The 288,358-nt window shown below is 38.9% G+C and overlaps 1 protein-coding gene across 12 annotated transcripts; it reads right to left on the bottom strand.

The window, feature by feature from the left end:
* Positions 1–88,563: 88,563 nt before the first annotated feature.
* znf536 (zinc finger protein 536) lies at positions 88,564–268,601 on the bottom strand. Of its 12 annotated transcripts, none has more exons than XM_026267901.1 (9): positions 268,049–268,119; positions 260,833–260,866; positions 249,195–249,314; positions 207,359–207,473; positions 199,951–200,051; positions 179,904–182,155; positions 149,215–149,373; positions 140,205–141,914; positions 88,564–91,247 (listed from the first exon to the last, which is right to left on the bottom strand). In XM_026267901.1, exons 5-9 carry the CDS (start codon positions 200,010–200,012, stop codon positions 90,997–90,999), a joined length of 4,434 nt encoding a protein of 1,477 aa, XP_026123686.1. In that variant the 5' UTR covers positions 200,013–200,051; positions 207,359–207,473; positions 249,195–249,314; positions 260,833–260,866; positions 268,049–268,119; the 3' UTR covers positions 88,564–90,996. The 12 variants fall into 12 exon arrangements, with proteins under 12 accessions (XP_026123686.1, XP_026123683.1, XP_026123681.1 ...); XM_026267898.1 differs by lacking the exon at positions 268,049–268,119 and adding an exon at positions 267,365–268,001; XM_026267896.1 differs by lacking the exon at positions 249,195–249,314 and having other exon boundaries at positions 268,049–268,128.
* Between the last annotated feature and the right edge of the window lie 19,757 nt (positions 268,602–288,358).

Below are 288,358 nucleotides of genomic sequence, written 5' to 3'. Positions count from 1 at the left end.
TTCACACTACGGTGCCACCCCACACAGAGAGGATGCGCCTCGTAAAACACCCCGCGATGGGCTAGATTGATCCCCTGGTGAAAATGGGCAATATTCCTACTGCATCGATATCAATAAAGCGTCTCAGGCTGGAGGCTGTGCAGGCCTTCTTTTTGTTTCCCTTCTGTGGTGGGTAGAGGGAGGAAAAAATCCATAGACAATTGATGGTGTCTGGAAGAAAGGCTCTATTGGAGTATATCAAATCAGGGTATCGAAGAGAGGAAAGTTTGCCCTATAAATTAGATTGTTTGCTCCAAGTTCAGTGATAAAGAGAATGGAATAGGAATGTCTTTTTTTGCCTATGCCAAATGGTGAATGGTGTGCATCTGTACCCTTCCGTCAGACATGGAATGTTAATATATCGAACAACATAGGGATTTGCGCAAGTATCATTGAACATTTATAGTTGATTGACAGTAAAAGGACAATTTTGATATTAAAGGGACAGTTCACCCTAAAATAAAAATTAAGTCATTGTTTACTCACTCTCATGTCATTCTGAAGCTTTATGATTTTATTTCTTCTGTGCAGCATAAAATGAGTTAATATATATATATATATATATATATATATATATATATATATATATATTAGGGGTACGCGTATTCGTATTGAACCGTTTGGTTTTATGTTATGTTTATGTTTACGTTCGCATTATGTATACCGAACGGTTCGTTGGACTAATTAATTATATTTGAAAAAAAAAAGAGAGAAATATAATGATATGCGTTCAACAAGGTAGCCCAATAACCCAAACGACATAACAGGCAACGCCCCTGACACTCCCGAAGAAGAAAAAAACACCAACTTATATGTTTATGTTAGGCTACTCAGTCAGGCGCTCGCTCACGAGCAGTTCATGCACGGTACGCGGTGGCCAATGCGTTTAACAGACCAGAAATAGAAGATCCTCCAATAACCAACAGGTCTGGTGTTTAGGTGCACTTTGGACTCCAACTGTAGTCTGTTTAATGTGTATGCTTGTTGGAAGAAGCTGAGCTACAATCATATTAAATATTGTAGTAAGTGTATTTTAGTCAATTTTATTTGGACCACATAACATTTAAAATAAATGTTTGCTTTATTCAGGTTGAAATCTAACTCTTAAAGTGCATGTTAAAGCATATACTGATTGTTGACGTGATGCTCTTGTTGTGAGCAAACCTATTTCTGTCATCTCTCTTTTTCTGTTTGCTGGGTTAGTGGTGTGGAGGTATGGTGCCCTTCACAGAATGCTTTGTAGATGAAATCAGGCCAATCAGTAGCATAATGAGAGGTGTAATATGTCCCCTGAGAGAGAAGAGAGGGAAATGGGGGTTTATCATATTGCCAGAGCCTCTATAATCTCTATTAATCTCTCCACAGATACTCACGTACACACTCACACAGTGTGCCATACTCAACAAATATCTTCTAATTTTCATACACTTTTACCTTTCTGCATTATTCCATGTCTTTCAATTTTCAATCCATGTTGTCCCTGTTCTGCTATCAGAAGTGCATCTACTGTATAACCAGACAATCCTCATGATAATTATTCAATAGCAGTGAAAACACACAGTCTAATTGTAGTCTAGTCCTAATTACACATGGCTTTGTTTTCTAGGAATGCATTTCAAAGGCACATCAAACACTTTGAGTTGGGTGAAAAGCAATATAGCTGGGAAAAATGCAGACCTACTTTAGACCAAGTAAATAAATTCATTGTTGGTGTATGATAACAAGAAATGGAAAAAATAGAACCAGAAAAAAAGCAAACAGATATATATGTAAGTGAGTCATGCTTATTATCTCTTATCTTGGATGTATTAGCATATGCATGAGATTATATATATATATATATATATACTCAAACCAGCTTGCAAGAAATCCCTCATTGACAAGAATAAGAATTCAATATCAGCAGAATTAAAAGTTTCCAGCTTTAATATGGAAATGACGCATTTGAGTCCAGTAAAGCAGACCCCTGGATTACTACACACGCAGTGATGTGCTGTTACTGACAATAGAATGTACATATGTGTTCTATGAGTTCCGATAGGTAAATGCTGCACACATTTAGTTATGAAATACATTAATTTGCAGTGACTCTCTGCTGCGAATGAGGTGATTTTATTATTCAGTATGTGTTTTCATATGTTGGGCCACCAATAAACTTCTGACAACCCACATGCACGATAAACAGGTGTTGAATTTTTCTGAATCATTACAAATGTGTGGGACTATCTTACAAATAATGTAAGATATTTGCAACCCCCCCCCCCCCCCAAAAAAAAGGAGGGGAAAAATTACAGAAAGGTAATGTTGCAAACAAACACAGTCTCCACCAATAATATTTTGACATTTCTATGCTTGATGCCACATTTTTAGACGTTTCATAGAAAGGCACCAAAGTACTTCAGCGGCTGCCTTTCATTTCTTTAAAACCACATAATGTCTGAAGCGACTTAATTGGATTGGGGAAGGCTGTCTATTTCCAGTTTCTCTCTCTTATTCTTGTTATTTTCTACATTCCCTCAGGAACGTGGAATCCACAACATTCACTTTTGTCTGGTGTCTGTCAAAGAATAAACATCAGATATGAAATTGGAAAGAAAAAGTGCATTCCATCACTGGAAGGATGTACTTCGCTCTTATCAGATATTTGCATCTAAATTGGAGTCTTGCTCTGCCTTTGAAAAGAGCACCATATTGAGCACACACACGCAGTGTTTCGACTGGAACGTAACACATTGTTAAATGTCCAGTCACGAATAGTTGTTAGCTTTATCCTGGCCATTCATTCTCTAGAAGTATTATGTCCTTTAGCAAGACTTCTCTGATGACATGCATGGCCTGCAAAGTGACCTCTATAGCCTTTTGAATTAGCAATTTAGTTGTCCATTCTGCCTTTCTTGCTTCTAGTCTCTTTTGTAACCCAACTATAGATAACTGATAAAAAAAAAATTGTGCATGACAGAACTTTTAAGCATTTTTCATTGATTTGATTGATTTATTGATTAGGTCTCCCTAGATTTATGGATATGTCTCATTATTATCTTGAAATGCCTTTATCTTATTTTTTTAATAATTACTATTTTAATAAAAAATGTTAGTCTTAATGCACTGTAAAGGGTCTGCTGAATGCATACACTTATTTATTTGAATATATATATATATATATATATATATATATATATATATATATATATATATATATATATATATATATATATATATATTCAACAGTTTTCCATGAAACTTCAAATACTATGTTCACGTCTGAATGTAAGTATAGTAGTTTCCCCCCAAATTCATGAACAGACAAAGTGGATATGTTTTGAAATTAAATGCAGAATCCATCCTAACACTTTTGACAAATGAAAACACTGTCAATTCAACTGTAAAATTATTTTAGTCAGTGTAATTTAAATGGAAGCAAATGCCGTGGTTCAAGTGGACAGAATGGCATATTTGGCAGCACCTCTGCTCTTCCCCTGATGGAGTTCATTAGAATTCTGTCCTTTACATACATGTGTGTATGTGTGTGTGTGTGTGTAGTGTGTATATATGTGTGTTTCTGGTCTTCCTGGTCCAGTCCTTCTTCAGATTGATTCCATCAGCACTGCCTCTAATCCACTTACTTAATGAAATACATAATTAACATATTATAATTGCAGTGAAGATGGTTTTGACAGAAATCATTTCCCGTATCTAATACCATAGTAATTTAATCTGTTCCCCACTCCCTAACACGACCCCTCCTGATTAAGTTTCATCCCTTCATTTTTCGATGTACAAAGAGCGTGAGTCGGTGTGTGTGTGTGTGTGTGTATGGATGTGTACTTTCTCCTCTCTGCCTAGTTTGTCATGATTATTATTCTGCATTGTCCCTATCTTTGATTGATTGACAGGGCTGTGGTGTGCAGATGGGTCATGTGACCTGGCAGATGGCGGAGAGGAATGAGTGAGCAGTTTCCCTGCTTGTGTGGTCTCACGCTTCTTTTCTTGATATGTTTCATAAACAAAGTATTACAGCAAGAGCAAAGGCAGCTAACAAACGAGAGAGAGAGAGAGAGAGAGAGAACCTCTTGAGTTTTTCCTTTATTCTTGTTCTGTGTTATGAGGGTGAGATAAACCTTGTGTGTTTCATTGGAAACTATAAACTACTCCTCTAACTCTGTCTATGGGCTTTGTGAACACCCAGCACACTCTGGTAACAACTTGTAATCATTTGTATAAGATGAAGAAACGGCAAGATGTCATAAAAATTGGGCTTGTAAGAAAAAGTATGACTTTTATTATTTCTGTATGAGTTTGTTTGTTTTCAGTATTGGTTTGTTTTTGTACAATATCTTGTAATTCCCCAATTCCGGATACACACACACACACACACACAAACACACACACACACACAAAAAAACTACTAATGAACTCTATATAAAGAGTTTGGTTCCAAGACGCTATATATCCATTTTGATTAATTTGAGTAAAAATTTGCCAAGAAAGTTTCAAGATGAAAACCACTATTTTCTGTTTCGAACTTTCACATAGCATCTTTAAAAATTCAAATGCAGATTTAGATTTTCAAAGATTTATTACAAAAACTGCCCCCCCCCAAAAAAAATACAAAAAATAAAGATAAAAAAAAAATACACTAAATCCATTTAATCAATATAAAAGTTAGTTTTCATATTAAAACTGCTGAAAATACACAACAAATTTGATCCACATATGACAGCCTCTGAACTTGGTCAATACCAATCTTTATTAATATCTTACGTTTCTTCCCCACCGCAGAAACCACCACAGGTTCATCAATGCCGTCAAAATAATTTTTTTTTAGGGCTGCATGATAAATCGCATGTGATTGTCATGTGCATCTCTTCAGTAGGGACGGTTCTGTTTGTAATTAGTAGTAAAAAAACTCCATCATGTGCTTTCAGATGGAGCAGCATTTAATACACAGAGACCTAGTTCACCAACAAGCTATGCAATATTGGGTTCATAATTGAAGGTGATTCATCTGTGATTATGAATGTGATATTGCATAGCTTGTCAGTGGAATGGTGCACTGTGATTGGTTGAGAGGACATATCACATTCTGCAAAAAGGGGAGACTTGCGTTTATTGCAGTTTGGAAAGAGAGGGAGAAAATAATCAAATGTAAAATAGCACTGCATAGTCTTCACTCTAAAAAATAAATATTCAGCCAAGCCAAAATTTATTCAGACACCTTTAACATATATCACATTATCACAGTTTATTTGCTATAGTTTAGAAAATGGTAATAAAATATGAGAAGAACTTATTCCTCTCATTCAACTAGAGAAAATTCATATTGATAATGTCAGATACTGTAACTTTGATAGAAAGTTATGTAATGGATTGCAATCAACCAACATGTAATTCTCCATAACTTTTAGTGTGACAATATTTGCACAACTATCAATACTTTGTTGACAATTTACAAAGCAATGTTTAATTTTGTTCAGTCTGTGGTGCAAAAAAAAATGTGCATTAGCAATTAAAGAAATATGGTTATAATATGTCACAGTGTTCTTTATTTTGCTAATCACTGCTAAAACATAAACAAAATAAATAAATAAATAAAACCTGCAGCTTGTGATGATAAATTGATGTGTAAAGACACAAAACAATCGGTCTGTGAAGGAAACTGAACAGTATTTATATAGTTTTTTTTTTTTTTTTTTTTTACCTCTGATTCAAAAAAAACATTAAAAATACTGTTCAGTTTATTGCACAGACCGATAGTTTTGTGTCTTTACACATCAATTTATCATCACAAGCTGCAGGTTTTAATTTGGTTTTGTTTGAGTATGTTTTTATTTTTTTATTTGTATTTTTTTATTGTATGTTTTAGCTGAGATTCCCATTCACCTCCATTATAAGACTGACAGACTACAATGTTGTAAAAAAAATCTTTGTTTGCGTTCTACTTAAGAAAAAAAGTCACCTACATATTGGATGCCCTGGGGGTAAGCGTTTTCATTTTTGGGTGAACTGTCCCTTTAAGTACACGACAGTAGCGTGAATTAGGCGCTGTCACTTTAAGAGAAAATGCATCCATTATAATGATACACATCTTTCTCCAGTGGTTACTTTCAAGGATAATCTCCAAGATGAGTATTTTGACATGCTTTTGTTTATATTTGTCAGTACAAGAACAAGAGCGATCCCAGCTCTTAATGCATGGTTTTTCCTTATGGAGCATTAGTGAGCATTTGAAACTTCTGTAATAGTTGCACATGAGTCCATCAAAAGATGGATCTCAAAATCATAGAGTCAATTTTGGCAACGGTCCACATATGCAGAAGCTGGAAAACCAAAAAATGTGCAGGAGCTGGAGTATTTTTCTGATGAACAGTATAGTTAAACTGCTCAGAACCAACACAGGACTCATGAAAAACTATCACAAAACAGAAAAACAGCCATGGATCATTCAGGAAACGACCAACAGAATTAAGATTCGAAGGTATGCAAACTTTTGAAAGTGGTTATTTTTATGAATAAAAAAAAAAAAAAAAAAAAAAAAAAAAAAAATATATATATATATATATATATATATATATATATATATATATATATATATATATATATATATATATACATATACAATATATACATATATATATATATATATATATATATATATATATATATATATTTTTTTTTTGGAGTATATATAAGCATCTGTTATGTAAAATAACTTATTCAGGACCATAATAATAATAATTTTGTTAAAATTATTAACATTTGCATATTCTGCAAGGGGTATGTAAACCAATGAACACAACATATATAGTTCAACAGTTGTTTTCGTTGTGTGTGTGTGTGTGTGTGTGTGTGTGTGCTGTTTATGTCTATGATGTGTTATACTACTAATAATAATGTTGTTGTTGTTCCTATTGCTGTTAACAAAAAGAATACTTATACTAATACACTGTGTGATTAATAATAATTTAACTGTTAATAATAATGTTTTTGTCAATGTCCATTTGAATATTTTGATATTATTATTATTATTATTATTATTATTGTTGTTATTGTTATTGTTGTATTTTTAGTATCCAGTATTAGTATTGTTGTTGTAACCACAGCAATACTAATACTAATACTAATACTAAAACACTGTGTGCTTAATAATAATTGAACAATTAATAATAATGATTTTTTTTTCATTTGTTTAAAGATTTATTTGAGGATTATTATTATTATTATTATTATTATTATTATTATTATTATTATTATTATTATTATTATTATGTTACAGTGAATTGTATTGTAGCAGCTGCTGTGGGGTATTGTAGAGATGCCAGAGTTCAGGCAGAGAATGGGCTTAAATCTTAAAGCACAGATAGAGTAACAATGAGTGATTATTGCTCTAAAGAGCCGCAGGCTCCAGGGATGTCTGTAATGCCATTACCCACTACATCATCTATCCCAGCCAATAGGCAACTGACCCCACACTGGCCCTAGGTCACAGCAAGTTCAGGAGGTGGAAGAGCCAAGGCGTGAGGTAACACAATCAAAACACCAGTCCTCCGGTTCTTTCTCCCATAAACACATACAGTACAACACAAACACACCCATCACATACTTCACTGGCTTCAGACATCAGCATCAGCATAAGGTCCAGCCAGCAACCTGAGACGCATGATGAAATGTTGGCCTGTTGATCAAAAGGCCTGTTCTCATCTCCTCTTCATTGCACGTTTGACAGAGACTGAATGCAGTCAATAATGACATTAATCTAATCCAGTAAGGCACCACACATGCATTAGTTACTCTTATGGAGATGCAGAACAAAAGCAGGGGACTGATAGATGGAGGGGTGGATCCGACTCCATGCTGAAACCAGAGACTTTGCCGAAGAAAACAGAGAGGGAGGAGGGGAAAAAGAGTGTGTGAATCTGTGCATGTTGGTGAAAGAAAAAGAGCAAGAGGTGGAGGGACTCGGAAAGAAAGAGAGAGAGAGAGAGAGAGAGAGAGCAAGAGATTGTGTTGAGTAATGAGCACTGTGCTCCCAGAACAATCACGCTCTCCATTTTGTAGTGTGTTTTCACCTGATGTATTGTCTCTGTTGAGGGAGGCCTTGTAATAAGACCATTTGGGCCCCTCATTTGTGCGCATTAGAGGCAAATATCTTACAGTGCCCTTAAAAGAGCCTGGAGGCCTGGAGAAACAGCAGTCCTGAAGTGCATTTGGAGCAGGTGACGTAAAGAGAACGCTCCTGATTATCTGCTAAAAACAAGAGCACATTTACCACAGGTCTCCGTTTTCCTTCCTCTATCCTTTAGACTCCTCCTGCACTTATTTTTAGCAGGTGTGTAATTTATGACTGCAAACTAAGGAGCTGATAATCAAAGCTCTGTGATTATTACAGTATATATGATATTCTCTCTGACGTCTATATCAGAAATGAGAGAGGAATAAATCCTGGGAGATTTGCTGTGTCGTCTCTTCACTGACTGCCATGTACTCCTCTTTTGATTACGCACGTGCTGTGCGATCAGATTGAATTGAATATGTGTTTGTGTGTGTAAATAGGCCATCCGGGCACGTGAGGGATATGACAAGATGAAGAGGCTTCCAGAAGCATCAGTAGATGCAGCGTGGAGAGTGATTTTAATCAAACTCACACCACTTATCAGAGCCAGCAGATGGAAGAGCCAGATTCTCTTCCCTTAAGCTAAAGATGGCCACCTGAGAAAAAGATGTGTTCTGGCAAAACTTTCCTGTATGGCCATGCTCGATTTTGGCTGTAAATATATCGTTAAGACAAAAGAGCTATTTAAACGAACTTAGAAAAAAAAAAGATAGAATACATAAAATAGGTTGAATATTAGTAATTTATATATATAAATACCCGGCACACTCATAATAAAAAGCTATATATATATATATATATATATATATATATATATATATATATATATATATATATATATATATATATATATATATATATATATATATATATATATATAAATATATATATATAATTGTTAATGTGTTGCTATGTTGTATAATTATATTGTTTTGTTTAATTATTTATTTTTGAATACTAAATACAAGATACTGTGCATTTCTTGTATTTGTTTTCTTGTTTTGTTGATATTTGGGGTATGAGAAAAGTGCACAATAATTAAAATAAATTGTTATTATTAGTATTATAATATACATAATTATATAATATAATATAATTATAATTAGTATATATATATATATATAATTGCGTGTAAGAACTGTGTAAGAACATGAAAACAGGTATCTGTTTAATATCTATTTTGAAAGTGAAATAAAATACACACATTTTTATAATTTGAATTGAATATAATAATTTATACATATATTCCTAATATATTATGAATATATGTCACTTGATGAAGTACTACTGTGCATATTGTGGCCGATCTGAACGTACTGTAACTGTGATATAAAAACAACACAACAACCTACGGGTTCCCTTTCAAACGTGAGTCACTCTGATTCACTCGCTGTGCCGCATGCACACACACACAAACATATTTACATAGCACCTCCTATGTCAGGGTCACACGGTGTCTTTCTCAGAGACAGGCCGACATGTGTGAGGAGACACGGCAGTTAAAGCAGGGGGTGGGGCGAGCAGGATAAGGATGGACTGAATGGCAAGCGTACACGAATACCGCCACATCAACTGCCAATATGTTTGGAGGCCTTGGTAACAGCATGTGGTCTCTGGGGAGAGCTGCAGCAGTTCAGGAGAATATCAGACGGAGGGGGAAACAATTTCTGGTGCCAATAATGCAGCACAGATGAAAAATGTTTTAATATTTGCTGCTGCTTTATGGCAGCCACTGTGACAGTGATGGAGTCAATGTCAGCTTTTTTTCTTTTAAATGTCATGCTCTGTCTCTGTGTGTGTGTGTCTCCCCCACCCGTGTGTGTGTGTGTGAGAATGAAAATGTTTGTGCGGCACGTGTGGATGTGTGTTATTTTTATGCTGTGTGTGTGAGATATCCAGCTGGCAGAGTTCACTCTTCCTCTCTCCATTGATCACACTGTGTTTTTCCCCTCATCATTCAGTAATAGCACACATGCCCAATGCCCAAATCCAAAAATGCCTTTTCGTCTGTAATGAGCGATTTACCCCCTAAACGCCCTCATCACCTCCCGTCTCTCACACGCATACACACATTTCTCAGTCATAACAAAACTGCTCTTCACTGTCAAAGAAGACTCAACAGCGTGGTTTCGGTTTATTATTTATTTTTAATTAGCTTTACATGCAATGACGATGGAAGGAATTAATTAGAAAACACAGCATGGTTAATTATGTATACTATAAACTGTGCACATATAATAACTACAGTAAATAAGTAACCATGTTTCAATCATTACATCACACACAAACGGCCGCCTGCGCATAACCTCGTGACCTCATTCAGATTTAAATGACGCATTAAAAAAGCTTTGACCCCTTCATGAACTGTGACTCCACCCAGTCCCGCATGACCCAGACATGCACCCAGTCAGCGGGAGAAGGAGTGAATTAGTTTTCTATTGTCATTCAGCCCACAGCGCAGCACACTAAAGAGAAGCAGTCATCTCTTAATGACAGGCGGCCCGGGGAGCGCTGCTACACTAAAACCACAAGGTCAGGCAGAGATCACAGACAAACTGATCTGAGCTCACTTTCAGCATTTACATGACCCTTATCGCCAGGGGTGCACATTTCTCAAAGAGCAGTGCTTCTCTAACATTCTGCAGTAAAGAAAATGATATATAGAAATGTTTTTGCATAAGTGTAAAAGCTAATCTTCAGAAAGACAGATTAATGAGGTAACACTTTATAGTGTGAACAATGCAAATTAGGACAGTTTTTTTTTAGCAAACAATGTTTAACAATATTTTATTTACAGACTTCTGAACACATTTAGCACTATTTCAGCAATTTAAGCACTGAAAAAAAAGTTAAATTGGCTTCTATATGAAATATGGGATTTATAATGTATGCCTGCTGTGGAGGGGGAGGGGATCATAACAGTATCCTATAAGATGTTCAAATTGATTCTGTGAACATTTTGTTTGGTTTGTTACTGGTTCAAGTTGTTTTACCACATCTAACTTAACAAAGATGGTCTACCAGCATGTCTTCAGCCCCATCATCTGGCAGTGCGACTGATCAATCATCTAGAACAGCTTGGACCAGCTAATTACCACAAATGACCTGCTTAGTTCAGCTGGTAATAATGTCATTATATCATCAGAAGAAAGTTTAACTGGATTTTCCTGTAAGATGCAACCAGATCACTTACAATAGCTTAACAATTGTAAAATCTACATGTATTGACTGAATAATACACCTGCATGCTTTCTTAATGCTTCTGCTTCACATTGGGATGGGGCAGGTAAATTAACATTCTGTATGTAACCTCATGTTTGTGTTTTAGTACAGCTATGGCCTCTTAGCAGATGTTCAGACTTTAAATGTTGTATGAAATAGTGTATGCTGTGAACATAATAGTATGATTATTAATGACTACAATTCATGACAACAAAGACAACTATTTTCCTCAAACTTTACCTATGAGCCATAAAAGGTAAATGTACAAAAATGTATTTACAGCTGTTGGAGCTGTATATATTGATTGCTCGCTGTACTATTATACACATGCATCATTGAAATCTCTGAAACCCCAATAAATCAATCAATTGTTTCCTAAAGCCTTTACATTTATGAAAGCATTGTTGGTGAATTTTCCATGTTCTTGTTGAGGCTGATTAGATGATGAAGCTTGATCACATATACTTCAATAATGTCAGGGAAACTAAAACATTTCCATAATGACAGAGACCCTTGCGGTAATTACTAATGACTGTTACATTTGATTGTCTCCTGATATTTAAAGGGCAATCAATCATGAGACACATTTGTCACACTTTACCTGATTTCCCACTTTTGCTGAACTCAGTCTAATAACTTTCATTAACAAGTCGTTAGCAAACAGTATGTTATTCCTATGAGATTATTAGGTCATGTACATTCAGACATGAATGTGCATTTAATGAAAATATATGCATAAAGTTTCATCACATTCATAACTATTTTATAACTCATGATCTAAACATTATATGAAGTAATAATGTTTGTTTTTGTTATTAAATAAAGTTATTATAAAGTGTTACCATTACTGAAATTATATACAGTAAATATATAATTTCGTTTTTGTTTTTTATGTTCTCGGTACTATTTCTTTGTGGTCTATCTAAAATGTGGGCCCTCACAAATGACTAAAAGAAAACCATTGTTGTTCTAAACTCACCCTTTTCTTCTGAGCCCAATTAAGAGCCTTAATCAGCTAACGACTTTGGCGCGGCCCGTTAGAGGGGAATTAAGCAGGTAGAAATGATAGGGTGAGGAGGAAGGCAAAATGCTGAGGAGACTGTTTGTGCATCTCTGGTGTAAAATTAAAAAAGAAAGAAAAAGCGATTAAAAGAGAACAAGCTGGAGCAGAACGAGGGCTAGCACTCTTTGGAGGCGCTGAATTAGCCAATCACACACACACGCACTGTCGAAAATTAATATGGTGAGCCGCCTCAAAGTGGCAATATTAAAACTGGCCTGTTTATCAAAGCAAACTTCTTGAAAGAATAAATAAATACATGCATATATACATGCATACATAAACAAAGAACATACGTTGAAATAAGGAAACCGATTTCCCATTGGGAGGTTTATTCTGTTTTTGTGCTTGTTTGCCTTTGAGACTGTTTAAATTTTGATGATGCATTACTTCCCCCTCCCGAACATATGATCTCAATTTCAACTGACTAGAAAGTTCTCTTGAGCTCAGCTGAACTTCTTCAGCAATTTTCATTCATTGTGAATGCATATTTCGAGCAGATGAAGTAATAATGTCATAATCACCACTGTACAACACAAAAAGACTGACATTAATTAACACATACATGAAAATATAAGAAAAAGCAAAGCATAATACATTCTAGTCTAATCTCCACACACACACACACACACACACACACAAATGAAAAACTGGTCGACATACACAGCTGAATGAATTCACAGAATGACCAAATCATCTGTCAATCAACTGACAAATCACAGAGCAATTCTTTAATTTCTGTCATATCAAAACGCCAATTACAGACAAAAAGACTTTTGTAAACTAAGCACAATGTTAACAACTGACACCCGTTTTTAATGCAATGTTACCTTATATTAAAAAATACATATATTAATATATTTAACAATTGTACTTTATATTATTGATCACATTATCACATATGTAAAATGATTCCATGATATTATGTCTGCAATTATCATTTCTGTGCCATGTTTGCAGCATTAAACGGTCTATTTAAATGCACCTCAGGATATCTGAAGACATTTGACGAAATAAAGCATATCTTATTTTGAACACAACTGATATTTCATGGGAATTGTGTTAGTTGTCATCTTTCTGGGTGTGCGGTTTTATATTCCATTGAATTCGGTTATGCTCGCAACCCTGTTATGAAGACTTTAATGCATTGACGACGAGTGTAACTAACCCGTTTTCTTCCCTCTCAGGCTCGTCTTTCTTGCGTGTTTGCGAGCGGGAGGAGGCAGGGGGCTGCTGGAGTTGCTGAGAGTAGCTTTAACTTTTGCCAGAGGCTTTAGCAGCCATAAAAACGGGCCCGGGTTAGAGCAGCGGCTGGTTAATCTCTTCATATCTGGTGAGGCCCATTCTGCCTGACGCCGAGGGGTGCCACGCTCTGTATTTCACTCAACCTTTTTTTCCACTTCTCCATTTCTTAGCCTTTCTCTCTTTTCAGTCTATTGGATGACTCCCAAAACAAATCAGGCTCATCTTCTGGTGACTGCATGGGAGAGGAAGAGAGAAGAGGGTGTGATGCTAGCGCTCTGTGCCTACCCCTGTCTTCAGCCTATCTTTCTCTAGGCCTCAAGCAGTCAGCATCTGGTAGCCCCCGAAAGGGGCGAGCGTGTGTGTGGCGCCGCGAGCTCAAGACACACACTGGCAGCGTTTGAACGACAATAAAGACGCACAGCCTCACACACACACACACTAGCTAGCTAGCGGTGTAGCGCTGTCTGAGTGATGGCTAAAGAGACAGCTGGTGTGTACTCAGCCAAAGTTCCTCAGCCAAACATAAGCTTGTCCGACCTTCAGAGGTCTGGCAGAGGAGGCTGCGTTCTGGGCATTCTTTACTGACAACTCGCAAAGACAGGTTCTAGCACTCACCTATGCTATAATAACTCAAACCATTACTCTCCCTGGATCTATCATGTCCTGATGAGGTTTATGGCAACTTTGTTTATTTCTCTGGATGTGTTTGTATGTTTGTCATCTCATTCTCCGTCTCAGTTCATCAAGTTTCGACAGCATGGAGAAGACAGGTAGGCTATGAGTGTAAATCAGCGAGTGTGTGTGGGTGTGTGTTTGTGAATATGTGTGTTCTTTCATGTCAAAGCAGGTATGAGGTTGTGAATGTGTATGTGCGCTCGTGTCCAGGTGTGTGTGTATGTGTGTGTGTGTATGAGACATCGCGAACGCTGAGAAGGGCTGAGTGTTTTCTGACGCCTGTCGGACTGGGCCTGTCACAGTGGAACAGGAAGGTGTCATCAGCCCAGGCCTCAGAGCCGGAGCCCGTCAGCCAGCCGGACCTGAACACCCTGATGAGCTGACAGCCGGCACAGCACAGGCCTGTCTCAGGCCTCCCAGAGAGAGAAAGCACCTGCAACCAGCCATCTACCTGTCTGTCTGACTGACTATGGGATACACTTGATACAATGTACATCCACAACTAACCGCGGCCCTCTTTGAGTTTTCCGGGTGTGTGTGTGTGTGTGTGTGCGTGTGTGTGCATGTCTCGGCTCCTACCTCTTCTGAGTCTTAACTTCTGAGTTCCAAGGTGCACCTAAACCTCAAAGTGCCAGTTTTACAAATATGTCAAAATAAATATGAATAATATGCACAAACAACAAAATATTTGGATGTTAAAACTGTACGAACGCCATTGGATTAGGCAACAAAGTATAAATCCAAGTGAAATATGCAAACAAATAATGAGCTTTTTCCAGAAATGAGTTCAGTACCTTCACTTAACCAATTTGTTAAAAACAGCTAGTTCCAAAGTCATTTTAATTGATAGAATATAATAAAATATTTATCCATCCATGTTGCTTTATCCTTTATCCTTTATGCTTTCTGGAGCATATATAATAAGTATAATATAAACTGATATGATATGATATGATATGATATGATATGATATGATATGATATGATATGATATAAGATGATATAATATAATAATGTATAGAAATAAAATTCTGAATGTATAAAACTGTTTTTTTTTTTTTTTTTTACATTTTTACATTCTAACTGGCTCCAGGCGATTTTAGTGGATGCAATATATTAAAATAATGTTCATTAAATATATATTATATTTAAAGCAAATTGTGTATGTATATGCACACAAACACACATACACACACACACATATATATATTGCATTTACATTTTCATCATGTTGTCATATGTAATCATATGTGTTATATGTGTTACAGTTACATATGTAAGTGTATCAAATCGTATGTTATTTAAACCCAATGCACTTGTTTTTGTGAAATGTTCTGTGTTCCTTTTAAAATAAATGACATGTTTTGAGATCACTGTAAAACAAAATACATCGAACACAATCTGACAATTTCACATGTTGGGAGAAAACTCAGGTTGTTTTTCGCTTTGATGACTGAAATTGTCACATTACAGATGTTCAAGCCCATTGAGATCACACATGCACGACAATTTTTGTACCACAAGCCAGCAAAGTCAAAATTTAGGAATCAAAAATGCTTTATGGCACCGCCGCGTTAAATTATCAAACAAGATGCTTTATCTCGCCGCAGCCACGTTCCCTTGGGTCTTTGTTAAAACTGACATTACCCACGACGCTCAGCGTTGCTGCCTCTGCTCGCCTGTATTACGCTCATTTTCTGGGTGGCAATAAATATTAGAATGAACTGTGCCAAAGCGAGGCTGGTCAGGGCCTCTGTTCCCTGTCTGCTCCGGTTGCCACGGCAGCTGAGTGACAGACAAGCCTAAGGGGGCTGGATTAGATGAGGTGAAAGAGGCTAAGAAACCAAAGGCCTCTTTTTTTCTCTCTTCATCCTTTTTTCCCTCTTTTTTCCTCGTCAAGTAAATTTAGCCTGCAGGAAGGATGAACATCATAAAGATGCGAGAGGAGGAGAGAGGCCCTCTGTGATTGTTGATGTCTGCCAATAAATCAGATTTTTAATTATCGGACACGCGACAAGGAGCAATGGCAGCGTGTTTTGCCCCCACCTAAGAGACTCCTTCCAGCCGGTTCACTGGAGAACGCTCTGTCAGCCGCAGTCAGATTGAAGAGAACTGACACCATAGAAGAATACGACTGTATTCTCACACCCTCTTCACCTCCTCGGCCACACAGTCACACTGAAGACAAGTGCTAAACAAACACTTACAAGTGAAATCACGTGTTGCGGTATGGCCAGTTTACAATAACTGAAAGCGAGAGACCTTTTGAACTAAGTGCATGCTGGGAGGGGCACTGCAGGACTCGAGCATGCTGGGTACGAGTATGCTTCATGACCAGCGAGGGAACATGCGTTTGACATTTATTCCCATATGTCTATTGATTATGTGACAGCAGTAATTTGTTTTCCCTGAGGAATTTCATTACTAACCATGATATTGGCTAAATCTAAGGAAATGTGGTTTTAGACTGTAAGCTAGCAGCAAATATGATCTCAGCTGCGCAAGCTTTACTTCTTTGTTGCTCCCGCAAGCGGGGGGTTCACCATCTTCACCCCTCAGAATGTGACTTTTATGTAAGTCGTTCTGTGTAGATTCAATAACTCTTGTAAAAGCCCACTGGCTTGCCATTTTATCTATTTCACTGTGGAAAATAAGGCACATTTGCAGCAAGTTCAAAACCACAACACGGAGAAACATTCGGCAGTTGAATAGCATCCAGGTATCTGTCACGAGCCACATGTGTTTGTGTTTTTGCTCCGTTTTACATTACCTCTTTAAGAAAAGCTTATCATGTGGTCCGTGTGCAGTTATGTCATGTCAAAGTAATGTCTGCTCAAGTGCAGACATGTCCTCATGTAGACGTCTTTGTAGAGAACAACATCTATCACTAATCGGGGAGCAGATTTCAAACAGAACTTGATGAAATATTCCATTAATCTAAGTGTGCTGTAAGTGTCTAGTCCTCACCACAACAATCTAATATCTTCTGCGATGGAGCCACTAAAACTTAATGAATCAAGCAACGTTCGAACCACAGACATCATTACGTGTTTTTTGATCACATTTGTCATTGTGGTTTATTCTGTTTCACACTGAAATCCATATAGATAACTGTGTTTTAGCCCCTTTGGACTGATGAGCTGCCACTGTCAATAAACGCTCCCTCAAAGCTCTCTGTGACAACAAGACTCAAGTTCCATCAAGTTTTTTGCAGCACTTCTATACTGTACAAAATAAGGTTGTAAAAAAATTATATGGCAAATTGGTTGCACTTTACTTTACAGTACGTGTACTAACATGTACTTATAGTGTACTTACAGTGTATTTATCTAAGAAAGTTCTGGTAATACAAGGTAACTACATGGGGTAGGGTTAGGTTTAGGGGTAGGTTCAGGGTTAGTACCTAGTTATTACATAGTTATTGTAATTACTATAATAAGTACATAGTATGTACATGAAGAACAGGACTGTAAAATTAAGTGCTACCAATATTTTTATATTATATATATTAATAATAATTATAATAGCTATTATTATTGTTGTCGTTGTTGTTGTTATTACTCTGTGATTAATCACAATTAATTGCACTTGACATTAGCATTTGGAATCATGGTTGCACTTTATTTTACAGTACGTGTACTAACGTACTTACAGTGTATTTATCTAAGAAAGTTCTGGTAATACAAGGTAACTACATGGTGTAGGGTTAGGTTTAGGGGTAGGTTCAGGGTAAGTACCTAGTTATTTCATAGTTATGGTAATAGTATGTACATGAGGAACAGGACTGTCAAATTAAGTGCTACCGGAATCATACATATACTAAACTGATACCTAATACTAATACTAATACTGATACCTCCTAAGTTTTTTTTTTTTTTTTTTTTTTTTTTTTAAGACTATTTAGTTTAAGACTATTTTAGACTATTTAACATAAAAAAATTACCATAATTGAGGCCTTAACTGCAAATGATCAGACTACTATGTTTGTTAAACATTTATTGATAACAATTGCATAATAATAATAATAATAATAATAATAATAATAATAATAATAATAATAATAATAAATAATAATAATAATAATAATAATAATAATAATAATAATAATAATAATTTAAATACTAATTGCAATCATTAGGCTCATTGCAATACTAGTAATGTTACATTTCTCTTTGCCTTTAAAGCATTTTAAAGCTAAAATGCCTTAAGATGCTAAAAATACACAGTTTTCATATCATCATATCATTTCATATCATACCAGCTCTGTTCGCTGTTATTCTCACTCCGCTGTTGACACAATCTTCTCACACTATATCACCTTTCTGGATTTCCCCCAGATGATGGCATATTACTTCAGCCCTGCACCCCTAGACCTATAGACACTCCTCCTCTTATTCCTTCACTCAAACCATGCTGAAGTCCAAGAGGTTTTTTTTTTTTTTTGTGCTCAGAGCCACAGGAAGTGAGAGCTACAGCACTGTGATTTACGAGTGCTTAGCTCACTAATTCTTGCTGGCCCGAGCAGGACGCATGCATGTTTATGTTGAGCACATGTTTGACAAATCTGAATGTCTAAAGGTCCTAAATTATGAGACCATACACAAGATGTTCTCCATGTTATTATTATTATTTTTTATTATTATTAATTTTATTTCATTTAATTATTTTTCATATATATTATTAATTATTATTTTAATTCCATTTAGTGGCTCAGTGGTAGAGCATTGCTTTAGCAGCGCAAAAGGTTGTGGGTTCGATTCCCAGGGAACACATGTAAGGTAAAAATTGTTAACATGAATGCACTGTAAGTCGCTTTGGATAAAAGTCTCTAAATGCATAAACTTATTTAATTTTATTTATTTGTGTATACTTATGTATTCAGTTTTAGATAAATAAAAAATAGTAATACTAATTACAAGTAATAAATGTAATATAAAAAAGCATTATTGTATTATTATAAATCATATATAAATCATACACACACACACAGAGAGAGAGAGAGAGAGAGAGAGAGAGAGAGAGATAGAGAGTGAGACTTTTGTACTCCTTTTTTATATCTGACCCTCCCTCTTCAAAATTTTGTCAGCTGTCATGACTACTTGCACACATCTACTTTTTAGCAGTTTTAATACATAAATGGAAATTGAGTGCCATCACTTCACTTCATTTGTCCTGTAGGGGGCAACAAGCTTTTTTGGTGAGTTACATTTATTTTATCCAAAACGTAAAAGAAATACACCCTTACATACCATATATATATATATATATATATATATATATATATATATATATATATATATATATATATATATATATATATATAAATCAAATAAAAGCCATTTTATATATCTATGGAGTCAAGCATCAATGACTTACACGTCTGTTAGGAAAGAAGCCCATGTCAGTGCAACACATTCTGAGTGTTTTTGATCAGCACTCAAGAAGCTTAAGTAGTTAAGACATGCTTTAGCAGACTTGGAAGGAGTCCAGCAGCCATAGATGAGACAGAGGGAGAAACAAAGAACTAGTTAGAGAGAGAGAGAGAGAGAGAGACATAATGTGAATCACAATTTTCCAAAACAGAACTTAAAAACATCTCTAACAAATGTCTCGAGCGACAGGCGAAAGAGGGCGCGTTAAAAATGTGATTTTGTCCGTGATTGCCGTTGCAGAATTTAAAAGGGCACAAGAGAGGCAGCTAATTTTGCACAATGGACTGGATAACCTTTTAAGATCAGCGGATTATGGCCTGATTAATCAGCCATGATTAGCATTTATCAAGATCTGTGGAATCAGCCCTGTCATGACTGTTTTAGAAATGCCATTTATTTATTTAGTCCTATTTTGAGAAAACATTACGCCAGGTTGTCATGCTGACAGGAGCGCTATCACTATTCATTAAAGCTTTAAAAAATGAGAAGAAAAAGTAGAATCAGTCTCTTGGCCTGTCACAGGTTCCTTTAATGGACTGTTTTGATGTTTGGGATGTGCGGAGCAATAGCTGAGCTGTTATAGAGGAGTGCGGCCCACGGTGACGGTACAGTTCCCTCTCAGGAGTTGAGCAGCTCTGGAAATATGGACGTCGAGAGAGAATGTGGCAGATGGCTGACAAGGCATTTTTACCCATAACGCCCCAGTAAAACTTTAACTCCCGAGATTTAGTGCTAGCGCTCTGCACTTAGCAAGCTGCAGCCAGGGTCATATTTTTTCAAAAGTCCCAAACTGATGGTTCTGCAAGGTTTGCATAAACATGCTTTATTGATTGCATTGTTAAAAGATTCAAAGGGTCAGTATCATTTAACGAAAGACAGTTTTAGAGGACAAATAAAAGCTAAAAATTGCTAAACATTTGGGTGGGGAATATTGATTTTTTTTTTTTTTTTTTTTTTTGCGAGTCGAGGAAGAAGTAATTAAATTATTCATTATGTTATAATTATGATTGATGTAGGGATTAAGGAGTCGTTTCCAAAAAAGAAAAAAAAAAGTTTTTAAATAATATAGTTTATGCAAGCAAGATTATACCTTAAAGACCCCTAGTCGACTCAAAAAGAGCGAATGCTTAAAAAGACGCATTAAGGGTAAAAATAAAGAAGCCCAAATCGCTTGAACTGAAATATCGTTTGACGTGTTCATTCTCCTCATGACAGCCTCGGCAGAAACTAACAGCCGGCTTTGTCTTCATTGTAGCAAGTTTATGAAAACATTTCACTTCCACAGTCATTTGTATTCGACTATGCAAAACAAGCTCCCTGATAGGATGTGTCATCCTAATTGGGCCCATGATGCCAGTAGGGCGGGAATTATGGGAAGGGGCTGATGTGGAGACCGGCTGAGCGGAGGAAGGGATGTGCCGAGAGAGTCATCCCTCTTACCACGCCAGACACCAGCCGAGTCTGAGGGGCACACAAGGGGGGCTGATGAGAGCGTGCCGGGGGGGTACGAGGGGGCATTATGAGGCACAGGTGACAGAGTCTCACATCTGCAGCTGCCAGCATTTGGGTTGGCTTGTTTGTTGTAGTTTGAATGGATAGGGGGTGGGGTTGCTGAGGCCGTGGAGACTTGGTGAGGGGGTAAAAGAGAATTTTCTTTATAGTGCACAGCTGCTTGTGTCACTTCTAGGGACCCGTAAAAGCAAAACGCAAGAACAGCTGAAAATCAGCAAAGAAAACTGGATGCTCACTTTGTCTTTCTCATTCTCCCTAATGTCTCATTTAAATTCAAAGTCACAAGAAGTCTACAAGTGCATTTATATAAATATTTAAAAGTGTGCAACAGTTCGCTCCGGGACTCGAATGTGATCTAAACTGTGTTCCAATATACAGTGTGTGTCTGTGTATTAGTGTTTAGAGATATTTCAGTGACTCTGTACACTATTTAATCTTTATGCCATTAGGTGGTGACAAGTGACTGTTTTTGAAGTGAGTCACTGAAGCATTCACTCAGGTGATTCATTCAGAAACAAACAAATGAGTGGTCCTTACTATGTCCTTACTATACTGTATGACAAACAGTAAAGAGGAGTGAAATGAGTAGCGCGTCTGACTTCACAGTATTCATTAAACAGTAGGCAAAAAGTACCCAGATGACTTCCGGCAGGATTCTGAAGTGCACATCCGGTGGACACTTCACTATGCCATGAGGCCACAGAAGAGGAATGACAGTAAAGAATTTGCAACTGTCGCTGGTAAGTCACATGACAATGATAAAATGGTTACTTTAATACAGTTAATATAGGATAATACTCACTCTACACATATAGAACTACATTTTTAGGAGTCACAAAGTAATTACTTATTACTTAATTCAGCATTTGAGTCATCAAATCATTAACGCAACTGATTTGTTCAAAATAGTAAGTCATTCAATTATTTAGTTGTTGAATCATTTACTTAACTGATTCATTCAAAACTGATGTATTAAGGATTGAAACAACTGACTATGTATGAGTGAGTTGTCAAATTTTTCACTCAACTTATTCATTCAAAACACTGATTTATAAAGGAATGAAACGTATTTACAATAATAAAATAAATAAAACAAAATAATCTATTTACAAGCGAGTCTCCACTGATTCGTTCAAAATACTGATTCAGAAATAAAACACCACCATTGAGTGTTGGTAGAAGCGTGCAATGGTACAGACAATTTTATCGACACATCTCCAATGTTACCCCATTAGGTAACAATAAAAAATCTATAGTTTATCCATTGACCCACACAATCTCAGCAACAACTGTGACTTGTAAGGATGACGCTATCAGATAAAATGTCATATTTAATGTATATAACAAATACGTTTGTTCGAGAACTACAGTGGGTAAGCATGGATTGTTTTTTCCTAACAAAGTTAACGACAACTCGTTTTATGTTGACAAAATTACATTTAATGTGTTAGTGAAATTTACCATTTCAAACTGTAATTTTACTGTTTGTACATTTGTTAATTGTACATTACCTTGTTATTCAGAAATATGAAAATACTAAACCATAGTAAATCCCTGCTTACATATAAAACATTTTTAACAAAAGTAGTTAATAATAATGTACACATCCCTTTTCGTTTTGGAAGAAATTTCTTTCATTAGTAAACTCACCACTGTATTCCCCATCGCCAAGCTTGACTTTTGCCCAACATTTCCCGCTCGTAGTTTTATTATCATCATTTCAGTAGGACCTTGGTCCAGTGTAGGCACGTACCTGACATCTACACCCGGGAGCAGTGCCATCCGTTAAGCATGACGACATAGAAAAATGGGGCAACTGCGCACGGGCCCGAGAAAACCACTGAGGTGGACACTGGCGGGACCAGCTAGGTTTATCTTCCAGCATTAACATGATGGAAAATATGAATACTTGAATCTTATCGCAGGTGTTCTTTATAACAACATTCATCATAAGACGTATTATGTTTTTATCAAGTCGGGTGGAGAGATGGGAAGCCACTGATTCCATTTCCACTCTGGTCAGCACAGGATCCTGCTTGCCTCTATTATCCTGATTTCAAGAGAAAGAAAAAAAAAAGTGTAGGGAAAAGATTATAAATCCTGCTGAGGCTTTTTTTCCCCCACTCTTTGTTGCCAACTCTGTCTTGAAATTAACTCAGGATATGCGGGCCCAGGGCTTTAATAGCAGAAAATAATAAAACAGACATCGGCAGGATCCGTTACATTTATATATTAAAGGCTAGAGAGGGTGTGATGTACTGGCCGATAAATGTAAGGAAATCCTTCAAGTCTTTCTCTTTTAATAATTCTGTCAGCCTTGCAAACCTTCTGACCATTGTGCTATTAAAGTAATTTTTTAGGTAAAAAAAGAAGAAATATCATCAGTCATTATTATCATTTAATACATCTTTTTGTGCTCTTTTACTTTCCTGCTTTGACTCAGAACCCAGAAGAACCGAACGCATATCTAACCGTGTTGCAGAAATCCATTAAAAGGGAGAGCAGGAGAATGGGAAGTTTGCCACCGAACAGTAGGAACGAGATTCGATGATGGCTGCCTGTTTTACTGAGTCTGTGGGGAACTTACAGATGGTGGATCTGTATCATTAATTCACTGTGGCTGGAACTCAGCTGAACTGATTCATTGTCTGTGGCACAAGTGAGAGTTAATGATAGTTTATTCATAGTTTTAAAATGTCTTTAGTCAGAACATGGCTGTCCACTTAAATCTCTGTTAATACATCAGATTGCTACATAGCATATCTAAGCATTTTCATGTCTTTTTGATTCAGGGTACAAACGAGCCGCTCGTCCTTTTCACTGTCAATCAGGCCATGACAGTTTGGATACCATCAAAGTCATAACTCTTGTCAGAAATCATTTGCTAAACATTTCTATGTCTTAATGCCTTCTGAAAGCCTACTACAATTAAAATGTAAAGTTCAACAGAGATTTATGATGGAGGAGACTCAGGATGGTTGACATCAGGTAAACCCCCTCTTTCAGTCAATTTCTTGGTTAAAAACACTTAGATTTTTATTTTTACTTTTATTATTATTATTATTATTATTATTATTATTATTATTATTATTATTCAGCCATTGTATTCAATAGTTTATTCAGCAAGGATTCATTCAATTAATAAGAAGTGACCTATATATAGCAACTCAGCATATTACAATGATTTCTGGAGGATCATGTAACGGGTTCTAAATATTCAGCTTTGCCAACACGTTAATATATTCAACTTTAACATATATTCAAATGGAAAACAGTTGTAAATTGTAACATTTTTAATCATACTAATAATAACAAATATTATTTTTTGGCAGATGGGCAGGGTTTCAACACTGCTTTCCTTATTTACTTCCAAGTGCGTGTCTCTATGATTTGTTTTTCAATTGTTGGTTCATGTATTAGCTATTGTTCAATGACTTTTTTTAAAGAAACATTAAAACAAAGTTTCACAACCATTTCTAGTCTTGCCTTTGCTATCACGACTTGTACTGCAACATGATACTGTCCCATCAAAATACCATCATAAAAATTTCTCCATGTCAATTTTCTGACCCAGTATTCCGTATGTACTTTTATTGTTCATACTATAAACAGGAACAAAGTGAGATTTAGCTTACTTGGCTAAACCTGCATTTCAAACAAAAGTGAATGAAACACCAAGTTAAGCTCACATTGTATCCCCCCTCGGTTTAATTGTGCTAGCTAAATACATGGGACTTAATCAAGCTTAAAAATAACAAACAAACAAATAAAAGAGGTCCTCGGAGAACTCATTAGAGGCCTTGTCAAACTCCAAGAGACTACATAATTACTAACCAAAATAAAAATGCAAAGCTATTTTGTTTGTATTCCCTTCTTCTTTAAAATTACTGCTGAACTAAGGTCAATGAAAGCCAAAGTTTCACTTATTTGAAACATTTGATTGAGTAATGGAAACTGTAGCACGTATGATCCTCCCGCTCGAAAGAGAATTTCTTTTCTTTTCGAATAGACTCAGACATATGTATGTGTCTCAAATAGAATATGAACAACCACTTATGCTGATGCTCTAGATCTCACTGTGGAAAATTACATTTGCTGACTTCTCTCATTAAAGCAGAAACGTAGGCCTGATGACAGCGAAGGGAAAATAGTTAAACATAATTTCTATAAATAAATCTTTTTTTTTTTTCTTCTTTTTAGTCATTTTAATTACTGGATCAACGGTGCCTCAGATGAATGGTCATCCCATCAATCTTTAATTAAAGTCACGCATTGCAGATTTAGCACGATGTTGTGGCTGATTGAAAAATAAGGGAATGATATTTCTATTAGAGACTTTTTTATTAATAACATGTCAGGGCTCTAAAACACCAATCCAACAGAGAGTCAATCAAAAGGAAATGATAGACAACCTATACGTCAGGGACGGCATATTGCATATGCCTTTTTCTCTTTTTTATTTATTTTTTTTATTTTGCTCCTTAGATGTTTTCCTATTTTTGCCTTTCACTTTTTTGTGCAGATGTCAAGTCTTTCTTTAACTGTCAGGTCTAGAAAGACTTGTCATTATGCATTAAACTCAACAAACAAACAGCAAGCGTATGAATACTTACAGCTCACAAACGATTTAAAAAATGAATTTTAAGAAAATACAAAAATTATTTGGATGTCAATAAGCATACTTTTGTACAATTTAAGGATAGTTGCCATCTCCAAACCTTTCTATCTTACTCTCTTTTGTTTCTATCTTTCTTTGGCAACTATAAATGAATTTAAATGAATAAAATATAATAACAAAATGTAATCATTTATAATATTTCATAAAATGAATAAAAGTTTAGACATCATTAAAATCGACATTTTTAAACTCCCATAAATCCATGCACGCTCAAGCCAAGAACAATGAGGTATTTTGTGGATGCGATTGCATCAGCCCGAGGAAAGTTTTATAACTTTCCCCACTTTCCAAAGTGTTACTTCTCTGTCCCTGTTTTAATCTTTAATGCTTCCTCTTCTAAAGAGAGAAAGAGTCAGGGAGCTCATGCTATGCTCTTGACCCCAATGCTACATGTTTGTTGTGTTGGGTAATTCTTCTTCCTTCCCTCCCAAGATGAGCCCTCCGGTTTATTTTTAAGTCATCAATTACTCAAACTTCAGCCCAGCTATCTCTCCCCTACCATCTGGGTTCCATACCATGGTCTTAAATGTAGCCCGGATAATGACAACCTTCTCCCGACTGTTAATTTACGAGGCCGGGGAGTCGTATTTCATGTGTTATCATGCCTCTCCATTTGATCTCGCGTATCTTCTTCCCCCTGCATCTGTGCGCCCGTGTGCATAAATCTCTTCGTCTCACACCTTGTCACCAGGCCAAAAGATGCTCAAGGCACAAGGAACCCTGTATTAGCTCTTTTAAACTAAAAAAGAGACGGGGCAGCAGAAAGAACAAAGAAGAAGAAGGAAGGAAGGCAGAAAACAAAAAGCACAGAACGGCAAAGTGGCCGCAGGTATTAAAAGCCGAATCAGATGTGACAAAACCTGGCCGGCGAGCTGATGAATAAGTTTCTACCTTCGCTAATCACCAAAAAAAAATAAATTAACAGCACTTTGGATTGTATTTCAAAACATGTATTGACTGGATCTGTGCATTTAACAGTCCTTTAATGAAGTTCAAATCTACCTTGCTTATGAGTTTCATATTTCACACGGTTTATGCCATTTCTCTACGGCTTAGTTTTATTTTTATGCTCCAAACTAAACGTAAAACACAATGTTCTGCTCCAGTTTGGGAGATTTGCTACTTTTGTTTATCTCCACTGTCTCTCCTAAGTCTTTCTTCCGTGCAACACTTTCCATGGTCTATTTTCATCTTCATTGTAGTGTTATTTTCACCCCTAATGAAATCACACGCAAATCGCCCAAAGTGCTGACGGAGGCTGCGGGCGTTAAAAGCCAATCCTCTGCGGGCCTCGTTTAGAAAGCAACCATTTTATTTATTGTGCGTCTCATCTCATCTCATCTCCTCCTCCTTCTCTTCTCCTCTGGACTCCTTAGAGAGATCACCAAAATGTCCCCGCACTTCTTAAAGCTCACTGGCCACAACAAACTAAGAGGGCTTAACCTAAGCCAGGCAGAAAATAACAATAATAATAATATAGTGAAAATATCACACACGCATGCAGACACATATATATATATATGCTCGCACAGTCTCGTAAAGTTCTTTGTATCTTTCTTTGAAGGACGAGCCCCATATTTCCTCTCTGAAATGACACTTTAATTAAGCAAATTACTCTAGTGAGGGTAGAGGAACCGTCAAGAGCTTGATAAGGCTGTGGAGATAAACCCTTATTGAGAGTGTTTATCAAAGACGCCGGGATCTAAACCTTTAATAGGTAATACCGAGATAAGTAAGCCTTTGTGATGTTACTAGCGCAGGGATATTTTCAGAGGGGCTTATGGAAGAGGGTAAAAGAAAGGGATGAAATGTTGTGAGAATGAGTCAGTGCTTAAGAAAAAGAGCGGACGATCACATCCTCACCCCGCTCGGAGCTCTTTTGTGTGAGGGACTTAGGTTTCGGGGAGCAAGAGTGAAAAATACAACACACGCTGTTATGACTTCCTCAATAGCAGAGCTTGTTTTATAAGACTATTAGCAAGTTTCATGGATACACTTTTGGGGAAACGTTTAGAGGTGAGTATTTTTAGTAGTATTACCTGTCAGAGACTAAAACTTTTCTCTTTGATTTGAATACATATTGCGATGTTATTCTGAATCACGTTTACTTTACACTATGAGGAATTGCAAGTAAACTGACACTAAAGTAAATATTTGGTATTCAAGATCTCATACGCTTCAGATATGTAGAATATGAAATCTCCTCATGCGATATTTCTTTATGTAACCATGTTAAAAAAGTTTTTATATCCATGGGTGATCAGACTAGTAAAACACATTCCCAGCAAATAATTAGTTTGATGTACATTTTTCATTTATTTAACTCTGTCATCAAGCTCCTATATTTCATAATAAATAGGCAACCCCTTTTAATCTCCCTCATTATTTTACCAAAGTTACAGGACAAAACCTGCTGGATGGATGATATAGTTAAGGACATCCACATAAATGTCTCCAAGACAAGCAAAGATGCAGTGATGTAATGTTTATATGGCATTTCTACAAACAAATACGCTCGAGATGAAAACCCTAAGATCCCCATCCTGCCGTCTACCTTGTAATTGCCTCCTTACTTGCTCTCTTTTCTTTTCTCTCCCTCACTATCTCTCATACTCTCTTTCTGTGATCTACATGTGGTTTAGGTTATGCGAGCGTTTTATACTGCCGTGTGGACACACTGCTGCTGTAAGTGTAGGGCCAGTAAAGGAGTGAATGAAAGGTAGACAGAGAGAAAGAGACTGTTCGGCGGCGAGGAGGAGGTGCAGCGTTGTGCTACAGCAGCACCCAGGCTTCTCTCTGCAGAAAGTCATAAAAACCTTACAGGCACCCAGCTGGGCGACCATGTAGGAGAGCCACAGATCACTTCCTTTTACATACTTCAGCACTCATGTTTCTCTGCAGGAGGAGGCCTCTGCTTTCCCAGAATTCCTGTGCAGGGTTCAGGGACCACCGTGGTGTGTGTGCGGTCTGCGCATAGTTACGGCTAATAATGTGTTTCTGAGAGAGAGAGAGAGAGAGAGAGAGAGAGCAGGGTGTATGCTGTGCAGTGCGTCCTCTAACTGTCTCGCGTGGTAATGCTTAACAGCTGTAGACTTAGTGTTCTACTTAAAAGACATCAGCAACACAAATCCTATCTTTTTGATTGTGTGAGCTATTAAAAATGATCTAACATAATATGTACTTAGCATGAAAAGTATTAATTTTCTACACAAACCGGATGTCTGCATTCTCACTTAAAGGTGTGATTCTGTTCTTACCTCTTGACCATCCAATCTTAATTTTAATAGAAATAGTAAAAACTATGTTCAATTACAAAAAAAAAAAAAAAAAAAAAACATAAAAAATTAGAATAGTATTTGTGCCGCATTTACATCAAGCATGATTTCATAAAAAAAAAAAAAAAAATTTGTCTCAGAGTCAGTGACCATGAGTAGCTAGCCCTACTTTAATAAAAATATAAATGTATATTTACAGTAATATAAATGTGTCTGTTTTATTCTGATGTCCATTTAATGTTTATTGGAATTCCATTATATATATATTACCATTCAGACCCATTTTATAACCTATCCATAGAAAGTGATGCTGTTTTAAAGGATTTTACTTGTAGATTAAATCTTTTCAGATGAAAACATCTGTAAATGTTTTCTTTAAAATGCTTTTTTGTATAACACATTAGTATAGGCATCCATTCTCACTATTAACTAGTTGTTCATTAGCATGCCTATTATTAACAGATTGGCTGTTCAAATACTCATAAAGCACTTATTCTGCATGAACATATTCTACATCCCTAATCCTGCCCAATACCTAAACTTAACAACTATCTTACTAACTATTAATATGCAGCAAATTAGGACTTAACTCAGGCGAAAGACATAGTTAATGCTTTGTTAATTACAAATTGGACCATGAAATAAAGTGTGTGCAAACTCTCTTACTATTTTCTAATCATTACAGATGTGGAGTACAGTCATCTTAATGCAGACCTTTTATCTTTCTTGTTATCTGAAATTAAATTAAAGAAATGAGCTTATCATCATTGTGGATGAGCCCCGGATGCTTTAAGAAGAACAGCGTAGGGGGAAGAAAGAGAACTCTCTTCATCAATATCAGTCTAAACCGCTGTTAGATCTCAGCCTGTCACTTACCTGAAGCTGCCACTTCTCCTTAGCATAAGCAAGCGTGAAATGTTTACTTGAACACATTTCGGCGGGAAAGCGTGGAATGGAAGATGGCACAAGCTGCATAGGAGGTATAGGTATGTGACAGATATATAACACAGAGAGAGAGGGGGAATGAGGGGTACAAAAACAGAGAGAGAGAGAAGGGAGGATGAAGAGAGAGGGCTGACACTTGTTATTGCGGCAATGCTCAGCTGAGGTGTATCTTTTCTGAGGAGGATAAATTCAACGTGATGTGCCCGTCCTTTTGCCTTCAAAGCACTGACATTGGCATGCAGTTCACGTCATGGGACAGACACACATTAGCTGTCAAACACTTCTTTCATCTTCTGACTTCAAAGGGACCGATTGATTAGTCTAAATGGCCATTACCAAACATCCGCCACTGCAGCATGAAGCAGCAAGCGTGACAAAGAAGAATACAAAATCAAAAGCTGCCGAATATGATAGAGACAGAGGTAGAGAGAGGGGGATGAAGACAGGAAGAGGGCTGCAACAAAAGAACAAAAACATGCTTTCCGTCTAATTTGCAGAGGGAGATGCTCTTTTCTTCCGTAATCCGCTGAGATTAGCAGCAGATTATGAGCGTTCTCCAATGTATCACTAGCATTCCAGTATAAAGAGCTTTTTGTTGCTGCTGTCATCTCTTCGAAGCGTGAGGTGTGTTTTGCACTCTACAAAAGTGACTCGACTGCATCAATATACAATACAGGACTGAAGTTGACGAAATATTATTAATTATTACTAGTAATATGGGTTTTATGCATTCATTTTTGATTTCAACTAACACCTATAGTGATGTGGGTGTGTTTGTCTGGTCATGTGATCTACATAAGGCAGACCTCAGCTTCATGCTTCAAGTACTTTCAAAAATTTTAACCTGTTATTTGAGTTTAAATAAATTTTATTTATTTATTTAAATTTCAAAACATACATTTAATTCATATATGTTTATATGAATATGTAGAATTTCTACATCAAAGCAGGCACATAGCAGCAAATAATTTCAGTCTAATTCTACAAATATTGAACACAAATATCTAGCAAATTCAAACACTGAACCATGCTATTTGAGTTATCTTTTTTTGGCAAATATATTTGTATAAATTGAATTCATTTAAATGTATACAAATATGCAGCATTACCATTTCTACAGTATGGAAGGAAGACAAGTAAAGAATTTTAGATACAGAATACAAATATTTGTATAATAAAACTGTAATTCTGTCACTCGTCAATAGATATTTTTCTTCAATTTGTGGTAAATACAAATTTATCAACAATAACTTCAAACATGTCTTTAATTTAGAACATTTGTCTCTTTCATGTGTAACACTTAAGGATCATTAGCTAACATTAGTTAACTAAATCAGTCAACATGAACTAAGAATAAACAATACTTCTACACCATTTAATTATCTTAAAGTTAATTTCAGGATTTACAAATGATTAAAATCACAGGCTGTGTTTGTCACCATTAGTTAATGCACTAACATGAACAAACAATGAACCGACTGTATTTTTATTAACTAAAATTAACAAAGATTAATAAATAGTTTAAAAAATGTATTGTTCATTATTAGTTCAGGTTAGTTAATACATTACCTAATGTTAACATATGACACTTTATTGTAAAGTGTTACCCTTTCATGTATTGTTTATTGCTAGAAATTTGTAATAAATCATACACCTCATGGATATAACTTCACAATTTATTTTTAATTAAATTAGTTGTAAACAAAAGTTTTTATTTTATTTTATTTTTTTATCATTTGTTCATTATAAATTGCTTGCATTTTGCTTTGTTCATGCAACTGGACAAGTAGTGAGAGTTAGCAAACAAAAGAAACAAACAAACAAATAAAAAATCTTAACATAAAGTCTTGTGATTCCTCAAGAATTCCCCCAAGTCTCAAAAAGCTGTTGATGGGCGCTTGTAGATCCTTGTTTTGAGTCTCTGACGCCTGTTTCATAAAGAGCAACAGCGGAAGATATTAATTAATTTGCCATTATTTTTAGCATTACCATGCTAATGGTTTCACTGCCTAGTCAAAACATTTCCCCAGCTTATCCCCACTCAACATATGGCTACACGTGTGCTCCCACCCACCCACACACACACACACACACACACACACAATCACAGCAATGAAAAATGAAATCAAAAGCTATGCCCTCGTAAAAGTGGAATAAAGCCTCTGTTTCCTTGAAGACGGCATGTGCGTGTTTCTTGGAGACAGATGGTGGTGTTGCTGGATATATTTTACCTCTCTTCTCCCCTCACACTGAGGCTGGGGACACTAAAAAGCCCATAAAACTCAAAGATGAGCGGATAGAGCTAATAATATAATCATTGGAAACACCTGCAAAAGGCGCAGATGGGCCATCACGGCCCGCCTGTCCATCAGCGGTGCGAGGGTCCGCCTCCCCATATGGAACAGAGGGGTCCACACATGCACGGCCTCTCACTCAGTTGTGTCTGTATCTCTCTAACTCATTCACTCTCTTTTGCTTTTTTTTTCTCCTCTACCCAAGAGAAGAGCATATGCAGGCTTTTTATAGCGCAGGGCTGGGCTGCCGGGTGTCACAGTCAATCCTGTCCCTCTGCAGAATTGGTGTGCCGCTCTGTGAGGAGGTTGTGAGCTGCACGATGCCAAGGATGTGTCACCCGTACACTTCCTTAGATGAGGACGCACACACACACACACACACACACACACACACGCACGCACATACTTTCCAGACACACTCTTCCTCACGCTTTGTCTCTCTAACTGTATTTCGCATGCCCTGCGAGAAGCTTTCTCTTTATATTGAAGGCATCATTCTAATGGGCAGGTCACGAAGATGAGTCTTGTTGACATCTAGGACATTGGATGGTGCTGATAGGAGCCGAGCATCGATGAGTATGTCACTGTAATGGCTTTACAGCAGATAACGGCTAAAGACACTCTTCCTGAAGAGTCTGGGGGGGGGGGGGGGGATTCTGATCCCAAATCAGGGGCTCAGGGTAACTCCTCTTTCCTCTGATCTCCACCTGAATTTCATTCGTCTTGACAATAAGAGATACTGCTCTCTGACAGCCTTTAGTCGACAAGCCCTTTACAAACGGACTGGCTCGCGCAGGTTCTTCTGCTTCAGAGTGTCTGATTTAAATATTTAGTTAATCATCTTTTAGAAAGCAGATGGTTGTATGTTTTTCCTCTAGTGTACGTATACATTCGCACACACGCACACAAACAGCCAACAGAGTCAAAATCTCTTTCCCCTTCCACGCTGTGAAGCAGCGTTCCTTTGAAGATATTAGAAGAAAGTGAACACAACTCAACGGCGTCATCAATTTTACTGTGCAGCAATATTTTGTTTAAAGAGTCGAAAGAGAGGAGACACTCCTGGCTGTTGCTGTCATGATGTGATAACTTTGCAGAGCTCTCTTAAAGTGTCTGACACTGAGGCGCTCTTTAAAGGAAGGATTGGGCTATTTACTCTTCTCCCTGCTACTGCCTCTTGCCTCTGTTTAAAGAGGAGTGCTGGTCCCTCACAAATTATTCAATCATGCAGGTCAGTGACATGATAATCGGATTTTTTTTATTTATTTTTTTTCAAATATGCATTACAAATGCAAGACATGAATGTATCAGTTTGGAAACAGGTGAGCATGTTTTTAACTACTGAATTAAAATTCATTTTGTCTGTCCAGTCTAAGCCATTGTGCAGAAACATTCAGAGGAAAAGCACATTTTAATAGGGAGGATGCCTGCAGATCATTATGACTTTGTGTCTACGTCCAGAAGTCTCTTTAAATACCAGGTACTCTGAAAAAAATATAATAATTCACTCAGAAATTGGTTGTAAATTTCATGAACAATTACAAAGAAATGGAAAGTTACAATTGATTAAACATTTCATTCTGAAGTAGAACAATTGAAATAGTATTTTCTTGTCAAATGTACTCTAATAATCTTTATTGTATTTAAAATATTCAGTCTAATCTGACTTTTTTTTTTTTTTTTTTTTTTTGGCAAAAATAGTTCTCATTGTAAAATGCTATGCAACTCCCCAAAAACGCAATGATATATATCAATTAATAATATTTGTTCAAGTATTTACAATACTATTTACAATGTTCAAGTATTTAAAATACGTTTTGAAATTACTTTCCACATTTCTATTGAAAAACATCATGGCCAAACATTCAAAAATAAGATGAAGAAAAAGAAGCAAATAAAAAAAGGAAATGATTTTGTAAAAAGGATACCTGCAGACCTTTTATTTCTGCAGGTGCCTAGGTATCCTATGCCTAGGTCTCTTAAGATATCAAGTGATCTGACTTTTATTTATTGATATGGCAAGATTTCTTCATACTGTTATGCATCCCCCCAAAATGTAATGATATTTATGATTTACTAATTATATTATAACTTATATTATACAAATAAAAGTAAATTTAAAGTCGGGTCACACTTTATTTTGAAGTTCAGTTGTCATTATTTGCAAATTACAACTTTTGCCTAAATAAACTACTAATTTGCTGCTTAATAATAGCTAGTCAGTTTGTTAGGTTTAGGTATTGGGTAAGATTAGGGATGTAGAATTGTCACAGTTATGGAATGTTTGTGGTGTTTTCTCCCTCATGTTCCCATATTTGGTCGTTCCTGTTCTCGTTGTGTCATTATTAGTTGATCCTCTTCAACAGTCTGCCCCTCATTATTAACCCTAGTTTTAGTCAAGTCTGTTCATTCTATCTTTGTCCTGTATTGTGAATGTTGCCGTTTGTGTGTGTGTGTGTGTGCGTGTGTGTGTGTGTGTGTGTGTGTGTGTGTGTGTGTGTGTGTGTGCGCTCTTGTTTTTTGTGACATAGCAAGACTCAGCTTTGTATAATGACATGGGTATGACACAGGTATTACAAGGAGAGGGTGACTTATGAGGACAAAGCCCATGTCCCCATTTTTCAAAACACTTATAAATCATACATAATTTGTTTTTTTGAGAAAGTAAAAATGCACAAAGGGTTAGGTTTAGGGGTAGAGTTGGTGTAGGGCGATAGAATATACAAACATTTCTGTGTGTGTGTGTGTGTGTGTGTGTGTGTGTGTGTTCATGTTCCTACCCTCTCTGGAGATTATCTGTGATGGAATTTTTAAAGTGTGTTTGAACTTATTTATCTTCATCGTCCTGCCTCCTCCCACATGCTATAATTGTGACGTGGGTGCCACTCAAAGGTTAGCCGCTTGCTAGCAGTAGCCTGCTGCATTACAGTACAAGAAATACACACATACACAGAGTAAGGACAAATGTCTGATAGGATGACAGCAAATGATTTGCAGATCCTGAGCACCAATGACAAACATCTAATTTTGTCAAATGTGTGGTAAGCACTGCAGCTCCATAGTATAGAGTCCTTGTGATTGCGAATCTCAAAAGTGAAAGTTTTCTCCCTGAAGCAATCAGGATGTCTGCTTAACATTGTGATGTCTGTCAGCCATCAGCTGGACGCATTGTCTATCGGCCCAACCCTACTGAGGATCGCCCTGGAGCCAGAGCCTCAAACGATGTCAGTCCAGGGGTGCAAGCTGACTATTAAACACGTGACAGTGGAAATTGCAGTAGGAAGCAAGCGCATGGAGAATTGCCCCGCCCACCGCACCACCGCTAGTGGTGAGCTGAGGTTGTACTCAGAAGATATGCCTTGTCTTCTCCCATCATCTGTCTGTCCTGTCACTACCACATAATTTGTGATTGAATTTTCTGTCCTGAATTGACCACGGAGGTCATATTTGAACTGTCTGTCAGTCTGGAGATAATTGTCTGCCCTGAAGTATCTGCCTGTACTATAATGACCATGGTGGTCGTTACCCTGTTTTTGGTGCTCATGGTGCTGGAAGTGGCTTCATGGTGTGTCTGGGCAGCACACATCATCCCTAAGCACCCTGAGCATCCTAAACCACCTCTGCACCAGTCCTCACCATTGCCTCCACTGGCAGCCCCTCTGTTAACCCTCAGACCACCAACTGTGCGGTCGGATCACCGAGGTCTGCAAGTCTCCATTGGCGTCATTGGATCCATTGGATCTCTTGTCTACACCTCTAGTTTCTGAGTCCTGGATTCCATCTCGGCCCTTCGACCCAGCGGCTCCACCATGGCTCCTAGCACCCTCATCTCCACCGAGGCACGTCAGTCCACCAGCTCTACTGGGCTCCATCATCCCTCCAGCTCTGCCTTGGTCAGTCGTTGACCATTCACCACCTTGGGACACGAATGGTAACACCTCCGGCTACACCTTGTCCCTCTGTGCCTCTGGCTCTGTAAGGTTACTCTTTCTTTCCGGCTCAATCTTGGTCCTGTTTCACTCTGGCTCCACCATGGTCTTCCAGATTCCCAACAGTTATAGAATGTTTGTGGTGTTTTCAGCCAATATGATAATAATAGGCTTGCTTATAAGCAATTAGTAAATAGTGAGAATTGGTCCCTATACTGTCACCTAAAACTTAAAATTATCGCCACTGCTCTATGTATTTATTTCTGTATTTTTTTTTTAATCCCAATATAAATATTTCAATACCATATGAAATGAACATGAATATATATATTACAATTGCTCACATACTAAATTTGCTATTTGTTATGCATTAGTATTGTAGACGTTTGTAGAAAAATCCATCATGTTATGATCAGCCCCTCCCCATGCATATATGGGTGTGATACAGTGGCACATCGGTCCTTTATAACATTGTGGGTGGCACACACCCACACACTTGCACTTCTTCCTCATATAAACTCACTTGCTGTTGTTTCTGAGTGAGGCATGCAGGAGTTGATTAGTACCTGCTTGCAGTTTTGATTTCGATGTTATTTTTTCTGTTTTGACAAGGGGAATATGAGGATACGATGTGACTTGGCCCTGTCATTCACGGCTGGCTGACAGGTGTACTTGTCAAGGACGGGCCTGTCTCTGCCCATTAAGTGACACGTAAATCCTGGGAGGGTGGAGAACAGCTATTTTGGAGGGCTTGGGCTTGACATAAATCCAGTGTGGAAAAGCTTCCATCTCCTGCCTTCCTACCCGTCAAACATACAGATCCACTCTGATGCCTGTTTCAAAAAAATGCCCAACCTGCACGCAGACACACACACAGACACACACACACACACACACATACACGCACATCAAAACTACCTCTGCAGACTCACGATCTTGTGATTAGACAAGGGAAAAGGCCAATAACTACTAATCCTTCTTTATTAGTATACATATGATCCTTGTATGTATCTGTGTATATATATATATATATATATATATATATATATATATATATATATATATATATATATATATATATATATATATATACAGTGCCCTATTGTCCTAAGTATTGGAACAGTTAAGACAAAATTGTTCTGTTTGCTGTGGAGTCAAGAAATCTGTAAACATGATTCAAAGATGAATATGAGACAAAACTACAGAAAGTCATATTTAATTATTGGGTGGATCAACACAAAATGTTTCACCAGCTAAAAAGATCAGCACTTTTAGAGTTTCATCTCCCTATCTGATATGAGCATAAGTATTGAAACATTGGCCTCACAGGTCTTTCTAAGTGTTCAGCTGTGTCCTGTTACATTAATTCTTTAGATATTAAAATCAGGGAATGTGTCTTATCAGTTATATCCATTGCTTCTGCATTCTAAGTCCTGAATTCAATGATGACACACACAAACCAGGATGAAAATGAGGAAGCCAACTCTGAAAGAAAAGCAAGCAATTTGGATGCTAAAACAAAAGAGGAAGTCAAGAACTTTAGGAAAAACAAAGGGCATGGAGAAATCAAGAGTTTGGAAGCTACCGTCGACATCAGCAACTGACGACGACCTGATCGGCTGAGAAAAACAACAGTAGTTGATGACAGACAAATCATAAAAGCTGTGAAAATGAACCCTAAAATACATGTCTGTAAAATCACCAACAACCTCCAGAAAGCTGGGGTGATGCTCTGTCAATCTACATTACGCAGGAGAGTTTGACATGGAGTTACAGAAGCTATACAGCAAGATGCTAACCTCTGATCAGCACAAAAAATAGAAAGGCAAGACAGTGGCGTCATGGCATGAGCATGCATGGCTGTCTCTAGAACAGGACATCTTCATTTTAACCCTTGTGGATTGTTCAAATTCACTACCCTTTCGAGTTGTTCGTGGATGAAAACATCCACTCAATTAAACTGCAGTAAAAATTTATCAGTTTAATATTTTTTGTATAAATCTGTTAATCAAATTCAGTCCTGATCAAAACTACCAAATGTTAAAAAAATCAATATAAAAATTTAACTCTTTAATTGCCAAGTTCATAAATGATGTCACTGATTTGGGGGAAAAACACACAAAATGACTTATATTCAATATAAGAGTAATTGTGGCTGGATTTTTTAAAAACTTTTTATGACATTCTTGGGCATGTCAAAGATTAGTAGCAGCATTGGCTTTGATGCATTTTTAGTTTTTGTGCAGCATTAGATTAAAATTTGTTCTCCCTAATTAGTTGTTGGTGGCTGTTTTTGCCCCATTGACTTCCATTATAACGACATTTTTTGATTGCAAAGCCATGACACCATATAATCATGCATTCTTGATTGTTTGTGGTTTTCCCTTTTGGGAAGAGGTAAAATTTGTTATTTTTACAGTTGATAACTAGGTGGGACCATTAACCCTTTAGATAGGCATGTGCAAAAAAAGGCTTAGTTTCTGGCTTGTATATGGAGTTATATGGAGTATAACAGCAAATTACAGTGTTTGTGTGTGTGTAAGATTCTTGATTGTCAGTGGTTTTCCCTGTTGGGAAGAGGTAACATTTGTTATTTTTACAGTTGATCACTAGGTGGAACCATTAACCCTTTAGATAGGCCTGTGCCAAAAAAAGCTTAGTTTCTGACTTGTATATGAAGCTATATGGAGTATAACAGCATATTATATTGTGTGTGTATGTGTGTGTGTTTGAGAAACCAACAATCAAGAATCTCACACACACACAAACACTATAATTTGCTGTTATACTCCATATAACTCCATATACAAGCCAGGAACTAAGCCTTTTTTTGCACAGCCCTATCTAAAGGGTTAATGGTCCCACCTAGTTATCAACTGTAAAAATAAAAATTTTTACCTCAAGAATCAAGATTATATGGTGTCATGGCTTTGCAATCAAAAAATGTTGTTATAATGGAAGTCAATGGGGGCAAAAACAGCCACCAACAACTAATTAGGGAGAAAAAAAATTAAATCTAATGCTGCACAAAAACTAACAATGCATCAAAGCCAATTTTATTACTAATCTTTGACATGCCCAAGACTGTGATAAAAGGTAAAAATAAATATCCAGTCCACAATCACTTTTTATATTGAAAATATGTAATTTTGTGTGTTTTTTTTCCCAAATCAGTGACATCATTTATGAACTTGGTAATTAAAAAGTTAAAATCTTGGAATTTTTTTAAACATTCGGTAGTTTTGATCAGGACTGAAGTTGATTAATAGAGTTATGCAAAAAAAAAATTAAAAAAATATTTATCTGGTACATTTTTACAGCAGTTTAATTTAGTGCATGTTTTCATCCACGAACAACTCGAAAGGGTAGTGAATTTGCCCACAGTGTACCGTTGAGTTTTTGAAAAAATTCAAAGCATTTTCCCAAAATATGGGTCAAAATAAGATTTGTCACCAAAAATCATTCCATTAGCTCAAACACAGAGAAAGTTGTGGCCAAAATAAGACTCAACTTTACCCCCTAGTGGACGAAAACGTCCCCAACAACCCACGATGGCAGTAGCAGAATGAATTTGGAAGGTAACAAAATCATCTTGGCTATCAATACTCAAGAAAATGCCACCAAACTTATTAGAAAGCATTTCGTATTGGATCAGGATACTGATCCAAAGAACCCTGCCAGTTCAGTCAAGGACTTTATCAGGGCAAAGAAATGTAAAGTCTTAGATTGCCCAAGTCAATCTCCAGATTTAAACCCGATTGAACATTAATTTCACCAGCTGAAGAGGAGACTAAAGACAGAAGCTCCCCAAAACAAGAAACAGCTGGAATTGGCTGCATTTAAGGCTGGAGAAAAGCAATTCAAAGCATAAGACCAAGAGTCTGGTGATGTCTATGGATTGCAGACTCATTGCTCTGGGAGAAATCGGAAGTACAGAGGCATTGTGTTGGTCATATAATTAGAATATAATCAAAAAGTTGATTTATTTAACTTATTTCATTTTATTATGGAATTATATTAATTGTATTCATTCATTACAGACAGACTGATATATTTCAAATGTTTATTTCTTTTAATTTTGAGGATTATAACCAGTGGTGTCAAAAGTATTGGCTTTCATTACTCAAGTAGAAGTATAGATACTAGGTCTTAAAAAGACTTTTGTAGAAGTTGAAGTATCAACTCACGCTTTTTACTCAAGTAAATGTGTAAAAGTACTGGTTTAAAAAACTACTTAAAGTATAAAAGTAAAAGTAATGTAAGGGAACAAATGCCATTAAGAACAAAAGCTTAGGCCGCACCACAGGGGCCTATTGTGAACTACCCCACCTCACCACATTTTTCTAAAGGCCATAATGAATATAATGTTATATTAAATGTTCATGTTGAAAAATTTGGGATGCACTAGGCTACATGTTTCAGCAACATATATGCCCATTGAAAATGAACGCATTTTAGTACAATGCAAATACATTAAAGGACTAGAGATATGATTACTAGTTGCCAATAAGTATTGTTATGGTGCAAAAAGTCAAACTTTAGAGGCATGTCATCAATAACCTTTAATGGAATGTAAATGTACATCCAAGCTTAGCTGCAGGAATCTGCGAGGGCAATAGACAAGAACATTGGTGCAGGCTTAGTAACAATTACTCTTGTAACGTTGTCTATTTACAATAAGCATTATAGTGCTGTCAAAATTAATGATTAATCCAAGTGATTAATCAATAACTAAAAAGGAAAATTAACTCATAATCCCGATACCTTCTTGATTGACAGCTTCCTGTATTCGGTACATACGTATGCTATGTTAAGTTACAAAGTTGGTATAGCCTAGATATCACAACATTGTCAATCGCAAACGATAATTTATTAAAACGTCTCACTACCGAACTACCAACAGTAGCTTTATTTGTGGAGAACGAAGATAAAGCACCCATTTGGAAAATGAACCAGTGAGAAATAATAACTTTTAAATAGGGTCCAGTGCCTTTTCGATACTTTTAAAACAGTACAGGCGCCTAAATGGTGCCTGAACCTATACTTAAAAAAAAGAACCTAAAAAAAAAAAAAACTATGGATAACTTAAAAGAACATTCCAAATATTTTAAATAAATCCATAGCTTTCACCTTGGATGCTCTCACTTCCCAAGTTGTGCTTCCCTTAATCTAAGGCTAATAAATGTATTTCACAATCTGGGTCATTATTTAATATAAAACCACACATAATTCTACTGTATATCTGTCACTCACTCTGATATTTAGTTAAGATGAGTGCTGTCTGTCACTGTCTTAAATCAGTTCTGTGAATGACTGTATGCTCATTCTTTATAAAGTAGCAACAATGTCGTTTGTAAAGTACAGTAATGTGCAAAAGTCTTAGGCACATTAGTATTTTCACCCCAAAAAAGGGTTTTAAGCCAGTTATTTAAATCTTTTGCTTTAGTGTGTCCATAGTAAATATCAGTTTGCCATTAATTTTAATAATAATCTAGTGCAATTTTGAATACACAAGCAGTTTGACAACGGCAAAATGAATGTTTGGAAATGTAAACTGATATTTTCTACCGACACACTACAGCAAAATATATAAATAGCCGAACACCATTCTTTTAAGTGAAAATACTAACGTGCCTAAGACTTTTGTACAGTAGTTAGTGTATGTATAAAGTACGTATGATTAAATTAATATTTAGTATAAGTATATTTAAATAAGTGTAATTAAAGTATTTGTTCGGTCATATGTGTTAAGGGCTAGATTTTCACTGGAGGAAACGGCTGTGACAAGCGAAAACTTTACAGTAGATGAGAAAGCGACAGCTTCTTCGTGACCTTTTGTAAACTGTATTTATGACAAATAACTTCACTGATACAGATTCTAACAATCTATTGATAAACACACACCTTGTGTCCTCTGTCTCTGTTTGAGCTCGTGCTGCTCCGCCGCGGTCTGCGGATTGAAGAGCGCGCTGAAAGACGGGGAGGAGACCGGTCTGACGCCGGTTTCATATGAAATTTAAGCCGACTGACTCTGAGGCGATCGGATACCGGTTCCATACCCAACCCTACTTTTAAGAAATACATTTTATGATAAACGAACCAAAAACTGTCTATGCCCTTGCTGGAGGGTGATGTAATTTGTGTCATGTGCAGGTGCGATGGATCGCATACAAACCAATAGGGTGTCGGGATGGTATCTGTTTATACTTCTCATCCAACCACAATCAAATTCACTCCATCCGGATGGCGCGATTTATCTGGATAGGTTTTTTTTTTATATATTTTTATTATTTTTTTTTTTTTTTTTTGAGTGATGACAAGCCGGAATGAAAACAAGGCGAAATGAAATACCAGTGACGAAGCTATTTTTAAAATGTAAGGAGTAGAAAGTACAGATACTTGCGTGAAAATGTAAGGAGTAGAAGTAAAAAGTCGGCTGAAAAATAATTACTCAAGTAAAGTATAGATACCCCAAATTTCTACTTAAGTACAGTAACGAAGTATTTGTACTTCGTTACTTGACACCTCTGATTATAACTGACAACTAAGGAAAACCCTTATTCAGTATCTCAGAAAATTTGAATATTGTGAAAAGGTTCAATATTGAAGACACCTGGTGCCACACTCTAATCAGCTAATTAACTCAAAACACCTGCAAAGGCCTTTAAATGGTCTCTCAGTCTAGTTCTGTAGGCTACACAATCATGGGGAAGACTGCTGACTTGACAGTTGTCCAAAAGACAACCATTGACATCTTGCACAAGGAGGGCAAGACACAAAAGGTCATTGCAAAAGAGGCTGGTTGTTCAACTGGACTGGAGTTCTGGAGTTCTGTGTCCAAGCACATTAATAGAGAGGTGAAGGGAAGGAAAATATGTGGTAATCCTGGAGAGGATTGTGAAACAGAACCCATTCAAAAATGTGGGGGAGATTAACAAAGAGTGGACTGCACTTGGAGTCAGTGCTTCAAGAACCACTACACACAGACATATGCGAGACATGGGTTTCAGCTGTCGCATTCCTTGTGTCAAGCCGCTCTTGAACAACAGACAGCGTCAGAAGCGTCTAAAGACAAAAGGGACTGGACTGCTGCGGAGTGGTCCAAAGTTATGTTCTCTGATCAAAGTACATTTTGCATTTCCTTTGGAAATCAGGGTTCCAGAGTCTGGAGGAAGAGAGGAAAGTCAGGCACACAATCCACATTGATTGAGTTCCAGTGTAAAGTTTCCACAGTCAGTGATGGTTTGGGGTGCCATGTCATCTGCTGGTGTTGGTCCACTGTGTTTTCTGAGGTCCAAGGTCAACACAGCTGTATACCGGGAAGTTTTAAAGCACTTAATGCTTCCTGCTGCTTGCCAACTTAATCGAGATGCAGATTTCATTTTCCAACAGGACTTGGCACCTGCACACAGTGCCAAAGCTACCAGTACCTGGTTTAAGGACCATGGTATCCCTGTTCTTAATTGGCCAGCAAACTCGCCTGACCTTAACCGCATAGAAAATCTATGGGATATTGTGAAAAGGAAGATGCTATATGCCAGACCCAAGAATGCAGAAGAGCTGAAGGCCACTATCAGAGCAACCTGGGCTTTCATAACACCTGAGCAGTGCTACAGACTGATCGACTGCATGCCACGCCGCACTGGTGCAGTAATTCAGGCAAAAAGAGCCCCAACTAAGTATTGAGTTCTGTACATACTCATACTTTTCATGTTCATACTTTTCAGTTGGCCAAGATTTCTAAAATTCCTTTCTTTGTATTGGTCTTAAGTAATATTCAAATTTTCTTAGATACTGAATTTGGGATTTTCCAAATAAATATTTAACATAAACACATCTTTAAAGCATTTATGTGTCAGGTTCAACATGTCAGGACTTTTGCTTTATTCATAATTTCTTGTCAGAGGTGGAATACTCAGTGCCCTATTAATAAAGCAGGGATATTGTGTTGGGTTTGCAAATAAATAAAGGTGTAAAATAATTGTGACTTTCCCAGTCACTTTGGGCAACTGTGTCACCAGCTGATGATGAGATGCCATGCATCTTGCCATCTGTGATGTCACTTGTGATATGCAGTGATATTTTGGTGTTATCAAGCATCACTTCAACTCAGCTGGCTGAAACATTACTTTCTGTCTCAACTGGGAAAGGAGGAAACAGTCACAACTTTTTGTTCTTTATATGCTGCCTATGCTACTCCTATTATAGTTTTCATAAGCATATCAATACATTTTCAAATATTTGTTAAATCAATAGATGTATATGGCGAATATATATATATATATAATATATATATATATATATATATATATATATATATATATGGCGAAATCAGGAATATTAAACAAAATGAATAATTAAATTACCTTATACAAATCAAAAGAGGAGTCAAATCTCTAGCCTTTGCTTATAGTTAATATGCAGATGTTAATCAAGCTGTTGTGACTGAAACCATTGTTGCAAAATAATTAAGTCTAAGACAGAATTATACAATATGCTTCCTCAAATTATAGCACACAGGAATGAAAATAACAAAAGAAAAAAAAGTAAATGACTTGACTTTCTGAGAAACAATAAATTAAACCTGACTTCTATTTAAAGTTTCATTTCAAAAGTTTGTAAATATTGTTACCCGCTTAGCTCTAATATGGAAAAAATTACCTCTTGTGACAATTTAAACATTTCATTGTAATCAGACAGAAAGGGAGCCATCATAATGTTTAAAATTAGACTTTAATATTTCATCGCATCAGAAGGCTGGCTCTTATTAAAGATGTGGGCTTTTTCTCAAAGCCTAAATGTCATGAGGAGGAATGTGTGAAGATGCTTCTGTTTGCTGAAGTATTCTGCCTCTGTGCAGACAGCGTCCAGTGATCATATCAACTGAATGATTTAGATATTAAAATACATATGTATTTATTTAAATGAAGCCATTTCAAAGAAGGCATAATACCAGAAATGGTTACATAACCAATATATTTTTACCCTACCTTTACACATTTTTTTTTAAACCTAAATGTTATTACCAAACCAATACAACCTTAAACAAGACATGTGCATATATAAAAAATCTTCTATTCTACTCTGAGATTGTTTCCTAATGTAGAAGATTATACATTGTATGCTATGAATATTGTTGGATCTATGACAAATTCCAATATTGTATGTCAATAAGTATCTCCAAAATGCATAAATCAACGAATAGAATAGAATAGAATAGAATAGAATAGAATCATTATTCGTGCAGTTTTTTTTCAATGCCATTAGGGGTGTAGAAATTATTACATACTTTAAAAAAATTTAATCTCATATTATTACTCTGTTTAGATTCAGTTTCATCAAATGCGCTTTCAGACAAACAAAAATGAATAAATACATAAATAGATATTAGCACTGCTTGCAGTGCCTGGCCTACAATGTATCCCTCTCTGACGTTACCGGAACCCCACTTCGTAAAGGTCGGGAACAAAGAAACTAATTTCATCATTTCATCATGACATGTCACTCACGCCACTACTCCTGGAGTTAAATAAATAAATAATAAAAAGTGAAAATAAGCTGCTAGTGGATATTCATTGATAAAGGCACAAGATTAATGGTAAGTGCCTTTCAAACTACAATTTAGAGTTGTTAAACAGAAAGACTGCATATAAAATAAACCTATTCACTGAATATGCTCTCTGGGGATTTTCGTATATTTCAGCACCACTCATTGTATTCTAATGCACATTCTAATGCTCAATGCATTTATACACACACACATTTACACACACACACACACACACTCTTCTAGAGACCACAGCCCCTGCCCACTCCCCCCAGGGACTACTCTATTGCTTTTGGTTTATCACGGTCCAGCGTGCAGTTGGCCAGAGTAATTAGAAAACCTCAGACATGCATTTGAAGTGTCCTGCTTAGGCCCAGATCACCAATAACAGCATTTATTGTTTTCTAATCAGGGGCCCTTCGGCTGCCCCAATCACTCAGTAAATAATGGAGATGTCAATACTCTCAGGCCCGTGACTCACCCAAACCTCTGCTCCCGCTCACCATAAAAAGCCCTCATTAATCACCCTGTACCTTTGAAAAGAGTTAAAACTGTCAGTCGGTGAAAACCTGTCTTCCTCCACTACTTCTCCACCGTCCACGTCACCCCAACCACCAATCTTTCTAACCCCTTTTCCTCATCAGCGGTCAAGCGGCTCAAATCTTCCTGGGTAACAAGGGCACCTGAATTGATTAGCGCACTCATAGGCAGGTCCCACTGCAGGAATTACTCCACTAATTCTCAGTGAGTAGAGTTTTTTCTTCACACAAGCCCAATCAGCAATGTAAATGCGAGCCCACTGTGGGTTTGCTTTAAGCTTTCTGAACTAAACATACATCCTGTGCTAGTTTCTAAGACAGACATAATTTGAGTGTCCACTCACTAAATAAAGCAGGAAGACATGACTTGTAATTTGATTTGCATCCAAGCTGTACTACAGTACATATTATCAGAATTTCATTATTCTCCTCAGTCACATTGATTCTAATTTACTTCTCATCATGCAATTGTAAACAGGTATTAGTGAACTAGTGCTTGTAACTGGCAGTATATACTGAGTTAATAGAAAATTCTGGGCTTTACATCACCATGTGGTTGTAATATGAAATTGCAAGTTACTTGCAGAGGAAATATTTCTGAGAATCTGAAAGTAGACCCATAGTCTATGATCACTACTTTATTTCAGAATAGATTTGATTAGATACACAAAAATCATTGCTAGCAAGAAAAAAAAGTCCTAAAAAATTATAAATAGCACAGTAGCAAGACCTCTCTTTCTTTGGTGCAAACAGGACATAAATGCGTAAAGATAACCGATGGAAGTCAGAATTTTCTCTGCAAATAAAACCCAAAAGTTGTGATCAAAATTCAGGATACTGTAGGCTTATCGTAGTTTTTAATGCACTTGTATTTAATTCATTTTAACCAAAAAATAAATTAAAAAAATTGGTGTGGTGCTTTTAAATTTGAGGTCACAGTATTACTTGAGCATTCTCAAATGTTAGTAAATGGAGCTCGCAACTCCAAGGTCATGGGTTTAATTTCCAGGGAACACATGCCAATAAAAAAAAAAAAATCTTGAAAGCAATATAAGTCGCTTTGCATGAAACATCTGCCAAATGCATAAATAGACATGTGCTCCCATATGCACAAGGTTAGTTAGAGACAAGTCTCTACGGTGGAATGCCCCAACATTACATGACGGCTGGAAGATCTGCTTTCAGTCTGGCCTTGATTTCCCCTGATGAGGTCATGCCTTGCTAGTATTTAGACAAGATATTGTGCAATTTTAATGCCCTTTTTATCTAAACAAAAATGAAATGGTGGATCGGTGTGTGCAGCTGTATTACAATACATTATTAGCGTGCTCCTACATCATTTTATTTAACTTCAAATGACAGAGTGAGTTGTTTGACTGTGACAGAACAGATATTTGAAAACTCACTCGACATGAGACTTGATTGGAGGAGGCTCAAAGGCTGCCACCACCGAACAAGTGCCCTAAATCTCCTTGATGGGGTACATATTCTTTGCCCATATTTCTGTCATGTAGAAGGTAGAATGATGTTGGCTGTGTTCTGCCTGTGACCCAGTGTTAGGTGGACTGTTGGGACAGCTTCAGGTTCAGTCTCGGTATAGTGTAATGCCGGTTTGAGCCCCTCCAAAATGTTCCCCTTAATTAGGCTATGCACCACATGAAAGTTACTGTGTTACTGTACAGGAAGTGATTCAACATTTTCCCCTGTCAAACATTTCCCCCCTTCTTCTGCATGTCTCTAATGAGATTTAGGGTTTTACATAAAATGTTGTTTAGATTGGTTTCTCTCCATTTGGCAAGGCCTTTGAAAGAAAAAAAAGAAAAATAAAATGACTGACTCTGTCGGCAACCTCCCCTCTGTATGTCTAATCTGAGCCTGTAATTAGTTATTGCTCCACATCATGAACTCATTAGATATCTGCCTACGGGACATCAACAGAGCTCTGCGTCGCTGCTTTACTTTACTGTTGTTTCAGACCAAGAAAGGCCCTTAAATCATAATTGTCACTTTTACGAAATAACATAAATTACTAACCAAAATCGTCTTGTTTTTCAAACCGCATGCAGACATACGGGTCATTACTCGAGAATGGCTCCTGAAATCTGTTTCTTTATCATGTGAACTGGCATTCACGTTAGTTGTCTACAGTTTCTAAACAGTTTATGACAGATAAATTACGGCAGGCTCGTGTATTTGCGGTTCAGCATTGATGTATAACATGGCCTCTCAGATCGTGGCTCAGACTGATAATGGAGTGCATCCTCAGTGGGACTGTCCTCTCTTGGGCTCGATTTGAACTGAATATGAATCAGGGCTGGGTCTGTCTTAGAGCAGACCTTTAGTAGACACCCCCTCCCCATCTCCCTGTTGCCTATTTATACATTTTTCTTCTCCACAGATAAAGATCTCAGCTATCTCAACTACCCCCTCCCCCCTCCCCCAGCGTGTTTCTGCAGTTGTAACATGCTTTGCAACACTCTACACTACACGCATACCAAGAAGACGCATGCGCCCGCTGCGCGCCGATGTCTAATGGCATCAGGAAGCTGAAAAAAAGCCATTTCCTCTCCCTCCCGTCCTCCACCCCACCAGCCCGCCCTGATGATGAAAACACAGACAGCTCAAGCAGAAAGCCATTTTTCAAGTTAAATGCCATGTGGTTATGTAGTGTGGTATTCACTCTGAAATTAAACGCCTCATGCCCTGAAAGCTGTCACACAACAAAGGGACCATAAGAGGCTGGGGTTCACCCAGCATAGCCACAACGTCGCTAAGACGCTGGACGTTCATTTTATGACTCATTCCATCCCATGCAGTGTTTAGCTGGGTGCGTGCCTGTGGCGTTATGATCGCTGCAGGATCACCATGTTCAGCTGGTTTCATGTCTAATTTAATATTATTTGGCTGCTAAGAAGTCTCAGTTATTTCATTATGTCCCGAGTTTCTTTAGAGCAGCAGACTTTGTAATTCAGTGCAAAAGTTGGAAAGCACTCTACGTGTCATCATGTAGCCCAATGCTACATTAGCATAAACCCTTATTATTTTGTGATGACTTTACATTGAAAAGGGACAACATAAAAGCTGGATAAACACCTTGATTAACTATGGACTTAATATGAACTTGGAATTATGAAATCTCAAGATAATTTTTACTCTTATGTCAGTGTTTACTGCACTAATTTTCAGTGGGATAGTTTAAAGTGGTCCACTGTAATATGATTATATATTTTATATGTAGGTTTATAAAAGGTTTATAATTTAATTTATTTTATTCAAATTAAAGTTTACTTTAGTCATCCATATATTTGTTTTTTTTTATTGCACTGAATAAGTTGTATAGTGTGTTTGTTAGGCCTTGTTGTTAATTATTTACATTAATATAGATTTTAAGCACAAAATAAACATGAATGAACATCAGAACAGAAGATATTAAATTTCAACCGTGGAAAGACATCAGTACAGAAATGTTTTTTTTTTTTTTTTTTTTTTTTTTTTTAGTTTAAGTCCACCAAAGTTAATCTACTCTCTGATTTGTTTGTCGGGCAAATGGCATTATGTCAGCATTATCATTGGTCAGATCGCCTATCAATCAAGCTGTTTGTGAATAGTCAGCTGGCTATCAGTAATGCCCATATTGTCTCTTTTTTGTCTAAAGCATTTCTATAAAAAAAGTTCAACCCTTATTTTACCATAACCTCTTCTCAAGCTTGTCACTGGGGCTGTAAAGGGATACATTACCTTTTACCATATCTACTACTAAAATGTGCATATTATTAACTTAGGGTAATATATACACTTAATGTACTATAATGAACCTTCTAGGGGCAAATAAGGTAATGTACAAAGATGTCTGCCCCAAATATATTGTCCCAGTGAGAATGTATTGCACTTCTGTTGAATGACGATAGTTTGTGATGGTGATTAACAGAATCCTTCTTGTAACTTTATGTTTAATGGAGCTATTCAATGAAATTAAAGCTTACATCAGAGAAGGCCCAGACCTCTTCAGCCTTCACAAGGGACCTTTCACCTCAGTCGAGATACTTTGGTGACCTCGTCCCATCTCAGGCGACTGCTGTCCCTGTTCGTAGCTTCGATCGATGGAGGCTTTCAGTGGGCCCTGCCATCCATTCCCTCTCGTTAATGACAGCCATAATTCACAGGAGTGGAAAATATATATATATAAATATTTCACCCCCGAGCAGTGACCTTTCTGTCTCCCAGCTGACAGCTGAGGGGGGAAAGGGTGTCAATTAATGACATTTAGAAATTTCATATCACTCTCAATAACCCTGAGATTTTTACTGGGACCAGCAGGTGGGGGGCCACGGGATAGGCTGGGTGCTCACACGGAGCAACTTTCATGAGGTAAGAGAGGATCTGTGGCAAGCCATTAATGTCACTCGCTCCACCTGCAATCATTTCAAACCTGGGTCAGCATTAAATCTAATTGATCACCATGATTGTCTTTTGGGATGATATAGCCCTTATCACATCAATGCCCAGCCCTTTCTGTTCAGGGGCAGTAGGCAAGAAAAATGTCTTTGAAAGGTGATAAAGTTGGACAAAATCTGTATAAAAAGATCTGGTTTGAGACTATCGGCTCCCAAAATGGCTCCTTAGTTATGTTTTTATTAGGTCCTTACTCCCTAATGAGACAGGTCTTGTCATTGATATTGAGAGAGTTTGATGCATTTGATGATACAGGGAATCGTAAAAGACTATCCCTGCAAAGCTTGCTGGGGGACAACATTTTTTATGGCTCGGCTAAAAAAAATACATTTACTAACTGTCAGGTTGCTCCAAACCTGCATGATTTTCTTTATGTGGGAAACATTTTAACTATCTATGTAATGAAAGTTAATGAGTCCAAAACTTAGGTCTAGGTGTAGCATAAAATCAGCTCACATGACCCAACTGGTATATTGTCTTCTAAAACAACACAATCAGTCTGTATGATGAACAGACTGAAATGTATGCCATTATTAAGAGCAAAACATTTATTAACAGACAGATACAGAGGCTACATTCAACAACAATATGTCTAGTCATCTTTGTTTAAGAACCAATGGAGTTTGGCGTTATTTTTTATGTTTGTGTAGCCATATTGGATGTAGTTGTGATGTGTATGCATGAGTTGAGCAATGTTTAGTTTTTTTTTTTTTTTTATCTTTTGGTCCCACTGACTTACGTATTATGGACAAAGACACTCTTTACAAAACATTCTTTCCACAGAAAACAGAAAGGCAATAAATATTCAAAATTTCGGGTGAACTATCCCAAAATATGAGCATCCACTTACAGCTGCCACACAAGCTATTTCTTGCCTTTTCTTGACTGTAAAGTTTGTAAAATATGCTGAGTTACAAAAGCAACCAGTGAGCTTGATCGTAATATCTAACGGCACATTATTCCATTGTTCCTTAAATGACAGGCCTCTCAGGCTACACTGTCACGCCAGCATCCCTGAGGATCTGAAACATGGAGCAATCTTGCACGGATCAGCCACACATTACTAAGCAATCATCTTGTTCACATACGAATACAATGACATGGAATCTGGCAATACTTCCCCCTTTCCCTCCAAGCCTCCCAGTCAATCTCGCCCACAATCTCCATTCCACTCAAATGCTAGATCTGTTCCATATCAGTGGTGCTGGGCCTGCAGTTGAATATCAACCCCATTCAAATCGGGGGGTAAATAGCTAAGGGGTGACATAACCTTTCGTGTAGAGCACGGCCGCACCATATACAAATAATTGAAACCCTTGACCCTTTCTCACCGCATACGGCTGTAAGTACAAACTTGACATTTTGATTCAGCTCCTGGGCCCTTTTCTCACTTGTTATTTTTCTATTTCAATAATCCATGACGGGCAGCGGAAAAAGAGAAGGGAGATGGAGGGGAAAGCGTGAATGATTAAGACTGTCAAGATCAAATAATGTCCTTCGAAGGCAGCCCATAAATCTGCTTTTGTGACATTTGCAAACCTGACACACCACCAACAGTTCGCTACCCCCAAATGTTTCACATGTTTTATTTATTTGTTTATTTATCACTATTTGCTCATCTGGTTTGGCCCATCTCACAGGCAGAGAGAAGAATGTGACCTTCCCCTTAGTCGCAACGGCTAAAAATCAGACCGTATTATGATAATGCCAGATAGTGTCAGTGATGAGGAAGATTCTAAGATTGAAAAGTCAATGCCTTTCAGTTACCCAATGTGCTGTGGTGAGCACATACTAACAGTGTGAGTCGTTTTAGACTGACAGCTATCGATAAGGTTGGCTTGTCTAGGGTACTGCACCACACCGTTACTGTGTCCTAAGGAAGGATGTACTCATTTTCCCATTGACTGGCTTCGGTTCAGTCGATGGTCATCGCCTTCTATAGTCGCTCATTATAATATCAGTTTAACCACCTTCGTTCCTTTTCATTTTCAACCCCCTCTCCATCTTTAACAGCCCCGTTTTAATCATTGCCCCATGCGGGCTTACTGTCTTGTCCTGGAATTTATACCCCATCAACTGCATTTGCATATTGCCTAATATGGACATTTCCAATTGAGAGTGTCACTGATAGCCTGCATGTTTCATGGCTATTATCCGGCACAATACACCGATAAGAAGGATGAGGTTAATTCCTGACCTTAAGATTCACTCGTTTCATCTCCAAATCGTTTCTCATTTGCCTCTGATCTGTATTATGATTCTGATATTCTTGTTGGTGCTCACATACATGCATAATTTACAGTATAATGAAAATCGCATTCGTTGGAAAATGGAGGTAGGTGCACTTGGTTAAATGTTTGATGACATGGAGACTACGGCTTTTGAATAAGACAGAACAAACAGGTTCAAGTCTCGAGGTTTAATAGGGGTTTTACCGCTAAAATCCAAGTCTGAGCAAAACTTTGATAAGAGCTTTAGTAGTGAAAAATGGGGTTGTTTGCGGAGCATTTTAAATGAAGTCTTGAGGCCATGCCACATCCTGGCTCTTCCTTCTTCCTTCCCCTCCCCCTTCCTTCCCCTCCCTCTTGCTTGCATCTTCACCTCTTTAATGCTGCTGTGTTGTGATAAACAGCTGCCATCAGTGTGAAATATTAATAGCGGGGGCTGATTTGGGGTGTTGAGCAGTGTCATTCATTTGCCTTTTTAATCTACCAGCAAACAAAAAAAGGAAAAGAACTTCCCTCGCAGTCTTTCACAGTGTCAAAGTCCTCCCAAAGTCAGCCACTTCCACACTGACAGCTGTATTTTGAATGTCGGCGAGAGAATGAGCATTTGCGTGCCTACCCTGTTCACGACATACAGTAGAGGTGCCACACATGAAAGTTTAAACATGACACAAGGCATCATTGGCATCCCTCCAAACACTGTTGTTAAGAAGGAGACAACTCACCGTGACACATTTTAAATATTTCACGATCTACAGAGGCCTGCTTGCCATGCCGACAGAACAAAATGGCCACCGAGTTGCAAAAAGTTAGCTCCTTCTTGCATTTTGAACACCACACAATTGTCAAAGAGATGTCTTTGCATCTGAATCTATCTCTAATGCACATGATTATAGCGATCTCTGCTTCAGCTTTGTTTGGAGGATTTATTTTGCTTTTCTTTGTCTATGAATTCCGTCTTAACTCCTAATGTGAATGCAGTCAGCGGCGCACAGAGGAAGATCTTTGATTAATGTGAATGCATTTATAATTCTGCTTAATTTCACTATCATAATAATTGCATTAATCATCTCAACCCATTGACAGCATTAATGTTTCTCCAAATGTGATCACACACCAAGCACATATTTAAACGTGACGATCTTTTATTCAGAGCCACCGATAAAAATGTCTCTTTGTGACGATACCTGTCTCAGCAGAGAGAGAAAGATTTATAACTCTGTTTAAACTCAAAGAAAATACTCTGTTGTATCTCTCCTTGCCCCTTTGTCTTGATTTTAATAAGGGTATCCAATTAATATTTATGGAATAATTGCCTCTTTCCTTTTTTCGGCAGAAAAGGAATAACAAGGCCAAAATACTGTTGTTGGTAATTAAGACAAATGCATCAATTATTAAAGATGCAAACATGTCAAGCAAGCATAACTAATTATTTGAGCGTGTTAACAGTTGTTTAATGTTAGCAGCTGATGAATTATTTAGTGTGCGCATGCCATTTTTGGATTGTTTGAAATGTGGAATGCTAAGTAGGGTGAAGAAAGTCACGGTCTCTTTTAAAAAGAAAGAAAACAAGTCAGCCAAGTTTTACAGATGGTGCCCACCTATAAATACATAGCTCAAGTTTCTAGGGGTTTCACGGTAAGTGTTTGTGCACATGCAAATGTGTGTGTGCATATGCGTACATGTTCACATGTGTGTACAAAGCATTTCCGGTACCTTGGGGGTACACCAGGGAAGCAGATTTGACACCATTGCTTTGTTGTGGGGCACTGGGAGGATGGCGAGACGGTGGGGGTAAGTGAAAGTGACAGCAAACAATTTATTTTGTTACATCTTAATTGTCACCTGATGCGCTTACAATCTGGAGCCCTGTCAAAAAAAAAAAAAAAAAAAAAAGCACTCATATCCCACTCATCTGTGCAAGGGAGGGGGGGTGGAGAGCTGTGGTAGATGAAATAGCAAAATCTTACTAGGACTTTTCACCAAAATAATGAAACCTTTAACCTAAAAAATCAAGTCAGACTTGTCTATTACTCAAAATGGTTCTGCTGTAAAATAATAATAAAATAAATAAAAATAAAAATAAAAACAAATTAAAAATATTTATTTTATTTTCATTTAAAATAAATAAAATAAGGCTCCAAATATTGTTTGCATTATTTCTTTGGCTATATATATAGCATGGATAGTTCTTCAAAATTAAGAAAATGCTGGTGTAAAAAAACAGCAATTATATTGCTCTCCTCCTAATGTACCATTCTCAGCTCTTCTTTTAACATTTTGTTTCCTTGCCAAACGGATTAAGCATGCCAAGATCCTTTAATGTGGAACGCTTGACAAAAATCACCATACTGCTGTCCTGCGTAACAAATAAGCATTGCTATTATGGTAAAATTGACAATTATGTTTCATTTTGAGAGGCATACACAATTCATTTATCACTGTCAGTCCTAATTTGGTCCATGGAAATATTAACCAGAAAATCCAAAAGAGATATTTTATGAGGTAAATATCATGAAAGTGGAAGAAAAATCAAACCCTGGTTAGCATACTGTCTTTTACAGTTAACTGCTGTGAAGATTTACAAATCAGTTTTGAGACATTGAAATTGCAGGGTACTAGTTTCCATACATAAAAAAATAGCATTACAAATCTTTCAACCACACCAAATGGATAGAAATTCTACTTTGCCTTCAAAATACACTGTACATCTACTACAATCCTTAGACTCATTTGAAACGCTAATGCAGTAGCTTGCAATGCAAATAGACTGGACACAACAGCTAAGACTTCAAATGATAAATCTCCAACTCTGAGGGGGGTTGAACAAGAATGTGATGCAAGATGTAGCAACACAGTCCATATACAACTTTGAGTACATCTGTTGGCTGGAATCAATCCCCTCAATGATCCATTGATTAAGCAGTACACTGTTGCATCAGATTTCACTGCATGTGTACTGCACAGCCCTCAGTCCTGTCACTCTCAATCAACGGTGCAGTGGGTTAAACATCCCTCTTGCACATGCAAAGAAACCATCCAGGCTCACTTTTAGCCTTTCGACTACCCAAACAAACACACAAAATGTCTTTTGCATCCCCACCGTTTGTGCATAAGCACCCTACAAGTACTCTAATAGATCCTCAAAACCCCTTCCGGTGGTGTGTATAAGGAGAACTGCGTAGGTGTGAGATTTGCCCCCGACCCCTCCCACTCCCACCCATCTCCACCCCACTCCTCATCTTTCTAGCTATGATTTATGGGCTGATTCTGGCCAGTGGGGAGTTGACAGTTGCTTTCATTTTCTTCTATATATTTTCCCTCTCCGCCAAGGTCATAGGGGAGTAGGGCCTCTCCAAGTTTTCCCCCTCCACTCGTCCTCCATCACCCCTCCCTTCCTCTCCTCCTCTGATGGTCCCATGAATCATCTCGTCTTCCCATCGAACCTTCTGACGCCTCCCTCCCGATGTGCCCGCCCCGACTTCCGCCATCCCTCTTCATTCCCACTAACAATTTGGTAATGAAATATCGATTTTTAGTTAGATTCAAATGGATGTTATTACGTTTGCATTGATAAATGGCCCCCTCGTCCAGCCATGGAAGCATCTCAGTCACAAGTGGGGTCCATGCAGACACACCTGGTGGTGTGTTGACTGGGACGGCTAGTTTATGTCCCAATAAACTACATGTAGTTTTGCCAATCCTGACATCCCACTGCAGACTAAACCCATCACCTATCACACATATACCACCGAAAAAACATGACCTAAAAAATGCTACAAAGGCATGGAAATCCTAAGAAAGTTAACACTTACAGTACATATTAATGACTTGGTTTATTAGCGGTTTTATTAATGATTTGTTTAGTTTTTGAAGAAAGACTTTAGAAAAAAAGAAATGTAATTCAATTGCTAAATCATGAAATACTGTTGGTAATGATAATGATTAAAAAAATAATGATTGAAAAAAAAAAAAAAAACCAACAAACACAACCCAATATTTAGCCTTAACTATATGATAAATAATTACTTAAAAAAAAAAAAGTTATATTTCCATCATTCCTTTATTTTTTATGAAATACATGTAGGTTCATATGAGTACTTTACAATTCAAATAATATTATTAATACAATAAATTGATTTAGAATCTCTTATCTCATAATAATAATTCATTCCAGAATCCGACAACACGTTTTGTTCTGTATGTGTTTAAGGTACTAAAACCAATTTGATCATAAGAGTCATCCATTTAGCAATCAGATTAAACTGGTCACACTGTATGTGTCTGATTATGATCTGGCTCATATTAGTTATTTGTTCAGGAATCCTTCTTTACTGGTTGATGTGTATATTCAGTAGCGTTTTTCTTACTATCAGATTGTTTTAGGGTGTTTTAGTACTGTCAATGGAATGAAATGTCTTTCGGTTCAAGTATGAAAACAGTTCACCTAATCTATATGATCTAAATCACTGTTCTTACACTGCAAAAGAAAGTTTACAGTACATATATGCGTGTAGATGTGTCAGTAATATCAGAGCGGCCAAATGAAGGTGAAGCTGATGCAGGATGATACTGTGTACAGGTGTTTATTTTCTCTTTCACCGCATTTCTCAGAGGTGCAAGGAGACATTTAAAGCTTCTAGAACAAGCTTCAAGGCACTTGGAGGAAATTCCATGATAGGGGAGTTTTCTCTTTTCAGGACAGCTGTTTATTTTAGCTTCACCTGTGCATTTAAACGCACCTGACAGAGAGGTGTGTTTTAAGAAAGTGACATTTCCTCCGCAAGGCCTGCTTTTACAGGCAGCTCCCGTTTTCGTTGTTTTTACATGGTAATTGTTCTGTGTATTTACTCTCCGGGGGATTTAAACACATGCCTTCATACTCTCAGCCTTTCAGTCACAGCTCCATCTTTCTCTCTCAGTTTCTCTCTCTGCGATTTTTCTTTCTTTTTTTTTTATTTCACAATGCCTTTCCAAACCACATCGGGCAACAGTAGATTCTTTCAGCTAACCAAACAGGACGCCTGCTGGTGAAAAAAAAAAAGAAAAAAAAAAAAAAGAAGACAATATAAGTGTGGTATTAAAAAGGCAGCTTTGACACAAGATGGACACCCCGAGGTGGGGGGCTATGGATGGGACCCCAGGGTGCATATGAGGTGTCCTTTCCGGGGAAGGGTATTTACATTTTTCTCCAGCGTCCCAGTGACAGGGACACAATTTCCTGTCCCGCCTGGCATGGTTTGACGTGAGCCTGGACTGAAATGTAATCTTGTGCTGAGACGTGGTTCTTCCCAAGAGTATTGCAGAAACCTTGGACTTCGGTTCAGTAATCCCCCTTTTTTGAACCCACTTCCATTTTGCCTGTAAAGAGCAACAAACTAAGGATGTGATGCTTAATTCTGATGGCCTATCATTCATCCTTTTTCCACCCTGTGCATTTAGAAACAGCCAAAACGAAAGAAGATATTGAAATACTTAATAAAGAAGTGCTGTTGTTTTGTTGGGGGGTGCAAGGGTCCAAGTCTAAGTACGAGTGTGTGTGTGTGTTCTAGAGGTCACAGACATTTCTCGGGAGACCACAGCCTGGTAGAGGACGTGGGTTGTTCTGTCACTGTGATTAATGCATGGACACACACATACACACACACACAGTCTACCGACAAGTCTCACAAACTGGCACATGCGGGTTTGACATGTTCATGACCATGTTCAGCCCAAGTGAGCATGCATGACCTGTGAGTGACACTCCACATAAACATGCTAACATACATGCACTAGACTCTGTGCTGAGGTGTGCTCCTACATCCCAATTGCTTGATTTACAGATAATAAATGAAATACATATTGGGATAAGGCTCCAACAGAACTGAATTTTGGTCAAATCACACTCACCTTCATTCTTGCATTTAGAAAACAATATTGTGCTAAGCATTGGCAACTGAAACTTAATTTTCACAGGGGAAAAAAGAGCAAGATGCAGTAAATTATTATGTTTGTTACACACACCCAAATCCTTGCCCATCCCCCTGAGCACTGCAACCTTCTTCTTTTTTTTTTTTTTCCAAGGTGGATGGAGGACCATATCAAATCCTCATCCAGCTGCTTCAGAGAGAGCAGTACTTGTCTCTTGCTGCATGTAGATAACCCATGTTATTAGCTACCCAATAGCCAATCAATAAAGCACTTCCATGGCCATGGAGATGAACTAAGTCTGCGAGCTGATAAACATCTCTCTCATGCTGTCGCTGTAATTGGTAGCCTCTCAGTCCTGGCCTGTCTGACAAGGACTTTGCATATTGAAATACAGCCAGCGAGGTTCGCTATCAGAATTACTGCTGATCACAAAGACATCTCGGTTTAAGTGCTGATGCAAAGCGCTCTTGGATGGTGCTGTGAAAGAAGCATACATCTCAACACTTGTGTCAGTCACACCCAGAAACATAACTGTCTGACCGTAAAAAGAAAAAAAAAGAAAAAAGGAAGTGACTAAAAAGTGCTGAAAAGAATTTAGCTGCGACTAAATTATATTTAGATTTATACATAACTGAAGGTCATGATTGCTCAAACACATGAACTCAAAGGTTTAATAGTGGGCAAGTACAAGGTTAATCATCACTTAGTAATTATGATTTTTAATAATTTACTTATTTTTAAAGGTTTCATGAATATCTAAGGCATGTCTCACTATGTGTGTATATAGACACATTTCCCTTATGTATGGCAATCTAATATATAAGTATTACATATAAGCTAATAAATAATTTTCACATACATGCATTCTCTGGATAGATGAAGAAAAACCATATGTTTTAGCATATGAATAAAATTCATATGTACATGATAACAATATATTATATTTCTATGGTATTACATGTAGCAAAAATACGTCAACGATATTGGCTGGCGTCTAGTAGTGCAGAGTTATTTGGTGATGCAAAAGAGCGATAATTAGAGAATGGACTATGTAGATACTTCATACTGTGCTTTACCAGTGGCCACAATGGGAGAATCAGTACCTGTACGGCCAAAGAAAGAAAAAAATTTAAGACAGAGAAAAAAAATAAAAAATGTGGCTATGAGGTTTGTGTATACTACTATCTAAAACATTGCTGAATCACATAAAAAGATGGCAATGCAATGTCTAACACTATTGTTGTCTCTTTCATGTAAATCTTCAGTAATACATTTTTGTTCAAAGGACCCTTGCATTATGTTTGGTGTGTGGATTGCCTTTTGCTTTTTGTATTTTTCCCAATGACTGAAAATACGAACCCAGTTATATCTTCTATTTTAATCCATTGTCACAAATTTTATTTATTTATTTATTTATTTATTCAACTATTGTGGGTACCACTACTGGAATGCACCATTAAAAATCAATATACTGACTACTTTCGTTACGATACTGACCTGAGTATACAATATAAAGAAGTGATCATTAGCATATGAAATCGAAGCTACTGCCAAGAAATCTATTCTTGCACTATACATACTGTAGCTATACCTAAACATAATATAAAATGATCTAAGATCCCAGTGTATAACTATACAGAATACTAATTAAAGTGTATTCATATTCATACTATGAGATCAGTGAAAACAATCAAACTTTCTTTTCAGAGAAGCACATGAATCTCCGGTGACCTCAGTCATTTTATCAGGCGAAGGCTTGCAATAGACAGACTGGTAATTATATGAAGGAAGACATAATGAGAGCTGGATCCAGAGCGTGATCCAGATGCATGCTAAATGGAGACGTGTACGAGCGGCAGATTGGTCCGCTGATGTGGGGAGGAGATGTCCCAGTCGTCCAGTTCTCTGCGGAGCAGTGCAGTGAGACAAGTCCCCTGTGGAGAGGGACAGAAATGGGGCTCAAATGTTGTTGAAACCAAAACACTCATCCGTCTGTCTAACTCTTCTTTCTCTGTATTTTCCTCCACTCCACCCTTTTCCCTTTGTTCTGGCTTTTGTCTGCAGTACGCAAGCGGCTTACATTCAAAATAGCTTCTCGTGACATCTTTATAGATAGACTGTGACAGGTCTCTTTGAGGATTTTTTTTTGTGATTGTGTTTTCTGATATCTCAGTCTGTTTGTTTTGTGGCAGAGGCGGGGACGTTCTCTCCTGAGAGGAATAGGAGATGGAGAGTGTTGACAGCGGTGCAGGCCGGAGGGTGGAAGGGTTGACAGTCGCGTGCGTGCCTGACCAGACTGCTGGTCGTTGGCTTTCTCCTAGACCAGACTCTAGGGGAGAAGAGCGAGTACCAGGTTGGGAGGAGGAAGGCTGTCAGAGCTGGATCAGTAGGCTGGGAGGCCACGTCGGAGCTGGTTTACCCCTTAAACCTCCACTGGGGGACAGGCAGCAGTCCCTTGGTGCTGTGGAGAAACTCACCACTGAACTCCAGAGCATTTAGATTCAGACATAAACACACTCTGTAAATCACACACACACACACATGGACCGCAGACAAACGCAAACAATCTGTGCATCCAGCTCCTCTTTTGGCAGATGTAATGTATACAAATCTTGATTGTCTCACACAAACACGCACTCAAAGTCACACAAAGACAAACTATGATTAATTCACTCTGGAAACACAGGCCCAGTTTTAAAATCCGTTGTTGTTCTATCCCCCCCAAACCCCCCCCCCCCCCCACCCCAAATACTGTGTTTCCATTGTTATTGTTTAATTCAAATGTAATAATCAAAAAGAATGTCCAATTGATTTAGACATTAAAAATCTAATATTTTACCAAAATGCTAACAACATGTAATTATGTTTTTGTTTTCTGTGTTGTCTGTTGTAATACTTATTATTATTATTATTATTATTATTATTATTATTATTATTATTACTGTAAATATAAACTTTCAATTTTATTAGTGGTGACAAATTAAATGAGTGCATAAAATTAATAATTGAATTATTATTTAAAATGTAATCAAATTAAATTAGGACAATTCCTTTTTTACTGTATTTGAAGTGCTGCAGACAGAGAATAAAAGGTGTGTTATTGTGTGATAATTATTTAAAAAAAAACAATCCTATAAATTTTAGTATTATTGTTACTATTTTTCTAGTGTTCAGTGGGAAAATATTTCTGTCATGCAGTAATTTCTAAAGTCAAATCAGACTTTCATCTTGGTGGGTTTGTGTAAAGACCTTCGAGTCTCTGTGTGTATCAGATGACAATTTGCCATATTCTGTGACATTCTACATGATGTTACACAGTGAATTACACTTTCATGATTGAATTATGTGATTCTCTCCATGTTTTTCACATCGCAAAAATCATAGGGGGGTCAGTATCGCTGCAGGGTGCCTTTTGGTGCCCTGTACATAAACAAGTCATTTGCCATGATAACTTTACATAAAAATGACTATGAAAGGGTGTATTATATTAGGCTAAGTTTTTATATTCAGAACAAGAACATTACTTGGCTCTTTAGATACATGTGTGTGTGTGTGTGTGTGCGTGTGTGTGTGTGTGTGTGTGTGTGTGTAAGAGGATGCGTCATTTCATAATGTCCCATTGACTGCAAATTAAATTAGAATCATAAAAGATTATTGTCAACTAATAAAAAATGTAGATAGATAGATGGATAGATAGATAGATATATAGATAGATCCTAATTATTTTGTTATAATAAGAGATAATTCAATTTGAATGTTTTGATCATTTGGTAATAAAAACTATATTTTTGTTTAAAGGTTTATTTTTTACTATTTACTATTTACTATTTTTTTTAAATTGTGGCTCTTCATGACGTAAACCAGGGTGGAACTCCTTACATGGGCATTTCTGCTGGAAAAAACTGCACGCATCGACCAGGGGTGCGTTTCTTGTACAAAGGCATAACTCGCTGATTAACCACCATAGTACGATGCATCGATATGGAAACGAACTAGATAGTCACGACTGTTTCCCGAAACCATGGCACCTGTGTCGTAGATCCATAGTTCAAACTATGTTGGCTTGAGCATTTCGTTCTGCTTCTTCTTCGATCTAATAGCTGACCTGAACCATGAGCACATACCTACAGTAACATGGTTTTATTTTCTATTTTCTTCGACTCGAACTATGCTTTTGAAATGACCTTACGTAGGAGTCGAGTAATAACAAATCATTCATTTATTTATATACACTACTTTATATACACACACGGAGTTAAAAATGTGCTCTTTTCTGATCCCAATGTCAATAATTTCACAATTTCATATAAATACTATTTCTTATTGAATATTAATAGGCTACTTAACCACAACTGAAAAAGATGGGTTTTGAAAATCTGTGATGCAATGTTGTGGACACCTGTTGCTTAATTTAGCTAAATTTTTCCTATTTAAGTCTCGTTACCATTCAGCCATGTGTTAATGAAAATTACACGAAAACCCCAAATTTCAGGAGGTGGAAAATAATAAAGTCCAGCTATTTTCAAAGCTGAAAAAATAGCATTACAAATGCTGACAAAAAATAAATCTGGGCAGAAATCACTCAAAAAATAAATGATGCTGGCTATGGATACGAACAAAGCACAGAAGAAGTCAGGAATAAGTGGAGGGACTTTGCAAATGTGACAAAACGGAGGGTTGTGGCATGTAAGAGGGAAGCAAACAAAACTGATGGGGTATCAATACAGTTCCTCCTGTCCCAGAGGAAGAGAAAGTTTTGGCCATCCTGGGGCCTGTTGCAATGGAAGGCCTTTGCCTTCAAAGTTCAGGCCTCAAACATCAGGCCTTTTCAACCCTCGGCCTCCAACATCAGGCCCCCTTCTGCCTGGCCCTTCAACATCAGGCCTTTTCGAATCTGGACCTCTAACATCAGACATTCACCAAATCGAACTGAATCATTTTAAACGGTTCGCATCTCTTCGCATCTCTTTGCATAATATATATATATATATATATATATATATATATATATATATATATATATATATATATATATATATATATATATATATATATATACGTACATTCAAGCACAAACACATTTGTAGAGAGAATTCTATATTCTAATTCTGTAAACACAACAAAATCACTCACTTATTTATACATTTTTGTTACTTTATTTTGGTACATTCATTTAGTATAAAATACTATGATTTGAGTGTTAACATTTACTATAAGTGGAAACCAATATTGTTATATGAGAAATATGTGTTTTGGAATGTTTTTACAAAGATACCTCACTCGACAAATGCACCGTTCCAATCGGCATGATTAATGCTTTCAAAGGGCACTTCGAAGGGAGAATAATTGCGAGGGCCACACTGCTATATAGTTTCAAACTGAATTTGTAATAATAATAAAGAAGGCGAATTAGGTAACTCTGAATAGAACACAGCCCACGTGTGGCGCAATCAATGACGCCGATGCCGTTTGCGAATCTTGAATGGGTGGGGTATATCAATGTGACTGAGGATGTAATTATATTATTTATTATTTATTATTTATCATTATTATGTTCATTTTTAAAATAAAAGGGACATCATTCCTTTCAGAAAACATAATTTGCATCTTAATTTTGCAATGAAAACATATTTAACAGTAATATACTGTATTTGTCCATGACAGGGTGGACAAGTCTTATGGTTTATACTTCGAATAAAGGCCCTATAATTATCTAAAACAATGTGTGGGAGCTCAGCTAATATGTTTCTGTAGTACCTGAGAGTCTAATATTTATGATATGATATAAAGCAAATGGGAAATTAAAACCAAAATGTTTGAGTACTGTGAGGGTTGAAAGTCACTCTATGGTGATGTTGACCCAGGGCCCTACTTACTGTATTCAGCTATTCTACTGTTTGTTGTATGGCAATCCCATCTACATAACATACTACATTCAAGCACATACAGTAGATTTCCATTAAATGAAAATCAAACAGAATGTATCCACTATACTTAGAGCACTGTTTTCCGATTTGTAACTAAGGTGAATCCCAATTACTAAGAGATAAGAATTATGCCCCACTTTCCTAACTGTAAGTTACCACGTTTTTGTTCTGTCAAAATAAATTACGGTCTTTTAAGAATATGGGGTTGTTTTGAGGGGAATGTTTCTGTTAAATCATGTATTAACACGTGGCAGACATATTCTTCATCGCACTGGAAGGAAACAGCATTGAGGTCTTTGCAAAAAAGAGCAATTACAGCTATTAAGAAAGCAAAGCATGCCAATGTGTCATAATTCAACTTCCACTTCTACATTTCTCAAGAACATAAATCTCAAGCTCAGATGAAAAACATCTCATTTTCGCTCTGTGCCAAGGAATCTTGAGAGGCAACTCCTTAATCAAAATATTGCTCTTCCGTTCTTCTTTCATTTTTTACCCCTTTCCTCCTCTGGGCATCTCTTAATGTTAACGCTGTTGGTCTTCACCTCTCTTTCAATCTCTGATCACTTTTCATGCTTATTTGATATTACAGCAAAGTGAGGACTCACAACATCAATCTAGCATTTTGTTTTTCAATGAACTACGCCAATGCAAATGTAAAAAGATACCACTTGTGCACTTGTGAACCCACTACTAGTGTTTAAATGATGGGTTTAAGTGCACTACAAATGGTAACTAATAAAAAAAAAAAAAAAAAAAAAAATGATAGAGAGTATGTTAAAAGCTCAATTTAGTTCATATTCATGTTATCCCAAAATAGCACAGTTGAGTATAATTATAATTATTGTTTTTAAGATTATGTTAAGAAGTAATAAAAAATATTTGTTAGTGTATAAAGTAGAAAATGAGTGCATGAAAATAGAGCACTTTAAGTACATTATGGAAGCACACTTTTTTTTCTTCCTAAGAATATGGCTTTTCACACTTAAGCAATGTTTAATCCTGGGTCATCCTAATCCCTGGATAAACAGAATCCTGGGTTATCTGTAATCACGTTTCACACTGATCATATTATACCTGGGGTTAACTGTCAATCCTGGATATTCATTAACAGACGTTTCACACCGTGCATTCCTAAACCTGGGGTTAATGTTCTTATTTGCAAATTTATGGTCTCAGTGTCACTGATTGGATGAACAGCAAGATACCTTTTTACACAGCTTTTCCCGTGTCTTGAAGGTTATTTAAAAAAATAAATAAATGTCACTGCGTAGGTCATTTTAAGACTAAAGGCAAAAACAAATAGAAACAAATATATACATTTCTTGATTTTCTCTCATCAGCTGCTGTTGCTGTTTACACGACGTGTATGTCTTGTTACTGATGTGGCAAGAGCCTCGTTGCTCAATATCTGATTGGCTGTCAGTTGCAAAGTGTCCAGCAGCAACAAACAAACACCACTCCATTTCACCATGAGCAATCTTAGCACTGCGATGTGGGGTTAAAACCGCAAATGTACAACTTCACATCCAGTAATATATATATATATATATATATATATATATATATATATATATATATATACAGTATATATATATATATATATATATATATATATATATATATATATATACAGTATATATATATATATATACACACACACACACACACACACACAATAAAAGTGAACAAGTCCATTATATTTAATTTCATTATTATATATATATATATATATATATATATATATATATATATATATATATACATATATATATATATATTAAACCATCAATTCCGATGCATGCCATTTATACCACCCTTTATGAATTTGTTGGTTTACTATACAAAAAAATTATTTATCAATGAAATTACTCCATTTACTCAATTGTTTTTGTTTCGATGATAGATAGATAGATAGATAGATAGATAGATAGATAGATAGATAGATAGATAGATAGATAGATAGATAGATAGATAGATAGATAGATAGATAGATAGATAGATAGATAGATAGATAGATGAAGGAAGGAATGAAGAAAGGATCATCTTTTAAGCTCCCTGATCCTCTGGTCAGAGGTGAACAGGAGGCTACTGGAGCATGCCCAGCGATAGGCCACTACTGATGGGTCTGAGTCCATAAAGTGGCCTCCCATCATGAATCAGCCCCATCTTCCCCCTCCACACACCCCCTTCATATTTTTGTGGAGTGTGTGTGTATGTGGATGGGTACTCTACCATTACTGACTAATGAGCCGTGCAGAAGAATACACCTTCAGCTGCCACATGATGAGGGCTCACTGACACCATATCCCGCATCAGGCACGGGCCGCGCTCACACCACCCGCACATGATAGTGTGTATTGGACTGTGTGTGCATGTGTGCTCATGTACGCTCTCTTATTTTGTCCATCAATCACATCATTAGTCAAAGCAGACAGAACTGTCAGAGTGTTCTGGCAGGAGGGCCAACAGACAGGTGTTAGCGTGTTAGCGGCTCACCCACTGCTAGCATCTGCAGCGAAGCAGCCATCCAGACTACACCCTCACACAATACCATGCTACAACAGAATGGAAAGAGAGATGGAGAAGGCTAGTGGGCAAAGACGACAGGTCAGGGACAAGTACAGGAGGGTACTTGAAAGTTACATACTACTGTATGTAACAATAACTTAAAACATACATGAAGGTGAAAATTATGGACATTTCTAGTTCAATAGTGAATATGAACTACTGTTTAAAAGCTTGAGGTTATTTATATATTTTGTTCAGCATTTCAGCTTTTATTATCTTATTTTGTCCATCAATCACATCATTAGTCAAAGCAGACAGACTGTCGGTGTTCTGGCAGGATATGGAGAGCCAAATTACTCAAAATTAAATAATTAAATAAATGTTTAAATATATAAATAAATCGTTAAATACATAATTTTAAACATAAATGCAGAAATAAATAAATAAATATATGAATATTGATTGATTAATTTTTTAATTGATTAATTTATTCATTTATTTATTTACAGTATGTATGCATGTATGTATTTATTTATGTATTAATTTATTTATTCATTTATTTATTTATTTCCTCCCTGATGCGTGGGCACGTCACTCAGTGGGTGGTGTCACCTTTCAAACTCGATTTCTTTGGTCTTTCTAATTTAGGCACCTTTTTCTTGTTTTTCACATCATGAGCTATAGCTGAGGATGGTACAGTAAAAGATCTGTTGTTGAATCTTGCAGATGAAGTTATCAATCAAAACTGACAACTTCATCTCTATCTTCAGATCCAACAGATCTTTTACTGTACCATCCTCAGCTATAGCTTGTAGCATCCATAGAAAATAGAAATGGTGAGCTTGATTTCACCAAGTACAACATGTTCCTGGATCAACATCCTTGTTGATCCTGGAACAACATTCCAATCAACCAATCATAATTCAGATATAACTTTTCAGGAAATATCTGTTTTAGGCTTAAAATCAGGGTTGGGTGCTTCTACACTCTTGTTAATCAGCTATAATTTCCCACTGATTTTAGGAATAAATTATGGGTAGGGTTAGGTTTAGGGGTAGGGATTGGGTTAAATCTATATTTTTAATAACAATGTTGATCCAGGATCAACAAAAGATGTTGATCCAGGAACATGTCGTACTTGGCAAAATCACGGCAACCCCATTATACATGAATCACCCTTAAATTAGAAGTGCAATAAACTAAAATAAAAATAATAAATATATAAAAATTAAAACAGTCCCATGCAGAATCAAAACAAAATGTCAAATGAAAATAAATAAATACACATTTTATATATATATATATATATATTTTTTTTTCCAATAAGAAATCAAGTGCCTATATTTTTCAAACATAACAGCCATATATTCCAAAAAAAAAAAAAAATACTGTGCTACACAATTTTCAGCACGGAAAACTTAAAACCAAAATGCAGCAGACTCATATGGCCACATATCAGTCTTCTCAGATGGCCACATCAGAATATGGCTGCCTTCTCAACGCAAGACACAACTTTTATCACTGCCTTCTTGCTTTACAACACTCACCAGTGATAAGGAGTGATTATGACAGACACTAATTTCCTCCATGTGTACTCCAATACTTTTGGGGGTCTTTCAAAATGGGCATGCTCAAAGCTGTGTCTGTTTTATTATTATTATTATTAGTAGTAGTAGTAGTAGTAGTAGTAGTAGTAGTAGTAATAGTATTATTATTATTAGTAGTAGTATTATTAGTATTATTATATTGTAATGTTTCATATGTTGATGACATAGCTTAAGGCCCAGTGAAGTGAAGGCTTACTACAACAAATTCATCTGAAGTTTGAGAACAATGGAATAGCAGACAGCAGACTCTCATTTACTGTACTGTATACCATTCACTGTTTTGCATATTTATGAAAATAATGAAAAATCTAAAAAACATGAAAAAAAAAAAAAAACATTTAGTTTTTCCCCTTTTCACTGCCAACATTTTGCGTTTTTGTGTTCCGTCCCTGAGGAGGTCAATTTCCAACTAACAAACTTTTGAAAAACTCACAAACTCAAAAAAGAAATAATTACAAAAAAGTCAAGCCTGGCCTCTCCCTCTCAGTTAAGAAGTTGACTTTAATTATGCCTGTTAGAGCCCAACTATAAATCTGGGAAATCTGCTCGTAGCAACATCTGGCATGTATCACTACAGAATCAACTGTCTCTCCAATCAAACTTGAGGTAGAAAGAGTGAGACAGAGAAGAAGAAAGAGTGAGAACCGTTAAGACATAAGGAGACAGAAAGCAGAGCAGGAGGGCACTGGAACGCTGGCGTTGATTAGAGAAGCGGATGATTTAGACCTGGATGCTGACATTTCCAGTGTTCCCAGGAAATAGGTTACAAATGATTGAATAGATAATCAGGATATGCTGCTATTGCTCTCAGACTTGCTTTGTTGGCTGCCCTTCTTTCCTGTTCTGATGGTTGCCCAAGGCCTTGAGACATTCCCACACAAACACACACACACAAGTATGCCTTAGAACAACTTGAGAAGATTTCTATTTCTAGCGGATGGTCAATTTATATGTTGCAAAGGGAATGTAAATTTTCTGTGAATCGAGAGACTGTACTCTAAACACAGCCACCTGTCAACATGAAAGAGAGGTGCTCAGAGACTCCCGGCACAAAGACATTTTCCGGATTTTTCTGACAGCTACGTCAGCATTCAGCCACGGTGGTCCTCGTCTGATTTCATTCACTCATAACTCTGGCTTATGAAGAGCGGCAGCCAAACTTTGTCCATCTTTAGTCCTATTTCTTTCCCTCAAATTCTCATTGTCATATTCCTTGACTTTTTTGGTGTGTGCATGCTTCCTGAAGAAGATTTATCAAGCTAGCGGGTTTATAAATAATATTTAATGTTTAGAGACACTGAAAATAATAAGAAGAACATGAACATGCCACAGCAGCCACACCTGGACTCTCTGGGATAGCTCACATCGGTAAAGCATTTTCTACTTTATTAACCCGTCTTTAGGGTGCAGACACCGTGTCTCCAGCATCCTGCCCTTCAGGGCCTCCAGATTTATGCCAAAACCTTTTTTTTTCTTCTCCTTTGTTTTATGATATCCTATAGTCTCAGATTTCCCACTAGCTATGTCTGCTTAATATATAATCTTCAGCACTTTCGATTGTAGCACTACAATGTCTAGACCAAAATAAGTTTTATTTGGGTTGAGAGTAGGATGCTGTCTTATTGAATTCGGGTGTCTGAACTGCCAGTGAAAAATCACCTCACTAAGTCAGACATAGCATGTTTGTTTTTAGCATTTGATACTGTGTAGGAAGTTATGAAAGTGCCATAATAAAGAAAATGTGCTTTAAATGATCCTGTAGTAAATGTTATTCAGAAGCAAATAGAATAAAACACTACCACAATGCAATATCCACAGTTACATTCAAAGCTAAGGATATAGTTGAAACTACTGCAAGTAATAAGTCTACACAGGCTTTTACCATGCAAAGCCTTCTCACACACATGCTCACACAGTGAATGGACACCAGAGGTTTAAAAAAGCTAAACTAATGATAGCTTTCAGAGGCTGGATGAGCAGAGCGTCACAGGTGAACAGCAGCTCTGCTCCATACGGCCAAGGCTGCCATTTTTCATTTGCTCCCAAAGGCCTGGATTTACTTGTAAACATTATTGAAAATAATAACGTAATGCAGTGGCATCACAGAGACAGTGCAAGTCATCTTTCTGTTCTTTACTGTTTATTATATCTGATAGATACATTTAATTCATTTTTTTTTTCTAATTTGAAAGGTTTATTTATATGTGCAAATCACAATGGTCAAATATCATACCCCAAAAACCCTAAAATTATAACACTATTCAAACGATCATAATGTGATTCCCACAGAAATTTCTAGTAGATTTCACAGTTACAAACATATAGCAAGCAACAGTAACATACAAAATGTTGAAACAGTAAATAATTGCCACTACAGTTTATATAGTGTAAACAATAAATTGTTCTTTTTTTGTGTGTGTGCTTTTAAATTTGGGCTGCTATTATGTTTTTTTTTTTTTTTTGAATGTAGGAGAGTTATTTTTGATTTATTTATTTATTTTCTCTGAACAGAAGCACTATGTATTTTGCCCCACTGCAGTAATGGGCATCCCAATAATCAATAAAAGCAGATTAAATTAACTTCTACTTAATTAACTGTAACGGTCATTCAACCTGGATGACTACATTTTTTCTTTTTTTCTTATGCAGTTGTTGTTTTGGATCACATTGATCATTTTATCAACACACGCACACACAATCAACATAAATAAATGAATTAATCATTCATTCCAACAACAAAGTCCTGCAGCATTTCCCACAAGGCCAAGGGGCCACAGAGAGACATATCATAAAAGAATAAACAAGAAGAGACCCGTACTGAGTGATGCAGTCAAACGCTTTGAGGATAGAAAAATGGGAGAGAGAGCGAGAATGAAACCCACCACAGTGAAAAGGGCAGCATATGAACACATATGAGTGAGTACGCTGAAGTAATTCTCTAGCTAAAAACACAATATCACTTTTCAGCTGGCGTACATTGACAGGTTGGAATGCAGGCAGGGTCAAGTCCTGCATCCTGATTATGCGGCTGATATTCCCTGGGGTTCCGCTCATTGATTTGCACATCTAGTTTACCTTGTTTTCCTATCCATATATGACACTCTACAATGGCTCCTGATCGAGAAATGTGTCATACAAATAAATTATGGCCAACTATATGCTAAATAATTCTATAAATGTACTTGAGGGTGAGGTTGACAAAACAGAAGTAGTTTGCGAGCAAGTGTACGTGTGGTGGCGCGCTCTGATTATTCAGCGTTGTCATGTGTAATGAAGCAAGCGGGCCCACCATTAATCAAAGGGACCAATCGGATAACTAATTTAGGCAATAGAACTGAACCACAAGACCAAATGGCCAGTGGGCAGGGGGAAGGAAAAGAGAGAGAGGAAGAGAGAATAGGGATCAATATTTCTCTTCGAGGCAGATGCAGTTCAAAATCAGTTTCTAATTTGGCATATTAAAGCCATAATGGTGGTTGTGGGGCTAAGTTGCGCGGAGGGACAGGCGAGGTTAATTAGCCCGCTGCACTCGTAGTCTGAAGTGGAGTCACACGCGTGCTCCTGCTTTAATTAACACTGAGAGAGAAAGAGAGAAAAGCGAGATAGGGAGAGAGAAAGTAAAAACAAACCGTCAGCAGGGTTTGTTAAGTGGGGAAGTACTTTAAAGAATGCCCATAGCACACAACAAAGTGAAGAGCTGCAAATAATATTCTATTATATTCATTGTTTCTCTACCCCGAGTGTGCCGTCTATTGAATTTGGCTGAACTGTAAGCTATCTGTCGGTTGCTTCATGTTTGTGCATTCCTTCTCTTCAGGTCAGTCCATCCTTTATCAAATTTGATATTCGTATTTGGGCAGAAATTCCATTTTAAAAAAAAGAAGAAGAAGAAAAAAAAGATAGTGTCAACAGAGTGAGATAAATTTTTAAATGAGAAATTAAGTCATATTTGGAGTAAGAATAAAAATACCATGACTTAGGTGCCCTTGAGCAAGGCACTGAACCCCCAGTTGCTCCCTGGGTGACGCAACATAAATGGCTGCCCACTGCTTGGGGTGTGATATCACTGCTGTGTGTGTGTGTGCACTTTGAATGGGTTAAATGAAGAGTATGGGTCACTATACTTGGCTGTGTGTCACTTCACTTTCAGTAAGTCTTTACTGTCACTTTTGGTCAATTTAATGCATTCTTATTGTATATATATAAAAAAAATAATAAATAATAATAACTGCTGACCTCAAACTGTTAACAAACCGAAAAAGTACAGTATGCTTTAGATGGCAAAATCTACTGCTTATGGTGCTTATACAGTATACTTGCCATATCACAAATTATATGGGTAAGAAATCAGTGTCACTAATATACTACATTATATTATGTTGCATTGGCTGATCTGTAAATCTGCAAATCTAAAAGATTGGTGCTGGCAAATACAGACTCTGCTCAAATGTAAATCAGGGCTAAAACTAGTGTTAATGTAATTCAGTCATATTCTGCCTCAGTCATATTGACAACTCGATGGTATGGCAGTGATACACTGATGTTCTGTGTAAAAAAAAAAAGAACAAAGTACTTATTGTCCATTAATTTTTTGTCTATTCAATGTCTAATCATTGATTTATTCATCAAGAATAGTGTAGCACTTTTTCAATTATGTTCACTTTGGGCTTTTCTCAGCAAATACTGATATATATACTGTATGGGATTTAACAGTTTATATTCACTATCAAATACGAAGATCATACACTATGGCCAGCCATATTTACATTACAATAAATCAAAGAATGTACTAATATTTTGTCCTGGTAGTATTGTGACCTTGAGTCAAACGACTGTTAAGGTATCCAGTTTATCTCTCAGTGGCGTGAGATGTGTCAGTCCTCTGTTTGACATGTGCTGCAGGCTGCTGATGTGATCAGAAGATCTGACCCTGCACAGTCCTTAGCTCACAGGAAGCAGTTGTTAAAGGGAGGACGTCCTCAACTGATGTGAGGTTCCTCTCTGTTAACACGACCGCTTGAAACACTATCACTCTAGAGCAAGAGAGAGAAAGAGTGATGAAAACCCTCTTATATCATGGAGTGTGTGGGTCACCTGTCACGTGTCAGACGTCCTGCTGGCGTTGTAAAATCTGCCTGATAGCCCATTAGTTCTGCTGTTATGTGTAGGGGAATTTACATAAATATGTAATTCTTACAGGATAGTGTTTCACATAAAGTCCTCAACAAAGGGTACCGTGCAACTAATTAGGTCTAATTTTTCATTGTTGCTATTATAGAAACAAAAGGGGGATGATGAAGAGAGATTTGTGTGTGTGTTTGTGTGTGTGTGTTTGTGTGTGTTTCTTGATGAGGTCCAATCATGTCATTTATTCTCATTACAGTCGATGTCAGACTGTTTCCTTAACTGATTCAGGGGTCAGTGATTGAACTAGCCAGGCTACACACACACACAAACACACACACACACACACACACGCACACACACACACACACACACACACACACACACACACTAATGTGCAAAGTAAAACAATGGGAATACTCAGTAGAAGAAAAAGAAAAGCAACAGGAAGGACTAGGTAATGGTTTCTGCAGGTGGACATGATTTAAGTCATTTAGTTCATGGAAGAGTGAAGAAGAGGAAGTGAACACATGTCAATGCATTTCTTTCAGCCGTTTAACAATTTTGAAGAAATAATCATCTGAAAGAGACAAGAAATTCTGAATCATATGATCCTAAGTGAAAAACACACAGTTTTCATTGAAACACAATCTAACTACATCATCTACAAAATATGCAATATTTTTTTTTTTTTTTTTTTTATTGACTAGAGAAAAGATAGAAAATTATGGGTATTCACACAGCTCCACATGTGAGCACAACTAGCAATATATTTGTCGCAATATTTATTTATCTTTGCAGTGGGCTTTATAAATTTTGTCCCTTAAATAATCTTAACAGAACTTTTGATGTTATTCATGTAACATTAAATATAGAATTTAACTTGAACTTAAATTAATAAATGCAAATAGCCTATATTACTTGAGTAACTTTAATTAATGTTAACTAAATGAACCTCATTGTAAAGTGTTATCAATTATTTATTGATTTATGGTTCAATTTTAGTTTCAGGCATAATTTGTGACATTAACATGTTTGCACCTTTTGTTTTCTCTGACATTAGGTAGTGAATTCAGCTTATTTTCTTTCTTTATTTTCTTCTCTTTACATTGTTTAACTGCTATAGATGGAATTGTTGAAATTGTTAACATTAATAAGTTTGGGCTGAAAAATACAAATCAATTTGTAATGTATTGTCATTGTTTTACTATAAAATTACTAATGAATTCATGACTGTCTTCAAGTATACAGTATATTCCTAATAACATCATATACTAGCATTACTGTGGTTCACAAAGGCCATATTTGTATACACAGCATTTGTGTTGAGGTCAGTGTCCAGCTTATTGTTGTGCCCTAGACAGTATGAAGGAAAAACAACAACAAAAAGCACTGTATTGAAAATGATAAAGAGTTAAATAAAGCAATAAGCCCCACCGAGCTGTGACTTACGGTACAGAGATTTTAAAACAGCAGATGGGATAGGCATTTATAAAATCACTGCAAAGCACAACTTCACTGGGCTTTAATAAAATATTTCCTAAAAATACCCAGCAAGGCAATACAAATAACCAAAAGTATAATAAAAACAAATAATTCCTCCAAAAAGCAATGTAGTTATTCAGCAGTGTTCAGCATAAGGGTTGCCAAGTTCACAGATGCAGTGGCGCAGTAACACTGATATTATGAGGTCACAGGTGTGTGTTTATAGAGTATTTTACAAGGGTTTTGAATGCAGCTCTGCCAATCATAATAAAGGACCGGATCTATAAATTAATTAAATATACTGCATTGAAATGGTGGGCTGTGTGTGAGGACCATAGCTCAGTTTTCCTCTTGCATACGGGTTGAAATCTATCTTGTCATCGCTAGTGACATGCGCTAATGAGTGATATATTCTGATGATTTCCCAGTGTGAGTGGGTGAGGGTTATGGTGACGTGGGTCAGCTTCCTGTTTAAAACTGTGCCGTCTCTCGCTTGTCACCGAGCTTCAGCAGGCCATGTGAACCCTGTCTACTGTCAGTGTAAGGAGATGACAGGCCCAGCATTCATCACGATTAAGCCTAATTAATAAAGCCTGCAGCGATCATCAAGAGAGATCCAGGCATAGAGTTTAATCTATCCTTTACTAAAAGCATGGCCTGACAGCCACAGCTGATTTACGGCAGGTATGTGTGCGCATATGTGTATGTGTGCCGTATAACGTAATGATAGTGGATATACGAGAATATGTCACCGTATGGGCTCTTTAGCTTGTGATTGAGAGTCCTTGAGCAGGTATCCGCATGCATGTGCGCATATTTGTGTGTGCGTGCATCTGTATGTATATGTGTGTTGGCCCCGGTCCCCTCTTCGTCTGCTGGATATTGACAGTCTTGACAGCACGTTGATTATCAGACCCACAGGAAGCTGAGGCCTGTCGGCCATCAGGTATCTGCGTGAGAGACGAGTCTCCCTTCAGAGTGATGAGACAATCGAGAGAGGGAGAACGTGTGCGGGAGAGGGAGAGAGTGGGAGGGAGGTTAAGGGTTGTCATGGCCATCATCATGACAATAAGCTGTCTGGTGTGAAAGAGACAGGCAGGTCTAGGATCAGGATCAGATTAACGATCACACTGACCTCCAGCCAGGCTGCGAGTGAAACAGGACACATTTAAACTCCACACACTGAGAGTTTACATCATTAGATGGTCCTGCACTGCCTCAAATCAGGCTCACGAAAAACAGATTCTCTTTCATGCTGTGTTGTTTTCATATTAATTACAGCTGCTATTTACAGTACGCTTTCTGTCTCTACTTTAATGAACTTTTTATAACGGATAATGGTGAAAGGGATTCAGGTTTAAAAGGAGATGCTAATGCTAGGCCTTAAAAAAGCTAAATTACTTGCTAAAATTTGAACCATGGGATATTAAGTCATGCTCTGGGGCTTTTGTTTTAAACACATTATTAAATTGAACATTTTAAATGTTACATATACTTTATTTTCCTTTAACAGTTTTATATCATGCATCTTTGGAGTATGTTTTCTTTGTGTTGAGTTAACAAGTAACTCAAAGTAACGCTGTTTTCTCCATTTTGTCACTGATGGTGTTTTGGTTTCTTGCCGCTGTCACCTCTGGCTTGTTTAGTCGGGGACACTTAATTTACAGCAAAATTGTCGAACTTGATTGGACAGATACTATTTAAACTGAGCTGAATTCAATGATGAACTGCTTTTTTGCATTATTGAAATGCTATTTTTCTTTGTATGCTGTTTAGTTGCTTTGTCACAATCTGTATTGTTAAAAGCACAATATAAATAAAGGTGACTTGACTTAACACAGGATTCACTAATCTCACAATTTCATACTTCATAATTAAGAAAAATGTTGTGAAATAACAGTAAGTCAAGTTTAAATTTGTTTTTGAAATCAATCATTTTGTAACTTATATTTGCAACTTTGTAACCATATATATGAATTTATATACAAGCATGATGTGATTCAATTCTAAAAAGCAGTTTTTGTTTCACTTTTTCAACATCAGATCATCATTTACTCCAGTGTCTAAAGTTGATCAAACTCTTTGGGTTTCTGTATAGGTTTAAAGTTGACAAAACCAAACAGATCTAATGTGGTTTAGATCACGTTTAGCAGGTTAACAACACTCTCTAGAAACTTAAACTCAGGGACTGATCCAGAGGTTTTGATTCATTATGATTCTGAATCGCATGCACCTAAAAGTGCACAACTGCAGCTAAGACAATCAATCAAAACATGGTGAGCATAAGTTTGATTCACTTCTCTTCTCAATGTAATACTCCTGAAAATGAAACATCTTCTCAAACTATGCTCACCTGGCTAGCCACTAAAACAGCCTTTGTGAAATAGGACTCAAAAATCGCACAAGCTGACTCATTCCAGAAATTACACAAGCAATATTGTAATTCTGAGTGACTTCATTTGTGATAGGCACTCATGATTCACTTCAGAATTCAAACTATTCTGAATTCAAAATAGCATACACCTCTTTTCCTGCCATATGAAGAAATACTAAGAATAGTGATGATATTCCAAATTTGAACAAGCACCTCAAATCATTGTTCAAAATTCAAACAAGGAGTTGATTCACCTCAGAATTCACTTTCAGTCTACCCGCGCTCACACAATCGCGACATGCCAGTGATAAGCGCAAAACCATACCCACATATCTTTATTGTATTTTAATGACATCCAAGATGCTTCTCCCAATATTTTTATTTTTAGACTTGATGAATTTGTTATATCCAGTTCTAAAAGTTCCAAAACCAATCTCTTCTTGTCAGTGTATGATGTTAGGAGCAATGCTGCAGCGCTATTCTTGTTTGAGATGAACTTCACTAGCCTATTAACTATCAATATACTGGATTGTAACTTTGTACCAATGAATTCTGGGTGTGGGCATGGCTATGATGCACACCGAGGAACCTACAAAATGTTGCATACATACATATACTGTACACACACACACACACATATTGTCTTTATATTTACAATTTATTTATATTTGTGTTAGATCTAAACTTGAACTTTATAAAACTTTGTTTCTGCTCTCCTGTTTTCACATTTGTATGAATGAACATGAATTTAACACATGTCCCTGTTTTCCGGGGACAGTAATGGTATTTGGTGTCCTATCCATGACTCCATGACAATTGTCCCACAAATACTGTACACAGCAAAAAGCCCCAATGACTTGTAGTACACAAACGATGTACACTCACTTAGAGAATACCCTTGCACTGTAAATGTTACACTGAAGGAAATCTTGATCTTTCCACAAGATGCCATCCGCATCATTTCTGGCACACTCAGTGGACTCATTCAGTGGATTATATTAGTGAAAAAACGTGGAGAATAGTGAATGACAGTGTACAGGGGATGATTTCAGATTCCAGCCATAGTGCAGTATGACCACGCCATTAGATACAAGATGGTGGTAACAGTTTTATTATTCCTCCAGTGGTCTCTCTCACCCTTGCCCTTTCACTTTCTCTCACTCTTTATCTCTCATCTTTTCACTGTCTCTCACATTGGCTAATCACCAGTGCTAACATGATAATGTCATAACTCAGTTGCTGTCCAATCATGTGCAGAGCGCTGTGATGAGCAGCAGCTGAGCTGATGATCAGAGGGGGGTAGAGGATGGTCTGAGCGGTGTTAATCAGCAAAGTGCTGAAACCAAGAGTTAAAGATTTCATGTCAAATGGTCTTGTACTCACAACCTATCCAAAGATCATGTATCAACCCTATCAGAGGCCTTTGCATCAGATTTTTTTTCCTTGATGTCCATGATTCTAAGCATACTACAATCAGAAAAATTGTACAAAGCTGTCACATGTATCCTCTAAAAAGGTTTATTAAGGTTTTATGAATAATGTTTTCTTAAGATACTAATCCGTACCTTTAAGATACTTATATACCCCTTTAGGGGTAAATAAGGTGTATAGTGCCAAAGTATAAAGATTCCTTGTCTCCAAAACAAGACAAAATCTGTGGTGTTTTGTGTTTTTTTTTTTTTTTCAACATTAATTCCCAGTGCACGTAAACCCTTGGCACAAAGATTTGTGGTTTGATGGTTTAATCAAAGCGAAACAATGAGCTGACATTTGATTGGCTGCTGTTGCAGAGGGCTCTAATTATGATTGGCTGCTGATATCAGTTTAACAGGGAAGGGCAGGCATTCTGTAATCATGCTCGCAGCTGGTCAGCACTTCTTTATCTCCATATGTCTGTTAGTGTCTGTCCCTCACTGTCTCGCTCTTCTCTTCTCTCTGTACCGCTGAAGGGTATCAGTCGATATTCCCCTGTCCCCCCCACTCTCTCTCTCTCTCTCCCCATGTCTCTTGGAACAGGACCCCAGATGAATGATTGCCCAGGCTGAAAGTACATGTTTCTCAAGGACCTCTGATGGGCAGCGGATAATAAAAATGATGTCGCGGCAAGAGGAAGTGTTCTCTTGGCCCCTCCCCTCTCATAATCATGGTCCTCCCGAGCCATTATCCCACCCACCAGCACCGCCAAGCAGCCTGTCAGGGAGAGCAGCACTCCAGCCGTGGGTAGCATAAATGTTTTCAGGAGTGCGTTCGCAACAGGTCAAGGTGGAGTTCGAATGTACTTTATGATGGAGAGTATGTTCGTGTGTTTTTACAGATAGATATTCTGTAATATTGCATATAAGCAGAAATGGAACACATGAACTGCAGTTCATGAAAATAATATGACTAGTGTATTAAAAGGACAGAGTGCATTAAAAGAGATAAAATATAGAATCAAATGCAAACTAAAGGGAAGGACAGAATTGTGTGTGTGAGTGTGTGTGTGTGTGTATATATATATATATATATATATATATATATATATATATATATATATATATATATATATAATTATTATTATTATTTTTATTTTTATTTTATTTTTTTTTAAATGTTTTTTTGTTATGGCCAATGATAATGATCAGAGATGCTAAATTTGTGGTTACTTTTATAAAACTATAATAATACTATTTAAAATTTTGGAGTTCATTTTCATCTCCTTTACATGTTATACAAATACTATTGAAAATGTGTCTTACTGAGCTTTAATAAAAATATTTAATAAATCTGTTCATTTATCATCATGTATATAACTTACCACACCATTGTGCATCAGCAAACAAGTTTCACAGCACAAAAAAAAAAAAAAAAAAAAAAAAACAGGGCCAGGGAAACAAACATTTTAGTTATTAGCCTTTTTTCAATTATGCATAAGACAGATATATACGCATTAAAAAGATGAAACTCAAATGCTCATTAAATTTACATAGAATGGCATCTAAACAACATGGCACCAGTGCACAAGCTCTTTTAATGGACTCTGATAAAACTGCATTAAACATCAGGAGCTGGAGTATCTGTGCTCATAGAATCACTCTTTATCTTGCACGATCACCCTTCAAAAGCCAAATTAATATAATTGACTTTTAATTAATCCCCTTGATATTTGCATCAGCACATCGGAGCAACAGGTGTTCTGTTTTGAGCCTGTGCATTATTTAAAGCATATTAAAGCAGCGGGAGACTAAGGTGCTCACATCCACGTGCTAATGTCAAATAAAGGTGATAAAAGTGACAGCCTGTTGTGTTTTTCTTCCTTATTTATTGTTTCTTTCCTTTTGTCTCTGTGCTATGCAAGAGTCTAGAAAAGACATGGTATGCTGCTTTGAAATATTGATTCCATTAGTAAGAGCCTAATGTTGAATGAATTACTATTTGATTCAATAATTTAGACATTAGACAAAGATTCACCCTCAAAATTCCCAGAATTCACCATAAAACCTGTAAGCATTAGCTGTATTTCTATTTCTATATACACTGAAAGTCTTTAAATGCATGTACATTATCTGTTTAATCAGCAACGTACTTAATACCAGCTATGCTTTATTGCACAAACCTGTAATTGAATCATCAGTACCCCATTGTTTACTCGATCAAGTCCTCACAAGGGGCCGAATTTGTGTTACGGTATACCATTGCACAACACAAGTAGCTAGAGAGTGCAATGAAACAGCATTTGTTTCAGTGTATTAAACTCTATTACTACAGATGTGTTACCATGCCAACAAGGTCAGCAGTGTTAAAAGCATCCGCGAGCAGCACTTTCGCTGTGATTGACAAGTCAGGGTCAAAAAGTCAATGTTATTATGTTATCGGGGGGTTAATATAAATACCTCAAGTCGGCAGTGGAAGCAGACAGAACGGAAATCCTAATATCGCACTCACGAGTGGCAAGAGCTCTGGTGCCATAGGGCGCTATATAAGTTGTCCAAATGTATTTGTATCTTCACCGTTGGTCTGTGGAGGTGATGCCACAGATGGCAGAATGAGAAAGGAGAAAGTGAGAGAGAAAGGTAGAGTCAGTGCTTTGATAGGCACGTCTCATTTCTGTGCCGACAGCTTTGTCAATAGCCCTAGGACGCCTACCTCTCCCCCTCCCCTCCCTGTGATTGACAGCCAGCAGGTGGCGGCTGAATGGAGTTGTCAGGAATGCTGCTGATCAGCCGCACGTTGCTGTTAACGATGGAGGAGCGGCCCGACGCGGCTGCCCAAGGTGATCTCTTCTTTTACGAGCGACAGACGCCCGCTGTGTATCCCAACCTCACCACAGGGTTCCAGTCTAACACTGCCATTCATATCTAAGGAAGAGAGAGTCTATCTCTCCTTCATAGGACAGAAGGACTCTTGCTGTCTCGTAACAATGTTACATGATGAGAAATGAAGGAGACATTATCAGTTTATTCAGCTTAGACACAGGGAGGGAAATGTTAAAGGTGAAGTGTGTGATTTTGGCACTGCTACTGGCAGCAAATGGAACTACAATCATAATAATTAGAATCAAACAGGTTTCCCAAATACTCTACCGGATAAACCGATTAAATATATATATATATATATATATTTTACTATTAATATTTTGGTTGATTCTGAGAAATGTGAATGACCTTTAACTTTATGAAGACCTATAAAGAACCAAACACTAAAATAAAAATAATTTAGACTTCTAAACATCTTTTAGATTTTATTTTTATTATTTTGTTTCAAAACCATATATAATTTAAACAATACAGTGCTTTACTTTCAGCAAAATATAATACCGCTTTGTGGGTTAAAGCTGTAAAATATAAATGTACTGTATATTTGAATCTAACAATGAAGTGCACACTTTTGACCTTTGACCTTTGTCAGGGACCTGAAAAGAACAAAATAACCTAGACGATATACGAGATATGTGCAAACATTAACAAATTACTTGAGCGAAAACAATCAAGCATCTGTATCTTTCAGCATTAGATACAATCTTTGTTTTTATCTCTCAATTGAACAGCTTCTTTTTTTTTTATAACGACAATGAGTGGAGCTGGAGATGTCTTCCTCTGTTAAATGTGTTAACTTGCGTCTAAATGAGTGCATAATTACATATTAATTAGCGGTACTTAAGCACGTGTTTAAGTTACATCTGTTTTAATTACCTTGGCTAATCCAATGATAGCAGATTTTTTCTAGCACTGTATGCAAATAGGAGTCTCTTCTTGTCTACTGAGAGTTTTCTCCTGATTAGCAAGACACCTAGAATCCTACTGCAAATTAATTTACTTAAAGAAGCAGATTATTTTATGACTCTGTCTGCACCTTACTATCTACTACTATATTGCGATGATAAGAACCATGTAACTGTGCAACGCTGGACTGTGTCTTGGGCCGGCAAAGGACTTTGCAGTAATTATGCAAGTTTCTCCCCAATCTCATGCCCATCAACAGACTTCCTGCTTCTCCATAAAATAGTCATTATCACAGACAGAAATAGGTATATAAATTCAGTGTTAATGAAAATGTCAATTAGCAGGCTGTGCTGTCAGGTGATGCTACTTTGGCCTTACGCACAGTTCCCCAAATCCACATCTCTGAGAAATGACACCAACCCCTTCATACACACACATGCGCACACACAGTCACACTTGCCTTGTATTCAGACAGCTGCTTAGAGGTGACACATTGTTCACTCTTTGTCTATATTAGAATGAGAGAGAATATTATATGTCAAGCACTTTGCATGTATTCACATGGGTCTAACACAAAATGATAGTGTAATAAATGAAATTTAAATAAATAAATAAAGAAACACAAATAATTGATTGAAAATGATTTGATTTACATTATTTAGCAATCAACCTAACATATGTTTCTCATTAATAAAAAAGAAAGAAAAAACATACAGATGTCATTATTCCCTTTCTTACACTTCATTATTCACATGTTTAGGTCATTAATCACAATGAGACGGACAGGCAAGGAGGGGGCAGAACATGATATCTAACATATATTACCCAGAGCTCAGATCAGTCTAGCCCTCTTCGACACACTGACATCAGACCCAAATCACCGAAAATAGAAGAAAGAAAATGATTACCATTACGGCTCCCACTTACTGGCTTCTCGACACCCAATAGAGAAAATAAATGCTCGAAGCCTCCAAACACGCGCACGTACACACACGCTGACGCCCTCAAACAAACATCTGTGGAGGCGAGCGAAGCGGCAGAAATAAAACGGACAGATTTGCACCAAAACGTCAATAAAAGGAGGATGTATTAAAAGCACATTTGAAATTCTTAGCAGCGTCGGGCCTCATTTGGAGAAGTCTGGGTCCTGCACTTTTAAAAGCACGGGATATAAATCAATTTTGGTGGCTGCTCATACTGAGACCTCAATAAAAATGAATAGATGAATGTAGCTCACCCTGGACACATTTTTCAAGTCTCTGAGCCATTCTGTAGCCCTAATTATGATTTTGATTGTTCCTGACCACTTAGCACACAAGGACTGGAGGAATGAGCTGGAGTTTGTATGAAATCACAACTACCATCTTATGTCCAAAAAATCACATTTACGTCAGAATGGGTGCCTCTAACAAAAACGACTTTATTTGTGTGACAAATGAGTATTTAACATGCTATGAACACTAAACGAAAAACAAAACTGGGACAAGAGAGGCCATGATTGATCTTTACACCTATTCTCTCTCTCTCTCTCTCTCTCTCTCTCTCTCTCTCTCTCTCTCTCTCTCTCCTCTTCTCTTCCTCTTTCTGGTCAATAACCCATCAGACAGATGACAGGTGGAATTGTCTGTTGACTCTTTAAGTGATTGGAGCCCTTCAGCACCGTCCGCACACACCTTAACCGAGCCTTAATGATGGACACCTGCGCAATTTCACACAAGCTGGTCGATGTGGAAAAAGGAACAGAGTAAACACATCTATACAGTCACAACTCCACTGCCCCTTTAAAGACCCTCGTAGCACTCCACCAACGCCGATGCATTTCATTTGCCACTCGCCTGTGTTACAGACTCTCCCGAAATCATGCAGTGTTCGACGGATCTGTTTATTAAGCTTTGTTTTTTACCGCTCACGTGGAATGCTAGCATATTAATGGGGTGTAATTATAAATCTCAGACTGCTGTTCCCCTGTGCAGTATACAGACTGCATGCCAGTGAAGCCACAAACTGCAGCATTCTACCCCATTACATCTGCAATGATTAGAAATGGAGGAGAACATCTGGCGTCTGTGCTGTGATAGAAAAGAGCATTCTGTCCTTTAATGGATATCTGCAGGCCAAACAGATCCTATATTTTATCTCGCAGAGTTAACTCTTCACACACCAACTGCTCGGCTAAGTACAAAATGCTGGAGAAGAGGAGCGAGTGGCGTTCTCTTTAACTATGTTGCCGTTTTATAGGCTCCAGAGCACATGCTCCACGGTGGCAACATTTTGGGGTTCTGAAATGCAAGAAATGCAGATAATTATTTCACATTATACATGGAGCGTTACAATAAACGTCTGGACTTTGTTTAGCTTAAACGTACTATGCCTGCGCATATTAATAAAATATTCTGAAAAACACAGTATGCATGCAAAATACAATGAAACATTTTCATCTAAGAACTATATGGAGAATGTCTGTGTTTTAAACTCTCTGAAAATAAGCACAAGGCTATCATTTGGGCCATAACCTTTCAAAAGGTTGTCTAATATGTACACTTTAAGTACTAAATCATATTTTTAAAGCAATAATGTTCATGAATAAATATGGTACAAAGATGTGCCTTTTAGCTTTCATACTTATTTTATTTGTGAGTGGTGTTTCAATTGTAGCGTCTCCTTGTGCCCATTAGTTCAGTCAGGGTGAGAGAGCATGTTTTCTAGTCTCTCTCGCTGGTGTAATCTGAGTATGCTCAGACCGTGCTCACCAAAACAAATGCTACGAGACTGTGTGAGAATATTTCCACTGCCGAAAAAGCAAAGATCTTCACAGAGCTAAAAAAGATTTGCAAATATAAACAGGGACACATATGTGCACTGAATTTAGACTCAAAACTATCTGTGATGGATATCACACTAACACCTCACGTGTAGGGCTCTGACATTATCTTTTGCAACCACACTCAATGCATGAATATTACGCGATGTCTGCCATATGAATGAATCATTTATTTTTATTCTTTTTTTGGTCCTACTGGTGCTAATTATGGCAAGCTGATGAAAGTCTACCTATAAGACGAAGGCGCCTTAATGAACATGAGCGGTAATTAAACAGGCTAGTAACACGACCCTCTCCTGCTGAGGGAGTTTCAATAATGACAGGGGAGCGTGGATATGGAAAACGGCCGTCTTTGCCTGTAATTCGTAAAAACGAATATAATTGGGCGACCGCAGGCTCAAATGATGGCCTTTGCCAACTCCTGACAAAACAGGCATAATTAAGAGCTTGCAGCCTCAGGAGGAGCCTGCAGGGGCTGATCTCTGAACAGCAGTGGAGGATTAGAGCAATGAGAGACCTGCTCCTACACTGACGCTAACATCACAGATCACCTGCTTAAACTCACAGAGCTGGGTTGAATACAGATACATGAGGTCAAGGTAAGATGAGAACGCTTAACACTGTATATATTGTACTATAATATTCAAATAATAATTTTTTTTTTTTTTTTTTTGATACAGTAAGTCATTATAAAAGGAATTCTGCATATAGTATATAAAGTGGAAAAAATGTGTAAGTTGTAAATAAAGATTACTTCAGTAACAATCCAGTAATCCAACTGCGATTTAAAAACATTTTGACTTTACTTTACTTTTCATTTAAGTACACGTGAAAGAGCCAGAATCATAATATTCACCTTTTTCCTCCTTGTTTTTTTCTTCTTCTTTTTTTTTAGAATGACCTATAAATTACTAACATATGACTGGAAGGTTTTATTAGTTGTGATGCAGACCTCCCAACTTTGTGCGAGGAGAGGGAAAATATGAAGGGTTATAGAGCGAACAATCTCTCGATAATTAACAGGAGGATAAACAAAACATAAATTTGGATATTGCGTTTATTTGGACTACCACTCAAATATGCGTGAACCACGCAATTTTAATTAAAAGATAAATCTATGTGACACTCTGCCTCAGAGTTAATTATTCAGTGTTGTATAATAAAAATAAAGCCTATTAAACATGCCACACACTGTATTTCTCCATTAACAGTAAAACGAGCGTGCATTGGGGAGATTTTAGATTCAAGGGCTGTGTGTTGTGTTTTCTCTTGTTTTCCATCATTTCTAGCTCTGGGTTATCGTATGTTTTCTAGGATAACTAGGACAGATATATGCAGTACATACATACACATTGAGTGTGTGAGTTTATATACTGTATATTTACTGTATGTCACTGATACATTTTAACCATCATATGTTTGCATGTGGCCAGTCTTGATGATTGTACTGTTCTAAATGGTACAGGTGGTGCTCATTATGGTTTATGAAAGCCATTTGATTTCATTTAGTGCTGTTCAACTGACTATTTTTCAGTTTCATTATCTGTAAATATTACAACAGCAGCAGCCATGATTTTACGCAGTGGTCTGCAACTTCATTCCTTAGAATTATCAACAAACACGCAAAGCTCTTACTGTTAAAAGAAGTGTAAACATTCAACATATGCACATATTTCAAGCCAGATTCGTTAAATTTAATCAGTTAAATATGCTTGCATGCTGAAAGCTTTCAAGACAACACACAGTGTTTCCAAAAAAAAAGGAGGGGGGTTTTGAATTTGAATTAGCCAGACACAAATGAATAACTCACAGTCATTGTTTTAAGAGGTAGAGGTTTTATTGCGTAAAACACTGGATAAAACTGTACTGCTTCAAAGACATCAGAACTTCTAAACAGCAGAAAGAAAACAGCCATTGTTGAAATAAAAACAAATTATTGATATTCATTTTATCTTCTTTTGTCAGACAGATGTATGACAATAAATAATGACTAGGAATAGTCTTTAAATACAATAACAAGTCATCTACTTGTTAAAAGCATATACGTAAGTAGCAATATAATCCTCTAGCCTCCTTTTGCACCTCCTCTGATATAGAAATATTCTTCATTTAGGAATGTTGGACAGTATAATGTTCATGATCACATACTATATAAAGTATTATAAAGAGAACTGACATGATTTTTTTTTTTTTTTTCAAGAAGCACAAATTAAAATGGCATGGTTACAGATACTTTTGAAGGAATTGTCTATATATATATATATATATATATATATATTATATATATATATATATATATATATATATTTTTTTTTTTTTTTTTTTTTTTTTTTTTTTTTTGGTAGGGGTCGTAATTTGAATTAAGGGACTGACAACCACTATACAACAACAACAAAAAATAAAATAAAAAAAATGCAAGGAATTAAAAAAATAATAAAAAATCTTCCAGTGTCACTAAAATAATTATTGTCTGTCTCAGAGCTCCAAACATGACAGATTACTGAAAAAAAGCAAAGAAAAAGTGCTATACTGTAAATGGAATGTTTTTTTTTGTTTGTTTTTTATTATTATTCTAATATACTTGGAGTGTGCACACTTACATACATACAAGAAAAGCAAGCAGCTGACAGTCACCAGAAAACACAGTAGTGCGTTGAAACCTCTAAAGCTCAATGCGGTCACAAACTATATATTTAATGTCAAACACCCCCCCCCCCACCACCCCCATACAGTAGAGCTTATACAAATCGTTTTATTAAATTCATCAACTTGATTTAAGGCAGTGAGAACTATCCTAATAAAAAAAAATATATATAAAATAAGAAAACCACAACAACAAAGAACAGACCAAGAAAAAAAGTTTTGATTATCTTCTTGGGTTATGGTGAATTTAAGAACCCTTGCTTGTAACCTTAGTTTGTTTGAACTTATAAAATATCTGTGCACCACTTCTAGAACACTTCTATCATTTTTTTTCACTCTCTTTCTATCTTTCCTTTTTTTTGTCAAGATGTTGTGGTCTTAGAGCTATGATAAGGGTTTATGTTTTTATTTACTGCTTAGTGAGGAGTGTGGCGGGTATTTGTGAGTCCTCTAAACTCCTTTCGGCGTGAATAGAGCAGCCGTAAGGCCCTGGGGTTTAAGTGCTGAGCTTCCCTGTGCTGAGCGGGAAGATATTGACTTTCTTAAAGTCTGGATCATTTCTGTTTATCACAAAACATTAATATCCACTCCTCCACCCCCACCATCCATGCATCTCTTACCCCCTACCATTCTTATTTACCTTCTAACCCCTGCTAGCCTTCAATAAAAGGATGTACAATGAAAGTTGATACACTTTATTTTGTTCTTTAAGAGGCTTGATTTCATAGGATCCAAACTGCCTGTGTTAATCTCTTTTAGTAGAGGAACATTCAGGACAACAAACACACAAATAATGGGGCCATGATGATGCATATTCAAACATAAAAAAAAACATTTGTACAAAATCCATTAGATTTTTTTAGGGGAAAAAACAAACAAACAAACTCATAAATGCCATCCTGAAGTTTAGATTACAGACAGGTAGCGGAGAAGTGATTATCTATATACTTCATATCTACACTGCCTTCATAGTGCTACTTTTTCAAGAGCTCCATAAAGACGGTAGACTCACTGTGGGTCAATAAACCCCACAAAAGAGCTATACGGTTCCTTCATATTATTTCCAAGCTACATTTAACAAAATAACATATTCAGCCTCTTGGTTACATATGGTCAGTTTTTGCCAAAAGTCCACCAGTTAGAAGGGAAGCAGCTCCTTCTTCCAGAACAACAAAAATACTTTTTCGTTAAGAAGCGCTGAATGGAAGTCACATTTAATGTGTCTCTGCCATCCTGTTTTGTCACTTTAAGTGATATACAAATAACATCTTAACACTGTGAACACAGCAGTGAACAAGAAGGAAACTATACTATCCACTGATTATTATACAATGTTATTGTTTTTTTTTTTTTTTTTTTTTTTTTTGATGGAAGAAATACAAGAATGGAGGGAGGAGGGGAATGAAAGCGGCTGATAGGAAGTGCTACTAGTCTGAGGCTGACCCTTCTGCGGCCCAGCTGTACAGGCGACTAAGGTTTCTCTTGACGTGTTCTGAAAGAGTGAGGAGAGGCAAAATGGGAAAGAAGTGGGGGGAGTGAATGGAAGTAGTGTGGGAGGGGGTTGAATTGATTTCCTCTGTGATGACAGCTCCAGTCAGGCTGGCACCAAACGCCCCAACCCCCCCATTTCACCATCCACATCCCTCCGTCCGCTCACTCCATCCCTGTGCATCAGTGGCGCTGGGCAAATGGCCACTGGTGGTGTCATGTTCTTGAAGGGTGCGCTCAACAGCTCCCCTCCATCTTTCTCTCCCTTCCAACTGTCGTGAAATCGTTGGCGCGGATCGTTTTTCTGATAAAAGCATTATTTTTGGGACAAAAGTCACTCTGAGGAAATTAATGACAGTCTTTTTTTTTTTTTTTTACGTTGTCATTTTTTTTCCTCTTCTGTAATGTCTCTTCAACACTCAATTCAGGCAACTCCAATAAGAGCCGTGTATTTAGTTTCCGACTCATGACAAAAACGGTTCAGGTTTCTCTACTTCATCATCTCTATCCTGCGCTTCACAGAATATTACTGAGACTGAAATTCTCTCAGTTTGAGAGTTAATGATCCCAAACTTAAGGAATACCAGATTTTTGGGGGAGAATTTTGAACTTCTTCATGTTTCATTTACAATGATTCAATGGGAATGCTTGTATGGTTTGGTTTCATTGTCATTTCAAACCCATGAAGGTTGTTAGAAATCCCTGGATTGATTTTTACGCCGCTTCACTCAAGAGTGCGAGGAGTATCACCAGAAATACCTTCTCCTGTGGACTGGCCAGAGGAGGAAAGATTCCCATCCTCGGAGTTCCCGGAGACATCAGAGTCTATGCGGGAGCGTTTGAAGCGTCGGTCAGGGTACTGGCTGTTGTCAAAGGGCATGCGGTGAACACACAACACATGGGTCTTCAAGTTACCTTTCTGAGAGGCGCTGTAGGGGCAGTAGCGGCACTGGAATGGCCTCTGACCTCCATGACCTGGGAAAGAAATCGACAACATTATCATCCAGTAAAGCCTGTTACACATGCCACACACTTTACATCAAAAGAATTCAACATTCTGTGTCTGTTTTTAATCAGAAGGCCCAGATAACACTTGTGTCTAGTATTTAGTTACAATCAGCACAAGATGGACGTTTAATCATCTGATTCATCAGTATGTATCAAAAGCATTTCCTCGATCCATCCGTGGACAATCTCTGCTCTTCAGATGAAGACATTTTCTTTGTGTGGTATCCTACAGAAGTTCGAGAGTGCTCTTTTCAGCTTAGAGCAAGTACAACTGTTTAAGAGATTGGATCTGATCATCGGTGCATTGTACACAATGGTCCTTAATAGCCCACACAAGTCTGTTTGAGGAATGCAGATTACGTGCCTATCATATCTGGCTCTCTTATCGGGCCCATCCACTTAGAGAAAAGCCAGGCACTTTCAGCTACGCGCTACTTTAGAACATTAATAACAGTACATTTGCTCTCCATTTTTCTCAATTCAATTTGAAAAGCACTAAATCAAATTAACATGGCGGTTTAAAATAGCAGCCGCGTTGGTGCGGAGAATGTAAAGCGGCTGCATTAAAGGTGTAGCCATGACGCAACGTGAAAAATGTACGCATCCTCAAAGTAAGTGTGCGTACTGTCGTCTGCTTGCATATGCGTGTGTGGCACACAAAAAAGAAGGATTTATAAGCACTTTGTGTTTGGCTTTGGAGTCTCAGCGGCTTTCGAATACCACAATGTCTGCTGAGGCCTCGCTACAAAGGGGATTGCTACAAGTTTTAGAGCTTTCGATGTTCCAGTTGTCTGATAAGCAAGCCGGCGACGCACAATCCCGGCCGTTTCATTCATACGCACTTTAATTTCACACTCCCTTACATTGCTCTAAATCTGAGAGGCAGCATATTCTCATGCCACTTTATACTCAGAGTGAACTAGCATCACCAACTGTAAGTCAGCTTTCTTTCTCTTTTCTTCTCCTCTCTTTTCTTTTCCCCTATCTCGTCTCTTTTCCTGAAGCTGGAAATGTTTAGGTAAACGCAAAGGGAGCTGGGAGCTGTCACAGATTGGTCCAAGTGGCTAGAGAATGGAGTAGTTTTCAATCAATTTTCAGGATAAACACAGAGAAATAGACAAAAATAAGGAGGAATATGGAAAGGAGAGCATCATGCGCACTGTGGCCATGACAGGACCACAGGTAAATGATTAACAGTGCTCAGAAAGAAACACAAAAGAAGAAAGCCTATTGACATGTAACCTCCATCACAGCACTCTGTATTCATCAAGAAAGCTTCCTCCAGATTCTCTTTTCAAAGTGAGATAATACTGCCCCTTTAGGGTGCCTATTTGGTGGTCAAAATAATTGGCAACAATGAATCATATTTCGAGGGGTGTTCTGTGGCAGGGCACATTTTTTATATCAAAAAGGCTATACACATTTGAGCCCCTCTCAAAATGTTTCCCGTAATAGTTGCCCCGATTACTTAGAAACTAATTGGGCCAATTTTGGCTTGTTGCTGCTATAGCTCCTAACTGACAAGAGAAGAAGGGGCAGAGCTGGAGATTTTATGTACAAAGATTACAGTGTGTCATAGTGTGGGTGTCATAGGAAAACACTACAGCATGTTTGTTTTTGAGTGCTCATAGCAAAGCATGCAAACATTTATGTTAAAATATATTGCAAACATTAATATTGCTATGTATATTATAGAGTTAAAAATAAAAAATATAAGAGAGAGAAGAAGGGTTAGCAATGGATAACCCTGGACAATGGATAATATGTGTCTTAGTTAAAATCTAAAAATGGCATTTTTTTAAATAAGTGAAATAGTGGTGTATAGATAACATAGCCATGTACTAATTATAATGTTAAATGTTAAATAGACATTAATGAAAAATATGTGAGTACAAGCCAGCATATATGTGTTTTCATACTTCCAGGACATCCAGGGACAATAAAGGTAGAAATGATTTATTTATACATTATATAGATATTATAAGCCACTATATATATATCGACAGTGATGGCATCTTTCTTTTTCTTTCTTGTTCGCTTTCTCTCTCTCATTCATCTTTTCAAAGCTCTCCAGTGATTCACATCTACTGCAATTGAGGTGCCCGGTGACATGAAATAGTATAAAGAATTTTATTTCTCCCTTCTCCTTCTCCTTCTCTCCAGTGTGTCAATCCTTTCCACATTTTTTTTTTTTCACTCTGTTTCCCGAAACTGTGAGTCCTGAGTGAGTAAAAATTCCAATGTTCTTGTTACCAATGGCCAATAAATCTTTCGAATGTCCTGTGGCCAAAAACCACACCAGAACACATTTGTACCTCTATACGTACTATAAGCTCTGTAGAACAACATATGGGAATGACAATATTCACCCCTTTCCATCATTTTTTCAAACGTCTTAAAATAGAGAAAGAAAGAGAGAGAGGAAGAGTTCTATTATTTTCAGCCGTGTGCCATTATCACGCCTGCCTAATTAACCCCTGAAGGCCTCATATGTGGAGATCAGAGGGTGATGGAGAAGAGGAGGAGGGAGAACCGATGACAACACCCACTTCCTGCAAATTCTCCAATTTCACTCCATCGTTGTCCTTCCCGCCGTCCATCATTTCAAAATGAAAACAGATCAGAAATAAACAAAGGATTACATTTATTCAATCAGTTCTCTTGTTTTCTCTGTTCTAGATACACTTTCTTAACATCTATTGCATCTACTCTGTATATTTTTCATCTTCATCCTCACAGAAGACATGTCTAATGCTCCCTCTTGTGGTGCCTCCTGTTCTTGCTCTCTCACGCTCTTCTTTTCATTCTCCTTTTCTTATCTCGCTACTCACACACACATACATACATTGTAAAAAAACAAGAAGATGCGTTTGAACAGTACGTGGTATGTAAGCAAGCAGACACAAGCTCCTTCACACACACGCTCACACAGATATGGAGGTGCTTTGGCATGTAATCAAAATCGGTCTTATATAAATTCCATCTGATGCCAGAGCTACCATCTGTGAAAGAGTGCTGCCTCTCACCTCTGTCTGTCTGTGAGAAGTCACCCTCTCCAACGCTCAGCAACAAAGAGTGTGTGTGTGTGTGTGTGTGTGTGACAGAGAAAGAGCGGGAGAAGGGTGTTGAGGAGGAAAAATGATTAATTTGCAGAATGCTTGTGATTTGCTCATATATTATTATAACAGCTCATCAGCACATGACGAATCCCTTGCCCCACGCAGCAGAAAGAACCTGCAGGGCTTCAGCACTTTTACTGTGTGTGTGTTTACACACTCGAGCATGTGTCTCTGTGTATGTGTGGCATGTCTTTGAAAAAATAATAGCTCATGAGCAGGTCATAAATGTCTGTTTCTGTGTGTGTGTGTGGCTTTGTGTGCGGGGTGTATAGCATGTTTGGACGTTTGTGTGCATGTGTGTTTGTGTGCGTGTGTGTGTGTGGCTTTGTGTGAGGGGTGTATAGCATTTTTGGACATTTGTGTGCATGTGTGCATGTGTGTGTGTGTGTGTGTGTGTGTGTGTGTGTGTGTACGGGCTGGCACCTGACAGACTGCAGAGCCTCTAATGACTTTCAGATGCTCACTGTGAGTAGCTCAAACCTGAGAACGAGCGAGATAGGAATTCTGAAGGAGAGAGAGAGACTTCCGCTCCACGGGTGATTAAGAGTTTAAACACTCATATCCTTTCAACTCACACTGCAGATATGAACAAGGTCACCAGTTAAACACTTCCGCTCCGTGTCAGTATCACACAAGCAAGAGTGCATCATGGTTTTTACAACAAGAATACGTGTCATATTGCTTTACATTTTGACCCTTACATTTTCATATTTAAGACAAAAGATATTTTAATTTTGGGAAGGGAAAGAAAATAGTTCTAAATGACACCATAGTAGTGGTGCTCCTGAGCGAAACAGTGTTTTTTGAACATATCAATTAAATTAATGATTCATTGTCGACTCTTAAAGAATTAAATCAGAGATTTTAAATAAACCTGTTAAATGAATCATTCAATGACTCTCTCAAAAAGACAATGGCTACATCCAAACTTGCATAATATTTGTGATTTCAGAGATACTACTTTTTTCACCTACAATATTGTATGGAAATAGGTAAACCAGTCTCTTGATTTTTTGTTTCTGTTCTCATATGAATCAGGATTTTCAAACGAATTGGTTCAATGAATCATTCAATGACAGCCACATAAAGAGAGTCACTTGTTTTGTTCTTGATTGAATCAGTGTTTTGAACAAATGGAATCAATAAATTCATGACTCACTCATAGTCACCTGTTGTCATCTACTGGCATAATGATGTAACATGAAGAAAGGGTCACAGGAAAAACCTCACAACTTATACACACAGACTGATGGATCTAAAGACAGAGACAATCAGATTCCAGGGCTGTTATAAGCTGTTTAATGCATAACGGTGTCGATTTAAATGACTCAGAGATCACCTACAGTATGTCTGACTCATTTACTCTCCCTGAGAAATACTGATTTCTGTACTTCAAATGTTTCTGAACAACACATAATGTGCTTCTGTAAGCAAAACCACGCCTGCCTATGAGATAAAAAAGATACTCAAAGCCATTATGATTTTTAAGGAATATCTATAATGAATCTGTATCTGTAGGGATTACACAATGCTGTGCACGTGTATGTTTGCGGCCAGGTTGTTCTGCTCTCTGCAGCAAGTGTTGCATATCCATTTGCTTATATCTTATATCTGGAAACTTTTCTTCTGTGTGTGTGTCTGTGTTTGAGTGTCACCTATATGGAAGAGGAGGAAAAGATAAAGAAAAACAGAGGGAGTGTGTGTCTGGGGAGAACGCAAGCCACAGAAGGTGTGAGCAGTAAAAAGTGATGTACCATCTGTCGGCCAGTAATAACCTGCGTGTTGTAAAGGCTGGGAGATTACTCAGCAAAGAGAGCTTCCAAACACCCAAATCCCTCCGCAACGTTAGTGCGCCACGCACTATCTCTCCCCACCTGCTCCCAAAATCCTGCTGAGGAAGATTCCACCCTAAAACCGACATCAAACCTCCAGATCCACTCCGCTCTGATTCGATAAACACGTAACAAGTAAAGACGCCGCTACAATAGACAGGCATCAAGCTGAACATCTTTACACCTGCACTATGCTCAGCTTTATTATCTACCGACCGGAGTAAGTTTTATCATTATAAACTTTAAATGCATTCAAATAAACATCGAGAGAATTCCACACAGAAAAAAAGGAACAGTTTGGACTCTTAATGAGCGTCTAGTCAAAACATTTCTTCAAACTGAAAGAGAGATTTTATACAATCAAACGCAGCTCTAATGGAAATCGGTTCATGGTTTGGAGAACTGATGCTGTAGTCTGGCTCTCTGGGAAAAAAACAACACAGAAAAAACTTGGATTTGTATGTATCAAAAGCAAACTCTAAAAGCTCCACCGGGGAAGCAGCTCCCATGTTAAACACTGAACTAGATTACAAACTGCTGCAGCAGACGTACCTCTTAATACTCTCTCTGTTCCTCGGCTATACATTTCCCAGTCTGCCTGCCACTATATCTCTTTTCAATCTTCCTTACTTGGCTTCATTTCTCTCTTTTCTGAACAAATGGAATTCGTTGATGTGTTCCAGAACATTTCACTTTGTTTTTCCACATGGACATGTCTGAGTAACTGTGTGCAGAAAGTTTCATGGAAGGAGTTTTGGGATAATATACCACTTCCTTCACTGACAGTGCATGAGAGGTGCTGGCAAGGGCCTGCATGGAGCCCCGCGATTGGTCAAGAGTTAGAAAGGCTCATGGGTAAAAGGCAGTATATACATCATGTGATGAGAGCGATGTGTCAGGCAGTCTCAGCAGGACTGTGTGTCTGTGTGTGGGTATCTGTGTGGCCAGGGGAGGAAGAGTTCATGAGTACTCATCTGCAGTACTGCTCACTTCTCTCCTTCTGTCTCTCCCTATAGAGCATATTGCTGCACATTCTAGTGCTGACCTGTCACAACAGACACATAATAAATGTCTACGAGTGTGTGCAAGTGTGCCGTGTGTGTATTTGTGCAAAGCAGAGAGAAAAGAGACCATCTTGTACCTGACTAGTTTCACTCTGGAAGTGGTCACATTGCATAAAAAGCAGAATTGCCCCTTGCAAAATAATAAAATAACATAAAAAAATAAATCAGACTGTGTCATAACTGAGTGAAGGAATAAGCACTTTGATATGTACAGGACAGCAGGGATAATAATAACACTCAATATATGGAGCTTTGTTAATAACTTTCAAAGCTTTGCAATGGAAACCTCTAATTTCTCCCAAAATAAAGACAGTTTAAACAGTTTATAAACATGTACAAATGTCTTGTGTAATTTTAGTTTTAATTTTATTTATAATCAATCTTTTTAAACAGTCATCTTCCCTTTAAAAGTTACATTTGCTTTTGTGTTGCTTGTGAGTCAGCAACAATCATACATGAAAAAGTAATGATAATAAACATATAAAATAAAACGAATAAAACTAGCTGTCTCAAAGCAAGTAGAAATTAATGTCTAATGCTTGAAGAACACAGAGAACCAAAACTTGCATTTGCCATAACTGTATAGCCTATATTGACATATATTCATTCTTTAAAAATCAATTAAAATACAAACTTCCATTTCAGAATATAGTCTGATATCTGATGTTTATTCATCCTTCACAATCTTACAATTTGGCCGTGTCTGAGAATGTGTTGAATATAATTATTCACATCAGGGCTTTTTTCATTTGTTTATACTCATCACGTACTGTACCAACATAACTATGAGATATAAAATCACGCTTTGTGTACGTGTGATTTTACTGCATGAGACCCAGTTAAATTCATGAATAAATTCAACTTAAGCAGTGCAAAAGGTTGTGGGTTTGATTCCTAGGTAACACGTTAGGTAAAAAAAAAATATATAAAAATGTATAGCCTGAATGCACTGTAAGTCACTTTGGATAGAAAAGTGTAAATGTACTGTATCACGGTATTATCATTATCAAAAACAAAACAAAAAAAGGCTAAATGTGTATATAGTAGTATTAAAAAATTTACTAAATAAAAAAAAAAAACACAAATGAAATTATCAATAGAAGAAAACACAGTTAGCCCCTAAAGTTCACATTGTTGCTTGAGAAAACACTATGTTGCGTTCAAATGTAATGAAAGTTTATTCAATTTTACAATGAAATTGAGTTTCTATATATTTACTGAAAGTGAATGCATTAACATTTGAGACAAATCAAGCAGTTGTTTATATATACAGTAACACTGTATTGTGCTTGACAAGATTAAATGATCATCCGCCTTCTAAGCTTTTATTTACTACTTCGTGTCTAAGAATAATAGTCAGAATACCATGATCTTGCAGACCACTGCTCCTCAAGGCCTCCACATTTAAAGACAATCCAAACATTTCCTTTCCCACAAGCCCAGAACTAAGCAGACAGATATACATGGATAGGAACCAAGCCAGAGGATGAAGGTGTGTGTGGCCGAAGCTCCAGCACTGGGTCAAGCAGGTGTTGTTAAGCTGGCTATAACATGATCCAGGCCTTTCTAATGGCTGAGGAGCGGGGCCGAGCATCAGTGCTGGACATAAGTGCTCATCTGCTCAGGTATCAATAACATTTCCAGTCAGCTTTTATATACACCAATACTGATCTATTCTCATGCAGACATAGAAATATCGATGAAGGCAACTCGATGCAGACATGATATGTGACTGTTGGCATGAAAGCTACCTGGAAGTGTATATAAAATCGAATAAATTATCTCGCTCTTGTGTTACAACTCTTTCCATCTCTTTCTCTTGAATTCCCCTTCTCCGTCTTCTCATCCCTTCCTTTCTATTTTGTCCCCAGGATCTATTTGTCTGCCGTAAGAGAAATCCTTCAGTTCGGAGGAGTCAGTGGAGAAGGCTTTGGCGGTGAGGGGAGGGCCAGGGAGGGCCACCTCCAAATAAGTTCCATTAATCACCCAACACACTCTAATGTAACTAATATTTTACAATTAGAGGAGACAAGACGGAGCTCCAAGCCATCTATCTCTCTTATACCACATGATCACCGATTCATAAGACCCTGCCTGAGAGCTGAGCAAACACACGCGCGCACGCACACACACTCTTGTTAAGTTGCATGTGTATGTGAGACTGTATGTGCTCGCTGATGATGAGCATTATGACACGGTGTGTATCCAGACGCACAGAGAGCTCTCGAATGGTGACAGATGACTGTTGTCTGCGTGCGTGTAAATGAGAGAGGAAGAGTGCGCAAAAATGTGTAAAAATGTGAAAAGCCTGTCAAAGAACGTCTGATAAGATTGATTACAGATTGACTGCAGATTGAAAATGGAAATAGAATGCAGACAATGCCTTTCTCTTTCAGATATCATTTAGTTGGCCCTAATGACAAGCTATGCCACTGTATAAACAGGCTATATGTGACTGACTTAATGGCAGAACAAAAAATATAAGATTTGAGTATTAAAATGTGTGCCACAAACTCTCACATCATTTCTATCAAGATTTACTGTGGTAATATCCATTTCTTGAGTGTAATCTTTTATCTGGCGTGTGTTGGTGTTCAAAGATCAGAGTGTTAAAGCTTCGTAGCAATGGCGCTATACGTTGTTTTATAGCGCCATCTGGTGGTCTGAATGAGGATTGCGTTTGCTGTGGTATGCATCCTTCCTGCTGGCCAAATGAAAGCCAGCTGAACAAATGAGAGAGAAGAGAGGTTCAAGCGCAGGTCACCATCTGCCTGGCTACAAGTGCTGGCACACAGCAACCCAACCGCGCTGCCTTCTTAAACATACACTCACACAAATATGACACCATGACGAGATGAGTGAGTGACACTAAAGTGTTTTTCAATATGTAAGGATACGAATTGATATACACATGTAAACAGTGATATTACATATCTGTTTATCTTAAATACTATTTTGATACATTGGAATAGTGACTGAAAGATCGCCATATTCATTCTTTAAATTGTAACTACAATAGGCTACATATTTAAAAAAAAAAATACATATGTTTTGTTCCTTAATTTTCTGTCTTTTCAGTCAAGACAGTTTACTGTATGTGGAATAAATGAGCCTTAAATGTATTTCTTTCGTTAATGTTCTGTTTTTTTTTTTTTTTTTTTTTTTTTTTTGACTTTCCAAGCAGTCATGCTTGTAAAACAAACATGAAGGGGGAAAAAAGAAAATAAAAAGAAACAGGTTAAATTAATCAACATTAATGCAGCAGGTATCATAAGCTATCAATCAGCTTCTACTTTTTACCGCAGTTAGGATTTTAAGTCATGTTTATATATTTAGGGAATATATATATATATATATATATATATATATATATGATCAAAAACAGAAAACCAAACAGTAATCTTGCAAAAAGTTATTACAATATAAAATAATGGCTTCTATTTTTTTAATATCCTTTAAAATACAGTCTTGTTCAAAATAATAGCAGTACAATGTGACTAACCAGAATAATTAAGGTTTTTCGTATATTTTTTTATTGCTACGTGGCAAACAAGTTACCAGTAGGTTCAGTAGATTCTCAGAAAACAAATGAGACCCAGCATTCATGATATGCACGCTCTTAAGGCTGTGCAATTGGGCAATTAGTTGAATTAGTTGAAAGGGGTGTGTTCAAAAAAATAGCAGTGTGGCATTCAATCACTGAGGTCATCAATTTTGTGAAGAAACAGGTGTGAATCAGGTGGCCCCTATTTAAGGATGAAGCCAACACTTGTTGAACATGCATTTGAAAGCTGAGGAAAATGGGTCGTTCAAGACATTGTTCAGAAGAACAGCGTACTTTGATTAAAAAGTTGATTAGAGAGGGGAAAACCTATAAAGAGGTGCAAAAAATGATAGGCTGTTCAGCTAAAATGATCTCCAATGCCTTAAAATGGAGAGCAAAACCAGAGAGACGTGGAAGAAAACGGAAGACAACCATCAAAATGGATAGAAGAATAACCAGAATGGCAAAGGCTCAGCCAATGATCACCTCCAGGATGATCAAAGACAGTCTGGAGTTACCTGTAAGTACTGTGACAGTTAGAAGACGTCTGTGTGAAGCTAATCTATTTTCAAGAATCCCCCGCAAAGTCCCTCTGTTAAAAAAAAGGCATGTGCAGAAGAGGTTACAATTTGCCAAAGAACACATCAACTGGCCTAAAGAGAAATGGAGGAACATTTTGTGGACTGATGAGAGTAAAATTGTTCTTTTTGGGTCCAAGGGCCACAGGCAGTTTGTGAGACGACCCCCAAACTCTGAATTCAAGCCACAGTACACAGTGAAGACAGTGAAGCATGGAGGTGCAAGCATCATGATATGGGCATGTTTCTCCTACTATGGTGTTGGGCCTATTTATCGCATACCAGGGATCATGGATCAGTTTGCATATGTTAAAATACTTGAAGAGGTCATGTTGCCCTATGCTGAAGAGGACATGCCCTTGAAATGGTTGTTTCAACAAGACAATGACCCAAAACACACTAGTAAACGGGCAAAGTCTTGGTTCCAAACCAACAAAATTAATGTTATGGAGTGGCCAGCCCAATCTCCAGACCTTAATCCAATTGAGAACTTGTGGGGTGATATCAAAAATGCTGTTTCTGAAGCAAAACCAAGAAATGTGAATGAATTGTGGAATGTTGTTAAAGAATCATGGAGTGGAATAACAGCTGAGAGGTGCCACAAGTTGGTTGACTCCATGCCACACAGATGTCAAGCAGTTTTAAAAAACTGTGGTCATACAACTAAATATTAGTTTAGTGATTCACAGGATTGCTAAATCCCAGAAAAAAAAAAATGTTTGTACAAAATAGTTTTGAGTTTGTACAGTCAAAGGTAGACACTGCTATTTTTTTGAACACACCCCTTTCAACTAATTGCCCAATTGCACAGCCTTAAGAGCGTGCATATCATGAATGCTGGGTCTTGTTTGTTTTCTGACAATCTACTGAACCTACTGGTAACTTGTTTGCCACGTAGCAATAAAAAATATACTAAAAACCTTGATTATTCTGGTTAGTCACATTGTACTGCTATTATTTTGAACAATACTGTATAATGTATTTCTGTGATGCAAAGCTGTTTTTTTTTTTTTTTTTTTTTTTTTTTTTTTACTGCTAACATTTTTCGGGATTATTTGATGTGTAAAAAGTTAAAAATAACAGCATTTATTCAAAATATAAATCTTAAAAAAATACAATAAATAATAATATTTGTTTTTCTTCTTTGCTATCACTGTTTAACAGATCCTTGCCGAATAAAAGCAAAAAAAAAATAAAAAAAAAAATACAAATTTACTGACCTCAAACTTTTAAATGGTAGTGTATATTGTTAGAAAATATTTCTCTTTTAAATAAATGCTCTTTAACTTTTTATTCATCAAATAATCCTTTAATAAATATAACATTTCACAATATAACTGTTTTTGTCCCTTTTCTTGAGCAAATAAATTCAGCCTTGATGAGCATAAGAAGCTCCTTAAAAAATAATAATTATAATAATAATTCTGATCCCAAACTTTTGACTGGTAGTGTATTCAGTAAAGTGTAGTGTATATTTATATATACAACATGTATCACACAATATCTATCTATCTATCTATCTATCTATCTATCTATCTATCTATCTATCTATCTTGTTTACACTGTATTTAAAAGAGAAAAAAAAATCCTTTGACTTCCATCAGTGCTCCACAGTGCTCAACAACTACACCCATGGAGGGGGGCAGGAAAAAGAAACTTTTTCAGGATGTGTGTTTTATTAGGTCCAGGCCTTTCTCCATCTGGTCTAGTGTAGCTGATCCGTTTAAAAATTAGTCAGGCGTTGACCTCAGACACCTCCCCTCAACAGGGTCCCGACGGCAGGTTAACACAAATATGGATCCCATCAGACTAAAGGAGATCGGGTTTCCCTCCGCTGAGACCCCACTAACTCACAGGAAAAGGTTAAGAAAAACATGAAACACAGACCTATAATGGGAAAATGTTCTCTCGGTCTGCGGTGGAAGCGGTGCTCGTGTGTATACGTATGAGTGAGGATGGTTTTCATGTGTTTAGAGAGCAGACTCTTATCTCTCTGAGGTATAGACACAACAGGCCCCTGTGCCAAAGGGTGTCAGTTATCGCTTGTCACTGGCCTACGCTGAGAGTGTGTGATGGGGCAAATCCATCTTTAAAAGAGTGCTGGGGAGAGGGAACGTCCTTGAAAGACATGTCCTGTGTTTATATGTGTTTCTGTGATACAGTTCATGAAATCAGAGAAACAACAGACAAGTCTTCTTATTGTATTTAGATCACACGACTGCTTGGAAAGTACAAAAAAAAAGTAATTTAATCTTATTCATGCCACATACACTAAATTTAACGTTCACATGGACTATAAAAATTATTGTCTTGACTGAAAAGAGAAAATTGAAAAAGGGCGGATGAGCATCAATTGGCAGACTAGTCTCCAGCTCTCACAGGTTTGGGGAATTAACACGGCTATAGCCCAAGGGTAGAAAGCCACAGTTAGCAGGAGCACAGCTGGTAATGCGAGCTGTCATAATCCGCACTGCTCCCAAATCAGACACACACACACACACGCCTGTAACCCTGCAGCTAACACCGTGTACTACACTTAACATGGGAGTCGGGGTGGAGAGAAACAGGAGGAGAGAAGAATGTATCATTTCTGCTGTCTATCGTACAAAGTCCTCAGCTCACAACAGTACGATGAAATGTTGCCCTGTATGTGTCTGTGCAATTCTGTTTGAAAGAGTGCTGGGCTAATACTCAAACGATTAATCGCGATTAATCACATCCAAAATAACTTAATTAATATACACAGTACACACACATATATTATGTATATATAAAAATACACACACATTTATGTATGTATTTAAGAAAAATGTTATGTTTACATATTTAATATATTAATATGTGATATACATTATATGAATATAAATATATACATGCGAATATATGTACATATTTTCGAAATATATGCTGTATGTATGTGTATTTATATAGGCTACATAATAAATATACAAAATACTTATATATTATGTAAATTTTGGACGCAATTAATCGTTTGAAAGCACTAGTTTATAATTATTTAGTTTTACAATAGATTAATTTGTTTATGTTATCTTTCTAGTAAAATGTTAGCAGGTTTTTATTTTATTTTTTTATTTCATTTGTATTTTTTACTCCAAAAGCATGGTTACAAAAGATGTCACTGACTTAAATTACTGAATATATCTTTGGTGTTCATTTGTCTTTTTGTGGCAAAGTGTCAACTGTTTTAAATGTTAGTCTTATAAATGTGAGAGTAAATTTAATGTATTAAGGCTGGAAAAGAAAATGCTCAGCAAGAGACCATTTATTCGATCAAAAAATAATGTGATTTTCAATTTTACAGTATTTAATTTTAAAATCCCTTTTGGTCACACTTTATTTTAGGGTCCAATTCTCACTGTTAACTAACCATTAACTATGACTTTTGCCTCAATTAACTCCTTATTTGCTGCTTATTAATAGTTTATAAGGTAGTTGTTAAGTTAAGGGTATTGGGTAGGATTATGGATGTCATGCATTATATGTACTTTATAAGCACTAATGAACAGCCAATATGTTAATAATGGACATGCTAATAAGCAACTAGTTATCAGTGTGAATTGGACCCTATACTAAAGTGTTACCTAACTTTTCTATTTTAAAATATTTTAAACGATAAAGTTGGCTTTTCAACAGCCTTCATTTTAGTCTTCAGAAATCTTTGTACTATGTTGATTTTGTGCACAACAAACATTTATTATTATTATTATTAATATTATCATTATTATTATTATTATTATTATTATAAATGCTGAAAACGGCAGTGCTGCTTATATTTTAGTGAACCCCACCCCCCATGTATTAAATGATACATTTAATATTTTAATGGTCTCAGGTGGATGAAAATAATAGTTGATTTTAAAAAGTTTTTACATTAAGCAAAGAATGGGGGAAAATGTAAAAATTTTTTTATAAGTTTCATTTTTTTTTTTTTTTTTTGTATAGTGTTAAAGACAAAATCATACATGGTAGATTAACATTTATTGCACCCTTTTCATTTTCACACAAAACATTTTGTGAGAGCACAATTTTAATAGCAAATATCTGGTCAAATGGCACAAAAAAATGCTCAAGTTGTTCACGCTGGTGTTTCATAGTTTGAATACATTTTATTTCTCATTATAAGTACAGTTCAGTAGTTACAAAACAAAGCATCTGCCATGAGGATACAGCAACCAAATGAAAATCATACAGTCCACAAGACAGCTCAGAGGTGTGGAATGCTCATATATTAGTCCAGAACGACTGAAAGAGAGATAGATGCTCAGTTATACTACACAGAGGAGGTGTGCTCATCTAGAACCAGTGTATATAGGGATTGGTCAATACATATCCTATCACTGACCCTCCCTCTCATAATTCCTTTACCTTACGTAACCTGTACTAGTTTACTCAAACTAGTTCACTAAACAGCTTCACTTTGAGACTTGTTTACATTTTTTATCATTCTTCTTCTTTTTTTTTTTTTAATTGTAGTATTTAAGAGAGGACATAACCTTGCATGGAAACTATAAAAACGATTTAAGAAATATTTTTTGGAAAGAGGACAACTAAAGTATATATCGGAAGAGAACAGACTCGAACACGCACACAATGACTTACAGGGAAGTTCATTGAATTGATTCTCAAAGCAACAGAGATGACCATCATAAGATGAGATAGTTTGAACTACACAGACCAAATCAGCAGAGTTCACGAAAGAATATCAGTTCACGACGTCAAGGGACGCACAGACACGCACGCACACACACACGCACCTTCATTTTCCATTAGCGCTCTGCGTACTGTATAGACTGCTTTTTCATTTACTATCACAGTGCAAAATACTTCAGGGGGGGGACCTCGGTTTGTATTTGCTTGCATGAGGCATGGGTATATATACTGTATGGATTTATATGCTTGCAGCAACAGAAGAAGATTGTCGATCTTTCTTTTTTTTTTTCTTTTTTTTATGTTATTGGTATTTTACAAAGGTGAAAGGCAAAAATTACAGTACTAGAGAAGAAAACTCCAATCTAATACCTATACTCTAAAACAGCTAGCTTTGTAAATGCAACAACGCATGACTGTATCTATGGCTAGACAATACTTGTTTCTTGTTTGCATGTTTCTTTTCTTTCTTTTTTTTTTTCTTTTTTCTTTAATAATTGAATACATCAAACCATTTCAGTAGTCAGTAACACTTTGCAACACTGATTGGTGGCAGTATATTACAAACACAATCTCATAACCAGAGTACTTGAAGTGAGCAAGACTGAGATCAAAGCATGGAGGGTTAGGGGCCGTGTTTCTGTTTGATTTCTGCAGGCTGCACGTTGGCAGTCTCCTTGGCTCGTGCCGTCTCTTCAGACACGCTCGGTGTAAACTAGTTCTTCTGTCACCTCGGCTGGTTTTTGTCTCGGATGCTACAGCGGAGTTCAGCTCTGAACGTCTCACAAACACATCGTGAAATCACATCGCCAGTTCTCAAAGGAAAAGGCGTAGCTTCCCTTTTTTTTTTTTCTCTCGTTTCCTGAAAGTACTGGATTGTCGTTCTTCTGCTTTGACGTCCAGGCACTGACTGCTGAGAGTGTGCTGACTATGAAGGAGTTTTTCCACAAGAGTGTGCTTGGTCTCCAAACGTGTAGTGGGTTGGTCCAACCGTCCAGAGGAAAGAGAGCCTCAGACAGATAACACTGGTGAAGTTTCAGTGGGCAGTGAGAAACACCGACACACACAGAGAGAGAGGGGGTTCAGTTTCTCGCTCTCTCAGTCTGAGACTGGCAACTGGCCGCCATCTTGGCTCAAGGAATGTGTTGCTCTGAGGGACAAGCACTTCAAAGTTTCCTCACTAGGTCAGAGTCAAAAAAGCTATTAAAAACACAGAAAGTATTTATCAGCTACACAAGGGAGGATTCAAGACACGTAAAACACAGGAAGCAAAAAATCTTTTTTCTTTTTTTTTTTTTCCTTGTTTCCAGCTCACTAAACATCAACAGATCTTCTCTCCTTCATCCAGCGTGAACGCTCAGGGAGGAAACCATCTGAGCTGTCCATTTTATTAGTCTTTTTTTCCCTCTCTCTTGAAGTCTTTTACGTTAAATAATGCTTTTGATAAGATAATGTCCTTCATAGTCCCAGTCCTCTTCCTCTTTTTCCGCCGCCTGCTCTTGGCCGCTCAGTCCAGTAGGGGGAGGTGATGTTAGTTTCTGATTAGTCCTGCATCTCTGTGTCAGTTAGGCTATGTTCAGGGGTAAGAGCAGGGCCAAACCGTCGGGACGCCTCTTCCTCCGCCCACAGATGAACTACGGTTAAGAGAACAAACGCAGATTAACACCACCGCCTGTGTCCTTCCTCTCTCTCTCTCTCTCTCTTTCACACAAATGCATACAACTTTGACAGACCATTATTAACAGAAAAATGAAAGAGTTTGTTGTGATTCATTTTGAATTGACTGGGATTTTGGTAACACTTTGAGGACATGAAATTCAAAGAATTTATTATTATTAGCCTGTATTGGTTATTATGATGACTAAGACCATCAGTAATGACTCAAACATGTTTTCTAAAGAGTCCCAGTGATTTAAGGTCCACTTAAGTGTAAAAGCAAAATGTGCATACTTTGATGCCCTTGAACAACACACGGTTTTGAAACAGCAATAATTATTGAAAGAAATTTTTATTTTTTTTTTGCTTTTAATCACTTAATAATTATTACAAAGCAGTTATTATTATAGTAATAATAATTAAAAAAAAAATGATTTAGGACCCATTTGTTAAAAAAAACAATGAACGACCACTGTAATGCCTTTGTGTTTGTGTGTGTTTTAACGTCCCTCCATTCATATGTACAGCTAATGGCACTAAAGAAAACACATCTTGTGAATTATTAGATAAAACGTTAGATATTGGAGGAGGGTAATTTGAATACTTTTAGATTCTTCCAGCTCTAATATAAAGATATAAATATATAAAGTCTTCTAATATAAAGACAATAACTCTCTGAACACTGCACTTGTGCAATTACTGCTGAAGTTTGAATCCGGCGAAAATGCTTACTGCTTTCCCCCCCCTCTATTTATGTGCTATCGCCGTTTGAACTAAATAATATGAATGTTGTTTAATTCCCTCTACAACCCCTAAGAAAATTATTTGGCAATAAAATCTACAGAGTGCATTTCCGAGTCGTGTTCTTTTTTAAAGTGCCTCTATGAAAATGACAAAATGAAATTAAAACATGCATTTATTTGAGTGTGCTCTCGCAAGAAATGTTATGGAAATGAAACGAGGAGTCAGTTCCCCGCTAATAATGGAATAAAACATCGTCATTTAGATTTGCCAAAGAGCAATAACGCTGACGCCCACTCGCTTTGCATTATGCGCACATCTGAGGCGTGCACTTCTTTAACAGACACACTTTCCACTCAGATGTCAGACGCTTCTGAAATTGCTGAAAGAGATTAAGAAAAAGAATTAACCACTCTTGCATTCTCAAATGCAAGTTTTTTTTTTGTTTTGTTTTTTTTTTTTTCACAAATGCCACTGATCTACTATTTGAATTGGATTTTACGGTCATCTTGAATTTATACTGATAGCAAGTGTGGCTAAAACATTTTCTGTTACTGATGCCATTTCAGGAATACATCCCCATAATGAATTTATTTCACAAATAAAAAAAAGGGCCCAATAAAACGGGTTATCTGAAGATTTGACTGCTCCCAATAAAATAACAGCTTTTACTATTGTGTCTGGAGTCTCCATCTTATGCATACACCATTAAAACTTATATTTGAATATTTTAAAATGTACTATTAATTTATTCATGCTTAAAAAAAATGAAGTGCGTCTTTAAAATGAATACCAGACTTGTCAGAATAAGCTAATCAAACCAATGGTTTCTTTCAACTGCTCAGACTGAAGGATGCAGTGCACAGTTTGTCCAGGAGATGGCAGTATAAGCCGCCGAATACGCAATCCACCTGAATTCATGCTGAAAATAAGATCTTGTTACTCAATGTCATTTTCCTTTAACCTGCTGATATTTCATGTTAATCCACAGATAAAGTGGCTGTTATTTATCAAATCAGAAGTGATTGGCAGTGTTTTAAAGACTATACTGCGGTCACAGCTATACAGCTGGCTGATGGCATTTTTTGTGTGTCCGTGAGGAAATTAAGATAATCATAACCATAATGATAATAAATTACATTCTCGAGTTTTAAAAGCGCTTGGTCTCCCAGGGGCCAGTGCTCTTCGTGACTCCCTCTTAAAGAAAGTTCTGGTAATGAGTTACAGATTCCGCCCCATATTTGATTTTCACTCTTCATTAACTAAGCCACCTGGAATGTTATTATTTAAGGACGCCATTTCTTTTCCCCAAACAACTGCCACTGTGATCTGGAGACTAGCACACCAACTTTATGATCTTCACAGCTTTTTTTCTCCTTCTGTTCTGATCAATTTCGAAGTCTCCCTGTCTGCATGTGGAGTGATTGCTTAATTATTTCAACACCCTAGAAATCTTCATCATACTCTGGCCTGTCACATTATGTTGTTATCGGTCTGTTTTCTCTCTGGTTGAATCATGAGCCTTTGATATCCAAGCATTCGTTTTCTTTGACTTTAGGTTCAATTATTTTTGCATGATCAATATTATAACTTAATGAAGTTACTCCGTTTAAAACGCTAGTGAAAACGAACCGCTGTCCTGCATTGAATCAGAAGCAAGAGAATGTGGCGCCCTCTACTGCTCAACTCTGATAATACACGCTCGCTGTAAGACAAGAGAGGGCCCTGGAAAGTAATACAAGACATATGGTAAGAGGACACATAGCTCCAGGATCCATCTTATGTTAATACATGTGTCATGCTTAACAGAACGGCTAAATGAAAAGGCAGACAGAACAATAGCACAGCACAAGGCTGGAAGCGAGCTCAGTTAACAAGGGCCAGCACACTTGGGGAAAAGAGGGGCTGTCTGGAGTCAAAGTCCTGACATTTCCTAACTGCTGCTTATTATTCCCGGACCACAGAGTTAAGGCAAAGAGCGCTCCCATCTAAAACACTGGGCCGCTTTATACCCTGACCTCCCTCAGGTATTCTATTTTTACCATGAAATCTACTTAGTGTATATTTGTGTTTCAAAGGCCCGCTCGTTTTAGGTTTCCTGAGAACAGGGGTCATTTAATTGGAGGAAAATGCGAGGATATGAATTTCTGAACTATTGAATACATGTTTAAGCAATCAGGTAAGGCAGAACATGCATTATGGAAAGGAGTAGGGAACATTTCTTTTGCACGTGGCCTCTTGACTGATACTTTTACCACATTAAGTAGCTACTAAGTGCTTAGCCCATTCGCAATATCCTCTGTTTAAAAGAAAACTTGAGTTCGGCTGTTTTTGGGAGCTGTTTTTCGAAATGAATGAAGTCTAGATGTAAGTGATGTGGTTCTGCTGAACACAAACACAACACACACTGCACATTCTGCCACGGAGGGTGGCTTTGTTCTCTCCCAGGCATCCGGTGCTGCTGGAAAAGAGTTGTTTTTGGCAAAGGTAGACCTCATTGTACAGCCCAGTATTTATAAATATGTAAATACGAGTCAGCGTGCGAATACACACACATATAAGCGGGCCGAACGCAAGGAAGTGCACCCAACTCATATTTTTAGAAGGTTTTAATGAATACAGGATGTTTATGAATACCATTTGTAGCGATTCACAAAGACTAGAAGAATCCTCGCACACCACCCCCTCCTCTCCCCTCAAAGCGTAAAAGAAGCCCAATGTTTCTGGAGGAAACGGCAGAATTGAACGTTTCGGTGCTTGTGTGGGTTCAGATTGCCTTTAGCTAAGTATACGGCGGAGCACATAGAAGCAGGCCACCTCGTGCATGTGGCACACTTGAAAAAGTCCTCGGCTTTTTTCATGTTAAAATGCACCGCGAGGAAAGGCCGACTGTGAAGGTAAAACAAACAGTGTGTTTGTTACCCCGCCGGATGACTAGGCAGCGAGTAAACCTGCCTCAGATGATAGAGAACGACACCAGATCTGTTTGTCTTGCACGTATTAACCAGAACGAGAGAAACATCCACACGCAAACCAGACTCTCAAGAAAAGGAAACGAGGCAATAGCTCTCAATTCCGGAGAAAACGGAGGGCTGGGGATGTGGATGTGGATGTGTCTTGCTCTCTGACTCAGTCTATTTCTGGGGCAGAGATTCTCACACTGATACTACCTCCACTGAGCAATTTAAAGCCAAACACTGATGTTGCAATCTGTCTTCTGTGCCTGATAGCGCTTTTCTCCCTCTCTAACCCAAATTACTTTCTTTTCATATCTAATTATATTTGCTAATGATCTTATAAGGGGATAATGGAATGTGCTTGATCTATTACCTTTTTTTGCAATACATAAATACAATACAAATGGCTATGCAGCACTTTTCCATCATCCATTTCGAGCAAAGCGAAAAGAGGATATTTAAACAACGTCTAAAATTTGACCACTCTCTCTTTGCTCGTTCGGTGCTGCTAACAGGGATTCAGATTCAGGAGCAATTTGTCCGACTTCACTGTGGTCTTTTCATGCCTGCTCACTCGTGTGCTCATTCACTAACAGGTTGTGAGGGGGCGACCATCGGGCCACGACCTCCGCCCCTGGCACGTGAGGCATACTGAATGCAGAAAACTCGGCTAAATAAATGAAAAGATGTGTTTTAGGATCAGATACGAGCGCTTTATCCAGCACCCAAGCAGAATGTTTCTTCCGATCTTTCAGTCTCTCCAGAGGTCATCTCTGTGTTTCTGTGCACTGTTGTTATGAATATTCCCGTCGGCCAGGCCCCGCCCTGGTTTAAGCCTCGCCCCATTCTTCCCTCAGTCTTTTTCCCACAGGCCCGGCGATGGCCACGGCATGACAGCCACACTAAACCCCCCCCCTCCCGCATTAATGGAAGGAAATGGCATTCGATCTCCATTTGATCTCCTAATCATTTCTGCTGAAATGATAATTAGCCGTCCTCGCAATCCTCTGACTGTTAGAGAACAGTGTAAAATAAAACAGCGCTCTTGTAGCAGGAATGACACTTCACTCAACAGCCGCTAGTATTCAATACCAAATGCGTTCTTCCCGTACGTATATTTACGTAGCCCTCCGAAAATGCGCACACACTCGGGCCTCGTCCGCTGGTGACTGCTGTCTGTGATTCTTTTCAACTGACATAATCCTGATTGATTCGTTCAGCAGATAAAAACTCAGTCCACTTGTGCCCTTTACTGCTGGAACATAATACAGCTCTTTATTCTGCAACAATGTAACATAATGGCGTCGGAATGTGAGGAGGAAAAAAACGTTAGGGCTGCGTCTTAAATGACTGTGACACTCTGCGGTTCAAGCTCAAGCTGTGGTCTAATGTAAAAGAGAGAAAGGAGGAAGAATGAGGGAGAGGTGAGGGGAGGGCGAGGGAGAAAAGAGAAAAATCATTAAGCGCAGATTACCAGAGAGCCTCACTAACAAGGTCGAGGCAGGGCTGCTGGTAAAAGTTGTCATTGTCTGTTTCTCTTAAATGTGTGCGCCTCACATTTCCCTCTGATGAGATTTGTTTTAAATTCTTTGCTTCATCTCCGACCCCCCCCCCCCCTCTCGTGCGTTTTTAAAAAAGAATCTTTTGTTTGACAACAGGAAGACGTGAGGTCATTTTTTGTTCATCGGGACGACTGGAGAATGAATCATGCTTTTTATTTTGCAGGGCTTGCTTAAATAGGCCACACACACACACACTCGCTGCATAAGGTTTGTGTGCCATTTCAGTTGAATTGAAAATGTAAAATATTTAGAAAATGTAAATTTTAATTCCCCGATTTGGATCGAGGTTGCAAACTCGACTGCAGAATGAAGCTACACTGTGATTTTGAAAGTAAGGAATTTAAATTAAACCAAATTCAAATAAATTCATATGATTGCAATGTTTAAAGGGAAAAGCAAAGTTCAAGACAAATTTTGAAAATGTTTTGAAAAAGTTTTCAGACATAGATAGATATAATCTATTAATTTGTGTTTCTGTAGCTCGATTGGTAGAGCATCAAGCTATCAAGCGCAAGGTTGTGGGTTCGATTCCACGGGAACACATGATAGGTAAAAATTGATAGCCTGAATGCACTGGATAAAGGTGTCTGCTAAACGCGTAAATTTATTTTTTTAATTTAATTTAATTTGAAAGATTATTTAAACTCAATATAATATAATGCAATTATTTATTTAAAAAAAAATATAAATGTAAAACAAATAAATATAACTTTCAACTAGGGTGGAACAATACTTCACTTCTCAAAATAATTGAAAATTATAATTCAGTAAATTCAGTTGATTGAATTGTCTGTGGGGCGTGGCCATTTCAATTAAAAACGACATGAACGATGAATTTGAGGGCAGCCAATTGTTCAGTTCAGAATTTCGCACGACCCAGACCTACACATGAATGCAAAATTTTGCTTTTGTTGCAACCACTTCCTACATGGCATACACAAAAACAATGAGTAACAGGAAACAAACAGATCATTTTATGTGCAGTAAGAAAATGAAAAAAACTTAAGCTCATCACAAAGGAGACCAACAGACACAGCCTCATTCATAAACATTCAGTGTCTAAGTTGTTCCTATAGGATTGTGTTCAGCAGGCCTCTCTCTATCTCTCTCTGTTTTGAGTATGTGTTGTATTAATTGTGAGTCCTAATCTAGAAGAGTCGGGGGTCCCTGGAGCTAGCGGCGCTATTATTCGCGCAAGCATCGCGCACCGCACCGCTCTCGCTTACTAATTTTGTGCGACGTCGCACCGTTCAGCCGAGGGAACGCACCGCCGAACGCTGCGTCTGAGTCAGTCAGACAGCTCCAGACGAGGTCCCTTTAGTGCCACGCTGTCAGTCACTTCATATGTTGTGAAATAGAGAGAATGAAAAGAGAAAGGGAGAGAACGAGCGAGGGAGAGAATGTAGAAACAGAACAAGTCCTTTTATCCTGCTCGGCGGGACCTGTCAGTGCCACCTTCTCTCTGGTTTCCCAGCAGTCCCAACACAGCAGCTATCAGAGGGAGCCTGACATCCACACACCGCGTTTTCCAGGGGGGAAGGAAATCATGAGAGCGGTCCCACACAAGCAAGCAGCTACTACAAACTCTCCTCAGATCAAGCAACAGTCTCTCGTAAGAGAAGAAAAGAGAGAGAGATTCGGATGTTTTAAGTGGGAATGTAGGCTGACAGGCTTTTGCTGCTTCTGACATGTGATAGAAAGTAGGTTTGCGTCTCCCTGTGTTCATTTTGGAGTTTGGACGGAGATGAGAGAGCGAGAGTGTGTCGCAGCTTAAGCGCTGATAGTTCTGTCTTAACAGCTCTTTATTCTCGCACACACGTCGCAGTTTTGACTCCAGGCAGCTCCGGAGTCACTTCTATTTTCCTCCACATTTGCAGGCCTTTGCAGGCAGGTTTTTAGAGGAAGGAAACGGCTCCTAATCCATACGTGACACACACATGCATGCATGTGCGGCACATTTCATGGATTGCAGTGCGGGAAAATAACCAGCACCTGGCTGAGTGTTCTCTTTTTTTATTTTTTATAAATATGATTTTGCCTGCTTCCCCACCGGTCTCTGATGATTCAACAGTTCCTGCTCTAACATCTGCTAGTTACTCTTACTGGGTCTCAATTAAGACAGCAGTATTTATGAATCTGCTCTTATTTACATTTCTATTTTTCTGCATGTGTGCACGAACGGCGGCCAAAACAGCCCCTCTGCCCCACACAGCACGCAGATGTTTCTTCAGCGAGGCCAAGAGGTGAGCGCTCGGATTGAGAAGAGCAAAGCAAGAGTGCGAGCTAAACAGAGAGAGATTTAGGAGCGCAAGATTTGCAGCCTCACTGTCACACAGATGAGAGCTCCTACTCTCAGGTGATTGTAAAATATGGGAGTTTGATTGAGGGATTGTGGAATTGCTGAAAGCCGTTTCCCCTGTTAAAGAGAGCTGGTTTGGTGTTGGAAAAGCCTACCTTTGTGTGTATGTGTGTGAGAGGAGCGTGTAAGAATCTGTGAGCCGAGGGATTGCTTTAATTAACTACAGTCCTTTTTTTAGTTTTTAAGTGTTTGTTTGCTTTCAAGTCAAGGTGTTTTTAATTAAACCATCATGTTCTTCCTATTTGGCAATCACAATGTCCTTCAAAAAGCAAGCCTTTTTTTATGTTCTACAGTATAGAGAGGCCCATATAATACATACATATCTATACATACATCCACACACAATACCGTTTTAAAGTTTAGAGTCAGTAAGATTTATTTAATGTCTCTTATGATCAAGGTTTCAGTGTCAAGTGATCCTTTAGAAATCATTCTAATATGCCGATTTGTGCTCGTCCAATAATTAAGCCTTAATGAGTTGGTCATTCGTCCTACACTCTACTTTCACAGCTTTCCACTACATGCTGGAACATGGAAACTGGGATTTGCTCCCATTCAGACCTAGTGACGTCAGGTGCAATCGCGTGCAGTTGCCGTTCCAATTCATTCTGATGGAGTTCAATGGGATTCATGCTTTGTGCAGGCAAATCAAGTTCTTTCACACCAGACTTTTCCCCAAAGGGAGTCTGTTTGTCAGAGGAGATTGCATGGCTGTATCCTGGATTCTGTGCACCTGCTAGTAATGAGTGGAGCTGAAACAACCAAACATGTTCATTTAAAGAGGGCGTCCACATGCTTTCGCCCAGTGCTACATAAATCTTCTACATAGAATTTATGGATTTTTATGGTTAGTAACAACTATGAAGAATGATCTTGTAGGAATACTAACTATAAATGACTGTAATGCAAATGATTAACTAATAAAACATCAGTAATTCATTTTTCTAACATCTGTTGATTCTTGGTGTGGCCAAGCCTTGGACTCTGAACTCTGCTTTTGTTGTGTTTAGAGTATCTACTTGAATCAAGAGCCAGATTTATGTTAAAGAAAGCCATGCACACCTCACAAAGGCTAACAGTGAGAAGTGTCAACGTGTTGGTTTCAACAGACCACTCATGTCTTTAATAAACAGTAATGTGTTTCCGTCACACACAAGTGCCTAATCATGCCAACCTAATGATGCCATTAGAAGAAACAAACATGAATGACATAAAAAGCCTGGTATTATTTAATAGGCTCCATCTAATAGATATATAATCATGGGAATTCAATGCGAAAATACACCTGAGATCATTAAACACAGAGCACGAGTGTATCGAGATCCAGAGTTATATGCGCACCAGAAACGAAGCCATTGTTTACCTTTTATTTATTTACTAGCACAAGTAAAGCGCTGTTGAATATGAAATGTCAAACTATTTATGTGCAGTGTAAGCACTTAAGGCAAGGCTTTTTAGTTTTTGACACAACCTGTAAACAACAGAAGATCTAACGTTCTCTGTAAAGACCAAACATGAGTTGGCAGATATGAAAGCATTTATCCATGGAAACAAGAATATGACTATTTATGCAGACAATAGCAGAGGGGGGGAAAAAAACAGTACTTTCGCTTCTCGAAATCCACTTCACACTCTTAAAGACCTCTTCTGTTTAGATATGGCAATTTTATCAATTACAAATGCTTTTCAGTCTATTTCGACCTAAATAGCTGCTTCCATGGGCAGTCAAGGAACAGTAAGTCTCTCAAATGTGTTATTAATAATTCATCCGAGAATGCTGTTTATGAAGTTCGGGAGGCAGGTCTAATAAGCATTGACAGCATCTAATACGCCATGTGCTGGACAAAGCGCTTTTGAGAATCATTACTCTGTGTGCTTGTCTAATTGAGACTTCATAAAGTACCCAGTAGGCCTCGGTTCTCCCTGCCTTCGCTTGAACGATACGCCACGCATTTTCTCAAGAGCCAAATCATTTCTGAGTGCACGTGAAAACAGTAATGGCAAATACGTAAATACTAATACTAATACAACTGTATCAAGTAAAATAAGCCAAAACGGCGAGCGAATAAAGGTCCTTTCTGTTTAACATTGCAGTACAATTGCAACAATTATCTGCTTTTCCTCACTTTTCTCCGCTCGCATTGTTTTTTGGCAGGCCGATCCATAACATTCTTTTTGTTCCACTTTGGTCTCCTCCTTTTTCCCAAGCCTGAGAAACTTCAGACATGAGAACCCTTAGCCGCCTCTAATATAAAACCAGTGAAATTTACCTAGGATTATAAGTCATTGACAAATAACCTTGCTGATAGATGCGAACTAGATTTTGTTCAAAGCACTCTGACAGCCTCAAAAGAGATTAGCGGAGTTCTTATCAGGTCAGGGGTGTCACGGGGGAAATGTGTTTAAAGTCACATTGATTTATTGAAAGATTTTCCAATAAGAAGACTTCTCTGGACTCTCAGACGTGTGTGTGTGTGTTTGTGTGTGTGTGAGAGAGAGAGAGAGACTCTAGCGCAGTCATTGTGAACTCTGCTGGACTACAAAGGGGGAAAAAAATGTTAAAAACTATTGTAAGACCAACACACAGACCCCAAATAAACACAAGAGGTCTTTGATGGCCGGGTAAAACTACACTGTATTTCCTTTCCCTTTCCCATCATCTACTGCATGCTATTCTTCAAGACAAAATAGCAACAGATGACCGATATATACACACGGACGTTCACACGCACCCACAAATACACACTGACAAGCAAGCATAATAAGATCCTTTGTTCCTACAGGCATTCATTTGACACTATTACCTTCTTAAGAGTAATTATGAATCTTTTCAGAAAGCTGGATTGTGGGAACCGTTGGGTTTGGCCCCGGATCCACCCACCAGCAGCGAATGGATGAGAGAGAAAACTCAGAGTATCACTCTGCACCCCTGTCGGGGAAATGTTATTACCCCTGTATCTCTCTCCCAGTCTCGCAGTCTTTCACGATCCCGTCTTCTCTCCCCCCTCCCTCTCTCCCAAACAACCCGCTCTTTCTCTCTCTCTCACTCGTTCTCTCACACTCCCGCTGCTTCGTTTGATCTCTGAGGTCCACTGGAACCCTGGAAAGCTATTCCAGCATTTGCGGTCCGTCAGAGTCCTGTGGAGAACCTTCTGGATGTGTTGCTGTGTCCAGGCTGTAACCCTTCCTGCTGACATGGCTCTCCACCACACAATCTGTCAGAGACTTCAGGTTAACAGCATACCACAAGCTCGGATAGTGGACAGCACTTCCTCAAACGCACCAAAATGAAACTCTTACAATTCTGTAACACAATTTGTATGTCTGCATTGTATGGTGCCTTTTAAAAGACTCATGATATGTTAGAACTGTTCTGTTTTTATTTTTTCTCCATTGATTATGCGTCTACTCTATCAATATATTACATATCACGGGATAGTGTGACACTCCACAATATGTTCATATTTACACTCCATTAAATGGTAAAGACATAAAGTAGCGTTATAAACAGGTCACCGCCAGCTTATGATACTTAACCTGGGCTTCAGATAACACACTGATAAACAGAGCAAGGAACCTGAGAAGTCTTGAGAACTCTGAGACAAGTGTTTGTTTGTGTCTTTATCGAGTCCGAAATCAAAGCCTTGCCCCAGTTATGTGTCGACCCATGGTATAAACTCACTCTTTACTGTACATCATCACCTGATCTATAGTCACTGCTCTAATGGCTATTCTCAAAGGTATTATAGCGGTCGACAACAGGAGACGGATAATATTTTTATGTTATCAGTAACACTCCCACGTTTGGTTTTCGCAGCCACTCAATGGCCAGAGCTCGGGGATGACAGGAAATAGCAGCGTTTGTTCTGATTTCGACCCCCATCCCCTTCTACAATACAAGACCAAAGAACGTGGGAGGACCCACAATGCACAATGATCTCTTGTTCAGATTGAAATGCTTTGTGCATTCATCTATAACTGCCCAACATGCAAAGATAACCAGCCAGTCTGATGATCAATAAATAAATAGCAGACAGCATAAAAAAAAGAAAGATTGAAAGGGGAAAATAATGACACAAAGGCAGACAGAGAGATGGAGGGTTGTTTGCCTTCTGTTTTTTAATAGTGGGAAATAGAGAGGAACAAGAGGGAAATGCTAAAGGCACTTTCTATGAATATGGTGCACTTTAGTTTCCCCTTTTATACTACAGACACAAATTCAACGAGAAAAGCTGATTTTAAATATATAAAACATGCCTGCACTCTCCAATTTAAATTGTGATTTTGGCTAAACCTTTCCCTTTCCAGTTCATATTATATAAAAGCTTCATCATTTTAATATGCCATTCAAGCATACAGCATCAGTGTCATGAAAGTCTTTGTAAAAAAGAAAAAAAAAGAAAAAAAAAAGAACTTTAAATATTAGCTTATTTTAATTAATACAAAAAACATCTATTTTTTACTATTACAAAAACTGCAAAATTCCCTAAAATTGTGAAATTCAAGAAGTAACATTTGCACTAATCATTTGGACTATTTTCATGTGATAGAATGATAAATAATAAAATATTTCATGGTAAATATCAGTAAATAATAAATATTTTCAAATCCCATATTTATTTGTTTGTCTGTGCATCCATTCATTCATACACTATTTTGGGTATATTATTTATTTATTTGTTTGTTTGTTTGTTTATTTTTTATAATATAACATTCATTATAAATTTATTTTTTCAAGTTCAGTCATTGAAGTCTGTTAACCAAGTCATTAAAAAAACAAAGATAATCACACAAACATTTTTATGCCATTTTGGGAGGAAATATAAGTTTTTCATTAACCACAATAAAATAAAATAAATACAATAATAATTTGGTCTGATTATTCTTAATTTTGTATTTCTATTTAATTTCAATGTTTATTACATGTTAATTGTAAAAAAAAAAAAAAAAAAAAAATACATACAAATTATAGTTCAGCTGTTTATACTAGTCCAAGTTTTATTAATAGCGTTTTAAAACAAATTAATAAAATACAATAATAATCATAATAGCAATAATTCATAAAAAAACACCTCATATAACATTTTTAAAATAAATTTTAAATAAAAATGAAGGTTAAGCAAATTAGCAAAATAAATCAACAAACAAACAAACAACAACACTTTTTACAGGGTAGATTTTGTGCATTATTCATGAAAGTGCCTAAATAAGAACATAAATGATAATGCTACAAGCGCTATATAGATTACATTAGTACTGAATTAATTCTAACGCTGTTGTAAAATGCAAATACATTTAAGAACTAAACAACTATAGAAACTAAATAATATCCATCATTTATGTCACAATGGATATTTATTCATTTCATGCTTCTGTATAATTGTGATTCAGTAAATCTTGTGTGATAAAGTAAATCAACAATCTTGAGCTCACTCTATGCTACGCTATTCCTTTATTTCAGTCAATAAATGCAGTGCTAGCTGACATTGGGTCTATGATCAGATGCTGGACATCATCCTCTCGTGTTAGCTTTGTAGCAGAGATCTTAAGAGCAAACGCAAAAGCATAAGGAGTGAATGTTAGGGCTTATAAAGTGGAGTGATGAAAAAAAAAAAGGTTCACGTTGGGGTTATCACAGCCGGGCAGCACTGGGAGCCATGCACACACACACACACGAGCGCAGCAGAAATGACACTTGCGTATAGCTGTGTATCACAGAGTAAACAGCAGCTCTTTGCCTCAAAGTCTGCCAGAGAGTGGATCAAACGCAGTGTTTGGGTGAAACCATATCGACAGAGTGTCAAGCACAACAGGGGCTGTGAGGAGGGGCACTCTCTGTCTTCCTTTCTTTATTCTTCCTCTCTCTCCCAGCCTCTGTTTTTCCACAAAGAGCCATTGCTCTGTGTGTCAGTCACGTTGTGCGATGTGTGTCAATATCTAATTGCTCTGATGGCGGAAGATGGACGGACAGAATGGAGGAGTGAGATGGCGATCACGTAAGTCGGACAGAAGAAAAAGAGCCGTTTTATTACAATTCCATTACGGCTCTTTCAGCATTGCGACATGGATGAAGGAAAACTATTACTCAACCTGCACACGCTATGAAAAATGAAACTAGTTCTGATATACAAAACTGCTTTGTTCTTGATGAAGATAAACAGTCTGGGTATGTTTGTATTCGTTCATATAAAGTCCATAGCAAAACCATACCAAAATAACACGTCAAAAACAATCAAAAGAAAAAAAAAAAAAAAAAAAAATCTCTCAAAAGCCATTTTAAACAGTGTGTCAGTACTGGACAAATGACTCTGTGGTAACACCCACCACCCTGCCTCCATACACAGGAAGACAAATATTGAACAGGACTGCACACGCATCAAACAACACTGTGGGGCAGGGCAGAGTAGGCCTGGGTCTCGTCTGTAATCACAAATGTCCAAATCCTCTAACAAGGTCCAGAGCTCTGTCCCCCACATCAAACTGCGTCTCTGCACACTGGGTTTCCATTACGTTACTCTTTGTGGTGATCAATTAATGCTGTCGGGTGTATATCGTTTTTAAAGTGATAAAACGTATGTGAAAAATTAGAGTGAAACAACTAATTAAAACAATATCACATGTATCCGAGAGTTGATCTTGTTGTCCACACTGTCCTCTGCACGTCCCTCACTTTAGTTTCAGTCAGTTATATTGAGTGACCTGCAGGGGGAGCTGCTCTTTTATGACTTGGGGGGTGTATTTGTGTAAGACAATAAAAACATTAATTTGCCCTGAAATCATTCCTGACGTAAATGTAAAATGGTGCCCATTGGAACCCAGTAATGAAGCATGCGGCATCTCTGCAGCTTCTAATTTGACTAGTTAAATGACTCCATTACGTGTTTAACAGACAGAGGCAAATCATTTCTGGTCAGTTGAGGCTCACTTAGCCGCGTCACAGGGCTTGGGGAGAAATCGGAAGATAACTGGTCCCGCTTCTTTTCCTTTTTGCACTCTATACTATTGCAGGCCAAAAGTAAGAGGCTGAAAGAAAAGCCCATGATATGACCTGCACATGTCTCCTCTCAGTCTCTCTTATATCTGTCCATCTCTCTCTCTCTCTCTCTCTCTTCCCTTCTGTGATGGGGTTTGCATTCCTCTGTTAATTAGGTGCATGATCAAAGTCTGTATAGGGAAATACATAAATAGATGCTCATCAGGGAGTGTGTTTTCAGCACAGATTGTACATACTGTAAAATCATGCTTCTGTCCTCTAACTAGACACGGTTAAAAGTTTGACTGGTTAAGATATTACTTTTTATAGCTTTGTGGAAGCAATAATTAAAGAAATTAGATAGATAGATAGATAGATAGATAGATAGATAGATAGATAGATAGATAGATAGATAGATAGATAGATAGATAGATAGATAGATAGATCTTACACAGAATCAGTACAATACTGTATATTCAATAAATGGGCATTTAATATAGATGTGTAACCATTAGAAAAGAAAAAAAAGAAACAAAAAGTTAATCCTTTTTATAGAAAAATGTTAAGCCTATGGCTTTTATTTCTTTCTTTATTTTGAGGTTTACATTTAGAAAGAAAGAAAGAAAGAAAGAAACTACTTTCTAAATTCAAATCTAATTAAATCTATTAAATTTAAATTCCTGATTTGTGTTTTACAGTTTTCTAGCTAAAATATTATATAAACAAAATAAAACGACATTAAAATGCAAATCAACAACAAAATCACATAACTTATTCAACAGAGTTGGATATTTAACTAAAATAAGGTTATGAGACCAAATAGAGGTTTGCAGTTATTGATAAAATTGATAAATTGAACAAACTTATAACTGCAAATAAATCAAAGAAAATATTAATTCGATCTTTATTTTCTAACAATGACCTTGGTAAGAAGACAAAACGAAACATAAGTTGGTAATTAAAGTTATTTATTAACTAACAAAAAATAATTCCATCACAATAGTTTAAATACCATTTTAACAATGTCAGCTTTATGATTTTAATTATTTTATAAAGTAGAGAAGGCAAAAATAAACTGGGCAAAAACTGACATTTGATTTGTATCTAAATAGTTTACTTTTCATTTAAGGTTAGGATAATAGTCAATATAGTAGTTTAAGTTGAATAGTTTATCTAACATACCTAATGGTTTTCATAGGACAAAAGAAAATGGATTTTGCACCACTATTTTTATTTTTTTATTTTCTTCATTGGGACACTAAAGGCTTCCACATTGACACATGCTTTCACATATCATTCATCTGTAGAATGTGAAGCCAGTGTTGAGAGAGAGAGTGTGAGAATTATCAAACCCACAGGGAAGGACACCGATTACTGATAGCAAGTGGCCATTCCACAAACACAGGTGGGTACAGACAGCCACTCTTAAGGGATATAGGGCTGATTAGAGCAGGTGCGTATGTGTGAGTCAGACGGGCCTCTCACCTCTGGCTCTAAATGGAGTGATTAGGAATGGAAAAAAGAGTTCATTCCTAGTACACTCTCCCTGGCGTGCTGCACGGAGGGACAGGAACTGAACCCCTCCGCACGTGCAGGAAGCAGGAACAGAGAGCCAATCACAGACTGGCATCGCTTGTAAGGATCACAGCCACATGCCGAAGGATTTCAACATATAATCTGCAAGATTTAAAGTTTCTCTTTGCCGTTATTAATAAATGAGTCACATTTTAAATGAATTAACTATATTATTTATCTCATGGAAACACAATGGGCTTCTTTCAGTGAAGCACTCAACAGGAAAAAGAAAGGTCATCCAACAAATAAAATTATGTCTGCTGTATAACTTACTTTCTTCTGAAGAACATATTTTTAAAGACCTTACAGTAAAAGTCAGTGTCCAGTGTTGTATTAAACAGCTGAAAAATTCGTAAAATATCTTCTTTAGTGTTCCACAGAATAAAGACACTCATACAGTTTGGGATTAACATAAATGAAACTTTTTTTTAAACGCACCGTCCCAGCTGTTCCTACGCAGGTCAGTGTGAGTATGCAGGGTCCCGAGTCTCCCACGTTAATGGGATAGGTAATTATACAGTCTGATCTCACAGACGAGGGATTTAAGAACTAAGTACACTATGTGACACATGTCTGGGGTTATTAATAGTCATAACTGAATGGACAGATGGACAGGCCTGAGATAATGCCATCAGATGCCATAATAATCTGCACTGCAGGCGTCTTAAAGTACAAGCAAACCAAAACAACCACAAAAAGAACTCGGTAAATGTCTCTGTACAGTAACAGGCTCTATCTCCTCATTGCCGGTCTCAAAGCAGATGTCAAATGCTGGTAAAATGCAACGGCGCGAGATCCTGAAGAGCAAAGCTCTCTTTATCCCTTTAGCGTCCGTGGCTCAACTCTTTGTAGTGCGACTGAAGTGAAGTGAAGTGGGCCGTTTTCACCCCCCTTCCCGAACGTCTGAGTCCTAACACCCCCCCACCGCCCCCTCACGTCTGATTGTTGATCCTCCTGAAGAGGACAGATCAAATATTCCACTCCAGTCTGCGAGCGGGGCACAGATATGATTGGGGCTGACGGACGGGGCCCCCAGTTTGAAGTCTTAACAGACAGTGCGACTTTGATATCTGTACTCGGCGCGTATCACCAAAGACACAGGGAATGAATGAGAGTGAGGGGGAACTGAGAGAGAGGCAATGAACAAAAGCATCTGTGGAGTGGTCAGGGCCAGCGGCAGCATGTGTCAGAGGCTTTTTGAAGTTTAACCCCCTTCCTCTCTCTCTTCTCCTCCTCCTCCTCCTCCTCCCCGTATTCCTCCCCCCAAAGACCCCTCTTCTCGCTCACACTTCCTGCTTTCTGGGAGAGCCCAATGGCGACACATATACACGCATACACACCAACAGCCTCATCCAACCAATTACCAGCCCCTTGACTCGCATACGTAAAACAGGCTGCTTCAAGTAAAGGCAGGAAACTGCTGTTTATTTGCTAAAAATGAAGTGTGTTAAATTGTTCAGATTGAAATATGAATGAAAATATTATATGGAACACGTGTTGAGGAAACAACATGTGTTCGACACCAAGAACAGTAAATATAAAGATAATTATAACAGTACTTACTTTATATTAGCATCCAGACAAATGAACAATACTGTTCTGTTTATTATAAACACACTCTGGAAACATGTAATCTGCCACTCGCTTGGGCTCTTTACAATCGGGTGGATTCTGATTGGCTTTCAATGATTTTAGCATTCTTCGAAATGCAAAGAAAAATAGTTCAACGATAATATGTCGGTGGCATTATAGTGGACTATTCGCATCCTCTCACTATTGTCTTGGCGTGAACGGGCCTTAATTCACAATTACAGTACCAACAGGAAGTCTTTCTGATGGCCTGCGAGCGAAAACTGAAATCCGAAAACAGCAAAAGTTCATCTAATAAGAGGAAAAGAGATAAACGTGCGCAATCATCATTTTCTTAACTTGTGTTTCCGCAGATTCAAAGCGCTGAGCTTTAGCATAAACAGCAGGCAGGAAAAGTGGGTTTTTAAAAACTCCGTCTTCCTGGGATTGAGCGTTCGGAGCAGAGGGATGAAGAAAAGACTAAACAGATGTCACAGCTTGGCGGGAACGAGGGAGTTAAATAGCTTTATTTTTTTTTCCTCCCTCTTTTTAAATGTCTCACGTATAAACAGATTTTGTTGCTTCTTAAAGTGGGCTCAAAATTAAAGCGTATCGTTTTACACACATATTGCATGCATATTAGTGAGCCCCAGCTGCCCGTGTCCTGTTCTTAAGAGCCATATGATTGAGTTAGGGGCCCTGGTATCAGATAAGATTTAAGCCTGCTCTCCCTGTGCGCTCCCCCTCTGCATTTTACTGCTAACTTATTAAATGGAGAGAAATGACATTATTTTTCTGAGTGTATGTGTAATTATTGTCACACACCTGTGACTCCTGCCATAGACGACAAGAGGAGGAGAGGAAGGAAGAGACGGCGGTGAGGGGAGAGATGTCGCTCGGAGCAGCGGGAGCTCTGGGTTTTTTCCTTTAAATGGTGGGTGAGAGAAAAAACAGCGAGCTTGTTAATCACAGAATCTCTGTCGCGGGGAGAACAAGGATATTCTAACAACTTGAATGGCAGGTATCGTTGTGAATTTGATCTGAAATTAAGTGTCCTTTAATCTTGTTTCCATTAGACAATAAAATTCTACATGCACCCTGAAGTTTATGAAAAAGTTTCCCTTTTTTTTTGCCTGCCAAACAGGCTTTCTTTCCACATACCACCAACAAACTGTTCTGAGTTGGCAGTTCTAGATGGCGAACAAAACGTCTCATCTGAAATTCTGATGCATGCGCCAAGCGCACGTTCGTTCCTTTCTTTCCTTTCATTCTTTTTTTTTTTTTTTTTGAAGGGGCCACCCCGTGGAAGGCAACATGTGAAATACAGCTCTGAAGACAAAAGGAAATTACCTATTAGAGAGGGAGCAATGATCTTCTTTTGCCCCGACTCCAAAAAGTGACTCAGAATGTTGTAATTGTTTACCTTTGACACTGACCGTAATTCTTCTCCGCTCCGCCGTAACAGAATATTTCAGCTTCGCCTTTTCAAAAGCTCTCCTTCTCGCTCTCTCGCTGCACCGGTGATGCCTCAAATGTCATCGAATCACTCGGTTTAACGTATTTCTTTTCAACACCCGCTCTATGCTTCACAGGAGGAAGGGCCGAGCGAGTGAGAAAACGACAAGAAAAGCAACAGATCGGCTTGTTTAAGATATCCCGGCATTGTTCGCCGTCAACTAGGCCCTTAAAATGTGACCTCCGCTCCGTCTGCGACTTGTGCAAATACATCGGGTGCCACTCAAAGCCTTTTATTCTGACACTTTTGAAAGGGCCGTTGATAAAAGCTAAGCACGTCAGGAGGTTTTACACTGTCAGTCTCGCTTTCCTGTGCTGATCTAAAAGCATGGAAATAGCAGCGTTTTTTGGTGTAATGTTTTAATAGAAAACAGATGGCCGCAGATGTAGGGCTGCACAGAGCTGGGTGACATGTCTTTAATATTTTAGAGTGGTCTTGCTGTAAATGTAGAAGCAGCTGTTTCCTCCCTGTTGTAAATTTGGAGTTTTTAATTTGTGATTGACAGCTATTGGATTTGCTGTAAATTACAAAAATGAATATGGAAGCGATGGAACCGACGGCCAGGAGGGGGGGGGGAGGGGGGGCATTTGATGCCGTTCATGGATGAATAGATTTATGTGAGGTATTTACGTTCTCTCTCTCTCAGCAGCTGATATTTAAATGTACATGAATATTAAAATATAAGTGCGGGTGGAGAGGATGCGAGCTGGGGTGGGGGGGGATTGCTATCACTGGCGCGGGGCGGATGGTAACAGAGTTCTATTTCGATGTGTTTGTTTAGCTGCTGTTCGTTTAGTTTTAATGTCAGCCGCGAGTACAGCTCCCTTGACGCTTATGGTAGAGGTGATTGTCATCAATTCGCATCTTGGCATTTAAACCACCTGCTTCAAATATGCGTATTTGAAATGCAAATAAACTGCATATGCCCAGACAAATTAAAAAACATGGTGAGTAAACACTTTTGAAGTCATAACTTTCTCTCTTTTTTTGTCATCAGGGACTTGCACTGTCAAATGTTCTTTTACTTGAGAAGGCAACGCCAGACAGATAATGCCTCTCAGAGCAAACCTGCATAATACTAACTGATTATATATTTATTTATGGTTTTGTTCACAAGGCATAGAGAGCGGTTATGTTTTTATCTCGGCCTCAGCTTGATTCTTATGCCTCTGGAGTGTTTTCGATTAACCGTTTCTGTCTCTTTTTTTGTCCTTCTGAAAAAAAAAAATGAATGCATTATATTTTCTCTCCTTATTTTCCACCTCTCTCTTCTTCATCGCCTGACACTACCGTTATTCAAACATCAATAGCTATACGTCGTCTTTAGCACTGACTCTTGCTTTCATATTGATATTTATATGTGATCATTACTTTTCTTCCCCAGGCTTTGTCTCCGAGTGTCAGCTCGAAGGTGCAATATCCAATAGTGCATTCAGAGCAAAACACAGAGCAAATATGCCGCATCAGGCTAATACCTTTCTAAAGAACCCAGTACATAATTCTTCTTAAGGTGTCAATTGAAACATGATCACATTGTGCATCTATTTTTTTTCTTTCTATCTGCTTCATCTGTTTCTGTCCAGGCCGTGTGAGAGGATACTACGATAAAGATGATTTTTTAATCAGGCAGATGGCTGACACGCTAAACACTCTTCCTGTATGTGTGTAATCATTGCCATCACTCTCATTAATCATCATCATCATTCTGGTCATCATCATCGTCATCATGTTTTAGATGAAATAGGAACACGTTCACAATGACAATCCGCGCTTCAGCAGGGCATTATTTTTCTTCCACGTAAAGAACAAGGTGAAAAAAAACGAAAACAAAACCCCCGCTAAAACTTCTGCACCACTGCTTCCCAGCATCTCCCTGTTCTCCCGGTTTTGATAAAAGTTGCTGAATGTTGCTTCTCAAATTAACGAGCAGCCGTTTCATTTTGTCCGATGAAAAATTGGAAGTAAACAGGGAGGGAAGACGCACATGAAACGGCTTCATTAGCGTTAAGGACCCCTTTCTAAAACGGACTCAAACGCCGGGTTCACTCGCCACACCTCATCGAGTATCGATTGTGCCGCCAATCGGGCTCTCAGGAAAGCGTCTGTCAACCGTTTGACGAGCAGTTGTCAAGCACGCACAGTGGCTCGTGCACCACCAACGCCGCCGCCGCTAACGTTCACGCACCTGTCAACCGCAGGCAGGCAGAGCCCCTGATGAGGTGTTGCCTAATTGTGTTTTAGAAAGCGATGACACCTCATCTCTACCTCTCTCTCGCTCCACTATGATATGTCTCTTAATGCAATTAGGCATAATGAAAAACTAGAAATGGTGAACACTGGAGGGCTGCTGGAAGTGATGCGGGGTGGGGAGGGGGGTTGGACTTCCTGCGGAGAGCAGGCATTCAAATGAGAACATAATAGGAACATCAGAACAAGAGCAGTATTTTCTGTGAGATGACAACAACATTAAAAAATCCAGGTAATTAAAAACATACTCTGTGTTTTGTCAAAGTGGCCGTCATTGTTGAAGTTGAAGCCTCCCCCCCCTCCCCCAACGATTTCAGCATAAATACGTATAATGATCTCGGGAAGGGAAAAATGAAGAAGACGGTCAGAGAAAAGCAAGAGAACAACAACAACAACAACGGGAAAAAAAAATAATCAATCAAAGTATTAGACTGAAAAGTTGTTCTGTTCTCAAGGACATCGAGTTCTCGGGCATTCTGTCGGAGCTGTCCAGTAGAAAAAAATGAGACATAACTTGGATGAGACGGCAGCGAGAGGGGAGGGGTAACGGAGGTGGTGGGGGGGGGGACACAGAAATAAACCCAACTCCCATCTGATGACCAGCTTGTCTATAATACTGAATCCCTGCGCCGTGCCAAGATGCAGAAACAGGATAAGTCCAGATCGGAGAGATTTGAACCGGTCTCTGGCCTGTGCGAGAGCGGAGACAACTTTCAAGCATGAACGAAATCTCTGTTTCACCTGCTTAACAGTCCTTTTCATAAGCCGATAAGAGATTTGAGTGTAAAATCGAGAGAGGGAAAGAGAGGGGAAAAAAAGAGAAAACATGATACATGGCATTCATCTTATCGTTTTCTCCCCCCAAAAAATTACAGGACAGATGATGTGGCCATCTTGAGATCGTTTGTCAACTGTCAGCCTGGGTTGACCTTGCAAAAAAAAAAATACAAACAGGGAGGTGGCTGATATCATCTTTACCGAAAACAAGGAAGAAAGAGGGGAGAGAAAGAACCGTTGTTTTTTGATAATAAAGAGACATTTTTCTTTCCATTTGAAGCGCCAGTTAAAAGCGCAACCAACATGGAAATCCATTACAGAACGCTACTTAAAAAGTGTGACCAATCCTTGTGCAGTCAATTAGGGACTGGAGACAGTCTATGATGTTTGTCGGTTAGGGTCTGGCGCGTTCTGATCAGCCAGGATTTAACGATGAGGAGGAGAGATTTGGTTAGCTTTTTATTGTTTTTGTGTTTTTTCATCCCCTGTTTTTTTCCATGGGGAAGGATACATAGATAGACGGATGACATGGATGGGAGGGGGCAGCCAAGCTCTGCTTATCTGTTTTCTTTCTCTCTCTCTGTCTTTCCATTTACAGAAGCATTAATGTGCACAGCTATGTGCTCATCCATTGTTCTGAGTTTTACAGCATGAAGAATGTGTTTGTGAAAAAAAAAAAAAAAAGCTGTGTGCTTAAACTGAGTGAGGAAAAAAGACACAATATGTAATCTAAAGAGTGCAAAAAGAATGATTGGCCAGAATAAGTGGGGATGAGATTTCATATTAAAAAAAGATTTATCTTAAAGTATGGTGCTAATCCTCAGATTAATCCCCCCCCCCTTTTTTTTTTTTGCATGCTGGCTTTCATAAAACCTATAACCCATAAAGTTCTTACATTTTCTGGAAACAGGCACGCTAGGCCTGATTTTACAAGAATTGCTGCCCAATGAATCATGCCGAGAATTCATCCTCTAGTGGTGTGCGACTCCAGAACTGATAATTAAACAACAAAACAAGTTTTTCAAAAGGAAGTGCAAAGAAACAAAGAACTTGTTACATAAATGCAGGGAATTTCGTTCACTAATCAAAAGAAAGAATAATGGCGGTTATCACGGATAAATGCAAGAATTGTTTCCAAAACTGCTGGAGCAAAATGTTTAATAAAATGTATTAATATGAATAATTATTATCATTGTCTTTCCTCTTTGTGTTCTATATAATTTGTAAATCAGTGTTCTTTGCTTCAGTGGAAACTCATCACATTAGAAACTGCCTGTAAACTGCTGTTAGGCTGAAACATATGGGTGCATGCAGTCGTTAGCCCACTTCATAAATATTTCATTCATATTTCCTGTTTGTGTGCGTGGAGCTGTGTGACTGAAAGCCTATGCATGTGTGTGTGTCCGTGACTCTCTCGCTCTCTCTTTTTTTTCTTCTTCTTTCTGTGTATAATTAAATCTCAGCAGATTTCCTTTGAAACGGCTAATCATACCAGTAAATCAAGGCTGAGATTTATCTTGATGAAGGAATAGAAAATAACTTCTGAAAGTAACAGAAACACCACTCGAGAACAAACCCAGGCAGGCAAAAGGTGAGCTTGATTTCAGACTTTGCCTCGTAACTGTCATCAGCCATCATTCAGCCTCAAACGCGCTCGAATCGCAATATTCTCCACGCAGACAGTGTGTTATAGTGCGCGAGAGCAAGCTAAAATGGGATCACAGGCCACTTATTGAGTTCTGGTGGACACAAAAGGCCTACTGTTGAAGACAGCTAAAGCTGAGGCAGTTACTGTACCTTTCAAAACTAATATGTAACCATATCTGTTTTAAAAGGACGATTCACATTACTGTGAATGCAGGAGGAAAGTTGTTCCCATCTCCTAAACCCTGGGAAACTCGAGTCCCGACCTAATGGCCCTCAATCGGAAGGTGGCCTTTTGTGGAACGGGCATCGCATTTGTAGAAGAAAAATGACAGATGAAATTTTTCCGGTGATGTAAAACATCTTCAGCTTTTTTTGACAGCACAATGGCACTTACTGTGCTTTATGGTCACAGTGGCGACACAAAGGTCATTCCGTATATGACTCAGTGGACAAGGGCAGCACTGAATGAAAATTAGGTTATATGTGATCAACCAAGTTATTAATCTGATTAAAATGGATTCTCTTTGCTTCCTATTTAGCAAGGCTTGCGAGAGAGAGAGAGAGAGAGAGAGAGCAACATACACAGAAAGAGAGAGAGAGAGATGAGGGGGGAGGAAGGGAAACAATAGAACATTCTGTTTATTTATCCACAGAAGAGTGACGGCGCAAAATGCAGTGTAAATTCGTTAACGCAAAAGACAATATCAATGGCGCGGAATGTGCATTTTTACTTTCCACATGCATCAGTGTCCTTGCGCTGCCGCCTCATCCAGGTAACCTTTCTAATCCTGATTAAATTACTGCAATTAGAACAGCAGCTCTCCTACCTCCCCCCATATTTCCCTAATAAACAATACGCCATCTTAAATCCATTCGATGGGATTTGCATGGAACAATGCTCGAGCTCGTGCGATTTATTTCCATCTCTACAGAGGAATTAAGTGCATTTTTTAACAGCTAATGGTATAATGTGGGCTTATTTCTCATGCAATGCTTTTCTTTTATGTCGCTCCTCCACTCCTTCTATTTGCAGGAACTTTGCTTCCACCCTTGTTTATTTGAAGTCTAAATCAAATGTGTCTTATTGGACCGGCTCTTCTTTTGCGAGGCAACTAGAAGTACGTGGAAGATTCCGACAGATTTGTCTGTAATTGCTACACGACCTCTCAAAACACACCCCTGTTGCCTCCGCCTCAGCCAGACTGTGTTTTCTGTATTTGTTTTATTAACTTTAGCGCGTTGTTTGCCATTGATGTGGAATAAAGGAGCAAATAAAAGTTGACATACTTGTGCTTTTTTTCTTTTTTTAACTCCAGCGCCTGCCAGCCGGAGTCGGGGCATATTCTCTCATTACGTTTGGAGTGTATGTCATACGCTGTGTGTAAGCATGATCATTATATTGTGTGTATGTGAGGTGTGCCCTTGCGCAGGCACAAAGTGTTGTTCTGCCGGTACAATCCCTCTGAGAGCAGCTCGTCACATCTGAGGGCACCTGGGGAACGCAAGCAGCACAGCTACGAGGAATACCTCCAATTGAACAAAGTCGGAGAAACAAAACAAAACAAAAACAAAGAAATTAGATCAAATATGTGAGGAGAACAAAACCAAAATAAAATAAAAAAAAACTCTGGGTCTAGTAGCAAATCTATTAAGTATTAGCTTAAGGGTTTCTGTCATTAAATGCAAACTATAGTGGGCTACAGGGGAATAAAAATAATGGAAGCATGCCATGATTACTGCGCCAGTGAGAACACTTCATATTCTCCTCTCCCAAGGTTTTCTCTAACAAGATCTTTCTTTCTGTCTAATATTATGAATAGCATAATTGTTTTGCTGTCATTAGCATTGAATATTTCTCTGCCTTTGTTGTCATACTGGAACCCGATCCTTTATTCTGCGACCACTCGTTCTTTTTCTCCACGCTGGAAACGGCGAAGCCTACTGTACTGTACGTCAGCAAGGTACGAGACAGGAGTGAAAGAGAGTGAAATTACGAGGCCTTTCAAAAGCTTTCAGCTCCGCCAAAGTTGATATCGGAGTAAATTAGCGTCAGGAAAAATATTTTTAGAGATTGCACAGCTGCTGGATGAGAGCAACAGGTACTATCCAGTGGGCTTGACAACAGCTTTTACAATTAATTGCTCTTTGAAACCAGAATTTGCGTCGCTGAGTGACAAGGCGCTAATTCACCTAGGTTGAAGTTAAAATGGTAATATTGAACATGTGAAATAGCACCTCGCCTTCACCCGACGAGCCTTCATCACACACACCACACAATGGAACAAGTGGAGATGCACCAACACTGTCTGTCACCTCAGAGACTTCCAAGGAGAGCGAAAGAGAGCGAGCAGTCTTTCATTGTGAGAGCGCTTCCCTCCGGCAGTGTGCTCCGAGACGGAGAAGCGTGGGACAAGGCTCAGAGAAACTGAGCCTGATGTGTCATGTCAAGAGTCTACCTTTACTCTGTAATAAGACTGTTTGACAGCTCTTAAATGTACCACAACCGTTTGCTCGGAGGCTGACAGCATTTAACTCCCGGTGACAGGTTAAACATCATCTGTCAGAGATGAATGATTTGTCTGAGAGTCTTTTACAAACCAGTCGTACGTTACATCCCAGTTCGTCGCAGGTTCTCTGGCCCCGACTTTCTATGGTAAGGAGCTAAAGATTATGGAGGGCCTCGGCGCTCCCGGGGGAGGGATTAAGTGTGAATAAAACACGGACCAGGCGACCCTCGGGCCGAACGCATCATCAGAGTGTGACGGGTTCTCCCGCCTCTCCGCGGTCGCCCGAACGCAGGGGCTGCGTGGATGCTAGCAGACTAACACGAGCCATATTACTGTTAATTAGCCACCTGATGAGGACAGCATTACTGGCAATTACCAAGTTTCATCCCGTGCCGCTTTTAAAGTGTGGAGATCTCTTTTTACCGAAAGGGAGAAGTCAGGGGCAAATAGTGAGAGAAAAAAAAGGGAAATCAAGTGATGTTTTGTCTGTTCTGTGTTATATTCACTCTCATCCGCGCTCAGCGTTTCTAATAGTTCTAGCTGTCCGTAAATTAGGAGACCGCAATAATTACTTAGTAGTAATTGCTATGTGGTAAACGAGCATGTCATTGAGGTGACATGCAGTCGTGTGTTTGTGTGTGGAGTAAATTGTGTTTCCAAGAAAAATATTTCATGAATTTGAAAACTGCACACTGCATGGCATTGATTCTTAACTGGTGGGTCGCAGGTCTGTTCTGATTGGGTCATGGACAGTACAGATTTTTTTTTTTTTTTTTTTTTACAAGATTAAGTAAAAACATATTAAAAATTTTTTTTTTGAAAGTGTAAGAATTTATGTGTTATAGGTTATATATTTATTATCTGTAATCATCATACTTAATTACATTTCAGATAATTTTATAAAAAAAATATATATATTATCATCATTTAAAAATATAATAACAATAATAATAATAATATCTAAACATTATATATTAAGTTTTGTCACTTTTTGTCCATTGATGACAACTGCTGCTTTATGTTATTTGAAGTATATAATGTGATTTCATTTTTTTGTTGAAAATAAGAGCAAAGGAATATTACAGTGAACAAGAAATATCTGATCTATACTAAATGTTACTTACTTGGAAGTGCAATGTGTGTGCAAGCATGTGAGGCCGTATCATCATGTTCCTCAGTATGAAAGGAAAGTCACAAGTCGCGTCTGTTCCTTTACATCTGTGGGGTTCACTGTGCGCACTGCAGGCACCATATGTTTTTAATTATCATAATAGAACCTGGTCAGAGAACAACACACACTCACACGAGTGCTTTATTACCACACTCACTGGAGAGAGACGGATTGAAAACAAGAGAAAGAGTGAGGGGTAGAGAGGCATATAAAGTTAGAAGAAGTTAGCGAGGATGGGGGAAAGAGGGGAAAGATTAACTTAAGGCTGACAAGAAGACAGGAAGTAGTGCACTCTCTCTGACCCACACCAGACTGGGGTCAAGACCCGCCCAAGAGAGGCTCTGATCCTACACCCTCCTGACAGTGATAATTGGCCACTGGTGACTAAACACCATTTACATTTAACTACCCACTCCTGTCTGCTGGGCAAGATACACGCTAACATGCACACACACACACACACACACACAGGCTAGCAGACAGGCGCTAAAATGAAACAAGTAAAAATAGTGGGAATTCACACGTCTTCTTTAACTGCAGCGTTTATAAAAGCTTCTTTTACTCTGAGTTTGTAAGTCTGCCATGACATATTAAGGAGGACACATTGTAAATTGATAAACCCAAAGGGATTTGCATAGAAGGAGAAAAGGAAAGACATAAACCAATCCTCCTAAGCATACATCTCTTTTCTGACTTACAGTTATTCACTCGCTTTCATACACTCAGTCCCTATTTCCTTCCATCTTTCTCTGTCTCCGATCATCTGTCATTCTCATTGAGTGGTTTGGAGTGAATGGGGACAGGGTTCACTGCTTTTCCACCAGGGGGTGTCATGGCCTTATGAACTAGGATGGTTGGGGTGAGCAGCCCCCTCTTTCAGCAGTCCTTCAAGTCTGATCTCTCTATACGTATGTTTTTTTTTTTTCCTGTTCATCTCTCGCTCTCTTCCCGTGGCTTGAGGAATGTCTTGACTGTGTGGTAAAACTGGATTGCCGGTGGTGGCTGGACAGCTCTTAGCGGTAAACATCTGAAACCTGGGCTCCTAAGCACCATCTAGGGCCTCAGACACTCACACAGATGCACACTTTATACTATTAAGCAGGGTTAGAGATGAAAATTCACACACTTTAGACAGGCCGGGTAACTGCGCTCTGTACTACAAGCATGCGCTCGCAACTGCTCCTGTGAGAAATCTAAATGTGGCCATTTTTCACGAGGGCTAATGGAGACAGCGCGGGTGAATCAAGATAACTGTTTACACTGCAAGCTACGACGACCGCGACAATGAAAACATAAACAACAACAAAAAAAGAGAGTAGAGTAGAGAGGGTAGAGAGTGTGCGAAAAAAGCTTGGTGAGAGTGATGGCGGCAGACGGAAAGGACACTAATAATCTCATTTCTCTCGTTCTTCCTTTTTTTTTTTTTCTTTGCTGTAAGTGGTGCTTCACAATAAATGAAAGCACTTTTTCTGGTGACATGTTTTGATTCTTATAGCGCACCAGCAAACATTTAAAAAAATGTTGAAGGCTAGGTTTTTACTGTCTGCTGGCCTTAACAACATTTCGCACAGGTGCCGCTGATAACCAGGACTGATGTGTGGTTATTATAACACGCGTAGCTTGTGATGATATGTTGTTAAATTAAGGGGAAGACAAAGAGGAGCAAAAGAAAGACAGACAAAGAGCACAATGCTTGAGACATGTGCAATGTATAGATGAAGATATGCCACTAACAGACCTAGTATTGATTATGTGATACACTTACACAATGGCTGCCTTGCACAATGGAACAAGGCCATTAAGCAATGTGAACAATACAAAGCTAATCCACTAGACTACACACAGTCTGAGGTGTCTGACAGAACTTGGCACTACATCGTAGATATACTTCACGATTAATATATGCAATGTTGTTTTTTTAGGCCTTTTTTCTACAAATAATAAGAATCTTAACGCTAATGATTTCCATCTAATTTCAGTTGGCTATAAAGAAATAGCTTTTTAGTTTTAGCTTTCTGGTATTTGTTGTGAATTATGGAAAAAGTGCATTGTGTTTAAATATTGGAGAGGGTTATTCTGCAATGCTATGAATGTAAGACACTTGGCATGCAAGTGAGGGTAAATGTGTTTGTCTTATAAAAGCAGTATAATAATGAGGGTGTCACTTTAAAATGACTTTCATTCATTCCATCCCGGATGTCAAGGCATAGCATATTCATCTGAGATTTCTAAATATTAATGATTTATGCGCTATTTGCATACAAACCTAATGCCAAGCCACTTCAGATAATCGTATTTTGCCCTGAATTAAATTTTCTGAGGGATTTTTGCTTCATCTATGCCCAGCCCCAAGGAATTGTGCAGAATGTGTTTCACTCAATTTTGTACAAGAGACCCAAGCACAAAATACTCCAGATCAGATAGTTCCACCTGTATGGTATTTTATATCTGAAAAAAAAGTGCTGTTTTTGTATTTTATTTGGGATATATGCACAGTACTAACAACTATATCTGTCTTGTTTTCCAGTAAAAATATCTAAACATCCTTAAAAAAATAAAGCTAGACTTTTTTTTTTCTAAGCATGCATGTTCCAAGGGGATAAAAGGGAAAAAAGGCTGCCAGATCTATAATAAATATATATTTTTATTATAAATAAATATTTGCTTGTTTTTTTTTTCTTATATTTTTTAAGGATGCATGCATATTCTAGTTTAGCAGAGTATCTTCCTCGGGTGTCAATATCTCTCTTTCACAAACACACACATGCACAGAAAGTATGTAGAACAGGTTCAGCGGTAATACTAACACATTCCCTTCAGAAAAGAAAGAATAAACTGTCTGTTGAGTTCTTCTTGTGGTCATTCAATGGTTTAACTGTATGTATTACTCAAACATGCCCACACACTGTCACAGCGTATACATCAGCATCCACCAGCGACAAACTGATGGAGTCATGCTTTAAAAATGCCAAACAAAAAAACTTTTGTTCTGTAGACAAAGCCTTATCTCTAAAGGTCAGTCCCTCTTCACAGCAGCAGGAGAGGAAGACGTCACAAGGGCACTTTTCAAATGCCTTTGATTAAAGAAGGATATTATAATACGATACATTCACTACGATGACAAAAAACTAGCATTCATTTTCAGCCAAGTGAATGACCTCCTCTAAATATTAAAAATGCAACAGGTTCCTCCATGACAGACATATTTTCCATAATTGAAAGGTCAAAAGCACCATTAATTGTTAATGTAAACAGTTTTGAAGGGGGAAAGTGAAACACATGGCAGTCTTGAGACTTCACTTGTCTCTCTATTGGATCTATAGTCTCTCTTGTATGGAAGACGGAAAACGGACTAATGCATTCCTTTCTATTGTAACTTCAAACCGTCATGGTGGAAAGATGCTCAATTCTTTAACACAGCTGCACAAATATTGTTCATCTTTTTGACTTTTTATGTTTTTCCAAGGTTATGACTAGATATTTAGCCTTTTTTCCTTCTCCAGATTACTGACTCACACTGTCGACTAGTTCAGCTGATGGTGAGTGTTAGTTGGTAATTAGACAAAAAATGCCAGATGTAGTAGCCTACCTATAGACAGCTTATATTGAAATAACTACTTAAAATAAAATAAATACTACTAAAATAACTAACTGAGACCTATACAGACTTTTTTTCATCCAAATCACGGTTGATAAATTAGTGATTAGCACAATACACAACATTACCTAACTGGATTGAATAGTTTAAGTTAAAGGTACAATAAGTATTAAGATTTGTGAGAATGAAGCAGCTCAATAAAACATGTCTTTTAAAAATACTTGCAGTGCCAGTTTAAACCCTCTGTTTAATCCTACACCTATTTGCAGTAAGATTGTTTTACTGGGAGCAAAAAAAAATTATGTCTGCCTTGCTCCTCTATGTTTGCCGAGTACAAGTAATAACACCAATGTAAAGCACCAAGCTAAGAACGCCGGTCTCAACTCCAGAATTGAAAATTAGTTGTCTCCTTAATGAATAATATATTAAGAACAAAAGGAAAATGAAGGATACATATGTTTCATTACCTTTATGGCTTTTATCTCAGCTGTGAGAAATTGCCTTAAAAAGGACATCTAAAGGCTGTGGTACCCACTCACTTTCTACTACAGCTGCCCAAACCAAACTACAAATTCAGTTCTTAGAGATTTACTCTCTTTTTTCATTCACAGTTACTCTCTTTTCCTTTTTATCACCAAATTTTCAGAAAGGGCAGTGTGAAACACAGTAGTCTCAAGGAGCACCAGTAACCTTAGCAGAATCATGAAAGATGACAGATCATTTTTCACAAGGCCATAGATCCCGGGCTCTTATAAAGTAATGGGCTTTTGGGAGAGGCCTTTATGAAAGCTAAGATAGTTAAGTTTCTGTGAGCTAGAGATGACATAGGGACCATCAGCTCCTGGTCTGTTCCAAAGCAGATACCCTTATTCCCAGAAAGAGGAGGGAAAGAGAGAGGGTGGGACTGGAGCTCTTGTAAAATGACAATATAATAAAGATTAATATGTTACTTTGTCATCCTGATGGTCTCTAAACTTGCCCAAAATAAGATTGAAATCACTCAAAAGCAAATCTTGCCCCTTTAGAGAGTTTGTGTATTGGTGCAGCTCTGACAAAGAGGGGAGCATTGAACAAATGTCTCAATGTGTAATTGCTTCACAAATAAGAAATAGAAGATGCTGTAGTGATAATGTGTTGCTCATAATGCAGTGTATACCATGTGTTTACTTGTCAGAGAGTGTGTATGTATAACATTAAGCCATTTTTAAAGTCACTGTTCATTGATGTATGACACTAAAACAGGGCTTTATGTTGTCATACTCACCAGAGGGGTCATTTCTTTTCAAGCTGCTGTTGCCACTGCTTCCTCCATTGGAGCTGCCACCAAGGCCTCCATTGAACGCTGCGAGGTTCTCTGAACTGTATGCCCGCAGCACAGATAGCATGTTCATCTGATGCTCCAGGTGGGCTTGATCAGGCTTCACCAAGCCAGGAAGACCACCGCTTGGGGAGAGAAGACCAATGCCTGTCTGCTGCTGGTGCCACTGCTTCTCAGGGGTTTGAGGCTGAGGAGGAGAAAGGCCAGAGCTTTGGGGGCCCATAGTCAGCTTGCATCTTTGGATGTCCTTCCCTGACAATGGAGATTCAGGAAGCATTTGCATGGATCCACGGTCCTCCTCCTCAGCATCACCCATCTCCATCTCTTCTTCTTCCTCTGCCTCCTCTTCATCATCAGAACCCATATGCCTCTCTGTAGCAGTGGGGTTAGTCAGTGATTTGTCACGACTTACTTCATCTTCTTCAGACTGGCCGCCATGTTCTTCAGATGCCTCTATTTCGCTGCAGGATGCCTTGTCAGATAGATCGTCCAGGGGGCCCTGACCACCCATACCACTGGGCTGAATCTGCTGCTGGTCCAGGAATCCAACAGGCCCTCTAGCAGAGCCATCATACACAGGACCAAAGGGCTTGTAGAAGTCACTGGAGAATGTGCCCATGGAGGCTCCATGCGGGGGCTGCTCCAGATGGTTGGACCAGCCTGCTTGTCCCTTCAGTTCCCCAGACTCAGTCTCTCTGTCCCTGGACGGGGCTCCCTCATGGTGATGATGAAGGCCTGGTGGTGGTGGAGCCAAGCCAGTAGCTTTTCCTGCATGGGAAGGCTCCCCGAGGAGGTGCTCCTTAGCATCTTTTCCTGGGCCACACTTGCCTTTACCCAGGTGGTTGGCTTGCAGGTGGAGGGCCATCAGTTCCACAGAGGCAGTTGTGAAGGAGCAGAAGAGGCAGCCATGCCAGGCGACATTGTCCTGGATGGTGATGGAGGCTCCAGGGAGAGACCCTGCTTCTGGTCTAACGGACAAATCTAGAGGCTCATACTGGGAGCGGCCACCCTCAGCTGGCTTGACGTCACTGGTGGGATTCTCTTCCTGGTTGGCCTCACTGGCTCTTTTGTTCTTGGCCTCGGCACTCTCCTGGCTAAAGTGCTGGCCATGCAGCTGACTCTCTCTCATCTCTTTTTCTTTCTTCATGGAGTTGAGGACAAAGCTGTCCATGAAAGCCTGCAGGGAGCCCTGGAAGTTGACGCCGTTTCCAACCATACTCTGGTAAGCTCGGCCCAGGTCGGAGAAGCTGGCTGGACTGTCCCCTGCAGAGGCTGGACCCTCAGGACACTTCATGCTCTCCGAAGTGGGCTCTGACCCCGGGCCATGGCGATCACGTTCCCTCTCACGGTCTCTGTCTCTGGGTGAGAGCATTCCTGGTGGTACCCACTGGTGTGGGAGCATTTGACCCCCTCTGAAGTCAAGACCAGAGGGCATCACCCCTTTGAAGACCCCGCGAAGGACATCGGGTCGAGCAAAGACCCCACTGCTACTGCTGTTCTTGGTGTGGTCATCCTTGTGTTCAGAAGATGGAGGGTGGTTGGCTGAGGGGCCACTTCCATTCTGTCGCTCACGGTGGTGGCGCTCCAGGTGGTACTTCAGAGAAGCTGATTGAGTGCCTGCATAGTCACAATGAGGGCACCTGTAGGGCTTTTCACCTACAGTGAAAGAGTGATAGGAAGAAACAAAGACAGACAGGAACTGATGTCAGTACAGCAGTAATAATAAAGGTGTCAACAAGCTCAGCGGGAACCCTGGGCTTGTTCCACCTGTCAGAAGAAGAGGTAAAAGAAAAACAACATGTAAATATTTGACAGGAATCATGTCAGGGATTACGTCAAGCCTCTTTAAATCTCACATTCTGCAGCATTCGACCACATTTATCACTTAGTAAACAGTCCATCAGCCTTTTTGAGAGGAGGGAGGAGTTTCAATACGGGTCGATCCAGCTCAATCCAGATCCTAGGAGTGAGCCATCACTCACGTCAGCGCCATAAAAAACATATCACCATATGGTGCCTTCAGTCCACTACAGAGATCATATTTTCAACTGACAACAAAACTGTCTGGATGTTATCTCTGTTCACATGGGGAACTGCAGGCTTGTGGTGCTGCTGGTTGCTGCTGTCTTTCGCTCCCTCACTTTCTGCCTCCCTCCTGGCCTTGTCTGCTGTCAAGCCGCTACCTTGGTGGTGGAGCTGTTCTGTGGACATTCTCTATTTGCAGTTTATCACTGTGAGGATAAATCAAGTCCCACAGAAGCTCTTTATTCCCCCTGGAGGACAACTGTGACCCCTCAGTCCAAAATGCACCCAATAAAAGGGCCTCATTTGAGAGTGAAGATAGTCTAAATGATATAAACACACCATATGTGGTGCACATGAACATTCCTCATAAGGCAGCCTCACACTGTGGATTACAAAATGCTAACCAGCATGAAATGTACTGTAAAAGAAGGCATGCAGGCAGTTTAGAAACACATGCAAATGTAAAATAATTCTTGTTAAAAGAAAAAAGGGAGTAGCTTTTAACAAGAGAAAGAGTCTAAATTGCATTTGCATGATCCGATCAATATCGATATAAAATACTTTCTGACAACAATTAGAATAGGCTTGGAATGAAAGCTAGATTTATAAGATCAATAAGCAATAAACTAAATGCAAGGCTTGATTTTTGAGACCCCACAATGTTTCAGGAATTAAATGATGACGCGCGAGGTAAAAAAAAAAAAAAAAAAAAAAGACAGTGAGAGAGGGAGTTTCGAGAGATATGGGAAAATGAAAATAAAAGCATGTTTGTCGATGTGTGTGTGTGCGTGGCTATAAACGCTTAGATTATACACATGGAAAACATTTTTTAACCCAGAAAAAATGTTGCATTGTTACGCAAGACTGAATTGAATGATTTAAGTCTGGCTCTGTAGTAAATCATGGATATAATTAGCAAATGGCATAGTGCTCAAGTAATTTATCATTATTTGGAGGGCGCCATTCCAGAAAAGAATGGAAGATCTGCAGACCCACTGCACAGCTTCCTAAATAAAGGATCGCAAATATAAACTCAATACTATATTGATAAGGAACAAATAGAAAGAGGGACATATAGTGGCAAGGGCAGGAGAGGGTGAAGAAGAAAAAAAAGAAAAGGGTCTTTTGTTCTTTTATACAAGAGTGTATGAAACGCATATTCAAAAGACGTCATGCAAGATGAGCTTTTAACCCAATAAGTGCTTATCCTCTGAGCAGGATAACAGAGGCTTGGTGTGATTCAATAAGGAAACGTCCTTGATGCAAATGATCATTTTCAGTTCCTTTAACTGGAAGGAATGATATTCTGTACCCAAAATTAGAGTACAATTAGAGTGATCTGCTTTTCTCCACCCCATCTTTTGCGTCTGCTTAGGAAAATACTAATGACATTTCATTTTATTTTTACTTTAAAAATCATTTTAGGACAAATATTATGCTGATAAATTATAAAATGCTGAAATTCGAATTCAGGCCAATCGATTATTATGCATATATAAATAATTATTTATGTATGCATATTTTTTGTTTGCTGCTTGTATGTTTATGTGAGTGTGTGTTCGAGTGCCTGTGTAAGTCTCTGTGCATGTGGCATGTTCTTTGTGCACCATTTGGGCTCAGTAAGACATCTGTTCCATCATACGTCAGGGGCACGTGTGGCATCTGGGGAATATACTGTATCCTGCCTTGCAACATTACACACAATTTACTGCTAAAGGTCATTATGTACCCGTTAATCCACTTTTAATTGATATCCACACAAACAACACAACCTCAGGGAAACAAAATGGATCGCCAAGGCAGAGAGGTAAAGAGATTATTATTTTTCATCTTTTGAAATGAGAGTGCAAAACTCCCAAAAAAGTTTCCAATGCTCACTCTTATGGCTGATGGACTGTGTTAATAAAAAAGGAAGGGAAAAAAAAATACATATCAAATTGCCATCTGGTATAGTGTGACAGGCTTTATATAAATTACAGAGGCCTCTCACTGTGAGTAGTACATATCCATTATCATTTCGCAAGTTCACTTCTAACAGAACGCTTTCAGTCTCAACACTTGAAGAAGTCCAGCGCAAACTGATTTCATATGGATTTGTGTGATTTGTCATGACTCCATAGTAACAGTTCAGAATAAACACCCACAGCCTTTACAGAAGGGCAATTAAAATAGTTAATAGATATGACATACTTTAAGATGAATTTCCATATGGCTTTACAGAATGGTGAAAAGACAGCCTGCATTCCACAGGGGGATAGAAAGAGAGATTGACTGCGCTGGAAAAATAAATGTTTTTTTGTTTTTTTTTTCTTCCTTAAGCTATGCTTTATCTATGCCAAATGTAGAAACAAGAATGTCAAGGTGTTCGAGTTCTCAAGCCCTACACGTAGTACCCACAAGTTCTATTTACATTTGAAATTACCCTTTACTGTATGGCCCATTACTTCAATCCTTCCATTCATCTTACTTTTAGAGAACTAACCCACCGTGTAGTAAGCAAATAAGCATTACCAGAGAGAACAAAAACAAAACAAAACAAATACGAACGAAACAAAACTACAAACCGCGCACCAGGCAGCACAGTCCAATTTTCTACTGGGAGTCTGCTGAGTGACCTTTGTAATTTACAATGCTTACGGTTTGGAACAGTAGCAACTGACCACAGACCTGAGTTTAATGGCTCTTTCTCCCTCTTCAAAGTAAACCTTCAAAATGTTGCTCGATACAACCATAAACCTCCATCCAGCCGTGTGAGCCAGATCTCCTGCCAGGTCCGGTCCAAGTCTCGCTCAAGATGCGTAATGGCTCCCAATCACCAAGGTGAACTCACACGGCCGATGCCTGCCTGTCCTCTGTCTCTCTTCAAACAAAGGTGATTCGTCTGGTGTGTTGGTTCCTCTATAGCCTCAAGTTATGCGTAGCCATTGTCAGGAGCAAGGACCTTTTTATTTTTTATCTACAGCTGCTTACTGCTAAATACTGCCTTGTCCAGAAGGGGACAATCTGTGTCTCTAATTGCTGTCACTGAAGCCTAGATTCATTATGTGACTTTCCCATTAAAATGTGAGCATTAATTTGTATAATGAAATATCACCCACTGCAGTGTTCATTAGCTGTGGCCCCACACTATACACTGCACAATGTTAGCTACCTAGAAAACTGTGCTTAATTTCACTAATGGATATTTTCCCGCTCACTGTTGGAGAGGAAATTAATACTGTAACATTAGCTCTTTAACTTTTGGAGAAATTTAAATTCACTTCATTCCTTTCAAGCCGACGTTAGAGAGTCATTAATCTAACATTGTGTCGCACAATGCCCTGGCCTCCTCAGTAAGCAACGCCATTGTGATGGGATAACGGCATCGGGATTGAGGCCCGCTTTGTGTCATCCGCATGTCTGATTGCTTTAAATCAGGGCAGGATATTTGTTTAATGTCAACGGCATAGTTTCAGCCTGATTGGAAGGGCCCGTTGTTCCTGTAAATTATTCGAGCAGAGCCAGACCGAGAGCTGCGCCGTATCTCCGATTTCTGTCAGCCGGGAATCTTTATGACAAACCTATAACCGATCAGCAAAGAGTCACACATCTTGCAAGTACATCAGGGCCAGTGTAAATTGCTGCATCGACAGAAAGCGAAGCATCCGCGTGTAAATGCGCTCGGGCCACACCGCACACACGTGGGTCATCCCGGCAAGCGGAGTGAGTGAGTGAGTTAACGGAGGCTTGGGACGAGGGCCTCTGTTTCCTCTCGGCTGAAATACGGCCCTACTGGGGACCCTTACCCCCTGCTCCGAGCAGGCATAACTCAACCTCCCTCAGCTAGAAACATATTTCCCCACTCCATCCACTGCTCTCCTGCTAGGAGGATATAACCAGCCTGTCTAAAGCCTTAACCTCTCGGTTCAAATGTACGTTTGACACTCTCGTATGTGTTATATTATCTAGCTATATGCTGCATAAGATTTTAAATTAAAATATATTTTTCATAAAGAAAAAAAAAATGTAATCATATTCCCTACTTAAGTCATTTCAAGGAAAATCACTCTTTCCAATTGCCTCCCAGTCCATATTAGATAATAACAAATGCAGATGACAGCGTTCCGCAGACTTCATATGAGTACTGTATTGAAAAGTAATAGTATTTCATGTGCTTCTGGTACAACGGAAGATGAAAATACTGCAGGCTGAGAGAGTTACACATCAGCTCCATTGTTAAGCATGCCTTATAATCAACCTTAATGCTCCAGAATAGCACAGCTATGTGCTTCCTATTAAGTGGGACAAATACCATCTGGGTGGTCTCCGCTCTTCCTTGTATGCACATACCAAAAAATAACAACCATTGATTCCCTGAGCTGCGAGTGATTTCCATTTACAGTTAAGGAAAGAAGCGGGACTGGCCTTATTATTTGCTGAATATAGAAAGCTGTTTCCTTCTTTTCTCTGTCTTACCCTCTTTATCTCTTCTTTCTATTTTTATGTCTGTCCTTTTTATGACTGAAGCTTCACTGTGAACATGTGCAGGTATTTCTGATCTGACCCATAAAAAAATTACTTTCATTGGTCTAGCCCAATGTATTTAGATATAATTATCATTCTTAACAGAAGACTTAAATTTGCTTACAATTCAGTTTCATATATATGTATGATGTATAATTTAGTTTCATATATATATATATATATATATATATATATATATATATATATATATATATATATATATATATATATATATATATAATATTATACTCTATTAAATTACTGAATAATATTATACATAGTAGTGCTGTCAAACATCTTATTGTGATTAATCGCATCCAAAATAATTTTTTGTTTACATAATACAGTATGTATATATACATGCATGTATATATTTCGTAAAACTATGTTGTTTATATATTAAATATATTTATATGTAATATAAAGTATATTAATAACTGTAAATATACGTAAATATTTTCAAAATACACTACTGTTTAAAAGTTTGGAATCAGAAATATTTTTTTATGTTTTTAAAAGGAGTTTCTTATGCTCACCAATGCTACATTTATTTTATCAAAAATACAGGGGAAAAAAATAATAATGTAAAAATATTATTACAATGTAAAATAATTTTTTTCTATTTTAATATACATTACAATTTAATGTATTCATGTGATGCAAAGATGAATTTTCAGCATCATTTCTCCAGTCTTCAGTGTCACATGATCCTTCAGAAATCATTCTAATAAGCTGATTTATTATCAGTGCTGGAAACTGCTGTGCTGATTAATATATTTTTGGAGCCTGTGATACCTTTTTTCAGGATTCTTTGGTGAATAAAAAGTTAAAAAATTAAATATATAAATATATATATATATTTAAATATACATCTTTTCTAACAATATAGACTACAGTTTAGAAGTTTGGGGTCTGTAAATTTTTATTCTTTCTTTCTTTTTTTTTGAAAGAAAGAAAGTAAAACTTTTATTCAGCAAGGGAATATGTTAAACGAATATGAAGTGATAGCAAATATTCATATTGTTGGAAAATATTTATATTTTTAATAAATACTGTTCTTTTTAACTTTTACTCAGTTTCCAGTAATAGTCCAGTGGATAATCCAATGTCTCCAAAACGCTTCAAGAAACCTGCAAAGCTACCGTTTTGTCAAAGTTTTAGGCACTTGTGTAAAAATGCTGTAAAGTGAAGATGCCGTCAAAAATGCCATAAATAGATTTTATTAATTTACTTCTATTAACATAACTAAATTGAATTAACATTTTGTGTGATCACAATGAGCATTACAACAAGCTTTTGTCCTAGGTGCATTTGTGCATTGCTTTTTCAGGCAGCTTTGCAGGTTTCTTGAAGTGTCTTGGAGACGTTGCCACATTTCTTCTGGATTGAGTCTGTCTCAGTTTCATCTGTTTCTTCAAGTCATTCCAGACAGACTGATGATGAAGAGATCAGATCTCTGTGTGGAGCACTGGCTGTTTTCAAACATAAATCTTACTTGATTATTACAATTAATGGCAAAAATAATGTCTGGAAATGTAAACTGATATTTACAACTGACACACTACAGCAAAATATAGAAACAACTGACTTAAAACCATTTTATTTTGTTGAAAATACTAGTAGACTTTTGCACAGTACTGTATATATATGTATATATGACCCAGGACCACAAAACCAGTATACATTTGTAATATATATATAATGAATAAGCTTTCAATTGATGTATGGTTTTTTAATATTTGGCCTAAATACAACTATTTGAAAATCTGGAATCTTAGGGTGCAAAAGATAGATAGATAGATAGATAGATAGATAGATAGATAGATAGATAGATAGATAGATAGATAGATAGATAGATAGATAGATAGATAGATAGATAGATATTATTATTATTATTATTGTTACTTATTATTATTAGCATAATAAAATGCTGTCATTGTTTACACACTCACATACAAAAACAGAGACAGCAGTGTGCTGAATCTAAGGTGACCTCTGAGTGCTTATCCTGGTTATCCTGCATGTTAACTAGGCCAGCTGTGCCTGCTAGTGAGCCTCAGCCTTGCTCTTGGGTGGAACAGCAGGGTCTCCTGACAGCCACTGGACCAGCACTGCTCACATCATTACTCTGCTGGGCCGGGGCGTCCTGCCTCACATACCTGAAGTTCATTTATAGGCTCAGAGTTTTTAAATTCCACTAACGTGGACTGTGAAAATGTGCAACATTAACGCCAGGAAAAACTGTAATTAGGTTTATTTGACACATACATCAATATATATATATATATATATATATATATATATATATATATATATATATATATATATATATGTGTGTGTGTGTGTGTGTGTGTGTGTGTGTGTGTGTGTGTGTGTGTGGCAAATAAATGCACATGCCTAAAATGTGCTTCTTGGACTTCTCACTCACCTGTATGTATTCTTAGATGGACCTTCAGATGGTGGGATGTGCGGAAAGATTTGCCACAGTAGGGGCAGTCCTTCATGCTTGAACCCACACTCCGTTCCCGGTGCTGAGTGGTGGGGGGCTGGACAGCACTCACAGGTTTCGCCATCTCTTCCCCGACATCTAAGAAACAGAGAACCAGAGAGACACATAATTCACAGACTGTTCTGTTTCACTTCAAGCCGGCTGCACGCCAGAGAGGATTCTCCCGTCTTGTTTCTTCTGTTGTTCTCCATTCTTTCAGCTTTTGCCACCCAAATCTGCTAACGCCACACAAAGTCAAACACATCAATGAGTTCATAAGCACCACTTTCCCCCACCCCACCCCCCCGCAACCTGACAGAACGCTGACAGTTCAGAAGCTTTCTTTAGAGATATCACCCCGACCCCCACCCAAGTACACTCACGTCCCAACGTTTTATCCAGCCTCTCATCATCTGTAGTGGGAAGCATATGGCAGATTGTGTTGAAATGAACAATACAGGGAGGGGAAAAAATGAGAAAACAGCCATGTCAGCAACAGGGTCTTCGTTTCACCGCTGCACCCTGGTTTTGACAGGTGACGTCGGCAGGGAGCTTGATGGAAAACGGTGATAACGAAGGGCCGCTCTGATTGAGCAATTGTCACACCAATAACGTCTAAGAGTGTCAACAAGTCCACACTTGGAGATAATTAGTCACTATGCTTATATGTGAGATGTCAGCAGTGTTACACCATGGTGAGTTACAGGGGGATCTCATATTGTGTGAAGCGTTTGACACTACAGAGAAGTTCATGTGATACAAGACCAAGTCAGGATCTTTGAGAAGTTACAGTTGCCAACCACATGTTACTTTATTCTATTACCCTATTCGGTCCCACTAAGTATTAAGTGGCCTTAACTACTATGAACTTACATTTAAACAAATCATTTGGTGTAATGCACTTACTGTGTACAGACATTGTACTTATACATTGTGTGTGTTTGTGATTGTGTAATTATTTTACAGTCCTGTTCCCCATGTACATACTATGTACTTATTATAGAAATTACAATAAACTATGTAATAACTAGGTACTAACCCTGAACCTACCCCTAAACCTAACCCTACCCCATGTAGTTACCTTGTATTACCAGAACTTTCTTAGATAAAAACACTGTAAGTACACTATAAGTACATGGAAGTACACGTACTGTAAAATAAAGTGCAACCAATATTTGCTGTTAAAACCAAGATATAGGACCAGGTCAGGTATTTTAATCATATATATGTACAGATGGATGGATGGATGGATGGATAGATAGATTTTTTTTATCCTCATAATCATCATCATCATTATTATTAAAATACCTACAACGAATGCCTACAATATTTTCTGTTAAAACTGTGGCACATGCTTTAAAGCATTGCATGAGCTGTGGTGTTCAGCTGGGCAATTTAACTCTTCATAAATTCCTCTGTAAAAGTTAGGAGGAAAAATGCTTCTGTTAAAAATCAAAAACTGTGTTGTATAATAAAAGGGGGAAAGGAATGTTCCATATGCACATATTCTGACCCTAATAACACATTTACCCTATAACAGCCATTGGCTTTGTGCCTTAACTTCAGCTCAAGCCGGTCTGTGAGCGTGTGACCACCAGCCACAGAGCAAAAAAAAAAAAAGCGTTTGTAAATGCGTTCTTATTTCTGTGCCTACACATGATATGGTGTGTGTGTAGGGAGAGACGTCGTCTGAATGGCGCAACCCACTTTAGCAACCATTTGCCTCAATCAAAAGCTTTTGTACGAGCAATCTTTCTTTCTTTCCGCGCTTTTTTTTTTCTCCTCATTTATCTACCCTCTTTTAAGAATCAAATGAGATTTGAGAAGTTAAAAAAGAAAGAGTGAAGTCAGCATCTCCTTCTCTCTTGTGACTGATCACATTCCTGCAATTTGCTGCCTCCGTTTTGCCTACACGCGTTACATTGTGATGTGTGCCCCCATTTTCTGACCCAAACATATACTCACAACGAAACAAACACAAACACTGACCCACTTTAGCATGGTACCCAGACACTTACAAATATTAGTCCTACTGGCAAATTTTACAGGCTTTTAGTGAAAAGGGAGGACGTTATTGCCCCCCCCACCACCACACACACACACACACACACACCGTATATTGTATATGTAAGTGTGAATGTGGTATTTGAGTGCCAGTCATTACTCACACAATATTAAACGTTCCTTTAGATCCAGATTTTAACGTAAACCATCAGTCATGCAGCTCTCATTCTTACTTACATACTAGAACATCAGACCGACAGATACATGAGCATACAAAGCCTTTACAGGTAATACTGTTCTTTCATCTCTCTCTCAGTTTCTCTCTCTCTCCACACACACACACACAGACACGCAAACACACAGGCCAGCAGGGCCGTCTTTAATCAGCTGACTGCTCCCCAGCTTTTAATACGGCTGTTCCAATTACTGTAAAAGTCATCCTGCACCAAATAACCACAAATATTGACAGTTTATTGCACAACACATTTATGACATTTGAAGGTCACCCCATATATTACGCATCATCTCTCGGCCCAGGGTGTCTGGAACAGAGAGATTCTCGATAACCCGCCACCTATAACTATTTTCTGCATATTGATTTTCCATTTCTCAGCCCTTTTTTTATGCAAAAGAAAAATCTGTAAGAGACACGGCATTAAAACGATTGTCACGAGCGAGCCACGGCCTTCATATATTATCCTGTTAAGCCTGAAAACAATAACTCTTTAGTCCAGGGCCTAGACAATGCAGCAAAGCATTATGAAATGCTACAGTGTTCTTTTATAGATGTTTACAGTCTGACTAATTAGACATGGGGATAATGAAGTTACATCTGTAATTTATGATTAACTTGCTTATTGAAACTACGCTGCTATCAATCATCTCCATCTCCATAAATATTTCATCGACCACTGGATTCGCTTATGAGGTTTTTGCTGCCCTAACCAATAATAAAGAGCATCTTCAAGCGCGTGACACGACATATCAATATCCATATCTCATTGTCCATTGAGTTTGTTGCAATAAACCATGGCGGTTAATGACACATACGTGTAAAGTGAGGTGTTTAAGGCGATTTACTGGACCGCAGTTCTAGAACATGCCAGAACAATAGACTGGAAGCGGACAGGAGGCCACTGGGAAAAGCCATCTGGGAGGAGGTGTGTCGCTCACCCTGCTGTCTGCTCGGTCTCTTTGACATGCACACACAGTTATGAAAGCTGCTAAGTTGCTGTGTGTGTGTGTGTGTGTGTGTGTGTGTGTGTGTGTGTGTGTGTGTATAAAAGGAAGGTAAAGGAAAATTTGTTTGCATCAATGACATTAAATGCATGTGTGTGTGTGTGTGTGTGTGTGTGTGTACAATCTCTGCAGATGGACCACACCCTGTTCCCACTAATAAAAAAGAAACAACAACAAAGGCCCACTATGACAACCCCCCCCCCCCCCCCACAACACACACACACACACACCCTTAATGGATCTCTCACAATCACACTTCCACTTTAAATCAGTCTGTGGTTCTGATTACTCGCATATCACTTTCAGATGGAAAAAAAAAGAGAGAAAAGACGCAATCGTAAAAACACAAGATGTCTCCCCTATCCATTAGAATAATGTGTCACGTGCCACAGTCAGTCATTGACCTTCCTTCCTCTGTAGCACCCGAGGAAAATGTGAGAGAAACATTTGGATTTAGATAGTAAAAAGCAGAGAGAGAGAGAAAGAGAAGGTAAAATGTGATGACATCATTTGAAAGGCATTAGGCTTTTAAAAATGCGCCCGGGGGGAGCTGATTTCCTTACGCTGGAGCAACACAACACCATCCGGCTGATGCGCACACTGCACTCTCTCTTTTTTGATTTGGACCGGTGCCATCTTTGTGAACAGTCTGGTTCAGGCGAGTTAATCAATTTGAGGTTTAGTTACACTGCTGAGGCTAGCATTCCGCCGACTGCTAGAAAGTAATCGGAACTCGCAGAATTTATTAACCAAACACCAATTATCATTAAACACCACTGCATTATCCCCTCCTTTTACTACCTGACAAGGACTACTTAATGAAATTTTAGATTAAAGTTATTTAGCCTGCTGATTTATGGTGGCTAAAACTCCTAATACAGCCCCTTGGCACAGATGCTCGCACAAGCACTTATTTATTTATTTATTTTTTTAAGAGTACACCAGGGACCCTGAACCCTCTGTGGTACCACCGCAAGTCCTGCCCATGAATACAGACGGGAAAAGAAAAAAAAACAAAACCACTGCCCATACGTTTGTAAGATTCACTGGACCTGAGAGCAAGCCCTATCGCTGACCTGCGTGACAATGAGGTAATAAATTCATGGAGGCAAACTAGAATTTAAATAAATAAATAAATAAGCACTAAATTCAAAAAGTGTTTACCCCCTTTCTGTTTGTGAGATGAAACAGCCGCAAAATGTGCTACATATAAGGCATGTGGGTAAACAGGGGCACCAGATGTTCTTTGATGTTAATAATGGCATTTATTATTAATATTAATTAGACTGCATTCAGCAATACATTTGGGCCATTTCCAAGTCAATTAAGCAAAATGGCATTCGGGAGATGTTGAAACGACATTTTAAGGCAGGTGTTCGGCGGTCCCCTAATAAAACATTTTTGCTGTGACTGAAAAACAACCCATTTTCAACAGATTCAGTTTTTTTTTCCTTGGGCTGCAGGAAAGCAGCATTTTCTCGCTCTGAGCACTGTCGTTTTTTTTTTTTTTTTAAATCAGTTCATTCTGGAAATGTTTTCGTGTACCCCATAAATGAAGCTAAACAGCTTGAAAATGTTGTAATTCTCTTTATCTCTGTGCATTTTTATCTATACAAATGTAAACATATATTTACAATAACTATATATGTATGGAAATATTACATTTACAACCTACTAAATGTAGTTCTGCTTGGTAGCAAATGCCAAAACAGATAACAAGTTATCCATCTAACCATCCATCCACACAGTGAAGAGCCAAACTCCACAGTAAATATCAGTCTAAAAAACACACACACAAAAAACTAATTACTGCCCACATGGCAGTGAAAGATCAGATGTGAAGGCGAGTGTGGGGGGAAGCTATGTTGTTGTCTATATAATCCTTACTATATCCTATGTGTAAGTATAATCACACACACTCAGGCACACAACATGCAGTTTTAAAGCTCCATTCTCTGTAATCTGGACCATGAAAAAAGGGGCCGCTAGCACATTACCTCCAGCTAGCACTGATTTGGCAAGAGGGCCCAGTGTTTTTTTTAAAGCTTGTGGAGGCTCAGCCATACAATGGCACATTAACAATCTGTGCGTTCATTTATCAGCCCATGCGTTTTTGGACTCTGTGTTTATGGCGCAGTGCACTTTTCATCGCTGAAAATTAATGAACATGCCTCTCCTCGCAACAAACATGCACCTGTGCCGCCGTGATGCTAATCACAAACATTTATATTTATTAGCGGCAGCCTGAGTGAAAGTAGGATTACAAGAGGAGGAGGAAAGATTGTCCTTTTTCTGCTTTGTGAACAGAACGCTGCATTTCTCTCTCTCTTTCTCGTTTTTAGAGCACATTTGTTATGCCTGCTGGCGGAAGGGTCAGGTGAAATTAAGCTTTAAGTATTCTCCCTCCGACTGTAAGAAGTTAGAAATCTTTCTCGTGCTCGACTAAATCCCCTCCACCAATAACATCAATAGTTCAATAGTTTAATGGGCGACATAAAGCACAAGAAATTCGACATGAATCTAGGATCTCGGCCAAGTCACGCGCGGTTCCGTCACAACTGAAATCCGATGAGTGCGTCTCGGGTTCTTGAAGACGTGCCCTTCACAAACAGCGAGCCTCATGCAGCAACACAACAACACGGTAGAGTCTCGGGAGGTCAGGGAGGTGAAAGTGGCAGAATTGTGCAAATGAGCCACATTGACAGCACTCTTGACTGGAGAAACCCTCTCCCTCCCTCCCTTTCTATCTCTCTCTCTCTTTTCCCTCCCACCATCAGTGACAGAAGGTGCGCCTCTCCCTCTTTAAAGGCTATGCCTCTGTCGAGCTGAGGGAACAGGAATGGTGCCATAAGTTTCCGCCTGGCACGCGCCCATCTTTGTTTGCTCCTCTCGAGTTGCTTTCAGGCTTCAAAGAGCAGCAAATTAAAAAAAAAAAAAAATATGAGGAAAAAAGAACGAAAGAAAAGACAATTAAGATAAATAAATTAATAAATATGCAATGAAAAGAAAGCGAAACCCGGGCTGCTGAGGAGGCAGTGAGGTCTCACTAACTTTATTATTCTGCAAGGTGATCACAGCATGCAGAGGATCGGAGAGGAACCGCCGTGACCACTGCTGGCCTGACGCATGAGAGGAGACGTTCTGCCATGATCAGAAGCCACAGTGAGCTTGCAAGTGCCCTGAGGGTGGCCATCTTATTACAAGCCCCACTTCAGGAAGGCTGGCTGCTCTTAATCGTGGTAAATATTCATTGGACGCCCACTTTTTTTTCTGTAAAATGGGCAAGTTTATCATTAGTGAAGCCTGGTTGCATGTTGTCTGTTCAGGGCTACTGCATTCTCTATGGTGGTTAAACCGTGAGAATTCAGACAGTATGATGCAAAAATTGTACAATGTTGTCTTAAAATGATAGTTCATTCAAAAATGTAAACGCTGTTGTCTTTTGCTCACCTTCACATGAAAAGATGATATTTTGAAGTTTAAAAAAATCTCAAGTGTTTTGGACCCCGCTGACTTTCATTGTATGGGTAAGACTGAGACATTTTTAATTTTAAATATCTTCTGTGTTCCACACAAGAAAAAAATTGGGGGGTCTAGTAGTTACTATTTCAAATGCCTTTTTAACTTACTTTTAACAGAAAAGAAAGAAAGAAAGAAAGAAAGAAAGAAAGAAAGAAAGAAAGAAAGAAAGAAAGAAAGTGTTGTGGAGCTAAACAACATTTCATGCATTACTTAAGCATGGCACTGTACCTTTAAAACTCTTTCAGGGTGGAAAAAAACCCTCCTCGCCTGACATTGATTTCCTATTCATTTTTCCACCCGACCAAATCAACAACAAGTACACCAGGCAATCATAAAGCTGACTTACACATCCCTTTACAGCACCTTCTAAATCCATTAGCATCCCTCTAAAGCCATGCGCTTTGAAAAGCCATTCCTCCATCGCTTTCATTAATGAGAATTAAAACAATACTGATGTACTTGAAGATATTAAGGAAATTACCATATGGATGGTCTGGTCAATAAGAACATCACCGAACTAGACATCCACAAAGACTGACACTATAATGTGAAGATGATGAATTACACGCAGGACAACATTAACAGTACTTCCTATCCTCACGTATCACTTTAACCAAAAACCTGCGTCTTGACAGGAACTGTAAAACGTGGCTTTTTCGCCTCCGCCACATGGACTATAAATTGTGCGGTCAAGGACATCCCCGGTTTTACTCTTATATGCACTTGTCCAGCGTCTTGGAAAATGAAATAAAAAGATTTATCATGCCGTCCTAAACACAGGAGAGTCTCATGACTGAGCAACTCCATCAGAATACATTTCAAGATGCTGAGAGCTGGGCAGAGAAGCTTTAAAACTGTCCCTCCCACGCAAGGTTACATCATCCATCAATAATAGCACTGGACATCTTTTATTTAACCCACATTAATCTGAGCGAGATGTCTGAATGAACTCTGATAATTTTAGAACAACAACAAAAAAAAAATATCTACAAACATCAAGGCAGGATGAGAAATATTGAAACACAGACCGTGGAGCAAGACTGATATTAACAGGGTCATTTCTGTGCTACTCTTTTTTTTTACTAATTTTTCAAAATAAATAGATAAATTGCATCACTTGAATACACATCTTCTAACAAGCACATTTTTATAATTTCTGGAAAAAAAAAAAAGTTATAAAGAAGCATAATTTTTCCTATTAAGCATAATCATCTATATCTATTATTATAAGAAAAGAAAATGCATCATCACTGCTAAAATTTCAATTCAAAAACTTTGTCTGCCAAATCAAGACATGTAAAGGGGAAAGAAAGAAATCATGAAAGAAAGAAAGAAAAACCTTAATGATATTTATTAAATAATAATATATATATTTTTATTATTATTATTATTATTATTATTATTATTATTATTATTATTATTATTATTATTATTATTATTATTATTATTAAAAATAATACTTTGAAAAAGAGATATGATATTTGAAAACACAAAACAAAACAAACAAACAAAAAACACTTAACATGCCATATGTTAACACAGCCAGAAAGCATTAACACAGTTCTGACATCTTCACATGCCTCGTTTTTATTTACGCCTTATTTCTTTCTCTCTTCTTCGTCATCCTTTCACTGTTGACTCTTTCTACAACTCCAGTCCTTCCAGTTGACAGTGCGTCACCCCTCGCACATGCCAGTGAGAAAGCCTGCTCCTATCTCCTCCACAGACCAAATGTTCATTTGTTATGAAGGTCACTGACAGAGAGCAAGAATCACCATTGAGGAGCTAACAATTTGCCATTTCAGAACACTGCTGCACTGATGACTCAACTATTAATAGACTTCCCCCTCTTATATGACTAAAGATATTCTGCCAATTGCACAGGCCACCGAAAAGATGGAGCCTTATGTCTTTATTTCTGTCTGTTTTATCTGAGGAAAGATATCTGACATTTGGAGCAAATTAATGTGAACCTAAGCCCGACGAAAAGTGCTGCATGACAGGATATTGAAAATTAAATCACAATGTTACTGAGAGAAGGGCTTCAGATGCCTTGCTGCCCTATTCTTGAGTTTTTTTTTCTTCCCTTCTCCTTTTTTCTCATCCACACTCGCATCTTTAAAAGACTGTGTTTGTACAATACCACCAACACGCTGTCACTTAAGCACGACCCTAGATTCCATTACAAGGATTCGATGTTTACAACTAAACAATAACTGTTTATTTCAAAACTCATTTACTGGCAGGCTCACTGTTGCCAGGGCATTCAGACATACGTGTCTGTATTTGTCTGAGCACACAATCATTTAGGCTTATGCTATTTTAGTCCAGCTACCAGCATTGGCTTTTTTTTTTTTTTCTTTTTTTTTTTTTTTTAGATCCGTGTTTCTGGAATGAAGCATAGACTTTGGAAGCCTTTATCTACAGAGGCTCAAAATCTCAAGACTAATTACAAATTAATCTGAATCTGTACATCTGAAATAAGAGGGCAATAACTCAGCGTAATAAGATCTATCTTTTATATATTTATAAATAGCTTCACATAGCTTGGTCCGAACAGCGAGAAGCATGACATAATTGCTTGTCGTCTACACCCATATGGGGACATTGGGGCTAGAGATTGTGAATATTAATAATTGATCATTAGCTTGATATGTGTGAGTGAGCTCAAGTTTGGCTTTCAGAGTTGACTAGCTCCATTAGGACTCGCTCCTGGGGCCACAACGACTGTGCTAGAAGGTCACCGGAGTCACTACCGCATCTCTGGTCTGCTACCGCTATTAGCACGAAAGCGTTTTAAGCGCTGACTACAAGGTTAACCTTTCCATAAATCATTGTACATCAGGTTGACATAAAAAAAACGCAAGGATATTTCCTAGCACAGTGACAAAAATCCTCCAAAAAAGACCCCCGCCCCCACCTTCAGCCGGGGTCTGGCGTGCTCCCCCAGCAGGGGAACCTCTGGGCACCTTGACTTTTGTTAACTGCTTGTGGCACGAGCTGAGGAAATGGGTCATTAAATGAAACGAGCCAGGGCCAACCTCCCAGACTCCCAGAACTGTTTCCAATCAGATTGCTTCCTTTAACAGGAGCCAGAATCTCACACAGCATTAGCGTCATTAGAGCCACCCCATCTCCTTCCCCCATCTCTCCTGGACTACCTCTGCTCCAAAGGCACTAACATGGATCTCCTCGCTTTGGTAAAGGGCAGGCACCTTGTTGTTGGAGCAAATGCTTCAAATGCTATCCACAGCTCACAGGCACGGCGGGATGTCAGACACTCGATTGACATCCCCTCATCTCTCCCTCTCCCTCTCTCTCTCTCTCTCTCACTCCCACCCATTCACAAGCAGGTCTTCGCACACAAATCTTAAGACACATTGAAAGCTTGCGTGCCAAGGCTTTTCTGATGAGGCCCTATATTTACACACCTCGAAATAGAATTAACCGGGGCTGCCAATCAACGTTTAAAATATGTAACCGAGAAGCACATTATTTACGGCGCTCAAACTCGCCGCGGACTTGTTGCCTCCCCGTCTGTGTATTGCGCTTCTCCCCTTCATTCCGGGAAACAAGATAAATGAGCGACGTACATCTCCCGCACCTGTCCCGGCATCCTGCTTCTCTCCAGGGTGATAAGGGATTTCATTAATGGCAGAGCATTTGGTCTGAAGGAAACATAATTGCCCCGGCCGCTGCCGTCGCTGCCTCTGATGACGCCCTTATTTCCCATCATCCTTTGCTCTTGACTGTTAAGTGATCATCATATCAACACAGAAGTGGGTGCAAGGTTGAGATATCGACACTCTGTGGTCATGTTGAAAAGCAAACACGGGTGTGGTGCACAGAGAGAGAGAGTGCTGAAAGGGGAGGGGGAGAAATGGACGGATGAAGTGTGGTAACAGAATGACAGTGGATGTGAGCGATAAGATCAATCGGGAAAGATCACAGCATTCGGTAATGATTTAAGCGCCCGGACCGCTCCCTCTAATAGTCCTTGATGGATAACTGTATGAGAGATACATAATTTTTTGACTTGCCATTTACACAGCATTGCACCTGAAAGCCGGGTGGAATAATAGACAGTTTAAAATGTCAGGGAACTAACTAAGAAAGAGAGACGGATCGGCCGGCGGAATCTTAATTAGGAAACCCAGCTAATGGCCCTGGCAGCTCGAGAGGGGGGGTGCATGGGTGGAGGGAGGAGGGGGGCAGAGGAAGTGCCGCTCTGAAACAGACAACACTTCCCGGCAATGCTTTGGTTCAATTAGCCGAGGCCTCTCCTTCTCGTTTGTAGTCCTCCTTTTCCGCCATTTCTCGTCTCGATAGGCTGACCAGTCACATTGCAAATATATATCTAGTAGCGAAGCCCATCAAGAATATGCTCTGTCTGGAAAGGCATGTATAGGATTTACCTATCTGTCCCAGAGCAGACCTGCGTGTTGAGCTGAAGCCAGCAGCACATGATTGTGTTAATTAATCTGCCATTGTAAGCAGGGGGAACAGCTGCAGAGGCTCTCGTGGCTGCGTTGTCAAAGCAAAACAATGCCGTGTTAAGCTTCCCCCACTGAATCTTCCCATTACAAAAGCGGCTCCAACACAGGGGCTAAATTCATAAAACCCACAGATCAATTTTTACCAGCACTAATGTCTGACCTTTAAAGGGAAAAGGGTTTTAACATGCTTAATTTCGGCTTGAAATATGGTCAGATATGTGATACCTAGGATTTGGGCCAATTCCCTGGGCTTTGAAAACAAACAGATTGAGAGAAAAGGGTGAGTCGAGAAATAGGGGTTGAGAAAAAGAGAGAGAGAGAGAGAGGGAGGAAGGTGGGAGCTAAAGGGGTCTGATCTCTTAAACAGGGACAAACAGAAGAGCACCAGGATTCACCAGCTGAGCGCTGGTATTTTAAAACAATACGTCTAACGCGATTAGGGGGCAGCCATCGATCTCTGTTATGTGGATTTAATTTACAAGTGAGGGGGAATGGGTGGGTGGAGGGTGAGGAAGGGCTGTGTTTGCACACAAATTCCGTGACAGAACCGGATGTATCCCTAAAAGGCAAGCGTGCAGTGTGGGTGGAGATCAGGAGGCCATTGAAAAGCACAGACAGGTCAAACACTGTAACAATGATGCCCATATAACATTGACCCTTCGTGATAATAACAATATTCATGGACGGGTTGCAGAATATTTTTGGGGATAGATCACCCAAAAACGAAAATGCTGTGATTATTTACTTACCCTTACGTCTTGAAAACCTGCATGACATTTTCAGCATTGCAGCACAAAATAATATATTTTGGATTTTTATTTATTCATTTTTTTTTTTTGTCCATAGAATGAAAACAAGAGGCATCAGCCAAATGTTTTTGCATGTTCATTCTAAAAAAAACAAAACAAAAACTTGTACATAATGGCTTATTTTTATTGTTTGCATGGTTACATTGACGTTAAAGTTTCCTCATGAAGCCATAAATGCCAATAAATAATGTCATACAGGTTTTTGGGTGAACTCTCTTTTAACCTTGTAATTGTTTAATAAAATAAATAAATAAATAACAATCTTTATTTGTACAGAAGTATAAACCATTATATACTGTAATTACAATTTGTATTTATTTTGTTGCAGCTATATTATAGAAGAACCATTTTGATTTCAGAAAAAAAAAACATTACGTTTTATAGTGAAAGCACATTTTAATAATCTGAAAATAATAATAATAATAATAATAATAATAATAATAATAATAATAATAATAATAATAATAATTCTACTATTAAAAAAACCTTATGCACAAAAAGGCAACATGGATTTTAAAGTTTGCTCATGAAACAATGGAGCCAAAAAAACTGCCACACAGGTTTTTGGGCAAACTATCCCTATAACTATGAATATATGAATGAATGAATGAATGAATGAATAAATAAATTAATTAATAATTAACAAGAAGTACTGTTGCATCCTGCCCCATGGCTAAATGTTTAAGTTTAGTTGACATGGCATGATTTATAAAAAAATTAAAGTTGAAAAAATTAGTTGACACTTTTGGAGTATGTTATATATCAACTTAAACCGGAGAGTATCTTCTGATTTAAATAAATACCAGTTCAGTCATTTATATTTTTAAGCTATTAATCTAAACCAGCAGTTCTCATTTCCAGTCCTCGTGCCCCCAGCTCTGCATATTTTGTATGTTTCTCTATGCTAACACTCATGATTCAGATAATCAGCCTGTTAGAAGTGAGCTTCGTGCATGAACTGTGTTCCCATTGACATGGTCTCTACACAGTGTCCATTGCTCCTACTCAGCAGGAGAAATCTGTTGAAGTTTACCTCACTTCGGAACATTCATTCATTGATTTAAACTGCACAACGTCTTCACACACGGACAAGTGTGACATATACCTCTGTAAATAAATACATTTAAATTCACGTTTCGCACACTTCAATGCACTTTGAAAGGAACATATATGTTCACTTCAAACTGGAATCACAGCAGAATATCCTTCACAGGGCACTTACGTTTGAATAGAACGTTCAAAATTTGGAGAGCAGGAGGGCGAAGGACTGGAAATAAGAACCGCTGATCTAAACAACTCAAATTACAACCAACAAGTGAAATGTTGAATTTGGTCAGTGGTCATGTACGATTTTACAGCTGACCATGTTACAACCATACAAAATTTCCACTACTCCTGTAACGGAAACATGACTAAGTGCTGGATTCACAGCACTGCAAAAAGAGCTGTGCATGCGACACCAGTACCTTTTTCACTCATCATTAGGAGATCATTTCAGGAAAGGTTGTGTTGGGCCAGATAAACAGAATGAGATACATGAAAAAAGTACACTGAGAGCGAGAGACATTACATATGTGCCTATGGCGGGAGGAATGAGGACTCTGTGGGCTATTTCTGTCAGGGACACCGAAGGGGTTAGACAAACAAAGTGTTTGAGGGGAAGATTGTGGCGAGATTCTCTGGATGCTCTGTAGGGGGGAAAGATGGCACTCTGCTGCTTTCTGGTTTCCAAAGAGATGGGGCTACGACGCAAAAAAAAACTCATGGTGCTCCCTGGACCTCAACCCACTCTGCAGTGGGAGACCGTCTGTTTCTGCAAAGCTCCTCCAAAAAGCCCACCAAGTGTGTCCTGCTTTTAAAGGGATAATACTTCATAGAGAAATTCAGAAGGCGATGCTATTCGCTCTCAAGGTTTAGTGTGGCGAGAGGGTGAACCTGTTGGAGGTGAACCTGTAGACGTGGCTGTAACATTAGATCTCTTGTGCAACTATCAGTATAACGGAATTCATTACAATTTAATTTCATATTTCCATATTGCTTTGTTTGAAATTGCAATTAAATGAAATATTAAAAAAGAGCTATTCAAACGGAGCCAACAAATATTCAAATTTAGATAACGACTGTTTGATGTTGCTACAGTGAATTCTGAACTAAACACTGAAATTTGTCTCGCCGCGTAAGTGAGAAACAATACTAGTGAACAGTGGCTGATAAATGAAAGCAGAATGTGAGGCAGCTCTTGTGAGTGTGTAAGCTTGGCAGAGACACACTAAAGGGAAATTTTTCTGAAGGCTTGCAGATGGAGAACGGTGACATGGTGTGAACATGCGTCTCCAAAGTGTCGCTCGCTCACGCATCTCACCTGTCCGCCACGCTGCATCACAGAGAGCCATCAGATGTTCAACTTACCGCTACAGTAAGCATGAGATAAGAAAAGCCTGTCTGTTAGCGCTAACGGCATGCCGTACTTTTCAACACTGTTAGCTACGTTTAGGCAACGTTGGGCAACCTTTCTGTGATTCATTATCGTATCTCGTGTGAAGAGGATGGAGATTTGACGTCGGGACAGTGCGCTCTCATGCGCCGTGTGCAGAAGAACAAGTTTTTTGTTACAATGCTAGCTGTCAGAAATATTTGGAATGAGGATGCGTCGACTTAAGATTCCTGCCTACATCCATTTAGTTGTTGATGGTGCTGGTGTCTTACTGTGCTGAGCCTTGCAGGGTGTAAAAATAAACTTTATGGAAATAGACATGCATTGACATAGTGCCATGTTCAGACTGCGAGCAGCTTGTGTCTCATGAACATAATCCAGAAATGTCCTCCAAACTTTTTCTCTTTCTAAAGTTCAAGTTGCTCCTCTTCATCCCCTCTTCTTCTTGTTCTGCACCACAATAGACTAAACGGGTCTTCTCGAGCCTCGCTAGATACCCATGAAATGTGAGGATCAGAGAGGCAGAGATGAAGACGAAACGAGAGAAAACCAGCTTTGACATTCTTTCCTGAATCCCCATCTCGGAGTCTTACAGGAAATACCTGTTTCTGGCAGAGGAAGTGCTTCAGTGGCAAGATTACACCTCACCTGCACCCGGAGCCAGGAGAGGTGGCATTTGGGCGATCCGTCCCCAGTGAGGGGCTCGCAGGGGCTCAGCCACGGTTTAGCCATGCTGAGGGAGCGCGCACGTAAAACCAGCGCTAAACCTGCGTCCTGAGGGAAACGATGACACAACTTTGCACGCACGAGGCCTGCGTGGTGTCGAATCAATCTCTATGCCTGCGGTACTAAATCACGAGCTGATATTGTTTTTTCTTATTTTGTTATCTGTAATATGTCAAATCTGTCACAATGCCCAGAGTCTGTTCACAACATCACATCTTTTCCATAACGTCTCGAGTGAGAATCCCCAGGGAAAAGTTTGCTGAATCGTAAAAAGGATATTATGCGCTTTGGAGAGAATGAAGGGACATGTGATGGAAGCCAAACGCAGACTGATACGAGCACCTTTAGCAATATAACAACACACAGGGAACTTGTTTAAAGAGATAGTTCACCTAAAAATGTTGTTGTCGTTTACTCGCCCTCATATCGTTCCAAACCTGTTTGACTTTCTTTGTTCTGTGGAACACAAAAGAAAAAAGTCTTTTTTCCATACAGTGAGAGTCAAATCCAAAAGAACACTGAACCCCACTGACTTTCGATGAATGTGGAAGGAGAAAAAAACTTTTGAAGGTGTCCTTGTTACACAGTGTTATTATATGTTTAAGTACTGAGAAATATTAATTAACTACATGTCCTTACTATATGGTTAGGGTTAGGATTAGGATTAGGGTCATTTGCATGTAATTATGCATAAAGTGCTATCATTATAGTAAATACATGTAAAATGTGTAACAAGGACACCTTCAAATAAAGTGTTACCCAATATTTATTTTTGGATGAATTCTGAACAGATACCAAAAATGGAATGGAATGGAGAAAAAAAAGAAAGAAAAGAAAATCTTAAATAGGATGAAAAGTAAAATTCTGGAAAAGTAACAAATACGAAAGCAAGTCTAAATGATTGTGAAGGTGTGAGGTTAATGAAGCCCATGTGTTCCCTCATGTTTGGTAGAGAGTAGGAAAATCACAGATGTAAGGTTTTGCACTGTTCTTTAGTTCCTCTACCGTGAATTAAGAGTGTTTGCTAGTTTGTAAACAAACTGTGCTAACAGCTCTTTTCACATGAAAGTTAAACTCAAATAACATATGTTCTTAACAAAAACAATAGGTGTTAACCATCTAAATTGCAACTGGGGTAGATCTTACACAAACAAACACCGAGCTTTGTTTCCAAGACAACTAAAACAATGCGAATCCTGTGGCATGCTCGATGCTGCCACTTCTAGCTTGCTGTGCGTGAAGCGCCGTTACCGAGACTGTGGGAGTCTGCGAGCAAACGGCGTCCTTTGTGGCAAGCTGCATTCGGTCAAACCAATAAAAAAAGCATGTACTGAGGGGGAATCAGACTAGTTCCCTACGTAGTACGAACAACTGAACTTTCGCTTTGCCTATAATTTTCTACTCCCTTTTTAATCTCTCCAGTTCTCTCTCTCTCTTGTTCTTGTTGTATTGCAGAGCAGCAAAATGAATTCAACTCCAAACCTAATTAATCCACAAAGGTTTCATGTCTTAATCCCCAAAGTCAAGGGGGTTATTGTCCTCACAAATGAGGTCAATGTTTCTCCCCGTGGAAATACAGGAACAGCAGTGAGACTGATAGAGACGAAAGGAAAGAGAATAAGAGTGAGAAAGCCAGAGCGCTCCCTTGGTGAAACTTACAGTAGGAGTTCTGAAGAGGGTGACAAGGGCTACGCAAATAGGGTTAGAGGTGCTGGATTGTGTTTTTAATCATCTCAGTATGGCCCAGAAACTGCTTAAGATGAAGGATAGTGACCAAAAAAAAAAAAAAAAAAAGATAATTCAATCATTTCATCACCTTTATATCCAAATGTCAATTTTAAACAGATAACACTATGCGTGCTGTGATTACAAAGTTAGCATTAGCAGCATAGAACAATTAGAAAATTGAACTTTACTCTCTAATGCAAATGCTTGGAGGTGAATATGCAAAACAACAAAATGGAGAGTTCATGACCTCCTCTATCAAGGAAAACATGAAGACCAGTGAAAAAATCAAAAGGAACCATCTGCCATCGAATGTATGATACAGTAAAGAAAGAGGCTAACAATAAAAAGATAACAAATGAAACATAACGTAAAGGCACAGTTTCAAATTGGTGGAAAAAATGAAAAAGGACCACCACAGGCAGAACAAAGAGCTGCTTCTTCTACCCACACTGGTTGCAGTGAAGAGGGGGCTCTGTATGAACCCAACATACAACACAGGCTCATTAGCAGGAGCTCCGCTGTTTATGATTACCCATAATTACCAGCACTCGAACGAGACCTAAGAAAAAAAAGTAGAGGAAGGAAGAGAGAAAAAAAATAAAGCGAAAGAGAGAAAAACAATGTGACTGTAGCCTTGTTACAGGCATTTTCATTTCAAAGTTCTTTTAAGCTGAAGAAATGAAAGCGGTTTACATTGTCATCCCTACCGCTGTGCTTGACACTTTAGTTTAAACTGACAGTGGGAATTAAAATCTGTAAATGGCTTTTATTTTTGATGCACAATGTATGAATCAGCTGTCAAACTCAGTGTTTGTTGATTTTTATCGGGAGGGTTATTACATTTTGAGAATGTGACAATTAAAAAGCCCTCGATCATTCCATAACTTTGCCTCAGGGTGCTAATCTACAGAGTAGGAGTAGAGAGAGAAGGAGGCACAAACGCTGTGGCGTAAAACTGATTCCCAATCAATCGCAAAAAAACAAACAGGCCTTATAAAACACACACTGTTTATGTAGATTTGAAAAAAAAAAAAAAATGAAAAAGATGGATTTTGACAGCAGATACACTGACGTGCAGCTGCCACGGGAGGAGCGTGATGGTTGTACGCGGTTATGATGGGAGCCGGTCTCAGGTTAGCCTCAGGCCACTGGAGCGCCGCAGGATTGGACATAACTGGATAATGACACGGGACACAACAGATCAAGACGCGTGTGCACTAAATTGAGTGCGTTTTCACAGACAGGTCACATCGCCGCTACCTGCTGCCGCCACAGCTGGGAAAGAGAGAAAAAAAAGTCTGATATCTGTTTCTCCTCACCGATTGCAGAGGATATACAGAGGAGAAAAAAGATTTAAAGGGGAAAAAGGCACAATTGTTTATTGATTTTATAATAGGCTTAATGCCAGAGAAATAAAGTGGAGGTCAGTAAGAGAGCTCAAATGTGAGGAAATGGCATGAAAAACACCAGCCACACTTCTGCACTGACAAAACATTCTTTCTTTCTCTTTACCACTCTTTTTCTTCTTTCCTCTCTTTCTTCCTTGTTCTTTCATTCTCATTTCCTTCCTCCTTGTTCTTATATTTTTACTTCCTTTTTCTTTTTTCTCATTCTTTTTCCTTATTCATATTCTTAAGTTTTTCTTTCATTCTTATTTATCATCTTCCTTCCTTCGTTCCTCTTTTATTCTTTTCCATGTTCATTTTTACATTTTTTTTTCTTACTTATTTTTCTTTCCTAACTTTTTATCTCCTGACTATTTCTTTCCTTGTTCTTTTACTTTTTTCCCTTTCCTATCTTTTTTCACCCCTCCCCCATTTTTCTTTTTCTTTCTTCCTTTCTTCCTTCCTTCTCTTGTTTTTTTTTTGTTCCTTTATTTATTTCCTTGATGATTGTTTTATTTTTCTCCTACCTTACTTACTTTATTCCTTCCTCCTTTTTCCTTCCTTTTAATTTCTCAAATTTCATCGGTTTTCTGTTATTTTCTTCCTTTCGTTTTCTTTCTTTATGGCTTTTCCATTCATCCTTCCATTCTACCTACCTTCCTTTCTTTCTCATTCCTTTTCTTTATTTCCTTCTGTCCTTTCCTACATTCCTTCTTGTTTCTTTTCCTCCGTTCACAGATATGTTCATCACTCTAGTACTCTTTTAATAGCTTTAGGAATGATCCCTATAGACATTTAAGGCACTTTAAGAACACTATCATATATCTAAGCTGTTTGCGCTGAGAGACATAAAAGGAAACCTGATCGTATTTTCCAGTGTGCGAGCTATAATTTTACAGTTTGTGGCTGTATGTAGCAGAGTGTCAAAACATTACATGTGAATTTGAGTCGTTCTGTGTAGCAAAAGTCAAGGCAACAAAGGGTAAATAAAGATAATATCTAAATTATATATAATTCCAAAAGTCAACTACACCTCAATCACAAGTGATTGCAGAAAATGGGAAGGATTCTAAAGACAGGGTCATTTCTTGAACTCAAGTGCCCTGTAATGTTAGGGCACAACAAAGCCCTGATCAGATTCTCCTATGATGGAAGAGCGGCATGATGCTGTGTGTGTGTGTGTGTGTGTGTGTCTGAGCGTAGAACAGTGTGTATGCGTATGGCCTGATATATGGATGATAACACTAATTAGCTCATTTTGTTTGGGGCACAACACTCATTAAAAACCCAGTGGGACCATTAACGTTACCGTCCCTCCAAAATGCTGCAACCGCCATATTAATCTCCCCAGCTCTCACTCCTAATGGCGACCGCTTCAGGTTGGGTTGTGGAATAAAATAAATAAGCGAAATAAAGAAATATTTGCGAGTGCACATTTCTTGCATTTCTCTTTCCTTTTGCAAGAGACACCCCTCCTTTCACTGTCAATTAATATCCATTAATAGTGAAATTCACAAACACATTCTCTCCCAGCACCAATTACTCTATGTACCTTCTGCTCAGGGCTAAACTCTCAAACGGTGTACGCATAAGGATGCGGGATTCACCAGTGCCGCTTTTGACAGTGTTTTCAGCCTTACGCGGTTATGTACCCATAATTCCAGTGCTACGCCGCAGCTTGCACGGCCATAAGGCACCACTTACGGCGAGACAGCGGAGTCTGATATCTCAGGCCTGTTAGGATTAGGAGAGTAGACGTAGAATCCTGCTAATAGACCAAACGCGGAAGCCGAACTCTCGAGGGTCGGTCACGCGGAATCTTTAATGTGTCTGCTTTTCGCACCATTTTTCAAACACCACAACCTGTTCAGGGATTTTCGTTCAGCTGCGCTTTGCGCAAGACCCGCGATGCGAGCTATCAAAAATCAAGTCACAGTGCATGGCAAGCATCCATTCTTAAATGCCTTCCAGAAATGTGCTCTCCCCTTTCGGCCAGCGAAGAGGAAGCGGCAGTTCACGCTAACTGGGAACCCGCTCCTCGACCGAGTCGGGTCTTGATGGAGGAGGGTGAAAAGGCTAATATTCTCCATCTCCAAGCTGGATATTAGGAGTGTTGATGAGATCTATGAGTTTGCCATTTGCCCGTGGAGCGGCGAGGCTGCGGCAGAGCCGGGTACCATATGGCTGGTGAGAGATTTCCTCCCTCTTTTCCCCCTCTCTGCGCCTGACAGCTGGATGCCTGCTAACAGGGGACGAGGAGCTTGGCAGCTGCAAGCTGAGAGCAATGCTTTGATGCCGTGCCGCGCAACTAACGCAAACTTTCCACAGGTAGGTGAGGGGAGGATAAGACGTATAGACGGAGAGTGTGAGAAAGGGGCAAGAGGGAGATGGTGAGCCAAGAGAACGGGGAGGAGTGAAAATGCTTCTGGGAGCACATTAAAACGTACACCTGGCAAGTACAAAAGTGAGAGAGCTGCTTTTTTATATTTTCTCTTTTTTTTCTTTGAGTCAAAGGGGCTTTCATCATCTGAAAAAAGCTTCCCTTGGAAACAATGATGCAGGTATGAGGATGTTTTGAAGAGAATGAATAAAACACTTCATCTCCTCTTTTGCTGTTTTAATCAATGCAGAATAAAAGGCAGCTGGTAGAACATCGAATTTCACATGATAGAGAAGCTCTGCGTAGACATCTGAGTTGCTAGATTAAAGAGCGAATGCAATGGTGTTTTTTCTTCTTTTTTTTTGGGAAGGGTGGTGATGATTCAAGTGTCTCTGCGTGGAAGGAAATGGATACCTCCACCATGCTGATGAGTCAAATGTCCCTCCTTTGGGGGAGCTTGTCAGCCCTCTCCTGTGAGAATGGAGAGGGGTAAAGCATAGACATACTCCAGTGAAGATGCCACAGTGCCCTCCACTCCAGATCAAATAACTCACCTCTTATTAATCACGAACCGCTCACTCTGAACAGGAGGTAGTCATCTTCAAAGTGCCACTTATTGTCACTGTCAGCGGCCACAAAACAATGTGGTGGCCTGCTTTAGTTTGTGAGAAACTAAACTACTCTGGAACCTTAAGTATCTAAAAATGTGGAATGAACACTGAAGAAAGGAGGGAAAAATCCTTCTCTAGATAACAAGACTGCACAGATTGGCTGCTGTCAAGTAGTCCAGGTGGTTGTAGCATATTGGTGTTGTTTAAGGAGAGACACAAACCTGAGTTTTTCTAGAAGAGTGCTAAACATAGCAAATATTTCATTTAGTCCTTCATTCATAGTCAGTTCCATGTTCATTCAAACTTTACTTGAGAATAAAGACAGGAGACGCTTAAAAAAAAAAACTGATTATTATATTATCACAAGTCATTTTAAGGGTAAGATCAAAAAAAATTTTTTTTAAAAATTCACATTAAGGTAATTATGGCACAATTAAATGTTTACAGTGTATAAATAAATCTGATAAGAATTATTCAGAAAAAAAAATAATAATAATTGTTAGTGCAAGCTAATTTGTCAGTTTGATGTAGAGTTTAAATACAAAATTTGACTTAATTTACATGTAACCACGTGAAGCTGGTTTTCTAGGTTACCTTAAAAAACACACTTTTTACAAAGTAGCCAGTAGGGTAACAAGATTTCAACAGTTTTACTACTGCTTAAAGATAAAGTCATCTTATCCATTATGCATGTACTAGAATATATATATTTATTTATTTATTGTTTATATCAGGATAAATGTGATTTTACCAAGCACAACATGTTCTTGGATCAACATCCTCGTTGATCCTGGAAAAAACATTCCAATCAACCAATCAGAATTGAGATGTCACTTTTCAGGAAATGTCAGTTTTAGGTTTAAAATCGGGGTAGGTTCTTCTACACTCTTGTTAATCAGCTACTGGAAATCATTTCACAATCACCCTCTTCACTCCCTCGTTCACCATCATTATTTTAGACATTCATGAGCTTTCCTTCCTCATAACACATACAGTGTTTTCACTCATTTAGAACTGCATTCATTTTCACCCCTGCCTCACTTCCACCATGTGTTCATCTCTCTCTCACTGTAGTTACTCTACAGCAGACAGGATGGCTTCGCTGGGGCTGCTCTCTCTTGCCCCTGCCTGCCAGTACAGGGGTCTGTTGGGGGAGAGGTTTGCCCAACCAGAGCAGTATGTCATTCTGGATCTTTATTTCCCTGAGTTGCATTACCATCCAAATCTTTTGCCTTCATAATCTCAGCGTTCAGCGTTCGGCTCCAAGAAGCGTATGACTGATTTTTTAATTCCCTCCAAGCGCCGTGCATCTTTCCTTCTGTTTCCCCATCCCCTCGCTCTCTTGTTCTTTATCCCTGTTTCCTCCTTGCTAATTTCATCGCTTGGTGTAGCTGTCTCTTTCAATCTTTCTCTTTAGGCTTTATTAGCGTGATCTGACCATCATTTGCTCGTCTCGGCCCTCCCAACCATCCCTGCGTTTCATCGCAACCACACTTTTCTTTAGCATGCTACCTCTCTCTTTCTCTCTCATGCCAGCCCTCCCTTCTTTCACTCCATCTCTCTCTCTCTCTCTCTCCAGGCCCCCTGTTGCTGCCTGCTACCAGAGCCGTGGTGTGGAGTTTGGCTGAAGCCGAGAGGAGCAGCTGGGCCAGGCTAACGGGGAATGATAATGACCTCAGAAATCTGCTCCTCGCTCCACAACAATAGGGTGCTCAGTCTAGTGGAAAATTGTGTTCATCAGCTAGCTCTGCTCACTTACTAATTGACATTGCCAAATATTTTAAGAACAATTGGAATGCACATGCTAAAAAAAAAAAAAAGAAAGAAAAAAAGAGAAAATGAAGATCTTAATCCATGGACTTTTTGCCCAGTATTTTTTTCTACCCTTCTTTCGCATTTGATTAGAAGATAACTATCGCTAAAATTAAGATGGGGTGGCGGGGGGTTTGGGGGGGGGGGGTGCGGAGAAGAAGAGGCAAACTTTTCATGTCATTATCTGCCTCATGTCACTGCCATGATGTTGACACAAAGGCTTTTTTATGTGGCCTGTCAATGGGGTTAGGAGGGAGAGAGGGAAAGACGAGGGGAGAGATACTCATCAGTGCATGATGAATGCCCGTAACCCCCCCCCCCACCCCCCCATCCCACCACAGCATGGCTGGGACTTTGACACATGTGTCTTTCTCTCTAAATACTGCTTTTAATCTACATAATGTTCCTGCTTTACACCTCTGTAACTTGTGTTTACGCAACTGCGCGAGAGAAAGACGGGTAAACGAGAGAAAGAGAGATCGAGACAGCGAGAAGGGGAGGCAAACGGGGAAGGAGGATTCTTCTGTCATGGTATCATATGGCTGGTCCTCCATATTTAATGAGACAAAGGTCAATGTATTCACTTGCTCTTTCACACGGGAGGCACCCCAATCATGCCAAAGTTAACTTGTTCAAACAAAGCGCCCTCCCACCCAGATATGCCATTTGTATGCACTGGTTTGAGAGAGAGAGAGAGAGAGAGAGAGAGAGGCGGTTTCATTCCAGAGGAATTCAGCTCTGACAGAGTAAGACAGCTGTCGCCCTCCACTCACAAAAACCGCAGCACCATCCAACCTTTCAGCAAAAAAAAAAACTTTTTGTTTTCTCCAGTAGAGAATGTGATTGTCAATAATGACACTTTGCATCTACTTTATTGCGTACTAATTCAAAACTCTTCCATTTAAGAAATGAAAAGTGATTTTTTTCCCCTTCCTGTTTTCCTCAGCAGCAGCAGATGATGATATTTTCATATGCCTCAGTCAAGATTCCCCCTTTTTTTCTGACAAGTACATTTAATAGTATACAAGACCTCATTATCTCATTTAAAGTGAAGACACCTTTCCAGTTGGCTGAAAGACGTCGTATTGATGCATTTAAAATATTAATATTCAAACTCTCTGCCTCCCCACAGTACGACAGCCTTCTGTTGGGGAAAGATAAATATTATGTTTTAATTATAAAAACATAAAACAGAAAATGAAGAGACTGATGAAAAAGCGCGGCCCTGCCAAGGAGGCTTGTATGCAAAGGTAAGCAATGTTTTGGCAAAGACACGGAATTAAAATCTGGTATACTGCATGCGGCTTATGCACCCTCTCTCTCTCTCTCTTTTTCTCTCGCTCTTCTTTTCTTTCTCTCTTCCTCCGAGCGGTACATAGCTCGCCGTTGTCTCCATAACCAAGCGGGGAATCCTAACAGGATCATTAAGACATAAAACAGACTGATAAATGTTTCATAAGGACTGCCCGTTGATAGCCTCACAGGGGTACGGTGAGCACAGAGAGACGACACTCACGGAAGCTCTTTCATATACACTTCGGAACACAATTGGAATTTTAAATATAGTGGAAAAAAAGCAATGCTAATTCCCACTATGGGTAATATTTACAAATTGAGAGAAAGGGAGGAAAAAGGCGAGAAAAGGCGAGCGAGAGTATAACAAGGGAAAGAGAGAAAAAGTGAGCATGCGAAACAGAGAAATCAAATGAGCTGCTGCTAAGGGGAAATAAATTGCCCTTTTATTGTTCAAGCGTGCACAAAAATACTAAGTCTACATTTATCTAAGACACGTCAATCAACAGAGCACACTGACAATTAGCATGTTGAATAGAACTTTTATCATTTAAAGACGCCAGAGTCCTGACCCACTGTACTGAAATAAAGCAGTATAATAACATTTTTTTTTTTTCTCACACACCATGACATTTTTTTTTTTTAATTATTAAACTTCGAAAAGAGATGACAGATTTAAGAGAAAGAACACTGAGCTGCAGAACATGCATAGGAAGGCTGAATGCAACATTTAAACGAAATACAAGAACTGTGCAAGGAAGAAAAAAAAAGTGTGAGAGAGAAATGCATGCTGGGTGAGAGGGCAGAGGGCGTGAACTTTAATGAAGGTGAATGATAGGAATAAACACTGACATAATTCTTCCAAGGTCTACAGTTCCTAATTAGCACTGGAGAGAGAAATGTAGTCTGTCCTCATTTTAAAGATTTGGGAGAGCAAAAGAGAAAATTAAAGACAGAGAAAGAGAGAGGAGGAGGAGGAGGAAGACAGAGAGAATATGACAGAGATTTTGTTAATGATAAAGAATACTCTTTTTGTCTCATAAAAGCTTCATTTCATGTCATTTCAACTTATTTTCACTCACAACAGACTTCAGATCAGACGTGTGGATATTTAGAAGTACAATCTCAAATATAATGAGTTCTTGACCACTCAAACATACAGTAGTTCGTGAACTAAAAACTAAATTCGACCGAACTTGAGCAGCAACATTTCTCCTTCTCTAAATTGAACAAGTAACGCAATAAACATCTGAATGAAACTGATGCCACAGGTCAGAAAGGATGAACAGGTCTGCGTCTCTGTGGATAATCGTGCATTTTGCATGGCAGTTTGGGTTATTTCGACTTTAATTACACCACAATTTCATTGTACAGCAAGTCTGCATATGTAATTACCTCAATTTGTAATTGTGTAATTAGATGAATATCCATGCTTTATAACCTAAGGCATCCATTGGCAAATCCAATTTCAATTTGTATGGAGCAAGTGTTTCGCCCAAAACGGCGGCAAGATGTAAAGACCTGGGGATATACTGATAATCCTTGCCATGTTAAAATGCTCTTCCTCTTAACAATATTTAGACATGGGGGATTCTCAACTGGAGGAAAAAGACAAGGCAGGTTTGAAGCCTTGAGCAACAGAGATCCGGCAGTAGAAAGACAAAATGCTTTTCTCAAGTTAGTAGTACACGAATCGTGTTTAAGAATGTCTTGAAATAAAAACAAGTGAGGAGCATGATCCTTAATAAAGCAACCATGGGTGCCACAAAGGTCCTTCCGTAAGAAATGTCAGTATACTAACTTTATAAATGCACAGTAAAATTATTATTTTTGAAGTTGAAAACTTGAGTATGTTTTACAACACCGTTGTAATACTACAGTTTTTAGTATCAGTATTAGTATAGGAGTGTACTATTTGTTTTACAGTCAATCTATATTCAGTGTCAACCTATTTAACTATTAAGCTATATATATATATATATATATATATATATATATATATATATATATATATATATATATATATATATATATATATATATATATATAGCTTGCATATATGTGTGTGTGTGATGTTTTTTGCCATTCATTGTAAGCATTTCTGTTAAAGATTTCCTTTTCTCTTTCCATTGCTCTCTCTCTCTCTCTCTCTCTCTCTCTCTCTCAGTTGTCACTCAAAGTCCCACAATAATGAATTCAGAAACACTATCAGGAATGAACCCCCCTTGTTTATGAAGCCCAATTCAGACTGCGGAATCTGAAATAACAATAGATCCCCTCCTCAGTCAAGCCAATCTGGTAATGGTAATAAGAAATAAAAGAGAATAGGGAAAAATGTAATAAACTAAAAAAAGAGAGAGAGAGAGAGAAGGGAAGGGAGGGAAGAAATGTACAGAGGCTGGAAATTCTATTGCACAAGAAGCATATTAAGGTTGATTATTGAGAGGAGAGGAGAAAGGCCTTTAAAGGACATTTCTGAAGCAACTTTTTTATTTTTTATCTGTCTCTCTCTGTGTTTAAACAAGTGCAGTGTCAAAGACAAAAGCGATTGTGTCGACCTTCTTTCACAGTTGAGATGTTATTGTTGATTACTGTAATTCAAGTTTAACTCAAAATTGCAGTGGGTAGATGGTTTAGAGGTTGGGTGAGCTTGCTGAAGGGAGACAGCAGATGAATCGGCCGTACATTAAAGACAGGGTAAAGAAAAAAAAAAGAATAGAAAATCAACACGTGAAAAAGGAAGTCTCTCTTTGGGTTAGAGGAACGTGCAAGATATTAAAAGTAAAACAGAGGTATGACATGCCACATCCTGTTGCATATTACATAAACATACACCCTTCTTCCCCCCAAAATGAAAATAAAAAAACGCATGTATATATATAAAATAAAAACAGACCATAACATGTATTGTCTTGTTTTATCCTTGCTAATTAAAATAAATTAAATCATCTTGATGGGAAAATACATTTTTTTCTCCACCTTAAGCAAATGCTGGGCTAATAAAGATATGCTGCATTAAACATTAAAGCACCAGTAGGTAAACAGACAGTGCAACACTTCCTTCCCTGTACATCACACCTTTAGTTTGTAAAGGTTTGTGAAGTACATGTTTTGTGTCATGGCCTGAGAGCACAGCCCCTTGAGCATGTGCATGCATACTTTTAAATAAGTATGTCAGAGAATCTGCCAAACTGCCTGCCCCTTACTATGGCATCATTCCCCAATAAACACACGCACCTCCCTGTGCTTGCAAGCAAAGAGACCTGAAGGTCAATCTCAAGACAAGAGGGGGGGCTGGCATTATGCCCGCTTCACAGTGAGAGCTCCCTGCCTGCTCCAACTGAGCTGGGCAGCAACGTGGGATTTCAGCTGGTGATCACACTCTACCTTGACACTACCTCACACGCACAGGAAAGGGGGGGAGGGAAGGAGGGAGTGGGAATATATATGAAGAAAAAAATGTGTAGGCCTATATGGAGTGGCCATTACAAGTAAAATTATGAGAAAAGTGACATCAAAACACCCAGATGATGGAAAACTGTGCAAACCAGAATGTAATCTACAGAGTTTCAGGCCACAAAGTTCAGAAGCTGTAAACTGATTATACTGTAGGTTCAAGAATCACTCACTTTACGAGCTCAGCTACCTCTGGGTGCCACATACTGTATCTGGGAAAGGGGGGGAAAAGAAGTCAGATTCAAGAATCATGTGAGAGGATGTTTGGACTTTGCCAAGATTTCCAGCCAAAAATGTAAAACAATATGTGAGGCATGAATGTAACACTGCCCACACCTCAAAAACACCATACCTACAGAGAAGTACAGTAGCGGTAGCACCATGCTGTGAAACTGCTGTAGGCATTGAGTGTCTTGTTAAAATATAAGTAACAGAGGATGGGCCACGATATTGGGAAATTCTACAAGGGAACCTGTTTCAGCCTGCTGAAAATACTTGGGTGAGAGTTCATCTTTCAGCAAGATGAAATTATCCAAAATCCAAAACATATGGCCATATCTGAGATTTAAAACCAACTGAGAATCTGTATCATTATCTAAATAAATAAATACATCTATTATATATTATGTATCATTTCATATCAAATCATATCATATATTATATTATATTATATTATATTATATTATATTATATTATATTATATTATATTATATTATATTATATTATATTATATTATATTTTTTAAATAATAATATTTTTTTTTAAATGTCCATAAATGCCATCAGACAAGCGAGAGGAAACCTCAGACAGAAAGAGAGAGAATAGATTATAGCAAAAGAGCATGCAAATGGTAAGATGGTAAAACGGAGAGAAAAAAAAAATAATTGTAACATTGGCAAAACATCACATAACCAATTTTTCAGATTTGTGTTTATTAAAACTGTTCTACTTATGTGCAATAAAAGCTATGAGACTGCCTAAGAATCAATAAATAAATTGTATTTTCATTCTCTGTCCCATGATTCAGTTAGTGCTTAACATTTTTATTATTAAACACTAATCACTTTAATCCCAAATACCCTGCCAATCTAACAAAAGCTTGAGAAGAGTTTGTAAAATGCCATGAGCTAAATCTCAAAGTATAGTAAGAGAGATGCAAACGAAAGAAAACTTCCTGCATTTACATTCACTGGATAATTACTTCCGTAACATACCCTCGTTTCTACTGAGGAGTGTTTAGGTTTAATAGTCTCTGTAAAGAAAATAGGTTTTATCTTCTTCTCATTTTCATTAATCCCTAATTGGGGTGGGGGTTGTCTGTTATTATTCCTTAGATTAAAATAAACATAGCCCACTGCATGTTCAAACTCATCTCACTACATGAGGGTGATAAGGACTGGGAATAAATAAACAATTTCTTCTTTGCTGTTGAAATTGAGTTGCTTAAAGCCTTAAGCTAAGCCACTTTTTCCATTTTTTTTTTTTTTTTTTTGATGACTTAAAAGCACATTTTACCCAGCAAATGAAGTTCATTTTTTGACCTGCTTTATATGTATATCTTTAATTAGTGTCTTGTTTAGCTTAAGCTAACTGATTATCACATAGACGTGACCTAATTAACAGCCAGGCTGCTTAACAGTGGTGTACCACCCCAAGGAATGAGAAAGTTACCTTTAAAACTTCTGTAATCATTAGCTGCAGCTTCACTTAATCCCACTAAACATACATTTTATCTCACAAGCTCTGAGTTCCATGGATGGGGCGGGGTTTGCTGTGCCTCTCCCTTGCAGCAGGATGTTTTAATCACTCATAACATGTCCATACATCCACATAGGCATTTCATTATGAGAATGCAATTTGGATTCTGTCTTTGTATAGTTCATAGTTAACAGAGAATTTAATGGATGCCAAAGGATAGCCAAAGTACAGAAACCTCACTAATGAATTAGTTTAAGCTCACAGTAAATAAAGACACTAACTCCTCATACCGTGCTGGTGTTTGATTTGAACAGTGACATTACTTGTCAAAGTTATGTGCTGAATGTGCTGCTAAGATTTGACATTGCTACATTGCTAGCGCATTTGATCACCTACCCACCACCTAACAGCAACATCACAATCAGCCATTTTCTGTAAACTGAAAAGAGTAACTGTGAAGAATACAAGAGCGCAACTGCATTCATTTCCTTTTCATTGGTTTCAGTGGTGGCTCTACTGCATTAGCTGTCTATTGTTAACTATCTCTAAAGTCGACAGTTAACTTTGATAGCTTTAAAAGGCCTACTGTCACATATTCTGAAAGACCTTAGCATTTCCTTTACACAGAGAATATAGGCATCGTGCTGAGGCTTGAGGATCAGTGTCTCACTAAACTAGCATGCTAGTGCTATGTATGGATCTAAACCCCTTGACATGGCCATCACATCAATTTGCATCCCAAAGGTTCTTCCTCAGTTGTTCTTACCCACTGTGAAATTGCTCTCTTAGGGTTGTAATTCTGCTACTTTGGAAAGCTTCCATTAGATAATTGCTATTTAAATGTACTGATTTAACAGAACTGAATCCTGTGAGCATCACACAAATTTTATTACTGTAATGACAGATAGTTGACCGAAAAGCATTAGGCATTTAAATATATACAGTATGTTCAATAATATGGTCTTTATATATATAAAAATACCTTAATTCCTAGATTTGCTTATAAGTCACTCAAGTTGACTGATACTTTTCTTACCTGAAGATGGAGAAGAAGGGTGGGGACTGTCATCCTGTACACTGCCCGTTTGGGAGTGTCCACCTCCAGCACCGCTTTCCTCCGTCACATTGGAGGAGCCTGGGGTGGTTGATCGGCTGATGGACTGAGATTCAGGGTCGCTAGCTGAGCCACGCCTTTCATCCAGACCATGGTGGGAGCTGTCATCTAGGGTTCGACGGTCCTTGCTGTGTACCCGGGAGTGGACCACCATCTGGTGGTAGGTTCTAAAAACTCTGCCACAGTCGGGACATTCAGTCGCTTTCTCTTTCAGGCCAGCCAGGCTGTACTCAAGCCCTTGGCCCAGGCCCAGACCCCCATGATGAGGCAAGAACTCACGGTGGCTATCAAAGCTTACACCCTCATCTTTCAAGGGCATCATGCCTCCACTTGTCTTCACTCCATGAAGAACATCAGGGTGTTGCTTTTGCTTGGAACCATCACTAGAGCCTAAGGTTGGGTGATCAAGCTTGTCTTTCCCAAAGTGAACAATCCCAGCTGCACTGGCAAGTTCATCTTCTTGTCCATGCCCCTCATGGTGCTGCTCTTTTGGCATGAAGGATCGTTCCATAGCCATTCCACGTGCCATGATTTGCCAGGCTTGATAGCTGTTCAGGGGGTCCATCTCTGCCACCTTAGCTGCAGCTTGCAAGCGCTCCATACAGCTTGACTTCAGAGGGGGCACCAGGTTCAGGCAACCCAAGAGTGAGCGCTTTTCATTTTCCCCTAAGCCATGGCCCATGCTGGCCATTGGGCTTAGGAGCTTTCCAAGCATTTCCTTTTCCTTCATAGCTATACCAGCCTTGGCCAGCATCTGGTGCTGCTGTTCAGCCAGGCTTTGCTTGTCGGGTGTGAGGAAGCCACTTCGTAGACAAGAAATGTAACGTGAATACAAATTGGCGTGGGCTTCTTGAGCCAGGCTGCTCATGCTGTTCACAGAGGGTCCATCTTCACCAGCTCCTCCACCAACAGGAGGCTTGCTCTTTATAGCCAGCTTGTTGAGATGCACCTTCATGTGATTTTTAAGGAACCAGGGCTCCTTGAAACGGCGTCCACAGATCTGGCAGCAATGCTCGAAGGAGTCTTTGTGCTTCCGCATGTGGCCTTTCAGAAACCAAGCTTGACTGAAAACCTGGCCACAAACCTCACAGCGAAATTCATTGTTGGGCTTCTCTCCATTGCCAGCTCCTGTGCCTTGTCCCTGGGCTGATTCAGCTGTGATGTGAGTTTTTTCCACATGGGAGATGAGGTCCTCTTCCTGGGAAGCAGCAAATTCACACAGGGTACACTTGTAGGGCTTGTGGAGAATGCGAATGTGGCGCTCTAGCTCCTCACGCTTTTTAAATTTACCCTTGCAAAAAGTACATCGAAATCCTTGGGCTGGATTAAGGGGTTGCTCATCTTGCAGATTGGTACCTGCAGGCTTAGGTGAGGCAGACGGCTGGCTCAGTCCATCAGGCGAGCCACCAATACTGGTTGGAGTGAGCAGGCCACAGGCAGAGCTAGGCTGTTGCTGGTTGTGACCCTGGATACCCAAGTGGGGTGGTAGAGGTTGAGAGGGTTGCAGCAAGCTGTTCCTCATTTGCTTATCACGTAGAATGGCCCTCTCTTCAAGTTCATGAAGCAGCCGGTTTTCCTCACGTACGCGACCACGGCCCTTACCAAGATTTCCCAGCTTATGGGTGCGGAGGTGGATCTTCAAGTTACCCTTTTGAGCAGCTCTGTGGTCACAATAAGGGCATTTGAAGGGCTTCTCTCCAGTGTGTGTACGCATATGAAGGGACAGGATGCTGTTGAAGCGGAAGCGCTTGCCACATAGCGGACAGGGGTATTTGCGGTTCTTGCGAGCATCATCTTCTATGTCGTTCATCTGGGACATGATTCCCAAGTTCTGCCCATTGAGAAATTGCTGCAAATCAACACGGCCATTGAGACCACTAAGGGCACCCACATCCATGTCACGGTTAAGCTGGTTGGCCAGTAAGGCCATCTGACTGCTGATTGGCTGACTAGCTAAGGCAGCGTGGGTTTTCTCATCCAGTGGGGTGGCTGCCTTTTCTTCTGGGATCTGTTGGCGACTCTGTAATTCAGGAAAGGCATGACCAAGCTGAGCAGTTAGCTGATGAAGTTTCTGACTGATTGGGTAACGGCCATTAAGTACTGCATTGCTGAGATGGGTGTCAGCATCTGGGACCACCGAGGATACACCAAGGCACAAACTAGAGTCCTCCATCCTAAAGGACAAAAGACACAAAACAGGCATTAAGTAGACTATTCAAACGCATAAAAGAGCAGGTACACAATCAACACACACCTCCTTGTAGCATTAAGGCATCACTAGTAAACATATTATTATCACTATGCATAATCAACAGGAAATACTACACAATATATCAATGAAAGTAAAATGATACGCGGAACATCACGTACATAGTAACAAACATCCACAATAGGAGTAAACGTGCAACAATTTGAACAGAACAGGTCACAGCAGACTTATGTTAACTTCACCATTGTCTGAGAACTGTTTGTGAAGAACACCCACTCTGTTCTCAGATTTCATGAAAAAAAAAATACCTTTTCTCTTAGACCTTTAGAAATACTGCATAGTGAGGTGAAGGTCATATTTCCAAGTTAAATAGCATCACAGCGTCAAGTCTGTCTTAGGCATTAGCACAAACACAAAGGTGTTTCATTTTTTGCTGAAGTGGGGGTAGGGGTGGAAACAGAACAGTAGATATATTCTTTTATGTGGATCTACAGTACATCTCCGATTATATATTGCATTGTCTGGCAAAAGAAATCACACCATATGGTAGTTAATTCAGTTCATTCTTGAGTACCCCTTTGTGTGTCAGCAGTCTGACTATGGTGTGAGGAAATGGTTAACAACGATGACTGCACTTCAGTGACAAGTGTGAAGAAAAAAAAGAGTGAGTTCATCTCCCTCTGATTTATGAAGTACTACATGTACTCTCACACTTGGGGAGAGAAGCTGCAACTCTCAGAACTTTTTCTCAAACAGTAACACAATTTTGGAGGCAATAATTACCCAGTAAACACGGCAAGGCGCCGCATAATTAAGCTACTTGGTCCCATCCTATCAGAATCCCTCCAATTACACGCCTTAATGAAACGGAGCAATGGTATTGTCATGAAGCCGCTGCAATACTACAATTATGATATTAACAATAGCACTTAAAACCAAGGGGTTACTCCAGTAAACACAAGCCCTTATCTCACTGCTGCGACACTTGTCTTGGCGTAATTTTCCATTAAGAGGCACATTACGTTTGATGCAAATCATTCTGTGTTCACCTTCTTTTTTTCCCCTCTCTCTCTGTTCTCTCACTCTCGTATGGCTTCCGATGAGAAGAAAACAACAGTTGGCGTTATTGACAGGGTTCCCAAAGTATCAGAGGCTTCCCAGTCATTTAAAATGGCCACAGAGTGGCCCAATGAACTGTCAGCCTAAAACGAATACATGAGCAGTGTCTGTTGTCATCTGGATAGCTTGTGCTTATTTTGCATGCTACTCACCATCTTAAGGAAGGATAATGATGTTGCTGCATTCCCCTGCAACTGACAGGGTCAAGCTTCAGAAACAATAAAGTGAATTTTGCTTTGGTCAACAAAATGTTGTATAATTTCTCATTAAGCTGATTAGTATGCTGCCTGGTAACGGTGGTTATGTGCTTTAACACATGATTATGAATGTGAAATAAATGCACTGTGGTCATTTTAACAAAGACAATGGCAAGAGCAGGTGTTCAGGAAACTGCGTCCACAATAATGGAAATGAGAGCTTTCTTTTCTCTCCACATTATTTGGAAACACACGCTGGTTTGTCTCTCACACACTCATCGCCTGAGGAAGGGTAAAGTGTTCTGGGCCAGGAACCCACACCCTTTGGTCATTAATAAACCTTTTAAATGGTGCAGATTGACCCAGTTTACTTATTAGAGAGGGGCTACCTAATGACTCAGCACCTGAGCTGCTGACACATTATATTTCACTGTTTCTTGTGGCAGAATGACAGCATCTGTACATGGTTTTCACATGGCCTAATGCACAGGAAAACAAATAACAGAACAAATAACAGAACAGCAATTCCGACAACCAGTTGAAGGAACCTACTGGGCTGGTACAAAAATCGCATTTCTGGAGAAAAATACACAAAGGCAAAGAAACCAGCACACACACACACACACACACACACTCAGTCTGCAGTAGAAGGCAGTGGGCTTGGAGCACATATTTGCTGATGCTCTCATAAGAACTCTAATAAGGGCCGCCTGTTCTTTAGCTATTTGCTCTTCCTACGCCATGTCGGTTGAAGTCTTATCTCTCCAACATGAATAAAAACACTGAGGCCACTTCCAGTCGCTGCTAAACACACTGTGGGCTGCTGCTGAATGCCATTCCTCTTTTGTCCAGAGCTATAACTCTGAGGAATTTAAAAGAAAAAAAAAGGCTGGAATCTGGATGCGAACAATACACTGTAGGTGTATTATGTATTTAAAGACTGGGTGTGTTATAAACACACTCACGAGTGTAAGCACGTGCACTGCAAATTATACATGGCTAAGCAGTTCTGTAAGGATTTCTGATATTCAGCAAATTGTAATACAGGAGTAAATGCAAGACAAATATAAATCACGGATGGTTCGCTCTGCCAGGTCATCTAATTAAAGCAACGCTCCTCAAACAAAGGCCTAAAAGTGCTGGGTGATGTTTGGGTTTAGTGCGATGCCTTATGACTTTGGCGTTTCTTTGGGAAGCGAGTTGTTCAAATTGGCTTTGTCGACGTCGCAGTAATGGCAGATATCAGACGAGGCCCTTTTTGAATGTGGCTAGCATGCCTTCTGCAATAGAAATCTATGATTTAAGCTAGGCATGATGAGCAGTTGCTCATTTGGAGAGATAACTGCTTGCCCTTTTCTTCAATTTGATTTCTTTCTTTATCTTTACCATATAACAAAGGCAGATAGACAAAGGAACAATGTGAAATGAACTGACAAATCCAGTTTGTTTTTGAACATAGTCTCGCCTGACGACTGTATGCAAATGAAGTGCATTAATATGCCTTCCTTGCTCCCAAGTCATTTCGTTTTTTTTTTTTTTTTTCTGATTAAAAAGGACATTTCATATGGTTAAAGAGGTGTCATACACTCTCTCTTTCTTACACACACACACACACACACACAAACACTCACTTCTGCAGAGGCAAAGTATTAAGTTCATATGTGAACGAAAGCGCCTGACACAAATACACCCACAAACAATAACACACACAGTCTGCAATATTTTAAAGAGCATCTATAAATAAATTAAGAATTGAATACATTAATAAATAAATTTGATACTGGGAATACTTTAAGAGAGGCATCACTATGGAACAATTATCAGTAAAGTGCATATTTTCCACAGTGTAATTAGCAGAAACTCCAAGCCAAAAGCCTTATCTCAAACGAAACAAAGTCATTAAAATCTAAATAAATCTGCTCTTAAACATCGCTATGCTTAATGCATATCTGAAAATGCCTCTGAACCAAATTTGCAGAGCAGCAAGCACATTTGGGAATGGGGGCGGTGGGGGGGGGCACTTTGTCAAAATGCATACACTGTCATTTTAATTCAAAATAAAGCTTAAAAAAAATCTATGCGCTGTTCGCTTCTTTATGTTTTCATGTGGTTGCTCATTTATAGCTATACCTAGAAGCAAATCTAAAACACTCAACTTCATCTACAGCACGTTTAAGGTTTCAGCGTTCTGCCTCTTAATACATTTCTTCAGCAATGCACGTCTCTGCTATCTGCATTTGTAGAATGCCCTGCAAAGTTTCAGTACCTATCCTTCCTCTGTTAGAAATGCTAATGCCTCACCTATTTGGATCAGTGCCATTGAGTCGTGGCCCACAGCATGTAGGCCTGACAGCAAACACAGTGGTGGCTCCTTGTCCCAGACCCCCGTCTCCCTCTTCCCCCTCCTCTCTCCCTCTCCCTCACTTGCTCTCTTCAGGCTGGGGCAGCTGGGTTAGCCACGAGCTAGACGAAACGATCGAGTCTCAGCGGCCTGATACTACCTGTCACACGTAGTGTAACAGCAGCAGCGTGCTCTAATTAACGCGTGCACCGCCGCCGTGTCTCTTGAAAAGCCACTGAGACTTCCTTTAGTGCACTGTCACACAGGGCCCAGTGGCATGCAGCTTTACAGTCTGTGGTTAATACTGAGCCTTTCAAGCAACATGGCAAAACAACCGGATTTATGTCTTATCTTTACCTCACTTTACATCACATTTTGCTCCTTTTGCAAGCTCTGCAAACCACATTTTAATTAGAGGGTGCACATGGCATCATCAGAATGATGTCCTTCTCTTCTTTTCTTTGCTTTGTCAAGCTGGCCATTGTTTCAACACCAGAGAGCACACAGTGCGATTTATGCCTTAGCATAACATGCTATGAGCATATAGCATGATCTCTATAACACCATGAGAAATGCAAACACACCAGTGCACTTTGTGATTCAAGTGGCAAATGTGATGCACTGATGTTAAACAAAGGTGCATCTAAGATATTTGAACTGATTGTGGTTTCTGATAGAGACTGCAGTAAGAATTGCAAAGTGCATGAATATATTTTGCATTATCTGGCAGTTAGATAGCTTTAGGGAGAGCTAGGCTTTGATTTTGGAACGTCAAGGTGAAAACGACTAAATTAAGGCCTCTGTAGCGACAAAATATTACATTAAACTTGAGGTACCTGTGCGCGTTCACGTCCTTGAGCTGGTCCTCTAGTGGCTTCTCGCAAATCAACATGTAGGGCAGAATCAAGGTTTCCGTATAACACACACATACGCACGCACACAGGTAAACTTTAGCCTTGAATGGACTCTGAGCAAAGAGTTTTTAAGTGTACAGTTAACCTCAAAGAGGAAATTAAACCCATTTAATCCTTAAATGTTCTAGATCACACAGCATGTTCAAGCCCTAAATCAAATAACACAGAGCAGATCTGGGTCTTTCGGGCTTTGCGTCTTGATATAACATAATTTTGGTGTCCTTCTGCATCCTTGTTTGGGAAAAGTATGTGCACGTTTACAGAAAACTGTGGTTTGGAGGGGGGAGAAGGCAGTGACAAGTAAAGCAAACTGAAGTCAAAGTATTCACAAGTTGAAATGAAAATAAAATTATCGATCGCGATGCCATTAGCTGCTCTGTTATTGTGAAGCTTTATCGACCAGAATCCATCGACTAATTATTATGCAGTAGCTGATTAATTAATTATGAAAGAGGTCATCGTTATTGATAAATCAATCATTATTTACAGAAAGTGCAAAAGTCATTTTTATTTCCCCGAATCATTAGTGGACCCCGTATAAAACAAAAAAGAATGAACTCTTTGATGTTTGAAAATGGCTGCCATATGCTGCATATTTAATGGATGGAAACAGCACTGCATGCTATGCACCTATGGGAATATGGCCAGAAATGCACAACAACAAAATCATAAACTGATAGCGATTGTTAAAATCATTGCACGTTTATCAGCGAAGTCCGATCTGTCCTTCTCTCTCTCTCTCTCTCTCTGCCCGTGTTTAGTCTGTTGCAGGTGGTCTTCAGAATAGTTCTAATTAATCCAATAAAACGTGGCTTGTTTTTCTTCCTCCCGATGCTCTTTGACTGAACTGGATTATTAGTGGCTGTAATGAGGCATTAAGCAAAGGTTCCCAGCACAAGACCGAAACTGAATCAAACAGAAGAAATGCACGCAGCCTGAAAGGACGAACTTGTTCTCATCCAGCAAACAGCTCTCTGCATGATGCAGGTTGTTTTCTTATTTGTGGTTAGACAGTATGTAACCTAATTATACCTAGTTCATAGGTTGCAAAGCCACCACAGACAAATTGTTACAGTTACAAATACACATGGGTCGCATCGCCTTCCTCTCTACACAGCTCTCTTCTGTTAGATCAGCCTGCAAAACTCTCTCAGTCTCTGCCGGTGTCTGTCTGGCACAATATGTCATTGAGAGCGTCTTAAGAGAACATTTCAACAGGTAGTTCAGCTTTCAGCTCATCTCTACAGATCAGTATGAGCCCTTGAAAGGATGAGCAGAGAGAAAAATGCTGCTGCTTTTATCCTGTGTGTCTGACAGGCTTGTTGGGATGCCAGGGGAGGGAAGATCAGTGGGAGAGCAAAGAATTCCCACAGTTCATTGTCCTGGCCTGCTGCATCCTCATCCTCATCATCATCCAGAGCCGGCCTGAAGCTCAAAGCCTCCCTTTATGTTAAACATGTGCAGCATTATCCCGAAGACCAGCAGATGTGCTCTGTATGTACGTGTATGTGTGTGCGAGAGAGGTACAATGGTAGTCACAGCATGTCAAGCCTCCTGCCTGTAGATCTCAGAATGTGAGAGGGGAAAAAAGATGGATAACTGTGAGCATTTGTTAAATTGTAGAGGGGGTCTGTGCATAAAAAGTGGGATAGCGACAAAGAAAAGTGCTACGCTGTTCACCTCGCTCGCAAACAAAGAAAGAAACAAAGTCAAGTGACCGGCGATGGAGCCTAAAGTAGCGTAAAACATACTTTACTAAAGGTCAACACGTGACGATTCATCACTAAAAATTTCCCTTGTGGTTTCCGCCCACAACTATGGAGAAATTTCAATTGTGCATGAGGTTGCAGACACCAAAGGCAGAAAAAGAATCGTTTAACCTTGTCTGACCTGAAGATCTTTGGGCAGCCCCGTCAGAAACACAGGGATGTGTCTTCGTGGCAAGGCCGAGCGAGTCGTGTTGGAACCAGCCGTCACGCATGACTACACCTCAGCACAGAAAAGCCGAAAAACAATGAGCGCAGTGTGGCGATGGGCAAAAGGGCCATCATCCAAACCTTACATCATCTTTCCTTCTGCCCAGGACAGCAACTCTGGAACAATGCTGATGGATACTACTAGAAATCATTAAAAAAATCAGGCCTCCATTGTTAGGACTGGGCGCTACACCCCTCCACCAAAACTGCAACTGTTGTGTTGTATCAAGCTCTGAACTTTTAAAGATATAGCTGACCCAGAAATGTAAATTATGTCATCATTCACTCCCCCTCATGTCGTTCCAAACCTGTATGCTTTATGTAGATCACACACACACGAATATATGTTAAAGAGCATTCTGAATGATCAAACCTGCAATGTTTGCTTCTTAACATGTAGACAAAATACATTTTTTATAATATCTTGTGATGTGTTTTACAGAACAAAAAAAAGTCCTTATTTGGGGGTGAACTATCCCTTTAAGGACACCAAAGAGGAGCTGGCTTAATGCGATATGAAGCTGTATCACAATCACTTATTTGACTGTCTGAAGGTGACAGTCTGTTTTCTCTCGACACCCTCTCTACCTCTCAGCTGCGGCGAACAAAGATTACCTTTGTGGAAAACTTAAATGTCAATGTAACCCCCAAATAAGTGAATATCAGAAATAATTGCTGTTTTCTTCTCGCACATGCTGGTTTTGTGCGTATGAGTTTTGCATAATGACTCCAACAAGGGGTGTTGTTTTGACAGGTGCTGAAATCGAGTCGAGAGGAGAGGGAGACAAGGTTCAATTTAGTTTGTGAATCTTTTAATTGTTGCATGGCTAATTAAAATAAAAGAGAAAAAAAGAAGAGAGAGAGAGGTAGAGAGAGATGTGACTCAGTGTTTCATGCTGCATGTGTGCATACATCGGTCCCGAATTGTGCTCAACCTAAGACAGACAGTACAGGAGAGAAAAATCTGCTGCTACTTCAACATACTTACCAGCTCTTCACAACCGCAGCCTGTAGTTTGGAGTTTTCACAAAACAAATGTATGGCTAATTAGAGATACTCATTAAGGGAGGCAAGTCAAGTAATTATTTTACATCATGCCGCTGTTAATTGAATGATTCTTCAATGTCTTTTGAAAATATCTCCTTTTTTGTCTCTCCTTTTCCCCCCACACAGAGAAAGAACGGCGATAAGACTATAAACAGGTACCGTAGCCATATGCTCTTGAATGAAAAAGCACTTCTGTCGCAGTAAATGGGCTTTTTAAATATTGAACCGCTGCATGTCTTTTTAATATGGCTGATGTTAAATCTTCTTTATTCTGTCCCTTTGATAAACTCCCAGAGCTATACTGAGAGAAAGTTTCACTTTTGTGAGAAAGTCTATGCGGAGACGTACAGTTACGCAAGCGTTCTCTGTCCATAGCACACGTTTTTAAAAAGCAGCCCTCTCACATCCTGTTTAAGAAAGCCACTGATCTTATCAAAGCCATCAGGAAGTCAGAGTTGACTGGAAATGCTCACGACTCCTTGTATATGTTCAAATATTTAGTTTTTTTTTTTCTTTTACTTTGTTTTATTTGTAATTCTTTTTGTCTTCTGCTCTATTGTTTGACTGGGAATGGTAAGACGAGATAGGCCTACTAAAGCTGTGTTTCTTCTCTCCACGGTCGCTCATCACTGCAAGGAGAAGAGGAAGACCGTGGTGGGAGAGAGTATGTTAAAAAGCCTCTCTTTATTAAGAGAAAAGTGTGTTTTATTGTGGGCTAATTGTGAAGGGAGGAAGTGTGTGTGGAATGGGTGGACTCTGGAGAGAGGGTGGAGGACCTCAGGGAGATCAGGGCACATGTTTATTTATCAGGCTTTATCGGAAATGGTGAGGCCACAGATCCCAGCAGGATCAGAGACAGAGAGAGAGAGAAACGCTGCTCGACCACAAACCGGGCAGAAAACTTTTACCTCCATGCCAACGTTACGCTGTCGCACAACTATGATTAAACGACCAAAAGCAGAGCTGGTCAAATCTCAAAGGCTTTTGTTTATATATATGAAAAAAGAGGGTTTGATTCATGCAATAAAAAAGCTACATTCACTGTTTCTTTTAATGCAGATAAGTAACAGAAATAAGCAGGTGTTGCACAGTCTGTAGCTTAACAGATATTTTTCCATGCAAATTGACATTTTATACTCGATGTTTCAAGGACCCATTTAGGGTAACGCACTGAGCAGAACTTAAAGATCAAGTGTGCGATTTTTTTTCAATGCTATGAATAAATGAATAAATAAATAATAAAAATACTCAGAGCCATCTATGAGTAGAGCATTAGTAGGCTGATATCCCCTAAAAGTGTAAACGCTATCAAAACACTGCTGTTGAGTTGTTTTAAACCTTCATGGCCAGCATGACATAGCAACACTGACTCAACCAATAGCAAGTTTGGGACTATTGATGTTTCTGACAAAGTGTTTGGAAAAACTTATCATTACCTAATAATTTATTTCGATCGCAGTAATTTTCAAGAAGAATGGTTCCAATGATTACATAGAAGAGAACTCGTGATCCACACTACACTACAGAATATATATAAGTTCTTTTAGAACACGTTAAAAGTGTAACAATTTTAGTTTGCAAGTTTTTTCACTCATAGCACCTCAAAATGATTAACCACTGGTTTAAACACCAGTTTTCTACAGAATTTAAGAAAAGAAGGCATAACTCTTACATTCCCTGCATTTAAACAATCCACTATACTAGCAGGAATAAAAACCTGAGAACAAATGACCAAATACATGGTACCACTGCATGGGGTTGAAGCCAAGCCCACTTGCCCTGGAGATCATAGCCTGTCAGCTGAAGCTCCACCTGCGGCATTTGGGCATCAGAGTTTAACTGATGGGGAAGAGACAGAGGCACAGTTTGAAAGAGGTCTGGGTTGGCCAGCACACCAGATTCCACACATCTCCTCACTCAGCCCCTTGTTCTTCGTCCCCTGGCCAGCTCAAAACATTCTTATCCTCCTCTCTGCCCTCTGTGACCTTGAACATGATAACACAGTCCTCCTCTTTCAGGGGGGCCTGCCACGGTGACCCGCCATCAGCGGGAGAGGATGCAAGCAAAGGGAGAGAAAGGAAAGATAAGTTCATAAAACCGAGGATGTTTTAGTGAAAAACGACCTCCTGGTATCTCTCAGTCCCGGGAGACACGAGGTGGGCACGTGGCTCTTTCGTTCGGGTGGGGAGGGATTACACATATTCCTCCCTTCATCTGTTTTGGTTTGGTTCGAGCTGCCATGTTAACATGTTGTATGTGTTACCATCGCTCACCAGCGCGCCTTGCGTGCTGATCTCCCTATGAGCGTTGCCGGGGAGGTCGTGACCTCTATGCGTAATTTGGCTGTCAGAAGCTACACAGCAGCTGGGTGATAAGATGGGAGGTTTTTATAGTGCTTATGCGACTGGTTTACATTAAAACAGACATAAATGTACTCATATTTTGAAAAGGGAGAAAAAAAATATTAATGAAACTTATCCTTCAATAAAAAAGAGGCAGACGCATTTTCTATATTCTTTGATTTTTAATTAGTTTATAAAAAATTGAACCAAAAATACATTTAAAGTTTACTATATTCTTTATAGCTTTATATTTAGGCTATGTTGATTATAAAATATTTTAAATAAATAGCAATTGACCTGCAGCATGTTTGGGTACTGTTATTCATTTAAAAAAATGTATATTTCCACAAAAGAGTTTTCCTGCCTAATTTGCAACAATAGCTGAGTCAGAATTTCTTTCATTTGTAAGAAAAATGAACTTTGTAACTCAACTATACCAAAATAAATTGAATAGAATCAAACCTAATCCAAAATTATAATCAACTTAAATTGAACATTTGTGAATCAGAATTGAATTAAACAAATGTGTCGATAAGCAGCTCTAGTAACCTTGTGACACCTGTTACCCTGTAGGTTGCCTTACACGGTATTGTATTGTAGATCATCAGGTCTCTTTCACTTGATTGGCTGTGATGAAGCCAATCACTGAGCTCTGCCTGTTAGAAACACTTAATATATCTCAGAGAAGAGGCCTCCATCATCTCTGCCTTCTGCTTAACACACACACACACATATACACTCCCAAACCGAAATGCACACACAGACATGCATACCCTTAACCCCTTACAGGACCTGACACCGGCACCCCATAAACATCATCCGCATTGGTAAAGAGGTTTAATCTTTCACTCTCCGCCATTTCAGAAGACCCTGACTCTTGTTTGTGCAGCCCCCTCCCCTCGATCTTGCCTTCTCTCCATCCCTCCTCCCTTCCTCTCCCCTCTCCATATTTTCTCTCCTGCATCTGATTAAGTTAACAATGTGGCGTTATTTGCATGCTGATTTGGCGAGGTCCCTCTCCTCCCTGCTCGCTCTCACAAACACAGGGGCTGGATCGCGGTAATGTGATAGCACAGCAGCCAGCCGATGCAATCTCTACCCCTCCTCCAAACCCAGGTGTGTGCTATCCACTTCCCTCTTAATTCCCTCCATGCTCATATTTTAGTCCCTCTTTATTTTTCTGTCATTCTCTGCCTTGTAAGGGTTGTATTATAATCAAATCTGGTGCAAAAAAAGGTTGGAGGAGGGGGGGGTATCCTGTCTTTTTTTATTAATTATAGACCGCGGCTGATGCGAATGTATTCCGAAAGCATCTTCAAAATAGGTCGGCATACAGTTTTCTATTCTTATCACATTTAAATGTCAACATGGTGCAAAGCTCTACAAATTAGTTCAGGCAGACTTCAACCCCCATTTAACATTTAAAGCTCCGCTCAGTAAGCCCCCAATGTGTGATTCAAATCAGTTTACACACACATAAAAAGGAAGCGGTGCGTCTTTCAAACTTCTCATTTCAATACTGATATTATTGCCAACCTTTTGCCAGAGAATAGGCTGGCGGTGGGGGTGGGGGGGGGGGGTATGAGAGCCACGAGATGAAGCAACAGAAACAATGCATTAGCTTTCATGAATTATATATCCGCCTTCATTCTGAGCAGAATCGAGGATTTTCTGAGCCTATGCATATATCCCAGACAGGAATGAATAAATCACGACGGTGGGGTCATTCCTTTTTACATGCATTGAGAGCCATATCGGGATAATAATGTCCACATAAAACACTTACTGTGGCTCATTTGGAATGCAAGCGATGCAAAAATTTCTCCCTGATTCTCATATGTCAATGGAAATGTCCCGAGGAGAGCTGCTGTATCAGGACATTTATTTGTTACAGAAGATGGTAGAGGCGAATATTGAAGGACTGGGCTATTTCTGATGACACCGGAATTCTGACTTGATTTCTGAGCTTAGTTTACTTTACAGCCACAGGTCTATGTCTACCACATAAAACGAGGGTTGTATTATTAAACGCCAGAGAGGTTATTTAAACACCTTAACATGTTGTAATTCAAGCCAATTGAGAAGCACATCGCGGCTACTCCGTAACCATTGGCGTCTGTTCTCAGAAGGCTTCCCTATGCTAGAGCAATGATTCTGTCCCAGCGCCACGGATCGGAGCAGACTGCCCTGTCACTCAGTTGACTCAGCATTATAGGGCGAAGAGGCTAAAGGCCCCCGGGGATGAGTTTCACACCTTTAGCTGTTTTATGCCAACGAGCGCCATGCATGACCCTGCAAGTCTGCTCCAGACAGCCCTGAAGGAGCACTCGCTAGGCATGTGAGGATAGGACATGCTCCTCACGCCTCATTACCCAAACGTCCTATCTGAGTCCCCCAGTTACCATCGGCAGAGCGGAAAAGGCTACGGACGTGCCTCCGTGGCCTTGTATACCCAACTCCTTCGTTTTAGCCTAACGCACTTCCTCTACACCAAGGGGTGCTTTGCTATCCAAAGTCCTTTGGCCAGGATAAGTGTTCATGTATATTGTCTCAGAGCTGCCGTTACCCAGCTGTCTTTGAAACACCATCTTATAAACCTTATTGCCTGACATGCCTGTCAGATTGGAGGGGCGCAAAAATATTGAACCAGCTACAAAAAACATTTACCTGATCCAATTCCCCATTTATTCTTCCATCCGCCTCCAACAGGACATCCCGATCCTCAGTCGCCCTGTTTGGCTGTAAGTGGAACAGGTCTTTTAAACGTGCTATAAAGGCTATTCGCTCTAAATGTGCTCTGGGTGTGCCTAATATGTCCGCAGCCAAATGTCAAAAGAGTTATATATCCCTTTATGCACAGAAGGACCCTGAGGGCTTTAATTGACGACGGTCTAAAGGGAGTTGAGGAGGGGTGAAGGAACATGATGAAAATGAATACTGTTCATTATCAGACAAACAGAGCCCAATGGCGCTCCTAAAATTGGCAGGGAGCGAAGATTTCCCAATGTTAAAGCACATTTGTCCGCCGAGTAATTATGGGACTGAACTTTCCATGGCATTGTTTCAAAATTATGAAGAATTATGCATTCTTCACATTTAATGTGTGTGAGTGGCAGAGGGCTGCCAACTGAAGCCCGTGTGAGTGTGTGCGTATAGTCGGTCTAATATAAGCCTACACTCTATGTAATTGAGTTAATGCAGGTATAAATGCAGGTCTGCTTCGCTAGGTTACAAAATCGAGTCCCAGCAGATTAGCTTTTAACTTCAGAGGTGTATTACTTTAAACTAGTTTGTCCGCGCAATACGCTGTCTCCGTATCGTCTGCTTTCCAAGCCCAACGTCTGTGATATTCCCACTCTCTGCGCTGCGCTCAAATATTTATCAAACAGAGGAGGGGAAGAGAGAGCCCTCTCCATCCCGCTACAGTCATTTACCAATTATTTTGAGTACCTGCTGACAGGTACATGTCACAGTCAGCTACCCTTCCCCAGTCCTTCTCCTCACATGATTTACCTTTCCCCCTGCTGAGGAGGAAGCCGCCAAGCTACAGGCAGGGAGACAGAGGAAGTGTGGCAGAAGAGGGCTGCTGTGGCATACAGCTGAAGTTCTCACGCTTTGATTCAGGGAACGGTTGATTCAGAGGAGGGAAAAAAAATCTCTTTGTCAATGCATTAGAGGCAGAGAATGACAGAGGAAACATAGAGGCAAACTGACAATTGGGTCGGAATAGAAAACAAGCTCATTAAATGAGGAGAGCGATATACCAACAAAACACCTATCAAGGTCTGTCACTGGATATTCTAGCATTTGAAGAAAGAAAGAAACAAAATGCGCAAAAGCGTCACACACACTTTTGGCAGTGTGCATTTCAGTCTACATTAGTGTCAAGTTGGAAAGCTGAGGGGACTCAAAATGTCTTTTTGTTGTAGGGCTAAAAAAACTATGTTCTCTTTAAACAAGAACAAAATCAATTATGTTTCTTTTGATTTCTTACGTATGTGCAGGTCCAAGAGATTTATGCATGTATATAATCTAATCTAATCTAATATAATATATATATATATATATATATATATATATATATATATATATATATATATATATATACAAGAGTGTTGTGTGTGTCAGCCACAAAACACTGAAGTCACGAAGTACTGCTCTCATCAGAGCAAGGAATAAATGAACAACTCTCCAATGTGTGTGTGTGTGTGTGCGTGCATACACCTCCTCGAGGGGGCACTTCACAACACTATCAACGTTCTCTGTGCTCCAAATTGTCTGCTTTCTGTCTTTTGAGAAGCAGCAATACTCGATGAAGTACAAAAAGAGAGGGAGAGAGAGAGAGAGAGAGAGAGAGAGAGAGAGAGAGAGAGAGAGGGTAAATGAAGGTAAGAGACTGGTTAAATTGGTATTCTCTCTCTCCCTCTTTAATTTTTAGTGTCAGTGGCTGGATTATGACATACAGGTTTGAGATTATCAGGGGAGATATGGCGTACAGCAGTGCTTCTAAACTGGTGGGTCATGACCAAACTGTGTGAAGTGAAAGTTATGTTTAGATAATATAATGATAAGCAAAAATAATTGTGCATATTTACGACAAATAATACACAATACCAACCTTTAAAAGGGTACAAGAAAACAATTCACAACTTCATATACTTCATACAACAGCCATACAAGTTCCTGGACCCTTGATGGAAAAGACCTCAATAGGAACATTTTATATATAATATATAATATTTATATATATATATATATATATATATATATATATATATATATATATATATATATATATATATATATATATATATATATATATATATATATATATATATATAAAGGCTTTTATATCATATTATCTTAGAAAAGTAGAACAAATATAATTATTAAAATAAAATAAAGTACTTATTTTTTAATTCATGGACTTTTTTTCTGTTTTTATGCACATAATAGTGGAAGAGAACAGAAAGTGCTGTGAGCCAAGTTTAAATAAATTTTTCATATGAGCTCAATGTAAAACTCCTAGGGCCCTATTTTAACGATCTAAATGCAAAATGTAAAGCGCACGGTGCAGGTGCACTCAGGGCGTGTCCAAATCCACTTTTGCTATTTTAACGACGAAAAAATGGTCTGTGCGCCGGGGCGCATTTTTTGAATGGGTTGTCCCTATTCAGTAATGGGCGTAACGTTCAATAAACCAATCAGAGTGTCATCTCATTCCCCTTAAGAGCGAGATGTGCTTGCGTCATGGCGGATCGCTATTTACATGGTGAAATTGGTTGGCGGAAAAGCTGAACGCTTCTCAAGCGAAGAAACCGATCAGCTCTTGCGCAAAGTTAAAGCACGCGAGCAGATCATCTACGGGATTAAGCAGAAATCCACCAAAGCTTCCTGAGGTAAAGAAGGCGTGGGATGATGCGTGGGACATTGGATGCAGGCTTTCAAATAGCTCTGCGTGATGAGTCAGTTAATGTATGTGTGTGTGTATTGGCACGATTTTTCAATTAATTAGTCAATTTCATTCATCATTACAAGTAGTAATAGGTTGAATGGTAAATAGGTAGCCTACTTCTAATACACGCAATGACTATCCATCATTGCATTTTTATATTTATGTAGCCTACACAATAATATTATTTTACACTGTTATCCTTTTGTTTTTAATATTTGGGATGTTTATGTGTAATAAGCAGAGTCAATGTGCACTGTGGACCCGCCCAGAGGCCAACGAATTCTTAAAATAACAAAAGCATATTGCGCCATTGACTTTAGACTTTAGACCAGGTATATGCGCAGTATATTTTCAGCTCCTTAAAATAGCATTGAGCCTGAACACACCTCTTTTTTAGACCAGCACGCCCATGTGCACAAATGCATTTGCTAATTAAACGACATGGCGCTGGACGGTAAAATGCGAACAACGCCGGACTAAAACTAGCAAACATACTTGCGCTGCGCCTTGCATTGCATTGCGCCGGGTGTATGATAGGACCCATAACCTTTATAAATATCATTAAGTTATCTTTTTTAAAGATTAGACATTCATATCCAATTCATGTTGTTCCAAACCTGTATGACTTTCTTCTGTGGAACGCAAAAGATGATATTTTGAAGAGTGATAAACAATAACATTTTCACTAAATGAACAAACAAATATTTTTTTTTTCTGTCATTCCACAGAAGAAATATTCATATAGGTTTGGAAAAACATGAGAGTGAGTAAATGATAACAGAATATTTATTTTTGAGTGAACTATCTCTTTAAAATGAATTTATGTATTCTCAGCCCCATACACTTATACAGTACTCTGACCCTAACAGTACACAGAGAGAGAGAGAGAGAGAGAGAGAGAGAGAGAGAGAGAGAGAGAGATGCAGGCACTCTGTGAAGCTCACTAAGACATCTCTATTATCTAGTGTGTGACTTGCAGATATGAAGGAGATGTGTCTGCCAGCTGTGATGTTTTCTGTTTTTCTGCACTTCCAGAACTACTACGTGGTTCTAATCCCACATCCTACCAGTGACCCGGACCCGCAACATTACGATCCTATCGGGCTGCACACGATACGCCTCTAATTGAAAAAGGCCCTGCACCATGTCTAAACCTCTCCTTGCAACTCCAGCGCATGTTGTGTCTGTATGCGGAATCGGATCTGTAAGAGGCTTACGCGCTTGTGTGCATGTCTGTGTGAGTGTGTTATGCTAAGCGTGCATGTGCATGCATGTGCGATACCTTTAAAACAGAGTAGATTGATATTTGAAACAGCCAGGAAAGGGAAGAAATTAACCACCTTTACTTAGTTTTAATTACAACGAAGTCCACCTCTGTAGCAGAGAACTAAATATTCACGCAGGGTTTCCCTGTGGGACTGAAGTTAGCATGCCTTACGGCTGCTCGTACCTCAAACAAACACACACACACACACACACACAGGAAAACCTAAACCTTAACACCAGAAATAAAACAGGCCATACATCCTTACTGTGTATTTCGGGATCTCAGTCTAATTCAATAATATAATGCTACAAAAAATGCTACATTAAAAAAGAAAGAAATAGACGAAAAGAAGGAGAAAAAAAATCAAATTTGAAAAGAGAGAGCAAAAGGCACAGGGGAATATTAGATGAATCCAGGTCTTAGGGGTGTTCCAGCGAGTAAAATAAGGTTGAACCTCAATAGGATCAACATTCAGGGCAAAACTGCAATAAAAGTAGAAATGTGACAGGGAAAATGATCTGTAATTAGGACAAACAGCACTAAAAGCAAGTTCAAAGATAATTGTTTTTGGAGGGGCGTGTGACTGACTGCCAGGATTCCCAGGGTGGCCAGTTTGCTTGCATGAAGATTGAAAGTGAGAGAGAGAAGGAAAGGCTACATGATAAAAGCAAGAAAAGATGAAGGACTCTGCAAAGAAAAAAAAAAGGTTAAGGAGGAAGGAAGAAACACTCAACAGCAGGACAGAAAGGGAAAAATTGAGAACGGGGGTGAGGGAAAGTCAATGAAGGTAAGATCAGTCCGTCTGAGAAAAAAAAAAAGAGTGTGAGAGAAAGTTAACAAAGACACCCTACCGAACAAGCACCAATCCATCATAAGACCAAGCATAAAAAACAACAAGTGTCCCAACACCCTTATCCCCACACACATCTCCACACAAAGACTGCTATTGTTGGCGGTTTTCACAACACTATGGCCTTTGATGGATTCTGCAAGCTAAAGAATAGCGACACAATAGATGGCAGGGGTCAGGGTATAAATGTATTATGAATTAGATCTTTTAATGTTTGTAAAACAGCCCAGGCTGCACGTTTGTATTAATCACCTGAGGTGGGTGTTGCGTTCCCAAGGAGTCAAGGGAGGAGGGACCTGCAGGCCATCCTTCATAACTTTACATGTCTCTCTGTCTGTCTGTGTCTCAGGAAGCTGAAAAGCAGCAGGAAATCGTGACAATGTGAAATGCAATAAATGATATAGTTTTATTTTATTTGCAAAACTGCCCGGACAGCTTTCTTTTTTCTCCCGGTTCCTCCCCGTTAGATGAAGTCACACTTGGCGTGTGTGAAACAAGCATAATTGTGCTTGAACTGACTCAGGCGAGACCTAAAAATACACACAATGGCAGAGAGATGAGCAGAGACAGATAGAGAGAAAGAGGGCCGCTTGTCCTTTAGCAGTGCGTGCTTTCTCCTTATTTTCCCACACATTCCAATAACACAGGAATAAACGGATGCGAGAATTAAACCTCATTGTCCGCAGATATGTCCTACTATATTTAGTCCGTGTTTTTAGTCCGTGTTGAAGGATGCTCCGGGGTCGCTTTATCGACAAAATATTGTGTTGGCAATGCCGTATCCGTCTCTATCTGTGCGTGTTTGAAAAGAAAAAAGGGCAGAAAAACAGTTCATCCGTGCAATTTTTGCAATTAAAAAAGACACAAAAATAATTATTCCGCAGCACACTCGAGCGACACATCCTGAATCCACGAAGCACGGATCACGTGTTTAATAAAAAGGTTAATCAGTTGTTAATCAGAGGATTAATAACTTGTTATTTTCTTTACAAAACCATTAATATTATGCCATAAATATTTAATGCTGATGGGTGTGTGTGTGTGTGTGTGTGTGTGTGTGTGTTTCATTGGGCGAGGAACAGTAGACTGTGAGAATTCGCAATCCACACGCTAATGTGCATTAATCATGCTTTGTTAAAGACAAATAAATACCTTCATGTTTATTAATACAACCTCGGAGACAACAATACACTTTACATTATTTAGAAAGTTATTAATAAAGTATTTATCAGCAGTGCCACTTCAGGACTGAGAAGGCTACAAGCAGGCTAATGCACGTATCTCACAGTCTTAGACCCTCAGGATAAGGATTATTATGATTTAAACTGTGGTATTATCAATTTAGGATGAGGTTGAGGTGGCTGAACCTGAAGTCTTTTAGGTAATACAGGAATCCAAAAGTTTGTATTTGAGAAAAGATGTTTGGTTCTCTACTGAACAACAACAACAACAACAACAAAAAATCCCTGCCAATCTGCTAATCAAAGCAAAACAAATATTGCATTTCTCTCGCTCCATTTGTTTGAACGAATATATCACATTCCCAAAATACTCATTCTCGGTTCAAATGTAATTAAATTGTGCCTTTAGTGAAAACATGCAGTGGTTCTCCAATTAGTTCTGTTTTTGTCATTCAAAAAAACAAATAAATAAATAAAAATAAAAATACTGGACTTGGGCACGCCCAAGGCACTGTCGCTTCCCGGAACTGTGCGTTCGGTAGGTTGAACATCAACGCAATAGTTTAGTTTTTGGTCTTAAGACTATTGATGGAGAGCGCAGAGTACACAAACAGTGTGGGTGTTTTGATTGAAGTGAGTTAAAAATACAATTCTATTGATTTCAACTGTGATAGTGTTTGAACAACAGGAAGCGTGAGGGGTGCATTATGATGGCACAGACTCCGTGATTGACTGATTAAAGAACTATACATGGTGCTTTGTAAAAATAATGATGTGAGTATGTAAGGCTGGAAGTGTTTGATTTAAATTGCCCTGAAACTGTTAAGTACTGTAGTTTAAGGTAAATTGCTAGACAGAAAGATAGCTGTCAAGACGAAGGAAGATGTTTCTCCGCAGTTTGTTTTCCCCTCCTTACACACTTTCGTTTTGGCTTTGATATTTTTTTTAACCCTCAAGACCCTTTTGATATAAAATGTATCCTTTTTTGAGTATCATTTTGAGCTTTAATCTTATGAACAAAAACTGAACAACACACTTAAACTGCTGTTTAAAAAATATATATATATATATATTATGTTAATGAAATAAATATATAACTAACTAAATAAATAAATAATCAATCCTATTCTTTGTAGTTTATTATTTTTATTAAATGTGATTAACAGGAATAAAAATAATTAAAGCCATGATATGTTTAAATGATGCATGAAATTATGAATAAAGAAAGATTTGATTTGGCCAGAGAGAGAGATTGTGTGTGTGTGTGTGTATATATATATATATATATATATATATATATATATATATATGCATGAGGGTTAAGGCTCAAGACATGTAAGAGACCATCACTGAACTGACTTAAGAAAAATTGTTTATTTTCAAACAAATATGGGTTGTACTTCAATCAAATAACTGAATGGATTTCTCACAAAATGCAATCCATCTAGCTGTCAATGCATCCATCCATCCATTCTCTCAGCAATCTAGTAGTGGCCCCGTGCCGTCAAAATATAAATAAATATAAATAATGCACATCTACGTGTCTTTAATGGATATCAGCTGAGAACGACTTGAGTGAAACCTCTACAAATCTATGAGCCTGAAGCCATTGGTGAATAATTGTTGAATAAAATGTTTGCTGTGCTTCACACTCTCTTTCACATTAATAAATGGAAAGCGTGGCCATGACTCCATCCAATCCACCAGCTTTTATAGAGTACTCCGGACCAGGCGCCCAGATGGACTTCATCAGAGAGAGAGAAAAAGAAAAAAAAAACATCTCCACAATGCCACCCCACATGGCATTTAAACCACCTTCACCCCATTGTCTTAAACCAACAGAAAACCACACAGAAAGAGAGAGCCAGTGAAGGAAGAAAGAGCAGGAAAAGAGCGAGCCGCTGCCAAAAAAGAAGCCTGGAGAAAGTGGGAGAGAGATCCATTTTGTGTTTCGGTTAAACACTGATTTCATCACTGGACTAAAACACATAACTTTAAAAGCGAAATCAAATATTAAAAATGACAGGCGGTATAAGTATGGTGAGTGAGCCGGGGTCACGGAGGGAGGAGGCGCGGGCGGCTTGTCAGCCACTATCTGTCAGAGTGAATTAGAAACAATCAGGGGCGACTGAAAGGGAAGGTGATTGTTATTAAGCAGCGGGGCTGCGAGCAAGCTCCCCCAGATGTGGCCATGCATATAAAAGAACAGGAAGCCAGCAGTTTAATTCAGGAAGCGCTAGCGAACACGGCCTGCACAAAGGAGGAAGGAGGAGGGGGAGGGATGAGAGCAGGAGAAAAAGGCCTTTTGTTACTAATAAGCTGGAAGTTACTTTGATAACAGGCAAGGGTTAGGCACCGGAATAAAGGCGGCCCCCCTTCCCCTATGCGAGCGCTCACTTGTTTCATCCTCAATTCATATTTTCAGGAGGACAGGCTGCACCAGTCAGTCAATATCTGCGGGGGAATATAATGGGACTGGAGAAATAAGGGGTGAAATGTAGATAAGTTGACCTTAACAAGGGTGAGGAGAAGAGACAGCCACAGCCATATATCAATTACCCAGCTGCGATCACACTCTGATGATGTGGGAGAGGGTTCAGGACGGACAACCCCTCCCTCCTCCGTCTCCTGACGATCCTCTCTGTCTCTCTTGCTCACTCTCTCTTTGCCACCAGCCCGTGGAAGCTCCTCTGAGGCACCCATCATGGTCGCAGATTGTCGTCAGGGGCGAAGGGGGGGGATGTGTACAATATGTTTTTTCAAAGGGAGCGGAGGCTTGATTTGAATGATAAGAAAAGACGCTAATCTGCCACGCTACGGCCTCAAAGGCACATCCACTCTGACAACACGACCCTCCCGCCACATGAGGAAATGCAAGGGGCCGAAGGGGCAGAGGACTCCGTCGCACATGTCCAAACACAGCCGCCGAGCAGCTACAAACATCCGGCGCATCAAACATGGCTACTTTCACGCAACTGTGACAGCGGTGACACCGGGCTGACAACTTCTCTGCTCAGAAACAGAAGAAACAGAGGACTTCGGATAGACGGCTCACTCTGATAGTTAGCGATCGTACAACGCGCTGTTAATATATGTAAGCTTGCATCACCCTACGTGGCGGAGAGAGTCTCTAGAGAGAGCGGTTTTGTTTGTTCTCCCCAGCCTGTCAAGAGAGACTGCTAACTTCAGCTATGCAAATACTTCACCAGCCGAAAAAAAAAAAAAGAAAAAAAATGAAGTGTCATTCGAAAAGTCTCTGTCTTTCTTTAAATGACGGCAACGCTTTGATTTTCAGCTTTCTTTGTAGTGTGAGATATCTATGGAAATTATCCTTGCCTTGAAATTTTTTTCTCTTGCTTTTTTTTTTGTGATCCTGTAATAGCTATAACTGTTAAATAAAAGCCATGTTTTCTTCAGAGATAGAAAAGCAGCAGATTCAGGAACATGTCACCCGTCTCTGCTTTTTAAGCGTGATGTGAGGATCCGTGACTGGAGGGTTGTGGTGTTAAACATGCTATTGCTAAATATTACCTCAGGGAGTAACAGTGTATGTATATACAGTATATAACACCTGAGAGAAGGAGAGAAAGAGAGAGGGAGAAGTGAGGGGGAGTGGAGCATGTTACGAAAATCCAGGCGAGACACATATGGACTGATAGCGAATTAGCAGAAGAAAGGAAAAATGTTGGAGAAGTTTGGAGGGAATGAGAGAACAAAAGAAGGGTGGTTAGAGTGATAGTTCACCCAAAAATACAATCCTACATCCTTAACTCAAACATGCTCTGTGGAACGCAAAAAAAGGAAATGTAGCAGAATGTCTGAGCTGCTCTTTTCCATACAGTGAAAGCAGGCAAGCTCCAAAAAAAGAGCAAAAATGCCTAATTAAAATGTATAATTCATGTTTTATAAATTTGGTCCTTATGGCTAATGTGCTCTACATCAAGTATTCTGAAGCTATAGTGAGCAACAGTTATCACTATAAAGTCATTCACAGTGCCTCATGGGATTGGGTGGATTTTTTTGCAATTTTGTGATTGGTGGATTATTTTGGGGAGCAAAATCATGGATTTACCAGGAATTCCACTAATAAAATGGGTATATATATATATATATATATGAAGAAAATGAATGGGAATTTAATTTACCTTCGAGAACCCAAAGGCTTCATTCTATAAAATATATTTCTGTGAAGAACAGACTATTCACTGAAAATCTTTATTGACAGCTGTGGTCACTGTAAGGAAAATAGCAGCTAGGACATTTTGCTATATACAGCAAATATACTTTTATTAGTTTTAAAAAATTAAGAGGGTTGTTTATTCATTTTGGGTGACTGTTGCTTTAAGGAAAAAGAAGCAAGATTGTGAGATTGATAAAGTTACAATGACGAGAGAGAGAGATGGTCCATGTAGTCCTATCGTCTCTTCTCCTCTCAGGACATGTCTTAGATTTCAGTGTGATTAGATAGTCAGGGATAGAGAGATGTTCTGAGGGAGTATTAGTAATTAATCACTACTGAAGCTGGGATTTCCACTCTCACTCTCTCATCTACACACACACAATGCTCCTTTAACCATTCAACAAAACACAAAGAGAAAGAAGAAATACCAGAAAACTAAATAAATAGAAATAAAAATAGCAAAACAATACAACAAAAAAGCATTAAGCAGAGGCTTAAGAGGGAAACGGTTCGCTTTGTGCCATGTGCTAATTATTACCATGCACATAATGGGCTCCAGTCTCCTCCATAGATGATGTCTTAACACCTATCATTACTGAATGAAAGGGTGACCATAAAAAAATAAATAAATAAAAAAGTGGCCTCCGCTTACAGCTCTCCTACCACCCCTTCACAATCTTTTTTTCTAATTTTTATTTTTTTTTATTTTCTGTACTATGAATAAATTTAGACCGTCCCGGACATGAAAATGTCAAATACCTAAAATACACCTAGGCTAAATAGCATATAAATTTTTAATGCTCCTTCATCCTATGCTGCTATTCTCATATCTAGTATGTCTGCCAACAGCTGTTGCAGGCTCTCTCATAGGGGGATTTATAATCTATCTAAAAGTGTGCTGGAGCATTGTTCAGGAGGAGGAGGAGAAGACTTTATACACATAGGCTGCTTTTAGCTCTTATTTTCCCCTTAAAAAAAACTTAAATCATTACTGCATCTTTTCATTCTTTATTTTGATTTAAAGATCACACTTGTATTTATTTTTTTTTATTTTTTTTTCATCCAAATATGCAAAGTGCAACACAATGCATGGAGATTTTAATCACGCATTTTAGCCCAATGATAATTTCTCAGGCTGGTTTTATTATTTAAAGTCAGTTTATGCATTCAGTTTTCCTTTAAACCCAGTCTTGTCATCAGCTTGTCACAGTAAGCTGTCATAATAAAATCTGCCATTAATTAAGCAAAGTTAAACAGTAAAACAATGTGGAAATTCAATCCATGAAATATTACAAAATATGTACAAGGTAACATAAAAAATATCCAAAAGTTATTCTGGGCTTATAAATATTTTAAATATCAAACTGAGAAGATGTATACAATTTAAAACTTACTCTGTCTTGACATATATGAGAACTGAAAACACATCAATCTTTCAGTTCAAATCTTCTGCCACTATAGCTTACTCTGGTCTGAATACACACTACCATTCCAAAATTTGAGATGATTGTTTATGTTTTTGAAAGAAGTCTCTTGTACTACTTAATATTTGTGGAAACTGTGATACACTTGTTCAGGATTCTTTGATGAATAGAAAGTTCATTTAAATGCATGTATGTGAAATATTTTGTAAATGTCTTCTTCTCTGTCACTTTTGATCAAATTTAATGTGTCCTTTTTTTAAAGTAGTGTAGACCATATGTCACATTGTAACTGAAATTTTGTAACAAATTTGTATAATAAAATGTATAAAAATAATTAGATTTGATTTGTACTTACATACAAACCACTGCTAGTGAAAACACCCATGTAATCATCCTTTTATCTCAAAATCTTAGTTACTAGTTCTAGTTTCCTCTACCTATCAAATATAATTTATATGTATTGAGGCCTTTAAAAAAGAAAATGCATGGTGGCCACATATGAAACATGTCACTGTAAAGGCTTGAACCAGAGAGAAGAGCAAATTGGAGAAGCAATTGCTCTAAATTGGTCTTTTATATGTCATTTAGGTGTTCGGCTTAAAGACACATTGCAGGAGAAGATTACAACTGTTCAGCACAAACCGTGCCACTTCAAATGGACTGTCTGTTAGGGATCAGACTCTGGGATCAGTTAATCTCATCCTGACACTGATGATTTGAGACCAGCGGGTAAGTGAGCATGCTTCATGTCTTATCTAAGGACCGCTCAAGCGCGCAGATCTGGGATCAGCGAGCTAAACGTATGTCCCGTATCTGGTCCAGGAGCGGTGTCGCGTTACAACTACTGAAGGGCCGTGAGGTGAATGTTCGCTTACCTGATCACTCTAACTGCATACTGGTCCGGGGCCCGTCAGGTTGAAGAGACCGTGACTCACCCCGCCACTGAGTCTGTACGGCAACAAGCGATGACAGCGGCGATGTGTCTTCACTCTGTCAGCAAGAAAGAAAGAGAGAGAGAGAGAGAGGATGTCAGGCCAAATGTAACAAATTCACTGAATCACAGCATTGGCGCAGAGGTCAAGGAAAAGCAGCCGAAAAAGGTTAAAGATGAAATCAAAGCCGCGGCTCAGAGCGCTGCTGAAAATCTATCCCAGCGAGGCAAGGCCACCGCTGACGCGCTCGGCAGACAAGAAGCTAAATACTGCACGCCACTCTGGGATCTTTCATTTTCAGCCGATCAATAAGGACTTATATTTATCAGGATTCCAAGCAGCTGCCACATCTGACAACCTCCACTTCATTTTCGCACTCCGCCCTCCCTCCCTCTTTCTCTCTCTCTCTCTCTTTCTCTAGCCATCTATCGTCCAGCCCGTCTTCAGTGGCCTCGTGCTAAATCGGGACCTATCGACCACCAAAGCGAAAAGGGGGGCCTACAGTGTGGCATCAGTCCTCCCGTACTGCCACGTCCCCCTACTAATATTGGGTTAAGAAGCGTGCGTTTTGTCATTAGCCTGTTGGCTCGGGCCCATATCCCTGCACTCTTTGTTCCGCGGCACGCCATTGAAGCCTGCCAAGAAAATGGCGGCGTAAAACACGTACACTTCACCCCTTCATTTCCCCTGTGCGAGCGCTTCGAAAACGCAGATATATTTAGGGCAGAAAAGCAGGGGGGAATGAAGAAACTCTCCAATTGAAATCATTCACAGAAGCAGAAGATTTGCTGAGAGGGCGGAGAAGGCCGAGTTAAAATAGCTCAATCTCTAATCATCTGTACGACAATATTTGCTGTGAGGCATTCTAAATAGATTATCGCTGGTCCATCTGCCTCATCACTGATTTATAAGGCGTTAAGCTGCTTTCCAAAGGCAAGGACTTCCTTTGCAGCTACAGTGGAAGGATTCTTGTTCGAATCAGGGCCAATGGCAGCTAAACAAGCCCGCCGCTCGCAGTAAAGGAGTTTCTGCTTTCAGCAAGTGAGAGAGGGAGAGGAAATAAAAATAGGACGGCACTATCCGGTTTGGAGTCGCCACATGAAGCAGTTTGAATCCAAAAATGTTCTATCTGAATTTTTTTTTTTACAAAGAGACAGGGAGGAGGGGAGGAAGTGAAAAACACACACACAAACATACACACACAAAACAAGGGACATCATTAACATATGAATACTGTATGCAAATGGTTAGAAGAGAGCAGATGTTGGCGCATTTAATTGACCTATATGTGAATGGCATCCAAACCTTCTACACAGAGTATGCTGAGTGTGACACTGGATGCCCGGCACTGGCTTCCTTACACAACACAAACAGGGAGGAAATGAGGGGAGGGAGCGTGCTTGAGAGAGAGGAAAAGAAAGAAGAGAGATAGAGATGTGTAAAGTGAGGCAGAGACAGATGAAGACAAAGAAACCCATGTCAGTAGACGGCACGGCCACAGAGATGCCCAAACTCCTCGCGTCTCTTACGGATGACATCACTGCGCCATACAGAAAATCGATCACGTTTTGGCCTTTGGGGAACATCAGCGTCGCTGACAAGTTATGAGCTGCAACCTATGTTTTATCCAGTTCATCTTCCTTAGCTCTTACTTGAACTCCTATACTATACTGTCGCTCTTTTTCGTCAAGAGACAAGGAAATAAAAAGAATCGGGGGGGAAAGGGGTGGAGTCACAGCGCTTCTGTTGCTAAGTTTTGCATGGGTGAACTATAAGAACCACAAATGCTAATTTAATCTGGGCTTTGCCCTTTCTTTCCCCCCTTCTCCCTCCTGCTCGGGAATGTCATTAAATTGTATTAAACAGCCTTTTGTCCACAGGGCAAGGACCACCCGATATATGATAATACATTAATGCCCTGGTGCTACAGCCACTGAGCTGAGACGCTCTTTAAGGCCGCAGGCTGAGCGGCAAACACATGGAGCGCTAGTCTGAGTGTGCGAGTTTGCATGTGCACAAGTGTGCACAAGAGAGAGAAAGAGAGAGGGAGGCTGGCTAACAAGTGTGACACATACTAATAGAAACATACCTAATAAATTACAAGCTTTCAGGGTCTGGCAAGCTGACATTTTCTCTGTGAGCGGGACAATTTCATATCTGCGGAGCAGGGGAGCAAATTGCATCACGTGGAGATTGGTGGAAGATTAGCATAAAAATTAACACTTAAATTTCAGCTTATTGTCAAGCCTTCGTCTGCTCTTTCTGCAAAACCAACAATCAATTCCTCTTAGAAATCTGATTAGCTTCCATGATGCTTATTATCCTAGTCATCTTCCTGCATCGTCGTCCAAGACTCCTGGACTATTTGTTAGAACAGAATTAAGAGGCTGATCAATCCATAGGTGTCTCTCATACTCACATATCTTTTTGCACAATTTATTTTTATCCAGCCCTTTTATCAGCAGTCTCTCATTAAACACGCTTTTTAATATGCCATAGATCGCAGAGGAGTATTTTACATTTAGATGGTTTATTATTTACATGTTAAGCCCAGCTGATGCAGCTGAAATAAAAAGCATTGAGTGCAAAAAAAATTAAAATAAATTTGTTCCATTCTGTTTCGACATTTTTCTTTCTTTCTTCCATTTTAAGCTTTTCAGTGAGATTATTACATTATTTTGCATTCAAATAGCTCCAGAATTTAAAATATCTGAATTAAATAATGATAATAATAATAATAATAATAATAAAGATTTATATTAATTTATTAACTTAATATTTTAATACTATTAATTTAATATTTTAAGAAATATATCAAGCTATGTCGTTTTCGTTAAATAATAATAATAATAATAATAATAATAATAATAATAATAATAATAATAAGGAAGATAATTATTATACATTTACTACTAATTTATTTAATGTTTTAAGAAATGCAGCAAATGACATAGCTTAAATGTTTGTGCTCAACAACAACAACAACAATAATAATAATAATAATAATCTTAAAATATTTAATAAATGAATAATAATAATAATAATACATATTGTATTATTATTATTATTATTATTATTATTATTCATTTATTAAATATTTTAAGATTTGCATCAAACTACATAGCTTAAATATTTGAGTTCAACAACAATAATAATAATAAAATAATAAAGACAATTATCATTCATCATTTATATTATTAATTTATTTATTATTTTAGGAAAAAAAGTAAATTATATACTTCAACACTGTAACAGGACATGATGTTATTTTTTATATTATTTTTATTATTATTATTATTATTATTATTATTATTATTATTATTCATAATTACAGCATATCCTGTTTTTAATTTGTTAAAGCCCGATGGTATAAGTGCTCCATGTTCATAATCTCCATTTCCTCCCTCAATTCCGGCATGTGTAAAGTCACAGTATTCATGTTGACTCTTTCGGTGAGAGCTGTGAAAGTCATCATGCATTTTCAAAAGCGTTCATACTGCTGTAGTGAAATATCTGTCAATACAGTCCTATTAAAATCACTGCACAAGTATGTCGTGATGAGCAGCGTGCGCTCTGGGTGGCTTTCCAGGTGGAGAGAGAGGGGCTTCATTTTGTTTAAACAAATTCTATTTCATCGCATCCAGATGTCTTTAAGCGCAGTCCGTTCTCCATGTGCACACTCCAAGATCCACAAAAAATGTATACAAACATTTATTCATAACGGCATGCCTCTTCTCAGACTGAAGAGTTGTCATGGTTCCCTTGACTCCGTTTCAGGGGTAAACTAAGTGTAATGTGCAGCAAAAACAGTGTAACGTGATTAGCAGGAGCACGCCGCTTCTGTGACCGGGTTCCTTGTTCTCTAGCCAGGCGTTTAAGCTGGGAACGTGTGCTTGTCGTGTGGCCCACAAAAGCTGATTGGGCTCAGACCTTGAGGAGGGTCAAGACTGCTCGGACATCCCTGTTGCCATATTACCTGGAATTCTTGGACTTTATTAGGAAAAGTAAGAAGTACAAGTGAACATATGACATGGATGTCATCAGCTCCTGCTATGCAGAGGTCCGTTTAAAGCAGTAATCCCCCACAAACTTGTTTTGTGTCTCTCTTTCTAGTCCTGCCTCCTCCCTGTCCTCTATTCTTATGTTAACATGGATAACAGGAATGGGCCACCCAGCAGTGAACTTTAAATCTTAAGTCCATGCTCAAGGAAAATAATAAATTTCTCGCCATGCCCTGATGAAACTTAACTCACTTCAAACTTTATGTGTGGGCCCTCTATAGCTCTACCAATACATCTGCTGACTCCTTAAAGAATATTACTTTTCACATGGTTTAAAAATAATAAACGTGCACTTAGCCGAGCTGTTTTCTCATCCTAATGCCACACAATGGTGGGGAATAATTCGAAAGTCTTTAAGTTCAGAGTAAACACTTTGTTCCTTTGTTGATTGTACAGCTATTTTGGCTTCTTTCTCTCTCTCTCTCTCTCTCTCTCTCTCTCTCTCTCTCTCTCTCTCTCTCTCTCTCTCTCTTTATCTCCTTCTGAGCTTGTTGTGTTTTTAGTCTAAACAATACACCCTTCCTTCACATCTGAGCAACACACCTCACTGCCGTTTAATAGGTTAAATCCCGTAGAATGGAGAGTCATATTTTAAACCGGTGGTTTATTTTTATGAGCGGGTGTAATTAACGCAGCATGTCCTATCTCTTAGTCATCGATGCCAAGGTCTCTATTTAAACAACTTTATTGTGAAATGTTTGCATTCTCAGCATTCGCCAGGCCACACACAGATTATTATTTCATACTTCTCAGCGATGCTCCGAAACGTTTATGCTTTCCAATGGTTATTGTTTTTGATTACGGCTCTGTGGATGAATCACTCTTGGGGAGGACTGACTAGAAAACATGTTTACACAGGGCCGAGTATGAACCTGAAGGCCTCGCTCAGGCCAAATGAACACTCACCACCTGATTTATGAAGTAAAGATTAAACTATTTATGTGCAAGCAGCCTGAGTTGTTTAATTTCTCTGCTTTAGGCCTTCGCTTTGCTATTTAGATTTTAATTTTTTGTTGTTGTTGCAGAAGTACACACATTAGACTGTCCAGTATATTTGTTGCAATGGAATATGTGAATAAGCATTAAGGAAGAATTGCAAAAGCCTTGTTAGTTACCCGAAATTTAGTTTTAACTAATATTTTATTGCATATTATTATTACTACTACTACTACTACTATTATTATTATTATTATTATTATTATTATTATTATTATTATTATTATTATTATTATTATTATTATTATCATGCCATTACTATACTGTATACTAAAAATATAACTTAATAATAATAATAATAATAATAATAATACATATTATAATACACATTATTATTTTGCATGTAACAACAAAAACAATAGTAATAATAGTAATAATGTAATAATAATAATAATAATAATAATTGAAGGAGGCATTATAATGATGATTTGCTTTTAAACTAAAATATTGCGAGGGAGAAAAAATCAATTCAAGGGAAAAAAAAGCGAAAAATTTTTTTTTATTTATACATGAAATACAGTTGGGACAATTAACAAAAGAAAAAAATCTGCCCTCATTTTATGATGGATTTAAGTACAGCAGAAACTGAAAACGTATGAAATATCACCAATTTGTCCAATATTTAATACAAGTTACAACTGGTGCCAAACGTGCAGGTGTATAAGAAAAAGTCTACAAATCTTTCCAAGTACCCCACTGGAACCTGATTAAGTACCCCCTGGGGTACTCATACCCCTGGTGGGCTTTACATTGTTAAAGACAGAAATGAAATATGGCCTTGAAGCCGCAACACCGAGCTAGATCAGATGGCAGAGCAGATGTGTTTTAACAATGCCTCCTCAATGATGCGCCCTGTGCCACCACAAACATTTGAAGACTTTCATTGTTACACAGGTGCTTTCTCAGAGAGCACAAGACAACAGAGCACCAGAGGCACGCGCCACCCCGACCACACCATTCACACATAATAAACCTCATGCTCGAGTCTCCAGGGTGATGAGGTGGGATAGCTGAGATGGACGCGACAATCTGTGAGCTAACCACACTTCGACATATGGTAAAGGTCCACAGGCCTCCCTTAATCTGTCTGTCAAACCGGCTGCTCTGTTTCCCCGCTGAAACATGAGAGCATTGCATGTACCAGCAGCAAGACCAATGCTGGCGTACACTATTAACTGAGTATAATGATAGTTTATTCTTTCACGCCTAACGTTTTCCCCTTTTCAATGAGTTTTGAGGTCCTGCCGGTGGGAATTACCTCATGAGAAGCCCTGAAAACCCCAGCACATAGCCTCAAAGCATGATATCCCTTCATCGCCTTGCCCGTTCAGAGCAGCTTCAGGCTGTGCAGTGGCGTGCAGATGGGACTTCAGAGGTCTGTCATCTTTTGATTAAGAAAAGGAAATGATTTCACTTTAAAGACATTCCTCATAGCCACCACAGCCACAGCATAGACTCTCTGCTACTCTCATTCAGTCCGCATGCTGTGCTTCTTTCCCATGCACTATATGCTTTTAAACTTTAGGATGACTGTTACCTGTCCGCCTATAGCTGTCAGGAGAAGGACAGTAAAAAAGCTAGCAAACCATTTCAGGTTAACATGAGAGAGAGCGATTCCATCCATGCTTTTATTGTCAGGCTCTTACGAATCAGCTCAGGGACCTGACCTTGGGTTAAGTGGGGCACTGTGCCATTTCTTCATGACCTCAGGCTTGTTAAGCGAAGAGATAGGGAGTCTGGGAGCACGGGGGGAGGTCTAAGAGATTGAGACGCAGACATGGAGCTCATCCATAAACCCGCCGAGACAGACTGAGAAGCGTCTCGCTCGTCACATTAAAACGTCTCTCAGCAACACATCTGCACATGAACTACAAATCACGCCTGGCCAGTGCTAGAGCTGTCGGGGAACTGTAAATGTTTCAGGAGACACAGATAAAAAACTCACTGACCCATCGCTAGGGTCCCTGTGTGAGTCCGGTCGTGTTTCCAGACTTTGATTTCTCTGACTGCATATGAAAGCGCCGGCCAAGCATCTGCTGCCTGAGCTCTGATCTAATACTTACCGATGACGTCTACATCATATGAGGATTTTATCGCAGATATCCGTGGATTGGTTTACATTACGTAGCATGAAAAATAATTATATAGCCCATTAAAATATTAATGTCATATTCATCATAACCACAATATTAATCATACAATTACAAATGACTTAGCTCCCGACACTTCATAAAATTGTGAAATATTATTACAATTTAAAATAATGGTTTATTTATATGTATTTTATTAGTTTATTACTGCGATGGCAAAGCTGAATTTTCATCACATGATCCTTCAGAAATCATTTTAATATGCTGATTTGGTGAGTTTGTGCTGCTTTTGTGGAAACTGTAATGCACCCCAAAACATTTCTTATTATAATGCATTTTGTAAACTGAATGTTGTGCTGATTAATATTTTATTTGTTTGTTTGTTTGTTTGTGTGTGTGTGTTTGTGTGTGTGTGTGTGTGTTTATTTATTTATTTATTGTGAAAAATAGGATGCATTTTTTTATACAAATATTTTTATAGTTATTTGTATTTATTTTACATTTATATAAAATGACATTATTTGCTGCCACATTTGACCAATACTTGTCGAATATAAGTGTTAATTTAATAAAAGTATAATGGTTGCACTTTATTTTACAGTACGTGTACTTCCATGTACTTATAGTGTACTTGCAGTGTATTTATCTAAGAAAGTTTTGGTAATACAAGGTAACTACATGGGGTAGGGGTAGGTTTAGGGGTAGGTTCAGGGTTAGTACCTAGTTATTACATAGTTATTGTAATTACTATAATAAGTACATAGTATGTACATGGGGAACAGGACTGTAAAATATTTTATTTTACGTAATACAACTGAAAAGAGAAAAAGGAACTGGGAAACAGGAAATGTCATGAGCCGAATTCAAACTCTTGCTGCCTGCACACACACTACAGTTCAATGCACATATGCCAATTGCTATCATCTGTCTACTATTATACCTCACACTCCCTCTATTATCTAAGGGATCGAGCCATGCAGGTGTCAGAGCTGAAGCTGAGACCACCGGCATGTTAGTCCCTCACCTCGGTCCAGGAGAAACAGATCGAAGTGCTTACCTGCCTGCTGCCGACTAGGCACTTTACACACCAGGACAACATACTGAAACCAGAACCACCTCAACAAGAAAACTCAGTGGTGTTGAGTTCACACACTGATTGTTGTTTGTCTAATAACACATAGCATAGTGTTAGCTGGTGAAAATATATGTTTGAGGCACATGTCCAGCTCACACTAAATGACAGACCAGCGTGTCTTTGAGTCACTTGCTCGTGTGCCCTATCGATTGCACATATTATTCAAACATTCTCAATATTTAATCACGAGCACAGACCACACTCTGCAGTACACTCCCAAACAAACTGTCCTAAACAGAAAGGTTTCATAAGTACTCTCCCTTGCAGAAACACACACAGGTGTACAGTACACTTGTGAGAAACACTCCCTCAAACTCATCTTTCTACTGTTGAGCGACCCACAACACACACACACACACACGGTTTATGAGAGCAGGCCATCTAAGAATCATATAACAGGCCGCACACACATGAAACTAATTAAACATTATCGCACTTCCTGTGACAAAACATTCATTAAAGCTGCACACACACCCATGCAAACACACGCGTTCGAGTACACACTTCACATGCCCACCCAACCCACGGCAGCTCTGTTTGACCTTGCGCTGCCATATTCATTACATCATTAAGTTACCTCTTCATTAACTTTTCATTATTTATGGGGGCTTTTGGGGAGGGGGACCTTTATCAAATACTATCTTTTGTTGAGCTCACAAAGTGGAGGCAGACCCCCTCGAGAAATCGTCTGCCATGCCTCACTGCCAACAGGAGTATCAGCCTTGAACTCCAGCTTAAACCCAGCTCCCCAGACCAGGGACAAACACAAACGCGCAACAGAGATGGAAAAAGCGTTGTGCAGAAGAATTCCCTTTAAGATTACAGGCACAAACAAAGGCCAAAACGAACTGCGTAACTTCTTTAATAAACAGCGAGGCTCTGGAATTAAAGATGGGTTTGGTTTGTTTGTTTTCAAATTAAAACAATGTTTCGCTTTTGCTGTTGTATTTCGGTTCCATTGTGTCGCCGATGTTTTGGAAAAAGAAATCAATAGACAATGCCATTTGAGTCATGCAAACATCGCTGACTACAGATAAACATATTTGTGTTCCCTACCCTTACACGAGCACCATTCTGTTCCCCAAGCGTATCGCGCTAGCTGTCATTAGCAAACCATCGGCCCCTCCACTGCCGCAGATTGCCTTTTTAAAAAAGTCTGGCTGCCGACCATTTCACATCGTTGGCCAATTATAAATGGCAAATCACAATCAAGCCGATTTTTCCCTTCCCCCCAGAAACACTCTACTCTGGCCTGGCTCCATGGCTGCTCTTGAATAATAGGGTGATAGCCCTTTGTGTGACAGCCTGCACGGGCGTTGGGTATTTTACACATTCATGTGACGGATCCTGGGCTCAAACAGGCCCGCTCTTCAAACGCCGCGTCGCCTCAGCCAAGTCTCTAGCCTTTCGCCGAACACACATCCGAACGCTAATAAATGGCTTCCTTCCCCAACCTATCCCTATCGGTCGGTATTAATCTGAGCACACCAGACAGGTGACAGCAATAAATGCTGCGAAAGTCTGCAAAGCCCCCCGAAAAAAGGAATAAGAAAGATGATTTCAGATCAATGCTGAAGAGGGATCGGAGACAGCGGAGGAAGCTATTAAAGTGTATTAGGGCCAAGCATTAGGCTTTGACTGATAGGGCCCTCACTGACTCCCAGTATCGTGGCCGTACAGCGCAGAGCGCATGTGTGGGTGTGCGTGCTGTGAGCTCTCTCTCCATCCACACTCCATCCCATGATCATTCGCCAATTACGGATAGCTAATGCATCCAGAGCCTAGAATCCCACCCCAAAAACGAGGGGGGAAACTCTCCAGAGACCCGCTAATAATATAACTTAAAACATGCTGAGAGAGAGCATTATGCGCAAAATGGAAATCAAAAAAGAAAAACAGTGTAATTTAAACTGGGGCAAGGCTGGAATGGGTTTAACTTACAAATGGTGAATTCTGTATCTTTTTATCTCTCTGTCACTCACTCACTCAGCCTCTCAGTAACACTAGCACCATGAACCAACACATTAGCCGTAGAGGGGGTCTGAAGGCTGCAATAGGAGTCCAGCTGTTGGCTGTGAAAGAGCTGAGGAGCAGGTTGGGATCAAGCGCTTTGTGTAGCTCACATGCATCCATTAAACGCTGTAATGTCATTTAAAGTCATTTGAAAAGAAAGAAAAATACTGGGGATATCCTGACTTTTTTCTTCCTGTTAGGTGTTATGGATTTAGTCTCTCTCTGAATAATGTATTCATAACTAGATCACTTTAAATGACACTTTACGAACTAAATATCCTTATATTTTTATATATTCTTGGTAATGGTGTTTTGTTTTTGAACAAATTTTGAACATTTATTTCTCTATGGCTGCAACATTCATCCAGAAAATGCCATCAAATGAATAAATATTTTCAGTTATCAAATTCAAAAGATTTGATCTCCTTGCGATTAATCAAATTCTACACCATTAATAGCGCACTAATTGTGAAATTCGATTTCGCAAAGAGTTCAAGCTGGTCGAGCGAAATTGCCACACTGACCAACATGAAAACTGCTTGATTTGAAAATATATTTCACATTAACTGCTTAATCATACTATTGACAATATTCTCCCCACCCACAAAAAAACAAAACAAAAACAAACACCACATAATGATAAACAAAGGCATACTAAAGGCTATACTAGTATCATATTAAAACTCAGAATACGAAAGTGAGAGTATAAACAAATTATACCTGAACAAATGTTTACTTTTTTGAACAGCTTCTGTCCTCGAAAAGAAATAAATAATAGACTGAGAAACAGTTAAGTCCAGTGTTATTGAACTGTTGATTTGTTAATTATAAGCAGTCAAATAGAGTGACAAGCCACTGTTTATATTATCTGCCCTTCTATCAGAAATGAATAGTGTAGAACTTCTAAAGGGCCAAGAATAATGAATTAAAAAAGTCAATCTCTCACTAACACACTCAGACAAAAGCCCTTCTCACTCTGCTTGACGATATGCCCTAAGACTATGTTTTCCAAGCATCCGGCTTGCTGAGAAGAGGTGTGCTGATATATTCTAATCAGTTCTTCAGCCCGTCTGATCCAATGGTCTGTGTCCCTATTTGTCGTTTTATCATCAAATTGCTCAGTAGAACAGAATGTTACCGTCCTCCCTCAGAATGCCTGCGCCCCTCGCTCCGATTTTTCCTCAGCAGGCTGAATAATTATCTGTTGTTATGATTTTTCTTCCTCTCACCATCATTCTTAGTTTCTTTCATTGGTATGAGTTTCTGAATTTTTGTGGTGCTGTAGCTTTAGGACATTAAATCAAGTGTTAAATCCAAATAAGCAGGTGCAAATGACAAGCAGAGAATGTAAAGCATGTGTGTGCGTGCGTGTGTGTCAACCGCAAACCGTCCCACGGTACGCCTTCTCTCTACACTTCATCTACAGCATTATAAAGTCACATGAGGATTACTCATCTGCTTCTCCTCTTCCATCTACCTCTCTCCTCCTCTCCTTCTCCATGTCTGCAGAGTGCTCAGTCATATTCCGAGACATAATCCAAGTGAATATTGGAGAGTGGTGGCGGAGTTCAGATTGGATCTGTGTAGCGCTGACAGACTACATCATCCGGGAGGGCCTCTAAGCCCCAGTGAAATAGTTGTGTCTGCCGCACAGTATTACTGTCATGCTCCTCAATGTGTGTCCCCCTCCCTTACAAGCAGATGCTCCCAGACCCATGGACTGTGTGAATGTACAATATTTATATAGAGAGACACGTATTCTGAATATCTATTTAAGAAATTAAGAAATGAATAAAGACTGGATCTGGGGAAAGAATACAACAAAATAATTTAAATACAAAAGGCAAAAATATTTGAAAAAAACTTGAAGAGAAACAAAATGACAAGAAAAAAGTAATAGCAAGTCTGCATAGTTGTCTTTGACATGACATTCTAATTGAAAGTGTATTGTTTGTGAAGAAACAAATGTTTGGTTATATAAACACAACCTTTAGTACACTGTAGATGTTGCTAACATTCTTATGTCTCTGGGATATGATGAGGTAAGAAAACCACATTGCGTTAAGACCAATAGAAGCTCTATGTCTGTTACCCGAATTACAAATGTTCTCTTGGCTTACAGAGTTTCCATTTCCTCTTTGAGTCAGTTTGATCAGTTAATAACATTAGATCACTTCAACTCTCCAGCGCCTGTTCCCCCACTTTGAATCCCCTCAAGGTGGAACTATTGAAATGATACGGAGTCACTTTGAAGGGAGGCGGTTTGCTGGAGTGGGTGTTACTCCAATGTACGTGATTACTCATGAGCGAGTGCTGAATATGTATGCATGAGGATAAATGATGTCATATCACATTAGTATAGAGAAGAGGGACAAGAGAGGAGAGAGAGATGGATGGAGGAAAAGAATAAAGCAGAAGGAAAGAGGGAGGGGGTCTGTAGGGAGAGTGGCGGAGGCTCTTGGGAAAGAGGACAGTGTGTCATATGAGCTTCAGAGTGAGAGGCCTTTATCAAGCGAGGCATGAGCCGCAGTTGAGACTGTCCCGCGCAAATATGGCAACCACCTGCTCACCATTGCTCTGTGTCTGCAAAGAATTAATTTGGAGTTTAGGGTAATTGTAACAAAAATACAAAATCTGGCCACGTCACATTCATTTCTCTCGGCCCGGCGGCGTTTAATTTGAAACAGGTCTTTTCGAGGGATGCTCGTTCTTTTATGCGGGGGATTGCAGCAGGTTATTTGCTCGGGAGAGACAGCCAACAGGCGCTTATATCCTGTCCGATTCGCCTCATACCACTCCGGCTTCACATTCCACACATTGCGGATAAATGCGGAGGGCTGTGCCAATGTTGCAGCTGCGTGCAAATCACAAACCTTTAAGGATGTACTTTAAGGAAGCAACTGGCCTATCGAACAGTTGTCCACATCTGTGTGTGTGTGTTTGTATATCACTGTGCGATATTCTTCTAAACTAAGCACCATCAGTGTCTCTCTGTATGATTGAAGGTGTTGACGTGATGCTGTGTGTGTGCATGCATTGGGAAAACCAACTGAATATTTCATCATGCATGAGCGTGTGCGCGTGTGATTGAGTGTGTGTATATCTCCTGATTGAGATTGGTTTGACTGGCTGGGAGGGAACAGATGTCAGCATGTGTCGACTGCCAGCAAGACTGAACAAAGCCAATCGCATCGTCTCCCTGTCCAAGAGCACTTAAACAAGGGACCCGCAAAACCATGGCCTAATATTAGCTGTCAACAAAACATACAATAGCACACATGTGTGCTCACACATAAAAAAACTAGCATCTAAACTTTTCCATTTGCCCAGAATGGATTTGGAAATGCAATCAATTGGCATTGTTCGCGGAACCAAGCTCACAGCGCGCAGAATTTGTTACCGTTCCCTATATTGTTGTTTACTAGGTAGCACTCCTGTGTGACCACATGATTAATTAACATAGAACCACGAATTGCGTTAAGACCCAAACTGGTAATTTATGGCCCTATCTCATACACACACACGGTCAAAACAAAGCATTTAAATTGTTATGGAAAATATGAGTCATTCGATGAGGCATGTTCATCGGATATATGAGACAGAAGTTATGAGAGGACTCTGCAAGGACAACATTCTGCTCACTGATGCAAACGGTTAATATTAACACACGTGCAAATACCGTAATTATGCGCTATTTTTGTGGAGATATCACATCACATGATCAGTTCTCATAAAGCTTTGAGGGGTATCAAGAAAATGTCAACGTGGAACGTTTCAAATCGGGTGAGCGCGGAAAGCAAAGGAAAACTGAATGACTTTTGTTTGGTACTAATGTGTGTTGACAGCTTATGTGGTATTTTTATTCTTTCAGGTAAAGCTTTTAATGACAGCTCTTACAAGGTTGTGCAAGTTTCTTCTTGGTCAGGTTTTTGAATGGTTCTCATTGTATCGATAATGACACCTCTTCTTCTGCATCAGAAGACATGCACACATAAATATACCCACACTGCGAGAGGAAGAGAGCGAAAGAGAGTTTCTGATGGAAAAAAATAATAAATAAATAAAATGACTGTAAATACCGGCTTAGTTTAAGGGAAGGCGGTTTTCATCTCTTAGATTTCAGAGTTACCGCTTCACGAGGTCGTGTGAGTAACATTTGGAAGGATGCATTACGGAACTATTAGCTTGACATCCAACACCAGAGACACATGCAGGGGCACGGAGGTGATGGAGAGAAAGAAGAGCGCAGAGAGAGGAACAGAGAGAGAAAGTGAGGGTGTGATGCGCCATGGCAAGAAAGCATCATGGGACTTGTGTGCATGGAAGTGTGCACGACAATATGTCATGCCTCTCCTCTCTCCTTATCGCCTTTAATTATTTATTTTTGATCAGTCAGCCTGTCTTGTTGCTGAGAGGACAGCAGAGGTTAACTGGTAAAGTAGGTTTCCCAAGTGCACACGCTGGGACTGGCGAATTAAAGGAAGCCCCTGTTAGAGGGGCTGTTGTATCGACTGTTGTGCATCCAATCGAGCATGTTCGTAATGACATGCTGGAAGAACTGGAACATGAAAAACATGAGAGACAAAGGAGGAGACATACGAAAGAAAAAGTAAAGCATACCAGATGCCTTGGATGACAGCTTGCTGGAGTGCAACCCCATCAATGGCGTTTCATTATCTAAGACTGCTTGTAAGAGAATGGGTGACTGTTTGCAGGGGTGCAAAATATTCTGGTCGAGACCACATGCAATGGATTTGGGGTTTTATGGAGTTCCCGTCCATTGTGGCAGACGTGAACGCGGCCCAGTTACACACACGTGTTCCAACTCCGGTGACCTCTTAACTTCACCACATTGTAAACCGCACTCCATCTCCCTTAAGACTTTTACAGCCTGCTAAGGGTGCATAACCCGGGGGTTAAAGAGCAATTTGTAACTAATTAGCCATTTGACTGCCAGTGCTGGTTGCCGAACAGGAAGAATTAAGTGGACTGAGGTAGGACGGTGGTGACGGGGAAAAGGCAGCAGGTGGAAAGAACCTGGGACGTGGTTTTTGATTTGGATCTAGATTATTTTTAACCACAGAACATGGTTACAAAGGCATCGGCTGTCGTTTATGGGCCTCCTGGTGTGGTCCTTCAGTAATGACTGCCAGACCTGGGGCAGACAAGCTTTTTAGTGTTCACCAGTGTCTGAACCATTCAGTATGTTTACATGCACAGTTATAATGGAGCTACAGAGGGTTTTGTGCAATCAAGCTACAGTCTTCAGTCAGTCCATATATGCATGACACACTTCAAATGCTATTATAAGCCATTTGTAGTTGAATGCTGGATGAAGCTAAGCTACAAATCACAAAATCTAGGTCTGTTAGTCAGACTTCATGATAACATGACTTTTGTATAATAATCGCACAAAAATTCAAACCTCAAAATCTTAATCAAAATAAAAAAATTTGACTTCTCAAGTAGACGGTAAAGCGATATATCACGATAATGGATATGCACGGTATTGTTATCATGGGCACTTTAAAATACAGAGAATAATTATTTAATACAAATTATTAGGAATTTTGAATGCACTGAATACTTTTCCCATTAACTGGTCTCAATGTACAACACTGCTCTATGCTGCGTCAAAGATGTATACGCACTGTTATGTAGCCTAAACAAGCATGGAAGAGAGGTGAATGGCGGAACGCGGGAGAGACGCTCTGTATAATTTGACAGCAGATGGCGCTAAACAATGCAGCTGAACCCCATAAACAAAGCAGCTTTCTGTTTCTGAAAGGTGTTTAAATTATTTAAACAGCCATTTAGATTTGTGTATTCACTAGGTTGTTCATCACAGTTCCAAATACTTACATATTTAGACTTAAAAGGCAATTTTTTTATTTATTTATCTGGATTACAACATGCCCTAGATATTAGCTGAAAGTGTTATGATTCTTATTGATCGATCACACTTTAGTTCATTAGTTAACATTAGTTAACTAATGAGATCTTATTGTAAAATGATACCTGTTTTTATAATTATTTTGCACTTTAATCGCTGTCAATTTATTTTTTACTTTGTACATTTTTGTGTATTGCTTTATTGTATTTAAATGTTCAGTTAATTTTGTCATAACATTTTTTTATTAAACCTGTAATACTGTATTATTACTTTTTTGCAACTAAATGTATCACTATACCGTGATAAAAGCATTATCAATTAATCGCAGCATGAAAATGTTATACTGGCATATATCTCTACTGTCTGGTAATATATTACAGACTTTTTTGAGTCATTTAGTCCATTTAAACCCACCCCTTTCTTACTGTCAGCTTCATTTTCACTTGGATGTGCATTCCAAATCAGAAGAAAAGAACTGTCTCAACTTCTTGTTACATTGCAACTTTAACATGCACACTGACAAAAGAAAAAAAGACAAAAAAGGGAAAAAAAGAAACAGAAAGAGGGGTCAAAGAAAAACAGATAAAAAAGCCTCTATGCAGCTCATTTGCATGAACACATGATCTGCTCAAATGTATGATTGAACTAAAATATTTACATGGCATTATAGAAAGACAAATTATTCCTTCAGTACAACCTAAATCATACTTTTAAAATGCATGTAAATTTGCCAACTGAAGGAAAAAAAGAGAGATCAAAAGAGAAAGAGGGAAAGATAAAGATAAGACAACATGACAAATGGAGAATTTAGTGAGGAAGAGGAAGAATGGCTAGAAGAGATATAAGGAAACCGAGACATGACGGAAAAAGACATTTGTGTAGAATGGAAAAACAAAGAGATTAAGAAAAGGGGAAAGGAGGTATTGTTAGGAAAAAGAGAGAGATGAATTATACCCTCTTTAACAATAAAGGGGCTTAAAAAGTTCTTCAGAGCGATGCCATAGAACAGGGGTGGGGAACATTGATCCTGAAGGGCCGGTGTCCCTGCAGAGTTTAGTTCCAACCCTAATCAAACACACCTGAAGAAGCTTCAGGATACAGGTAGGGTTTATTTTTCAGGAATGGAGAAAAAGCCTGCATCCAAAAACTTAACCTTGCAATGGATTTGAAGGCAGCTTTTTTTGCACAAAGACACATCATCAAACTGATTTCGGACAGGCTTCTGAGGAAACGTAATGGTTTAATGATCTACAACAAAATAGAACAAGTTTTTGTGATAACTAAACAAATATTTAGTTACTATAATGCTGATTTCTTGCTAGAACTAACATCAAAAGTGCAAAACGTTAGTCAGAAATATACATTTACACACTTTTTATACACACGTTCTTTTAGATGCAATCTTCTTTTTTCTTTTTTTTTACTCAACAATCATGGAATGGAACGTACAGGATTGTGGGATATCAAAGGCAACAAAGGATACATCTATGCTGCCTTCAAAATTTGATCAGAAGAAGGTACCTCCGGAGAGAGGAAGTAAAGCAGAATTTGTATTCGAATGTGCCTTGATGTCTTCCTACCTTGGAATGCTGCCTCCGAAGACAGCATTTTAGAGTTTTCGGATTGCAGCCAAACTCTGTAGGGACAACAGCAATCCAGGATCAATGTTCCCACGCCTGCCATAGAAGAACCATTTTTTTGGTTCCACAAAGAACCATTCAGAACCATCTCTTTCTTACCTTGTTATAATATGAAGAACCTTCTTTCACCATAAGAACATTTAGTAAAACAGAAAGGTTCCTCATATGTTAATGGTTCTTTATTAAACCAATTAGAAAAAAAAGTTATTCTATGGCATCACGAAGCACCTTTATTTTGAAGAGTGTAGATGGAAGGAGAAGTGAGAGAGAGAAGCGCAGTGCAGGCCTTGTTGGGGCTGGGCCCCTGTCCCTCATCCATCAGCGTATCTGTGGAGGGATCAGGGCCGTGCAATGAGCCATGGGCACCCTTACACATGTTGACACTCCTCAAAATAAGATCCATTTACCTCTAGCCTGCCGTTCCAGCTGCAAGCACACTCCTCACTGGAGTTTAAGACACCCCCCTTCCACCACCAACCCCCACCCCATGTCTCAGATGGTCTCCGCTGCCAGGTTATCTACGTTAGGTGAGATAAAGAAAACTCAGGGAAAGTGTGGGGCACAAAAACTGTTACTCTAATAATCTGCAGATGCCAATACTGCAGTCTCTGGTTTGAGCTACTTTCCAGAAAGAGAGGAATACCGTGATTCCATCTAGGCGGCCCCACTTTGGCCCTATCTGCTCAGAATATAATGAGAGCAGAATTAGCTCTGGACTGTTTCGTTTTGCGTCCATATTCAGGGCTGATTACTTTCATTATCATAGATCTATCAGCCTTTTATTTTTCCTCATCAAGTTGCAAATTTGGGTCTTCTTGTCCACTGTCCAGCCACTTTCACACCACCCTAAATGACTAATGATGCATTTAACTGGAGAATTAGCAGCAGAGTGGAGAGAGAGAACGAGAGAGAGATGGCAAGAGAGAGAGGCATATAGTAACGCAACGTCATACCTCCATGAAAATGGAGTGCCTAAGGAAAACAAAAGAACAAATCAGAAAGAGAGGGAGAGAGAGAGAGAGAATGAGAGAGTTGTTGGGCGAACAGGAATGCGTCAGATAATGAGACATTTCTTTTACCCACCAGCCCTGTGTGTGTGTGTGTGTGTGTGTGGTACCATGATGATATGCCTGTTTTCCCCTGGCCCCCATTATCAGTGCACTTGAACCCAGGCTAACAATGAGTTCATAGAGATTGAGAAGTGCCGAGCCCTTAATTGTATGTATTTAGTCACGCAAACAGAGGCAATGGCCTGAGAATGGCTAGTTAGCCAATGACATCATTTGAGCTTTGGAGTCGACTCAATGGACCCGTAGCAAATTTGCACAGTGGCAAACGTCTATCCATAGCCGCTATGGAGGAGCAGCATGGTGTCTCTCCGGATCAATGTGGTCCTGTTGGTCGTGTCTTGAGATTTACCACACAGCTTTGCTTTAGGTCTCAGATGTCTCCCATGTGACTTTCTACTCCACTTCTTAACCGTCTCTGTCTTCTGGCTTTTTTAAGTACCTGATTCGTTCTGTTGTGTGTGACGGTGTGTGGAGTGCGTGATCTGTCAATCAATGGCTCTAGTCAGTGGCGGCGGTATGGAACCGCTGATCGCATCATGATGTTAGTGTGCCTGACTTGCTCTGCACAAAGGAAGAGGAGCACAAGGCTTCTCAAGCAGAGATGTCAGCACTCGAAAAATCAATCACCATCTGGGCTCTTCTCTTCCCAGACTAGAGGGAGGGAGAGAGAGAATGAGACGAGAAAGAAAGAAAAAAAATGGAGGAAAAAAGAAACGGAAAGGACCAGCTGAGAGGCGCAAAATTGTGGCAATGTTGTGGCAATGTGGCAATCCACCCATTAGGCATTGTGAGAACAACGCACATTAGCCGCAAGCAAGGTCACACAAAGCAAACACAGATTAGCAGAAAGAAAGCAGCGATTCGTCTGCCTGACTAACACCTTGGGACCTGGGGGTCATCGGGTTTACCACCGATTTTTTATTGGGACTCCTTTTACAATTTATTTCCATTTTTTTTGCACATTTCTTTCCCATCTGCTATGCAGCTACGCTCCTTTATCAGACGCTTTTAAATGTAAACTCCTCTCTGTTTCCTTATAAACACAAAGATAAATACTTTAGGCAGACGGCGCCTCTTTTAAAGACCCCTACGGGTGGTTCTGCATCGCAGAGGGGTGTTGGGACAGCGGCGTGATTTTTGCAGCAGCGTTGCCTCTTTTCAGTAGCACAGCTGTGTGAAAAATACCAGTTAGAAAGGGTGCTGAGGCAGCAAAAGCATTTAATACTCAACAAACAGTTATCTAAGCCCATGTCCAATAACCAGACACCACTGTAATGTGACCTACATTCTAAGTGAATAAGAATTTTTAAATCAGGGAGGGGCTGAGGAGAACAGCACAGAGCAGAGCTCATTCAGCTGACAGTAATTAAATAGCAAGTATTCCTTTTCACTGCCCTTTTGCCTCTCTCCCAGCTAAGAAAGTATAATGTAACGGAACATATTGTGCCCTTCTCTGTATACTTTTTTTTCTCTCTCTCTCTCACTTTCTTACTACTTCTTTCTACGCCTCCCAGCTTTCTGTCTCCTGCTTAACCTCAGCCAGATTTAATTAAATGAAGAATTGGAGTTTGATTGTTCATTTGATCTCTTGCTTTGTGACGGTATATAGAAGATCATAAATAGTTGCACAGGTGCATGTAACATTCCGATTTTTTTGTCATCTCACCTCGTTTAGATCTGTCAACGTAAATACAGATGCATGCACACTCGCTCACTTGCTCTCTCTGGAAGATGGGTGGCAGAGTGAAACCTCAGCCCTGCTGTAAGATCAGGTAGGCCCTTTGCAGACAGACCACTGAAAGATGATGAAAGAAGGGAAATGTACGTACGGCGAAGAGCGGGCTGCCAGGAACAAAGCAGGTGTCCATATTAATGCTCGGCGCGCTCTTGAAAGCCCTGACGGTGAGGCGGGAGCAAAGAGCAGAGTCAGGGAAAAGAAAGTTTTACCCCCCAATTAGATGAACAAGAAGTGACTGGGTTGTAAACTTTCAGTCTGAGTGAATCATCGCTAAAGAAAACTCCTCTATTAGGTTCTTCCAAACAATGACACTTATAGTCTGTTCTTTAACATTGTATGTATGATGCTTTTGAAGAGTTTTGGTGAAACGTTGAAGGGGAGATGGGGCAAGGAGAGGAATAACTCACAGGCTTTGTGGTGCAGGCTATATCGGACTCGAGCTCAAAGACTAAGAGTCAAACATCTCCAAATACAGCACTGAGTGATGCAAATGATGCGTTTAGCACAAGGAATAACGTGTTCCCATTTGGAAAGACTGAAGATTATATAAATAGCCGAGCATGAGTCAGACAGCCAGTCCCTATTCTGAAAAAAGGATTTTGTTTTTATTAAACAACAGCGCAAAAAAAAAAAAAAAAAACTTTGAGGCAGAACAGGTTGATGAGATGAAGGGAAAATGAACCAAAAACTACTACGGATCAATTTCTGCATGTCAGGAGTGATTTAATAGAATTCTCGTCTACTTCTGCCACACTTTTGGCTAGACGTAGGTGCGCCCATTCACATTTGCCTGGTCGCGTCGCCTTCAATTGCATTCACAGACACATTCAAAGGTCTGCACAAAACAAGACAAAGAGTCAGGCCGACAACAAAAACATTGCAAATGTACAAAAAAAGATGAAGGAAATAAAAGTGCGATGCAAACACCAGATCAAGTCTCAGCGTTCAAATGGGGATTAAGCTAAATCTTTGAGTAAACCCAAAAGTTACCGGTGAAGGAGGAAGAGAAGAAGGGAGGGCCGGGAACCACAACAATTCGCTTTTGCCGCAGCCTGAGGAACTTTGATGCTAAATATGTACAAAGAATGAGACAAAACAACGTAAAAATGGCGTGAGATTTCCTCCACGGCGTGTTTACACGCACCTTCGTTCTGTTAATTCAATTACAGACACTCCTGTGTTTTCTGCTTGCCTTCCCCTTTCCATCTTTTTTACAGTGTGGTATTACAGCGCAGCCTCACATTTCTGTAAAGCCCTCATAAATATAGAGAGGATAGAGGTGAAGAGGAGAGGAAAAACCATCACATTATTTCTCCTTCTCCTTTTCAGATTCGCTCTCCGAGTGCTTTGTCGATGACCGCTGTTTCTTCACACTACTGCTATCTTTAAGCCCCCACTGATTTTAAGCTTCCATGTAGAAACCAGTCTCCATTGAGGAGAAGTCCTTTGTAAACTTAAATACACCCCAATGTGTCCCTCAACAAAAGCTTCTCCAATTCCTTTCTGTCTGGCCTTAAGTTTAGGTGGTCTGTGGGTGGTAGATTTTTTTCCTCTCTCTCTCTCACTCTCTCTCTCTCTCTCTTTTTTTTTTAATCAAGCATTAGCACTGCTCCCCATTCAGCACCACAGCGACTATAAAAATTCATCAGGATTAAAATGACCTCACAAGCAAAATTAAAGTTCCTATAGTACACAATGGGGGCTGTATCTTTTTTAACATGTCCTCAGGGCCTTGGGAACAGAATTGTTTCCTGACAAAGTGCTCTCGCTTTGACAATGGGCACCTTTCAGGCCTTCTACACCAACTGCCTTTAGAGAGCAGGAGAGGGACTTATTTCACATATCAATCAAAAAGAGGATGAAAAAATGGAGTGAGAGAGAGGGAGTGAGGGAAAGACCCTCATCTAGTGCAAGTGGTGCTTCAAAATGTGAACAGATCAAAATAGGATATATGCTGCATTTATAGGGGTCATTGACGGATGTTTAGAGGTGGTCGGAGGGTGAGAGCGAGATTCCTGTGGGAAGGGAATCGTATAAAGATAACATATCTTATACCCAACCAATTATGTGTGTGTGAGTGCTCAATAGTGTACTGTATCAAACCACAGAGGTTTTACTTCATATACATTCTCAAAAAAGCACAACCATCTTAAGAGTACAGTGGCACACATACACGCTCCTATTACGCCGGCCTACCCAGAATAAGACCCCAGCGCCTGCGCCGTGTGCCACCCACAGCGTCCTCCGTGTGGCTGTGTCACTAATCACGCTGGAAATGAATTGGGTGCCAGCAGTGGTAATTCCACATCGTATTTGAGCACCTCAGCCCAGATCTGAGGGACACATATAAATATAGTATTCCTGGACAGGTGGATTAATGAGGCTCCTTAAAGGCCTTCTTTATAGGTCAGTGCCTGCACCGCACAGCTACCACAGTCTAATCCCCCAAAAATCGTCTCATCTACTGCTCAATTCATTAAAGCACAGAAAGCTATGGAGAGGGAGAGAGAGAGAGAGCGGAAGTGGGAAAGATGGAAAGGGCTAAGGAAAATATCTGAAGGGTATATACATGAGAAGACTTGGAAGCAATGGTTTACTCGTAATTCAAAGCGCTCTGATTTGAGAGCACCTACACAAGTAGTTGGTAATAAAGTGTAGTTGTTCTTTGCCACAAAGTACTCTGTTTCAATGATATTTTCAATACCTTCTTGACATTGAATAATATAGAGTATGTTTACTTTTCATGCATAGTCCATGGCTGAAAAAAAAAGAAACAATTTAGCCTGTGTCATCAGTTCAGTTGATGTGGTTTTAGAATTGGGGCAGGGCTTTTTTGGACAGAGCTTTGATAGGATATCATATTAAACCTGATTAGATCATAGTAATAGCTTTAGGGCTCTTATGATAGATGCTAGCCTTAGGACCTGACTGTTTTCTTAATATTTCTTCTTGTGTGCAGAGCTTGAATTAATCTTTTTCTTATGTGGGTACAAACAGCTGAGCACGGCAAACTCTCTTTACACCTGAGAAGCTGAGGCTGGAGAGTCGAAATGTGTGTGTGTGTGAGAGCACACAGTACACATATGTAAAAAACAACGCATCGTGAGTTGTATAATCAGATTTTTTTTTTTAACTAACTAGTAAAGTAAACTAATAAAATATCTGAGTTACTTTTTCAAACAAAACATAACGGCAGTTACTTTTTTCCCATTTATTGACTGACAAGTCTCCTGTCCACATATTGGGAGAAATCGGAAGTACAGAAGTGTTATGTGTGCTGTGTAAACATGATGTAGTTCTAGACTAAATGTGATTGTGCATTAATTCATCCCACTCGCAAAAAAACTGATTTATTATTCAAATGAATTAAAACTGCAAACTCAGAATATGACGCAAACCTGCAATAATTAAATATGTTAAATAACACAAATGTATCTAATCCCATTTTATTAACTAATGTCTTCACTGCTGACCTTTGATGATACAGTTCAACAATACTAACAGATAAACTAACAATTGTGCTTAATTGTTTTTTATTTTTATTGCTGAAGAGTGTTGAACCTTCTTCTGTGTTCTACTGTACAGACGTGAATTTACTTTTTCTTCAGCCTGAGGTTTATTCATTACACTTTTTGGTGTGAAAGGGCTTTTACATTTGCTATAAATAGAACTTATTATATTAAAAACAATCAAGCCCTGCTCATAATTAAAAAGTAACGCAAAAGTAACATAATGCATTACTTTCCATAAAAAGTAACTGAGTAACATAATTAGTTACGGTTTTAGGGAGTAACACAATATTGTAATGCATCACAAGTAACTTTTCCATATGCACTTATGTTTGTGTTATTAGAAGTATGTGTGGCCTTGGACCACCAAACCAGTCTTAAATCGCTGGGGTATATTTTTAGCAATAGCCAAGAAAACATTGTATGGGTCAAAAATAAGAAAATAATATTTTCTTTTATGCCAAAAAATCATTAGGATATTAAGTAAAGATCATGTTCCATGAAGATATTTTGTACAGTACATTTCCTACCGTTAATTTATCAAAACTTGTTTGATTAGTAATATGCATTGTTAAGAATTAATTTGGACAACTTTAAAGGCAATTTTCTCAATATTTAGATTTTTTTTTGCACCCTTAGATTCCATATTTTCAAATAGTTGTACCTCGACCAAATATTGTCTGATATTAATAAACCATACATCAATGGAAAGCTTATTCATCCAGCTTTCATATGATGTGTTGCATTTTTTGTGGTCCAGGGTCACATATTAGTTATGTATATTTTCTATTTTTATACTTATACTCAGTGTTGGGGGTAACGCATTACAAGTAACGTGAGTTACATAATCAGATTACTTTTTTCAAGTAACTAGTAAAGTAACACATTACACTTTAATTTACAAGAAAATGTCTGATTTACTTTTTTCAAATAAGTAACGCCAGTTACTTTTTCCCCATTTATTGATTAACAGCTCTTCTGTCCCCAGGTTCAGGAATAAGATGTCGTTGTAGTTCTAGAATAAAAGTGAACATGCATTAATTAATGGGATTAATGCATTAATCTCACTTAAGAAAAGAAACTCAGAAAGTGAAGAAAATATTACTCTAGATAAACATGTGTGCTTCTTTTTTATTTGCTGAAGTGTGTTGAACTTTCTTCTTTTGTTTTATATTGTAAAGACATGAATTTACTTTCTCTTCAGCTTGAAACTTATTCATTTAGTTTTTCGTGTTGAAGGGCTTTTACGTTTACCAAAAAAATAACTTTTTTATATTAAAAACAAACAATCAAGCCCTGCCCAGATTGAAAAAGTAATGCAAAAGTAACGTAATGCATTACTTTCCATAAAAAGTAACTAAGTAATGTAATTAGTTCCTTTTTTGGGAGTAACGCAATATTTTAATGCATTACTTTTAAAAGTAACTTTCCCTAACACTGATTATACTTAACGTGTTGGGTCATTCTGTCGTTTCAGATCCTGTCACCCAAGTCCCAACCCTGGTCTCAATCTCCCCTCTGACTTCACCCAATATCATTCCACTCTCATTTTTTATACATAAAACACAGTGTTCATCATAGGTGTACCTTCTCTCCCTGCGCTAATTCAGGGCTGGGTGACATCTATCTTGCATGCACACCTTGAGGGCATCTCTTAAATGGCAGAATTTGGTCATTATGTGACATTAACCTCATTAGAAAACACTCTTTAGAGGCTGAGAGATAAAATTGATTTACAGCTGCCATTTCAACCACTGCTCAGCCGATCAATTGTTAAACTATCCTTTTTATGGCCCGCAATGCTGCATCTCACGCTGCTAGCTCCTCTCCACCCAGCCCTCTGCTGTCGGCATGCCAGGTGTGTGTGTTTGTTTGTGTGTGTGTGTGTGTGTGTGTGACTCAGTGAAAAAGGCGCAACGCTCAGTGTGGTTGAAAATTGAAAAATACCTTCCATAAGTGAGAATCTGCCATCCGCTCACAAAACAGCAATGTGATAGCTTTTTTAAAGCTAAGTGTGTGCGTGTGTGTCAAGGTAAACCTATCTGCTCAGAGGAAGTGTATATAAGACTTATTTATAGTACATATTTAGCTGTACGAAATGTGTGTGTCTTCATCCATCTCTCCTGTATACATATGTGCATGTATCTGTGTTTGTGTGTAAATGTCAGCATGTCAAGTCGGTGACAGCTGGGTTTAGTGTGGCCATTTAAAGCAAACACATGCTATATTCCACTGATAAATCGATAACGCCTCCCTCTCTACCCACTGGCTGCCTTGTGCAATCCCTGAGATTGATCTGTGGCTAGCACTCATGGAGACCAGGACACTTTTGAAGTATGAATAAAATATGTCAGGTTTGTGTTTCACGTCTTTCCTCAATGCTTCTGGTCATGTGAGGCCACGAGACACACACACAAGATGGACTTGTCTGCATCAACGCCACTTCTGTGACAAAATCCCACCTCTCGTGTCAAAGGTGCCGGGATCCTGGTTTGCACCAACCCTTCACATTTCCCAAGGCTTCCGATGCCCTCTATATAAGAACCGCTGATGTAACAATTGAGAGACAATGGCATTTCAAAATAATGTGCGCTCTCAATTATTCAAACCCTTACAGTACTACAATGCAGGAGTTCATAACCACAGGACTCTTCGCTCTCTCACACACACGTGCATAGACATACTCTGCGTATCTTCCCACTCTGCTCAGAATTATGACACATATTTATTTCACATCATCCTTCTGATTTTGGCAAGAGGCAAAAAGAGAGAGAGAGTGTGAAAGAGCACAGAGAAAATGGCTTTGCACCACTGCATTTAGGTGTCAAGCTCGCAGGCCATCTTGACTTTAATATAAATAGATACAAATCATGGCAGCAGCTTTTTTTATTTATTTATTTGATAATTTGTTTTTAAAATGTGCCATTAACAGATGAGCGTCACACATATTCATAGCATATTGCAACTCGCCTGCACGGGCCTTTCCACTGGCTCCGTTAGAAATAGCTTTTAGGTGGGTTAACCCACCCGATCGAGTCCTCCAATAGGGACCAACTCACCTCAAGCTTCCCAGGTATAGCTGCTTCCAAATTCTTTGTATTCAGGCCACATTTTTTGGTTCTGCCAAAAAAAAGTAGGGGTCCAACTTGGGCATGACCCTTAAAGGGACAACTTTGTTTCTTATCAACCCCTAAAAGGTGTATATTAGTACCTTAGTAAAATGTAAATACTGTCACCATTTTTGTCCTTACTATGGAAGTCAATGAGACACCAAAACTGATTACCAACATTCTTCAAAATATCTTTGGTGTTTCACAGAAAACCAGAAATGCATACAAGTTTGTTTAACATTAGGGTGTGTAAATGATGAAGTATAGTGTGAACTATTTCTTTAAGAGTACTGACCCAGTGACAAGCTGTTGTACAACTAAGGACAAAATTTTCACAAAAAAAATAAAAATAAAACCTTTTTTTTTTACGAATATGGCGTGACCGGTTTGTCCTGCAATGTGTTATTTAAAGAGCTGTTGCTATGAGCGTCTCCACTATGGCGTAACATTTAGGAGATTAAAGGGGAATTAGCTTCTGCGCTCATCCACATGTATGGGGACAGATGATATAAAGCCACAAAGTGGGTAGTCATCATAATCATCTTCATCATTATGGTCATCATCATCACCCCATACGGCTTGCATCATGGGAATTGCAGACAGGCGGTGGTGCCACCAGGCGTGCGCATAGTCACAGCTTATTCAGCGGGAACATCTCTCTCTCTCTCTCTCTCTCTCTCCTGTCTGCTTAGCTCTGGTCTGGGCCCTAGAAAATGCTGAGCTCACAGCAAGCAATCTCTTCTGCTGTCCCCCCGTCTGCCCACCCCTCCCTCCCCCACCTGCCTGAAGGGTTTCCCCGGTTAAATAGGGCGGGGGGAAGAAGGAGATGACTCACCTGATTCACAACCACCAGCCCCCCACCACACACACACACACACACACACACTCTGCTGACCCGACTGAGAAGTACATGGTCATGAAATCTCCCCTCTCTGTCCATGCAGCCTATGTTTTCTCTTTGCTTTGTAATTTGGATCGGATGAAATAATAAATCGTACTGATAATTTGAACTGATGAAAAGTTATGGAGCTTCGGCCCGGCCAAAACAAATGTTCTTCTTTTCTTATTGTCTCCCTCCCTTCTATAATCCATTTGAATTAATACAAAAGAAAAGTACTAAAGGAAAACATACAGAATGTTTCAATGTGAAAATATATGACAGATTCCCCATCACATATCTCTGTTTATCTGTCATTTGTTTTCCGTCGATGAAGCTCAAACCACAGGAATCACAGCTCTTTTTATTCACCTTAAAGGACCTCAGCTCTCTCAGTACTCATACACTTTTATATAATACAGTTTGATTTTACTATTTATTTATTTACATATGTATGTATGCGTGTATTTTAATATGTAAATATGCATTGCATATCATGAAGTGGAAAAAAAAATTGATGTAGAATTTATTTTTAAACTATTTTTGCTCAGAAACTCCTAATGAAATAAACGTGAAATTCTGAAGCAGAAAGGCAGGAATATTGCTTTCTTGTAAAACATATTAAAGTTATATTTGCTTTAGTTACAACTTCAGAAAATAATTTTTTTCAGTGTACACAATGCATTTATCTTCTGTAATAATAAGCATTTATGTGTAAAACAATATATTTAGCTGGAAATAATATCAAGCAGAGGCTGAACTTGATGTTATTGAGCAGAATTGGATTGGGTTGAAGGGAGTGAAACAAACAAAAAAAGTAATTTCTTTTAAATTAAGTACTTTTTTAAAAAATTAAATGGAATTAAAAGTTAATACATGAAAACCTTTTTTTTTTTTTAAGTGAAGATAGTAAAGGTGATTTTAAATTTCTCTCACAACACAGCAAGAAGCAATTTAGCAGAGCTTGGCAACAGACATAAAAGCTAGTTCTAAGTAGGAGAGAGGGAGATGGAACTGTTAAAAGGGAAGTGCTGACAGCTGTGGATGGTGATCGGTGTGTGGGGGTCACAGTGTAGTCTTAGGGGTCAACTGCCCCTTGCTAAATGAAGACTGGATGTGATATTGTTCCAGTCATCATGACCATCTGATGTCAATTTCACACAGCGGTGGGACCCTCCGCAGGCCAACCCTCACCACCAACCACATGGGTAATAAACCAAACCATGACAGACACACGGTTCCATTACAGCACAGACCATATATAACACATACCAGTACTCCGTTAAAGATGTTGCAAAAAAATCTGATGTATTCATGAATGTAATGACTGAGAGAGAAAACGAGAGAGGGCTTAAGAATGATTCTTCTGAACATACTCATAGCACCGAGACACATAACCTGGCCAACACTAACTCGCCGGGACGGTACATCACTCCCATCACACGCACACAATCACATCATCTCTTGCCTCAAATGATGCTAAACACGAGTCCATGGTATCCTGAATCTCTCCACAATCATCCCCTGTGCAAAAATAGCAATCTTGTCTTTCAGCTCAAGCAGGGCGAGAACCATTCTAAGAGGCAATGAATTTGGTTGGGGCTGAATAGGATGTTGGTACATGTTTTACTAAAGGAAATATAATGGCACACTATTATTAGATCACATTAATCATGAGGGTGCCAAAGGCACTGACAGCAGCCCTGAAAAGGATTGAAAACGTTGGTAATGGATATAAATTACCCATTGTGTGATAAAAGGATTTTTTCCACTAAGAAGGTGGGAATAAAACAGAGAGCCTCCGAATGCGGGTGTGTAAAATACGAAATAATACAGGTTATCACGTCTGGATTAAAATTTTAAGGGAATCAGATAGTGACAGCGAGGCCTAAAGTTAAAGCACGAGCTATAAAAGTATAGGAATTAAAAGCAGATTAATATCAGCCTGACTCTGAGAGAAAGCGAGCGAGCGGATGAGAGCGAGAGAGGGGGCAGGAGGCACGAGAGTAGTTTTGATAGAGGTCTGTCAGTTGGCACGACGATAATGAGTCGCGTCTCTGTTATTCGGTTATTTATTGCCGACTTGGCTGGCAAACAAAAGATCAATAATTTTGAGCAAATCTAATGTTGTCCCTGCTGCTAATGTGCTCGTCCATCACTCCTGCCATCCTCACATGGGAGAGACACCGAATCCCGGCTTATTCCACATCAAATGCAATTATGTCATATGGCTTTAATAACACGCCAGCCCCCCATGAATACGTGGGGACAGTTGATTATGTGTATGCATATGTGCCCAAGCATGTCACGTACTAGTAAATCATAATATATGTTGAAATATCATATGCATTTTTTTGCTTTTTCGTCCGAATCAATCTTTATTTGCTGCCTCAGATTTCTAATATGAAGCATCACAAAAGTCCATCAATGCGATGACAAAGAACACGCTTGCATCCAAATACACATGCAGTAGACATATGGGTCAATGACATTGATTTTTTATTTATTTTTTGGACCAGATCTATTAAGTTATTCAAAAAAATATAGATTTCTGAAATTAGAAAAAAAAAATACATTGACTTCAATCTAAGATTTCGGTAACACTTTATTTTAGGGTCTCTTAACTAGTTGCTTATTAGCATGCATATTACTAGAATATTGGCCATTTATTAGTAGTATTCAATCATATATGAATGCTTTATTCTACAGGACCTTATTCTGCATCCCTAATCCTACCCAATACCTGAACTTAACAACTACCTTACAAACTATTAATAAGCAGCAAATTAGGAATTTATTGAGGGAAAAGTCATAGTTAATAGTGTATAAGTGTTCCCTATTCTAAAGTGTTACCAAATTTTCATATTTACTATAACATATAAATTACAGTACTTAGTACTGAGTGGGGCTTGTAAAAAATGTCAAATTAAAAAATATGTAAACAAATCAAATTGAGTCAAATAATAATAAAAATCTTCACAAGTGCATTAAAAGAAGAAAATATTTTCACTTTAATTGATAGTTGCACCAACTTTTGCAATAGAAACAATAGTATAAATGTTTGAATGTATGAATCCAACCTGATTACTACTAAAGGTATGACTTTTTTCCCCTACAGATTTATACAGACAGATAGACAGACAGAAGTTCCTTAAGCCCTTATTCCTCGACACAAACCAATCAACAGCACAATCCTCCACCACATCCCATCCAAAGGCTTCATCAGAACATATTTTATCTTGATTTTAAACATTATGCGAAAAATCTTATTAGTATCTCTGCTTGTACATCACGTCACCTATGCGTCTTCACCTGCGGTGTTTACCCCAAGAAAGTCTAATTGACATCCGGCTCTCGTTGCCATTGTGCGAGAGTAAACTGGAGGCAAGGCATGTGTTAATGACAGTGGCGGGGTGGAGCATGGGAGAGACTCATCGGATATCATTAGCACTAGCTCGCAGTGTCAGATATCACAGCTCATAAAGACAGCTTTAACTGAAAAATGAAAGGGGCTTCGGCCCAGAATACACTTCCTGAGAAGATGTATGCTGCGAATCATGGCATCTCTACACCGCCGTTCAGAAGTTTGGGGGCAGTAAGAAAGAAAGAAAGAAAGATTGATTGATTTATTGATTGATTGATTAAGAAGTCTGAATGAAACGCATTACTGTTTCCACATACTTAATCACCACAACTATTTTCAACATTGGTAATAATAAGATATGTTTTTGAGCACAAAATCTGCATATTAAACTGATTTCTAAAGGATCGAGTAATACTGAATACTTGAATAATTGCTGATGAAAATTCAGCTTTGCCGTCAGAGGAATAAATTACATTTAAAATGTAAAAATGTATTACAATACAAAAGGTTTTCAATTTTAATAAAATTTAACAATAATTAAACAAATGCAACCTTGATGAGCATATATATATATATATATATATATATATATATATATATATATATATATATATATATATAAAACACACACACACACACACACACACACACACACACACATGTCCTAACAACCCCACACTTTTGAACAGTGGTGTATATCATGTCATATAATGTTACAGTCACACTGTTTAATGCTCCTTAAATGGTGAAGTTAAGATATCATCTTCTATAATAGTCTGCTTTCTTCCTCTGAGCATCGGTGCCAGCATCTTTACTTTCACCACACACACGAAATACTCGCGCACCCCCACCGAAGACAGCGAGTGCTCCGCGAGTCTTTAAAGATGTCATTTTTTTAAACATACACATCAAAGTTGTGGAAGAGAGGCTTTCTTTACTGAACATCTGCCTTTGTGTTCAAGTACAATCTAGCTTTGAAAAGAGAAGGAGGGAAAGCGAAAGACATCCAAAGATCGCTTTCCCATCCACATCCCCCCGCGCCGACTGGCAATACATCATTTGTATTGATGCAATATTAAATTTCAATATCGCATGTCAAAAGGTACAAAATGATAGATCATAGCCTAACTAAATGAATTATTAAAGGGGCCAGACTGCACCATGCTATCGGCTTCTCTCCCAATCAACTGTGTCTGAAAAGTACAGTTTGATACTGGCAGCATTTCAAAGCTCGAGCGATTCTCTCTCTTTGTCTCCGTTGCTCTTCGCTTTCTTTTCCTCAAAGTTTTTTTTTTTATTTTTTTTTTTTTTTTATTGTTCCTCATAATGAATCTGGATTTGTGTCACCCCCAAAATCCACCCACAATGCAAAGCTGCGTGAGCGTCGCTTCCGATTGTGTGGAATTTTTGTTTGTTTGTTTCCTTTTTTCCGTCCTGTTCGCTCCGGAGAATGCCAAACGTTATCAGATTACTCTAATCTGTTGCTAAAGAATTTAAAAGCAGGGCTGAAATTGTTTTCAACAGCCCAAATATGCGCTTTATGGGTTTCACATTCAGGGACCTTCCTTAGAAAACAAAGACTTGGAAGGATCTTGAAACATATCGTTTAAATGCAGTAGCTTTCGAGAGGATAAATTACTTAAATAAATACTAATCAAGTAAAAAATAAAAACATCAAAGTTAAAACTTTGTTTCTTTAACATAAAAATAGCTTCAGTGTTTCACTGTGGTGGTTTTGTTTTTCGACAGCTGACCACAGAGGCCCTATTATTTCATTTCATAAGCTGTTGGTCACCTAAACAAGAAACAAGTACACTATGTAATTCTGAAGTCCAATAATTATATTCAAATTTTAAAGTCAAAAACATGATAATAATGCATGCGTGTGTGTGTCGGTGGTAATGATGACTCCAGGGGGATTTAATTGGAGAGTCCAGATTGTCGGACCGGTGACCCCACACAAGTCAAGGCCACCATTAGCGTTCGGCTCGCATGTTAACAAACACAATCCCTTCGCCTTTTACCGTGGCGAAAATTCAATTTGAGCTCTTTGTCTGCTTGCTGCCTTTGCCCTAACGATGGTCCCCGTCTCTCTCTTCCTCGCTCTCTCTCCTGCTTTTTCCCCTTAACCAACAGAACACAGAGGAGTCGTTAGGACCCTCTCTTCATTACTTCAAAAAACCAATCATTAGACACCAGAGTATATACGTAATTAGAAAATCACTTCCTTTGCAATCCTGGCTAAGTAGTTTACATACTGTAATTACAGGGACAAAATCAATTTTTAATCATTCTACTGATTGGGCTCATCAGCTCAGTAGGAACATTGTATCCTGCTTGTTGTGCGAAAGCAACATCTGGGCTAAAACAATTACCCTTTTGTGTTCCAAAACTATTCAGCGCAGGGCATTCTCCAGCACCCGACGGCTGCCACTAAGCCCCTGCGTAGCCATCTCTTTCTTCTTCGTTCTCTCTACCTCCTTTCCATTTTCTTCTTCTCTTTCTGCCCTTGACTGTTGCGTGGCGGATCGCATTTAAAGCCTTATAAATCAATACGCTATAATAAGATGCTCTTGAGAAAACGCAGCATATTGCTTTTTTAACACCTATTGTTTCCCCCCACCCTTTTTTTAGACTTTGTCGTGTTGCTTGTTGTTGTTTTATAGCGTCTCAATCAGGCAAAAGGGAACAGATTTTGTTTTGCCTGAAGAAATATCACCTTATTAATAATACGTGTTCCACTCAGCTAACAATTAGAGTAGTATTTAATGCACAAGTACAATATTCACAGAGCAAAACTGTGACTGCATTTTAATTATCGTTGTTTTAAAGAAACAACACATGAACAGCGCGCACGACGAACAGCGGGAGTCATGGCCATCGGCTCTGGAGAAAAGAGATGAAGAAAGATGTTTTTTAACGCGACGTATTGAACTTTGAAGTCAAAGCATTCCTAATATGTTCCTACCCCTCGCTGCATAATAAAACGCTTTGTATTCGTGTCTATGCGATGGCGGATCGATGGGCATTAGGCCCGACTCCCTTTCTCTCACTTTGAAAACAGAGGAAATCAGATTTAGAGAAAAAAAAGGGAGATGAAAAATCAGTTAAAGCATTGATCGAGCCTGCTGTATGCAAATCACATTTGCCTCTATTTTTTGACTGATCAATAGGGTTAATTAACAGATTCGTTTTAACTGCACTTTGTGACACCGTCGACCTCAGAAATCATCGCACCGTCTCGTTGCCATCGCAGTAACGAATGACGGAGTGCGTGTGAGGGCCCATAAATCCAAAAATCCAATCCATCTATGAGCACAGGCATAACTGTAAAATATGAGCGTGCAGACAACTCTCAGGTAGATCTTTGAACATCAAAGGGGAGGGACAGCAAGGACCGTCTTGAGTAGAGGATCAAGGCCCATCGGAGTTGAAAGAAGGAATATCAACATCATCCATTTTACATGTTGTTTTAGTATTTCGGAACTCCGACAGCATGCGTGTGGTGGCACTAGAGGTGGCATTTTTTTGCGTTGGCTCTGGTGATGTTCTACTATTTTGGATTAATAATGGATGCTTTTTGAAATGATTATTATTCCCAAAATGCTCTTTTGTGATTTGCTTTGAAGGGGAAAGCAGTGGGAAGATTGCACTTGCGAAAGGGGGCCGCTCATTTGGAGAGCTTTTTCCAATTATACAATTAGTCAGGAATGTAGGGCAACAGCCTCTGTGTACCGATCACTCCGACCCTGGAAAGAGAGAGAGCTTTTGCTTTTGCTTGTCGAGTCGAGTGAAAAAAAAGTAAATAAATAAATTAATTAATTTTTTAAAAATTAATAAAACAACACTGAACAACTAGCCCAGAAAACGGTACAGTGGGAATGTACTGTAAAAAATGGGATAAAAAAAAAGAAAAAAAAAGTCCTGACCTTGCACCTTGCTAGTGTTGATTGCGTGCAAACACCAAAAGCAATACATTGTCTACTATTAGACAGAGTAACGGGGTCAGGCAATTCTGTTTAACTATATCTCTTTGTTTCTGAAGGACTTTTTGCTGTTACATAGGGCCGGGTTGATTGGCCAGTGTTGGCACCCAGGACCAAAAAGTCCTAATTATGCCACTGATTATATATTTTTTTTCTTTTAGATGGTGAAGAGATTTTAATTTTATCATTTGCCCTTTCCATTGTCCTCTTGCCAAAGCTGGTATAATGTCTGCTAGTTTAATATGAGTGGGGAAGAGAAAGAGAAAAAGAGAGAAAAAAAAAAACACAACAGCTACCATCTGCTTGCCTGTGGATTTTCTGTAATCGCTCTTTACTGATTACACTGCTGACTACATGAACCTCTTAAATAATTATCCTGCAATAAAAAATGCTAAATAATTATTATCATTAACTCCTAGCAAGACGGCTGCCACTCCAACTAATGCTGCCTAAACTGTCAGAGACAGAGCGCCTATGTGCCATGTCAATCAACGGATGGTGAAAAAACGGACAATTTTTAGGATGCTTCACAAGAGAGATGAAGGTTTGATGGATAATGTCTGCCTATATTACAGATTAAACTCAAGAGCGAAGGGGTTTGTAGGCGGAAGCTATACGACACGCAAAGCGTCTTCGGGGGCTCCGCAGAAGTCTGTGTTTTGTTTCTCGCTTTGTTCTGCGTGTTTGATTTTGTCCTCTGGATATCGAAAAAAATGACAGAAAGTGAGCAGTGCCTGACACCGGTACGTGGTTGTATGGTACGTGATCCTCTCTGAAGCAGAGGCCGTCCTGTAGGAGTTTATTGAGTTATGAGCGTACGTATTTACAGAATTGCTTTGGACGACACATGTTTATGATGGATCCCATATGGCTGCCGCGAGTCATATAGAGTTCAGTTTAGAGGAAAAGCCAGTGATTTGACAGTAGCCTTAGCAACAGAATTCTAGTGTAATATTCTAGTAATAGTGGCGCTAAAACACTATTTTTCTTCTTTTTGTTTCAGTTAAATGCAAGGAATTTCATTGATTGTGTCTTAAACTAAAACTAACTTCTAAACCTTATCCAAAATCCCACAATGATCAAAATGGTGTAGGATTTAGTTTGAAACTTTTTTCTTTCAGAAATAGCTAGTACATTTCACAAAGAATTACAAAGAAATGGCAAGTACAAAAACAATATTTTAAAATAGGAAGACTGAAAGAGTATTGTTCTTGCAAAACATATTCCAACAATCTTTATTTACTTCATTTGTACTTTTTATAATGTAGCCTTAACATTATTGTTTGTGCGGTTTGGAGTCTAAACTGAAGTCTGCACTTTTGGCTGTGTGATTGAGTTGACCAATGAAATCAGCTGTGAGGCGGGGTTTGCATTTAAGTGGTTTTTCAAAATAAAAGTAAAAAAGATGCAAAACCAACACACCTTCAAAAAAAACAGCATTAAATCAAAAAAGGCTGAAAAGTGGTTTAGACGTATCGATTTTTGATCAACATCGTTCTCCACGGCCTACCATTACACATTACCTTCCTTTACTGACGTTTCTCTCCATATTTTAATAAAAATGTTTTGCATTTTCAAGCTTCTAGAAAAAGGTTCTCATTGATTAGTACTTTAGCGCCAAACAATCAATTCCTACAAACCGCTCTGACCTTGCGCGCGGGACGACGACCTATTACGGATTAAGAGAAAGCTTTGTTCACTGCAGGAAAGTGAAAACTGAGAACAGAAAGATGCGAGGAGGAGTCCGGGACCAGAAGAAAGCAGAAAACAAAGAATACGCGAGAAGCGGCGCAGCGAGACAGATGTAAAACTGAGAAGTGTAGGAGCGCTACATCCCACCCTGTGAGCTTGTTGTGGAGCCATCATCCCTTTTCATCTCTTCTCTTTTGCGGAGGACAGAAGATGTTGGAGTAAAACGGCAGGCAGACCCAATCAGTCGAGCCCTGATACAGACAGATAATTCACCCCTCCTGTCACATGATCCCTCATCAGTCTGGGAGATGGGGATATATCGCCAGCAGCTCCCGGAATAATGGCTGCACCTGTTTACCGTGTCACCTCTGTTTGCTAATTGTCTCCTTGAGCTACATTGGGGAAGTGAATATGTCTCCTGCTTCTGACAGGCGGGCGTTTATTTGGAAAATATCATTACTTCCAGCATGATTGTTCTTTTTGCTGCTTTTCTTCTTCTTATTTTGTCACTTTATGCTTTTCTCTCTCTCTTTCTTTTTGTCTTAACTGTCTTCTCTCCAGCAGGAGGGGGGAGCAAGTGGTAAAAGTTAAATGACTATGCTTGGATTCAGATTTCACGTCCTGATTAGGCGAGGTGACAGTGCGCGGCTGAAAAGTTCACATCCACTTGTTTCGCTGAGGAGGGGAGCGTGACAGACATCTTTAATATCCTCCTGTTTTGGTGCCATCAATCCCTGTGCCAAGCAGTCGTACCTGCAGCCGGGTGCGAACGAGGGAGGCGGCACAGGAAGAACACAGACAGGTTCACGCGAGGGGGTAGACAAGCGCCTGTAAACAAACTCAGCCCATGCAAGAGATTCAGCAACCATGCGTTTGATTTACCTGTAATTACAACTTCAGAAAGTTGCGCCATATTCGCACAGCTAAGATGTGGCAGCTGCAAAAAGCGAGGGAAAAAAACAAAAAAAACAAACTGATAATCGGTTGCTTTTTCTAATATAACGCTACACTTTGTAGCATTTGGGTTTCATTTAGGGGTCAGTTGTGTGTAACTGAAGCCTATAATGTTGCTCCACACTGGTTCAGGTGTAATAAAGACATGTCCTGAGACAGACCATGAGCTCTGTATGTGGTGCAGGAGAGAAGGCCACTTTGATGACGGGGTAAAATATGATTCCTGTCCAAGGTGCCACTTTCCTGAGAACAAAACCTCCTTCCTTCCCTCATCCGCATCATCAGCATCTGTGTCTCTGTCATCAGTGTCATTGATGCTTTTTTTGGTTTTCCTCAAAGCAAAGCAAACAGACAGAATTTCTTGTGTGATCACAAATTCAGTTTGATATAAATATATACCGATTTTAATGCAACTTTAAGGAATATTATCACAGCTTTTGTTGGGGGGGGGGGTCCACATTTTAGAGAAGCGTTACAAAAATGAATAAAGCCAGTTTACGTGATAGCACGCACTTTAATTAATAGATAGCAATTTATAAATGCTGCAAAAAAAATTATATTTACATAATGTTTACTAAAAGAATTTGAAATAAGTATTTAGAAAATTTTATTAAGCCAAAATACAACTTCATAAAAAAATAACTGTGTGAAATGATATATATATATATATATATATATATATATATATATATATATATATATATATATATATATATATATATATATATATATATATATATATATATATATATATATATATATATATAAATAATTATTATAATTATTATTATTATTATTATATGTAGAATTTTACTTATAATACCCGACAATAACAATCAATTTAATCAGCCAATCGGGGAAAAAAAAGCCAAATATCTGCCAATGGATCACAAATTCACAACCGTTTCTACTTTATCTTGGAGCCTTAAAATTGAACAGGCTGTTGTGAGTTGCTATAATTTTAAGAAAGCCCCTTTCCCATCAAATGAGTGACAGTGCCTTTCTCTGATAAGACACAAGCTGCTCATTCAATATAGCTTTTAACTGCCTCATCCTTCATTACTAGCCTCTCTGCAAATCCTACATCACACTGTAACAGATACTGCACCTTAAACATGCACTGAAATGTTTAGGAATCCACTTGTTTCTATTTAAATCCTGCTTCACAAATTTGCATATTCAATAAAAGCACCCACATCCTAAACACACTGGCATGGAATAACTCCATTTATTTGGGCGTGTTTTTTTTTTGTTTGTTTTGTTTTGTTTTTTTGTAACCTTAACGGACATCACAAAAAAAAAAAAAACCGTAAAATCTGACATAAATTTACAAAGTATCGAGCGTTACCCAATCCTGCTTTGAAAGACTCCTGCTCAGCACTAAATAAATAATCTGGACGGCATAAACTCTGTGAACTACATAACCTGACCTCCCTTTAAAGTAGCACAGAACCCTGAGAATACAGGCCTCCCAGAGAGAGAAGGAGAGGGGGATAGAGAGAGAGGGCAGCAGTGAGAGGGCAGGGGCACAGATGTGGGGCTCAAAGCGGGCCACCCCCAGAGCCTGCAAGGGGAATTCTAATCACCCTGTAGTATTTCAATGGAGTGCCAAGACGAACACACTCGCTTACATGTATACACACACACACACATGCAAACAGATACACAGTCACACGCACACATTCACATACTCAAAGGCATGCTTGCCTTAAGACACATTCTAAATTGGATCCCAGGAGCTTTTTCTCTACCTTGTTCACCAACGGCATTGTGTATGTTTTCTGAGTACTCAGCATATGCTGGGTAACCTGAGCACTCTTTAACACACACACACACACACACACAAACATATTGTTTCCAGAAGTAGTAGTTGATGTGTCTTTTTTTTTTTTTTCCTAAAGGTATTTCCCATTAGGAGCTTAATTAAATTCAAAACTCCACAGATATATCTATTATGTCTAAACTAAAAAAAAAGAAAGAAAGAAATACATCAATAAATAAATAAACGCCCACCTGAGATGAAACCATGAAGCCAGGCTGTGTTTGCATGCTTATTATATTGTTTTTTTGTTTTAGTTTTTTCTATGAAATTTTAAGAAGATTTTCCAAAATACGTTCCTCCATAATAACATGCACAGATGATTGATGACTGACACTGATATCCTACAGTTTTGTTTTATTAAAACTTGTTGTGGGATGCCAAAAATTCCTCAAACTGCACTGCTTAGAGCTAAAACATATTATTAACATAGATTTTCTCCTGCCATACGCGGATCTATAGTTTTTACAACTCTTTGAAGAAAGCATTTTCTTAATTTTTCGTTACACTGGATATTATAAAAGCAACAGGAAATGAAGAGGAGAAAAGCGGAATTTGGAGCCAAATTCAAACTTGGATCGCCCGCAAAACATGTCAGAGCATGTGCGCTACCTGCCACAGTCTCCAGTAAATGAGCAGAAGACTCTTGGGAATTAAAAGAAATGATGCTCTCAGTTATTTATTCACAACATTTACCTGTTAAAGGACCATTTTTAAAGGACTCAACAGACAGATCATGGAACAACACTGTCTGTCAGAGCGGCAAAATGGTAAAAGTAATCGCGAAACCAGTGAAGTGTTGACTTTACAAAGGATATGAGGAAAAAGCAGACCCCCTCTCCCACCCCCTCTTCATCACCATCTCTCTCCCTCTCTCCCTCTCTCTCTCCGGCTGGCAGCCGAAGTTAACATTTTCAGAGAGAATATTCCTCCCTCCAATAGTGGAGCGTAATTCATTTTCCATCTCTGTTCATTAATCATTGTTAAAATTAGTGATCCATTTCTTCCACTCTGCCATCTGCACTCAGCTTCGTTACAAACATGACACCTTCCCGCATAATAAAAGCTGACAGGCAAGAGGATGCCTTTCCAAATAGCTTTCTGCATATGTGCACCTCTACAACTGATGCTGTTGTCAAGACAAAAGTAGGTTATTTAAGCTCCCCACTTTAACAACGCACACACACAAACGCAAACATACACACATCTTGCACACGCATACAATCACACTCCTACCAGATGTAGATGTCCAACAACAGAGCACATATTTACATTAAATGGCGAATGGATAACATTCGCAGATTCCAGCAAACCAAGTTTCTTAGTTTGTTTCTCTGGCTCACTCTCATGTGTGCTTGCATGCTCGCAAACATAATCTTATCTGGAATGTGCTCAAATCTGAGGGGAAAAAAACACACACACACCGAAATCTAAGCTATTGTCCTTATGACAAGTAAAGTTATGAAATATCAGTCTTTAACACAGCCATCAGTGCCAAGACAACAAAGAACCTGTTGTGAGTTAATGTGCTGTTTACGTCCTCTGGAGTTTTATTTCACCTTTCATTAACACATGCTTGTTGTTTGTCCACCAGGCCTTGAGAAAAAAAAAAGGCCTTGGCCCTCACCCGCAGCATGTGTGTGTGTGTGTGTGTATGTGTGTGCGTGCGTGCGTGTGTAATAGGATTCTCATTTATTGCATTCTCATTTCTCACACATGGGAGACAGAGCTTTGACCTTCTCTAGGAAAATAATAATGATAATGATGATGATAATAATAAATACATTATATTATACAAAACACATAATAAATTCAACATATTTAATACTCACACCTACTCTTGACTGGTATTTGTCCAGAATATTACTAGCAGAGTCTCCTATTCTCCAAGCAGGTGGAGACAGAGAATCGCTTGCTTGGTGAAAGGCTGCGTTATGTATAGAAGCCTGTTTCTGCACCAGAGTAAAAAATAAATTAAAAAATAAATGAAAAAGGTAATTGTGAACATTTTAAGATAAGAAAGTCACAATAATGAAAATTAGCAAAAATTTTGAGATATAAATTAAAAATTATTAGAAATAAAATAAATGTTAACACTTTAGTATGGGAACCAATTATCGCTATTAATTAGTTGCTAATTAGCATGCCTATCAATAACATATTGGCTGTTTATTAGTACATATAAAGAACATATTCTGCATTACCATATTCTACCCAATACCTAAACTTATGAGGCAAAAGTCATAGTTAATAGCGAGATTTGGACCTTAAAATAAAGTTTAACCATAAAAACTGTTAGATATACAGTCACAATTATGAGACATAATTACAGTTTACAAAAAATAAATTCAATTATGAAAAGTAAAGTAACAACTTTGGCATATAAAGTGAAGTTCTGGTGAATAAAATTAAAATTGCAAGTTATAAAATCACAATTATGAGCAGTTGTTACCATTGTGACATTTAACCTGTTAACTGTCACTGGCCCACCGGTGGGCCTACTCATCATTACATGTTTTTAAGTCACAATTACAAGAAATTGTTTTATTTACAATTTACATATAATTTACAATTATATATATATATATATATATATATATATATATATATATATATATATATATAAACAGTTACATTTATGACAAAAAAATAACTGTGATATGTAAAGTCCAAATTATGAGATATAGCCATAATTCTGAGATTTCATTCTGACAGTTGTGGGAAATAAAGTCACAACTGCTGTTAGATTTTTTACTATGAGTTGAGAATTGGCATCCATATGTCTGTGTTTCTGTGACGTGTGTGTGAGGACGCTTACGTGTTGGCGGAATTTGGGTACCAAATGCGAAAATATACGAGTGGACTGTGTCATCGACATGTGACTAAGTGTGTGTGTGCGCGTTGGTGAGTGTTTAGTGTCTTTGTTGGCGATGAGAGGAGGGTCGTGCTGATATAATGAGCAGCTTGGAGCAGATGATGCTCCGACTCCATCCCTCCAGATCCAGACCAGAAGCCTGTGTTTGCTTTCAGCAGGCCGGGGCTCCAGTCTCTCCGCTCCCCCTTCCATCCCAGTCGAGTCCAAGGCTTCACACTAGGCCTCCCAGGAGCCCTTGGCCCAAACCATTAATCTATATAATGCCCTCAAAGAGCGAGCTTTTTCACACCACAGAGAGCCAAGCCGAAACAAGGGCAACGGCTACACCGTCGAGTCAGCTGTTCGCCCTGCTGTCAACATACACAGATATAGACACAACACGACAGCCACAAATAAACGATTCAACTTCTAAACATATCTGAAGGACCGTAAACAAGAAGAAACCTTGAATCTTGTACGATGCCCATGAGTCGAAGCCAGTCAGCAGACGGGGCAGCAGCTAGATCGTGTTGACATTCACCCAACATGACCAAGAGAACGCCAGAGCTTCAGCAGTTTCCCCTATCCGCTAATTTGGTTTTCCTTGACCCGGACGCACACACTAAAACACACATCTCAACACCTCCATTCACAGCACACACGCAGACATGTTTAATTTCAGGTTCTCACCACATCTGAATTACAGAAAAACTGATGGTGGACAGAGGCCAGGTCCCGCCGGACTGATTAGCATCATTTAAGAAAGCGCGCAGCGCAGAGAAGACCGCCCAGCCTACGAGATGGGTGGCCTCTCCCAGCACTAGAAGTCAATACCTAGTAAACTCATTTGAATTGAACAGAGAGAAAAAGCACTCCAGCGCCCTGGCCACCGCATACATTTCCCTTCTCCCCCTTGCACACATGTATTTATGTATTCATCTGTCCCTCTCTCCCTATTTACCTTTGTCTCCACTAAGTGCTTTTTACGTTGGTCACCATAGACTGCCGGCAGAGGTATGCATATACATTAAGAGTGGAACAATGTACTTTTTCAGAGGTATGAAAATAATAGAAGGGAGAGGCGTCCCCCTCCCTCTAAATTAGATAAGCCATGCAAATGGCTTAAAATTTTGTAAAGCTTTTGAGAAAATCCTACTTATGGTTGCGATTCTGTGCCAAAAAGTTCATCTGGCCTGTAAATTTAAGCATGGATTACAAATATTCAAATCATGAGCTTACTGTTCAAATAAACATTTCCAACAGGGAGAAAAGTTGCAAGGCATACACTTTCAACATAATTCCCTGTCTGGCATCGCCTGCCCCTCACTCCTAATAAAACAAAACCTCTCCAAAAATTCAGGAGAGAGCGGGAGGGGGGGAAAAACAAAACAAAGGAGTTAAAAGTTCGCCTTTTCATTTTTCGTCAGACTGAATAAACACCGCTGATGAAATCTGTAATGAATGTAATTGTAACCACCTATACAATTGCAATCTGCTGGGTAAGAGAGCGAGACAAAAACGGAGGGAGAGAAATCACAGGCGCAGCACAGGCTGGGAAAGTGGAACAGATAGTAGAGTTTATATTTGAAAGAAAAAAAAAGAGAGAGAATCAAATGGCTTAGGCTGGTCAGCTGCTTGCCACATGGTAGAACTAACAAGAACTGAAGTCACAATGATTCCAGCCTGGCTTGAATGTCCTACCTCCGCTCTTACTACTCTCTCACTCTCTCCAAAACAGTGGGACCGACTTCGACTCGAACCTGGGTGCTTCTTACCATTTCAACCTTGACCTGGACGTCAGGTCTTTCGCTTCTCTTCTTCCGCCGAGAGAAGAAAAGAGAAAAGTGAAGATCTTTTTTGTGATGACAGCCGGTGCTACCCTAGGATTAGAATAGCCTCTATCATTCCAAAGCAAGAGTGCCATATTAAAGTCTTCCACATTTGCGAAATTGCAAACAGATGCAACTCAAGTACCTGCAAATAATCTGCCAAGACCAATTTCAAAAGGGAGATTTCCAAATATGTGGAAGTCATTAGGACGCGCATTATTTTTGCGATGAGCAGGAGGCTGGAGCTGGTCTAGAGGCAGATGGGTGCTGCTTTTATTAAGCCAGAAAAAAGGACTACGTGTTGTTCCATCCTAAATGAAGATATATAACGCCAACAAAACAATTATACCCCAAATATTGATGATTCAAAGACAACAAAAGAATGTACGGTTTCCTTTTATCGTTACCGACCACAATCTTTCATCTTTCTCGTTCCTTCTTCATGTTTCGCTATTCACTTCTGATAACACAAGACTCAAAGAGATCCAACGGTGATGTAAAGAGAAAATATTAAAGGTAAAAATCCTCAGATATCCGATTTCTAACTGCTGTTGTTTTCTTTCTTCCTGCTCTTTAAGAAACTGAATTGGTTCCTCTTGTTGACTCTCTCTATCTCTCGTCTTTCCTGTGTTCTCCAAATAGCGTTTTACCTCTGCATGCCTGTGCCGCATTCTCTAATTAAAAATGATTTTACCACCATGCACTGCAACAGACTACGTTAGGATGTGTCGAACAGCCACTCTGCTTCATACTGCATGGGATATCCCAGTTACACACGTTAGTCTCTACTATTTTGTTTTATGATGAGTTCTAACATTAATTAAACAAATATTTCAATGGGACGAAAAAGTTTGTTTAATTGATCAAATGTTATTTTTTTCAGTCTCTTGAAAATGGTGCTTTAATTCAGCCTATAAACAATATTAAGTACAATTTATTAACCAGTAAGTCACATTATAGGCTTCACACCCACAACTAGTAAGTGTATGTGTACCAGTTTGTAAATGCTTTGGGTTCGAGAAGAACTGAGAAATCAAGACATGAATATTCACCCTCATGTTGTCCTTAATGAATTTCAATGAATGTCTTCCTTGTGTGGAACATAAACGATGGGATTTTGAAGAATAAAGTTGAAACAACATTGAACTTTCAATGTATGGACACAAATATAAGTCTCTTATGCTAACCAACAATGCATTTGTCTAAGCAACGATACAGTAAAAAACACATATTGTAAAATATTATTAATATAAAATAACTGTTTTCTATTTTAACATATAATAAAATGTAATTTATTTGTGTGATGGAAAGCTACATTCTCAACCGCCTTTACTCAAGTCTTCAGTGTCACATGATCTTACTGTATATAAGAATATAAATTCATTTACTGTCAATTTTGATCAACTGAATCCATCCTTGCTGAGAAAACGCATTAATTTCTTCCATCTTACTGACCCCAAACTTTTGAACTGTAGTGTATATACAGAGACATTCTTCAAAATATTTTCTTTTGTGCTCCACGCAAAAAAAGTCATACAGGTTTGGAACGGCATGAGGGTGAGTAAATGATGAAAGAATTTTCCTTTTTGGGTTGAACTCTCCATTTAACTGGTGAGGAATTGAAGAATGCAAAATGCAGTTTTTATCTCCCTCTTTCTCCCTGCACCGTCCATATTCCTTTTCTGTCTCAACGTGGCTGGCAAAAAAAGAAAATTCTATAATTGAGCGGTACAGAACATGTGCCCTCCCCGCTCCAAGATGACAGATGGATTATAAAAACTTCAAAGGCGAGCATTTGGAGCACCAAGGGAGAGATGGTAGGTATTTGAACTATCATTCTTTACCCAGGAGACAATGGCTGCCTGACACGGCGTATACATCAAGAAATAGTGCAACCACATAGACATAATCTCCCTCTCTTGCTCTCTCTCTCTCCCTCCCTCTCTCTCTCTCTCTCTCTGTGATACATTAAACATCCTGTTATGAGTAACTTTCAGTCAGGCACAAAAAGGCTAAGGAGGGTTTGTAAGATTAAAAACAGTTCACGGCGCACACACCATTCGGAAGACCTTCGTAACTGCTATATAATGTGACATACACAGGCATAAACAGCAAATTAACTTGTCATCCACAGCGAGAAGTCACTGAATGTTGTATTAGTTTTAGAGTCTATTTAATGAAACGCTACACTCATGAAGGCTATAGCTAGAGGAGCATTTGCCCCCCTGAATGAATCCAGCAGCCAGTGAAAGAGAGGTAGTGCTATCCGTTTCTCTCATCCTCTGCCGTGCTTTAGATATGGTTGTGATCTATTAAAAAAACATGGCCATCTGTCCAACTTCCTTCAGCACAGAGGTAGCCTATGGGCAAACTACTTTTAATAATATAGAGACAAGATGTGGGAATGCCACCATGCATACCTAATGAGAAGATCTAGATCCCCCGCTGCAAATCACTACTGATTCTTATCCAAATCTGCCCCGGTGTGAACTTACTTGCTTTTGTTGCTGCTTGAAAACACACACACATACACACTTGTACTAGAACACAATCTCATTTGTTCTGCGACTGTCGACTTTTGGCTTTAAGGATTCGTCTGCAGGATCTAGACAGTAGAAGTGAATTCTCAGTTGTTTTCTTAAGATTTCAGTTCACTTCCTTCCAGTTAATTGGCACTTATGGGCACCTTTTTATGAGACACTTTGCTTTAAAATAAAATAAATATATAAAGCAACATTGTACATAGACACAAATCTGGAGACAATTTGAATCAGACAAAAAAAGCAACAACAACAAAAAACATTCTACACAAATAATTGATAATGCATACCTGAAATCCAGACACGGCCCATTGAAGCAGACACACTTATTGATCCTTGATTTATAAAGCTGGTGGACACTAAGCTTTGAGTTTGTGCTAAGAGGGTTGCACTTTGACCTTTAGGATAACCCCAGTTTGTATGTGTTTCTGTATGAATGCGTGTGGCTTCTGCAGTGGAGCGTGTAGTGACGTTTTTCTCCGACTGGTCACCTTTTCAGTGGCCATCAGGATTTCCGCACTAATCCCAATGGATCATCCTATCAGTGCTTAAAGCATTTTATATATATATATATATATATATATATATATATATATATATATATATAATATGTATTATTACAGTTATAACTAATTACCTATAACTACTAAATAACTAGTTAATAACTATTATGGAAATAAATAAACCAATAATGAAAAGTTGGGGTTGGTAAGATTTTTAATAATTTTGAAAGAAGTCTCTTATTATTATATTTTAAACTCATTGTTTGTTTGTTTTGTTTTTTGTTGTTTTTTTTTCTTAATTATATAACTATATTTAAACATTTTCTTGGGTGGCACGTGATCTTTCAGAAATCATTCTAATATGCTAATTTGCTGCACAAGAATAAACACTATCAATGTTGAAAAGTTGCACTGCTTAAAGGTCCCTTGAAATGCTTTGAAATACGCAGTGTTTTTCTATGCTTTGACGTCATTTGAACTGTAACAGGAAGACAGCGTGGGACATATCAAGAAGCCCCACTCCTTTTTTAAATCGCTATTAGCGTTCGTTTATATCACAGCTTTGTGCTAGAGCCGTTCACAGCCGTTGAGCTCCGTAAAGCCATATTTGACAGGGTATGTCAGCCACAATATCATCCATATTACTATAAAGCATAGCATTCTGTGTAGAATTCAAATAGGTTCGAATCCCCATAAGTTTTGTGGTCTGTGCCGACTAACACAAATGATCCGCTCCGTGCTATCATGTCTTTTGACCGGAGCAGACTGTGTGTGCAGTGCATTGGTTAACATAATATAGTGCAAAACCAGACTTCTTTTTTCTCAGTGGAAAGCATATATATACACTGTCTGAATCGTTCCCTATCTCCTATATTGTGCATCATTTACCATACAGAAAATAGTAATTCTGTGAACAAGTGACCGATTTCAGCTAGCACTTTAGCATCTATTTATAGAGTAGGGGGCAGGACGCTTCGGATTCTAGAGAGAATTTGATTGGACAGAAAGTTTGATGAGAAGCTGACACTTTAACTGACACCATCGAGAACTAATGTTTCTGATAATCGACCAAGCGGGCACACGTATCAGCTGAAATGATCTCAAAATGGCCAAATATCTGCCAACGTATTAATCATTTAATAGCTGTGATCAACAAATCTCCACATATAGATCTTTGTATTTGTCATAAATGGTGCTATAGTAGTTTTTGCAACACACCCTCCAAAGGCAGGAATCCAGGTGCAATCTTTTACCTTTAGTTTCTCAGCTCCTCTCAAACACCTGCTCTATTCTTCAACAAAGTACCACGATCCTGCCTTCTCTCTTCCTAGGCTCGGAGGTGTGCAGTACCTCCCTTTGCTCATAACCAACTGACTACAGTGTTTGATTAAAAGCGCATTTGGACGGTAGAGAAAGAATCCGACCCGGCCTCCATAATTAAGATCATTTCCGAGATTACTCACAACAACAAAAGTGGAAAGCGGGGGTCCGGCGGCCAAGGCGAGGGGATGAAACAGAGGAGCATGGGACGGGGCAGACCCCTTGTGTGCCTGGATCAAACATCCAGTTGAGGAGAGACGGACCCCCACGGCTCCCATCGCACAAGTCCTTCTCTGGGATACAAACAGATCCCGCTTCACATATCAGTAGGCAATATATTCAGTGCACGCCGACATATCACACATGTACACGCACGGCAATTTCACAATAAATCCCAAATTAGAGGGAAAGAAATAACAAAGTCCTCCCAAATAAAGGAGCTAACACGCAGACACATAGCACAGGAGCAAACAAACATTTTCGTATGCAATAACGCAAATACACACACTCCATTTTGGAGTAACAATGCTGCAGGTGCTGTTCAAGTCTAATGAAGACAAATAAACGTGCGAGAGTGCCTAGAAGTCACATAATAACAAATAAAGATCAATACTTCTCAGAGGAGAATTATTAGCCAGCTTTGTGAGTTTTAGCCAAAAGCCTCTGGGTGTGATTTGTTCTGTCTCACTCATAACTTCCCTTTTTCACAGCAGACACAGAAACCCCACATCACATTTCTCTTTCTCTCCTTCTCTCGTGTGCGCTCTGCTATGGCTGTGGTTAGGGCGCTCACTGAGGCGTTGCGAGTTAAGTGGCCTGCCCAGAGGGAGCGTGGAGCTGCTCCGTGGCCCACCTGGGCCTTGATCCCAAGACCCCCTGCGGTCAGAGGTCCATCTCCTTAACCGTTCCTCTGTGATGCTTCGCATTACCCCGGCCGTCCTCAGCCTCCAAACCCAGTGCGGGAGGCCATTAATATAATCACAGGGATGTAGTGTGCGCCGGAGAGCCCCGAGGCTACGGCAATCAGCGGGACTGAGTGAGGGCTAAGAGAGACTGAGGGGAGAGAGAGAGAGGAAGAAAAATATATAAACTGAGGAGAAAATCTCCCATAGCTTCCACGTTCTGCGCGCGCCGAAACAGGATCGCGTCGGATCATCATTCCTGGAGACGCGGGACAAGAGGGGGGCTGAGGTTTGCACTTTAAAGGGGACCTCCCACGACGGAAAGAGGGAGAGAGAGGATCGGGGGAAGGGGGGGATCATGAATCTTCTCTGCCCAACCTTAAGCCTCTCTAGTTAGCTGATCTAACGATGACTGGTCACAGTACCATCATCATGCAAATTTAAACAGAGATGATCTTTTAGCCGCCTGATGAGGGGGCCACACATACAGGAAAATTGTTAATGATCAACACCAGACCACAGGCCCCTTCCTCTGCGCCCATCACGTCATCGCCCGCTCGCTCTCGCTCTGAAACAGCCGATATCCATAACATTCTGATTAGCGTCATGAAATTAATTCACCCTTAAGCATCTTAGCGAAATCCAACCCACATTTATGTATAAACGTCCAAACTATAAATATCGTGTTTATATTTAAAAAAGCACACGGAAAATGTATTTTACACCGTTTATGGAAAACACACAGCACACTTTCAGATGCAAGCAGGAAACAAAATGCCATCATGTTTCCCCTGGCACAAAAGATAGGCTGGGAACGTACACTTCCAGTGATGTTCTGAATTCTTTAACTCCAAAATGCATTTTTTTTCTACAACAAACAGGTTAAAAGGTAACCCTTGTACTCGTTCATTTGACCTCGGGAAGTTACGAAGGATGCTGGCGGTTGATCTGACAGAAAGAAGTCATGCGTAAAAACTTCCAGAAGTGTAACTGAACTCTAAGCTGTCCTTTCTGAACATGCCTTCCATTTTTTTCCAGCCTCCAGTCGTGTGGGTTTGGAGTGGATTGGATCGTCCACATTACCACAGACTGATCTATACTGACAGCCTTATTTACAAAAACGTGGGGAAGAGTAACAAGGCAAGTTACCCCACACTCTCTCCTTCACTCACTTAACTTAGCTTTCTCCCAATTACAACGATTGGCACAGACGCCATAACAAAAGAGATGAAACGGGCAACTTAAGAGACAGACAACAACACTTCGTGATCAAGACTGAAAAAAGGGAGCAGGCGAGAGAACAAAAACAATAACAGACAAGAAAGGGGGAGAGGGAAAAGAAGCTGATTTGTGAAAATCGGCGGAGATTGTGGGAGATGTGTTATGGGTACGCGTCAGCAGGAGGGGAGAAACACATCTTAAGACTTAAAAGGTGTGTAAAGTAAGCTGAGCATCGGGGGAATTCTCTCTGAGAGCCCCTTTAAAATTCACCTCTGTATTAATGCAGATAAATAAAAGGCAAATTCCCCAAAGTAAATACTGTTTAACTCTCACCTTCAGCAAGAGTTACTTAAAGTGCTTCTCACAGGACTGACAGCCCTCTACAAACAAAGCAACCAGGTGGCTGATTGTATGTGTATATATGTCTACAGCATTTAAACAATGCAATTATTCCTTTACAAAATATGGTATACCCTCCACCACAAACACGATAGTAACACAAATATTTTATTAAAGGGGGAAGGGGGCTGTGTGGGTAACTTTTTATAAGACCAAATAAATAAATAAATTGAAAATAATAATAATAATAATAATAATAATAATAATAATAATAATAATAATAATAATAATAATAATAATAATTAGTGCTGGGCAATGACTAATTGTGATTAATCGCATCCAAATTAAAAGTTTTTGTGTACATAATATGTGTGTATGTACTGTGTATATTTATTATGTATGTATAATATACAAATGCATGTATATATTCAAGAAAAAAATATGTTTATATATTAAATATATTTTTAAATAATATAAATTATATGAATATACATATATATATGTAAATAAATATACATATTTTCTACACATATTCTGTGTGTGAGTGTGTTTATGTATACATAATAAATATACACATTATGCACACATATATTATATGACACAAAAACGTATTTTGGATGCAATTAATCGCTATTAATCATTGCCCAGCATTACTCCTACTACTACTAATAATAATAATAAAATCAAATTTTTCATCTATTAAATCTGTGATATTCTCCTAAACTCTAAAAGTGTTGACCCTCTGAAATTTGGGCTTGGCCTTAACCTTGGACAGAAATGAGCAGATCTACAAATACTTACATACTTAATATTTGTTCTGGTGGGGAAACTGTAGGAAGGTCTGTATACTCTTATGACACAGAGGGTCTGAAGATGTGGCAATGCTGGTATGGCTAGAGGGGTGCAGGGTGGACGACTGTCACAGAGGGGCATGTGTTCAAAGCCTGGAACACTCATTAGCATTCAGACCTGTTTATTTACTTTAAGATCGCCAGAAAAACAGTGAAACCCTATTAGAGCTTTTGGAGGAGGGGAATATGGTGTTTTAAAAGTTCTAGGTTGCATGGTGTTTAAAGTCGCTAAATATTTGCAAATAGCCATTTGGGTGAAAGATGCATTCATATTTAGAAATATAAAAACTGTAAAATGTCAACTAAATGACTGATAAAATAAATGAAAAGATGCTCAGTGTATTTATAAAATCAATCATTCATTAAAAAATATATATACATAATAATAATGAACTAAATCAGCCTTAAAATAATAATTATTATTTTGAATGGTTTAAAGTATATTAATTGCGAAAGAAATTTCAATATTAAGGTCAGATATTGAATGATACGGCCCTGATGTGACCATGATTCAGTTCAAAGTAGCAGGACAGACGTGCAGAGGCATTAAAGAGCTTTGCAAACAGGCGGTCATGTCCCTGACTGATATCAAGCGGCAGTTATCAGCACTGCCACACACAGATCTCTCACAGCCTGTTCAAGAGCACAGCACAGATATGTTAAATACATCACCCTCTCTCTCTTTCAACATCTCTCTCTCTCTCTCTTTCCCAGTGCCAGTGCTTCCCTCTTTCCCCTCCGTATGCCATCTCTCTCTCTCTCTCTCTCTCTCTCTCTCTGGTTAGGAGCTGCTAATTCACAGGGTCTGATCTGTCTGTAAGGCTGGAGACGCCAATGCTATCATTATCAGCCAATTCAGCCAGCCGTTAAATGGAGGAATCAGGAGACATTTGCTCTCCTCCACTATCGCAATGACATCATTACCGGGAGAATCAACAGCACAAGCACTCTGACCGTGTGTTAGTGTGACTGTGGGAGTGTGTGCGAGAGCATGTGTGCATACACATTGCATGTGTGTGTGTGTGTGTGTGTGTGTGTGTGTGGTGTGTGTAAAACATAAAAGGGTCATATTCAGGGGAAATTAGGGGGAGTAAAAATAACATGAGCCTACCTGTGAGATACCAAGGACCGGGACACACTGTCAGCTGAAAGTTCCCAAGTGCAGAGCATGGAGAGAAAAAAAAAGAGGGAGAGAGGAAAAGGAAAAAGAGAGAGTGAGTGAAAGAGTCGTTTGCACATACAGGGTAAATGGCAGCTCACCGCTAGCTGTGGCACTATTTTTTTTCCCGCACCCTCCCTCCCTCCCTCTTTTTCTGTCTCCTTTTGCCGCCCCTCTCCAACATTGCGCTAATAGCCACCTGTGAACCACGCAGCCATATGATCCACTCCCAGGCCTCTGGAGTGGAGTCACCTCTGTGTTTTTCGGCCCCCTCCTCCAATGATAAATCATCATCGTTTAGCTAATATCCGTTTTTAACCTCTCTCCCTGATTAACAACACTCTTCCCCCCTGGATACAAACCACTCCTGCTACAGTGCAGCTAAACAGCTCGCCTCTTTTCCTTTTTTTTCCCCCTCCCTTCGCTCTCTCTTTTCCGTATTCCTTTGCTCTCGGTTTCTCTTTCCTTCACTTTTTAAATTATAGGTCCTTCAAAGACAGGACAAATAACAATTCATTAACCATGACTGTCACGTTTACTCGAAAGGGTCACTATCAGCATTTTAACCTTCAACTGCTCAAGAACAGGATGAAAAGACACATGCATTTTAATTAACCAATAAAAACAATCCTAAGTCGCAAATAAGCACCAAACAGATGTTATGGATTATAAAGTGTCTGGAAACACGTAAATATACTTGTGTAAAAGCGTCGCGGTGATTATGCAGCTACAGAGATGAAAAATAAATAAAATAACACTTTACGCTTCTTATACGGCGCCCCTAGTGGAGGAGGCAAGAGAGAAATCCAGTCTGCGCAGATCTGACTGGAAATTGTCAAAATATTTGCAGCAAAGGAATTCCGACATGCAAGCGGCTTGGGCTTCCCTACAAAGGACCCATCTTCCCTGAGTAACAAGTGGAGGGAATGAGTGCCGACAGAGAAGCTAAAATCCCTCAGGCTAAAGAAATCCAGCTATTGTAGTAATAACCCCCGAGACCTGGCTGAGTATGTACAGCTTTCAGAGGTACTTCTCATCCTATTTGTAGCTCCGCCAGTGATGTATGTGTGCGTGCGTGTGTGTACTGGTAAGTGACGGCGTGTACATAGCGTAGGTCACTTCACTGCTCATGCACTCCTTTAAACAGGCTGTTTTTTCCCATGTTCTCTTTAATTTTATTATAATTTTTTTTATATATATATATATATATATATATTTTTTTTTTTTTATTTCATTTCAGACAAGTCCAACTTCCCACCACAAATACTCGCTGGGGTTTGCCTATAATACTATAATGTATTTTTTTCATCTCTCTTCTCGTTTTTTTTTCTCCTTTTTTGTTCCACAAGGCAAGTTTCATTAAAGATCCAATTATGCAAATCAGGTCCTGAAGAGCCAGTTGAATATGCAGTATAATAGTGTACCGTAATAGTTCAACACAATATACTGCATCTGAGGCAGATTTACGAGGCAACATAACTGCTACGCCTCCGTCCTTTGGAGAAAACCTCTTGATCATAATTAAAGGTGCAGGGTCCCTCTTTACTTCTCAGTGGCGTCCATTTTAACCAGGCCGCCCTCCAGGGGGCTGCAGTCCCTAACACTCAGGGATGGTGCACCCATTGGGGTCATGACCTGGAAACAGTTCAAGGGTAGGTGTTGTTAAACTCCCCCCAATTATCTGGAGACATCTTGTAACAGAGATGCCCTCCGCTTCAACAGCGGACCACCCAGCCATCAGAGGTATCTGCAACTATCGTTGGTGCTTGTGCAGCCCTGCAAATATTTACCACTATTTTAAGAGCTCGGATTAGAATGCAAAACAACATAATAGCATGTGCTTACGGCCAGTGATTGACAGGAAGTCGCTTGTTTGCGCAAAGCCCCTGTCTGCTGAGATGACATGGCTATAATTTTGTGCTTCTCTCCAACTCAAAAGCAAACTGTCATGTCAGACGGTGCCTTATAGTACACAGAAATTAGTTGTTTGCTAGGTTTTTTTGGGTGGGGGGGTTCTATTAAAAGCGTTAACTCAGCAGTAACCACCATTATTAAATATAAGATGCTAGCCATAAAAAAAAAAAATAAGAAAAGTGGGGTGTGGTCAGATAAATAGGTGTCCCATTTCTAGAAATCGAGTAAGGCTGTAGCCGAAGGCTGACCGTGTCTCCCAAGGCTGTGTAAACCTGCCCCATTCAACACTCTCTATAATGACCACATGTCCCACAGCCTTTCTGTACACACTCGCTCTCTACATGTGTGACAGAGAGTGTGAGCACGTGTGTGGTGTTGGGAGGGCTGATTTTCGTCCACCCATTCCCTCTCCCACAGGAGAGAATTATGAGATCGGGGGAAAAACTTAGCAGGATAAGAAACATCTGCACACATCTGTTCAGTTCTGTCATCTGCGCATGGGCTAACTTTAACTGTAACGTATGCTTCCCTTCCAGTGCTCGATATTCCTCAAAGCGCCATTAGTCTATCTATATATTTTCCTCATGGAAAGTGCCTCCGGGTGGAGTAGAGCAAGGACCCTATCTCTCTCTCCCTCGCTCCGTAGACAGACAGACGCTCCTTCTGGTGGCACCCTGGCATGAGGCAGTGGAGACAAGATCATCCGTCACCACCTCATCTGTCAGGGCACTCTTTATTCTTAGATCACACACTGACTGACGTCTGTGATTAGCCCGCTCAAAAACTTCCACTCCTCTACCCCCTCTCCCTCTCGATCCCTCTCTGTCTGTCTGTTTCGAACGACTACCAAAAGCCTTAGAAATCATCACTCATTTATAAGTGACATGTGCATAACGAAATGTCCTTATTCCACTATAATTATTTGTTAAATACAAAAGTTGGCATCTGTCAGTAACCGAACATTCCCATTTATATTACGTAAAGTGACATGCTGAACTGTGTCTTCGGCTGTACACAGGCGGATATTGAATGACAGGGAATTATGCGCTTAATCAATTGGAGAGGACAGGCATAGGAGTAATGTGAGGCACTCTTCTAAATGTACTTTCAGAGGAGGATGGATTATATATACCATATTCTATATCTATCACTATATGACCACACCCATAACTTTACTCTAAAAAGTTGGATGTTTGGAGATAATTCCATTCCTAACAATGTGGAAAAAAAAAAATTACTTCTTAAAAAATAATGGTTAAAAAATAATAATAATTCAAGTTGAAGGGCTATTTTTTTTTTTTTAAGTAAACATTTCATTTAAATGTTACATTAAAATCTATCATTGAAATATTATTCAATAAATTTCAGTTTCACTTGTGCTGTTTTCACATTTCAATGCAAAAATAAAATAAAAACATAACAATTAGAAATTTGTATATATTTCAATGGCATTTTTATCCTCCTCAATAGTCCCAAATCAATAATCATCATAAGCCAACACTGGTTATTCTGCCACTAAATAACCATTTTTGTGTTCCCTAAAGAATGTCAGTGAGTAGTTCTTAAAATAGCCACTTTTCTTAGTTTGAAGAATATAAAAAAAATAATAATGCTAATTAAATAAATGAAAAAAACTTTTTCCACAATAAAGCACATTTTGTAAAATGGAAAGGTTCCGTGGATGTTAAATGTTCTTTATAGAACCATCAACACCAATAAAAAAAAGTGAGTGTAATTGTAAAATATTGAAAAATGTCATTAAACAAAGATAGATTCTTTTCTCAGGAGTTAACATAACCTTCCTTATCAAGGTCACTACTGTTATTTGTTAATTCAACAGCATCACGTGAATGCCCCCAACAAATAAACGCCACACTCCTGGTGTTTAGGGGTTCTTCCGCCACGAGGGGAAAGGCCTGAGACTTCAGAGCTGGAGAGGAAGGGAATGAGGGCGACGACGGGGTCGGTGTCTCCACAGCACATATCAATTAATACCTAAACGCCGCGGCCTTGCCTGCCATACTGTCCCCCCTGAGTTGCCTGGCTAGGGCCCGGGCATCTGGAAGACAATTTCCTCCAATTAAAAGGAGCGGGGAGGCATTTAAGTGTGGAATGGCTGTTTGATCAAGTCTCCAAGGCTCAAGCACAGATCCAGCCGGCTAAGCTGGAGACTGACAGGCCTGGAGACAGAGAGAGAGAGAAAGAGAGAAGGCTCGTCTCTCCTGCCCGCTGGCACTGCCCTGCCCTCGGCCGTGGCAAAGGCTGGGGAGGTGCACCTCCACACTTACTGGTTACTGGTGACAGCGGCGGCGAGCACGCAGACCTAGGGACACACTAACGCTCTTGAACGCTGCCAAGTTCTGCCACACAACACACACTTTCCCTGCCGAATGAGTGCAAGACGCATATGTAAATGAGAGCATACACACCAGGGAGGAGACATTTTGACAGGATTGGCTTGGTCTGTTTAGCCCCATCGAACTGCTATCAGTTGCACTGGCAGAGTGTATTCACAAGAGTCTTCATAACACCATCTCTCTCACTGCATTTAAACGAGTTTGATATTTTTCCTCCTCAAAAAAACATTTTGTCACATAGATGATCAATTCCATGTGAGCATGATATACATTTTCAGCTGCTAATTTGTGAAGAAAAAAAATTATATATATATTTTTTTTATTAATAATCATTAAAAAAAAAAAGCATTAAGCAATACAATAGCAAAACGACATCAACACCTCTACGACTGTGGCTATCCCGTGTCTCAGCTTTTTTTTTTTTTTTTTTTTTCATTAGTAAAATATTTTTTTTTTATGTAGCAGAAAAACAAGACACATTGTTTAGCATAAAAATAATGATTACAAATCAATACTGTAGTCTAGGAACGATTTTAGAATAGTTCATAATTAAATACAATTAAAACTTGCTGTTAAATAAATCAAACATTTCACATGATACGATCACCTGAATTGGGAAGGCCCTTTTAATCGTAACGCATGACTATTTTCTCTCCCTGCCCTACTGTCCACAATAATCCAACATACTGTTTATTGATTTATTTATTTTCCTTTATAAAGGAGCTTACAAGGCTATATTTGTGGTCATGTTAATGCTGGCCTTTCAAGTGAATTGTGTGGGATTCTGAAAAGAATGTGTGACTTGACTACATCACAATGTCATTTCAAATCAGAAAAATGAAAAGAGCTGACAAAAATGTCTACGCCCAGACACTATTACAGACATAATATCCGTTAAACAATGACAGTACATCTGTGCCGCCTGCTATTTGTCCCTTTCTATGAACAATGAACCTGAGCAAAAAACAGTTATCTCATTTCAACATAAAGAAAGATGCAGACAAACTAAAAGTAGCTGGATATGTATGTGTGTGTGAGTGTGTGTGTGTGTTTAATATTCTTTTCCTTAAGTAAAAGTTTGGGGTCATCTCATATAAAGTGACAGGAGAAATCTGCACCTGGATCTGAATCCATGAGACAGCAATTCAATTTTGCTAGATTTATAAAAACCTTTAATAAAGAATTAAGTACCTGAAGTGCGCGCAATAGATGCATAATGCAATGTGTCATATTATAATCTTGACCCTGACAGCGTTATAATGTGTGAAGTAGCAAAATATGCATAAAACAATGCGCACAATGATTTTATTGAGTGTCGAAACGCAGCTCACAATCATGCTAACATACAACATTTTATCTTTTCTTCAATTATTCCCGCACTCCCGCGCGCATTCCTATCCCAATCTCCAATTCTTACAACTTTCTTGTTCTTTTTTTTTCTCCATAAAACATCATTTCCCCAAGCGACAATGTTCGCAACAGTCATTCAAATCTCCATTTCCAGGGGAGATGTGCGTGTGTGTTTTTTTTTTTTTTTTTCGCAGATAAAAAGGTTTTTAAGTCTGATATGACATTTCGCCCTCAGTTGTTGAATGCCATCATAAGGCTTCTGTTCATAAGAGGTCGATCACAGCACAAAATGGCAGGTCTCACCGGCTCTTCCATCTCACAAGTTTTGACACATGGCATGCACCGGGTAACTTTGATCCTAATTCTCCAACCGATCTGTGTTCACTTCAGCTGAAATCCTAAACGCAAAGCCCTTGGGGCTGAAGTGAGAAAGTTTGAGCAGAGATTTGAGGAAACTTTCTTACAGCTCCATATCTCTGCTTGGCCAACACGAGCGAATCTAGTGCGCATCCCTGGAAAGCTTATGTCCACCTTACAGTAATAGTGCGCGATATGTCTTTACACTTATTAAATAAAGTTAGCCTTGCAAGAGCCAAATGTAAAATACTACGGCGTGTTTTATTTTGTTTATTTTTTCCTTTAGAGTAAGTTCATCTAAGCGCGTGCAATGGCTTCCAGTAGACGCTTTCGATTATGAAGCCGTTTTATTACGCGACAACGACTTGGACAATTGATAATGCGTCTATTTCAAACAAATAGTGAAATATAATAACACACACACATCATTAGCACAAACTGACTTTTAGAAAGCGAATCGAGCGAAATCCATCCGCGAGCCTACTACTGATCCAGCCACTTCTTACCTTTAAATTCATCCGGACGTCAAGACGCGTTGCGAAAGATCGTCTTCATTAAATAATGAAGCATGTCCACATAATTGAGCTGATCATTTTCTTATACTGCTCAGGGGGTTAAAGCATATACACGCGTGCGCGTGCTTCGGACCTGTTATGATCGTCCTCCCGCGAATCCGTTTCCCAACTGTTCCTCGCGCATCCCGAGTGATGTAAAAGCGCCTTTGAGTTTATTCTCGCTATAAACGCGTTCATTGATAGTGATCGGCCAGCATCACAAGACATTTCCCCTCATCTGTCTGATCGGACTCCCCCTATCTGGATGGTGAAACGCATTGTACCGTTAAAAAGACACTCCATTGTCGTCCATTCACAGAGAGCGGAGAGAGTCTTGCGGCATTTGATGGGACTCAAAGCTTGAACCCTTGATAAAACAGCCCCGGTGCACGGACTATCATCTCGAATCGTCTGTTTTTCCCACGCGGAGAGACTCAAAGGCGAAATTCACTCCATCGGATCATCTTATTGACCTTGACTTCCTTGTAAACACTTATTAAAATCTGTCTATCCTCACTCACATTGTCAGCCCCGTTATTCAGACGAGGCGTAATTGGCTTTGATGCCTGTCGCCGTATAAAGCACACAGTGGAAAAACACTACAAATAGCTACAATTGCGAAATAAATGTGCTTACCTTTTGGGGAAAGTATCTGAAGTCTTGTATCCTCGAGAAAAAGTCCAGTGAGATAAGCGGAGAGCGCGAGCATCAGTCAGTATAAGAGAGAAGTAATGAGTGATAAAATGACGCTCATCTGCACTGTAACCTTGTGGCGTATTTAATGTAAATAAGCCGGTTATGTTGCACACAATCACACACACACACATGCATGCACACAAACCGAGACTGGCCAAGACGGGAAGCGCTTTTTTCACACTCTTATATGCTAACGCGTCACACAGGAGCGCATATTTAAAACAAATGCACGAGAAAGCTTATCAGTTCGTAAATATGAGATGAAATTGCCACTCAGCGGGGCGCGTAGCCTAACCAACAACCTCCCTCTTCATCACAGAAAGAGGAAAAGGGTCCAGACAGCGGTCGAGACACGCGCTCAGAGACGTAGGAGAAGGTCCTCTGAAAAGGTACTTCGGTGAGGACATGAAACTTTTTTGGGGCTGAACTTCGGCGCTCAGGCCGATGTTGCTTTTCTACACGAGGAACGAGACGCAGAATAACGCAATTGTACATTCAGCGTCCCGGCAGCTGACAAAAGCTACTGATTCAATAAACTCTTTGTTGTGGGATTATATAATGATTATGTTGTAATTATGGGAGCGCTTTGGTAATAAAAACAATAATAATAATAACAACATAAGAGCAGGCTTTCCGGTGGGAATGGGAATGCGAGTGCGCGTGACTTTGAAAAGGACATGGATGCGAGACTGATTGATTATCGATCGGTTATTAGATTGATTAGCCTATATTGATTTTGATATATATCCAGATAAATCATAAGGAGGAGGGGGAGGGGGGGGTAAAATAATTAAGAACTTCTGTACTTAACTTTATAGGTAAATTTTCCCACATAGCACATCGATATATTATGCCCAAAAATTCTAAATATATATTCACACACACACACACACACCTATACACACACATACATATATAATAAAATAAAATAAAATAAAATAAATAAAAAAATCCTAGCATGCATTAGTATAATTAGGCGCAAGCTTTAAGAAATAATTAATATATTATTTATGCATTTATGTTTATTATTTGCAGCAGGACCTTCCTAATTAGAAAAAAATCTAACCAATAAAACTGATTTCTGCATTAGGTGACATCTAATGCTATGGCGTATTCACACAGGCAGGACAAAACGCGCCTTCCTCCTAACGTGATCCAGAGAACTCTGTTTCCCTGTGACAAGTTGCAAAGTGGAAGGCTTTCCTCTTTCTCTTTCTGCTTCACTACACAGTTGTGTGTTTGTGATATTTAGTGTGTTCAAAGGAGCATTAATCGTTATTAAATCCCGAAGGCAAAGGCTCGCCTTCTCTTTATTTTCTTTCCAGACAAAACACACGTTTTAAAAGATAGCACATTCATTATTCACTATGAAAATCAGATTCCCATGCTGCCCCTTAAACGCTTAGGAATTCAGCCCGCATTTTCCAGTCTGATGTGTATGAAATTCCTTTTTGAACAAATTCCAAAATAAAAGTTGTGCCTCTAAAGAAATTAGCATAGCCATCCCATCAATAATATCGCTATCTCTATGGGAATGATAGCGAAAGCAGTAGGGGTGTTCCTTTACTCAATTCTTCATGGATTCTCTGTTTCTTTTGAACTTGTTATAGCAAGTCAAGTGATTCTTTATCGGTGACAGGCCTGACAATACACGACGAGGACGGGAAAGCAGGTCAAAAGGAAGTTGCCATATGGACTTCAACATGCACTTTCCTAACAATATAGGGCAGAGATCTGCTGTTTATCGCGCTCTCTATTTACCGTTTATTTTTAAGTGCTTGGGGGTTAAATGAAGTTGAAGGCATTTGTTGCGGATAAAGTGGGGCAGCTGTATTCTTGTTAAAGTGAATCGCTCGTCTGTGTTTCTTGTCTGTTTACTTCTCTGTGGCTTTTACGCTAACAAACAAATGTGGATGCGTTCGGTTTGGCTGCTATCCATTTTATGGATTATGGTGCAAAATCAAGAGAATAAGGTAAAATTGTCACGTTGTCTGCTGTGTTTGGAAGGGCAGCAGCATTCGAGATTGATCATTTTGTCTCCGCAAATATCAACTTGTAACAGGAATCAAAAGGTCGAAGGATATCCTGACGGCTCCAGTCACGTGACTCCTGGCTGCCCGCGAGCAACAGGTGCACTGGGGAGGAGGGAGGACTCGAGGCATCCTTTCAGATTTCTTTTTTTCTTCTTTTTTTGTAGTCCTTGTCTTGCTGAAAGATGATGCTTGAAGTTACTCAAGTGCAGTCAATTCTGGTTTAATGTGTCTTTATTTGTTTAGACCTATATAGTAATTCTTAATTTATTTTATTGGTGCATTTAACAATATATCATAGGCTACTGTTTATATACTTTAGATACAAGTAATAGTATTACATACTATTGATACATATGCTAATTTACACACACACACACGCAAGCACACAGACACAGTACTGTATGTGTGTACATTTTATTAATATATTAAAGTCCTTGACAAAAGACATCCATGAGCTGTTTATTCACAAAACAAAAAAAGATTTTTTTATATATATAATTTTAAATCATTTAAGTTTATGTTTATATTTTTAATTATTTTCACTATTCTTTTATTTATTTATTAGCTTCCAGTAGTTTATTTTAAATGGACCTTCAGTGTGACAAATTCATTTTTAAAGGGGGAAAAAAAAATCCATGTACATTATCAGTTATTATGAGATAATGAAGACTCCGTATAATAATTAAGAATATAAAGTTTGAAATAGCGTTAGATGCCACAGGACATATCGACTACACATATATACACAGTCAAGTCACTTAAACGGTGTTTCGTTATGTTTGTGCAAAATTAAAAACCCATAAATACTGATATTTCCTGCATAGAAGCAAAAAATTTTGGGCCGCTCAGTCTGCATTACTGCATCAGTAATGCTGGACTAGTTATTTTTGTGACGCTGAAAAAAAACTTGTGTGTAATACACTACTCAGAAAGTAACCCACAGGGTTTGTTTATACTATTAGATCAAGACCACACACGTCCAGTGTAAATATTTCAAGACTTCAAAGTACATGCAAACACTGCACATTTTATTTTCAATACACGCTCGTAACTGTTAACAAAGTGTCAGATGCAGAAAAAAAAGAATGACTCGAGGTTTGAGCAGTCATAAGGACAGATAAAGTGATCGTGGCTGGGTATGATAGTTTCTCCAAAATTCTTTCTGACGGGAATTTAAGTACGAGCCTATCAGCACTGCGTCTGGTATCTGTCCAAAACAGTAGGCCTCTAAAACAGACATGCCAGTGTTCAGAAAAAGAAGAGGAAAAGAATACGAAGTTGTTAGTTGCCTCCATCTACTTGGACTGAAAGCAGCTATTTAGCATCTTTTAGCAGATGTCCAGATAATTCACAAGTTGGTCAAATTAATTCAACGGAGCAATGACCAAGGAAGTGATGTACCCCCAATCAGCCACAAAGAGAGAGAGAGCGAGAGAGATGGGAGATATGTGGGGCGAGTGTCACTTTAAGACAGAGCAAATAAATGACTGCATAAGCATTTTATCCAGGAGCAGCCTGATGGTTTAATGCTGCGCCTAGTTTATATCTACATACAAACACACCAGAATGGTTTTCTCATATGGAAGAAGGGGAGGGGGGGCTACATTACTTTTTAAATTGAGTTTCTCAGAGCATAATCTGTTCCAGGTCTTTGATGAAGAAATGTTCTCAAAGTATCACAGTGACTGATTTAATGAGAAGCGAGTGAGCACAATTTCAAACAATCTGATTTTCTGAACCTTCTGTGACTCTAAACTTTTAAAATTGCACTTAAGAATCACATCAATTACTCTTTAAAGTATGACATCGGCTAACTAGGCGCACTAGCATAACAAACACACGCTATGGCGTATTTACTCCATATCCTCTCATCAGGATCTGATACATTGGTCCCTTATGTGAGCCTTCTGCGAGGCTCTCCCAACTCCATTACGGCTTCCCTTTCTCTTTAGCGAGGAGTGGAATACATGTGTGGCGGATCTACAAGTCTGACGATGATTTAGTCGCATATTACAGACGCAAATATTTAGAGCCGACTTCTAGGTTTTCAGCATCTGATGAGACTATACGTTTGTACGTGCTCCATATTCTTCAGGCCACAGTTTAGATGATGCTTCTGAACGCTGCTCCAAACGCTGCGCTGATGAACTGAGAGAAGTGTAGAATGTCTACGACTGATAACTGGACCAATGCTAATTTAAATCATCTGAATCAATGTCTGGCTGGGACAAAAAAAAATAAAAATAAAATATCTAAACGAAAACATCTGACTCGAATTGATTACTGACAATGCTGAGCATAAGACAAGCTTAAAATATCCAGGCCATTTTGAGAATCCATCACTCGTATATCTCTTAGTAAAAGAAGCCACTGTGTGAGAGTTCGCTTGACAAGAAGGGCAACAACAACATTAGCATTGGGAAAAATTAGCTGGCTAATCAGTGTCTTAGTCGCTTCATTATAACTTTGGCTGCTCTTAAGCGTAGTCTTGAGACCCAGAAAAGCAGAAGACCGAACGTTGACACGAGACTTTGACCTAAACCGTTCCAAAATGACTTCTTTTTTTACTGCACACTGAAAATAAGAACAAAACCTCTTAGCATGTACTCATCACACTCGCTCCAGCTCAAATACAGTATCGCCTCCTCTTTAAGGTCCATATTTCTGTGAAAGCGAGCCATCATATTTTACTATTACCTATCAATTGGTTTCTAATCATGGTAATGAGGCGTCTGCCGTTTGGTGACAGTGAACTAACGGCCTCCGTGGGAGCATTAAGGAGCCTGGGTTATGCTGTGGGCCGTTAACTACCTACAGGCGCTTGCTAATGGCTCCAAATGACCTCCTCAGTGGCTATTAGCACATAATTAGAACCTTGCAGACCATCAATGACTTCCACCGGACATGCTTACCTCTTCGGTCTTCTCCTCCTTGCTCCCCCACTTACTGTTTAATTGTCAGATTATAGTGAGGTGCCGGGATACGACCACAATTGCTGCATTAAGTTGTGTGTGGCTTGCATGCACCCAATGCTGCATACAGTAAAGCTGCAAATCATTTGCAGCACTGCGACAGCAGTGTTTCTCGACTAAATATACCATGTGAGCGTTCACATGGACCTTTAACTTCAACAAGTCCCTGCAAGAAAGAATTAATTACTTGGTCGGCTCATTTTGAAAAAAAAATGAGACAATATAAATCACTGCAAAGTCATCAATCTAATACAGTCATTTGTTTAATATCTAGCATTTCATGTAAAGCAAAAATCCTAAAGGAAGAAATCACTGTAAAAATCCAATACGCCACCTGCTATCTCTCCCCACCATCAGTGCCCTATCCGTTCTAGTCTCTTTTACTATTATGTGCTATTGTTGTGTATCACGCCGAGCGTAAAGTGCAAGGCACGGCCACACCGCACAAGTGGTTCAGTCACACCAACCTCTGCGTACACTTAGCAATGCTCTCCAGTTACCCAGAACAAAGGCCTGCTTTAGTGGGTTAATGTCAGATCAGGAGCCGCGGAGAACAATAACAGAGCAAGAATAAAACGAAGAATGCAATGTTTTGTAAAGAAAATACACCACGACACATCTTTGTGCTAGTAACTTGTCAAATTATCAGCAAATTATCTTACCTCACCGCAAGAGTTATGCAAGTCATCTGTGAAAACCGCAGACTCTGTGGCAAAAGTATGAAACAACTAATTTAAGCAGCAGGGAGGAATCTTTCTAGGTCATCATCTAGCCTTGACAATGGAATCTAAAAACGATCATGATAGGGTAGAGGGAAAAAAACTGCTCCGGACTATTGTTTTTTTTTTTTTTTTTTTCTGCGTTTACATTACATGGAATAACACCACATATATACATATACATATATATATATATATATATATATATATATATATATATATATATATATATATACATATATATATATTATATAATATATATATATATATATATATATATATATATATATATATATATTACTGCATAAAACAGTCGTGCTACTTATGTATTTGTGGAAACCATTTTTATTTATTTATTATAATTATAATTTTTTTGATGAATAGACAGTTCAAAAGTCTGTATGTGAAACAGAAATCATTCATAACATTCTGAATGTTTCACTGTCATTGTTGATCAATTTAATGCATCCTTGGTGAATAAAATATTAATTATCACCTTGTTGACCCCAAACTTTGAATGATAGTGTATGTACCACTTTAAAGTATTTAGTATACACAAGCCAGCATTATGTGCCATGGATGCAGCTCCCTTCAAAGTTTGTAAGTATAGGCACTTGGGCAGAGCACAGGGTCAGCAGTGCGCTGTCTAGAGGTCAGAGGCAGTACTGCATACTTTTTTTTTTTTAGCAAGATGAGCTCGAGAAGCCCACCAGACAGCCATGAGCAGAGGTCACCTACTCTGTGTTCACAATCACTTCCTGCATTCTAAATCTCCCAAACCACAGATACTATTTTGGATGCATTTTCTGTGTCATGGATTTAATTCATTATCTTACAATGCCACCACCCTCCATTCTCTCTCTCTCTCTCTCTCTCTCTCAGCATTCCCTGAATTAATTTGTTTTCATTTGCAGTATGTCAACTGAAAATATGTAGTTGTTCTCTGTGGCAGTGCAAAAGAATCTCTCTGGCGAGTGTGTTTCTGCTTCTTAATCATTAAATCTGCGTGTATGTTTTTTACAGTGCAATATCAGTAAATACATAAACAGCCTGCTGTAGCTGCTCTCCTCTCAGCTGCATCTGCGGTGCTTCCCTCTTCACAGTGTGCCATTCCGCAACATTCCCCTAGTGTTTGTCCTGTGTTGTCTGAACGCTGCCAGCCACTGCTGCTACAATGTCAGGCCGAACCACTGCCAAAGTGCAGGGACGGGCGACCGCGGCGAGTCCCAATTATCTGCGGGGTGATGGCATTGTCCAAAAATAACTTCTTTTTCCCATATACTTCTGGACTGGCTGCCCCCAGCCACGGGCCGTCCACCTCTCTAAGCCCATCTGGCGGGAGGACAAACAAAATCTTGGTAGTCCTTCAGTCAAAAACCTATTCTCAGTCTGGAAAATGACTTCACCCCGTCATCCATTTCTCCACAGTGACCAAAACCCTGGACATAGTTAATCAGCGAAAAAGGGCACGCCTCCAAAACGCCATTCTCCTGCAGCCACATTAGTGCACAAGTAAGATTTACAGATCGCTTAATGTTCCAGAGTTCTCCGCATAAAAAAGTATATACAAAGGTTAATATTGTAATAATATCTTCCTGGAGGGCATTGCAATCATTATCTCTCTAGAGATATCAATTAGAAGCACTTTACAGCAGGTAATGACAGAGATTCCGGTCCAAAATGACATTATTATTATTATCATCATCTATATTCCCGCACTCCCTATACCAGGCAAAAGAAGCAGCGTAGGTTCAGCCAAACGAAAGAAAGAAACGTATCTTATGGCGCACATTAATCTTAGTTTTATGTGGTCAAGCTGAGAGACTAACAAGCTTTCGATGTAACCCCTCTGCCTTGGCATTTAGGTAGTGTGCAACAGTTGTCCGCACCTTACGTGTTCATCCCGTATGCTACTCATCTCTCCTTTGTTTTAGGAGGATAACTTACACGGCATGGAGGCCGGATACCTGCAAAGCAAGCGGAAAGGCTGATAGACACACATCGCGTGAGAGACACAGGGGAAGCAGATAGAAACGATGGAGGACGTTATGAATCAAAAGCTTTTTTTTTTTTTTTGCCGCCGCTCGGCTAATATTTGCTTGCCAACAAAACACAGATTTACACCACCGCTTTCGGTGTTTGTCTGGAAATGAAAAAAAAAGAAGAAAAGAATCGGAACATTGGAAAAGTTACTGACTGACCTTTGGGCTTCGCAACTAACATTAATAAGGAGGATTTGTTATGTTATTGACCCTCTTATCAACAGCATGAATAATTCACAGCTGGGCCAGCACTTGTCCAAAAGCAGATGAGAAAACAGCACCCATGCCTCTGACTGTTGATTTAGCAGTTTCATATTTAATAAGGAACTGGAGCGCTGGGAGGCGCCTTTTTTTTAGAGAGATTTAATTGGGCACTGGTGACATCCATCACATGGTTGTCATGACCATGACCTTTCGTTTGGGGCTATTCATAATAAGAGAGTTATGAGCCAGTTCCTCGTATTTCTAGCGACTCACCCCTGCGCTTGTGTAATGGATGCCGTAGCATTTGTAAACCTTATCTTACAGGAGTTGGTTAAAGCTAGTGTGCACATCAGATTTATTGCTTTCTGTCAGGCCGGTTAGGGGAGACGTAAAAGGGTGTGAGTATTTGGAGAAGGATGATTTAACGTGGATGGATAAAGTCCTATGCTTTGGAGGAAGAGGCCCTGACATGTTACTGTTTTACTGAGAGTAATCCTTGACTCAAATGAGTATTTACAGCCTTAGGGGTGTGGGATATTGGAAAAACGCATTTTCCATATCATTTCCAAATCCCCGTTTTAGCAAACAAGCTCTCCAGAGTTAAAAATTCCACGCAGGGAGGGAGCGGCGGGAAAATGGAAATCGAGATGGAAACGGAAGTGCGACTCTTTTAAAAGTGGTCTCCGTACAAGTCGGAGGCAGCGAGGGAGAATATAGCCCCACACGCAGGTTAATTTCATCAACCCCGTGGGCTCTGGGGACTGGGCCGGAGCCAGAGGGAGCTCCAGACGAGTCTTCCGCACAAGCCTTGAAGAAAGTTGCGAGACAGAAGGTGAGAAGGAGAGAGAGTGAGAGATCAAATACAGGTGAGCGTACTCCCTCAGGAGCACCAGATGGCCTGCACTACTCCCTGCGTTTGTGCACTTAACTGCTTCACTATGTCACCAGAACAATGGTCATTCACCGGCGAGCTCTCTTACACAACTCCTCCTTTATACATAAACATAAAGCCGTCGTACATTATTAAAGCAGGGCAGGCGCACCTAATCTTTTCAGACTGGGACAAACTTACCACCATTGATATCTATGTATTTATTACAGCAATAGACCAATATGAGGGTGAGGCGTGGAGAGATATCGGCTTACCCGAGGCTGAGAGGGAAATTTAAGATAAAGGATATTTAATATCCAGTTCACATCACCAAGGCTAAGCCTTTAATAGCACAAGGGGTTTCCATGCAGGTAATGCCGATGTCTTTGTCTAAACACACTTCCACGGACTCTAACTGTAGTCGTGGAAAGTGTGCGGGTCACTGATAAATGTGCCGTAATGGCTCGACGTGGGAGATTACCCATTTGTCCTGTCAGGTTATTAATGCACCTGGGCACTTCCTCCAAAGGTGTTATCTAGCGGTGGAAAAAAAACGCGCTGATATATAATTAATTCACTATCTCTTTTACAGTGTTCTTACATTTTGTCACATTGCATTAGAATCAAACGACGTGCGCCGCGGCTGGCAATAATCACGGAGACAAATATGCATGTATATTATTGGGAGTAACATTAGGCTGGTGACTTGCATTCCAGGGCACATTACTGCTGCTTATTTTGTGTCTAAATGATAATGAGCGGCGGAATGATAACCTATATCATTTAGAGTGAAATATGAATTTAAAACACTGCCTGCCATTTAGAGAGGAGAAATGTGTTGTGGAGAGATCACTCAGGTGTCTTCTGCGTTCATTTGAAAACCGGGGGGGAAACGGAAGAAAGGGCTTGAGTTTTCTTCAAGTGGTAGAAGACTATTGTTGTCCTAATTATGAGCTGGCTGATGCATTATTTAACGATCCAACATACATCGCCAGGGCTGGATATGAGTAAAATAATTTATGACAAGATCTCTTTTTTTGCCCCTCACTTTAAATCAAACTTCAATAAATGTGCCACCCCTATCCATATTACATGAGGCCTTGCTGAAAACAAGTAGCATGGAGAAGTCTGTTATTCAAAATTCTTCCGACAGCATGGGGTCAAAAAACAAAATCACACCAAAGAACAAGGAGGTGTGCTTGGTTAACTCACCTTGGGCTGCACAAAAGGAAGGACAGCAGAGGAAATACAACACACACGCCCCTTCAAAACAATATCTTAAGAAGTCTATTGTTAGTAACCTTAAAGGCTGACCTTTTACAAATATTACTATGCAGTCTAGAAAGGAAAAAAAAAGAGATAGACTCGAGTTGTGTTGGGGTCTCAGGGCCCCAGAGGTCCTTTTAATAGTTCTAAAAACACACTTAACTTTGACGTGTCAGGATGAATCTTTCTGACTGGGCCCAAACTTACGGAAAGAGATAAACAAACTTCATAAAATTCAACACATGGTGTCCATGAAAAATGTTGCATTACTTTACCAGGTTTGGGTTTAGGAATCAGATTGGTGGACACACTATAACAGCATACTTGTTTTATTTAACCTTTACATTTACTTTCAAAATCATAGGAACTATTATAAACATGTCAACTTCAAACCTGTTAATTAAATATATTTGTTTACATTTGTGAAATCATACTATATGTCTGCATGTGCATGACTGAATGAAGTGCATGTACCACTTTTGTAGCACTGATAAGTTGCTATTTGACAATGAAGTCAAATAGCAACTTATTAGCTGAAAGCATGTATTTGTGTACCTTTTTTAATGTTGTGGTATACAGGTAAAACGTCACTGACCTCTATTTAGCTCCCGTGCCGTCATGACAATGGCATAAGGACAGACTTTAATGAGCACTAACGCAATGGGCAGACCTGTAGCTATCCATCATCAAGTGTGCTGAGAGCAACACTGCAGCTTAAAAGCACAAGCTGAACAGACCCTGCAGAGGAGGAAAGCAGCCTTAACCAAATTTATATCATATTACACATTGAAATGTGACCCCGTAATGACATCACTGAAATTCAATCAAACCCTTTATTCGGTATTACTTAAGTTGAACTAGTGTCCTTCCTCTTCCGAAATTAGTAAATTGAATATGCTCCTTGTTTTTGTTACAGCGGGCCCAAGACACAGTTTGATTTAAAGCGGTTTGATTTTCACAAAGCCTAATTTTCGGGAGCGCATCTGAAGAGCAAAAATAGCCTGGGAAGTTGGCAGAATTTTTTTTATTGATTGTGGTTTATGTAATTGCTATCTATCTGTATTTGTCTACTCGAGCACGAGGGTCATGTATTACGTTTCAATGCGGCCAGTGAACACTGTTAAAAGCCATTGAGAGCAGTGAGGGGTGCGGCGGGAGAGGTTTGTTTTTGAAGTTGTTGTGTTGTTGACACTGAGAGGCTCTCAAACTGCTGGTATTGAGAGTTACTGACACATTCATAATTCCACCATTATGTACTTGACTGATCTGCTCTAACGCTGATGTCAAAAACAACAGACTCAACAGTCCTAGATGCATCCATGAACGCTCAGTATCAGGCCTGATTTTAAGACGGGCAACAAAGCCAACACCGTATATCAGGGGTCTTCAAGTCCGCTGTCCTGCAGAGTTTAGCTCCAAGCTAATCAATGTCTTCAGGATCGCTCCATCCTGTTCCAAAAACTCAAACAATTCAACTTTCAATACCCAGCTAGAATGCTATGAAAACAAAATTGGGAAACGTCACAAGTCAAAGTCGCTATGTCAAAAGATTCAAAGTGTTCCTGTGAGCACCATGGCTTAATGTGTCAAAACTATGACTATGGCCTTTCTATCCATTTAAGATCCCAAGGCCACTGGCAAGAGGTCACACACACGTATTATACAGTATGTGCATACTTGGGAGTCATGGAAAAGTCTATTTATTTCTAGAAAATATCCTGTCTGAACATCGAAGCCTGTTGAATCAGACAGCAACAAAATGAATATTCTTCACCTGTCTGCTCATGTTGACTTCTCTTGTTTAGATTTAGCAGTGGGGTGAGAAAAAAAGAAAACCGCATATTTACTTTTAATTGAAAGGAAATTAAAGACGCATCCACATCCGCATATGACAAAGGAGTATCACAAGGCTTGCGAGTGATGATAGCTTTTGTTTAAGATGGATTTCATAAAGAACCCCTCCCCCACTGATAATAATAAAGAAAAAGAAGTCTTGGACATTTCTTCAAATACAATTACCTCTGCATCACCTGATTCAATCAAATGAATTTGCATTCTGTTTGCATCCAATGTTCCGTGGCCCAGTAAACAAGACAGGGGGAATAAATCTGATGTGTTTTCATGGTTCTGCCCACACCCCCCTATCCGCTACACTTTATTTGGAATATTTGAATTCTCATGAATCTGTAAACGCACCATGTGTGGGTGAAATTAAAAGCTTTACCTCAGAGTAAGGAGCGTCCTCTCAGGATGAGAAGAGAAATGCTTGTTAAATGTTTGAAACATTTGTTTCTGGCCATATGTTGCCTGATTGAAGAGAAAAATGGAGGTCAAAATGAGCCCTCAATTGACCTTGAAAGTGACACTGGGGCAACTGTCTATTAAACTTACTATTAAAAAGAACAGGAATCATTTGTAATTTTTCACAGGAATGAAAACAAGGCTAGGAGGGACAAAAGTACGTTCAATCTGTAGTTGTTTAACTGACAATCTGTAGTTGTTTAACTGACAAAACATTTGTACATAAAAAAAAAAAAAAACAGTAGTCGAAAACTCCACACATTGTTTTATAAAAAGTTGTGAATGCGGTAACAAGTGCGTTCCATTGCAACGACTAGTTTTCATCCGTGTTAAATAGGAGGTTCTTAAACAGATGAAAAAATGAAAATTCTGTCATTATTTATTCACCCGCGTTTTTCCAAACCTGTATGACTGACTTACTTCAAAAAGGGAACTTTTAATGAATAATGACACTGATAATTTCCATATACTGAGAGACAATAGTGACCAAAAAAAAAAAAAACTACAAATCTTCACCTTCACCACTGCAGCTTTCAAATATGGTGCTTTTACAAGGCTTTTATAGGCGCTTGTCAGCCTGTGGTCACTATAAACACGCCTTTGTATGAGGAAAAAAGGTATTTTTTGTGTTCATCGAGGGGGAAAAACAAAAGCATACAGGTCTAGAAGAACAAGAAACTGAGTAAATACAGATCTCTGCCTTTAACAAACAACCCCCTGTCAGAAAAATAAAATTGTATCAGTGAATTATGATGCATTTGAAAACACGACTGCACTGTAGCCACACACACTGCTACTCACACTCAGCCAATGCACAGCAAGTACAAGTCCATTGTTCTGTCAAATAAAAAGCCCTAATCTATCTGTCTTGCTCTCCTCCCACCAGCTACTCCACGAGACCAGACTCATCTTCACACATCTTCATATTCATACGAACACACACAGAGGTGGGGGTCAGCTCAGTTAAAGACTCCCTTTACATCACGAACATCATAAAGAACACAGGCCCATCTGAACGTGTACATTAACTGATCTCTGTGTTCCACTGGGACAGATCAAAATGAAGAATAATATTGTAAAGAGATAATGGAGAAAAAGAAATGCGAATATGCTAATGCTTCCTTCTGACATATGAATGTTTTGAATTCTTCAACCCTGTTGTAGCCACATAAACATCTAGCAGAATACTGATGAGAAGACTACCTGACGCTAGCAGCGCGAACCTGTGCTAGCAGATCTGGCTTCCTACTTGGTTTCAGTCTTTCCTATAACTCAACAATTTATGCGACTGAAAAAAATCAACTTCCTCTTAATAATGCAAAGTGTGTGACTGAACCGTTGGGCACAGAGTCTATAAAAGATTGTATTAGCTTGACGATGGAAAATATTGCCTTTTCCATTCAGCCCATTTGTAGATGTTTTTGTAAGTAGTGAAGCATAAGCATAAAGACCGCGGTGGTTTGATGTCGCTACAATACTCGTATTGAATGGGGAGGTAAATACCACAGCTTTGATTGAGGGTAGAAGAAGAGAGGTTGGGGTTGGTTTGGGTTCCTTTAATGGCAGGCCGACCACTGTGTGTTGGAATAATAATTACGAAGCCTATTTATTTTTAATTGATATGCCCTTTCTTACTATGAAAAGAACAATTATACCAAGATCCGCACGCCTCTCTCATGCACAGTATGCCATTGAAATAAAAAGGGTCCTGTGCAAAATGAGCAAGAACAGTCATATTTCTGCCAAAACCCTTTTTCTGTGTCAACGTTTATATCAAAGAACAATAATTTTGGCATTAAAACCACTCAACTCACCAGTCTAATATCATTTTTTGATGATTTGCTGGATTGATTGGGTATTAAAGGCAATGATACAAGAAAAGAGCCAGTAAAGAAGGGAAAGATTTCATGTTAAGTGCATATTACATTCATGGGGCGCTGCATAATTTGATGCGAGAATATTTCTTATGGATCGTGTTATATGCGGAGAACTATTTTACAGTTCTGAAGTTTAGCTTTTCATATAAATAAGCGGTGTAATTACTCCTAAATGGAGATCCCGAAATGACCAGAGGGCTTTTCACAAGTGTCAAAAGAACTCTTAACCGCTCTCGCTTTCATTCTGAATCTCCGTCGACTGCAGGAGCGAGTCTTAGTCTGCGCCAGTGCATGATTCTAGGTCTGCCACGATTTTTGTCTGTCTGTTTTTGCTCGTATATATTTAATTAGGTCAGCAAAAAAAGAGAAATTGTGCCAAATCGTGACTTGAGAATTGACAAAATCCTTAACACTTTTCTCCCTGGAATAAATTATACATAGACTTGGAAAATAAATAAATAAATGCACCATACATTATTCTGTTGACTATGGCAGAACAGAAATAGGCCTTTTCTCTGACTGGCAAGTTTTCTTTGCATGTCTCAGTGTCTCACTTATTTAGAGACATATTTATTTATTTAAGTTGAAATAGAAAAGCCAGTGCAGTAGAACATAAAAGCAATCAGTCTCTGTGACTTAACAAGAATGTGCCCCTATTAAATAAACTCTAAACCCATCAATGAAAAACAGCTCAGTACATCCGCAATTTTCTGAGCCATTTGGAGGACAAACAAGCTATAGCTATTTTTAATTTATTTATATTTTTCCCAGACTAAGGGATGTTTGTTATCTTTTATAGAATTGACAGAAAATGAACAAATCAGTTTGATCAGTAGATATACAGCAATTGTAATAGCCATGTTTGTGTGTGGGGTGGGGGTGGGCTAGGGGGGGATTGGATCGTGAGGTTGAATGCGGGCCGATCCCCAGTTTTCTTGCCTCCTGGAGATGCAAATGTCAGCTTTGAGCAGTTTGTGGACTCCCTGCTAAGTGCTTGGCCCATATTAAACCAAACTGCTTCCATCTTCTGGACTTCTGGCATTCCACACCCTTACGTCGGCCATCAATGTGTCACATGACGACCCATTCTTTAGAACCAATTCCATAACTCCAGATCGTAAAAAAAAAAAAAAAAAAATTTAAAATAACAATTTGCTTTTCCTTCCCCCACCTTTTTACAGATCATTTCAGTCTGATATTGCTTTGTATTAGAATTTGAAGGTTCTGTCTCCATCCCTATACTGTATGATGCATCAGGAAAATTGTTGAGAAGGGGAATTTTTATGTATATATATGTGTATATATATATATATATATATATATACACACACACACACACACACACACACCCACACACACACACACACACACACACACAAACACACATACACCCACACATACACACACACACCCACACACACACACACATACATACGTATGATGTATATATGAATAAAACTGAGTTACGTTCAAACTAACCATGGAGTGGGCATATGTCCCCTTACTTTAAATAGGCATGATACTTCCGGTGCAGGTACTGTTTTATACTAAAGACAGTGAAGACAGTGGCTAAGTGAGGAGCAACAATAGCGCTAAACTACTTTGGCACGAGATGACAGACACATTTTGAAAAAACAAACATGGCTCTGAGACAGCATAACTTCATCTCGGCTACTTAAAAATATCCCGTTTCATTGCAGTCCAGAAACATTCCATAATTGGGCTACACACGAAGAGTGCAGGATGGAAAGGAGCAGCGTTTTCTCTTTCTCCCTCACACTTCTCTTTTTCTTTTCCTGAAGGCTATTACTACCATTATGTGAATGGCCTTTGTGGATTTACTGTGCGTGTTGTGCCAGCCCAGGCCAAAGAGAAGTCCTTGTGGAATAAGCTAATCCTTTTCAAACGGGACGCGACTGACGCGGACATTACTTTCGCAAAGGCAGGGAACAGAGGGTGATGTCACCCGTCCAAAGTTTGGATTCAAAACACACACGCGGCCCATCACCCCTCCCTTTCTGCAGCCTTTTCTTTTGAAACTGGAGGCCAACTACAATAATCAGGCTCCGCTCAAAGTATTTATCAGATGGAAGGAGGCGCGATTACATCGAGTGCAAATATGTGTCCCCGTTCTACATGCTTCCAGAGTATACGATCCACCGGAGCAACACTGGAGGTGACACGGAAAGAGAGAGAGCAGAAGAGCTGTGGGATGAAGATATGGAGAAACTGAGTGGGAGGTGAAGAGAAGAGAGAGGAGGGGGTAAAAAGTTGAAAGAGAGACAAGACCAGCTGATAGCGAAGGAGAGAAAACTTGATAAAAAGAGGAACTGGGGGAAAAGGAAAAAAAAAGCAAAACAAAAAAAAACGAGACGGGGTGGGAGGGAGCTTTGTATACAGCAACTCATTATCCCACAATCAAACCACTCCTTTTCTCTTACAGTTGCTCTCTCTGCCTCTCGGTTTTGTTTACGCTCTTTCTTTTCCGTCTTCTTTTTTGTAACTTATTTATGAGGAGTTAGAGCGAATCTGCAGAGCTTTGCATTTCACTCTCGGTTTATGTCTAATTTAGTAAACATCCTGGTACAAGTCGGGCCTGTCAACACCCCCTCCCCTCACCTCTCATTTAGATTGTGGCTTTATGTTGGTAGGGGGTGAGTAAAATAAGAGATGTTTTGATCGAGTTAGCCTATGTCTCAAGTATGGATCTTATTTTAGTCTCTGTAAAGAGCTATAAGGCCGCTAACCGCATCACTGCATTGTGGTGGTGGTTCTGCTGCCATAGTGCGTTTTCTTCATTTCTCATTACCTGCTAATGTGGACAGGGGCCAAACCCACTAACCAGCCCTCTACCCACCTCTCAGTATCTTCCCTTTCTCTCTCTCTCCCTCTCTCACTTCTTCCATCTCGGCCCCTGCTGATGGGCTAAATGGTCTGGCTGCTAACAAAAGGAGAAAGGGAGAGAGATGAAATATATTTTGACTGTTTCATGGAAAAACAATCTGACGCAAAGTAATATTCATCTCCAATGAATCCAATATTCTTTTTGGAATGATATTAGACGGTATCTATTCTATCTTCCATTGTGTTCCCATCTGCCCTTTTCAGGATCTAAATGATGTGCATTAGTACGTAAATGGGCTAATGCCTGTCTGTATTTAGCAGGCTACATGCCGTGAATATATTCTCTGCTTCACGAAGTAATTGGTAATTACAGTGGTCATTTAGGCAATCACTGTCTCTCCCAGATTCATGTCATTCTTAAAAATAACTAGCTCTTAACCTTTGACAGAATTCTACAGAAACTGTTCATCACCGCCCCCGCTTTGATTAATTTTGTGCATACACTTTCTCTCCCTCACAAGTGTGACTGCACACACTCTCGCACAAACACGCGCACACGGAACTGTATCAATAATAGTGATGTTTTTGCATTTGTTAACTGTGACAGTTTGCCTCTCTCATCAAAACAGAGGAGAGATGTGGGGAGAATACAACGGTTAAATGTAAGGTGCGCTTACTGTTCTGAAACGATTAGTTCCATTTATAAACAATTAGACAACAGGACACACAGGGCTTTTAGCCTTATCATCTTTTCCTAATCTCCCTCTCTCAGTCTCTTTCTCTCTCCCGCTCTGCCACGAACAAATTCAGTACTTTAACTGTGATAATCTTTTGTATGCGTGCTCCCTGTATTTCACTTTCTTTGTTTATACAGTCTTATTCACACATTATTCATTTCCACGCATAATGAAGCAGCGCACAGAAGAACTTTCGCTCTGCGGATACTGACTTTGAAAAATAACAAGGTCGACAGCTTTAGCTCCAAAACATTTCCCTCCGTGGCACTTAAGATCTCCATTATGTTGTCTAAGGCACTAAAGGATCTTCTCCCTCGTCTTCCCCACACCACATGTGAGATCAGTTTGGGGTTTGTGCAAAACTTGACAGGAAGTGTGGAAGCCTTTTAATATCATGTCGAAAATGGTTACTGCAACAAGAACTGTTTATAATTTAAAACATTGCTTCTTGTAAAAAGGGGGGTGGGGGTGCAGCTTTTTATAATGTTTTCAAAGCTATATACCTATTTAAAAAGGATACAGTAAATCAACTGTGCGGTGTGTTTGTGTGTAGCGTATGTCAAACGTCTATGTCAGAATCTCAAGAAGCAGGGGTTGCTTTTTTTGGATTTGTTACGAGTGGAGAGATAAAGAATAAAACATTCCCAAAATCAAATATTTGAAAATCATTCAAAGAAGGGTTAATATAATTTAACAGCCTGCCAGAATACTGAATCTTAAAATATGATTTGTACCCCTTATAATTTCTTAGCCTTGCAACGTTTGACTTCGCTCAAATGGAGAAATGAAATGAAATTAAGTCAAAGAATGGTCCCTGTAATATTAATGAGAGTTTGTATGGTGTAATTTAAGCTTCCTTTTATGCCTGAGTTGCAAAGCCTGAATTATCTATTCAGAGGGATACAAAGTTTTACTGCCGTGGAAGTTTAAAGAATGTTCTTTCTGCTGCTGCCACAGCTGAATGGGGCTTAAAACAGAAGCTAGTCTAGGCGGATCTTCTGAGTACAGGATGCCCCTTTTATTACTAACCTTTGACCAGTCTGTCCTCTCCAAATCCTAATTTTAACACAGACAAAAGTACCAGCTTCAGCTGAGCATGAAAACGGACCCAGAAGAAGACGTCTGTCAGAGTTAGAATGAGGACTGTCTGAAACGGTTCATCCATGACATACTGTATAGACTTGAGGACTGCCGCTAGATAAGAGCCAAAAGTTTGATACATATGAACATGCCAGAACATTGCAGTTTTTTTTTTTTGAAGTTGCATGATTATTGGAGTACATTTTACAATAAACATTTTTCTACTTCAAAAATGTGTAATTTGCTTAAATTTAGCAATGTCTGAATGAAATTTTTATATTTCTACACAAATTTTCCAGCATATATATATATATATATATATATATATATATATATATACACAAACACACACACACACACACACACACACATTCAGACTTCACACTGCACAGCGAGCAAGACAAAATACAAATGCTGAGGCCAGTTTAAAAGAACTGAGAAGGAAATTAAAACATTTAGAACTATGCAACATTTAGAACTAAACAATACAATCAATATATGAGCCCATATAAAAATTTAAAGAAGGCTTTGAGGAGAAATAACTGAGCTACATACTGCAGTGGTGGAAAACCTGCAGCTCAGCAAACAACTGATGCTTTTTTAATACATCAAAGCTTAAGAGCACATATAATTAAGAGTACATGAATCTAATGTGTTTTCATTCTCCCCGGGGATTTGTTTTAGCACTGATTTCTTTGATTGTATTCCCAGTAAAGCACTCCAATTGTTTGTACAATCAAGCTGCAGGGACTGCACATATTTGTGCATGTGTGTGTGTTCTCAATGGCCAGCATAAACATTCATTTCAGTTTGTGTCTGTCCGTGTGCATGCGTATGTGTGCGGTCATTGCCAAGCATAAGCGTGTATTTGTGATAATTCGGATCACTGCACGAGCACGTTCCCGCTGACACTGCTGCCACCCAATTCCGGCCTTATAGGCATTATGGAGAAGAAGCCGTGCTCCAACAGCACTCTGAGCCGGGCTCCGTCTCTGCTGTGTGCTTCTGGATTTTATCAAGATTTCCCGCTGAGCACCGATATATTAGTGTGGCAAACATATCTGCCAATTCAAACTTGCATCAAAAGCGTATCGACGACGCAGCCGAAACAGCATTTCCATGCACTTCGTCTTTTGAATTGCTAAAATCAGCTTGGCAAAAGAAGCGGCACCATAAAATTCAGCTGTGGTTTTCTTTCAGCCAAAGCGCTTTTCTTTTGTTGTGAAAAAGAAAAAAAAAAAAAAAAGGTGGTGGTGGCGGAGGGGGTGTGGAGAGAAAAGCCTAGGTCTTAGCTGCGCAAGAGT

The sequence above is a fragment of the Carassius auratus genome, chromosome 7 (genome assembly GCF_003368295.1).
Source record: "Carassius auratus strain Wakin chromosome 7, ASM336829v1, whole genome shotgun sequence".
In the NCBI taxonomy this organism is placed as follows: domain Eukaryota; kingdom Metazoa; phylum Chordata; class Actinopteri; order Cypriniformes; family Cyprinidae; genus Carassius; species Carassius auratus.
This window is presented reverse-complemented; position numbering and strand designations above follow the sequence as displayed.

Bases quoted from the DNA above. Each gene is read 5' to 3' on its own strand.
- znf536 (XM_026267895.1), bottom strand. From the start codon at position 268,121: ATGCTCGCGCTCTCCGCTTATCTCACTGGACTTTTTCTCGAGGATACA. The intron at 260,867-268,048 runs GTAAGCACATTT...GGGAACTTTCAG, and splicing joins TCAGATACTTTCCCCAAAAG to CTGACAGTGTGTCCCGGTCC. The intron at 91,248-140,204 runs GTGAGTATGACA...TTTCTTTCCCAG, and splicing joins GAAAAGAAATGACCCCTCTG to GTCATGGAGGTCAGAGGCCA.